Here is a 257,638-nt window from a genome sequence, read left to right as displayed (position 1 = left end):
CCTCCCTGTAAAGTTCTATTTCTATTTCTTTGTCTGATTTCACCCCATCTCTACTTCTTTCTTGTATGTGTTGCTCCCTTTACCCTTCTGTCTCTATTATGTTTTTCTGCCCTTTGTTTTTCTTTGTTGCTGTCTTTTTCTGGATTCTGATGGATCCTGCCACCACCTTTTTCCCTCTGAGTGGGTCTGTCTTGTCTTCTCTGTTCTCTTGGCCTTGATCTGCTCCCATCACCTTGGTACCAAGGTCTCTTAAATAGTTCAAGGAGGAGGTTTGGATGGAGAGGGACAGAGCAAGGAGTAGGTACCAGGCTGGCATGCTGTGGGCTCCTGTCTTAGGAATTATGGAGACGAAGGTGTTAGGATCACATGTAAATTGAGGGTAGTGGGAGGAAGGGAGAGAATTAGGCTTTTGCCTCTTCCTGTTGCTGCCACTGCTGGTAGACCTGGTGGTGAATGAACTGATCTTGTAACATACCTGCCTGGGATGGGTGCTGCATGGAACCAAGGCAAGGAGAGGTCTGGACTCCCAAGTCTGAGGGAGGAGGGGGCTGGGGGCCAGTACTTCTGGGTCTGAGGGAGGAGGGACCCAGGGACCTGGACTCCTGGGTGCAGGTGAGGAGGGAGCTGAAAGCCCGAATCCTCAGTCCTTGGGGAGAAGACAGGATTGTGGGGCAATTTTGAGGTGACTGGAGTCTGGCTGATGTCTCTGAGTGGCGCAAGCAGTTGCAACTGGCTGCTAACCTGAAGGTTGGCAGTTTGAACCTACCCAGTGGCACTCTGGAAGAAAGGCCTGGTGATCTGCTTCCATAAAGATTACAGCCTAGAAAACCCAATGGGGGCAGTTCTACCCTTACATGTGGTAGCTATGAGTGGAATCAACACAGCAGCAAAGGGTTTTGGAGTCTGGCTTGGAGGTTCCACAGGCATCTCCAGCTTGGTTCAACCAAAACAAGAACCATTGATTTCACCCCCACCCCCCCCAAAAAAATAAAATCCCTGTTGACCATTTCAGTGCATGGCAACACCACACACCAGTTGGTCAGCTCAGTGTCCTGAAGTTCTTGACCTGGCCCTCGGCAAGTCCTGTGGGCGCCTCCTTCAGGACGTCTCACGTGATTCCACTTCTCTCCACCTCTACGACCACACCATCTTGCACTTGGATGGCTGCAAGAACCTCCTGACTCACTTGCCTGCTCCACCCCTAAACCCACAGGTGTCAAGTTGATTCTGACTCATAGTGACTCTATAGGACAGAGCAGAACTGCCCCACAAGGTTTCCAAGGCTGTAAATCTTTACGGAGAGATGGCCCCATCTTTCGCAGATTGGCTGTTTGGCTCAAACCACTGACCTTCTAGTGAGCAGCCCAGAGCTTAACTATTGTGCCACGAGGGCTCCTCTGCTCTATCCCTGCTCTCACTGCAGCAGCTGGAGACACCTCCCTACGTCTACTCAAACACATCAAGCTCCTGCTTCACGCCCTCAGATGGCTTCCCATGCCACAAGGAATACACCTGAAGGCCCTGCTGTAGCTGACAGATGATTGGGCCCAGGCCACCCATTTACTTCATCTGCTAGTACACCCACCTCCATCACCACCATACAGGCATGCAGGCCACTGTCAGCTACTCCACCACACCATGACTTTTCCTGCTCCTAATGGCCTCTGAGCAAACTGTTCCCTCCACCTGGAATGGTCTCCACAGCATCTCCATAAAGCCAGCTACCTCTTCAGGTAGTAGGAACACAGTAGCAATTGGTTCACTTCAGGGAGGTTGGGGGCCCTCTGTTTCACCCGGTAACCCATTTCCCAGAAGTAGTGCAAATGGCTACGCGCTCAGCTACTAGCTGGAAGGTTCAAAGCTCAAATCCATCTAGAGGCTCCTCGGAAGAAAAGCCTGGTGATCTACTTCTGAAAAGTCAAAGCCATTGAATACCCTATGGAGCACTGTTGTACTCTGAATCACATGTTGCTATGAGTCAGCAACTCATCTTTGTTTTCATTTTCTCACAACTTTCTTGGGCTGGGTGACTCATTTCCCTGCATCTTTGGGAAGAGTTGGGAACTCCATTTCCCATCCATCAGCTCCTAGGGGTTGAAGCAGTCGGGATCTCTTTTCCCTACCTCAAGAAGGCTAAGGGACCAGGCCGAAGTAAATCTGGCAACGAAATCTTGAGAAACTACGACTCCCGGGAGATCACACAACCTCCCCGCCGTGAGCCGGCCAGCTGCGCAGAGCGTGCCGGGAATTGTAGTTCTCCACGGTCTCAAAGCTGGGAAGATAACCCCTTTGAGGGTGACAGCACTGTTATTGCGCAGCAGGGCCCTTTACACCAGCGGCTGCCCGCGAACAAGGGCGGGGCCAGGATTTGGGATGCTCCCCATGCATGGTGAGCTGTGCTTGAGGATGCAATTCAAGAGATACTAAAACTCCCGTCACGCCCCGGGGCAAAAAGCATCATTTCCAGCCGCTTTTTGGTCCCAGGCGCTGCTGGGAGTTGTAGCTTTTACTAGTGCTCCTCAGAGTCAACGTTCGGTGCGGAAAGTGACTTGGGAACTCCCAGGATCTGCGAGCCCTTGTTCTTTGGTGATACCATGTGTCCCCCAAGCCGGAGGCAAACGGGGCCAGCTAGGCTTGAAAGTGGGACTCAGCCGTGCCCACTCCCAAGGCTCCACCCTCAAGAAAACGGTCCTATTTTTGAGGCTGTCACATTCCCAGGCAATGAGTCGGGGTAAGTTGTTGACGATGCGGGTTCCCGGGTCTATCGTTGGCATAAAGTGTACTCCAAAGACTGACCCTGGGGTCACAGAAAAATGCAGCTCAATCCCAGCCCGTCCCACAGTCCAGCTCTCTCAGCTCCAGGCCCACCCAAATCATCCCTCACCACACCTTCAAGCCTACCCCCAACCCCCAGCCCACTCCTGAGAGACCAGATCCCTTTTAGCACACCCCAATCACACTGCCCGGACCAGGGCTATGCCATTAACAGGGGCTTCACATTCCAGTCACTGAGCCCCCTTCCTTTCTTCTCCAGATTCACCCTTCCTCAACCCTCCCAGGCAAGATCCCCTTTATAAGCCCTTAGAGCAGTCTAGCTTCCCCTCAAAACACCCAGCACAGCTCACACCGTCAGCTACTGTGTGTCACGAGCACTGAGAACAAAGGTGAAGGTGAGGATGGCATCAGCCCAGCTCAGGGCCTTCTCCACAGCAACTCAGCATGCACCAGACACGCAAGTGACACTAACGTCTGGAATGGACGCTGTGGCTGTCAGGTGCCCTTCATCAATTCCTACTCACAGAGACATCATGTGACAGAGTACAACTGCCCCATAGGGTTTCCTGTGCTGTAATCTCTATAGAGCAGATTGTCAGGTCTTTCTTCTGCAGATCCATCCACTGGCGGGTTTGAACCACCGTTTCTGTAAGCAGCTGAGTGCTTAACCGTTGCACCACCAGAGCTCCTCAGAAAGAATGCCAGACCTAAGTAACCTCTAGAACGAATGCTAGACCTTGTCTTCTGTATACCTGCATTCTAAACCGAATTTCCCCTCGGAACAGCCAATTTTAACTCAATGCTAATTGCATCCACATTTTCTCGCTTTACTCTACCCCAACAACTGACCCATTAGGACACCCTGTGGACCTCGCCCTCGGACAGAAGCCTCCCCTCTTGCACCAGGGAAGGGGCAGGTACAGGCATCTGCGACCCGCCAGCCGCCCAAGTACCTCAACTCTGAAAACTCCAGGAAATGAGCGGTTCGGGAGACCACAAGTGGTTAAATAATTAATAAGATTACCAACAGTGTGTTAATTACAAATAACAAGAGAGGAGCTAGAGGTGGTGAATTTTCCAAACAGGGAACCAGGATCCGCAGCCCCAGGGCCCAGGGGTCCGGCCACCCAGGCGGGGCAGCTCTGAAATAAATAATGGAGTTGGGGGCGGGGGTCAGGGCTGCTCCTGCTTCTTCTTGACAGAAATGCGCTTCTTCCGTGCCGCCAGCATCTCATAGAAGGGGTCCACGCTCACAGCCGCTCTGCAGAAGGGGAGGTATCCCAGGGTGTGAGCCCAGGAGGCTGGACCCCAGCCCTTCCTCTCCCAGGACCCCAGAGCCGAAGTCCCTTACCCCTCCTACCTCAGACACAGAAGTCCAAGCCCCCAGCCCCCTCCTCCCTCAGATCCAGGAGCCCAGGTCCCAGCCGCCTCCTCCCTCTGACCCAGGAGTATGGGCCCCCCAGGGCCCAGGCTCACTGGATGGACTTGATCCACTCATCCTTCTCCTCCTGCGTGGGGGCCGAGATCCGGTACACCATGTGGTTACCCTCAACCACCCGCCCATCGGCCTCTGTTTTGCAGGCTTTGATGAGCTGCCCCTTGTTGTTGGGGATATAAAGCTCGAAGCAGTTCTGGAGAGAAAAGAGAGAGGAGGGAGAGCAGGTTAACAGCTGGACGTGGGCCCGAGCAGCCCCCAACCATGGCACAAAGGGTAACAGAGGAAGTCTTACCGGTTTCCGGGGGTCATCCACCTCACGGATGCTCAGATTCTCCAGAGGGATGATTCCACGGGGCTCCTTGTCCTGAACAATCAAGTGGGACAGAACTCAGACGCCAAGTCTCCAACGCGAACTCCTCCTCCTCCCCAGGACTCAGGAGTCCTGAGTCCCCCAGCCCCTTCTCCCTCAGACCGAGTCCAGGCAAGCCCCCTCTTCCCTCAGGCCCAGGAGTCCAGACCTCCAGCCCCTCCTCCAGGGGACCCCAGGGCCCCACCCGCCACCCTCACCGTAGTGTACTCAAAGTAGTAGAGGCAGTTGTCTGTGAGGATGAACCAGCGCCGCTTCCACGTCTTCACCCGGCCCCCTGAAAGGGAAGGGGTGGGAGGGGGCCTGGGCTCAACGGGGTGGACAGGGCCTCTAGGAGGGCTAGAAAGGGCATGAGAGACAGGGAGAGCAGGAAAGGCAGGGTGGGAGGCTAGGACCAAGCCAGCGCTCAGGGAGAGAGGCAAGCCGGGGCAGGCCTGTGGGGGCCCCAGAATCATCCTCCCCCCCCCATCTGGGACGCTTCACTTATTTCTAAGCCTGTCTTTCAGCCCAGCCCTCCTCCCTAAGGGCCCTGGGCCTGGGCTGTCCCTTCCCCTTGTCAAACGAGGAGCGGCGGGTACCTACCTCCTGGGGCAGACAGCGAGAAAGCAGGCAGGACCAGGCGCAGGAGGAGGGGAGGCAGAAGGAGGGACACCCCCAAAAGCAGCAAGGGGATAGAAAGACGGTAGCAAGGAGTGTGCGGGGTGGTGGGACAGAGAGAGACAGAAACAGCAGAGAAATACGCAGAGGGAGAGGGTGGGAGGGAGAGAGAGGGAAGAAAACCAGTTACATCCACGAGGGGAATGCCAGACCCTCTCCCTCCCGTGGGGGCCAATGACCCAGAGCCCCCCAGCGGCGGTGGCCAAGGACACCCCCTGCATCATGCCCAAGATACTGGGGGCTCTCTGTGGAAAGTCTCTCCCCAGGAAGGCACCCCCACAACGGGAGAAGACAAAACCCCCCAGTCCTTGGCTGGAAGTGGGAGTGTGGGTGTCAGCTCAGCTCCAGCCCAAGCTGCTGTGTGACCTTAGGACATCCACTTGCCCTCTCTGGACTCCAGTCTGAAAAGCTGGCAGTTTGGAGAGCCATTTGGGCCCCCACTTTCTGCTGCCAGAGGATCTGCTCCTGGGCTACCTGTGGTCCCTGAATAATTTAGTAACACTAACAATAGCTTTCATTATCATTCTTGTGAATCACAACCATCACCAATTCCCCTTTCCTGTATTTCACATTTCAAGAAAGTAGTGCCTCGCTAACTGCCATGGACGGGACGGGTGTGGTTAAGAGTAGCCCTGGCCAACAATCTGGGCCCGTGGCTGCCTCTGACTGTCAACAGGTGACTAGCATTCTGCACTCTGGGCCCCAGTTTAGGAGCTCTGGTGGCACAGTGATTAAGCACTCAGTTGCTAACTGAAAGGCTGGCAGTTCCAACCCACCAGCAGCTCCATAAGAAAGAAGACCTGATGACCTACTCCCGTAAAGATTACAGCCTTGTAAACCCTATGAGGCAGTTCTGTCACATGTGGCTGCTGTAAGTCAGAATAGACTCTGTGACAATGGGTTTGGTTTTCTTTTGGGGACCTCAGTTTCCTCATCTGGAAAATGGAGAGAACTCCTGCTATGAGGGCAGCTGTGAGGGGGAAAGCTCCTGGTGGAGCTGACCCTTGTACTTTTCTCTTTCCTGTCCATTCATGGCCAGGGGCACCATTTCACCTCCAGAGGAATCTAAAACCCTCCTGCCTCCCATCTGTTCCTGTCCCACCCAGTTCCCTTTGCCTCATCTGAGCCTCCCTTCAACATGGTCAAAAAAGAGTCCAGCCTTGGAAGTGCTATGGGACAGTTCTACTCTGTCCTACAGAGTTGCTATGCGTCAGAATCCACTCAGTGGCCACGGGTTTGGTTTTTTTTAAATCCTAGCCCCCAGGAGAGGCTTTTCCCTTCTTGAAATAACAAAATTTGAGAGATAAAGAACAGATGGAGGGTTGCCGGGAGTTAGGGCAGGAAGGGAGGCTGTGATTATAAGGGGGCAGCACAAAAGAATTCCTTCATGGTACAGATCAGTTCTGCGTCCTGGCTGAGGTGCTACACTTATGCAAATGGTGGAGTCCCTGGGTGGTGCAAACGGTTAACTTGAGCTTGGCTGCTAAGTGAAAGGCTGAAGATTTTAGTCTACCCAGAGGTGCCTCAGAAGAATGGCCTGGCGATCTACTTCCAAAAACTCAGCCACTGAAAACCCCATGGAGCACAGTTCTACTCTGACACACACGGGGTCACCATGAGTCAGTCAACTTGACAGCAACTGTTTTATCCATGTGCTAAAACGTCACAGAATTTTCCACAAAGACATAACAAAACAAACGAGCGCACACACAAACTGGCAAAAGCTGAGTCAACTGTATATTTTAGTTCATTGTACTATGCCAGTAACAATTCCCTGGTTTTGATAACGCACTATAGTTGGGTAAGATGTTACATCTGGAGAAGCTGGGTGACAGGCACATAACCCTAAAAACACAAGCTGCCATCAAGTCAATTCTTACTCACAGCAGCCCCATGTGACACAGCACAACTGCCCCATGGGATTTCCAAGGCTGTAGTCTTTACCGGAGCAGACTGCCACATCTTTCTCCTGCAGAGCGGCTGGTGGGTTCAAACTGCCAACCTTTCAGTTATCAGCCAAGCATTTAACCGCTGCACCACCAGGGCTCCTGATAGGTACACAAGACCTCTTTATACTATTTTTGCAACTTCTTCTCTATCCCCAATTATTTCAAAACAAAAAGTTGAAAACAAACAACTAAAGCAAACTAGCAACAAACACACAAAGAAGAACAGCCCTTCCTTGAGTCTCTGTGCTGGGCTGGAAGCTTCCTCTGAACCCTCTTCCCTACCCCTCACACTCCTGTCCCCTACAGCTCCCCTGTCTCACTGGACTCTAACCCCTCCTCAGATAACTGTCTCTTGGAAGGAACCATTCCCATTCTAAAGCCACAGCTGACAATCATGTGGCACCCACCATTACCAGGCGTTGCTCCAAGCACATAGTTCTCCGCCTTGGCCGTACACCGAAGTCCCTGGGGGGCTCTGAGCATGACCTGCCCCAGAGGCTCTGAATTAATGCGTCTGTGGCCTGGGCCACAGGGCTGTAATAGCTCTCTGGTGGCTCTCACATACAGGCAAGATCAAGAACCGCTGGCCCTCACAGCCAGCCCATGAAGGTGGAGCGGCGAGGATCCAAGCTAACTAAGCCTGGAAGGGCTGGAACCATGCGTTCCATGGTGGTCTGCCCTCCTCCTCCCAGCATGTCCTGGTAGGGTACCCTTGCTTCATCCCAGCCAGGCCAGGTTACTCCCTCCCCAGCCAGGGGCCCTGGTGAGAAGTCACCCGGGGGGTTCTGGGACACGCGTCCTCTTCAATTGGGTTTTCTGCTCATGGGGATGGTTTTGGGAGGAGGTGACACCTGGCACAGCCACCATGCCACTGGCCTGAAGATGAGGCCAACAGGCCCCAGGGCTGACCAGGATCTCGTAGAACAGAGTCGGCCCTGCCCTGGGGGTCTTGCCAGGTGAGGTAACAGGCGCCTGGGTGTCTGGGCCTCTCAAGCTGGGTTTTCCGTAACTGCAGCTGAAAGCATCCAAGTAAGCCCTCTCCAATCAGACGAGGACTGGGCCACCCGCTCCTCGCTGTGCCCTTGGTGCCTAGGTGAGTGGCTGACACCAAGGAGGAATGCCACAAAGTTTGCTGGGTGAAAAGAAAGCATTAGGGAGCACTTACTATACTGGACCCCTCCCAGGTCTGATCTTTTCAGCCCCATTTTTCAGATGGGGAAACTGAGGGTCAGAGAGGGTGAATCACCGGCCTAAGGTCACACAGCAAGTATGTGGGAAAACTGAGTTGGCAATCCAGGCCCACAAACTCCCCCTGCAGAGGCAGCCAGCAAAGTGTGGAGGGGACGTACCCAGCTTGAGGAGCCAGCCCTCGCGGTCCGGGTTGAAGAAGGTGTGGGTCAGGTCATTGCCATCATCCTCAGGAATCTTAAAAGGCTCATTTCGGATGCTGTCATACAGGTTCTGAGGGCATGAGGGGCAGGTTAGCCACTCCAGGCCCTGGGACCCTCCTGGGGCTACTGGAGGGGGTGCAGTGCTAAGGCCACAGGAGGACAACCCACCGAGGGAGGAAGAGGCAGCTGGGGAAGGGGGCCCAGAGAGAAGAGAGGAAGAAAGAAAGACAATAAGCAGAGACCATAGTCAAAAGAGCCTGACAAGTTCTTAAGAAAAACAGACAAGTGGAAACTCAAACAGAGGGAAACCCCCAAAAAGTTGGAGGGCCAGAGAGAGGAGAGAGAGACACAGAAACAGGCCAAGCAACTGGTGCCAGACATTGGGAGAGAAACAGACAGCCATAAACGGGGAGAAGTGAAAAAAGACGCGTGCAAGTTGACAAGATCAGACAGTGGATGGAAGGCTCGTAACCCCAGATATAGAGCCAGACGGGATAGGTTGGCACTGGGGGACCATGGAGAGGGGTCTGAAGGGAGGAGAAGGTGGGCCTGACCCTGAGCAGCTCCTCGGGCAGGTCTCCGCCCTCGTTGATGCCCCGGTTCATGGCCACAAAGCGCTCCAGACCCGGCTTGTCACGAACGTTGGGATTGTGGAGGCTGGTGTTCAGCATGATCACAGCAAAGGACAGCACGTAGCACGTGTCTGCACCAGACAGGTCAGGGGGTGACGAGTCAGATGTCTGGGCCCCCAGGTCTCTGCTCCCTAAGACCCAGAAATCTGGGTCCCCAACCCACTGCTTCTGAGGACCCAGAAATCAAAGCCTCTAGTTCCTTCTTCCTCAGCCCCCAGGAGTACTGGTCCACAGCCCCCCAAGACCCAGGAATTGGTCCCGTTTCCTCCTCCCCTAGACCCAGGAGCCCAGGACCCCACCTGTGGACTGGAAAACCCCAGGGTTGCACAGACAATATCGCTGGGCAAAGGCCTCCATCATCCGGTCAATTTTCTGGGCCTCTCCGGGGAGGCGGAAGCTCCACAGAAACTGCCTGGGTTAGGAAGGAATGAGATGTGGATCTAGGGCTGGGAGAACTCCCTCCCCAACTCGGTCTCTGTGTGTGGAACTGGCCAGTAAGAGTTCCAAATCTCTCGGCCTCAACGGTTTCTTCAGGGATGCACATGGGATCTGATTTAACAAATGAGCACTGGCCCTGGGACTCTGAAATAAACCTATGAGGAAACAAGTTACACAGTGCTTAAGTGCTCAGCTGCTAACCAAAAGGTCAGCAGTTTGAACCCACCAGCCATTCCACTGGAGAAAGATGTGGCAGTCTGCTTCCGTAAAGATTACACTTTTGAAAACCCTATGGGGCAGTTCTACTCTGTCCCGTAGGGTTACTTTGAGCAGAACCAACTCGATGGTAACTGGTTCGATTTTTTTTCTTAATAAAGAAATAACTCTTTTTGGTAAGGCTGTTACGTGGCAGGAAAATCTACAGAGACCAATGTTAACAGAACAGTGAGCACAACTAAGAGATACAAAAAGAGTTAAACTTCTAATACCATTTGAGCACCTAGATACAGCTATGCTTGAAGAAAACTCTACCTGTGAACTTTCATGCTACATGTAGCAATCAAAACCCTCATCTACATTCCTGTTTTACTTATTTCTATTTTTATTTTCACTAGCCTTTGTCACCTGCAACTAACAAAGCCCTAACAGGTATACTCCTGCCCTCCCAGCCCCTTCCCCCTCACCTGAGCGCCTGTACCAGGTTGAGATCAGTGAACTCATGCAGATCCACAAAGGCGTGGAGCACTGCCAAGTTGAGCTCTTCCCTGGGAGGAGGATGACAAAGTCATGGACAGGAATGAGTGTGGGGAGGACAGAGAAGGAGTGCACAGCAAACAGAGCATCAGGGAGGCCATGTGACCTCCATGGTACCACCAGCACTGCATGTGAAACTTTCAGGGTGGCCCTCACCCTAGACCTGGTGCCAGGGTGGGATGCTTAGAACCCTCTCTTGGGAGGACTGGCTACTACGACTTTTGTACAGTCGGGAGAAATGCAGGAAACATTCTTTCCACCTACCGTAACCTCTCTCAGAGATCTCCCAGGCTCCCCAGATGTCCACAGACAGTCCCCATGCACCCCAGATATCCACAATCACCATGCACCTCAGATGCCAAGACGGTCCCCACGCACCCCAGATGTCCAGTCCCATGTACCTCAGATGTGCACATCCCAAACTTTCACGGGTAATTCCATGCAACTTAGATGTCCAGACAGGCTATGTCCCCCAGAGTCCACAGATGGTCTCCGGTACCTCTGATGTCCAAGCCCGTGTACCCTCAACTTTCAGATGGTCCCCACACTCCCCAGATGTCCTCACAGTCCCACGCACACCTGTCTATACATGGTTCTCATGCTCCTAAATGCTCACAATCTCCACCGTCCCCAGACGTTTACAGACATTCCCATACTCCCCTGGTGGTCCCAGGCTCCCCCAGACAAAGCCTGAGGCCTGTCCCAGGCCCTCCTATCAAAGCTGGGCAGGAAAGACAAGTCAGTCATTTGTTGTCTATCAGGGCCTCTTGAGGAGGCTGTAGGGCAGTCCATCCAAGAGCTGGCAGAGAGGGGGCAGGAGATAGGTATGAGGTGAAGCAGGGAGGGGCCTGGCAGGAGCGGCATGCTCTCACCTCTCCCCCAGGTAGTCCCCGATGGCCGTCTTGTTCAACCCCTCGCCCTTGTACAGGAAGCGGGCAATCTCCTCGGGTGTGTTCTGTAGCAGTTCGTTCTCCACCAAGAACTGGATCCCCTGGTGGGTGGGCACTGGGGCTCAGTGCCAAGGGCCAGAGAGACACACCCCCCTGCAGCTCCAGAACCTCAGCAACCCAGCCCACCCCCACTCTCAACAGAGCAGGGCCAGGTTTCACTCTCAGTCTGCTCACAGGTGCTCAAAGACCATCCCACCGCCTCATGGCCTTTGCACTTGCCGTCCCCTCTGCCTCTGCCTGGCGAATTCCAGCACCGAGAACAGGGCCCGGCCACCAAGAGGCACTGGATAAATGTTTGTTGAACGACTGAACAAACTCCAAATGCTTCAGGCAAGACGAAGTGAAAAACTCTAAGCAGGCACCAACTAGTAAAGGCTGAACTGGGGCTCTTCTGGCTGCTCCCACGTCATGAGGACCTCCATTCTCATTTTATATCGCTCTGAATTATGACGACTGTGTCTGGGGGCTCCCTGAGAGCAGGGCAAGGTCTACTCCTCGCTAGGTCCTCAGCATTGCCTACTTAGCATAGGGCCATAGCTCCGGGCGGCCTCAGGAAACAGATGTCAAAGGAATGACTGCATGAACGTCCTTTCTCTACCTGGTGACCATATACTCATCCTTCACAAGTGATCTGAATGTCCCCTCCCCTGGGAAGCCCTCCCTGATCCATGGCCCCACTACCTTCCTCTATCAGAGTACTGTCAACTCTCCTCTGTGCATGTCACTGTCCACGTCCCCTACCAGACCCAAGTTCCTCTTACGACCCTAGGTGACACCAGAAATGGGTACAGAAATGTGAGAAGAAAGAGGAAGAGGACCTCCCAGGCAGGGGACACAGCATAAGCAAAGGCTGGGAGGCTGGAATGCTTGATGAGCATTCAGAGAACAAATGGACAACCAATTTCCAAATCCAGGGATGAAGACCCAGTCTGTCCACCTAGAGCAGACCTACAGCTATCACACTTCTGAAACCTGGAGATACCAGAAGCCCCTGCCAGGACTCGAGCCCCTGTGGCCCCAGACACCTTCTTAGGGTCCATGTTGAACTTCTTCCTGCCCATCGCCATCTTCCGGTTCCGCTGTAAGGTCTTACTGCAGGGGCAGAGAATGGGGTCAGAGATCAATGCTTGGGCAGCCCTCGCCTGAAGCCCTGCACTCCATGTCCCTCACCCTGGCCCTCACCTGCCCTCATTGGCCTCCAGACCCTCAACCTCGCTCATAGCCTCGCTGAGCTCCTCCCGCAGGCGCTGGATCTCCACCAGCAGCTCCTGCTTCCGCCGTCGGATGTTCTCCAGCTCCATGCGCTCCTCTGGAGTCAGGTCTGGGGGTTCTGGGGGCCGGAGTCAGGGATTGGAGGTCAGGCCTGGGGGGACTGGAGGGAGGGTGGCACCGGGGACAGGGCTCTGAAGTCCAGGGGGAGGATGAGGATCAGGACGTCTTTGTCTATGGGGAAAAAAGGGGCTGGGATCTTGGGTTCTTCAGTCCAGGGGAGGAAGTCCTGGGGGAGGAGAGGACTTGGCACCCAGACCCCTGAGTCTGAAGGAGGAGTGGGAGCCTGAAAATTATTAAGTTTAGGGGAGCAAAGGGCTGGGAGCCTGAACTTCTGAGTCCATTACTTGGGAGGAGGCCGAGGCCTTGGTTTCCTGACTTCATTACTGGCGAGGTAGCTAGGTGTCTGGGCTCCTGGGCGCTGAGTGAAGCTAGGAGTCCGGACTCCTGGGTCCATGAAAAGTAACTATGCCAAGGAACGCTGATGACTGCTTACAAAAGTTGCACCAGGGGGGCGGGGCATCAAAGGCCCCCGCCTTTGCGGGACCTCGGGAAGCCCCAAGATTTCTCTCCAGTTGGCCACCCCCAGCAGCCCCCTCCCCGCTCCCGGCAGGCACTGGGCTCGCCGGGCCCCGCCGGCGGGGATGGTTCCGCCCGGGCTCGCCTCCGCCACTCCATTCTGCCCCTCCCGCCGCCACCGGAAACAGGCTCGGCCCAAACAATGGCCTGGAACGCCCCGCTCTCGGGCACCGCCGGAAACCCGGCCCGCATTCTACAAAGGCCAGGCGTCGACAGTGCCGAACGTCTCTGCGCGGCGCGCGCCGGGAGGGAACGTTCGCGGCAGAACGTTCGCGAAGAAACGCTTCATCCGCTTCCCTGCCAGCCCCGCCCCTCCTCGACCTACCATAGACACCGTCCTCCATGGCGGCTAGGAAGGCCCGCGGGGAGTCCGGGGCGGTCCCGCCAGTCGGGCCGGGATCCGCGTTGGCCCGCGGGCTCGGGTGAGCCCGCTCAAACGCCCCGGGAGCCACCGCCGCCTCCTCAGCGCCAGTCCTCAGCGCTGAAAAGACTCTCCCTTCGCCTCCCAACCGCCCCGCCAGTAGGGACCGCCCCCCGTTTTGACACCGTCCAATCCACGGCGGGCCCTCTCGTCTGCTCCGCCCCCGAAACAAAAACCGTCCTCCAGGGCCAATGGGAGTGCAAGAAGTAGATGTAGGCCTATTGGGCCGGAGGTAGATGGTACGTGGGGCCAATCGGAGTGCGAGCAGGGCGCAAGGCCCCGCCTCCGGAACAAAAGAAAGAGCTTGGCAGAATGGCCCGCCAATGAGAAGCCTCGGAACGGGTTGCCTGGAGGTGCAACAGTACTAGGGCAGGGAGAAGTGCGCCTGCGCAAGGCCTCTTGGTGCTAGGAGACTAGTTCAACCGAGCCCCGCCTCTAGTTGCTGAGGGACGGTACTTTGTGGCTCTTGTTGCTAGGGGGCGGGGCCAAAACTGTCAGTTGTTTCAATGAGACACACCTCCTAGCTGGCCACGCTGGCTTTTGAAGGCTGCGGTTGCCAGGCAACCGGTAGCCATTTTTGGCTCACTTTCCTTTTGGTTTAGTTCCTTCCTCCCGTAAAAAAAAAAACAAACCCTTTTCCTGGTTTTTGCCCGCTCCTTCTTCCAGACCTTTTATTTTTAACCACTTTCAAGACCGCCCTATCCACTTCAGGCTTTTTAGAGTCAGGGAGTGGTGAAACAAAAGACTTTTTCTTTCTTTCGGACGACCCTGCGCTACTAGCCATCTGTTACGGAGATGAAGGCAACAAGTGAAAGCCAAATATAGTGAAAACGCAAGCTCCGCCTTCCTGGCGCCTTTCCCTCTCAGGCCCCACCCCTCCCCTCCTCTTAAGTTCCTCCCACCCTCAAACTTCTCCCCTCAGCTCAGCATCCTCCCCTACACTAGCAACCTCTTCCCAAGAGTCCTCTCTTCCGCAAGCATCCTGCCCTTAAAACAACTCCCCTTTCCTCACATCCTCACACCTCTCTGATGGCTTATCCCTCTCGGAGTCCTTTCCCTCTGGTTCGTCTGTTCTCCCATACGCTTCCCTTTCTCAGACTCTTCCCTCCTCTCAAAAATCCTCCCATATAGGAGGCCTCTCCCATTCCCCAGCCCCTCCTTCCCATTCCATGCCGGGGGGGGGGGGGGCGGGGAGCGGATGCAGGAACCCAGACGGGAAACCTGTTGAGTGGCAGGTCCCTCACTCCGGCTGAGGGGATGTCTGGACCTCATCCTCGTCCTCTTTCACTGTTCTTGTGCTGGGCAGGTGGGGACACATTCAGGGCCAGGACCTGGTTAAGCTGACGGATTAGACACCGAGCCTCTTAATCTCCTCAGTGACCTTTAGGAGAAGCCCAAACCCTGCCCTCCTCAGGGGAGACCCAGATGGTGCCAGCCCTGCCCCCTCTCCCAAACAGCGCCCTCTCCGTCCCTTCACCCCATCTTAACATTCTTCCCCATAACCCTGAGAGCTATGTTTCCATTGCCCCCAGTCCCTACCCCAGACACCCTAAACTGGGAGAGAAGCCAGCTAATTAATCCCATCCGGTCATTAAGTGGGGATTCTGAAGCATAAACGGGAGGTAGGGACACGGGGGGGGGGGACCTGGGTTGATGCAGCACTTGGGCAGGCTCATGGCAATGACTGCCTGTCCTCAGTCCTGGGACACTGGGGCGGGAACTGTCCTCCCCCTGGTACTGGCACTCTCTGCGGCTGCTTCTCGGCCTGCGGAGTACTTAGGTAGATGGGAACATGGGCCAAGGGCCAGCTCCGAGGACCAGTGTCCCAGAAACATACTCACAAACACACCCATGAGGGCTCCCAGTTCTTTAATCTCAGGGGAAGCTCTCGCCCCCCCCCCAAAACACACTGTCCTCACAGCGGGACGATCCCTGGCATTCCGAGCTCACCCCTCCATCCCCAGCCGCCAAGGAGGAGGTGAACTGGCCCTTGGCCACAGCCCACACACTACCCATTGCATGTGCCATGATTTAGACACCTAGCTTCCATGAGCATCTCCCTTCCCAGCCACCCCGGAAGACCAGGTGTGCCAACACCAGGGAGAGCTGTGAAACACCCAGGACCCTCACCTCCACCCCACCTTCGGTGAGGTGAAGAACCATCCTGCTGGAAGGGCTCTTAGGAATCTTCAAGTTCCAATGCCCCATTTTACAGATGGGGAAACTGCGGTGAAGAGAGGGGAGTGATTTTCCCAAGGTCACACAGTAAGTAAGTTATGGCAGAGTTGGGATATAGAGAAAAGCTTCTTGGAGTCTTGTAAAGACTTGTTCCAGTGACCTCAAGTTCAATTTCTACCCTCCTGTAGGAACCAGGGGAGAAAAATAGATATCTGTATTTATATTATATATATATGATACATACGTGTATAACATCTTTAAGAAATATATACACATAACTAGGTGTAGGATTCCAGAGCATTTTAGACTCACCACTAACTAGCCCTGTTGCCTACAGGGTCTTATCTGGGCCCTCGCCTTCCTGGACAGCCCAGAAATGCTGCTTCTCAATTCCTGAGTGCATCTCCTAGAATGGCCAAGCATCCCATCTGGAGGTGATTTGAACTTCCAGGCTTTGGTAATGGACAACTCTGGATCCCTAGAGCCTTGATTCCTTTTGGCATTACAGAACCACAAAGAAGTTTGTTCTATCAGTTCATAATCCACAATCATTGAGATTCTCAACTCCACTGGGCAAAGTGGAACCAGCAAACCTTAGACTTCTAGAACCATCATTTTCTTGACTCTGATCAGTCGAGACCCACAGAATCTGAATTCCTTTCAGTATTCTAGAATGGCACTTTTTTTTTTTTTTCCAACGTCTTATGGGTCATTTAGAAGCATTGATTATTCTCTCAAGTGGATGTTCAACAGTGTCTGAGTTATCTAATATCAAGAACTCCCAATCTGTCACTCCCAATCTGTCACTTTAGTCCTCCTAGACCCACGGACTCCCCCATTGCTTTGTGCATTCTAGAAACATAACTCTTTAATTTCTGGGGTGGTTCAACTCCTGAGATCAAACCTGGTCTAGATTCACAAAATCTCAACTCTTGGGCTCTCAGGAACCACAAGGTCTTCTTTTGGCTTGCAGTAACCAGTCCTTGTCTTTGGTCAGTTGAGAGGGGTTTGAATACTTGGGGCATTCCATAACCTTCCCTCTTTGAGTGATCTAGAACCAATGATTTGCTACTCAGGTGGGTGAGTCTGGAAGCTGTTGGGTGAGTCCCTCGAATCTTAGGCCAGTTCAGACCTACAAACTCTTTATCTTTGTTGCTGTTCAATAACTGCCAACTTCCTCTCCTAGAGATGGCGTAGACAACTGATTCCTGACCCACTGATTCCAATTACCCAGGACCAGCCGTACAGAGGAATCCAGAACCACTAGTCCTGGCCTCTTGGGTGGTCCAGGATTCTGGATCCCTCAGCTCTGGCGAGACACAGGAATGAGGCTTATAATGGGGGAGGGGGGTCTCAGGAGGGACCATGGAATGCAGAGGAATTAAGGTCCAGTATGTCCATGGTGGGTCCTCCAGGCATGGCAGGGCCTGACCAGATAATAATTTACCCAGCAGGCATGTCAGCCTTGGGAAAACACCAACCCCATCCCAGAGAGGGCCCCATCTCTCCATCTTGCGACCTCTGGGAAGGAGGCACAGATGGGTGCTACCAGCTCATGTCATGGAAGCAGGATCACCGCCAGGATCAGTGTGAGAACTCAGTGACTGGCAGTCCCATCTTCTGCCTCTGCCCCATCCCCTTCCTTGGCCTCCTCTTCTTCCTCTTCTTCCTGGCACCAGCTCAGAGCCAGTTCGTTCTCATAACAAAATGCAGCCAGGGAGCCAGGGAAGCTAGACTTAGGGCTGTGGGATGCCTGCTCTGCCCGTTCATCCAGCTCCTTCGCGCTACAGACAGGCGTCCCTGGGACCTCATAAGTGCGATGGAAGTGACGATAGTCGACCTCATACTGGGAGCCACGCTGGAAGAGGACTGGCTCAAAACGATGGCCCCAGAGCAGCTCACCAGGGAGGTAGGAGGAGCGGCACTGTGTGGTCATGGCTGTAGCCTCTACCATGCCCTCAAGAATGACCACCAGCTCAAAGTCAGCCCGGGCCAGCTCCGCACGGCCAAGCTCGTACAGGGGACTGGCAGAGTCGATCTCATGCACGATGGTGATGGGAGACACGAGAAAGATGCGATCGGTGCCACCATCGAAGCCCACGTCCACGTCCTGGTGGTCCAGTGGGATGTATTCACCCTCCGGGGTCACACGGGGCTGCAACAAAAGAGAGGGACCAAAGACAGTGAGCAGGGAGCACAGAGAGGAACAGAGACAGGGAGAGGAAGGAATTGAAATGCAGAGAAAGGGGAGAGCGGAGACCACCAGTGAAGGGGAGTGGTGGTGTTTTGGTTTTTGATCAGTCTACCCCATTTGGACACGTTCCCTGCCCCGAGGCTTCTGGGAGGTATAGTCGAAGGGTCTTCCAGGCGCGACGCGCACCGCATATGCACGCCTACATCTCCCACAATGCCCCAGGGCTCGCCCTCCAACCCTGCGAAGGGCCCAACCCTTCCCCAGGCAGTGCCCCCCAACAGGGGCGGGCGGGCACCTGCAGCAGCTGGGCCCGCACGTGGGCCTCGACGAGGTGGCTGCGACGGAGGTTGCCGACGCGCCACATGAGGCAGAGCCGGTGGTCGCGGAGTGCCACGACGGCGTTCTCGCTGAAGACAAGCGTCTCGTTGCGCTTCTTGGGCTTGGCCATCTTGGCCATGACGGCGCCCACGACGAAGGCGTCGAGCACGCAGCCGGCGATGCACTGCAACACAACGGCAGCCACGGCGGCCGGGCACTCCTCGGTGACGCTGCGCACGCCGTAGCCGATGGACGTCTGCGTCTCCAGCGCGAAGAGGAAGGCGGCTAGGAAGCTGGCCACTTGCGAGAAGCAGGGCGCGGGCGGCGGCGGCGCAGCCAGGTCGCCGTGCAACGAGGCGATGAGCCAGAAGGCCAGGCCGAAGAGCAGCCAGGAGGCAAGGAAGGAGCAGGAGAAGAGCAGGCACATCCAGCGCCAGCGCACGTCCACGCACGTGGTGAACAGGTCGCTCAGGTAGCGCGCGCCCTGGCCGCCCAGGTTCACGAAGCGCACGTTGCAGTGGCCGTCCTTCTTGACGAAGCGCCCACGGCGCCGGCCCACTGGAGACGCCGCCGGTGCCCACCCGTTGCGGCACAGCCCCGGCCGGGCCTCCTCCTCATCGCCAGCCCGGCTGTTCCCTGACTCCAGGGCGCCGCTCAGGCGGCGCAGGGCCCTGGCCAGGCCCATTGGGCGGGGGGACCCCCTCCACTTGGCCTAGTGGGGGGTGGCCGCCCGGCGGGGGAACCTGCAGGGCAACAATCAGGCAGGGACGTCAGGGGTGCAGGAAATGGGTGTGCTTATCGGCGAGGCATGCTCTCTGAGCCCTAATGGCTTCATCTGGTAAGTGGGTGGGAACAGTAGACGCCATGTTAGAAGAGTACAGCATCAATAAGAGCAAGGAAACTATAGCAGATACTTGTATAGTGGCAGCAGCAGTAACACTATAGCCGCAACAACAATAATACTATGTTGTCGTTAGTTGCTTTGGGGTCGACTCCAACTCGTGGTGACCCTGTGTGCAGAGTAGAACTTCTCCATAGGGTTTTCAAGGCTGTGACCTTTTGGAAGCGGATCACCAGGCCTGTTTCCAAGATGCTTCTGGATGAGTTCGTACTGCCAACCTTTCAGCTTAACTCTTTGCCCCACCCAGGGCCCTCAGTAACACTATAGCAAGCACCAACGCCAACAATTACAGCAGACGTTTATAGTGTATCACGCAGTGTTCTCGAGTCCCTGGGTGGTGCAAACGGTTAACACACTCAGCTGCTAGCCAAAAGGTTGGAGGTTCGGATTTACCCAGAGACACCTTGGAAGAAAGGCTTATGAGAAATCAGCCATTGAAAAACCATAGGGAGCACAGTTCTACTCTGGCACACATGAGGTCTCCAAGAGTCAGAACGGACTCCAGGACAACTGGTTTAGGCGCTGTTCTAAGTCGCTTACGTGGATTTGCTTCTTTGAACCTCACAGGAACCCTAGGAGGTACGCATTAATATCCACATTTAGAGGAGGAAACTGAGGCACAGAAAGTTAAGGTAAATAGCCCAAGCTGGGATTTGAGTAACAGAAGTCTAGCTCGAGAGTTCGTGCTACAGCTGCTTCTCAGCATGGAGGAATAAGCCTGGGCTTTGGGGACAGCTGTGGCTCAAAAACAAGCTCACGAAGGACAAGCCACAAAAAAAAAATAGATGAACAACAAATTTAAAAATACGTGCTCCAAAGACACTATCAAGAAAGTGGGTTCACTGAATGAGAGAAAATAGTTGCAAATCATATATAAGAGTCTTAATATCTAGAATATATTACAAGTCAAGATTTAAAAAAACTGGTAATGCTATTAAATAACAGGCAAAGGACTTGAATAGATATTTCTACAATGAAGACAGATTGCCAATAAGCACTTGAAGGAAGCTCTACTGTATCATTAGTCTTCAGGGAAATGCAAGTCAAAATCATGATGAGATACCACCTCACCCCCACTAAGAAAAACCAAACTCTTTGCCATCGAGTCAATTCCAACTCAGTGACCCTCTAGGATGGAGTAGAACTGTCCCACATGGTTTCCAAGGAGCGGCTGGTGGATTCAAACTGCCCACTGTGCCACCAGGGCTCCCTCACCCCCATAATGGCCATAATAAAAAACACAGGTAAGTGTTGGTGAGGATGTAGAGAAATCGACGCCGTCATACAGTGCTGGTGGGAATGTAAAGTGCTGCAGCTGCTTTGGAAAACAGTCTGGCAGTCCCTCAATAAGTTAATCCTAGAGTTACTATGTTGTTACTAGGTGACCCCATTGTTATTATACTGACCCCCATGTGACAGAGTAGAACTGCAGCATGGGGTTTCCGAGGCTGTAATCTTTACAGGAGCAGATCAACAGACCTTTCTGCCAGGGAGCCCCTGGATGGATTTGAATCTCCAGCCTTTTGGTTAGCAGCCAAGTGCTTAACTGTCACGCCACCAGGACTTCTTCAAGATACCATATGACCCAGCAATTCCACTCTTTTTATACCCAAAAGAAAGGAAGGAATATGTCCACACAAACACGTGTATGTGAATGTTCACAGCAGCAGCATTCACAATAGCAAAAAGGTGGAAACAACCCAAATGTCCATCAGCTGATGAACAGATCAAATGTGGTATATCCATACGATGGAATATTATTAGTAGAAATAAAAGAATGAAGTGTTGACACATGCTAGAACATGGGTGAACCTTGAAAACATTATGCCAGGAGAAAAAAACCAGACGAGAAAAAGACCACATATTATTACATGACTCCATTTATAGGAAATGTCCAAAACGGGCAAATCTATGAATTCAGAATGTAGATTTGTGGTTGCTCAGGGCTGGTGGAGGGGTCCTGGTGGCACGGTAGTTAAGTGCTAACCAAAACATCAGCAGTTCAAATCCACCAGCCACTCCTTGGAAACACTACGGGCAGTTCTGCTGTCCTACAGGGTTGCTATGAGTTGGAATTGATGGCAACAGATTTGATGTGGTTTGGTTTTTAGGGCTGGGGGAGGAGCCACAGTTGCACAGTGGTTAAAGCGCTCAGCTGCTAGCCAATAGGTTAACAGAACTCACCAGCTATTCTGCAGGAGAAAGGTGTGGCAGCCTGCTTCCGTAAAGATTACAGCCTTGGAAACCTATGGGGCAGTTCTACTCTGTCCAATAGGGTCACTATGTGTCAGAATCGACTCAATGGCAGTGGGTAGGGCTGGGGGGATGGTGCGGTGAGGGAGGGTGGTAGCTAATGGATGCAGGGTTACATTTTCGGGTGATAGAAATGTTCTAAAATTGTAGTGATGGTTGCACAGTTATGTGAATATACAAAAAAACCACTTAATTGTACTTCTATATTTTAATGAGTGAATTATATGGTATATGAGTTATATTTCAAACAAAGCTGTCACAAAAGGAAAAAAAAAAGGTTCAACCCTGATCATCTTGGGCAAATCTTTCCAAATGTCAGTTTCCTCAACAATAAAACGGGAAATTGAACTTCTTAAGGGGTAAAATAAAAAAAGGGCAGGGAGGGCCTTCCAGTGATTTGGACCCAGGGCCCAGTCCTGGCTCAGTGGCTGACCCACTGTGTGCTCTGGGACCACTGGCTTCCCTCTCTGGAATCTCAGTTTGCTTATCTGTGGAAGGGGCATATAATTCCTCAATTTGAAAAGGAATTTAGAAGAAAGATCTTGGGGCTTTGGAATCAGGCAGTTCTAGGTTGGATCCTGGCTCTGCCACTCACTAGCATCATGACTGTTGAAAGTCACAGCTCTTTCTGCGCCTCAGTTCCCTCATCTGGGAAATGGGAGAAATCCCAGAAGCCAATGGTGTGTTGAAGAGGAGAGAAGGGCTGGGCATGGACCTGCAGACATCATCAGGATCGCTCCAGCAACTGCAGGGTTAACATCTGGCACTGTGAGGGGGTGGGTTTCCAGGCCCTCTCCGCTCCATAGGGTTTTCAAGGCAGTAACATTTTGGAAGCAGATCAAGCAGAGTGCCAGGCTTGTCTTCCGAGGTGCCTGAGTGGGTTAGAACCCCCCAACCTCTCAGCACTTAACCTTTGCACCACCCAGGGGCTCCTACCAGGGCTGGAGGCGGGGGGGGGGTGTTAAATATTTTGCGTGTCAATGCTGCATTTCACCAGCAGTATTTACCAAACACCTGTGTCAGGCTTAGGGGATCCTCACGGGGGTTCCTGGTTGGGACTGGGCACTCAATCCAATGCCGCTATTCCATGTCAAGTTCAGCACCAAGGGGCACTCACCCGGGAGCTCTGCACCTGCTGTCTCTGACCACCTGGCCAGCCCTACCATGTGGGGGCTTATTTGGCCCATTTTACAGAGGCAAAGATGAGCCTCAGGTTGGAGTGGACCAGGCCTGGGTGTGCCCCATGCCCACAATGCAAGGCAACCCTCTTTTCCCACCCTCAGCCACCTTGGGCGTTAGAAATCATTATCCCAAAAGAGGGACACGGAGGCTAGTCACTGAAAGGGCAGGCTTGAGATCAGAACCCAGGCTCTGATTTCTACACCAGCAGCCCCTCTTCAGCTCAGAGACCCCATCCACTGCACTCTCTCTCTCAGGAGCCACCCTGGGACTAGACAAGGCGAGAGATGGGGGAGGAGGGTCTCACTGACTAGCACACCCTCTGCCCCCAGTAAGCCCTCTCACACCCTCCAGCCCTTCCTAAGGACGCCCCTTTGATGTGGGGATTTTGCCTGGAACAGAAGAGGAAACTGAGGCCCTGAGTCAGTCGTTTGTCTCAGCTCCCTCAGCCAGAAGTGGCACAGGCCTCCTACCTAGGCCTCTCAGACGGAACCAGACGGTCTCACCAAGCGTTCTCCTGCTTTCTGAGCACCTACTGTGTGCTGGGCTCAGCCGGTCCCCTGGACCCCACTAGTCACCCCTTCTCCGCTCACCTGGTCTGTTCAAGACGCTGGGGGGTCAAGACCCCATTTCACAGGCTGGGAAACAGGCCTGAGTCCTGGTCACAGTGCCAGGTGGCAGAGTAGAGCAGGTGCCTTCCCGACCTGGGGCTCGGCCTCCTCACTCTCGGGCTAGCCACCCTCCAGCCCTGTGTGGTGGGGAGCCCAGCGTGGAGGGACCTTCACCTGCAGGGGGCCCCGCTGGTGCACCCAGTGTGGATGGCCCACCTCACAGGCTGGGGGATGTGACTGGGGCTCAGGGCACCCCAACCCCCCACAGAGAGGACAGTCTGGACAAGGATCCAGTGCCCGAGCCCCACCCCTCACCCCATCCTCCACCTGACCTGCGAGAGCAGCTTAATGTTTCCATATAAAGGAGACGTGGGGCTTAAGGTTTGTCAACTTCTTCATGTCAAAGTCACTGTCTAATCTGGGGCCAATAACCCTGCCCCGAGGCAACCTGACCCTCAGTTGCACAAAGAAACCCCACATGCCTTCACACTCTTCCCCAGAGACCCCAGATGCTGCCCCCCACGTCCACCACTGGGGGCCTGACAGCAGGTTGGTGAGCAGGGACTGCCAAGAGAGAGGCATGGGGGCAGACTGACCAGAGAGGTCCACAGAGACAGAGACTCAGAGAGATGGGTAGGTGAGAGTTGTTGAGAGGGGCCTCTGAGAGAGGGGGACAAAGGTGGGGGGACAGAGACCTAGAGAGGGGGGTGGGGACAGAGATCCAGAGAGAGGGAGACAGACCTAGGGAGAAAGAGGGGCTAGAGACTCAGAGAGAGGGGGATGGGGAGAGGACAGAGACCCAAAGAGAGAGTGGCAGAGAAAAGAGGCAGACTAAGAGAAACTGGGGAGAGAGAATGGAGATCATGTCTTAGGAAGTAGAGACGGACAGCAGGGGAGCAAAGTCATGTAGACAGACAAAGATGTGAGGAGAAAGGGGCTCTCAGCAAGACATGGAGGATGAGCAGGTGGGTGGAAAAGGCAGAAGGGTGAAGACAGGGCTGGCACTGCAGACCTGGGGCCAGCATCTACAACCTGTCACTGATGGTCATAGGGTCTCCTGGTGGACCCTATGGAAGTTGGGGTGGAGGCTCCAACCAGGAGGGTGTTGTGAAGGGAGGAAGAGGGTGGCAGAAGATGGGATGGCTCAGGCCTAGGACCCCTACCGAGGTTTAGCACGTACCTGGTGGGGCGGCCCACCCCCATGCCCTCCGCTGGGGGCTCCTCTGCTGGGGTGCAGGGAGGCCTGTCTGTGGGTGCCAAGGGGCTGTGTGCTGAGCGCCCGACCTCTGAGTCCACAGGAGGATCACAGGCCCGGACGCAGGGGGACAGGGGGTGGGGCCAGCTCAGAGCCGCAGAGGGGGAGCCAGGGAGGACAGCCAGGCCCGGCGCTGGGCTGCAGCCCAGGCAGGCCAGTGAGGAGATGGCAGCAGAGACACAGAAATGGGGGGCAGGGACAGTGGTGGACAGAGACACAGAGAGATGGGGGACAGAGGAGACATGAAGAGATGGGAACACACATTGGGCAGAGAAAAATGGGGATACAAGGAGATAGGGACACAGAGCAGGGGAAGGTTGGGGAATAAAAAAAAAGTGAGACAATGATAAAGGGGACAAAAATAGGGGGTTTCGAGAGACCAGCAGCTCTGCAGGAGAAAGACTTGTCGATCTGCTCCCGCAAAGATTCCAGTTCCTGTTGCCAGCAAGTCGATTCTGCTTCATAGCAACCCTACAGGACAGAATAGAACTGCCCCATAAGGTTTCCAAGGAGCAGCTGGTGGATATGAACTACTGACCTTTTGGTTACCAGCAAAGCTCTTAACCACTGTTCCTCCATAAAGATTACAGTCTTAGAAACCCTTTGAGGCAGTTCTACTCTGTCCTATAGGGTCACTATGACTCAGAATCAATTCAATGGCACACAATAAGAGAGATGAGGCACTGAAGAATGGGGGGGGGGGGCAACAGGGTGAGTCACTCCTCCAGAAACTCAGAGTGAGTTCCTGATGTAATATTTATGGAAGGCAGAACTGGCAGCAACCAATGGGTTGAGGGTGGGACAGAGTGGAAGAGGGACCCCATGGCCTCTCCTCAGACGGAAGTGGGGAAGAACCATAGTCACACACCTCAGGCCTCATCAGGTCCTTTATTGGCCCTCAGAAACCCCTGGTCTCTCCCCCATAGCACCTGCCTTCCTTCCTCAGGGAGGAGAGCAGCCCCTTGTTGGGAAACCAAGCTGTGGCCAGCCCAGGGGCAAAGCCAAATTCTGCCAAGGACCCACACCTCAAACTTGGTGGGGCCAATGTAAAGCTATCAAGTTCCCTGGGGAGGCCAGCGTTCAGAATGGGGTCCCAGGCAGAAAGATCAAAGGGCCTGGCTGGGAATACAGCTGATCAACACAAAACACCCACCCAGGAAACAAAGCCAACCAAGTCCTGACAGGTGAGTCTGAGCTGAGCCAAGTCTCTGGGTGCGAGGGTGTTACTGGGCTTAACCAAGTGGTTTAAGAGTGCCATGGGTCAAACCAAATCCTTTGGTGAGATGGGTCATTGGACCAAACCAAGTAGTTTTAGAAAGCAACCAGTCAAACCAAGTCCTTTTAGGGAACAGTAGGTCAATAGAATCCACTGTCATGGCCAATGGGCCAAATGCAGTCCTTTTTGGGGTGCGATGGGGATCCACAGACCTGAATGGATCCCCCAAAGCTGGTCTGACCAGCTGAAGTACCCAAGTGGAAGGCCGAAGGGCGGCGGCACCACCACCTTAGACACTGATGGTACGGAAGATGGTGAAGCCTGACAGTGCAGTGCTGACCAGGACGCCAGGGCACTGCGGGTGCCAGTGCAGCTCCTTGAGGTCTGTCTCGCCCTGGTGCACGAACAGCAGTTGCTGGGGGAGGTCTGCCAGCCCGGGGTCCATCTCTGCCTCGCCGGCCTCTGGGTCCCGCTCCACAGCCAGGTCCCACTGTGTGATCTGGTTGTCTGCCCCTGAGGCTGCAAAGACCCCGCCGTCCTGGGGATGCCACTCGACAGAGGTGATGGGGGCCACATGCTGCTTGAAGGTGGCCACTGGGGAACCAGACTACAGGGAGAGGACAGGTGGTAGAGGCTTGGAACACCTTGGCCCAGCAGAGCCCTCCAACCCTTTTCAGGCTCAGTCCAACAGAACTCCACCCTATAAGTTCCCACATGCTCAGATTCTACAAAGTGACAGAGACCACAATGCAGCTGGAAATGAGGCTAGTGCCCCAGGGGCTGCTGGGAAAGGTGGTTTCCTGTGCAAAGAAGCTCCTCCCAGCTCCAGGTCACACACATCCCAGACCTGCTCAAACCTGGGTGTCTCTCGGTTCTTTTAAAAGCCTGTCGTTGTTGTTGTTGGTGTCGTCAAGTTAATTCTGACTCACAATAACCCTATGTGACAGAGCAGAACTGCCCCAGGGGATTTTCTAGGCTGTAATCTTTACAAGAAGGAGCCGTAGTGGCTCAATGCTTAAGCACTGGGCTGCTAACCAAAAGGTCAGTGGTTCAAACCTACCAGCGGCTCCACAGGAAAAAGCCCTGGTGACACACTCCCAAGTGGATTCCCACTCAGAGCGACCCTGGGACGGAGCAGAACTGCCCCACAGCGTTTCCAAGGAGCGCCTGGTGGATTCGAACTGCCGACCTTTTGGTTAGCAGCCATAGCTCTTAACCACCGCTCCACCAACCACCACTCCACCAGGGTTTCCCCACTAAGATTACAGTCTTAGAAACCCTGTGGGGCAGTTCTACTGTCCTATGGGGTCGCTATGAGTCGGAATTGATCAACTCAACAGCACACAACAACAAACAACAATCTTTGCAGGAGAAGATCACCAGGTCTTTGCTCCCACAGAGCCACTAAGTGGGTTCAAACCGCCAACCTTTCAGTTAGCAGCTGAGTCCTTAACCGTTATGCCACCAGGGCTCCTTGTTCCTATAACAGGAAGAGGTTGGTTCTCCAAGTGCTCTCCTGGCTGATTCGATGAAGGCCTATAGAAAGGGGGCAGAACGGCGGCTCCCAGAAGCTCCAGAAGCAGCCAACCCAGAGAGCTGCGACACTTTAACTTAAAGCAGAGGTGCTGCTGGGAAGGGAGGTGGCAAGTAGCTTTAAAGTTCCAAGGGTCGATCAACTCGGTCTATAACCCAATCAGACAACTGCCCTCTCCGGGCCTAGGTTTCAATGTACACACAAAAAAGGAGGGTGGGGGTGGGGGTTGTCCAGAATCCATCTCCAGACGTCTAGGGCCGATTCTATAAAACTCATTAAATTGGAGGAAAATGCAATTACAACATGGTGGGCCCAGGAGCTCTGTGAGTTATGGCTTTGTCCAGAGTGACACTGGAAGCTATAATTCCTCCTGCCCCAGGGTCCCTGTCAGCTCTATAAAGACAAGTCTTAGCTCAGGTGAACATTACATCTGCTTCTGTCCATTTTGTGTCTCAGTTTCCTCACCTGCAATGCATGAGTCAGAATGCCACTTCTTGGCTGACTCTAAAATACACTAAAAGACCAAACAAACAAAAACTTCAACTTCCAGAAGCCCTTGAGGCCATGGGCCTTACAGCCAGCTTAGCTTCTGCCCCAGGGGCAGATGGGAGTTATAGTCTCCACTGCTGCCCCTCCCTTTCATCTCCTGTCAACTACTCATCTGACGGAGTGTGTGATGTGCGACCCCACAGCAGCCACAACCCTCCCCTTAGCTGCGCAGTTTCCTCATCCACACCATAAAGATACTAGATAGACTAATTTTCAGGATCTTCCCAGCTCTGGTGGGATGAAGTCATTTAAGGTGGGAAAAACCCACAAGCCCCAGACAACCCCAGGGACATTGTTATCCCAGGTACTGCTGAGAGCATACCTTGAACTGCCGCAGGTCCCAGACCTTGAGGGCCCCATCATCCCCACCACTGAGTAGAAAGGGCTCCCGGCGGCTCCAGCTGATGACATTGACATCCCCGTCATGGGCGGTGGCTGTGGTGAGCATGCACGCCTTGCTAGGGGCTGCCCGGATGTCCCAGATGCGAATGGAGGCATCGGCTGAGCAGGAGGCGAATACCTGGGAGAGGTGGGGGCCGAGTGACCCAGGTGTTCCCCCACCCCGCCTCAAAGAACAGGAACTCACAGAGGCTACCTTCTGTTTAGTGTGCACCACACTGGGACCTGGGCTACAAATGTGAACTTTGTCTGGGCTCCCAGTCCCCTCCTCCCTCAGACCCAGAGTCTTGGACCCCAGCCCCTTCCTCCTCAGACTCAAGAGTCTGGCCCCCTCCTCCCAAAGGACCCAGGGATCCACGCTGCGCACCGTGTCCTCAGTTGGTGACCACTGCAGGTCTTCCACGGAGCGTGTGTGGCCCACAAAAGGCCGCTGGTCCACATGCCAGGAGCCGCCGTCCGTGGGTGTCCAGAGATGGATGTTTTTCTGGCAGTCGCCTGTCAGCAGGCGGCCTGGAAAGGGGAGTTAGGTGCTCACCTTGTCCTCCCTGCCCACGGCTCACGCCAATCCCTACAGTCTAATCATCCACCTGGCTGCCCCCTCCCACTTTCCAGGACCCTGTGCACACCCCAGGGTCTCACCGGGCACCCGGGGGGACCAGTCGAGTGCAAAGCCCTCGCCCATGTGGCCAGCGAAGGCAAAGATGGGCTTCACGCGGGCCTGCTCGTCCTGGAGGAAGGTTGCCAGTGCCTGTGGGTCATCTACTGCCTGCAGCAGCCGCCGCAGCGCAAACACCTCCACCTGGCCCTTCTCTGACCACACTCCAGCCACGGGCTCTTCGCCCAGCCACGACACCTGTGGGCAGAGGGAGGACAGGAGGCTCAGCACCCCTGACAGCCAGAACTGCAGCTCCTCAGAGCCCCGGGGCTGCGGCTCCCAGGAAGAATCACAACCTGCAAGACCAGCTTCGGAACTGAGGCAAATCCCCACCCTGGGGTGTGAGTGTGGGGGCACAAGGTTCCAAACTCCTAGGAACTCAGCTACAGCTTCCTTAGCCTGAGGGTGTGTATTCAGATACCTGATCTCTGTAATGCCCTGGATGGTGGAGGGTCCCAAGGCCCCATCCTTGCATCTCTTCGCTTCTGTATGTTTGCTCCTTAGGAGAGCCCCTCAGGACTAGGGGTTTCCAGAACACCCTAGCCTGGACCTCTCTCTTCGTTCAGCTCCAGGCTCAAATCACACTGACCATTCAAACTTTGTTGTTGTTTATTTCCATCGAGTCAATTCTGACTCATGGCGACCCCGCGTGTGAGAGCAGAACTGCTTCACAGGGCTTTCAAGACTGAGTTTTTGTAAGCAGATCACCAGATCTGTCTTCCAAGGCACCACTGGGTGGGTTTGAGCCTCCAACCTTCTGAGTAACAGCTGAGCGTTTAATCGTTTGTGCCACCCAGGGACTCCTCATCAAAATTTAACACAACCAAAACCAACCTTTCGATCACTGCCTGCCACCTACGCTTCCTGTCTTCCCCACCCTAAATCCCAAACTTAAGACTCATTCTCCACTTGTCTCTTCTTCCTCACACCCAGCATCCATGCTGACAACACCCAAAATGCATCGCTTCCAATCACTTCTCACTTCCTCTATTACTGTCACCCACACTGTTGCCATTGAGTGGATTCCAACTCTTGGAGATCCCATGTGTTACAGGGTGGAACTGTGCTCCATAGGGTCTTCACGGCTATACTCTCTATAGAAGGTAGCTGGGTGGCGCAAACGGTTAAGCACTGGATTACTACCCGAGAGGCTGGCAGTTTGAACTCACCCAGAGGTGCCTCGGAAGACAGGCCTGGTCCTCTGCTTTCAAAAGCCTTGAAAACCCTATGAAGCAGTTCTACTCTGCACACACAGGGTTGCCGTGATTTGGAAAAGACTTGAAGGCGGCTAACAACAATAATCTTTACAGAAGCAGACTGCCAGGCCTTTCTTTTGTGGCACTACTGGGTGGGTTCAAACTGCTGACCTTTAGGTTAGTGTTGTTGCTGTTGTTAGGTGCCGTTGAGTCAATTCTGACTCATAGCGACCCTATGTACAACAGAATGAAATGGTGTCCGGTCCTGCGCCATCCTCACAGCCACTGCTATGTTTGTGCCCATTGTTGCAGTCACTGTGTCAGTCCATCTCATTGAAGGTCTCCCTCTTTTTGCTGATCCTCTACTTCACCGTGCATGATGTCCTTCTCCAGAGACTGGTCCCTCCAGATAACATGTCCAAACTACATGAGATGAAGTCTGGCCATCCTCACTTCTAAGGAGCGTTCTGGCTGTACTTCTTCCAAGACAGATTTGTTTATTCTTCTGGCAGTCCACAGTATATTCAATATTCTTCACCAACACCATAATTCGAAGGCATCAACTCTTCTTCAGGTCTTCCTTATTCATTGTCAGCTTTGGCATGCACACGAGGCAACTAAAAATACCATGACTTGGGTCAGGCACCCCTTAGTCCTCAAAACGACTGTTTTTGCTTTTGATCACTTCAAAGAGGTCTTTTGTAGCAGATTTAAGCAATGCAGTACATTGTTTTCTTGACTGCTGCTTCCGTGGGCATTGATGGCAGATCTAAGTAAAACGAAATCCTTGACAACTTCGATATTTTCTCTATTTACCATGATGTTGCTTATTGGCCCAGTTGTAAGGATTTTTGTTTTCTTTAAGTTAGTAGTCCAGCGCAAACTGTTTACACTACCCAGGGACCTATGTCACTCACACTACTACTGATGTAACCCCTGAATTCCTCCACCAGCCCCCTCACCGGATTCTTTACTTCTACCCTTGCCTCCCTGCAATTCATTCTCAATACAGCAGCCAGAGGGATCTCTTTTAAAACCACAAGTCAGGCCCCACCCCTCCCCTGCTCTAAACCTTCCAATGGTTCCCAATTTCTCTGAGGAAATGTCCACATCCCTACAATGGCCTACCAAGAATAAACAATCTGCCTCCTCTGTGCCCCCTAAATCTTATCACTCTCTCCCTTGTCCATTCTGCCTCAGACACACTGGCCAACTCCCCAACTTTCCTTGAAGCTTTGCAAACACACCGAGCTCACCCCAGGGCCTTTGCACTTGTTTCCTCTTGCCTGCAAACATCTTCCCACAGATATCCTTGGCTCACTCCCCTCACTTCCTATGGGCCTGTGTTCAAATGGTACCTTATCAGTGGGTATTTCCCTAACCATATTATTTAAAATAGCTAGCCCACCCCAGGGACACCTTAATCCCCTTAACAACAAACAACTCATTGCCGTCAAGTCAATTCAAACTCATAACGACCCTATAGGACAGAGCAGAACTGCCCCCAAAAGGTTTTCAATGCTGTAAGTCTACAGAAGCAGGCTGCCACATCTTTATCCTGCGAGAGTGGCTGATGGGTTTGAACCGTCGACCTTTTGGTTAGCTGCCAAGCTCTTAATCTCTGCACCAAGCTCCTTTTAACCCCCTTACCCTGCTTTATTTTTATTTTTCTCCACAGCACTTCTCACCTGTTCCCGTAATTCCCATTTATTTAGTCTTTTGTTGTTGTTCCCTCCTCCCAATAGAACGTAAGTTTCCGTGGGACAGAGACTTCTTGCTCACTGCTGAATCCCTAGGGTCTAGAACAGTACTGTACCTGAAATACAGTAGTAATAATCTAGTGGAAACACACAGCATGAGCTATAGGCTAGGTGCTACTCTAAGTGCTATTCACATACCATTTCATTGTCACAACCCAATCAGAAGACATTGTGATTCTTAAGTACAGACGCACTCCCACAGCCTACAACAGTTCCTGAGTAATAGCCTAAGGGGGAACACATATCTTATACTCCAACCAGGACTGTCCCAAGCACTGTACGTTACTTCATTTAATCCTCATGACTGTCTCAACAGGTAAGTTTTATAATTCTTACTGTTTTACAGAAAAACAAAGTAAAGAACATATAAAACATCTCCACATTTAAAATAGTACCTGTTGTTGTTTAGTTGCTCTTAAGTTGATTCCAACTCATGGCAGCCCCCATAGATTACAGAACAGAACTGCTTCATCAGATTTTCTTGGCAGTAATCTTAACAGAAGCAGACTGCCAGGCCTATCTTCTGTGGTACCACTGAGTGGATCTGAATCACCAACCTGTAGGTTAGCAATAGAGTGCCAACTACTTGCGTTGCTAATTATAACCAGTTGTCAAGTCCATTTTGACTCATAGTGACCCCATGTGTATCACAGTAGAACTGTGCTACACAGGGTTTTCAGACTTCTCAGAAGTAGATCACCAGGCCTTTCTTTTGAAGTGCCTTTGGGTGGACTCAAACCTCCAACCTTTCGTTAGCAGCTAAGCATGTTAATCATTTGCATCGTGCAAGGACTACAATAATAATTACGGTCACTAGGACATACAAAAGGAGCCCTGGGGGTGCAGTGGTTAAGAGCTCAGCTGCTAACCAAAAGGTCAGAGATTTCAACCCACAAGCCGCTCTGCAGGAGAAAAATGTGACAGTCTGCTTCCATAAAGATTACAGCCTTGGAAACCCTGTGAGGGCAGTTTTACTCTGTCCTATAGAGTTGTTATGAGTTAGAATCAACTCTATGCCATTGGGTAGGACATACAGACTTAAGAGGAGGAGCCAGGGCAGGTATGGTCACAGGGCTGGGGGTTCAGAGAATGCAGAGCAGGCTCATGGGACTATCTGTACCCGAACTCGGTTGATGCCTCCATAGTGGGGCACCATGGCCAGCTCCAGCTGAGGCTTCCTCTCTTCTTCATCCTCTTCATCTTCCTCTTCCTCCTCTTCATCGCTGCCTTCTGAGGGTGGGGGCTTTGTCCCATGCAGATTGTGCATCCGCAGGACCATCAGTCTGGGAGAAAGTGTGGAGTAAAGTACTGGACGTCAGAGCCCTGAGGAAGTAGGTGAACTGGAAACCCCTACTCCTGGGTTTGTGGGAGGCAGAAACTGGGAGCCCTAACCTCCTGGCTCCTGAGAAAGGAGTGGACTGAAGGTTCAGATTCCTGGGTGTTGAGGAAAGAAGAGGCTAGGGGCTCAGACTCCCGCTCCTGGGAAAGCCACAGGTCTTACTCACCTGTTGCTCTGGGCGCTCTCCGCCTGGGTTCCAGCACACAGGTAAAGTGAAAGAGGAAGATCTGTTCGATTGTCTCCCAGGTGATCCCGAACTATGTCGAAGCTTAGACACGGGGCGCCTGGGGATGGGAAAAAATAGAGACTTAAGATAGGATTGAGAAATCTCAACACCTACCTTCCTCTCTCAGACCCAGCCTTTAAGTCCAGAGAGCAACTTAAGTCAAAGGCCCAGGTCCAGCCCCCTCAGGACCCAGAATTCCAGTTCCCGCCTTCATCAGGACCCAGGAGTCCGGGATCCCAGCCCTACCGGTCTGCGCTCGGTGGTACAACACGTAGGCCTCTTCGTCCATGACCAGCTCTTCCCCCTCGCGCAGCGGCGGTCCCCGGCCGGGCAGATAGACCTGGGCCGGGCCCTTGGACCTGTCGTCGCCGGAGTCGGCCTCCATGGGTTCCCCGGTTTCACATGTGCGCCGCCGGCCCTTGCGCGCCGCCATCTTCGAACCCTCTCGCTGTCGTCGCGAGGTTAGAGAGTCACTTCCGGGTTGCTCTTTCTACGTTCTGCGGTCCGCCTAGCTGAGTGGTTACCTTGGAAACCTCCCCACTACGCCAATGAGAGAAGGCGGTGGGGGAGGGTAAAGAGAGAGAGGGTGACGGCGTCCCGGCCAAGGTAGAGGGGCTTGCGGACATGGAGACACTACAAATCCCACGCGGTCTTGCCGCCCTGTGAAACGTAACACTGGCACGGCTTCCTGGGAATTGTAGTTTTATAGGAGGTTAGCTTCTTTATCGCCTGGAGAAGCTCTGAGCCCCGACTCATCTTCCACCTTTGATCTCCAGTGCTTTCTTTCCATCTCACTAATTATTCATTATATGCAAATATGAGTTCTTACTGGCAAGGAGACTAGATTTCTCCTCCCTGAGGACCTATAAAGCCGGTTTCTTCTCCCCCTCCCTGTTATGATGGCTTTAATTTATTTCAAAATCCTTTACCGTAGACAAGATATTGTAAATTAGTCCATTGAATCTATCCCCTAAGGACAGTCACTTGGCTAATCAGGCGTTCTCACTGTAGCTATGGTCTGAACCAATCCCGCCGACGTGGAGTCCATTCCGACTAATAGGGACCCTAGAGGACAGAGTCGAACTGGCCTAAAGCAAACCCTGGTGGCGTAGTGGTTAAGTGCTACGGCTGATAACCAAAGGGTCGGCAGTTGGAATTCGCCAGGCGCTCCTTGGAAACTCCGTGGGGCAGTTCTACTCTGTCCTATAGGGTCGCTATGAGGCAGAATCGACTCAACTGCACTGGGCTTGGGAAATCTTTTTTTTTTTTTTTAATAATTTTTTTTGTGCTTTAAGTGAAAGTTTACAAATCAAGTCAGTCTGTCACATATGAGCTTATGTACACCTTACTACATACTCCCATTTACTCTCCCCCTAATGAGTCAGCCCGCTCCCTACTTCCAGTCTCTCGTGACCGTTTTGCCAGTTTCTAACCCTCTCTACCCTCCCATCTCCCCTCCAGACAGGAAAAGCCAGTCTCAAGTGTCCACCTAATACAAGTAGCTCACTCTTCATCACTATCTCTCTCCAACCCATTGTCCAGTCCCTTCCATGTCTGATGAGTTGTCTTTGGGAATGGTTCTTGTCCTGGGCCAACAGAAGGTTTGGGGACCATGACTGCCGGGATTCTTCTAGTCTGAGTCAGACCATTAAGTCTGGTCTTTTTATGAGAATTTGGGGTCTGCATCCCACTGTTCTCCTGCTCCCTCAGGGGTTCTCTGTTGTGCTCCCTGTCAGGGCAGTCATCGGTTGTGGCCGGGCACCACCTGGTTCTTCTGGTCTCAGGATGATGTAAGTCTCTAGTTCATGTGGCCCTTTCTGGCTCTTGGGCTCTTAGTTATCGTGTGACCTTGATGTTCTTCATTCTCCTTTGATCCAGGTGGGTTGAGACCAATTGATGCATCTTAGATGGCCACTTGTTAGTATTTAAGACCCCAGATGCCACACTTTAAAGTGGGATGCAGAATGTTTTCATAACAGAATTTGTTTTGTTGGGCAATCTTTTTGGAAGCCGACTGTCACATCCTTCTCTTGCGTAGTGGCTGGTGGGTTCCAACCAATGACCTTTCAGTTAGCAGCCTGACCCACCGCTTTACCACTGCACTGTCATGGCGTGCACTTAATCAGACAGTCCATCCCCTCTGGGAGGCAGCTATTACTGGTGCTTTGGCTCTATCGCTCATCAGCATGAGAGGTTTGGCTAATTGGTATAAAGAAGTGTTAGCAATAGGTTCTCATTGGTGAGAGTAATGGCATTCAAGATGTGTGGATTGGCTGTGATAAATCAGACACTCTCCTGGTTTGCATGAACAGGGTATTACGAATCCAGCAATTCTTGTTGCCTGTAGCTCTAAGAATGGGACCCTCGATTTGATCCTAAAATGTCTTGTATCAGGGATCTCTCACATCCCTCTCAAGGTCTCGTTCTTCTCTCTCTGGGTCTGTTCCCTTCCCTCTGTGTCTCTGTTCTGCTGTTTCTGTCCACCTCTTGGGTCTTGTTGTTGTCTCTCTGGGTCTCTGTCCCCCTCTCTCTCTCTGGATCTCTGCCTCTATCTAGGTTTCTACCCCCCTCTTCTTTGGGTCTCTGTCCCCCCACTGTGGGTCTCTGTCCCCTCTCTCTGGGTCTCTGTCCACCTCTCTCTGGGTCTCTGTCCACCTCTCTCTGGGTCTCTTCCCACGACCTTTATCTGAGTCTTTGTCCCTCTCTCCTGGCTTCCTTCTACAGTTTGTGTTCTCTCTTTAAGTCTCTTTCTGTGCCCTCCTCCTCTGTGGGACTTCCCAGTTTGTGTTTCCTCCAGAAAATTTGAGGAGGCCTAAAAGACAGACGCAGAGCTCACGGTAGGACTGAGTAAGCATTAAAAACATCGTTTATTCCAAACACTGCAATGTGGAACAGGAGAGTGGAAAGAGAGGTTGGTGGTGAAGTGTGGACTCCCAGACCCTCCCCTCCACCACCCGGCCCCAGACCCGGCTGGGGACCCAGAAAGAGGAGGCTTTGGGGGGTCTGGTGGGTCACCACTGCAGGGTCGCGAATAAGGGGTGGATTTGGAGAGACTACGGCTGGGGACACCTGGGGCTGGTAGGGAGGTACGACTGGGTGGGAAGTTTGGGCCTGAGGGAGGGTGGGGGTCACAGCAGAGGAGGCGGGGCTTCTGTTGGGGGCATGTCCTAGTCAAAGTAGGGGAAAGAGACTGAGGGTCAAAAAAGGAGGGGAGGGGGTGTCATGGTTTGGCGTCGGGGGGAGTCACAGTCTGGTTGGGGCACAGTCTGGGGATCGGGTCACTGTTCGGGGTCAGGGGTCACAGTCTGAAGTCAGGGGCTTTCGTGTGTTGGGGCCAAGATCTGGGGTCACAGTTTGGTGAACGCGTCTCACAGTTTTATGTCCAGATGGATGAAAGGTTAAAAACGGGCTTCCCCGGAGGCGTGGCTGGGGCCAGGGAGCTGCACAGTGATGTGGGGGGTCACGGCCCCGGGCGTGGGGGTTTGGCGCGGGTGTGGGGTGTCCCTCCCCCACCTCCCGCCCCATCTGGTGACATTAAAAAGCCCTTGTCGGGTTTAAAAAAAAGTCCGGTGGGCTCCAACACCCTCGCCCCCTCGCTCTCAGCTGGGTGAATTGGGGGGACCAAGTCTCCTCCGGCTCGCAGTTCAGGACGCTGCTCCAGGCGGGGTCCGGCCAGTTCCACGTCTTCCTTTGCCAACCCTCGCAGGTCCGGTCCACTAAGCGCCCCCTCGGGCCGTGGCCTGCGCTGACCGAGGGGACGCTGTGGGCCCCTGGCCGCGTCATACTTCGGACTCCAGGCTGGAGAAGTGTGCCGAGCCCCTGCGGGTGCCCAGCTCCCCGCCCCGGTGTCTCCGGTGGGGCGCGGCAGATAGCGGCGGGCCCCAGTGAGCGGCGTGCGGGCAGCGGCGCGCGTGGCGCGAGAGCCCGGTAAGCCGGCGCGGGGGAGCGGCGCGGGGGCAGGAGCTGAGGTCCTCAAGCGAGCGCGAGGTGGGCGCCGGCGGCGGGAGGTCCCAGCCCGCGGCTGCTCGCCGGTGCCGGTGGTGGTGCGGCGCAGCGGCAGCGGGGGCGCGGTGCGAGGCCCGCGGGCGGTGAGGGTGAGGCCGCGGACACCCACAGCGGGCCCGACGCCGAGGCGGCGGCCCGGCGGCCCAGGGCGGCGGCGGCGGCGCCCACCAGCCGCCATCCAGGCCGTCGTGCGAGCAGCTGAGGTGGCGCGGCGGCGGCAGCAGCTCCAGGCTGGCGCAGTGGCGACAGTGCCAGGCAGCCGGGCCGCTGCGTGGGGGCAGGTAGTCCCAACTGCCAGCGCGCCAGCCCCCGAGCTTGTCTACCGACCAGTAGCGGCCAGGCGGTGGCCCGAGGCGCTCGGCATACGGGTAGGGGAAATCGGCGAACCACCAGGGCTCTAGGCCGCCCAGCGACGCGCCTCCCAGGCTCTCCGAGTCCTCAGAGTCCGAAGGCGATGGCTCGAGGTCGAGGTACGGGCAGGGCGGCGGCGCGGCGCGGCACGGCGGCGGCGCCGCCGGGGGTCCCCCACCTGCGACCCCAGCGCCGCCCGCGCCGGGCCCCAGCAGCGGCTGGCTCTCCGGATCTGAGCGCGGCCAGCGCGCGGGCGCCGGCGGGCTCTCGTCCTCGAAGGCCAGTCGGCACAGCGGCGGTCCGACGGCAGCGGCCGCGACGGTAGGTGGCGCGGGCGGGGACGGAAAGCCGGGGAAGGCGCCGGCAGCGGGCTCGGGAGGCTCCTTGTCGCGCACAATGGCGAAGTAAGAGGGCGGCGGCTTCTGTGGGGGCTGCGCGGCCGGCGGGGATAGCGGGCGGCCGGCAGCACCCCGGGGAGCCGCGCGCGCCTCGCCCACGCCCAGGCCCTGCGGCTCGATTGGGCCGTAGTAGCGGTGGAAGCCGTCGGCCAGGCCCGCGCCGCCCGGTGGCCCCGGGCCCTTGGCACGGCGCCAGCGGTCCACGGCAGCGCGCTCCCGGGGCACAAAGGGCGCAGGACCGGGCGCCCGCGCCGCCGGGTACGCGGGGCTTGGCAGCGGCTGCGGCGGTGGTGGGGGTTTGGCTGGCGGCGGAGCGGCCTCGGCGCTGCAGCAGCTGTACATGCCCTGTGGGTACCGGGAAGGGGAGGTAGGCGCGGGGTGCCCTGGGGCCCTCCATTTCCACCCTCACCTGCTAGCGTTCCTGCTGTTGCCCAGCCTCCACCCACATCTCCCCTTCTCGCATCTCTTCCCAAGTGCTCCCTCTCTCCCAGTCTTCATCTGCGTACCCCCTCTCTCCCGGTTTCTTTCCGCATCTCCCCCCCTTCCCAGACTGCACCAGCAGGCGCCCTCCCCGTTGCTACCCACGGCCTCCCCCAACTCTCACCGTGTCTTCCTGTGTCTTCCCCTCTCTACCTGCCTTTCCCCCTCACCCTCTCTGGCTCTTTATCCATGTTTCCCGTTTCTGTCCATGCCTCCTGGTCTCTACATGCGTCTCCCCATCTCTTCCCACCGCGGTCCTCCTGCCCCCATACCCTGGAGAAAGCCAGCAGGAAGTCCATGCGGTGGGTGGGCCCCAGGCAGTGCCGCAGGCGCCAGTAGACCAGGTGCTCCCAGGCGAAGACCAGCAGGGAGAGACCCATGGCCACCAGGAGCATGTAGAAGACTCCTGCCATGTTGTCGATGTCCAGCTTGCTGCTCATCACCTCGATCTTGTCATTGTGGCAGATCCCAGAGAGCCACAGCCGCTCTAGCATCTCGATTTCATCTGGGGAGGGGGGTCAGAGGTCACCTGCCATGGTAGCCTCCAAGGACCCTCTCCTCTGATACAGCAGTCTCAGCCCCCAGACTCTGAAGTCAGGGCCCCCATCTCCTCCTTCCCCAGGATCTAGGGGTCTCACCACCCCCCACCCCATCTAGGAGCCCCTGTGCTTGGCCGCACCATCCCCCAGGAACTGCAGCAGCGCCAGGTCGATGGGCCGCTTCCAGCGGGAGCCCTTGTGCAGTGCGATGCCATAGCCTGTCGTGGCAAAGACCTTGCCAGAGCCGATGGTGACCAGCTTGCAGCCCTCATCCTTGCGGGCCATGTAGTTGAGCACAGCTGCGTCATAGATGAAGGCGTCCAGCTTTCTGGGGGCAAGGGGTGTAAAGGGTGGGTCATTCCCATCCAGGTGCCCTCCTGGCCCAGCCTAGAACCTCTCACCCCTAACCTCCACTGGCTCCATCTCCTAAATGGCCATGAACTCTTGAGCAAGCTACTGCTCCTCTTTGTGCCTCCTTTTCAACATCTGTAAAATAGGGATGGCAGGAATACTGCCCTTCCACAGTTGTTGCAAGGGCAGAGTGCCTGGTGCACTAGGCAGTGCTGGTGAAATGTTAACTGGGCTGATTATCAAAATAATTACTCGCTTTACTCCTCACCGTAGCCATCCATGGAAAATCCTATTTACTCCTCCCAACCTCCAGAACTGTGAGATGTAAATATAGTTTTTTATAAGTCACCTGAAGGAACCCTGCTCATGCAGTGGTTAAGTGCTCGATGGCTAACTGAAAGGTCAGTGGTTCAAACCCACCGGCCGGTCTGCCGGACAGAGATGTGGCAGTTTCTTTCTGGAAAGATTACAGCCTTGGAAACCCTATGGGGCAGTTCAACTCCGTCCTACAGGGTTGCTATGAGTCAGACTCAACTTGTCTTGACAGCAACAGGTTTTGGTCTATAAGCCACTCAGTTTGTGGTAATCTGTTACGGCAGCCCTAGGACTCTGATGTTGTCGTTAGTTGCCATGGAGTTGGCTCTGACTCATGGTGGCCTCGTACACAACAGAACAAAACGTTGCTGGGTCCTGCACCATCTTCACAATTGTTGACATGCTCTGTCCATTGTTGCGGCCCCTGTGTATTTTGACTAACTTCCGACCTAGGGGGTTCATCTTCCAGCGCAATATCAACAACATTCTGTCGTGATCTGTAGGGTTTTCATTGGCTAGTTTTTGGAAGATCTCCAGGCCTTTCTTCCTAGTCTGTCTTAGTCTGGAAGCTCCACTGAAACCTGTCCACCATGGATGACCCTGCTGGTATTTGAACTACTGGCGGCAAAACATCCAGCATCATAAAAAAATAGCAACATGCAAAATACCACAGTATGACACACTGACACACGGGGAGGGGGGCGGTGGAGGAGGGGGTGGCGGAAACTCATACACACCTCAAATAGGATGACGGGGAAATGAGAGGCTTCCCCAAACTGAACTGGTTCAGCTGAGGCAAAAATCTGGGGGTGGAGCAGAGAACTGAAAACTCTGGGAAGTCAGCAGAAAACTGGGAGCACACTCACCATCCCATGGCTGGAGAATGGGGCTGAATTAATTTTCTATGGGTTCTAACAGGCAGGGAGATCCCAGGTGACATCTGGACATGTATATGTATAAAAAAAATATGTATAGGCAAGAATATGTATAGAATATGTATAGGCAAGAAAAATGCTGCAACTGCCTGTGGGCAGTTTTTGCCTGGTAGGCAGACTGCAATTTCTCTCTCGATTTTTCTTTTTTTAGGAAAATGCCCTTGGGGGCGAAAGGTGAATTGCTCTGCATGGTTAAGTGAAAAGGCTTTGGAATTTCTAGACTCAGACTGAAGGGGAGAGATTGAGGGGCTGGGAACTAGCATCAGGTGGAGGAGGGTTTTGGGGGTCCCTGAAGAGTTCGGCTACTAACCAAAAGGTCAGCAGTTTCAATCCATCAGCTACTCCTTGGAAACCCTATGGGGCAGTTCTACTCTGTCTTACAGGGTCACTATGAGTCAGAATCGACTTGACAGCAACAGGTTTGGTTTGGTCTTGGGGATATCAAAGGAGCCCTGGTGGCAGAGTGGTTAAGCGCTTCGTTGCTAACGGAAAGGTCAATGGTTCAAACCCACCAGCTGTTTCACAGGAGAAAGACGTGGTAGACTGCTTCCATAAAGATTACAGCTTTGGAAACCCTATGGGGCAATTCTACCCTGTCCTATAGAGTTGCTGTGAGTCGGAATCGACTGTATGACAAGGGTATGGTGTGTGTATGTGTGCGGGTATGACTGCCCCAAGAAAACCAAAAACCCAAACCAAACTCATTGCCATCGAGTCGATTCCGACTCATAGTGACCCTACAGGACAGAGTAGAACTATCCCATAGGGTTTCCAAGGAGCAGCTGGTGGATTTGAACTACCGAACTTTTGGTTAGCAGCTAAGCTCTTAACCACTGTGCCAGCAAGAGCTCCACCTCAAGGAAACAGACCTAAAAATACTGACATTGGGAACTGCCCAACAAAAAACTGCACAGACGGATCATAGCCAACAGCCCTGCTCATGAGCTCATAGCCTCAGAACTGTCGCTGTGAGTCAGAATCAACTCAACAGCACACAACAACACCCCCCCCACACACCTAAATATGAACAGATTACCAAGGATTACTAGACATCAGATAAAGCCTCTGTCTTAGTTTCCTAGTGCTGCCATAATAACAACAACAAAATACCAAAAGTAGGTGGCTTTAAATTGATTTTCTCACAGTTCTGGAGGCTAGAAGTCCAAATCGAGGGCTTGGCTCTAGGGAAAGATCCTTCCTTGTTAGTAGCCCTAGGTGTTCCTCAGCTTATAGATGTATCTGCCTGCATTGTCACCTGATGTCTCCCCCATGTATCTGTCCCTGTGTCTGTTCCGCTCTTCTTATAAGCCATCACTCAGAAGTGATTTGGTTTTAAGAACACAAGACAATAACGAGCCCAAGAGATGGAAAGGGCTACATGAACCAGAGACTACATCATTCTGAGACAAGAAGAACTAGATGGTGCCCGGCCACAACCAATGACTGCCCTGACAGGGAACACAACAGAGAACCCCTGAGGGGGCAGGAGAACAGTGGGATGCAGACCCCAAATTCTCATAAAAAGACCAGACTTAGTGGTCTGACTGAGACTAGAAGGACCCCGGTGATCATGGCCCCCGGACCTTCTGTTGGCCCATGACAGGAACCATCCCCGAAGCCAACTCGTCAGACATGGATTGGACTGGACAATGGGTTGGAGAGGGATGCTGGTGAGGCATGAGCTACTTGGTTCAGGTGGACACTTGAGACTATGTTGGCATCTCCTGCCTTGAGGGGAGATGGGAGGATAGAGGGGCATAGAAGCTGGCAAAATGGTCACGAAAAGAGAGATTGGAAGGAGGGAGCGGGCTGTTTCATGGGCGGGGGAGAGTAACTGGGAATATGTAGCAAGGTGTATATAAGTTTTTACGTGAGAGACTGACTTGATTTGTAAACTTTCACTTAAAGCACAATAAAAATTACTAAAAAAAAAAAAAGAAGTGATTTGGTTTAGAATCCACCGTACATTGGTATGACCTTATTAACATAACCAAAGAAATGCCTAACAGGGTCATATTTACAGGTACATGGGATAGGACTTCAACATAACTTTTTTTAGGGTGTGGGGGGACACAATTCAATCCATAACAATCTCTAACAAGAAAGATAGAAATGTCCCCCAAAACTATTGCCCTAAGATAATCTTTAAAATTTAAACCAAAAATATCCACTGAAGTCTTCTTAAAACCAAACAATAGTTTAGCTTAACTAGTAAAAAATGTCTGCCTTGAGCATTGTGCTCTTTTAAGATCTATCTATATGGGATCAAACTGACAACAGCAACTCGAAAGATTAGATAGGAACCTTAGGGGGCACTGAGTTTATGTCAAGGGAGGAGGAACAACTCAGAAAAGGAGGGTGAGAATGGTTGCACAATTTGGAGTATGTAATCAATGTTACTGAATTGTACATGCAGAAATTTGAATTGGTATACGTTTTGCTGTGTATATTCACAACAACAAAATAAGTTATAAAAAAAAAAGAAAGAAAGAATACAAACAGGGACTAACCCAATGCCGTTGAGTTGATTCTGATTCATAGTGACCCTATAGGCCAAATAGAGACTAGGAGGAAAAATTATACAGGAAGGAGAAAGTGTAAAAAAAAACTATCATTGATATCATCGGAGAAATAAAACACTGCCATTCTGAAACATAAATAGGAATACTATAAATAGGAACATTCAGACACCAAAAAAAGAGTTCTAGAAATTAAAAATATACTAGCTGAAATGAAAAGCTTAATAAAGGATGGAAGATAAAATTGAGGCAATCTCTTGGAAAGTAGAGCAAAAAAGATAAAGAGATGGAAATCAAAGAATTAAAGAAATGGACAATCTGGGAAGCCCAATATCAAATTAATACAATTTCCAGAAAGAAAGAACAGCAAAACTGAGCGGAGGGGGAAATCATAAATGAAAGAATTCAAGAAAATTTCCCAGAATGAATGACATAAGGATACCATTAAAAGGTGCATGGAGTGCTCAGAACAACAATGAAAATAAATCAACACACATTACTAATGAAAAAGTGTCAGCAAATTGAAGACAGGGAATAGAAAAACAGGTTGCTTATAAAGGCTTAGGAATCATATGGCCTTAGATTTCTCAACAGTTATACCGGAAACTGGAAAACTATGGAGTGATGCCTTCAAAAATTCTGAAGGAAAATGATCTCTAACCTAGAATTCTATACCCAGCTAGACTGCCCATCAAGTATAAGGGCAAGAAGAAAGACTTTTCAGATTTCAATGTCTCCAAAACTTTGCCCCTCATGCACTTTTTGTCAGGAAGCTCACAAGAACAAGGGAGCAGAATCCAGACAGAGCAAAAATTGGGACCCAGGAAACAGGATCCAAACCAGGAGTGAGGTGAGAGGATGAAGATCAAGGGTGATTCCAAGATGGCAGCTATGCACTAGATTGGAATGGGCCAAACGCCATGGGAAAAATATAGTCAAGGAACAGAGTACCTGATGCTTCTGAACACATTAAGAGGCGATTCAGACATTTAGCAGAGAATCTGGGTTTGAATTAGTTAGGCACAAAGAAAATTAAACAAGTGGGGGAGAGAGAGTTAGGAAAAAAAAAGACAATTATTAACTCCAGGAAAAACAAAGAATTGTGTAGGAGAGAGAAGTAATCACAGATTACTACTTGTGGCAGCTGCGAGGGCATTTATAGTCATAACATGTAAACACTGAATATTCATTTAACTAGAATTACAATATGGGAGGCTGGAGTGATTTGAAGAGCATGGCTATGTGTCTCCCACAGTAAGGAGGGGATGGAAAATGCCTAAAATTGAAAAATCAAGAGGTAGCTATACAAACATGGTCTTTAAAGACAGATAAATAGCAAAATAAAAAAATTCACGAGATGGAATTGGATTTCTCTTGGGCGGAAAAAATGGAGGGGAGGCAGATGCGAGACTTGTTTTTTCATTAAAAAAAAATCTTGTGTTTGACTCCTCAGGCGGTATGAATGTATAACTGTTAAAAATAGAACTGTAAAGTAAGGGAAAATGTAAAAGGGGATATTAAAAAACAAACAAACAAAACCTGTTGCCCTTGAGTTGATTCTGACTCATAGCAACCCTTCAGGATTGAGTAGAACTGCCCTGTAGGGTTTCCAAGGCTGTTGTCTTTTTTTTTTTTTTAATTGTGCTTTAGGTGAAAGTTTACAGCTTAATTTCTCATTCAAAAATTTATAACACATACTATTTTGTGACATTAGTCCAAGGCTGTAATCTTTATAGGAGCAGACTACCATATTTTTCTCTCAAGGAGCAGCTGGTGGGATTTGAACCACTGACCTTTCAGTTAGCAGCTGAGCACTTAACCACTGAGCCACCAGGGCTCCTTTTAAAACAACAAACATAGGGACATCTTTTGTGAAGCTATGAAGCTGCTGGGGAGGGTAGGGGGTGATGCTGGGTTTCCTACTACACATATGAGACAATGTAGCATAGTGGTTGAGTGCCTGGACTCTGGTCTCTGACTGCCCAGGTTCAAATCCCAGTTCTGGAACCTTGTTGTGCCTTAGTTTCCCCATCTATAAAATGGAAATAATAATAATGTCCATCTAAGGTTGTTATGGAACCCTGGTGGCACAGTGGTCAAGAGCTTGGCTGCCAACCAAAAGGTCGGCAGTTTGAATCCACCAACTGCTCCTTGGATACCCTATGGGCAGTTCTACTCTCTCCTGTAGGGTCACTATGAGTTGGAATTGACTCAACAGCAATGGGTTTGGTTTTTTAGTTTAAGGTTGTAATGGGAGAAGGAGTCCTGGTGGCACAGTGGTTAAGTGCTCGGCTGCTAACCAAAAGGTCAGTGGTTTTTTGAACCCACCAGCCACTCCATGGGAGAAGGATGTGACAGTTTGCGTGCACAAAGATTACAGCCTTAGAAACCCTATGGGTCACTATGAGTCAGAATCGACTTGACAGCAGTGGATTTTAAGGTTGTTATGGGGACATTGGTTCAGTGCTAGAATTTTTGCCTTCTATGCAGGAGACCCCGGTTCGATTTCTGGCCAGTGTACCTCATGCGCAGCTACCACTCATCTGTCACTGGAGGCTTGCGTGTTGCTGAACAGGTTTCAGTGGAGGTTCCAGACTAAGACAGACTAGGAAGAAAGGCCTGGTGGTCTACTTCTGAAAATCGGCCAACGAAAACCGTATGGATACAATGGCAACCAATCATGGGGTGGCACAGGACTGGGCAGTGTTTTGTTACGTTGTGCATGGGGCTTCCATGAGTCAGGGTGCAACTCAACAGCAGCTAGCAACAACAAGACTGTTGTGAACTTAAATGATTTAATATCTCCAAAGCAGTTAGAACAGAACTTGATACATAATAAACACTATAATAAATTAAAAAGACATAGTCATGATACCAAGACTTGGCAACGTTACAGAGCAAGTGGAACACTGCTACAGTGCTGGTGAGAGTGTACATCGATACAACCACTTTGGAAAAGATCTGGCAATACCTCCTGAAGCTAAGTGTACGCCTATCCTACGATTCAGCAGTTCCACCCCTGGGGATATGTTGTTAGGTTGTTAGCTGCCATCAAGTTGATTTAGAGTCATAGTGACTCCATATGACAGAGCAGAACTGCCCCATAGGGTTTTCCAGGCTGTGATCTTTATGGAAGCAGATTGCCAGGTCTTTCTTCTGCAGAGTCCCTGGGGGGTTCGAACTGCCAACTTTTTGATTAGCAGCCAAGTGCTTAACTATTGCGCCACCAGGGCTTCTTGCCTGGAAATACATTCAAGAAAAATAAATTTGTGTGTCCACTCAAAACTTGAACAAGAGTGTTCGTAGTTCTTTTATTCATCATGGCCCAACACTGGAAACCACCCAAATGTCCACCCACAATGGGATGGAAGAATTATCGTATATTTGTACAATGGTATACTCCACAGCAATGAAAAAGAATAAACAACCTGGACAACATAAAGCTGAGCAAAAGAAGCCAGACACAAAAAAATACACTTTTCAGTTCTGCTTATAAGGAGCCCTGGTGGCGTAATGGATAAGTGCTCAGATGCTAACTGAAAGGTTGGTGGTTCAAACCCACCCAGCAGCTCTTTGGAAGAAATGCTGGTGATCTGCTCCCATAAAGGTTACAGCCTAGAAAACCCTATAGGGCAGTTCTACTCTGTCACATGGGGTCACTATGAGTCAGAACTGACTTGACAGCTCCCCACAACAGCTCTGTTTATACAATATCCAAAACCAGGCAAAGTGACGGTGATCACCTCTGGTGAGTGGAAGGCCACAAGGGAGCCTTCTGGGCAGCGGAAATGTCCTAGGCCTTAATCTGATGTGGTCACGTGGGTGTACGTACATGTCTAAGCAGTTATTGAGCGGCACACCTCACTGTGATGGACTGAGTTAAAAGAAAAAAGAGCAAACCAGTTGCTGTCAAGTCAATTCCAACTCAGGGTAACCCCATGTGTTTCAGAGCAGACCTGTTCCACAGGGTTTTCAATAGTTGAGATCTTCTGGAAGTAGGTCTCCAAGTCTTTCTTCCGAGGCACCTCTGGGTGGATTCGAACCACCAATCTTTTGGTTAAGTTGAGCACTTAACTGGTTGCACTACCCAGGGACTTTATGGATTCAATCGTGTCCCCCACCCAAAATATGTTCAAGTCCTAACACTCAGTACCTGAGAACATAACCTTTTCTGGAAATAGGGCCTTTGAAGATGTTATCAGTTAACATGACATCATATTGGAAAAGGGTGGGTCCTAATCCTCTATGAGTGGTGTCCTTTTAAAACAGAAGAGACACACAGAGGGAAGATGGCCATGTGAAGATGGAGACAGGGATTGGAGTGAAGCATCTACAAGCCAAGGATTGCGAGCCAACCCCAGATGCTAGGAGAGAGGCATGGAACAGATTCTCCCTTAGAGCCCTCAGAAGGAATCAACATGGCCGAATTTGGACTGCCAGCCTCCAGAACTGTGAGATAATAAATTTCTGTTTTTAGAAAGCCATCCAATTGTAGTACTTTGCTACAGCAGCCTTAGGAAACAAATCCATGTATTCTATGAATGCTTCATCTTTATTAAAAAAAAAATTAAAATCTATAAAAAGACATGGGATGAGGCCTCAAAGCTATTCCGGTTGAGGGCTGGGGATGTGGCTGACAACTGAATGAAAAAAATATATGTATCCCTCACTCTCTGAGCTCAGGGATGGGACAGACTTGAATTCCTGTTTCAAGATTGCATTGGGGTCCCTTACTAGTAACAGTCTCACTACTCAGGAACCAAGTTGGTTTGGAAAATGGAGTCCCTCGGTATCTGGAAACTCACACAGGACTGAATAGTCTGGGAATGCAAGGGAGACCTATAGATGTAAGGGAGGAAGGCAGTTCTACCTGCAGCCACCGCTGACTCTTGAGGAAGAGCACTTTGTGCTAGGGAAGCATGAGTGGTGGCAGAGCCTGGGAGAGCCACACTGCTCTGCATAAGAGAGAGGGGAGCTGGAATTTCCAGGGGTCTACTTGGTGGGAAGGAGTCCCTGTGTGGTGCAAATGGTTAACACACTCAGCTGTTAACCAAATGGTTGGCAGTTTGAGTTCACCCAAAGGGACCTTGGAAGAAAGACCTGGTAATCTACTTCCAAAAAATCGGCCATTGAAAACCTTACGGAGCAAAGATTCTATAGAAGAATCCTGATCAAAAGGGGGGGAAATGTGGTACAAATTGTCAAATCTCATGGAATCCAGGCTTTCTGGAGCCATGGAGGCTGGTTGAACCCCTGAAACTATTGCCTTGAGATACTCTTCAAACCTTAAAACAAAAATATCCCCTGAAGTCTTCTTTAAGCCAAATAATAATTTAGCTTAATTAGTAAAGAATGTCTGCCCTAAGCATTGTACTCTTTTAAAGGACTATGTATTTATATGGGATCCAACTGACAACAGCAATGGGAAAGGTTAGATAGGAAGCTTAGGGGGCAGTGAGTTTACGTCAATGGAGAGAGCAATTCAGAAAAGGAGGGTGAGAGAATGATTATACAACTCTAAGAATGTAATCAATGTCACTGACTTGTACATGTAGGAATTTTTGAATTGGTGTATGTTCTACTGTATATATTCTCAACAACAAAAATAAAATAAATTATTTAAAAAAAAAAAACCTTGACATATGTGGGGGAATTCTACTCTGAATATATAGGGTCACCACGAGTCAAGGTGGAAGGCAACTCGTTTTTTGTTTTTTTGACAGGAGGGGCTGAAGAGGGATAAATGAATAAATAAATAAACCAGGAGAAGGAGGAAGGGGAGAGAAGAGTCAGCCGGCTGGCTGGGGAGAAAGCTCAGGTGGTAAGTAAGGAAGTGGAAAGGCCCAGGGCCTTGGGTGGGGATGACCAGAGCCCTTTTATGTTTTACATTCATCATGCTTAATGTGAAATTCTTTGCTTTCGGGTAATGTAGACCTGTGCTGTCCAATATGTTAGCTACGCTGTTGTGGCTACTGTGCACTTAAAATGTGGTTAGTTCCAGTTGAGATGTCTGTGAGCGGAACCCGATTCTGATGACTTAGTGAAAAAAAAAAAAAAACGAAAACAAACATACAAAAAAAAAAACAAAACCCATTGCTGTCCAGTCAATTCCGACCCATAGCGACCGTATAGGACAGAGTAGAACTGCCCATAGGGTTTCCAAGGAACAGCTCGTGGATTTGAGCTGCTAACCTTTTGGTTAGCAGCTGAGCTCTTAACCACTGTGCCACCAGGGCTCCAAAAAGAAAAACATCTCATTAATAACTTTTATACTGATTAAAAAAAAAAAAAAACGAGTTGCCATCAAGTCCATTCCGACTCATGGCAACCCCCTGTGTGCAGAGTAGAACTGCTCTCATAGGGTTTTCAAGGCTGTGACCTTTCGGAAACAGATCACCAGGACTGTCTTCCAAGGTGCCTCTGGGTGGGTTCAAACCATCAACCTGTAGGTTAGTCCAGGGCTTAACCGTTTGCGCCAGCCAGGGACTCCCATGAAAGAGGTACCTTCCCCAATAAAAACAGAAAGCCTCACCAAGAGAAAATCCTCCACTCTTTCACCCTTCCTTCTTCTTACCTGGAACCAAGACATGCACCATGGAGGGGCAGCAGCCATTTTGTGACCATGAGGCAACCAAAATGAGTATGAAGACCTGTATGTCAAGGCTGGTGGGACAAAAATATGGAAACTGTTGGATGTGTGATGGTATCCGTGAGCTATCGTGGTAGACCTGGACTTCTTATTGAGAGAGATGAAGAAACTTTTGTCTGTTTAAGCACCCATCACTGATCAGCATACTTAACCTATATTGTAGACTATTCTTCTCCAATGTCAGTAATATACCTAGTACACAGTTAGCACTCTTCAAAAATTTTAAATGAAGGAATGACTTTTGTGTTTCCACAAAGCCTAGTTTTACTTTCTGCAATGAGTTTCAAGCAACTCCCCTGTCTCCTGACACAGTTGTTTTTGTATCCTGTTGAGTTGATTCTAACTCATAGCAACCCTATATCACAGGGTAAAACTGCCCTCATAGGGTCTCCTAGGCTGTAAATCTTTACAGGAGCAGATTGCCAGGTCTTTCTCCCGTGGAGCCACAGGAGGGTTCAAACTGCTGACCCTTTAGTTAGAAGCCAAGCACTTAATCACTGTGCCACTGGGACTCCTTATCTTTAATGCTAACCCATCCATTTTACTTAAGCCAGATTGAATTGAAATTGATTGGGTGGGTTTCTTTTCTTGTAGCTTAGCAATTCTAATCAAGACAGAGGAATAAGAAAGAGCCAGTTAGGGTTGGGTACTTGAGGGGTGAGCAGAGGAACGGGGAAGGTGAACTGGATGCTGTGGTGACCTGGTTCTATACACACCCTCCTCCATCCATCCACACAGCAGCCAGAGCGGACATTTAGGAACAGAAATCAGATTACTCCCCTCCCCTGCTTAAAATTCACCCTTCCCCCTATTGGCTTCTCATAGCCCTTGCAATAAAATCCAGCCCTGACCTTGGCCTCAGGGGTCACACCACTTGTCCTTTCCTCATTACCCTCTTTTCTGAGCCATTCGTCCTTCAGCCACACTGGCCTTGTTGCTGGTCTTCCAAGATCATTCCTGCCTCAGGCTCTTTGCATGTGCTGTTCCTTCTGCCTGCAAGGTTCTGCCTCCAGAGGTCCCCCTAGCTCGCTCCCTAACCTGCTCAAATGTCATGTCCTCTGAGAAGCATGCTCTGCCCACTGGATGAACACCCCCCTGCCTGGTCACACTCGAGCCCATTGTTCCCCCTCTGAAACGATCTTGTTGATTCTCCTGTTTACATGTTTACTGTTTGTTGCACTGATACATTTGAATTACGGTATTGAAGAATGCTGAATATACCATGGACTGCCAGGAGAATGAACAAATCTATCTTGGAAGAAATACAGCCAGAATGCTCCTTAGAAATGAGGATGGCAAGACGTCATCTCACATACTTTGGACTTGTTATCAGGAAGGATTAGTCCCTGGAGAAGGACATCATAATTGGTAAAGTTGAGCATCAGCAAAAAAGAAGCAGACCCTCAACGAGATGGGTTGACACGGTGGCTGCAACAATGGGCTCAAACACAGCAACAATCGTGAGGATGGTACAGGACCAGGCAACATTTCATTCAGTTGTACATGGGGTCACTATGAGTCAGAACCAACTCCATGGCACTTAACAACAAGCTCTACCTGAGGGCAGGAATTCTTGTCTGTCTGTTCATGGCCTGGCATAGAGTACCCATACCCGTTGCCGTCAAGTCAATTCTGGCTCATAGTGACCCTAAAGGACAGAGTAGAACTGCCCCATAGGGTTTCCAAGGAGCGGCTTGTGGATTTAAACTGCCGACCTTTTGGTTAGCAGCCGAGCTCTTAACCACTGTGCCACCAGGGCTCCTGGCATAGCATAGAACCAAAAAAAAAAAAAAAACCAACCCATTACAGTCAATTCTGACTCATATCGACTCCACAGGACAGAGTAGAACTGTCCCATAGGATTTCCAAGTGGAACCCTGGTGGCGTAGTGGTTAAGAGCTATGAAAGTGGAATCAACTCAACAGCAATGAGTTGGTTTGGTTTCCTGTTTACGGAAGCAGACTGTCACATCTTCTGAAGAAGACTGTCACATCTTCTCTTGAGGAGCGACTAACTGGTGGGTTCAAACCAACCTTTTGGTTAGTAGCTGAGTACTTAACCACTGCACCACCAGGGCTCCTCCAGTACAGTAGGGGCTAAGAAAATCAATGTAGATTAAATGGCTAAATGAAGAGCAGGGAGTTATGGTGCTCAGTTTTTTTCGTAATCTTTATTTTTTTAGTTTTGTGGTAATCTTGGGCTGCATTTTAGGGACTGATCTTAACTTTATCCCTATGATTTGGGAAACTGATGTAGAAAAGCCATAATCTAGATATTGATTCTAGTGAGTTCAGATATAATAATAAACCTCATAATAATAGCGGCAAACGCCTACCGTGTGCCAGGCATTGTTCTCAGTGTGTTATGTGGATTAACTCATTTTAATCTTCACAACAACCCTATGGGGTTGGTCCTATTGTTATGCCCATTTTACAGAGGAGGAAACTGAGGCTCAGAGAGGTTGAGTTACTTGCTCAACATCATACAACCAGGAAGGGGATTTGAGCCCTGTCAGTCTGGACCCAGAACTAGTTCTGAGTGTAACTAGTGAATCCCCTGGAAATATCACAAGGGCCCTACTTCTGGGAAGGGGGAGTCCACCCCCACTCCTTCTGACCTCCAAGCTGATCCACCATGGGCTGCCCCGAGGCTTATGACTGGACCCTGACCCCTCCACATTTCCAAGCCCCATTGTCCCCTAGCGCTCCCTGCACAGCTTCCCAGTTCCGAGTTTGCACTGACCCGGCCTTGAGCTGAGTAAGCGCTTCCTCTACGCGGGGCTGGTTGTAGCGCACCATGTAGCTGTGCATGTCGGGGTAGTTGCTGCGGATGTTCTTCTCTGTGGACCCATTGGGCACCGTCCCAAACTTCAGGGGTGGGTACTGCTCCTGGGGCCGCTGGAACTGGGGCAGAATGGGGAGTTATTAGGGAGCCCCCAGGGGACATCTCAACCCAGGTGTCTTGTCCTAGGGGGCAACCGCCAAGTCGCGGGCACCCCAGTTCAGAAGCGTTTTTTCACACTTAATTGATTGTGACACACAGTAGGAAACACTTTTCTACTCCCCACCCAGCACACACATCCACAGATTTTATACATGTGTGTATATATAAATCAGTTGCCGGCGAGTCAATTCCAACTCAGGGCGACCCTATGTCTTTCAGAGTAGAACTGTGCTCCATAGCGTTTTCAATGGCTATGATCTTTTGGAAGGAGCCTGATGGCACAAGAGGTTTGCAGTTGGTTGCTAACTGAAAGGTTGGCAGTTAAACTCACTCAACAGCTCAGTGGAAGAAAGGCCTAGCAATCTGTTTCCATAAAGATTACAATTAAGAAAACTCTACAGAGCAGTTCTACTCTGTAACATATAGGGTCTCCGTGAGTTGGAGGCCGACTTGACAGCAGCTGACAACAACATGATCTTTTGGAAGTAGATTGCCAGGCCTTTCTACTGAGGCTCCTCTGTGTGGATTCTTACTGCCAATCTTTCTGTTAGCAGCGAGGCACAAGTGGACTACACATACATACTTACATTTATATATAGTTACAATATTTAACAACTAGCATGGCCTGATCACCTTCTCATCAGAAAGGACACTGGCTCCAGAGCAGACCTGCAGAAGAGTCCTGGAGGCCGCAGTATACCAGGCATTAACCCTTAATTTGCTTGATTGTGGGAGGTCCCGGGGGTGAGGGGCAGGGGCTGGCATGGCTGGGGTGGCAACAGTTGCTATTTACAAATCAGTTCAGAATTAATTCACTCTTGTACCAATAGACATAGCCATATTGATGTGTGCTGGCTCAATGCCATGTATGTAAATGACTAAAACAAAAGTTTCATAAGACCATACTCACCCCTGTTACATAAGGATGCAGTCAACATATTTTATATTCTATTCCATTCCATTTAAAAAAAAAAAAAAAAGCCCGCTTTTTGCAATTTATTGAATCAATTTCTCAATCTACTAATAGGTCACAACACCCAGTTAACTGCTTTAGTCTCAAAGTGTGGTCTGCAGACCACTATTTCCTGAACAAACTGTGACCCAAAACGAGATAAATACAGAAATCAAGACATTGCTCACTGAGAGCAATTTAATGGAATGATTTTTATGTCCCTTGAGTCTAAAAAATAAAAATTTGGGTTTGAGTTTTGTAAATCTTGGTTCTGATTTTTTTTTTTTTTTTTAGTAATTCATCCCTATTGGATTTTACGAATGCATTGGTCTCCAATGGATTGATCAGAAATTTCAAAAACTTGCCCTTCAACACAGTTTGAGAGATGCTCTGGTTTAGAATATCCCATTTGGCACAGCTGCCCCGGAATGTTCTGAGACATCCCCTTTCCCTACTAGAAATATTTAAATAGTTCATTTTGAAACATACCCTGTCTTCTTCTAGAACATTCCGTTTTACCATTCTGGAAAGAGAGACCCCCAGGATTTCCCCTCTGACGTCTGACTCCATCCCCACCCCGCCCCCCAAGCACACACACCTTGCGGTCACTGAGCCCAGACACGGTGTCCACATACTCCTCCTGGATCATGAAGGCGGCGAGGTTGGCTGTGTAGCTGGCGAGGAAGATGACAGCGAAGAAAGCCCACACCAGCACCATGATTTTGCTGGTGGTCCCCCGGGGGTTCTCCACGGGCACCGAGTTATTGAACACCAGGGCCCAGAGCAGCCAGATGGATTTCCCAATGGTGAAGGTTGAGCCGCCAGGGCCTGCAGGGGGCCAGGAGTGGGGACATAAACCCCAAATCCTTTCTGCTCAATGGGGGAAACAGAAAGAACTACAATTCCCAGTAGACCCTGGGTCCTCTGACCCCTCAAGAGACCAGGGCTCTGCCCTGGGGCCTGCTGGGAAATGTAGTTCCAGCTGTGGTCCGGGAACCGAGGTGGAGTGGTGGAGTGGAGTGGTGGAGGAAGGGGACTCACGCTTGCCGGTGGCCAGGCTGCGGTTGTAGCCGACCGGACTGAGGTACTCAAAGATGAAGACGGTGACGGCGACCACGGTGAGGCACATGACGAACATCATCACCCACACGGCGGGGCTGTAGGGCTCTGAGGGCAAGGGGGGTGTGGTTATGGCTCAGCCTAGCCAGGGATGGCTGGCCACAGACCAACTCCCACCCCCCACACGTATGGATGCAGTCCGCGTCTGTCCCGTCCTAGTCTATCCTCCTCCCAGGTTCTCCATCGAGGGGACAGACCCCTGGGGGATCAGTCTTTTCTCAAGGAGAGACAACCACTTCTGGGGTTTCAGCCACCAAACGTGTGCCCATCGAGTTGATTCTGACTTACAGCGACCCTATAGGACAGAGTAGAACTGTTCCATAGGGTTTCCAAGGCTGTAATCCTTACGGAAGCAGATCACCAGTTTTTTTTTTTCTCTCTGTGAGTTCGAACTCCCAAACTTTTGGTTACCAGCTGAGCTGCTTACTCATTGCACCACCAGGGCTCCTTCACAAATATGAACTGTTTTCTACATATGTTTCCTGAGCCCCCGAGCCTAGTCTCCACCTTCACCTGGACACTTCCAGGTCATTCATTACATCCCCCATCTTGGAAACCCCACCAGCCACCCGACTAGTCATAGGCCAAAGCCCCGGGTGCCGTCCTCACCCGTGACAGCCCATCAGTCCCCAGCCCTTTCCTCCTACCCTCTGATTCTACCTTGATCTCTACTCTCACAGCCAGCCCAGCTCCAGCCTCCTCCCCAGCCTTCAGCCTCTCCCTCCAGTTCATGCCCCACATGCCCTTGAGGGTCTTTCTACCTAGAACTGACCATGCCCCTCCCTCCTTCACAGCACTCCTATGGCTCCCCAGTGCTCTCAGGACCAGGTTCCAGCACCTCAGCCTTGCCCCCACCCTCCTCTGCAGCCTGATCTCTCTCAAGAACTCACAGTCACTAAACCAGCAACACCTGCTCTGCCTTTGTCTCTACAGTCCCCTTCCAGAGGTGCCAGGCTGATCTGTCCACCACATAAACCCCCATTCACTGGCCCCTCCTTACACCCCATAACTGTGTGTTGCCTCTCGGAGTTTACTCACAAGTAAACCCAAATCACCCTTTCCTTGCTGTAAGGACCAAGTGATGTGAACTCCGGGCCAAGTGCAAGTTGACAGGGCTGCCCTTGTCACAGCACGGCTGCCACCCAGGACCATCACTAGGACATCTGGCCACATGCCTGTCACTTCCACTGGGCAACTTGATGGGGAGTAAATATGACCCTGTCACCCCCCCTGCCAGGCAGTGCCTGAGGGCAGGGACCCCATGTGGTGCATCTCAGTGTGCCCTGCAGAGACCTCAGTGCAGAGGAGGCCATGGGAGACGTTGTTGGGGGAAAAATAAAACAAAAAGGAAAGGAAGTCCCTTTTCCCAGCCCCTCTCCTCTCCCAGGAGCTTGGTAATACTGCAGAGAGCAAACAGGAACTGACCCACGTACGCTTCATCCTTTGTTTTCTCTGGCTCAGTAAATGGGACTGCTAGCCAAAAGCTTGTCCTTGGTTAATGGTTAACCTCTAGGTTACCAACCAAAAGGTTGGTGGTTTGAATGTACCTAGAGGTGCCTGGGAAGAAAGGCCTGGAAATCTACTTCTGAAAAGTCACAGCCATGAAAATCCTATGGAGCACAGTTTTACTCTGACACATATGGGTTCACCAGAGTCAGAGTCCACTCAATGGCAACTGGTAAGCTAGCATCCAAAGGCTCAGGCCTGGGGGGAGTCAGTCTTGCCTCTTCAGTTTCCCCTAGATCCACATCAAAGCCACTAGCTCACCTGGTATGTCAGCTTCCGAACCAGACCTCGAGTTGTCTACTGTTCCCACTCCCATCCTCACCTTCCAGTCCCACAGTCCTATCCCCTCTGGCACAGACTCCCTCACTAGCCTGTTCAAAGGCCTTCTGCTTCCACAGAGCCGCTGGCGGGAAATTTTAAAAGCCTGAAAATGATCATATAAGCCCACACGACTATCTGTAGTTCAAACTGTTGCCAATGAGAGTTTTTGCTTAGAGGGCATTGAGTTTCGGTTAATGGTGGTGGAGTGATTTGGGAAAGGATAATGAGAATGGTTGTATCACTTGAAGAATGTAATCAGAAATCAATGCCACTGAATTGTACATGTAGAAATTATTGTGATGGTATCTGTTTTGTTATGTTTATATTTTCACCACAATAAAATAAAATAAAATAAAATAAAATAAAATAAAATAAAAAGCTTATATAAACTTTGCATTAACAACAACAACAAAAAAAAACAAATTTTGCCATTTTGTTAAGAATAAAACCCAAACTTCCTACTCTTGGGTACAAGGCTCTGCACCATCTGTCCCCCACCTTCCCTGTCAGCACTCACCTCCCACCCTCTCCCCCTCTGTCACTCCTCTCCAGTCATCTGCTCTTTCACAAACATTCTCACCTTGGGGCCTTTGCACTTGCTGTTCCCTCTGCTTTAACTGCTGTTCCATGCAGCATTGGAGTCACCTCCTGTAAGAGGCCTTTCCTGCCTACCCAGCCTATTTGCCTTGATCTTTCTTTGTCCTGGCTTATTTTTCTCATGGTATCTATCACTTTGAAGTGATCTTCTCCATGGACAACCCTTTAACTTGATTGTCTCCCCCACAAGGTGAAGAGCTCCCAGTGGGCAGGGATTTGGGTCTGCCCTGTTCACCAGTGGGTTTCCAATGGGCAGCCCAGAGCTTGGCACATAGTATAAAAACCGATTCTGACTCATTGCAACCCTATAGGACAGGGTAGAACTGCCCCATAGGGTTTCCAAGGCTGTAAATCTTTTTCTTTTTTTTTTTTTAAATTGTGCTTTAGATGAAGGTTTACAGAACTAAAAAAACTCCACTGCTGTCGAGTCAATTCTGACTCATAGCGACCCTATAGGACGGAGAGAACTAGCTTCCCATTAATGTATACAATTACCATACATATTGTTTTGTGGCATTGGTTATGAACCCCACGACATGTCAACACTCTCCTTTCTGAACCTTGGGTTCCCAATCACCAGCTTTCCTGTCCCCTCCTGCCTTCTAGTCCTTGCCCCTGGGCTAGCGTGCCCCTTTAGTCTCATTTTGTTTTATGGGCCTGTCTAATCTTTGGCTGAAGGGTGAACCTCAGGAGTGACTTCAGTACTGAGTTCGAAGAGCATCTGGGGGCCATACTCTCAAGGCTTCTCCAGTCTCTGTCAGACCAGTAACTCTAGTCTTTTTTTGTGAATTAGAATTTTGTTCTACATTTTTCTCCAGCTCTGTCCAGGACTCTCTGTTGTGATCCCTGTCAGAGCAGCCAGTGGTGGTAGCTAGGCACCATCTAGTTGTGCTGGACTGTCTGGTGGAGGCTTTGGTAAGTCGTGGTCCATTAGTCCTCTGGACTAATCTTTCGCTTGTGTCTTTGGTTTTCTTCATTCTCCCTTGCTCCCGATGGCGTGAGACCAATGGACTATCTTAGATGGCCACTCACAAGCTTTTAAGACCCCAGATGCTACTCGCCAAAGTAGAATATAGAACATTTTCTCTATAAACTATGTTATGCCAATTGAGCTAGATGTTCACCGAGATCATGGTCCCCACACAAAGGCTGTAAATCTTTACAGAAGCAGACTGCCACATTTTTCATATACCAGGTCTTTCTCCTGTGGAGCCACTGGTGGGTTTGAACCATTGACCTTTCTGTTGGCAGCCCAGTGCTTAAGCACTGAGCCACCAGGGATCCTTCTCAAACCACTGACATTTCGGTTAGGAGCCAAGCACTTAACCAATAAACACTGGTTGATGTGTGATTCAGTGCTTACAATGTGCTGATACCATGCTAATCTCTTTTCCTCATTTCATACCTATATACAGGGTTTATAGACTTGGGCTTTATAGTTCTTGGAGTTTATACAATTTGGAGGGCCCTCTTGAAAAAAGAATACAAAATTATGAATATAAAACCAGGTACAAGGCCTTGGGAGAGGCCTTGCAAATGAAGATTCCTGAAGCTCAAGCTTTCTTCATGGTAAATTGCTTCTGGTAGGGGAAACTGTTACTCCTTTTTACTGATTAGGAAACTGAGGCTCAGAAGTGAATGCCACTTTGCAGGGATCATACCAGGGTACAGGCAATACTGGAATGTGTACACATTTTTTCTGACTCCCAGTCCCAGGGCACCGGCTCACCAAGGAAGGCCGAGGGGGACACGGTGCCATTGCTACGAGCCACCATGACGCTGATGCCTGTCTCCACGAACGGAACGGAGAAGTCCACGATCTCAGACCGCTCCTCATTGATGGTGAGGGAGCCGATGGCCATGTCCGCGCGCTGATAGAACACCTAGAGTGGGAACGTGGAGGAAGGTGAGAGAAGCCGGTCTGGACCCAGAGCAGACCACTGGACAGGGTGAGAGAGAAGGCTGGGAGAAACGATGAGGTGGATGACCATTGGAGAGGATGCAGAATATGGCAGGGGAGGGTGGAGGTGTGAGACAAGCAATAGGAGTGGCAAGAAGCAGCCCCCTGCTCCACACTCCTGTCCCTATCAAGCCCCTTTAAGGCTTTGGGCTCCATCCTCCAGTCCCCGCCCCTTCTTCCAGGAGTTCCATCCCTAGCCCCACCCTTCCGTCCCCAAAACTTAGGACCCAGCTCTCCCTCTTCCAGACTGCTGTCTCAGACCCAGTTCCACCCCCGCAGCAACACCGCTCTCATCCAGGACCTCCCTCCTCCTGGGCCTGCCTCCTCTGACCTAGGAATTCCTTCAAGACCCCCGCCCCATCAATCCATGGCCCAGCCCCCTCGTCAAAGGTGTAGCCTTCTCAAGGCTCCGCCCTAATCCCCGCCCCTTCCACCCAGGAGCCCCGCCCCCAAACCAACCCACGACACCGCCCCTTCCACCAAGGCGTGGCTTTTCAATACCCCGCCCCTTCCGGCCCAGCATTTATTTTTCTGACCACGCCCCTCCGGTATTTTCTTAGGTCCCGCCCCTCCTATTATTGGCTCCGCCCCCACCGGCCCAGAAGAGTCCCCGCCCCCACCCGCTGCACCACCTCGCCGATCATGCCGTTCCAGACACCGTCTATCTTCTTCCCGTGCTTGCCGTTGGTGACCAGGTAGAGGTCGTAGCTGAAGCCGATCGTGTGCGCCAGCCGCTTCAGAATGTCGATGCAGAAGCCTTTGCAGCACCGCTTTTCCGGGCGGGGGGCGTCTGGTGGAGGGCTGCGGAGGGGGGCGACTGGGCGTGGGGACGCTGGGGATCCCCCCTCTTAGATTCTCTAATGGGGTGAAGGTATAGGGGGGCAGGCAGCAGCTAAAAACTATGGTTAGTGCTTTCTGGGGAAACTGAGGCCTGAAGAAGTCAGGTTTTATTTTCCCAAAGTCACTAAGCTGGACAGCCAGACTCTTGGGACCCAGTGGAGAAGGAGTCTGGACTCAGGGACTCCAAGGTCCTGAGAGAGGACGCAGCTGGGGGCCAGGAGACTGGGATTCAGGGAGGAGGGTTTTGAGGCTGGAAATCCTGGGTCCTGGCTGTCACCCACCTGTGGGTGCGGTTGAGTTGGCTCCGGCAGGGGACTGAGTCTCGGATGCACGTGCCGCTGATGGGGTCGGCTGGCTCCACAATGACAAAGGGTCTCTCCTCTAGTGTGGCCACCGTGAGGTGCTGTGTGTCATCCACCGGCTGCAGGAAGCGGCCATAGCGGGACCACAGCGGGTACTTGAGGCGGAGAGTTTGCTGCTCCCAGCTGCCCACCTTGGCCAAAGAGAAGGGCGTCAGCCTACCTGGAGGGACTTCCCCAGACGTCCTGGCTTCCATGTACCTACTCCCTCAGATCTAGGAGTGTGAGCCATCTCCCCCACCCCCAGGACCTCCTTCCTCCTTCACACTCAGGACTCCAGTCCTCTAGGCCCCTCTCCCCTCTCAGGACCCAGGAGTCCCTTTCTCCTTCAGGTCCTGGACCCCCAGCCCCTTCCTTCCTCAGGTCCAAGAAGTCTGGACTCTGTGTCCCCTCCTCCCTCAGAGGCTGCAGTGTATGACCTCAGCCCCTTCCTTACCCAGGACTCAGGAGTCCCTTCCTCCTTCAGACCCAGGACTACAGAGCCCTCAGCTCTCTCCTCCCTCCAGGACCCAGGAGTCCCTGCTCCCAGCTCCTCCTCCCCCCAGTTACTGAAGTCTAGGCCCTCAGCCCCTCCTCCCCAGGACCCAGGTGTCCAGCCCATCTCCTCTGCCTGAGATCAGGGCTGAGACTCACCACCTCCCAAGTCCTGTCCCTGCTGAGGGAGATGACCACAAGGGAGGGGTTCACCAGAAAACCATCCTCGTTGAAGGAGTAATCCCGGTTATCCCAGGTGATGTTCATGAAGTACCTGTGCAGGAAGAAGGAGGGGACACATGGGGACCTGGGTTGGATCCCTCAGCAGCTGAGGGCAGAGAAAGTCCCGTTTCCACAGACATCCCCAGCCCCCAGCTGGAACCTCTGGTCCTTTACTTCCAAGGTTTTGAAAGACAAATAGGCGTTTTGGCTCAGCACCGTCCCCTTGACTGCCCAGTGCCTCCAAGACAAGATTCCAGCCCCTCAGCCTTGCATTCAAGGTCCTTGTGGCTGGACCGAATCCACCTCCCAGCCTGTCACCCCAACTCCTAACTCTACTGCCTTCATCTACCCTGAACTATTGCAGCCCCAACAACTGCCCAAGTTTTTCCTCCCCTCTGGGCCTTTGCATGTGCTGTTCCCCCTGCCTGGAATACTCTATTCTTGGTGAACTTCCATCACTTTTAGAATCAAATCCAAACCCCTTAAAAAAAAAAAATCAAACTCTGCTGTCAAGTCGATGCTGACTCATAGTGATGCTATAGGACAGTGTAGAACTGCCCTATAGTGTTTCCAAGGCTGTAATCTTTATGGAAGCAGACCACCACATCTTTCTGCCATGGAGCAGCTGGTGGGTTTGAACAGCTGACCTTTTGGTTAGCAGCCAAGCATGTAACCTACTTTGCAACCAGAACTCCTCCCAAATCCCTTACCCTGGCCTAAAGCCCTGTGTGTCTCTCCATCTATTACTCACATCCCTCTCCCCCTTGCCCACGATGCTCCAGCCACACTGGCCTTGTTGCAGGCTCCCAGACAGGCAGTTCCCATCCCAGGGCCTTTTCACTTGTTGTTCCCTCTCCCTTCCCTTGAAAGGAGTGGTCTGGCCTCACTCATCTCTGCAGCCCCATCTCATTGCTTCCCATTTTCAAACCCTTTCTTCTACCCCACCCCCACCCCAAAAACCTTGTTTTTGCTCCACCATCAGTGAATGACCAGGTGTCTCCCAAACATATCGAGCGATTTCCTACCTCCAAGGCTTTGCCTGGAAGGTTGAATCATGTGTCCTCAAAAGATATTGAGTCCTAACCCCTGTACCTGTGAATGTGACCTTCCTTGGAAATAGAGTGTTTGAAGATGTTATGAGTTAAGTTCACATGAAGTCATACTGGAGGAGGATGGGTCCTAAGTCTGTATGAGTGGAGACCTTATAAAAAGAGGAGAAGAGACACAGAGGGAAGACGGCCATGTGAAGACGGAGGCAGAGACTGGAGTGATGCATCTACCTGCCCGGGAACGCCAAGGATTGCCAGGAACCACCAGAAGCTGGAAGAGACCATTAAAGATCCTCCCCTAGAGCCTTCAGAGAGAGTATGGCCTTGCCCACACCTTGATTTGGGGCTTCTAGCCTCCAGAACTATAAGACAATAAATTACTGTTATTTTAAGCTACCTGGCTGGTAATACAGGTAGTCCCCCACTTACTATGTATTCAAGTTACAATGAACTGCGCTTACGACTGTCTTTTTTTTTTTTTGTACATCTTATCGTTAGTAATATGTACTATATACAGTATTGCAGCGTGTAATTTGCTGATATTATTATTCTCAGATGCTCACTCACAGAAGTCCAATGTTATGTTCATAAAGATACTGATAATAAAAGGCAATAGTAATGAAAACTAAAAAAAAAAAAAAAATGAGGTATTCTTCTTATGTCAGAACCAACTTAGGACAGAATCACCAGAACATAAGCTCATCGTAAGTCGGGGACTACAGCAGCCCCAGGAAGCTGATACACAGGTGCTGTTCTTTCTGCCTTTAAACACCCTTATTCTGTCCCTTGTCATCCTGAACAACTCCTCAGTGTCTTCAAGACTCAGCTCAAATGTCACTTGCTCTGAGAGGAAGCCCCCAAGAGAGTTTCTGGATCTGCAGATATCCCACTATGCAGCATCACTCCCTGTACTATGACTGCCTCATACACCATCCACCTGGTCATCAGGCTAGACCCGCCCCCTGCCCCCAGGTCATCAGTCCCCAGCCCCATCCTTCCTGCTCCCAGGTTCTCTCTGCCTCATCCCTTCCTCTCCGTGCCCAGGCTTCATCCTCTCCCTCCTGTACCCTTGCCCCAGCCTCCAATCTCTCTGCCCCACCAGGCCCCAGAGGGCTCTTTCTAAACCCAAAGTTGCCCCTGTCCCTCCCCTGTTCACAGTCCTCCCATGGCTCCCTAGTACCCTGGGACAGAGTCCTAGCCTTTCAATCTGGCATTCAAGGCCCTACCTCCCTCCCCAGCCTGTCACCCCAACTCCTAACTCTACTGCCTTCATCCACCCTGAACTGTTGCAGTCCCACCAACTGCCCAAGTTCTTCCTACTCTCTGAGCCTTTGCACATGCTGTTCCCCTGCCTGGAATACTCTATTCTTAGTGAACTCCGCATCACTTTTAGAAACAAATCCAAACTCCTTACCCCAGCCTTAAGCCCTGTGTGTCTCTCCATCTCCTACTCACACCCCTCTTCCCCTTGCCCACTATGGTCCAGCCATACTAGTCTTGTTGCAGGCTCTCAAAGAGGCAATTCCAACCCCAAGGCCTTTGCACCTGCCATTCCCTCTCCCTCTCCCTTCTCTTCACTCAGATCTTCCTTCTCTTTAATCATTTTTACCTCCAAATTTCACCTACTCAGAAAGACCCGTCCTAGCCACCCCCCCAGCCTAGCCCCCTACGCATCTCTGATCATATTCCCCCGTTCTATTTGCATCGCAGCTGTTATCCCCCGCTGATATTTTCTTCTTTTCTTGTTTGCTCACTGTCTTCCCATTGTTATGGACTGAATAGTTTTCCCGAAAAATATATGTTGTAAATCTTAATCCCTATACCTGTGGATATGGAGCACCGGTGGTGCGGTGGTTAATTACCTGGCTGCTAACTGAAAGGTTGGTGGTTCGAACCCACTAGCTGTTCTGCAGGAGAAAGATGTGGCAGCCTGCTTCTGTAATGATGACAGCCTTGGAAACCCTTTGGGGCAGTTCTACTCTGTCCTATAGGGTCCCTGTGATTTGGAATTGACTCCATGGCAACAGGTTTTTTTTCTGGTTTGGTTTTTTATACCTGTGGATGTAGTCCCATTTGGGAATTTGGTTTTCATTGTTATGTCAGTGAGGCCACATCAGTGCAGGGTATGCCTTAAGCCAATCACTTATGAGATACAAAAGGAGTAGACTAGGCACAGAAGCAAGAAAGCACAGATGGGGGAAGATAGATGTGGTCTCACATGAAGGTCCATGAAGATCGCCAAGGAACAGAGGAACAAAAGCTGAAAAGTAACGAGGATCTTCCCCCAGGGCGAGCAGAGAGAGAGCTTTTCCCTAGAGCCAGTGGCCTGAATTCAACTTCTAGCCTTCTAACTGTGAGAAAATAAATTTCTGTTCCTGGTTTTTTTTTTTTTCAGGTGTTTCTGTTAGAGCAGAAATTTTTTTGGTTAGCAGCTGAGTGCTTAATCACTGCATCACCAGGGCCCTATATCCACAGATATAGGGGTTAGGATTTACAACACAGATTTTTGGGGAACACCATTCAGTCCATAACAATGAGGAAGACAGACAGCAAATTACCAAATCAGATAGTGAGCAAACTAGCAAGTTACCAAAAACCAAAACCAAACCCGTTGCTGTCGAGTGGATTCTGACTTAGAGCAACTCTACTTTTTTTTTTTTTTTTATAGGACAGAGTAGAACTGCCCCATAGGGTTTCCAAAGCTGTTATCTTTATGGAAGCAGACTGCCACATCTTTCTCCCCAAGAGTGGCTGGTAGCCAACTAAGACACCCATTAAACAGTATGCCCTCTGAGAGTGGGGACCTTACTCAACACTGTTACTCCCTGTGCCTAAGTCCCTGGAGAAGGACATCATGCTTGGTAAAGTAGAGGGTCAGTGAAAAAGACGAAGCCCCTCAACAAGATGGACTGACACAGTGGCTGTAACAATTGGCTTAAACAGCAATGATTGTGAGGATGCAGGACTGGGCAGTGTTTTGTTCTGTTGTGCACAGGGTCACTATGAGTCAGAACCAACTTGATGACCCCTAACAACAAACAAAGATTCTCAATAAAGGGCTTTTTTGAATGAATGAGCAAGTCATCCTGCAGGTCTATCCATTCCCCCCAGAAGCCTCTCTGACTCCATGGCTGTCCCATGAATTGTATAGCCTGGTTTGGAAGGCAGAATGGGGCCAACACAATCCCTCTCTTGGGAGGATGTTAGCTATGAGATCTGGAAGGACGGGGAGTAGCCATGGCCGGCTGAAGTGATGAGGGAGCAGAAAATCTGGGTAAGTGGTGGAAAGAGAAGAACTGAGGAGCCTCAGGGAGAGGCATGCTTGAGAGAGAGACAGACACAGACAGAAAGAAACACAGAGAAAAAGAGAAAGAGGCAGACAGAGAAGAAAGGAGAGAGATGGGTAGACAGAGAGACAGACTGTATGTGTGTAAGAGAGAGAGAGACAGAAGAGAAACAGAGATGCATCGATAGACTGTGTTTGTGTGTGAGAAAGACGGATAGGCAGATTGTGTGTGTGAAAGAGAAGGGATAAACAGACAAGACTCAGAAGAGAAAGAGAGATGGGTAGACAGAGACTGTGTGTGTGTGTATGACAGAGAGGCAGACAGAGAAGAAAAAGAGAGTTGATAGAGACTGTGTGTGTGAGAGAGACAAACACACACAGAAGAAAGGAGGAAGAGAAATGGATAGACAGAGATAGAGACTGTGTGCGTGTGTGTATGAGAGAGACAGAGACACGGGAAGAGAAAAAAAGAAAGAAAGAGATGTTAAGAGAGGCTAGTCCCAGGCTCAGCCTCTTCTGGGTTTCTGCGTGTGTTTATCTTTCCAATAAGCACCCTTTTCCCTAAGGAAATTTGAATAAGACTCTGCTTCTTGCAACTAAAAATGTCCTGGCATAGCCAGTGCTCCTCAGCGGTACCTTCCAACGTCCATGCTCTCGCCATTACTGCAAGCACCACGCGGCGCTGTCATTATCCTGTCCCTGTCTGCCACTCCTCCAGGACCCTTAGCTCTTTGAAGAACGCTCTGTGGTCTTATTCATATCTGTGTCCAGTGCCCAGCAGGAGCCCTCATTCTTAGCGGTTGCTCAGTAAGTATTTATGAGTGAGGGAAGCTTTTCCCACCCCCCTATTCCTGATTCTGATTCCCAACTCACCAGTTGGGAACTCAAATCTCCTCCCTTAGTTCTCACACGTGTCCTCTCCCCAGGCTCACCTCCTCCTCATTTCAGGATTGGGGTCTTTCCTTCCATTGTTGTGTCACCAAATGTTACGTATTGACTTCTGTCTCTGAAAAATATGTGTTGGAATCCTAACCCCGAAACCTGTGGATGTAATCTCACTTGGGAATAGGGTTTTCTTTGTTATGTTAATGAGGCCATACAGGTGTAAGCTGTGTCTTAAGCCAATCACTTTTGAGATATAAAAGGAGCAGATTTGGCACAGAAGCAAGCAAGCACAGATGGGGGAAGACAGATATCACATCACATGAAGATCACCAAAGAACCTGACAACAGAAGCTGAAAAGAGACAAGGACCTTCCCCCAGAGCCAACAGAAAGAAAACCTTCCCTCAAAGCCAGTGTTCTGAATTCAGACTTCTAGCCTCCTAAACCCCCACATGTCTGTCCGTTTGTCGTACTGTGGGGGCTTGTGTGTTGCTGTGATGCTGGAAGCTCTGCCACCGGTATTCAGATACCAGCAGGGTCACCCATGGAGGACAGGTTTCAGCTGAGCTTCCAGACTAAGACAGACTAGGAAGAAGGACCTGGCAGTCTACTTCTGAAAAGCTGTAGCCAGTGAAAACCTTATGAATAGCAGCAGAACATTGTCTGATATACTGCTGGAAGATGAGCACCCCAGGTTGGACGGCACTCAAAAGATGGCTGGGGAAGAGCTACCTCCTCAAAGTAGAGTCGACCCTAATGACGTGGATGGAGTAAAGCTTTCGGGACCTTCATTTGCTGATGTGGCACGACTCAAAATGAGAAGAAACAGCTGCAAACATCCATTAATAATTAGAACCAAAATTCTGCTGAAGATCATTCAAAAATGGCTGCAGCAGTATATTGACAGGGAACTGCCAGAAATTCAGGCCGGTTTCAGAAGAGGATGTGGAACCAGGGATATCATTGCTGATGTCAGATGGATCCTGGCTGAAAGCAGAGAATACCAGAAGGATGTTTACCTGTGTTTTATTGATTATGCAAAGGTATTTGACTGTGTGGATCATAACAAACTATGGATAACACTGCAAAGAATGGGAATTCCAGAACACTTAATTGTGGTCATGAGGAACCTTTACATAGATCAAGAGGCAGTTGTTCGGACAGAACAAGGGGATACTGATTGGTTTAAAGTCAGGAAAGGTGTGCGGCAGGGTTGTATTCTTTCACCATACCTATATAATCTGTATGCTGAACAAATAATACGAGAAGCTGGACTATATGAAGAAGAACAGAGCATCACAATTGGAGAAAGACTCATTAACAACCTGCGTTATGCAGATGATTACAACCTTGCTTGCTGAAAAGTGAAGAGGACTTGAAGCACTTACTAATGAAGATCAAAGACCACAGCCTTCAGTATAGATTCCACCTCAACATAAAGAAAACAAAAATCCTCACAACTGGACCAATGAGCAACATCATGATAAACAGAGAAAAGACTGAAGTTGTCAAGGATTTCATTTTACTTGGATCCACAATCAACAGCCATGGGAACAGCAGTCAAGAAGTCAAAAGACGCATTGCATTGGGGAAATCTGCTGCAAAGGACCTCTTCAAAATGTTGAAGAGCAAAGATGTCACCCTGAAGACTAAGGTGCGCCTGACCCAAGCCATGGTATTTTCAATGGCATCATATGCATGGGAAAGCTGGACAATGAATAAGGAAGACCGAAGAAGAGTTGACGCCTTTAAATTGTGGTGTTGGCGAAGAATATTGAATACACCATGGACTGCGAAAAGAACGAACAAATCTGTCTTAGAAGAAGTACAACCAGAATGTTCCTTAGAAGCAAGGATGGTGAGACTGCGTCTTACATACTTTGGACATGTTGTCAGGAGGGATCAGTCCCTGGAGAAGGACATCATGCTTGGCAGAGTACAGGGTCAGCGGAAAAGAGGAAGACCCTCAACGAGGTGGATTGAGACAGTGGCTGCAAAAATGAGCTTAAGCATAACAACGATTGTAAGGATGGCGCAGGAGCGGGCAATGTTTCGTTCTGTTGTGCATAGGGTCGCTATGAGTCGGAAGCAACTCGACGGCGCCTAACGACAACAACAACAGCCTCCTAAACTGTGAGAAAGTAAATTTCTGTTTGTTAAAGCCACTTACTTCTGGTATTTCTGTTACAGCAGCAATAGGTAACTAAGACACCAAATTCACCCATTTCCTCACTTTCTAGGGTGGAGATGCTATTTTCCACCAAACTGTTTTTTTCTAAAATAGTATAGTGTAAGCTGGGCCTACCAGCGTTCTTTGCAGCCAGCTGTGGCCATGTGTCTGGGTGATATTCAAAATATCCAACAACCAGGGTAACACAGGCACTAACCAATCAGAACAGACATCTGGCCAGTCATAGTAGACTCCGACTGTAAACCAGTATGCCAGCCCTGGCCATGTGACCAGTTCTCACCAAATAAGATGGGAGTTGTGCCTCTCCCCTTCACTTGCTGAAGAGACAATCACTTTCTTTCCCCCTAAGATCAGGGACAAGACAAGAATGCCCGCTTTCACCACAGCCACTCAACATAGTAGCGGAAGTTCTAGCCAGAGCACTTAGGCAAGATAAAGAAATAAAAGCCATCCAAATCAGAAAAGTAAAACTATATTTGCAGATGACATGATTCTCTCAGTCGCTGTGGAAAACAGTTGGTGGCTCCTCAAAAAGTTAAAAACAAAGAGTTACCCATACCAAAAACCAAACTCATTGCGTTCGAGTCGATTCCAACTCAAAACGATCCTATAGGCCAGAGTAGAACTGCCCCATAGGGTTTCCAAGGCTGTGATCTTTAGGAATCAGACTGCCACATCTTTCTTCCATGCAGCGGCTGGTGGGTTTGAACAGCCTACCTTTCGGTTAGCAGCCCAGCGCTTAACCATGTTGTTGTTGTTGTTAGGTGCCGTTGAGTCGGTTCTGACGCATAGCAACCCTATGCACAACAGAACGAAACACTGCCAGGTCCTGCGCCATCCTTACAATCGTTGTTATGCTTGAGCTCATTGTTGCAGCCACTGTGTCAATCCAGCGCTTAACCATATGAGCCAGCAATTCCACTCCTAGGTATGTACCCCAAAGAACTGAAAGCAGAGACTCGAACAGATACTAATACACCAATATTCACTGATGCATTATTCACAATAGCCAAAAAGAGAAAACAACTCACGTGTCCATCAACAGACGAACAGATAGATAAACCGTGGTCTATTCATACAATGGAATGTTATTCTGCCATAAAACATGCTAAGGCATGGATGAACTTTGACAACATGCTAAGTGAAAGAACCCAGACACAAAAGGACAGATATTACCCTGCTGGTATTTGAAATACCAGTGCCATAGTTTCCAGCATTATAGCAACATGCAAGCCACCACAGTACAACATACTGTCTTTCCGTCTCTAGGCATGTATTTTGCCTTTAAATTTAAACAAGTGAGAAAACTAAAGCTCTAAAACACACAAGAAACTTACCCAAAGTAAACCAACCATCACACATCACACAATGCTTGTGAACTTTCCATTACACTTCATTATCTTAAATGAGGTGGATGCTTAATAAATACACGGATGAATAAAGTTATGCACCCAATTAAAGAAAAGGGCAAATATTGCATGATCCCATTTATATGAAATATCTAGAACAGACAAACATATAGAGACAGAAAGTAGATTAGTGGCTGCCAAGGGCTGGGGGGAGGGAAGAATGGGGAGGTACTGCTTAGTGGGTACTGAGTTTCTGCTTAGGGTAATGAAAAAGTTTGGAAAACAAATTGAGGTGATGTTTGCACAACACGGTCACTGTGATTAATGCCACTGGACTGTACATTTGAAAATGGTTAAAATGGCAAATTTTAGGTTGTATATATTTTACCACAATTTTTAAAGACAATTGCTTGCTCCCCACTTCCACTTTGACCCCCTTCTCACAAGCTAGCAATCAGATATGCTCACCATCCAGCTTGACTGTGCAGAAAGGAGATGGTAGAGCCACGGATGGAAGGATCCTGGGTCCATGAATGATCACATGAGCAGCTGACCCCTGATAACCTGGTCTGCTCGGCACTGGATTCTTATGTGAGAGAGGACCAGACTTCTATTTGTTTTGGCCACTGGGTTGTAATCCAATCAGGGTATTCCATCGAATCAAATCAAAGCCATCACCAATTGTAAGATGTACCATTATTTTGTTGTTAGTTTGCTGTTGAGTTGATTCCAACTCATGGCGACACCATGTGTGCAGAATAGAACTGCTCCACAGGGTTTTCAAGGCTGGGACCTTTTGGAAGCAGATCGCCAGGACTGCCTTACCAAGGTGGGTTTGAACCGCCAACCTTTCAGCTAGAAGTCAAGCAGTTAACTGCACCACCCAGGAACTCTGCAATGTACCATTATTTTATGTACCGCAAAGAAAGAAAAGAGCGTTGCCAATTAAATCATGATAAGCCCTCAATTTTTTTTCCTTTTTAAAAAAATTTTTATTGTGCTTTAAGTGAAAGTTTACAAACCAAGTGAGTCTCTTATACACACCTTGCAAAACACTCCTAGTTGCTCTCCCTCTAATGAGACAGCACACTCTTTCCCTCCATTCTCTATTTTCGTGTCCATTCAGCCAGCTTCTGACCCCCTCTGCCCTCTGATCTCTTCTCCAGACAGGAGCGCCCACAGTCTCATGTGTCTACTTGATCCAAGAAGCTCACTCTTCACCAGTATCATTTTCTATCCCATAGTCCAGTCCAGATAAGCCCTCAATTTTAAGACCTATCTTAATTTCAAAGACATCAAAATGTGAAAAATGCTCATTTTAGAATCATGAAATATGGTAATACACTCCCTGTGTCTCAGTTGCTTTCCCCTAATTGCCTGATTTAACCGCAGAAAACCCAAACCAAACCCACTGCCATCAAGTTGATTCCAACTCACAGAGACCCCATATGTGTTGGAATACAATTGCCACATAGAGTTTTCTACGCTGTAATCTTTATGGAAGCAGATCACCAGGACTTTTGTCCGCGGTGCCACTAGGTGGATTCAAACCACCGATTTTTCAGCTAGTAATTGAGTGCAGTTTGCACCCCCCAGGACCTCCTTTTAACCCCAGAAGGGAGGCCTAATTACACCCATTTTTACAGAAAGGGCAACAGTGCTCTGGGCTGAATTGTGTCCCCCCCAAAGTATGAGTTGGAATTCTACCTTCTATGCCTGTGGATGTAATCCTGTTTCCAAATAGAGGTTTCTTTGTTATGTTATTTAGAGCATTCCTGTATAGGGTGCAGTTCTCAGTCTAAGCACTGCTGAGTTATAAAGCCAGCAGATTAGGCACAGAGATACACAGAGATGCCTATTTGAGGATCGTCTACAATCCAAGGAACCAAGAAGTGCCCAGGGCTACCTACAAAGGAGGCGTTGACAAAGGGAGACCCTGATTTGGACTTTAGGCCTCCAAAACTGTGAGAAAATAGATTTTTGTTCTTTAAAGCCACCTTTTTAGGTGTGGTGTTTCTGTTGCAACAGCCCCAGGTGATTAAGGCACCGACGCTCTGAAAGCGGACAGGACCCATTTGCGGTCAGTCAGCCATCCAGTGCCCCAGGCTGGCGCAAGCCTTCCCACACCCCTCCCACCCGGCCTACTCACCTGTGCAGACTCTCCCCGCGGTGGGAGCGGTTCTGGGCTCGACAGTCGTGGCCGAGCTCGGGCAGGAAGCCATAATCACGCAACAGGGCCTGGGCACCTCTGGCCACGACGGCCACGCCGGCGGCCACGCGCCGGGCCAGGTCGTCTCTCCAGCCGGCCGAGCGCACCGCGAACAGGCCGGCAGGCAGCGGGGCGCCTCCAGGCAGGAGTGGGGGCTCTCCGGGCGCCCCAGAGCCCCCTCCCCCGGCCAGCTGGGGCCCCACCATGAACCACACGTAGCCAGGTCCCGTGAGGCCAGCCTCCTCCGCGGCCCGGAACACCGGCTCGGCCTCCTCGCGTGCACAGAAAAGCAGGCGGATCTGCGCACTGACGCTGCGGAGCTGGGCCCCCAGCACTGCCTCACCGGCCCCTGGGTCCAGCGTCAGCGCCCCGCGGTGCTCCCAGCCCACCAGGCTGCCGTCCGTCAGCACCTCGATGTAGGACAGGAAGGCCCGGTGGCCGGGAGCCCGTGTGGTCACTGCCACGAAGGACGTCCAGTCGTACTCCTCCAGCACCTCGAAGATGACCTGAAGCTGCTGCTCAGTGGAGGAGCCCAGCTGTAGGAAGGTGGAGCCCTTCTCCTGCGGAGGAGAAGGTGGATGTCAGGAAGGGAGGGGGTGTCAGGGCTTGGGGTGAGAGGCCACAGCTCCCAGAGACCAAGAGGGGACCTCACCTCCCAGCATCTCACAAGGGAACCTCACCTCCCAGTAGCCCACAGGGACCTCCCTCCCGGCCACTGATAAGTGGATTATAGCACCTATCAGCCAACAAGGGACTCCCAGAGGTAAATAAGGAACACATCTCCCACTAGCCAACCAAGGGACTACAGCTCTCTACAGCCAACAAGGGAACCTCACCTCCCAGCTGCCAATGAGGGGGACTCATCTCCCAGTGGCTGACATGGAACCATATCTACCACAGCCAACCAGGGGATCATTGCTACCAGGGGGGCAACAAGAAGCCCATAGCTCCCAGTGGCCAAGAGGGGACCTCACCTCCTAGCCACCGATGAGGGGATCACAGTTGTGTAAGCCAGTGAGGAATTCCCAGAGGTTAACAAGGAACACATCTCCCAGTAACCAACCAGGGGACTACAACTCTCAACAGCCAACAAGTGTGTTGAGCCACTGAGGTTTGGGGGTTTATCTGGTACAGCACCTAAAATGACCATAATTAATACACCCAGCATCCAGCCGGGGAACTACAGCTTCCAGCATTCAGTGAGAGGAACTTCTGGGCCTGTATGCAATGAGAGGGACTACATTTCCCAGCATGCAATGAGGACGACTACACTTCCCAGCATGCAATGGAAGCGATGATTAGAAGATTTGCTGAAGGGACTTGCCCCTTCTCTGGTTTTCCTCTTACCTCCCTGACCCCTCCCTCTCTGTCTCCTTTGCTGTCCTCTCTTCCTCAATCAGAATTTTAAATATAGTAGGTCTCTCTTCCCCAGCATTCCCTCCTCAGCTCCTTTTCTTCTCTGTCATCTCTCCTTGGAGATCTCATCCGGATCCAAGGATTTAATTACTGTCTCTTGCGCCGTCCAATACGGTAGCCATTAGTCACACGTGGCTATTCGAATGTAAATTAATTAAAATAAAATGAAATTTACAGTTTAGTTCCTTAGATGCACTAACACTGTCAAGTGCTCAACAGCCATAGTTAGTGGCTATCGTATTGGACGTTGCAGATATTGAATATCATCATTGCAGAATGTTCTATTGGACAGCACTTCAGTCACAACTTCTTTCATGAGCTCTGGACAAACCTCTACCCCTTCCTACTTAACGTACACCCTTGGATTTCCAAGAGGCGTCTCAAAATTAATGAGCCCTGGTGGCACAATTGTTAAGCACTCGGCGGCTAATCAAAAGTTTGGCTGTACGAACCCACCAGCCGTTCCTTGAGAGAAAGATGAAGCAGTCAGTTTCCGTCAAGATTACAGTCATGGAAACCCTGTGGGGCAGGTCTACCTTGTCCTATAAGGTCGCTATGAGTCGAAATCGACTCCAAGGCAACAGGTTTGGTTTTGTGCGTTTGATGGAACAGTGGTTAGGTGCTCGGCTGCTAACTGAAAGGTCAGCAGTTCCAGCCCACTAGCTGGTCCTTGGGAAAAAAGACCTAGTGATCTGCTCCCAAGTAAAGATTACAGCCAAAAAACCCTATGGGGCAGTTCTACTCTGTCACATGAGGTCACCATGAGTCAGAATCACTGCATGGCATACAACAAACATCTCAAAATTAGCATGTCAAAAACAATTCTTGCTCTTTCCCCCACCTCAAATGGCTCCATGTTTCCACTTATTCACTGGAATGCTCAGGCCCCAAACCTCGGTCATGCTTTCCCTCTTTCCCTCACAACCACATCCAGGCCATCTCCCAGGCCTCTTGGCTCTATCTTCAAAATATAACCTTATGGAATAATTTGGAAAAGGAGAACGAGAATGGTTGTGCAACTTGAAGAATGTGATCAGTGTCACTGAATTTTATATGTAGAAATTGTTGAACTGATGTATTCTTTGTTGTGTACATTTTCACAATTAAAAGACAAAAACATAATTCCAATTGTCAGCTCCTCATTACTGCCACTGTCCCAACTCTCACTGTTCCCACCTTCCTCTCTTGCCTGGATAACTACAACAGCTTCCCGACTCATCTCTACTTCCATTTCTGCATCTTCCAATCCGTTCCTCAGCCACAGCCAGAGTGATTGTTTAAAAATATTAATTGGATCTCATCCCTTCTCAGTTGAAAACCTTCCAACGGTGATCTATCTTCCTTGGAATCAAAGCCAAAGTCCTCGCTGTGGCCCACAAGGCCCTGTATGAACTGGACCCTGTAGCCTGTCTGACCTCATCACCTGCCACCCCTCAGTACAAATGGGCTCCCGCCACACTGGCCTCCTCACTCTTAAACATATCAAGCTCCTTCCTGCTCCACAGACCTTGCCCATTATGGTTGCCTTTCCTGGGGACACTCTCCCCCAGCTCCTCCACTCCTTGTTCCTCAGGTCCAACTCAGTTGTCACCTCCTCAGGGAGGCCTTCCCTGACTGCCCCATCTATTGAAGTCCCATTTTATGTCATTGCCCCACCATCCTATTTATTCCCTCTATGGCAGACTTCACTCTCTGTTGCTTGTTCTGCGTGTGTCTCTCCATTAAAATGGAAGCTGCACAAGAACAGAAATCTTGTCCTTTTTTTTTTTTTTTTCCACAACTGTATTCCTCAGGACTTAGCACAGCCCTGGCACAGAATCAGCCCTCAATACATCCTCCAGGAATGATTTGAGAACTGTGAGTGGACTTTCTCCCCTGGAGTGTGCCTACGGGTATATGTGCAGAGGTCAGGGGAATTGTTCTGAGGGGATTAGAACCCTGACGGGACCTCACCCTTCAGGAGGTGGAGGTGTGCTGAGGGGACCACTTTCCCTGCATTCAATGGGGGCACAGATGGAGCTGTGTGGACCACTTTTTCTTCCACCCAAGACAGAGTGGGGACTACATTTCCCAGAAGTCAATGGGTCCTCACTGACCCGAAGACAGTGCTTAGCCGACAGTGAAACACTGCAGACCACATCTCTTGAGTATGCCAAGGAAATGACAGGAAGTAATAAGTTCACATCAAAGGTGGTCTGTCTACAAATCTCTGGACAACTCCGTGCCAAAGAGAACAAGAAAGTTGGATAGATGCCCTTCCCAGAATGCTCTGGGCGGGAGTGAACTACGAATCACATCCTGCGGTGGTGATCCAGTCACAAAGCCACCTGCCCTCGCAGCCTGAAATTGGTGGACTTAGGCTCCACCCACCCAGGTGGCTCCACCCCTTCTCCTTCTCAGTCCGCAAAGCCTTCCCTTCCAGAAGTCCCGCTTTCCTCTTCCACTCCAGAAATTCGTGCCTCACACACAGCTGCAGCCTCTACCCCACCATTCCCCTACTGGCTCCTGGCTTTGACCTTTTTCTGGTTAGTCCCGCCTCTATGGTGGGCCTCCATCCTCCCGACCAAACTATTCCATTGCGTCTTCCACACCTCCCAGCCCGGTATGCCCCTCCTCAAACCCTGCTCCCAGGTTCTTCTTCCTTTCTCGACCCCGCCCCATTACTACTGTACAGCATCTAGGCCCCACCTTCTCCCAGCCTCACCTCTCTTTGGCTAGCCCTGCCCCTTCCCTGATTCATCCCTGCCCTGACTGGCCTCTTCCTAAACCCCACTTCTTTGCTACTTGCTTCTCTCCCTCCCCAGTCTCCTCCCTCCTCACTAACGGCTCCTCCTCTTCTCACACTCCCTCTTTCACTAGATGGTTCTACCCTCCCCTGTAGACCCAGGCCCCTAGTGGCTGGCCTTGTCTTTCTTCTAGATCCCATGCTCAGATGGCTGAGCCCCTTCCTAGACCCTATGCCCCAGTACCTAGTACCCTTTTTCCTGGTCCCTATCCCTGCCTTCCAGGTTCTCGCCTCCTCATTAGACTCCACCCCTTACTGGACTCAAAATTTTTTTCCAATTGACCTCTCATGTTGCTGACACCAGATCCTACCCTTCCCTCAGAGCTCATCTAACTTGGCTGGTCCCATTTTGTCCCTACACCCTATCCCTCGTTAGCTGGCCTTGCCTTTTCTCTAGATCCCACTCCTTCTCCTGACTCGCCTCTCCTGCAGACCTTCACCTACAATGACTGCGCCAACGTCCTTGTCCTCCCCATACCCTAAAGATTGAAGACCGACTGTCTCTCTCAGACCCTCTCCAAGATCAAGATCCTGCTTCTAGGTGACTCCTCCCGCAGGGCCTGCCACCACTCATTCTGCAGACCACGCCCCTCCACATAAGCTCCGCCTCTCACCTCCCATCTGGCTCCACCCCATCCCAAAACGCACACCCTCGAGACTGGCCACGCCTTCTTCAAGTAAGCCCGCCTCTTACATCCCTCTGGCCCCGCCCCATCCTAGAGGTGAATCCTCGGACTGGCCCCGCCCCTCCCCGATCTCCCAGCCCCGCCCCCGCCTGTGGCCCCACCCCCAACGCCGGCCGCGCGCACCTTGGGCGTGAGCACGAGCGCGGCGCCGCCGTGCACGGCCACGATGGGCAGCGAGGTCTGAGCCGACAGGAAATCGAGGATGGGCGCGACGGCGGGCGCGCGCGAGTCGTCCTCGAAGACGACGCCGTGCACGCGCAGCCCCGACAGCAGGTCGCAGAGCTGCAGCACGAGGCTGCGGGGGTCCGAGCCGTTGAGCACCAGGGCCACGGGCCGCACGTCCAGGCCCGGGCTGCGCACTGCAGCCGCCACGGCCGGGCCCAGGCGCGCCGCCTCGGCCGCGTACGCTGGCCCCGAGAACACGAGCGCCACGTTGAGCGGCCGCGCCCCGCCGGGGCCCCCACCTGGCCCGCCGGCCCCGCCCGGCCCCGGCGCCTCCTCCGGGAACGGGCTGGCGCAGGCCAGCGCCAGCAGCAGCAGCATCTTAGCGGGGCCCCGAGGGCCGCGGGGGCCACCTGCGCCGCGCATCGCCTGCGGGCCCCGCCAGGCGGCCTCTGCGCCCGGGCCCGGGAGACACGCGGGAGGGAGAGCGGAGACACAGGGAGGAGAGGGCGAGACCCCAGGGCAGAGAGATACAGACGGGGAGACAGGATATAGAAAGAAATATACAGAGGTGAGGAAATACAAGAAGAGAGAGATATGGGAAGAGAAGTGGAGACAGGACAGGGAAAGACACAGAGATACAGGGAGAGACAGAGAGATACAGGGAGGGAGATTGAAGGGACAGATGGGAAAGAGACCAGACACAGAGGGAGAGATACAGAGATGGGAAGACACAGATGGGGAGACGTGGATTACGGAGGAGAGACACAAAGATGGGGAGTGTGAGGGTGGGTGATGGGTATGAGCAGATACAGAGGTAACCCACCCAACCCAGTGGTAGATACAGAGGTAGGGGGAGAGAAATAGAAAGACAAAGCAGGAATGGGGGCGACAACAGGACGGAAGGGAGAGAGACCCAGGGAAATAGGGGAGAGAGAGACAGGAATAAGAAGAGAAGTGGGAAGAGTGACACAGACAGGTAGTGAGAGGCTCAGAGAGTGACAGATGCAAAAATGAGAAAGATGGAGAGACAGATCAGGGAGAGAATGATGGAGAGAGAGAGGCAGGAGAGTGGGAAAGATGAGAAAGGCCAGCAAGTTGGAGAAAGAAGGGAACATGGGAAGAAACCCAGGAAGACAGAGACCCCACAGCCACCACGAGACACAAGATACAAGGAAGCAAGCCGAGTTAGAGATTGAGAGAGGCCAGCAGAGAGAGCCCAGAGGAAACACAGGAAGAGGAAGACAGAAATAGCCAGGCGAGGCATAGATCGAGACCCCCACCAGTGATGTGCCCAGCACAGACATGAAAGGAGGACAGGAAGGCAAGTGGCAGGAGGGCACAGAAATAAAAGGAAGAGAAAGTGGGGGAAAAAAAACGAGAAAGGAAAAAAAAGAGTCAGGTGTAGGGGGAGAGAAAAAGAGAAGAAATTAGTGGGGTGTCCCAATGAGATAAAGTGCCCCCATGACCTTATCCCTCAACCCCTCACCTTGATCACATCCCGTGTCCCACTTTTGTCCCCTTACTCCTGTCCCTGCCGTGCCACCCCCTCTATTGTCAATGAAAGCCAGGGAGGGAGTTGAGTAAGGCTTTGGCTGGGCTTCGGGGTTGGGGGACACAGCTGTGGAGAACTTGGGCGGGGGGTGTCCTGGCTCACAGCCTGGAGCAATTTAGTAAATTAGAGGAAATACAGCCCTTCATCCTGTCCCCCCCCCCCCATCCCCTGTTGAATACTGGCTGCCTGGGGTAGGAGGGCTGGGAGCCCAGGCTCCTGGGTATGAAGGAAGAGGGACTGCGGACATGGACTCCCAGGTCTCAGGGAGGAGGGTGCTGGGGGTCTGCACTCTTGATTCCCACAGAGGGACTGGAGTCGGCACTAGGGGCTTCCTGAGAGGGATGAGGGTCCAGACAGGGCAGGGTTCTCTCCGCCTGTCAGTCTCCTATCTGGTTGCCATGGAAGCACAGGCCTGGTCCACGGACAGACAGCAAGAGTGGGGGAAAGGCCCACACCCCCTCCCTCACCTATAGGCCTTGTCTCTCCTCCCTTGGGCCATTGTCTCCCTAGGGATGGGGTGGGGGCCCCTAGCACCCCATCACTCTCAAATTCTGGCTCCCATTCACCCCTCCTCTCTGCTGCCCTTCCCCAAGCAGCTGGCTCAATCAGCGCTCAGAATAGCCCCCCTTCCTCCCCAAAATAACCCACAGCTGTGGCCTGGCCCCTGTGGGGTTAACACGCACTCTGCCTGCCTTCCTCCATGTCTGCTCACCCTTCAGCCCCTCCTCAGCCCCTGGCAGACCCACCCCTGCCTGGTCTCTTCCCTTGGGGACCCCAGAGCCCTGCTCTCTGTTTTGGCCCAGGAGGTCAGCCGCCAGCCCACATTTCTCAGAAGGCTAAATGGCCAGAAGAAATTCTCGGTCCTCACTTCTATCCATATAGGGGTTCAAGAGTCTAGACCCCATCCTCTGATCTGTCAGGGACTCAGGAAGCTGGGCCCCCAACCTCTCCTTCTTTAGACACAAGCTCTATTCTCTAACTTCCCCCAGAAAGACCCAGGAGTCCCAGCTCTCATCTTGGGCACCCTCCTCCTCCAAGACCCAGGAGGCTCAGCTCCTGGGTCCCTCCTCCCCCAGCATTTAAGAATCTAGGCCCCCAGCCTCCTCCTCCCTCAGACCCAGGAACCTGGACCCCCTCTTCCGCCAGAGCTCGGGAATCTGAGTACTAGACCCCTCTTCCTTCAGACCCGGGGTCCTGGACCCTCAGTGCCCTCCGCCCTCATACCCAGGAGTCCTGGCTCCCTGCTCCCTCCTCCCTCAGATCCAGGAGTCCCAGCCCTCAGGGCCCCCTCCTCCCTTAAGGACCTCTCTTGGTCTCAACTCCCATCAGTCCCAACATCCCGGGTGCACCCCCAGCTCCAGCCTCTCTGGGCGGTCTCCCCACTGAGGTCCTGTACACAGCACAGCCTGTCCCCTAGCTGAGGAGGAGGAGGAGGGTGCCAGAGATTCCTGGGGTGTCCCTGTCCCCACCGCTCCCCCATCCACCACAGAATACATAAGAGGCTACTTTGATCACCAGCCCGCCCCCCCTCGCGTCGTGCTGCAGACGGCATCTTGCCTCCCCCCACATACCGTCCTCTCCCCACCCTAATCCAGGTGCTTGGAAGACTGGAAGGGTATTCCAGAACCTCGGGGAAGGGGAGGTGGTTTGGGGCCAGGAGTGCAGCGGGGGGAGGGGGGCCTGGATGCCCTCAGGGTCCTTGGCAGGGTATTAATAGCAGACTCATAGCTCTGAGGAGGGAGGGGAGAGATGGAGAGGGACTGGCCGGTGAGGGGGGGACGGGTGAGGGGGAGAGAGAGAGAAGGTGAGACGGAGAGATGGGGAGACAGATATGGGGTGTCAGGTATGTGGGGCTGGGGAGAAGGAGCCAAGTGCTGGGGAAATAGGGGAGTTTGGGGGTCTGAGGTGTAAAGACCCAGGAGAAAGGGGCTCAGGGAGGGGGAAAGAGGGGGGCAAAGGAGTGTCCTCAAGGGACAAGGCAGCTGGGGGGCAAAAACCCCTGCCCCTCCATCCTCTCCTCCCTACCCCCCCAGGCTCCTGGCCAACTTTTCCTGCCCTAGATTTTGGGGTCCATATCCCTGCCCCCACCCCTGCATCCCCCCCTCCCCAGGAGCCTTACCTTTTCATGACCCTGTTCTGTGGGGGGGCATGCAGGGGGCCAGGACCGAACCGAGTCCAGCGACCCGAAGATTCCGCAGGAGGGCTCAGGGCGCCGCCGGAGGGGGGGCAGGCCCTGGGGCGGCGGCGACGGTGGCAGTGGTGGCGGCAGTGGCGGTGGTGGCAGCGGCAGGGACCTCCTGCCAGTCCGTGGCTCCGTCTCTCCTTCCTCTTCCTTGCTCCTGTCCTGCCCTGTCTGTCCCCCAAGGTTGCGGCCACCCCAAGCTAGGCGAGGACGCCGCTACACATGTTGCGCTGGAAGTTGGGCCCCGGACATTGCGGAGGCTGTCGGGGTGTCCTCTCACCGCCCCGACCCCGAGGGGATCCCCCCTCCGCCCACCTGGGGTCCCCCCCTGCACCGCCTTCAGCCCCGGCTCCTCCCCTTGTCCATGTGTCCGGTCCCGCCTCTCCCCCAGCTCACTCGTACCCCCCCCTTTGTGCCCTGAACCCCCTCCAGCGTCTGTGTCTGTCTGTCTGTCTGGGTCACCTCTGAAGCCGGTGGCTGGTGTGTGTGTTTGTGTAAGGAGCCTGTCTAGGGCACTGCCGGCCCCTTCCTCGCTTGGCCACCTCCGGACCCCCCCTCTGCGCCCCCACTCTCAAACCCAGGCAGCAACACACACAGACACACGCACACACACGCACAGCTCACTTCCCTGGGATTCCCCCTCGACAACCCTGGAGCCCGGAGGAGGGAGCCACACACACGCGCGCACACACACACACACAGGGGGTCCAATGGGGGCCGGGTTGCCACTGCCGTCCGTGGCTGCTCGGACAGACTGGAGGACACAGGCAGCCAGGACGCCCAGACTCCCGGCCGGACGCAGGCAGGAGGCACAGAGCCCAGGTACACACCACCCATCCGGGCAAGGGTGCCGGCGGGAGGACTAGGGGGCCCGCGACACCCAGGCAGGCGGCTCGGGGTCGGTGCAGACAAACAGACCCCTCCCTGCCTGGCCACCGCAGCCCTGACACAGACACACCCCTCCTCCGCCAACCCAGACCCAGACACCCGGACACAGCCTCACCGGGCAGATGGTAAACGCACGAGGGACCCCTGGGGGCCGGGCGGACCCACCCAGCCCGGCACCCCGAGCTGTTGCGGTGGCCGCTGGAGGCTGCGGGCAGGCAGCCGGGCGGCGGGCGGCGGCAGCCGGCAGCCGCGGCTCCTCTGGCTCCTCCGAGCCGGAGCGGGAAGGACTCGCACACCCGCTCTGCTCTCGCACACACACTCACTTGGGATGCGATTAACATTCAGTCCCCGTCCGCCCTGCCGGGAGACCCACAGCCCCCACCTCCCGGCCTCCCCGGAGACCCCTCCTCCTGAGGGGCTGGGGGAGGGGCTGCCCCCACCCTCTCCCAGACCCTGCCTCCCTCCTGGGACCAGGGAGTGAGGGGCTTCGATAAAAAGGGAGGAGGAAAGGGGAGGCAGTCAGGGACTCAGAACTCGCTTTGAAATATCAGCTTGGGTAGGGACTCCAGGGCCCAGGGGCAGCTATCTTCTGCTGTTTCCCGGCTTTAAGGCCCGGGAACCCCGAGGCTAGTTGCCACTTAGTCTCAGCCATTCTAGGACCCAACCTTTGGTTTCTGTTGCCCTAGAAGGCCAGGCCTGCAAATTAGGTCCCCATCATGAAGCCAGAGTCCAGGCTCCCTCTCCCCTCCTCTCCCTCTGGACCCAGGAGTGTGGGCACCCTCCTCTCCCAGACCCAAAGTCCAGGTTCCCTGCCCTTTCTCTCTCAGACCCAACAGTCCTGGTCCTGGGGCCCCCTCCTCCCTCAGACCCAGGAATTCAAGTCCCTAGTGTCCTCCTCCCCCAGGACCCAGGAATCCAGACCCCCCAGTACCCTCCTCACCTGATACCCAGAAATCTAGACCCCCCCTCAGCCCCAGCACAAACCACTCTCAGGGACTCATAGTCCAAGACTCATAGATGTCACCCTCAGGTACCCAGTCCACCCAGCCTTCTAAGGAAGCCAGTACCTAGGTACCCCTTCTTTTCCTTAGGGGTACTGGCCTCCATCACCCATGGGTGCTGAAACACCCAGAAGGGCTACAGTGTCCACACAGCAGTTCAGACCACAGCCTGGGCCCCCTAAGGGTCCCACCATCCAGCTGGCCAGCTCCAGCTCTTCCTGCTCCAGATGTGGGGCCCAGCAGTTGTAGAAACCCTTCCAGTATTGGGGTGAAGTGGGGCCCTGACACATGGCCCCCTGTGGGTGGAGGCTGGGGGAGAGAGAGTATGTGTGTGGGAGGGGGTGGGGGAGGAAGAATTTTGGAGCAGACACCGGACCCTGGGCAATGAAGGGTCCTGGGGTAGCTTGGGTCTGAGTTTGCCCTTGAGCATGCTAGGTGGGGCTTCCATTTCCTTTATCCCCAAGGTTTAGGTGAGCAGGGGTGAAGGCTGACATGTATGAGAAAGAAGAGAGTTGGGGACTGAACTTGTGGGTATGAGAGGAAGGAGGGCACTGTGGATCTAGACTCCTGGGGCGAGGTTGCTTGAGCCACAGGATGGTTAGGACTGGGGCCCTAAGGAGATCCTGAGGGTAGAGGGGGCTGGGAGCCCAGACTTTGGGGTCTGAGGGAGGAGGGGGCTGGGGGCTCCAGACTCGGACTCCTCAGTTCTAGGGGAGAAAAGGCCTGGGGCCCCAGTTTCTTGGCTTGTGGGTAGATTAGAGCTGGAGGCCCCTGAGCAGGGCTGAAGCTGGCAGTCCAGCCCCGGGTCCCTGTCAAGGGCAAAGGCTGGGCAGCCGGACCGCCCGCCTTACAGAGGCACAGACCGCCTGCCAGAGCTGGTGCTGGAGTGCGGAGCTTCAGATCCCAGCGATCCCACGGGTTTCAAGGAGGCAGCCTTGGGGGTGCACTCAGAGCCGACTTTGCAAGCAAAGGGAAGTGCTGGTGGCGCAATGGTTAAGCGCTTGGCTGCTAACGGAAGGGTCGGCAGTTCGAACCCACCAGCCGCTCCGCGGGAGAACGATGAAGGAGTCAGCTTCCGTAAAGATTACAGCGTTGGAAACCCTATAGGGCAGTTCTACTCTGTCCTGTAGAGTCACTCTGAGTCGGAATCAACTCGACGGCACACCAAAAACAACAACAGGGGGCGCTTGAGAGCCGACCCGCCCTCGGGGGCGGAGCCTCCCAGCCCCGGCTCCTCCCCACCGCCCGCCTCCCTCTTCCTAGCTCGGGCTTGGCTGCCAGCTCCGGACTCGGCTCCCCCTCCCAGGCCCCCCTCCCCGGAGCCGAGCCCCCAAGGGCCCCTCTCCCACCCCCAGCCCAGCCGCTGGCCAGCACCGCAGCCCCGGTGGGCCGCCACCCGCCAGCCTGTCTCCCTCCAGCGCAGCCCTGCCAGAGCCCCCCCGACCATGAATCTCTTCCGATTCCTGGGGGACCTCTCCCACCTCTTGGCCATCATCTTGCTACTGCTCAAAATCTGGAAGTCCCGCTCCTGTGCCGGTGAGACCCCGCCACCGCGGCGAGAGAGGCGGAAGAGTTGGAGGGGGGCGTCCCAGGACTCAGAGAAGGGTTTGGGGGGCAATAGGGGGACAGGCCTATTTCCCCACCGTTGGCTAGGAGATCCCTCTTCCAGATCCGGGGTCACCAGGGGGTCAGCTCCCTTCTCTAGAATGGAGGGTGCAGACAATTTAGTCGGAGGGATCTCAGGCCACCAGCTCCGCCCTGCTCGCCCCGATCTGGGCAGCCCGGGGGTTCCGGGGTTGGGAACAGGGAGCCGTGGCAGGCAGGGAGGTGACTGGGAGTTGGTGACGTGGACGGTGGTGGCCGGGGAGGGGGCGGGAGGGAGGTGGCCGGTTCCAGGGGGTTGAGGGCAGGCGGGGGCCTCTGTGGGCCCCACCTGGGGTCTGGACGTGGGGAGCCCCCGAGGGGGCCCCGGGCGGCCGTGAGGCCTAGCCCCGGCCGGAGCCTCGGGCTGGAGTAGCTGCGGGCCCCGGCCGCCCCCTGGCTGTGGGAGGTGGGAAAGGTCCCTTTTCAGGCAGGCGGGCTGGGGTGGCCTCCGGGGACAGCTGCACTCCAGGGCTGCTCCAGCCTGGCCCAGGCGCTGGCGTCTTCATTGATTCCTAGCAGCCCACCCCAAGCCTCCTCCCCTGGAGCTCTTTCTCTCTCTGGACCACAGGAATTTCTGGGAAGAGCCAGGTCCTGTTTGCTGTGGTGTTCACTGCCCGCTACCTGGACCTCTTCACCAACTATATCTCCCTCTACAACACTTGCATGAAGGTAAGGGCTCTGCCCCACCTCGGGAGGAGCTGGGGGCTCTGGACTCCTGGGCCCAAGGGAGGAGGGTGCTGCAGACCCAGGCTCCTGGGTATGAGGGAGAAGAAGGCCAGGGTAGCCGCCAAGCTAGAGGGGGTTAGAGAGGGGCATTTGCTCCTGGTCACAACTTGGTGAGGCTCTGGGCTGGGTCTGAGGGAGGAGGGGGTGGGGGCCCAGACTCCTGGGTCCAAGGGAGGAGGGCCTGGGACTCCTGGGTCTGGGGGAGAAGGGGGCTGGGGGCCTGAACTTGTCTGGATTCCTGGGCTTGGGACTTTCGGGGTCGGGGATTCTGTGCTGTGAACTGAGGCATCCTCATCCCCCTGGACAGGTGGTCTACATTGCCTGCTCCTTCACCACAGTCTGGATGATTTACAGCAAGTTCAAAGCCACTTATGATGGGAACCACGACACGTTCCGGGTGGAGTTTCTTGTCATCCCCACAGCCATTCTGGCATTCCTGGTCAACCATGACTTCACCCCTCTAGAGGTAGGCCACCCACCAGGGCCACCATAGTGGTGGGATGGCATGGCTGTTGAGGGCGGGCCTCTTCAAAGGCTTCTTTCTGCAGCGTTTGTTCAAATGTCCTAATTCCTGGGCATCTAAGTTCAGGGCACAGGCTGTGGGGTCAGATGATATGAACACAGCCACAGCACTCACTGGGCCAGACACGCCTCAGAGCATTTTGTCTACATTAACTAATTACTTTTCACAGCAGCCCCATTTAATAGGTGAGGAAGTGGGGGCTTTGAGAGTCTAAATGACTTGTTCACGGTCACTGGCCTAGTGAGTACCAGACTGGATACTCAGGAATTGGGAACAAGGACCCGGCGACCAGGCTGCTTGGATCTTAACCCTAGATCTGCTCTTTTCTATTAGTGTGACCTTGGGCATGTTACCTGACCTCTCCATGCCTCAGTTTCCCTGTTTGTAAAGTAGGGATCAGGCCATTGTGAGGATTATGCAGCATGGACACGAACCAGAGAGTGAGGATTTGAAACCTGCCTCTACCACTTAGCAGCTATTGGACCTTGGGCCAGTCATGTAACCTCTTTGCACCTCAGTTTCCTCTTCTGTAAAGTGGGTTTAATCAGCTTCTGCATCTTGGGTTGTAATGTAATATGTAAAGCACAGTGCCTGGTGCGTGATTGGACATGCTGTGTCAAAGTTTGTTAAATAGCTGAAATAGCTATCGGGCTTCCTATTCCTTGATATTTTGGTGGGAACTGTACAAACTGCTAGTTAAGTGTTTCGCTGCTAACTGAAAGGTTTGCAGTTCAAGTTCACCCAGAGGTGCCTTGGAAGAAAGGCCTGGCAATCTGCTTCTGAAAAATCAGCCATTAAGAAGTCTGTGCAGCACAGTTCTACTCTGACCCACATGGAGTTGCCAGGAGTTGGAATCAACTTGATAGCAACTGTTTTTTTTTTTCTTTTTTTGTTCTAAATCTGTGAGCTCATGCTTCCTTTGTTGTTGTTTTCACCAGTTGCCGTCGAGTTGATTCCGACTCATGGTGACCTCTTGTGTTCAGAGTAGAACTGCTCCATAAGGTTTTCAAGGCTGTGACCTTTTAGAAGCAGATCGCCACGCCTGTCTTCTGAGGTGCCTCTGGGTGGGTTCAAACCAGCAACCTTTTGGCTAGTAATTGAGCGTTTAACTGTTCATGCCATCCAGGGACTCCATTAGGCCTCCTGTTGTTGTTAAAAAAAAAGTCAATTCTGAGTCCTAGTGACCCTAAAGGACAGAGTAGAACTGCCCCATGGGGTTTCCTAGGTGGCAATCTTTATGGGAGCAGATCACCAGGTCTTTTCTCCTATGGAGTGGCTGGTGGGTTGGAACCCCTGACCTTTTGGTTAGCAGCCATATGCTTAACCATTGAGCCACTAGGCTCCTGTCATACCTCCTAGAGCTGGCAAAAACCAAAACCAAACCCAAACCTGTTGCTGTTGAGTCAGTTCTGACTTGTAGTGACCCTGCGTGTTATCAAGTAGAACTGCTCCATAGGGTTTTCTTGTCCGTAACCTTTACAAAAGCAGATTGCCAGGCCTTTCTTCCGTGGTACCATTGGGTGGATTTGAACTGCCAACCTTTAGGTTAGTAGCTGAGAGCAAACCGTTTGTGCCGCACAGCAAGAATCATAAATGTGAGGCAGCCTTTCCTCTCCCAAGGAGCCCTTGTCACACAGTGATTAAGTGCTCAGCTGCTAAATGAAAGGTCGGTGGTTCTTCTCACTGGAAAATGTTGGCCATTGATTCAAAATATATTTCTGAAAGCACTATGCAGGCTAGACAAATCCTGAGGGAGGGTGGCTTTGGCCCATGGGTCCCCACTGTTAAATGTCTGAGGGTGGTGCACCAGGCCTGGGCAGGAACCTCGGGCCTGGCTCTGTCACTCTGGAATTTGGAAACATGATCGTTGTCAGCCACCTGCACTGAGCACCTACCAGGTCTGATGTCAAGCCCTTTATTTACTCACAACTGCCCTGCAGAGCAGGACAGCTGCTGGGGGTTACTGGGTCCATTCTGCAGATGAGGAGACTGAGGCCTGGGGAGGCAATGGGGCTTGTTCAAGGTGAAGGAAGGCCAAACAGAACTCAGGCCTCTTGACTTCCAGCTTTTTCCAGTTCTGTGCTTCAGAGAGGGGAAGTCACTTGTGCAATGTATGGGCACCAACTGTGTCCCCGGCCCCACGCTGACCATTCTGAATGCATCTTTATTTTGTCTGATACTCTGGCTGCCCTGGCAAGCAGGCCTCCTCTGCATTTCTGCAGTGAGGCTCAGAGAGGACTGCTCCTGGGATTTGAACCCAGGGCCACCTACTTCCAAAACTCCTTGTCACCCTGTAGGACAGAGTTGAACTGCCCCATAGGATTTCCAAAGCTGTAATCTTTACAGAAGCAGACTGCCACATCTTTCTCCCATGGAGCAGCTGGTGAGTTCAAACCGCTGACCTTTCAGTTAGCAGCCAAGCACTTAACCACTGCACCACCAGGGCTCCATTTACCTGCTTCTAAAACTCTGGTGGTGTAATGGTTAAGTGCTATGGCTGCTAACCAAAGAGTCAGCAGTTCGAATCCACCAGGCACTCCTTGGAAACTCTATGGGGCAGTTCTCCCCGTCCTATAGGGTCGCTATGAGTCGGAATCGACTCGACGGCGCTGGGTTTGGTTTTTTGGTTTGAGAGCCCATACTATTCACTGGTGCATCCTAAAGCGTTTGATCTTTTTTTTTGTTTTTTACCATACAAGGGAAATGAGCATCTTTAAAAATTTAGACGTCACAGAAATATGTAAAGTAAAATGTGCCAGACCTCCCTCTCCTCTCTCATGCTCTGATTCTGTTCCTTAGGGGTTACCCCAGGATAACATTTGGGTGTGCATCTACTTAATGGGTATGTTTCTAGAGGTCCTCAACTAACCTGGCTTCTAATAATAGCCTCACTGGAGGATTCTGGGTGTTTATAGGAACAAGCCCCGGACTCCAGCTGCCTGGGCAAGAACTCCGGTTCTACCCACAACTTAGCTGTGTGACCTTGGATGACTTCTTCCTGGGCCTCAGTCTCTTCCTCTGTACAATGGGGGTAACAATAGAACTTATCTCACAGGGTTGTGGCCAGTTAATACTTGTAAGGTGCATGGAATAGTGCCTGGGCTATAGTGAAATCAATGTCACGTAAGCATGAGGTGTTATGAACACATAGCAACTGATGTACCCTGCTTCCCTCCCACAAACCAAAACAGCCGAGCAGGAGCCACACCTGTCACCTGGCCTTGTTTTGCACAGGGAAGTTTCAGTGGGTCCTACAGGTCACAGTTCAGGCCAGATGGGACTTTCAGGGATCCTGAGACTGAAAAAAGGGCCCATGGACATCTGAAGTCTCTTCTCCCCCATCCTAGGGTGCCCTGCCCTGCTCACGGATGCTGATTGTCACTGCTCCTTAAGTAGTGATCTGGGCTGAGTGCGTCGGGGGTGTTTTAGTTACCTAGTGCTGCGGTAACAGAAATACCACAAGCGATGGCATTAACAAACAAATTTATTTTCTCACAGCTTAGGAGGCTAGAAGTCCAAATTCAGGGTGCTGACTCCAGGGGAAGGCTTTCTTTCCCTGTCAGCTCTGGGGGAAGGTCCTCGTCTCTTCTGAGCTTCTGCTTCTGGGCAGTCTTCCTGTGGCTTGGCATCTCTCTTTCCCCATCTCTGCCTTCTTCTCTCTGCCTCTCTGCTTGTTCTAGATCTCAGAGGTGGTTGGTATAAGACATACGCTACACCAGAGTCTCATTAACGTAAAAAAGAAAACCCTGTTCCCAAATGGGATTACAGCCACAAAACCTGTTGCCCTCATAGCAACCCTAGAGGACAGAGCAGAACTGTTCCATAGGGTTTCCAAGGAGCAGCTGGTAGATTTGAACTGTTGACCTTTTGGTTACCAGCCGAGCTCTCAACCACTGAACCACCAGGGCTCCAACCACAGGTATAAAAAAACAAACCAAACCAAACCCATGCCGTCGAGTTGATTCTGACTCGTAGTGATCTTATAGAACAGAGTAGAACTGCCTGATATGGTTTCCAAGGAGTGGCTGCTGAATTCGAACTGTCGACCTTTCGGTTAGCAGCCAAGCTCTTACCCACTGTGCCACCAGGGCTCCAATCACAGGTATAGGGGTTAGGATTTATAATACATATTTTGGGGGGACACAATTCAATCCATAACAGCAACTCACCCTAAGACCACACAGCTGGTGTGTGGCAAAGCTGGGATTTGAACTAAGGGTTCAAAAAGCCCTATTTCCAAACAGGGTCATGTTCAGAGGTATAGGGGTTAGGAAGACCATCTAGAAGCTCTGGTGGTTGCAGTTCGGGGTCAAGGGCCTGAGGGAGTAGGAGATGAAGTTAGATTGGGGGGAGGCTTTGAAGGCCTAGGGAAGGAGTTAGAATTTTTTTTTTATAGACTTTATTTTTTAGAGCAGCTTTAGGTTTACAGAAAAAATTGCGGAGGAGGTAATGAGAATTCACGTATACTTCCTCCCCCCTGCACATTGTTTTGGAGTTAGGATTTTATCGTGGTTGCAATGGGAAGAAGCTACCAGAAGATTTGCAGCTGGAGAGTGACATAGTCTGTTTTATGTTTTTAAAGATGCCACATTGAACAATGCTTGTATGAGAGTGGGGGAATCGTCCCATTTTAGAGATGAGGAAACTGAGGCTCAGAGAATCTGAGTCTCTTGCTCCTGTAATTGCCCAGGGTCTCATAGAAGGGAAATCCTGGAGCCAAGATTTCAACTCTGGTCTACCTTTTGGAGAGGTGTAATTGCCAAGTTTTATAAGCACTGACTTTGCACCTTTGGTTCGAATCCCAGGTCTGCTGCTCACTGGCTGTGTGGTCTTGGGTGAACTGTTTACCTTGTCGGTGCCTCAGTGTCATCTGTAAAATGGGGCTGGTGATAATAGTACCTCCCTGGGGGGGCTGTTGTGAGGATTAAATGAGTGAATACACATTGCCTTATTTACCTTTTGTGTTGAGTTGATTCTGATTCGCGGCAACCCCATTTGTGTCAGACTAGAACTGTACTCCACGGGGTTTTCAGTGGCTGATTATTTGGAAGTCGATTACCAGGCCTTTCTTCTAAGGAGCCTCTGGGTGGACTTGAACCACCAACCTTTCAGTTAGCAGCCAGGCGATTAACCTTTATACCACCCAGCGGCTTCCCTTAGTTACCTAGTGCTGCCATAACAAAAATACCACAAGTTGGTGGCTTTAAAGAACAGGAATTTATTGTTCCACAGTTTTGGAGGCTAGAAGTCTGAATCCAGGTCATTGGCAGGGCCATGCTCTCTCTGTCCACTCTAGGGGAAGGTTCTTCCTGGTCTCCCTCAGCTTCTAGTAGCTGCTGGCAGTCCTTGGCGTTCCTGGGCTTGTAGATACATCTGCCTCTGTCTGCGTGTGGCGTCTCTCTCACCCTTGTGTGTGTTTGTGTCTCTTCTGCTCTCTTTATAAGACAGCACTCAGAAGGGGTTAGGTTTAGGACCCACCCTAAATGGTTAAGCACTTGCCTGCTTACTGAAAGGTAGATGGCTTGAACTTACTTGGTCGTGGCTCTGCAGGAGAAGGTCCTGGTAATCTGCTCCCATAAAAAGTACAGCCAAGAAAACCCTATGGGGTAGTTCTACTCTGTCATATGGGGTGGCTACGAGTCGGAATCCACTCCACAACAACTGCTCCGCTACGTCCTCATTAACATAACTAAAGAAAAACCCTATTTCCACACAGGGTCATGTTCACAGATACAGGGGTTCGGACTCGACATATCTCTCAGGGGGACAAGGAGCCCTGGTGGTGTAGAGGTTAAGCGCTCAGCTGCTATGGCTGTTGGAATCCACCAGCCGCCCCACGGGATAAAGATGTGGCAGTCTGCTTTTGTAAAGATTACAGCCTTGGGAACCCTATGCAGCAGTTCTACTCTGTCCTATAGGATTGCTATGAGTTGGAATCGAGTCCATGGCAATGGGTTTTGGGGGGACTCAATTCAATCCATGGCACACATGTGGCACGAGCAGAACAGTGTCTGCACACAGTAAGTGCTCAGCCCTGTCAGCTGTACTGGTTGCTCTTTTTTTTAATTGCCTTTATTTTTATTTTTTTAATTATATTTTATGTTTTTTGTTGTTGAGAATATACTAGGGCTTCCACCCAGTTCCAAGATCCCCAGGTGATACTCATGTATCCCCAAGTGATTCTTATACATACATAAGAATCACCTGGAGATCTTGTTAAACTGTAGATTCCGATTCAGTATATCTGGGGTGGAAATGCAAATTCTCAGCAGTCGTTCAAACCAGAAGGAACCTATTGGAAGCCCTGGAATATACACAGCAGAGCATACACCAATTCCACAATTTCTACATGTACCATTCCGGGCATACTTTCTGACTCCAGTGTCTGTGCCTGGAACTGCCGCGCCGGCCCTGCCTCCTCTCCCACCCTGCCCTCCGCCACCCCGCGGTCTCTGAGCCTGCTCCTGGCCTCCCTGCAGATCCTCTGGACCTTCTCCATCTACCTGGAGTCGGTGGCCATCCTGCCGCAGCTGTTCATGGTGAGCAAGACGGGCGAGGCAGAGACCATCACCAGCCACTATCTGTTCGCCCTGGGTGTCTACCGCACATTCTATCTCTTCAATTGGATCTGGCGCTACCACTTCGAGGGCTTCTTCGACCTCATCGCGATCGTGGCGGGCCTGGTCCAGACGGTCCTTTACTGCGATTTCTTCTACCTCTACATCACCAAAGGTAGCTGGGGTGGAGGACGGGCCAGAAGGGTCTCTGCCCCGCGCTCCATAGCCCTCAGGGAAGGGGGTCTTCTGCTCTTGTCCCACCGCCCCCCAGGAGGTTAGACCTCAGGTGCTGCCTCCCTAGGGGCCCAGGAGTATCTCTCCTTGGCCCCTGAGCAGCTCAAGAGACGATCAGATGGGGAGGGTCACAGGGGCTGCCTTCTGAAGAGTCCGTGCTTCCTCCTGCCTAGAAATTCAGGCTGCTGCCTCCATCTTTAAGGAGTCCTGGTGGCACAGTGGTTAGAGCACTCATCTGATAACTGAAAGGTCGGTGGTTCGAACCTGCTCAATGGGAGAAAGGTGTGGCTGCCTGCTCCCATAAAGATAAACCAAACCCACTGCCATTGAGTTGATTCCACGTAATAGCAACCCTATAGGACAGAGTAGAACTGCCCCACAGGGTTTCCAAGGCTGTAAATCTTTACGGAAGCGACTGCCACATCTTTCTCCTGGAGCCGCTGATGTTTTCCAGCCACCAACCTTTCAGCTGGCAGTCAATTGCTTTACTCACTGCACGACTAAACCTCCTTCCATCAAGATTACAGCCTTGGAAACCTATGGGGCAATAGAACTCTGTCTTATAGGATCCCTATGAGTTAGAATCGACTTAGTGACAGTGGGTTTGATTTTTTTTTTTTTACTTCTGTCTTTGGAGTCCCTGGGTGGTGCAAACAGTTAAGCACTCAATTGCTAACAGAAAGGAGGCACCTTTCAGAGACAGAAGTGCCTCTTGGGAGACAGGCCTGGCAATCTGTTTCCAAAAGGTCATAATCAAGAAAACCCTATGGAGCAGTTCTACTCTGTACACATGGGGTTGCCATGAGTCAGAATTAACTTGAATGTAACTGACAACAGCAACAGCTCTGTCTTTACCACGTGGAGGTAGCAGGGATCCTTCCCCTCAGCCCCTGGGTGTTTGCAGAGGAGAAGGCAGGACCAGAGGTGAGGCAGGAGTGGCCTCTGACCTTTCCTCTCTCGGAGTCTCTCCTAGGCCATGCTCCTGCCCTGGGGATCCAGGCCCACAGCTTTTCTGTCTCATATCCATGAAAAGTCCCATCCTCCCTACTCTAGCGGTGCTCAGAGAAGGGAAAGGCTCCTTCCTCTCTGTCATTGAGGCCCATTCACTCATTTGTTCATTCATTCATTTTGTTAAGCAAATGTCACACGTTCTGGGTCCCTGGCCTGGTGCTAGGCTCCAGGGACGCAACAGTAGAAAAAAAGATGGACAAGGCTCTTTCCTCTCGTTCTTTTCTAGCAGGGGAGACAGTGAATGGACAAGTAAGGAAGCATTATGTTGTGTAGGATTTTTAAAAATATTAGAAAGTTAATAATTTTTTTTTTTTTTAATAGATACCCAGTTTTGACATGCGTAAACTCATTTAGTTTATTACAAGGTAGTCATGGCAAGGCGTGCAAGAAAGACCTCATAAAATTCATTTAGAACCAGAGAATCAGAATTAACAATTACAGTGTTAGTTCAATGGTTGGAGTCCAGATCCTTAGACTTCAGGCTTTTACGTTTAATGAGAGGGCTCAGGAGGAAGGCTTACCCATGGCTCGAACTTGGCAGAGGTCCCTCGTAGCTAGGGTTCAAAGTCGGCAGTGGCAGGCAGAGTCTCAGTTCCATCTCTGCCTTCCCTCAGTGAGTGAGCAGAAATTCAGGGTTTATATGTGAATTTGTCACCTTGGCTCCAGACAACAAGGGCCAGTGTGACGTCAAAGACTAGTACATTATGTCTTTTCTCCAGGGTGAGAGAGTAGCCAAATGATGCATCTTCTCCTCAAGGTTAGAGATTAGGGAGGTTGTTTAGATTTATGTCATGTTTTCTTGTGTTACAGATACTGGGTCAAGTGAACTTAAAGGTTGTTTACGTTCTCGACATACTTCACATGCTTCTATGTCTAAGTTCATTAATTTTCTAAATAACTTTCTTGTGACTTTACAGGTTTCTAATGAATTATAGTTAATGTTAGAGAGCCTCACAGAGGTCAACGTATTTCTACTTTGAAATTCATATTATGAATTATGTATTTTGGAAGAATAATAGTGACATATATCTTATGGGATTTGAGAGCATTATATAAACATACAGAACATACTGCTATAAAATGAGAAGGAAATAAAGCGGAGACGTGAGGAGGAATAACTGTGGGATGGGGGCAGGGAGCCCTCTTTGAGGATGTGTCAGCAGAGCCCTGAAAACGAAGGCCTCAGTCTTGGGGAAGTAAGAGCAGATGTGAGGGCAAAGGCTGGGAGGCAGCCCCCAGCCCCTCAGGACTCCAGCCTGGAGCACGGGAGGGGGTGGTCTCTCCCAGCCGCCCTGCCAGACTCAGACTGCACCTTCCTCAGAGACTCAAGTACTCCTGCTGGGGGGTCCTTTGAAGGTGGAAGAAGAGTAGCCAGCACTAGAAGAAATGGGGCCATCTCTTGGCCTCTGGTCTTCAGCCCCTAGGACGAGACCAGGGTCCCCAGCCCCCGCCCCACAGAACTTCAGGCAGATCCCCCTGGGTAAATGGTTTGCGCTTCACTACTAACTGAAATGTTGGTGGTTCAAACTCACCCATGGGTGCTGTGGAAGAAAGGCCTGGGGATCTGCTTCTGTAAAGATTGTTGTTGTTGGGTGCCGTCGAGTCAATTCCAGCTCATAACGACCCCATGCGACAGAGTAGAACTGGCCCATAGGGTTTTGTAGGCTGTAATCTTTTTTTTTTTTAATATATATACCACCAAAAAACCAAACCCATTGCTGTCGAGTCGATTCTGACTCACAGAGACCCTGTAGGACAGAGCAGAACTGCCCCATAGAGTTTCCAAGGAGAGCCTGGTAGATTCGAACGGCTGAACTTTTGGTGAGTAGACGTAGCTCTTAATCACCACTCCGCCAGTGTTTCTTATATGTATATATATGTATACACACATATATAATTTTATTTATTTTGTTGTTGTTGTTAAGAATATGCACAGCAAAACATACACCAATTCAGTAGTTTCCACATGTACCATTTAGTGACACTGATTATCTCCTTTGAGCTGTGTAACCATTTTCACCCTCCTTTTCTGAGTTGTTCTTCTCGCATTAACTTAAATTCACTGCCCACTAAGGTTCCTTCCTAAACTTTCAAGTTGCTGTTCTCAGTTTGATCCCATATAGATAGATCTTAAAAGAGCACAGTGCTCAAGGCAGACGTTCATTACTAGTTAAGCTAAACTATCGTTTGGTTTTCAGAAGACTTCAGAGGATATTATTGGTTTAAGGTTTAAAGATTATCTCAGGGCAACGGTTTTGAGGGTTCATCCAGCCACCATGGCTCCAGAAAGTCTGGATTCCATGAGAATTAAAAATTCTGTTCTGTATTTTGCCCCCTTTGATCAGGGTTCTTCTATAGAATCTTTGATGAAAATGTTCAGTAATGGTGGTCAGGCACCATCCAGTTCTTCTGGTCTCATGGCAAAGGAGGCAGTTGTTCATGGAGGTAATTAGCCACACATTCCATTTCCTCCTCCTATTCCTGACTCTCCTTCTTCCTTTGTTGTTCCGGGAGAGTAGAGACCAATTGTGTCTTGGATGGCCACTTGTAAGCTTTTAAGAACCCCAGGCACTACGCAGTGAACTTGGAGGTAGAACAGACGGGGCTGTAATCTTTATAGGAGCAGATCATTAGGTCTTTCTCCTGCAGAGCAACTGGGTGGGTTTGAACTGCCAACCTTTTGGTTAGCAGCCAAATGCTTAACCGTTATGCCACCAGGGATCCTTATAGTTGCATATCCCTGTTGCTGTTGAGTAGATTCCAACTGATAGCAACCATATAGAACAGAGCAGAACTGCCCCATAGGGTTTCCTAGGCTGTAATCTTTATGGAATCAGATCGCCAGGGCTTTTCTCCCCTGGAGCTGCTGGTGGGTTTGAACCTCCAACCTTTCATTTAGCAGCCCAGCACTTAACCATCGTGCCACTGGGGCTCCTTTCTATAAGATTACAGCCTATGGAATTCAGTTGTACTCTGTGACACATGGGGTTGCCATGAGGGCAGTGGGTTTTGTTTTTTTTTTTTTTTTTCCTGTAGTTTATAATGCGGAGAATCCTGGGGCCACCGCTTCTCCCATTTCCCTGCCTAGCCCAGCGTGCAGGCCCTGGTCTGGGTGTGGGAGGCTGCCTTTCCACCTCTTCCTACTTCAGGGCCCCATGGTAATGCTGACTTCCTTTTCTCTTCTCAGTCCTAAAGGGGAAGAAGCTGAGTTTGCCAGCATAGCCCTGGGCCCCTCGACCCCTCTCCTCGGCAGCGGCGGCGGCAAGAGGCACAGGAAGGTGATGGGAGACTCGGAGCCTCCTGCCCACCCAGGGGTGACTTTTTAAAGAACGAATCTCTCCCCGCTTCCCATCCCCCTCCTGCCAGGTTTTGGGGGTCAGTGAAGGACCCAAGTCTTGGAGAAGCTCAGGACCTGGGCTGTTTGTAATTCTTTGTCTTTTAGAGAAAAAAACAAAATCTTTTCACTATTTAGTTTTTGATTCTGATGACTTCTCTCTTCTACTCTCTGGCCCCCTGATTTTTATAAACAGTATCTGATGGGATGGGGCAGGGTCAGGGGTCTTTTTTCCCTCACTCGGGACCCTCAGCTCCCTTCCAGACTCCTTCCTCAAGCCCAATGGGTGCCAAACACTAAATCTGCTGACACCCTGCCCAGTCTCCCTCCACAGGAACACAGCCCCCCAACACCCTTCTGGGTTGGGGACAGGGAGGAGGGAAGGCCTGGGAAGGGATCCCCTGCTTTTTCATAGAAATTTTTTCCAGAGTTTGGGTTTTTTGGTCTTGTCCTGATTTTTTGGCATATTGGGGGGAGGGGGCTGGCCCAAGATCACCACTGCCCTGATGCCATGTTTTTGTACAGAATTGACGGTTGATTCTTTGTTCTCTTGAAATAAACAGAGGAAAATAATACCTCTCTCTTTCGGTACTCCTTGTTCTATCTTTTGGTGTTTGGAGGGTGTTATGGATTGAATTGTGTCCCCCCAAAATATGTGTTGTAAATCCTAACCTCTATGCTTGTGGTTATAATCCCACTTGGGAATGGGTTGTCTTTATGTTAACGAGGCAGGATTAATGTAGGGTATGTCTTGAATTAATTTTTTACAAGATATAAAAGGAGCAGATTAAGCAAGCAGAGATGGGGGAAGATAGATGCCAGGCCACATGGAGATCTCCAGGGAACCGGGAAACAGAAGCTGAAGAGACGAGGACCTTCCCTCAGAGCTGACAAGAAAAAGTTTTTCCCTAGAGCTGGCACCCTGAATCTGGACTTGTAGCCTCCTAAACTGTGAGAATATAAATTTCAGTTTGTTAAAGCCACCCCTCGTGATATTTCTGTTATAGCAGTGCTAGATAACTAAGACAGGCGGGTTCGTCCTGGACCCCTCTCTGCCTCAGCTTTTGCCCCATCGACCATCCGCAGGCAACCGGAGGTTGGGGAGGAGCAGGAAGGTGAAAGACTGGGTTTCCCAAGACTCTCAGTGCACTCTGGCTCCTCACAGCTCCACCAGGGAAGAGCCTTTGGAGAAACCCTAAGAGTCTGCTTATCTTGGTTAAGAACTTCCCAGACTCTCAAGGTTGTGAAGGACCTTCAAGAGCACTCCTGTCTGGCCTTGCACACTGGCAGCCCTGCCCCACCCTCCTTTTTTTTTGGCTTGCTGTTGCATTTTATTGAGCCCCACACTGTGTTTTTGTTACAGAAATTGGAATTGATTGCCAGCCTTTAAAAACCAGATTTTCACATTAGAATCTGGGTTTCTGGCTGCTCTTGAAAATCAGGCAGTCTGACGATGCTGGGTCCTCATTTTGGGGTGGCAACAGATGGCTGGAGCTGAATAGATGGGATGTGAGCTTTTCACCAGAGTCCCCAGGACTTGGCTAAGTGGTTGTTCCCATTTGTTATGGGGCTGGCACTGTTGTTTTCTCTCTCTCTCGCTTTTTTTTTTTCTTCTTCTTTGGTAGAGTTGCAAGTGAAATATTTCCATGTCTCTTTCTATTTCCCTCACTTGTGTTAACTACCTGGCTCTGGTAAAATCTTGGATTTTTGACCTCTGATATAGTCAAACTTCTTAGGTGTCCCCTAAGGTGTTCCTGGCCTCTGCTTAGGGGCCTCTAGTTCTCCTGGAAGGCAACTCTGGTCACGAGGCAGGTCCAGCTGCCATCAAGTCAATCCTGACTCATGGTGCTCCCATGTGTGTCACAGCAGAACTGTGCTCCATAGGGTTCTCAGTGGCTGACTTTTCAGAAGTAGATGGCCAGGCCTTTCTTCTGAGCATCGTCTGGATTAACTCGAACCTCCAACCTTTTGGTTACAGCAGAGTGTGTTAACCATTTGCACCACCTGGGGGCTTATTCAGGAGGTGGGTAGCTGGGGTTTACTGAGCGCTTAATATGTGCCAAAGGGGCACTAGTGGCTCAGTGGTAGAATTCTCTCCTTCCATACAGGAGACCCGAATTTAATGCACCTCGTGCACAGCCACGACCCAACTGTCATTGAAGGCTTGCGCGTTGCTGTGATGCTGAACAGGTTTCAGTGGAGCGTCCAGACTAAGAGGGACTGGGGAGAAAGTCCTGGTGATCTATTTCTGAAAATCAGCCAGTGAAAACCCTATGAACACAGTGTTCCAATCTGCAGCCGGTCATGGAGATGGTGCAGGACCAGGCAGTATGGTTGCTGTGAGTTGGGGGCTGGCTGTGTGTCAGCCAGCAATACCTGTGTGCCAGGCGCTGAGCTTACACAGCTGGGCTCCTTCAGCCCTTGCAGCACCTTTCCCAGCGCCCTTGAAGAGGAGTTTTTCTGGATGAGGAGACAGGATTAGAGGCGTGAGTGGCCGAGGTGGGATTTGCACCCGGGGCTTCTGGACGCCAGAGCCTCTGTGTTTAACCACTGCTGTGTGGTTTCTTGAATGTTTTTCTTGCTTTCTTTCAAGCCAAGGGACCTTCTGTTCAGAGGAATTTTGCCTGGAAGCCTGATGTGGGAAACACTGAAGCAGGGCTGCTTGGATTGGCTGTGGGGGTGGGGGCGGGCGCCTTGCCTGCTTCAGCCCTGGGCACCTCTTTGAACACAATCTGAAAACCATCAGTCGAAACCCGGTCTGATTCTTTCCTTTTACAGCCCACACAGCTCGGGCCCAGAGAAAGTAAGTGACATGTTGTTATGGATTGAATTGTGTCCTTGCAAAATATATGTGGGAATCCTAACCCCTATACCTGTGGATGGGATCCTGTCTGGAAATAAGGTTTTCTTTGTTTGGTTAATGAGGCCAAATCAGTGCAGGGTATGTCTTAAAACTCACTGCTTTTGCGATAGAAAAAACGCAGATTAGACAGAGAGGAGCAAGCACAAATGGGGAGAGACAGATGCCATGTGGACATCTCCAAGGAACGCTAGAGAAGCTGAGACAGGGATTTCCTTCAGAGTGGACACACAGAGCCTTCCCCTAGAGCAAGCGCCCTGAATTCGGACTTCTAGCCTCCTGAACTGTGAGAAAATAAATCTCTGTTCGTTAAACCCACCCACCTGGGGCAGTTCTGTTAGAGCAGCTCTAGCAAACCAATAGGCCCCGGGATGGCGCGAAGGGTTTGCTGTTGGCTGCTCGGCAGCGCCCGGGAAGAAAGGCCTGGTGATCTGTTCCTGTAAAGATTACAGTCAAAAAAAATCCTATGGAGCAGTTCTACTCTGTAACACATGGCGTTGCCATGAGTTGAAATTATCTAGATGGCAGTGGGTTTTTTGGTAGCAAACTAAGACCTATGTCCAAGGTTACCCAGCTAGTGACAGAGTGGGGATTGTCGCTCAGAATCCTCCTGCTCCCACAGGGACCACATCTTAGTTATTTCTGCACCTCCAGAACTGAGCACAGGGCCCGCCACACAGGAAACTGACACAAGGGGTCATAGAGCCCAAGTCTGATTCCCCATAACTTGGATCCCTTTGTCCCGCTTGTGAACTAACGGTTTGTAGGCCCCAGTGGCCTTAATGTGGTGTGGTCTCTTTGGCTAGCACAACGTTTCTTTTTTTTTTTGTATTAGTTGCAATTGATCAATTGCTTTCATATAGAAAAATGCATGGATGTCCAATTGCTCTAGAAAAAACCCAGAAGGTTCTAGAGCGGCACTGTCCAACACGCTAGCCATCTGTTACACAGGACTACTGAGCCCTTGAAGTGCGGTGAGTCCTAATCAAGACTCCATGTAGGCGTAAAATGCGGAACGGAATTTGAAAACTTAGTATGAAAGAAAGAATGTAATGCAAATAATGTCATGAAACAATCTGCATATAAATTTCTGAAGCAGAAACTAATTTGCTCTGTAAACTTCCACCTAAAGCACAATTTAAAAAAAAAGAACGTAAGGTATTGCGTTAGTATTTTTTATATTGGTCATGTATGGAAATGGTATTATTTTGGACATACTGGGTTAAATGAAAAAACATTATTAAAATTAATTTCACTTGTTTTACCTTTTCTTAAGGTGGCTACTAGTTGTCTTTTTAATTGTGATTTAGGTGAAAGTTTACAGAGTAAATTAGTTTCTCGTTAAACAGTTAATACACAGATTGTTTTGGGACATTGGTTGCCAATCCTGCGATGTGTCAACACTCTCCCCTCCTGCACCTGGGTTCCCTGTTTCCATTAGTCCAGTTTTCCTGTCCCTTCCTGCCTTCTCATCTTTGCTTTTGGGCTAGTGTGCCCATTAGTCTTCTACACAACGAGTGATCTATGAAGCATATCCCTAATGTGTATTGTTGTTGGCCCTATAGACCTGTCTAATCTTTGGCTGAAGGGTGAACCTCAAGAGTGACTTCAGTACTGAGTTAAAAGGGTGTCCAGGGGCCATACTCTCGGGGTTTCTCCAGTCTCTGTCAGGCCAGGAAGCCTGGTCTTTTTTTGTGTGTGAATTTGAATTTTGTTCTACATTTTTCTCCCCTCTGTCTGGGACCCTCTATTGTGATTCTTGCCAGAGCGCTATTAGACAATTTTACACTCCCTCTTGAGTCCCTGGGTGGTTCAGATAACAAACCCCGCTGCTAACCAAAAGGTTGGTGGTTTGAGTCCACTGAGAGGATCCTTGGAAGAAAAACCATTGAAAATCTATGGAGCAGCTCCACTCTGTGCACATAGGGGTGCCATGAGTCGGAATTGACTTGATGGCAACTGGTTTTGTTTTGTTTCTGTGGTTAGTGTTATACTGGAGCCCTGGTGATGCAGTGGTTAAGAGTTTAGCTGGTTAAGAGTTTAGCTGCTAACCAATCCACCAGCCGCTCCTTGGAAACCCTTCAGGGCAGTTCTAGGTCACTATTAGTTGGAATCTGCTTGATGGCAATGGGTTGGGTTTTTTGGGAGGTTAGGGTTATGTTGTAATTGATCAGTGCTGCTCTGGACACCCACCGCTGCTCTAGACATCCAGTGCTGCATTGCCAAGTGGGAGATGCTGAGTGAGGGCTGCTTCTCTTAGGGACGGCCTTGTACTCAGTGTGCCCTGCTCCCTGTTATTGGGTGCCATAAAGTCGATTCTGACTCATAGCGACCCCATGTGACAGAGTAGAACTGCCCCATAGGGTTTTCTTGGCTGTAATCTTTATGGGAGCAGATTGCCAGGTCTTTTCTCCCTCAGAGCTGCTGGTGGGTTTGAACTACCAACCTTTTGGTTAGCAGCTGAGTACTTAACCACCAAGGGTATTTGCACCACCCAGAGACTCCTTCTTTCTCCTGGTTGTTGTTGTTGGGTGCCATTGAGTAGATTTGGACTCATAGCGAGTCCATGTGACAGAGCAGAACTACCCCATAGGATTTCCTAGGCTGTAATCTTTACGGGAACAGATTGCCAGGTCTTTTCTCCCTCAGAGCTGCTGGTGGATTTGAACCACCAACCTTTTGGTTAGCAGCCAAGCACTTAACCATTGTACCACCAGGGCTCCCTGCCTTCCCTACCACTGCCTTAGTAGGTGCTCACTTGTTGGGGTGACCTGCCTGGAGTCACCTGCGTGAGTCTCCATGACCGTCAGAGTTCTTTTAGAAGACAATCATCATTCCCTTTTCCCCAAGAGAGTCTTTCCAGTATTCCAGGGCGAGGCTCTCCATGAACCTCTCCCATGGACTCATAGCCCTGTTCCCTCCATAGATCCTCACCCAACATGGCCTTGAGTTGAGTCCCTTGTCACTGGGGCAAGTGGAAGAGCTTGGGCTTTAGTGACAGGCTGGGTCCCGGTGGTGGCTCTGAATCTTCTTTACTCTCCATCCCCAGGTGGAAGCACTTTTTCACCTTTAGCTTCCTCTACTGTACAGTGAAGGAGCCCTAGTGACACAGTGGTTAAGCACTTAGCTGCTAACCCAAAGGTCAGCAGTTGGAACCCACCAGCTGCTCTGTAGGAGAAAGATGCAGCAGTCTGCTTCCATAAAGATTACAGCCTTGGAAACCCCATAGGGCAGTTCTACTCTGTCCTACAGGTCACTATGAGTCGGAATCAACTCAACAGCAGTGGGGTTGTTTTTTGGTCTTACTATACAGTGGGAGTCCCTGGGTGGTGCAAATGGTTAAGAGCTTAGCTACTAACCAAAAGATTGATGGTTCTAACCCACCCAAAGACACTTCAGAAGACAGGCCTGGCAATCTGCTTCTGAAAGATCATAGCCTTGAAAGCTCTACGGAGCAGTTCTACCCTGCACACATTGTGTGATTGTTAAGGTTGTGTGTCAACTTGACTGGGCCATGATTCTCAGTGGTTTGGCAGTTAATGATGTAGTTTGGCAGTCGTATGATGATGTGATCTGCTGTGAGTAGCCAATCAGTTGAAAGGGAGTTTCCTTGGGGGTGTGGCCTACATCAGATATAAGTGGATTTTCTGCAAGGCTCGTGGGTTTTTGCTTGCTCTGAATCCTGCAGCTGGCTCTGTTTGTCTGACCTCTGGCTCTTGGGACTTGAGCCAGTAGCTTACCTGTGGTCTTTTCTGCCAATCTTGGGATTCATCAGTCTTCAAAGTCTGTGAGCACGGGCCCTGCTGTCTGACCTGCTGATCTTGGGTTCACCAGCCCCTGTGGCTACCTGAATCAGGAGAAGCCTCCAGTCTGACCCATGGATTTGGGTCATTCCAGCCTCTACAACCACATGAGCCATTTCCTTTATATAAATCTGTCCATATAGATATTTACATGCTTTACTAGAGAACCCAGCCTGAGACACATGGGGTCGCTATGAGTTGGAGTCAAATTGATAGCAACTGGTTTACTGTGCAGTGGGGCTCCTTGTGCCTCCACCTCTGGCTAGTGTGAAGGCAAATATTTCCTTCCAGTAACCACCTCTAATCTGGCGCCATCAAGGTGGCCCTGGACAAAGGGTCTGGAAGATGGTATGAAAATGGGACCCACTGTGGAGAGCCCTGAGGTGACCATGTAGGATTTTTCCCCACCCCAGCCACCAAGAGACCAGAGAGGAATAGACATGAGCAGGACAGAGGGCTGTGCCAGAACCCTCTGGAGTGAGGGTGTCTCTTTACTGAGGTACTCAGTTGTCGGGCATCATGGCGAGGCGGGGGACCTTCGGTGTGCTCAGGTAGGGGGACAGGGCGGAGCTGGCATAGTTCAGGTTGTTGGGGCCAGTGGTGGAGGAGCTGGTGGGGCTGGCAGCCAAGGGTGGGGAGAGGGTGGTCAGCACCACAGCCCCCTCATCCAGGGAGCGCTTGTAGGGGACAGGGGCATCCTCCCGGAGTTCCTGGAAGGCCAGGTAGGCCTGGAATATCTGTGGGCAGAAAAAGGCAGCCTGGAGGAGGCTGGTGTGGGCTGGGCAGTAGCCTGGGAGGGGCATGCTTCCTCTACTATACAATGAAAGGAGCCCAGGTGGTACAGTGGTTAAGCTCGTGGCTGTTAACCAAAAGGTCAGTGGTTCAAACCCACCAGCTACTCCAAGAGAGAAAGATGTGGCACTCAGCTTCTGTAAAAATTACAGCTGTGCCCACCGCTCATTGCACAGAGGGGCTGGCGAATGGGAGCTGATACCAAGCCTTGACACCGAATGCTGGAGGAAGGGGTGCCTTCTATCTAATATGCCCAACATCCCTGAAAAGGCTAGCGGAGGCCTGCGGTACCCCACCCAGGGAAGCTAAGTGACGGTGGGAGCGTTCTAGGCCTTCCACCCCCGTCCTGCAGAGGGTGCCCCCAGGGATGGGCCTGGGGGGAGGGTCCTCACCCAGACAAGGACGGAGAAGAACGTGAAGGTGACGGCAGCCTTGGCACTGCTGCTCCCCAGCAGGAATTCCCGGGGTTGTGCATGCTGCCACTGGTTGGCCAGGAAGCAGAAGCCCACGAACCAGACACAGACCCAGATGACTGCAGGGCAGTTGCAAGGGGAGAGAAAAGGTCAAAGGGAAGGCAGGTTCTGGAAGAGCTGCTGAGGGGTGGGAGGTGGGGCTGAGAGTTTTGCTGCGGGATCTCAGCCAGCTAGTCCCTGCACTGAGCCCTCCTAACGTGAATGGTGGGAGTGGACCTGTGCTGTCCCATAAAGCAGCTCCTCGCCACCTGGGCCACCCCCTGTCTGTTGGACTGTGGTGGCTTGAATGTTGTATGATATTGGAAGCTAGCCCACTGGTATTTTGGATACCAGCAGGGTCACTCATGGTGGACAGGTTCCAATGGCGCTTCCAGACTAAGACAGACTAGGAAGAAAGGCCTGGAGACCTTCCAAAAATCAGTCAGGGAAAACCCTATGGATCACAAAAGAACATTGAGATAGTGCTGGAGATGAGCCCCCTAGGTTGGAAAAAGGCACTCAAAATACATAGTGGCTGCAACAGTGGACACCAATGACAGTGAAGATGGTGCAGGACAGGGCAATGTACATGGGGTCACCATGAGTCAGAGCCCACTCAACAGCAACTAACAATTGTGGCTGTTTAAATTTAAATCGGGTAAAATAAAATGCTTAAAAATTTCAGTTCCTTGGTCGCACTGACTACATGTCAAGTGCTCACAGCCTCGTGTGGCCAGTGGCTGCCATATTGGACAGCGCAGAGAGAGGACAGTCCATCACCCCTGAAGGTTCTTTTGAACAGTGCTGTGCTCCATGACCTTTGAGGACCCTTGCAGCCTTGAGATGCTAGGACTAGCCCAGTGGGGAGGAGGAAAAGGAGGAGGGCCAGAGTTGGGATCAGCCAGCCTGAGAGGAAGGAGCCTGAGGTAAAGGAAGGTACACTTATCTAGCGCTTACTCTGAGCCAAAGGAGCCCTGGTGGTACAATAACTAAGCACTGAGCTTCTAACTGAAAAGTTGGCAGTTCGAAACCACCCAGGGGCTCTGTCTACTCTGTCACATGGGGTCGCTATAAGTCAAAAATCGACACAGCACCCAATAACAACAACGAGCAGGAAGTGGATTTGGAGTCTCTGGAGCCAGACAGACCTGGGTTGAAAATCTGTCTCGGCACTGCACACTCTATGGCCTTAAGTGAGCCTCATCCCTTCTTTGCATTTTTGTCAGAGCTGGGAGGAAACTCCCACCCTGCAGGGCTTTTCTGAGAGGGAATGAGATGAAGGAAGCCTGCGGTGAGGTCGCCATTTCCTATGTGTCAGGCATAGAGTCATGGGGCTCCCCCCGCCTCATCTCATTCACCTCTCAGAAACCCTGTTCTGATTCCCATTTAATAGAGGAGGAGACTGAGGCCTGAGGAGGTTATGTAATTGACCACACAGCTGCTGTGTGGCAGGTCCAGGCTTCAGACCAATGTCTTGCCTTGCACCCACTCTGCCCGTAGCCTAGACAGAGCCTGGCTCGTAGTACTGTTGTTGTTGTGTGCTGTTGATTCCGACTCATGGTGACCCCATGTGACAGAGTAGAACTGTGCTGCATAGGGTTTCCTAGGCTGTAATTTTTATGGGAAGGAGCTCTAGTGGTGCAGTGGTTAAGCACTCAGCTGCTAACTGAAAGGTCAGTGGTTCAAGCCCACCAGCCGCTCTGCGGGAGAAAGATGTGGCAGTCTTCCTTCTTAGAGATTACAGTCGTGGAAACCCTATGGGGTAGTTCAAAATGGACTTGATGGCAAGGGGTTTGGTTTTGGGTTTAATCTTTACAGGAGCAGATCACCAGGTCTTTCTCCCTTGTAGCGGCTGGTGGGTTTGAACCGCTGACCTTTTGGTTTGCAGCCGAGTGCTTAACCTTTTTGCCACCAAGCGTCCTTCACTTCCTGGTACCGGTAGCTTTTCAAGAAATGTTCTGTGGAGAAAGGAGGCAAATGCGAGGGAAAAGCTGGGAGAGGAGAAAAAAAACCAAACAAACCAGTTGCTGTTGAGTCAACTGCAACTCATGGTGACTCCGTACGTGTCAGAGTAGAACAGTGTCCACTCCATAGGGCTTTCAAGGCTGTGACCTTTCAGAAGGAGATTGCCAGGCCTGTCTTCCAAGGTGCCTCTGCATTGGTTTGAACTGCCAACCTTTTGGTTAGTAGTTGAGCGCTTAACCATTTGTGCCACCCAGGGACTGGGGCGTGGGGTGGAGGAGAATTAGCCCAGGGGTCAGAAGAGGTAACACTTATGTTGAGTCTAAAGGGCAAGTAAGAATCCTCAGGAGGAAGAGCGGGTGCAGAGGTGCAGGAGAAGAACAGGACGAAGTTTGGGGCCTGCGTAGCCGCCTCACATCTGGGGACCATCAGACAGAGGCTGGCTGGAAGTTGATGGAAGGGTGGCACGGGCTCTGAGTGGAGGCCCTGGGGCTCACCCGCCAGGATGAAGTCCAGGAGCTGGAAGGCTGTCTTGAAGTGGGAGCCAGCGAGACGGCTCTCGTGAGCATCTATCACAAGGAAGGCCAGGCAGCTGAGGAAGGCCAGAAGGCCGGCGCCCACGGCAAAGCTGCAGGCCGTGGCATTGCTGTTGAGGACGCAGTGCAGCTGCGGGGAGTCTGTCTTGTTCTGGTAGCCGTCAGTCAGCAGGGACGAGAAGACCACCAGGGAGAAGACCTGTGGAGACAGGAGAGTTTCCTGGCCTGGAGTTGAGTGGTCACCTCCTCCACACCGCTTTTCTCCTGGTCCCCTGCCCCGTGCCCAGTCACCTGGCAGTCTCACCCCTCCCCTGTCATCCCTCAGAGCCAGCAGCCTCCATGCCCCGGCACTTTGTCCCTTTCCCTCTTCTCCATCCTGCCTCAGGCCTCTCTCCCCTGGGCCTCACCCCAGGCTCCTCCCCTGGCCTCTCTCCCCTGGACCCTCACCCGAGCCTCCCCTAGCCTCTCTCCTCTGGACCCTCGCCCTAGCCTCCTCCCCTGGCCTCTCTCCCCTGGACCCTCACCCCAGCCTCCTCCAGCCTCTCTCCCCTGGACCCTCGCCCCAGCCTCCACCTTGGCCCCCTGGCCTCCAGTCTGCCCCTCGGTCCATACCCACATGGCCCCAGAAGGGTCCTTCTCAGCTAGAGCAATAAGGGAATAAAAAGTATCTAAATCAGGAAAGAAGAAGTAAAATTATCTCTATTCGCAGATGACATGATCCTATATATAGAAAATCCCCAAGAGTCCACAAGAAAGCTTCTAGAGCTGATAAAGGAATTTAGCAAAGTTGCAGGGTACAAGGTCAACACACAGAAATCAGCTGCGTTTCTATACACTAGCAAGGAGAAATCTGAAAAGGAAATTAAGAAAACAATTCCATCTACAATAACATCAAAGAGAATAAAACACCTAGGAATAAATCTAACCCGGGAGGTGAGGGACTTATGCAATGAAAATTATAAGGCACTGCTGAAAGAGAGTAAAGACCGAAACAGATGGAAAGACACTCAGTGTTTACAGATTGAAAGACAGTATTGTTAAAATGTCAGTACTACCCAGAGTGATCTACAGATTCAACACAATCCCGATAAAAATTCCAACAGCCCTCTTTACTAAATGGAAAAACCAATCCTCAGTTTTATATGGGCTGGCAAGAGGCCCCGAACAGTCAAAGCAGGTTAGAAGAACAAAGTAGGACTCACACTTCCTGATTTCGATTCATACTATACAGCTCCAGTAATCAAAACAGCCTGGTGCTGGTACAATAATAGACACACAGATGAATGGAATGGAATCGAGAGACCAGAGGGGTCTTTCTCCACCCAGCGCTGCCCCCATCCCTCCCCTGCTCAGAGGCCTCCCATGGCTCCCCAGTGCCCCAGGACAGAGTCGCAGCCCTGGAGCCTGGCCATTGAGGCCCCGTGTGGTCTGTGCTCGTCTGCTTTCCTAACGACGTCTCTCACCTTTCACCTCTTACCCCTATTGCCACACCAAACTACAAGTGCCTAGATGAGACATGCCGCACAGTGCCTGGGACACAGAAAACTTCAAGAAGCGTTTGCGAGCATGATGCTTCTCTCAGCCTCCAAGCTTTGCCCTCTGCCCTCTGCCTCTACTCTCTCTCCTCCCTCCCAGCCTGGCCAGTTCCTGCTTTTTTTTTTTTTTTTTAAATATTATGAAATATTTAAAATAAACAGAAAAGCACGAAGGGAAATATAAAACACCCAGGACCTACTACCCTAGGAGCCCTGGTGGTGCAACCGTTAAGAGCTCAGCTGCCAACCTAAAGGTTAGTGATTCAAACTCATTCAGTGGGGCCATGGAAGAAAGTCTTGGCAATCTGCTTCCGTAAAGATTATAGCCAAGAAAACCCTGTGGGGCAGTTCTGCTCTGTAACACATTGTGTCCTCACGACTCAGAACGGACTCAATGGCAACTGGTTGATTGGTTGGTACCTACTATCCAGAATTGACAAATGTTAACATTTTGCTTCCCCTCAGCCCTTTGGATCTTTTTTTTTTAAGCAAATACAACATCACTGATATGGTAACCCCATCCCTCTCATCTGTGCACACTGTAGTATAGCTGTTTGTGTCTGTGTTTCTGGAATGTTCATTTATTAAATGCTTACAGTATGACGGCCACTGTTTGGAGCACTCTATGAATATTAGCTCGCCCCACCCTTTCAGGGAGTGGGTACCGTTACCCCTTGTTTTAGATAATGAAACTGAGGCACAGAGAAGATAAAGAATTGCCCAAAGTTGGTCAGCTGGTACGTGGTAGGGCCTGGATTTAAACCAAGGCAGTCTGGCTTCTGAGTCTGTTTACAACCCCTCACTCTACTGCCTGATGGTGGTGAAGTGGTTAAGCGCTCAGCTGCTAACCGAAAGGTCAGCAGTTCGAACCCAGCAGCTGCTCTGTGGGAGAAAGATGTGGCAGTCTGCTTCAGTAAAGATTAACCCATATGGTCAAGTCCATTCCGACTCATAGTCACCCTACAGGATAGAGTAGAACTGGGTCATAGGGTCTCCAAGGCTTTGGCCTTTACAGAAGCTGACTGCCATATCTTTCTCCCATGGAGCAGCTAGTGGGTTCAAATTGCTGACCTTTCTGTTAGCAGGCAAGCACTTAACCACTGCACCGCCAGGCAGGGCTCCTTCTGTGAAGACTTGCAGCCTAGAAAATCCTATGGGGCAGTTCTGCTCTGTCCTATAGGATTGCTATGAGTTGGAATTAACTGCAATGGGTTTGGTTATTTTTCCCTACTGCCTGGTGCTAAGCTGAACTCCTCATGGGAAGGGGCTCAAATATTCAGGTCCAATTACTTGTCCCAGATGGTCACAATGCAGCTTGGGCAGACATGGAAGGGACTGGTGTGTGGGTGGGCCAGGGGGAGTGGGAGTTGGTCCAGGAAGGCTTTCTGGAGGAGATAGTGCGAACAAGGAGTCATAAAGGGTGAGGAATTATCCAGCAGAAAGTAGGGAAGAGGCCCTCTGGGGAAGGCTCATGCAAAGTCATAGGTGGATGTGAGAGGTTGGGTTTGGGAAAATGAAAATCATTTATACTGGAGCAGGGCCCAGATTGGGGGAGGGGTAGTGGGCAGTGAGGAAGGCGTCTGGAGAGGTCAGCCAAATCCAGAAAAGCTAAGGAATGTGGACATCGTCTGGAGGGCACGGGGAAGCCACGGGAGGGCTGTGAGCAGGGGAGGCAGAGGGTTAGCTGTGGGTGAAGAAAGACCCCTCCAGGGCTGTGCAGAGGTGGGTTGGAGGGGGTGAAACTGGAGGCTGGGACCTGGGGTGGGTGAGGTTAAGCTTTGAGCGGGAACTGGGGTCATGGGGCTGCATTTAGAAGGTAATAAGGGGATATGGGGCCCTGGTGGGCAGTGGTTAAGCATTCGTCTGCTAACCAGAAAGTGCGCAGTTCAAATCCACCAGCCGCTCTTTGGAAATCCTGTGGGGAGTTCTACTCTGTCCTGTAGGGTCGCTATGAGTCGGAATCGACTTCACAGCAACGGGTTTGGTTTTGGTTTTCTGGTAAGGGGATATTAAGGTCCTTAGGTGACAGAAATGGCTTGCACTCGACTGCTAACCTAAAAAGGAGCACTGATTGCCACCACTATCACAAAACAGTATGTGTATAAATTTTTGAATTAGAAATTAACTTGAGCTAAAAACTTTCACCTAAAGCACAATAAAATTAAAAAAAATAAAAAGGAGGCCTGGTGGCACAAACGGTTAAGTGCTCAGCTGCTAACTGAAAAGCCGACACTACAGACCCATCCAGCAGCTCCCTGGGAGAAACACCTGGCAATCTGCTCCCATAAAGCTTACAGCCTAGGAAAGCCTTTGGGGCAGCTCTACTCTGTCACATGGGGTCGCTATGATTCAGATTCAACTAGACGGCACCCAAAACAAAAGCTAAGCTAAAGGTTGGTGGTTTGAACCCACCGCAGTGCTGCAGAAGAAAAGGCCTGTTGATCTGCTTCAGTTAAGGTTACAGCCGTGAAAACCCTACGGAGCTGTTCTACTCTGTAACACATGGGGTTGCTGTGAGTTGGAACTAGCAACAACAAAGGGGACTTTTATTCCCTGGATGGTGCAAATGGTTAATGTATTTGGCTGCTAACAGAAAGGTTGGTGGTTCGAGTCCACCCAGAGGCACTTCCCAAGGGAGTCCTGGAGATATACCTCTGAAAAATCAGCCACTGAAAACACTATGGAGCACAGTTCTCTAACACACATGAGATCACCATGAATAGCAATCAACTTGACTGCAACTGGTTAAGAGGACATTTGAACTGGCCCTTAAAGAATGAAGTGTTTTTCCTGCTGACAGGAAAGGGAAGGCAGGGCAAACAGCATGTGCAAAGCCCAGCTGCAGCCGAGTGGGGCTTCTTTGGGTATTGGGGAGAAATTCCATCTGAGGGGTCCGGTGTGAAATGAGGCTGCAAGTGTGGGCAGGAGCAAGACCACAGAGACCTTGAGCGCCGGAACGGTCTGCACTCAGAAGCCATGGAAAGTGACATTTCTTAATTCAGTGTGATTTTATGCATGGAAGAGATCTGAACAGGGGAGGGCCAGGGTCAAACCTGCGAGTGAGAAATCCTCTGGGGCTGCACGACTGAGGGATCAGAGCGGGACAAGACAAGAGGCCACCAGGCCAGGAGTCAGTGGAAGGATCCAGGCGAGCAAGGCTGAAGCTGGAGCCCCGAAGAGCCCAGTGATATTTAGGACATAAAATCGGACTTGGTAATTGATTGAACCTGGTGATGTTGGGCTGTGGGAAAAAGGGCGCTGAAAACTGCCCCTTCGTTAGAATTTGAACTTCTTGGGACAAGGTCCCCATGGGATCCTTCTCTTTGCCCCCAGCACCCAGCACCTGACTGGACCTCGTACGTGTGTGTCGAGGGAATGAATGACTTTGGCCCCTTCTTCCTTGTTCTTGTCCTGCCCTTCAGAGTGGGGACAGGGCAATGGCCTTGGCAAATGGCCAACCTCTAAACTCTACTGTCTCCATCCATTCTCCTCTAACCTTTGCCTTAATTTCCTGCTCTCAACAATATCAAGCACTTCAACATTAATCAAAGGAAGGAGTCCCTGGGTGGCACAAATGGTTAAGTGCTTGACTGCTAGCTGAAAGGTTGGTGGTTCGAACCCACCCAGAGGCCCCCTGGAAAAAAGCCTTGGTGATCTGCTTCTGTGAAGAATACAGCCTTAGGAACTCTATGGGGCAGTTCTACTCTGTCCTACAGGGTCGCTTTAGGGTCACTATGAGTTGAAATTGACTTCACGGCAATGGGCGTGGTTTTTGGTTTTTTCATCTTTACGGGAGCAGATTGTCAGGTCTTTCTCCTGCCACGCCACTGGGTGGGTTCGAACCACCGACCTTTCTTTCAGTTAGCCAAGTGCTTAACTGTTGCACTACCAAGGCTCCTTAATGAAAACTTCACAATAATTAAAACTAAATAATGAAAATAGAACATTTAAAAATATGTGGGAGCGTTAGCCAGAGTAATACACATCCATGATCTTATTGGATCCTGGGAGGCTGCGAGGACTCTTCTAGCTGTTCCGAGGCTGAAAACCAGGTCCTTGGAAGGGCAGAGCCTTGCCTGCTGGTCAGATGCAGAGCCAAGTCCAGGGCGGGTGAGCACATCGATCAACTGCGAGCCCATATCCATTTTACCTGTGCTACTTCCCTGGCACCTGGCTCCAGCCCCATGTGGTGGCTTATATTAATTCCTTTCTGTTTCTCAGGTGATAAATGGAAGCCGTTATGGTGCAGTGGGAAGAGCCAGGCGCACCTGATTTCTGCCACGTACCAGCTGTGTGGCCTCAGGCCAAGCTTGCACCTCTTAGAGCCTCAGTTTCCCTGTCCTTGTGCGCCTGGCAGAGGTGGCATGTGGGGGCAGGGTCTTAGCACTAGTAGGTGCTGAGGAAAAGAGCAGTTCTGGTGACCTGCCTAGGGGCTCTTGTGGAGCAGTGGTTAAGCACTTGGCTGCTAACCAAAAGGTCGGTGGTTTGAACCCACCATCCACTCTGTGGCAGAAAGATGTGGCAGTCAGCTCCTATAAAGGTTACGGCCTTGCAAACTCTATGGGGCAGTTCTACTCTGTCCTTTAGGATCACTGTGAGTCAGAATCGACTGATGCCTACTGGGTGACCCGCTCAAAGAGGGGACATATTCTCTCAAGGTCGGCAGCAGTGCAGCGGGGAGTTGGAGTCTACCCTCCTGACTTGCAGGTTTGGGCTGTCTGTCCACTGAAACCTTGGGCTGCAGCTCGAGCCCAGGGCACGTGGGCGGGAGGCTCAGCTGGGCCAGAGGGACCTGACCCCCTGCAGTCAGAGTCCTCCCTCCCGCCCCCTCCAGTCCAGCCTCTTTCCATGCCCTCTCTGGCCTGTCCCCAGGGAGTGAGCAAAGATTCATCAGTTAAGACACCAGCTGGCAAGCAGCAGTGAGAAGAACAAAAGCACCAGCTGCCCACAGACTCCCTGCTGAGGGGCCAGGCCAGGGGGGAAGGCAGCGAGGGCGGAGGGAGGGTAAGACAGAGGCGGTGGGCAAAGTCCGTGACCAAAACGTCTGGCAAAATCTCTTGGCCCTTCTCTCCCTCAACCCCACCCCCTGCCCCCAGCCTGTCCGCACCAGCTGGGCCTCTTTCTCCCTTGCCACCCGCCCTGCCTTTCCAGGGTTTGGAGACGGGTGGAAGGATCCGAGTTGGACTTGCTCACCAGCTTGGTGATCGTCCCTGGGCAAGTCATTCCACTTCTGTGGGCCTCAGTTTTCCCTTGGGTCAAAACCAAAACCAAACCCGTTGCCGTCATGTCAATCCTGATACATAGTGACCCTATAGGAACAGAGTAGAACTGCCCCATAGGGTTTTCCTAGGCTGTCATCTTTACGGAAGCAGACTGTAACATCAGTGGAGCCGCCAGTGGATTCAAACTGCTGACCTTTTGGTCAAACTGGGGTAATAATGCCCATGTCATAGGGTCGTGGTGAGGAGTAGGGGAGATAACACCATAAGGAGCCCAGAGCTGGGAGGTGGTGTTGCTAATTCCCCTCTTCTCTGGGTGAGGATGACAATGGATCCAAGTCCCCATCTCCCTTTCTTGTTATTGCTGGGTGCCGTGGAGTTGATTTTCGACTTATAGCAACCTCATGTGACAGGGTAGAACTGCCCCATAGGGTTTTGTAAGCTGTAATCTTAATGGGAGCAGATCACCACGTCTTTCTCCCGAAGAGCCCCTGAGTGGGTTTGAACTGTTAACCTTTCAGTTAGCAGCCCAACACTTAATTGTTTCACCACCAGGGCTCCTTCACACAGACATAGGGTGACCATGTGAGCTATTGGACAAACCAGGGCACTTTTGAGAATGAAAGGTGGAGCTACTGATAACTATGCCAGAACTGGCCCTGGGGAAACCAGGGAGTGTGTCACCCCATATGGACGGCGTGTGACCCTGCCAGGATTCAGGTTTCAGAAGGAGTAGGGAGGAGAGATGCTGGGTTTGATTCAGGGTACCCCACTTACCCACATGGCCCTGACTGAGTTCCCTCATCTTCCTGAGCCTCAGTTTCCAATTCTGTCAAAGGAAGCGGCAGCTTAAAGCCCTGAGTCACAGCTCTACCCCCTCAGGCACTGAGGTCCAGAGAGGAGCAGCAGTCAGCCCAAGATCACACAGCAAAACTTGGACTGAGTGAGGATTTGATCTCAGGTGTTTTGTAGTTCCTGGGCGGTGCAAAAGGAGCCCTGGTAGTGCAGTCGCTAAGTGCCGGTTGTTAACTGAAAGGTTGGCAGTTCAAACCTATCAGCTGATCTGCAGGAGAAAGACCTGGCAATCTGCTTCCATAAAGGTTACCTTGGAAATCCTATGGGGCAGTTCAACTTTGCCCTATAAAGTTGCTACGAGTTGGAATTGACTCGATGGCAACGGGTTTTGGTTTGGTTTGGGTGGTGCAAAGGGTTAATGTGCTTGGCTGCTAACTGAGAGGCTGGTGGTTCTTATCCACCCAGAGGCACCTCAGAAGAAAAACTCGATCTATTTCCAAAAAGTCAGCCATTGAATACCCCATGGAGCACAGTTCTACTTTGACACTCATGAGGTTGCCATGAGTCGGGGTCTACTTGACGGCAAATGGAACTCGTGGTCCTGACTCTTCAGGATTGTGTTGTTGGGTGCCATAAAGTCAATTCTGACTCACACCAATCCCATGTGACAGAGAACTGCCCCATCGGGTTTCCTAGGCTGTAAACTTTATGTGAGCAGATTGCCAGGTCTTTTCTCCTGCAGAGCTGCTGAATGGATTTGAACCACCAACCTTCTGGTTAGCAGCCAAGTGCTTAACTGTTATGCCACCAGGGCTCCTCAGGAATGTGGTAATGATTAATAAATGAACATATGAAGAGCCCTTGAACCCAGGGCTGGGACACAGGGAGCATTCACCATGTGGTATTTCAGGTGTTCATTCCATATTCTCTTCTGCCTGGGCTTCTTCCTAGCTGCCCCAGCTCTTGCTCCTCTCCTCCTACACCCTTGTCTGAGAGGTGGAACATGAGAGGGCTTTGGCATCTCACAGACCTGATGGTGAATTCCAGCTCTGCCTCTTACTCTGTGACCTTACTCACCGATGTCCAACAGAACTTTCTGTGATGACAGGAATGTTCTAGATCTGCGCTGTCCAATACAAGAGCCACCAGTCACAGGTGGCTCCTGAGCACCTGACATGTGGCCAGTGTGACTGAGAAACTCAGTTCTTTAGTTTTAATTAGTTGAAACTTAAATATAAACAGCCACATGCAGCTTGTGGCTACCCCATTGAAAAGCGCTGCCTTAAAAAATCGTTTAACTTCTCTGAGTCTCATTTTTCCATCTCAAAAATGGGGCTCATAGCACCTAATCTAGAAGGTTGTTATGATCAGAGTTATTAACAAGTAGTTAGTATAGTCGGAAATCCCTGGGCGACTGAAACAGTTAAGCACTTGGCTACTAGCTGAAAGGTTGACACTTCAAACCCACATGGTGGCGCCTTGGAAGCCAGGCCTGGTGACCTACTTCTGAAATGTCACAGCCTTGAGGACAATCTAGGGCAGTTCTACTCTGCACACATGGGGTCGCCATGAGTCAGAGTCAACTCAAGGGCAACTAACAACAACCACAGAATAGTTCAGGGCCCAGGACAGGTGCACAGTAAAAGGTGGCTTTGTCTCCCCAGCTGACCCCTCCCTTTCCCCCTCCCTTTCCCCCTACTCCTTCTCACACTGTGTTTGACACTTGAGAATTCCTGTTTCCTGTTACCCTGTGGGGCAGTTAGGCCCCAGGAGGGCCTCACCCCTGAAAAGATCCGCCCCATGGTCTTTGGCCTCTTCAGAAACCGAACAGCCTCACTGTCAGCCAGGTCCTGAAGGCTTTCGGGGACGTGCATGGCAGCTGCTCTCCTTCTGGGGCCCAGGGAGGCAGGGTCAAGTGTGCTGTGCGCTGCCTGCTGGACTGTCCAGATGCTCCAGGCCCCCCTGAGGCACGGAAGCTGCAAGACAAGAGAGAATGGTGGGATGTTAAAGTCAGGAGTATGGGTAAGGGGGCTCTCAGGGACCCCAGGAGTGGGGAGGTTTGGTGCAAAGGGGCTGCCAGAGGGTTTAGGAGTCAGGGTGAGGGATGAGGAAGCTGTTGGGAATTCCATGAGTGGGGTAAGAGGGCTACTGGGGTAAGAGAGCTACTGAGGATTTCAGAGATGTGCAGGGTGAGGGTACTGCTGGGAGTCCCAGGAGTGGGGGGCATGGGGTGAGGACACTGCCAGTGGTCTTAGGAGTCTGGGTGTGCAGTGAAGGGACTGCTGGGGGTCCCAGAGGTGGAGGTGCAGGGTGAGGGGAACCAGGGAGAGGAAGTGGGGAAAAGGGCTGGAATATTTGGGGCCCCTTAACACATGAGCCAGAGGTCCCCTCTGTGAGAGGATCCAGGTGAGATTTTCTGGGGAGTGAAGGGGGCTAGAACAGAGGTCAGAAACCCTGAGAGGTCTGAACCAGAGGAATCTTTTTCAGGTTTTGCGGTGACAGCACCTATAATGGAAAACCCAGGCATCTGAGGGTATATTTTAGAGTGTCCCTGTGATTTGGGGTTATTTCCCTAGAATAATGGCCTCCCCCGAGGATTCAGCTCCGTCTTCATATAAGTGCACTTCCTCAGGTTAGGGGTCAAGACCTTAGATTTGTGGGGAACATGGCTACAGAAGAACTGGGCTGTCCCCTCAGAACTAGGAGGACATACCTCCGGCACAAGGCTACCTTCTTAGAATCGGTAACTCCCCTTTAAGGACGTGGAATGGGGGTGATGGGGTTTGGGGTGACGCTCCCCTACAAGGAGCCACCCCTATTCTGGAGGACCGGTGTGCGTCACCCGGAAGTACGCCCTCCCGGTCCCTAGCGCCACCTCAACCTTCTTTTGGTTCCACTTTTTCCCGCGTTTTCGCTCCTCCAGAGCTGATTGGCTGCACCTAAGCACCGCCCCTTTCTTTTCCCGCCTACTGAGGCGCTCACAGTGAGGGGGCGTGGCTTCAGTGGACGTTGGGCGCTCGCCGTTGGCGGGCGGCGCGCGGGAACTGTCCCCAGCCCCACTCTCCCGGGCGGCCCCCCCGCCTCTTTCCCTTTGAAGCACGCGGACAAGGAGACACTGCTGCAGGGCATGCGCCGAGTCCAAAAGCAAGCAGAAGTGGAGCAAGGCAGGCCAATAACGCATGCGCAGTTGAGATAAGGCGTTAGAAATGCCGAGCTCACAAGGACCCAGGGTTGGCGCATGCGTTGTACTGGTGTCTGAAGCCGAACTTTGGGGGCCCAGAAGGCCTTTGTGCACATGCGCAGGAGGCTCAATGACAGTCGCGCGTTGGCTAAGGTGAGGGGGAGGGTGGGGGATTGCATGGCCAGGGAGAGCGGCCTTGCACCCCCGATGTAGTCTTTCCGAGCATCTCCTATGCTTCCAAGATTCGCCTCGCCGCCTAGACCCCACAGAAACCAGTTGTACCCCTACTGGGTCTCTGAGTCCGCAAAACGCCCCTGAACCTAATGACCTATGACCCCTGCCTGGGATGCAGGCCAACTGAGCAATATGACAGAGGACATGCTACAGGGGCTTCGAGGCTGGCAGATGGGCTCTGAGCTCTGTGAGGGGAAGACATAGAGGTGAGGGAGCGCCTTTCCCCCAGATGACCTTTCATCCGTGCCCATTCCTCTCGTTTAGGTTCCAGAGAAAGGGTCTGGCCATGCTGCATGTGGCCCGGGGGGTCTGGGGGTCCAGGGTCCGGGTCTTGCCCGCGCTCCTCGGGCCCCCCCGGGCCCTGTCATCGCTGGCTGCCAAGATGGGGGAGTACCGCAAGATGTGGAACCCCAAGGAGCCCCGCAACTGGGCCCAGCAGTACCGCGAGCGCTTCATCCCGTTCTCCAAGGAGCAGCTGCTCCGCCTTCTGATACAGGTACCGACAATCCCGGGGCCCAGACCCTGGGGACTACGACTCCCACCAAGCTTCGCGGCACGAGGGCCCTCCGTGCTATGGAAGGCTGCCCCGGTGCCTCCTGGGAGCTGTAGTACTCAGATCCCCTCCTCGTCCCAGGTGTAAGTGAGATGAGTTGGAACCAAGGGAGAAAACTTCCCAGGTGCAGATGTGGGATTGAAGTTTGGACCTAGATAGTTCTGGAAGGCTGGATAAGTCACTTTTTGGGCCATGGTTTTACCCTTGCAAAATGGATATAATAGTCATTATTATTGCTACTATTTAATAATATAATTTATAATATAGTATTTAAAAAAACAAAAAACAAAACTGCAAACCCATTGCCATCCAGGCGATTCCGCCTCATAGTGATCCTACAGGACAGAGTAGAACTGCCTCGTAGGATTTTCAAGTAGCTGCTGGTGTATTCGAACTGTTGACCTTTTGGTAAGCAGCTGAGCTCTTAACTACTGTGCCACCAGTGTTCCTAATATAGAATAAACCCTGAAACCAAACCAGTTGCCAGCAAGTCAATTCTGACTCATAGTGACCCAACAGGACAGAGTAGAACTGCCCCATAGGGTTTCCAAGGAGTGGCTGGTGGATTCCAACTGCCGACCTTCTGGTTAGCAGCTATGATTCGCCATGGCTTATAATATAATGTAATTTATAATATATAATATAGTATATATTTTTTATATATAATATATATGTAATATATATAAAAAAATATATAATTTATAATTTAGTATAAACCAAAACCAAACCCAGTGCTGTCAAACCAATTCTGAGTCATAGCGACCTTATAGGACAGAGTAGAAGTGCCCCATAGAGTTTTCAGGGAGCACCTGGCGGATTCGAACTCCGACCCTTTGGTTAGCAGCCATAACACTTAACCATTACGCCACCAGGGTTTCCATAATAATATAGTATAGCACTGCATAATATAATATGTTGCTGTTGTTAGGTGCCGTTGAGTCATTTCTGACTCATAGTGACCATGTGTACAACAGAAGAAACACCATGTTGTCCTGCACCATCCTCACAATGGTGGTTATGCTCGAGCCAATTGTTGCAGCCACTGTGTCACTCTATCTCGTTGAGGGTCTTACTCTTTTTTGCTGACTGTCTACTTTGCCAAGCATGATGTCCTTCTTCAGGGACTGGTCCCTCCTGATAACATGTCCAAAGTATGTGAGAAAAAAAAACAAAGTATGTGAGATGAAGTCTCACCATCCTTGCTTCTAAGGAGCATTCTAGCTGTACTTCTTCCAGGAAATATGATATCATATAATATAACGTGACATGACATGATATGACATAATAACCACAAAGTCACAAAGCTATAATGACAATTATTTTCATGCTGTTTGAGCATATGGCAGGCATTGTACTAAGTATTTTGCATGTATTATTGAATCATCAGGATGACCTAGTGAGAGAGATACTGACATCATCCTTATTTTATAGATGAGGTAACTGAAACACACAGAAGGAAAGTGACTTGCCCAAGGCCACGTAATGGCGGGATGCGAACTGAAGTGGTCTAATTCCAGAACAGGGCCAGGACTAGTATGGGGTGGGTGAGGCACTTGCATGATCCTAAGAATGGCTGCATGAGAGCCCTGGTGGTGCAAAGGTTAAGTACTCAGCTGCTAACCAAAAGGTTGGCAGTTTGAACCCCACCTAGCAGCTCTGTGGAGAAAAGACCCAGCAATTTACTTCCATAACTATTATATAGCCTAGGAAACCCTATGGGGCAGTTCTGCTCTGGCATATGGGATCGCTGTGAGTGGGAATCGACTCGATGACACCCAACAACAACAAGAGTGATTGTACCTTAGGTGCCTCATTTATCTCCCTTCAATACTGGTCCCGTTCCAGAGCTTGAGCACTTAACTCCGCCATTGTCTTCATACCTGTCAATACTGAGCATTATTGTTCATTCATTTAACAATTATTTATTGAACACTTGCTGTTTGTATTAAGTCCTATGCTAGACTTTACACACGCATTTGTTACTAGTTGCCATCATTCACTTCCAACTATGGCGACCCCATGTGTGTAGAATAGAACCACCCCATAGGGTTTTCAAGGCTATGACCTTTTGGAAGCAGATTGCCAGTTCTTTCTTCTGAGGCACCTCTGTGTGGGTTCGACCCACCAACCTTTTGGCTAGTAGTTGAGTGCTTAACTGTTTGCTTCACCCGGGAACTCCCCTATACACACACGTATGTTGTTGTTCTGTGCCTTCAAGTAGATTCCGACTTATAGCAACCCCATGTGATAGAACAGAACTGCCCCATACAGTTTTCTAGGGTGTAATCTTTATAGGAGCAGATTGCCAGGTTTTTTTCTCCCATGGAGCAGCCAGTGGATTTGAACTGCTGGCCTTTCAGTGAGCAGTCGAACACTTGAGGATTGTGCCACCAGGGCTCATTATACACACCCATATTAAAAAAACCCATTGCCATCAAGTTATTTTGACTCATAGCAAACCTACAGGACAGAGTAGAAACTGCCCCATAGGGTTTCTAAGGCTGTGATCTTTATGGAAGCTGACTGCCACATCTTTCGCCCATGGAGTGGCTGATGGGTTTGAATCAGGGTTCCTTCACGCACATGTACATTCACATAAATATATACATACACACACGTATAATATGGACACGTAATCTCATCAAATACTCACTGCAGCCCTCTGAGAAAGAAGGTATGATCCTCTTTTGCAGATGAGAAAACTGAGGCTCAGAGAGGTGAAGCCATTCATGCAGGGCACTGAGAAAGGAAGCATAAAGAACTTGTTAAATGTGTGTGCTCTGGAGTCCTCCCTGACCTTGGGAAGTGAATCCCCTGATTCTTGGTTTTCCCATATGAAAAGTGGGGGTTATGATTCCATCAACCTCCTCGAATCCTCTGGAGGAAGATATGCCGGCAAACAGTGCCAGGCCCACAGTAAGCTTTGTGTGAATGTTAGTCAGCGTGTTAGTTTCCGTGGGCTGCTATAACAAAAATATCACAAATTAGGTGGCTTAAAACAACACAGATATATTGTCTCACAGCTCTGAAGGCCAGAAGTCTGAAATCAGGGTGTCGGCCACTTTGATTCCTTCTGAGGGCTCTGAGAGAGACTCTGCTCCAGGCATCTCCTAGCTTCTGGTGGTGGTTGGGAATCCTGATGTTCCTTGGCTTGTAGATACATCAGTGTGATCTCTGCCTCTGCCTTCCCTCTGTGCCCCTTCTCCTCTTTCCTTAGGACACCACTCATGATCAATTAGGACCCACCCTACTCCAGTATGACCTCATGGTAACATCTTCAAAGACCCTGTTTCCACACAGGGTCATATTCATAAATACACAGGTTAGGAGTTCAACATGTCTTTTTTTTTGAGGGGGAGGGGATGCAATTCAGTCCATATAAGTGTCAAAGCAGACACTTGAACCTCTAGCTCTTTAAGTCATCTGTTTTTCACTATAGCAGTCTGCCTCAGTTTCTTGGTCAATAAAATGGGTGTACCGTCTCCCTTCAAAACAAAACAAAATGAAAAATCAGGGCTCTGATAGTGTATACAGGTTGTAAGAGAAAGAATTCCTCTTTGTCCCCTTCCCCCTGACCCCTGGCTCTGGGACAAAGAAGGGGGAAGGAGAAAGAGACCTAAACAGAAGCCTTGCCTCCTGAGGTAACAGGAATTCCACTCCAGTCCGGCAGAGAAGGCAGCTTTGGAGGAGTTCTTGGCCCATGTGGAGTTCTGCACTTTGTTCCACTACCACGAAATCCTGGACCGGCTGCAGGTGAGGACGGGGGGCCCCTCCAGGCCTGTCATGCTTGTTCTCTCTTTCGTTTATTCAGCAACTATTCACTGGGTACCAGCTTGGAACCTGGCCCTGTCCTAAGCATCCTCAGAAGTGAACAGGGAAGATGAAGCCATGCCTTCATGGAGCCAACATCCCAGTTGGGGGTCCTAAACCCAAAACCAAACCTGTTGCTGTCGAGTTGATTCTGACTCATAGTGACCCTATAGGGCAGAGTAGAACTGCCCCAGTGGGATTCCAAGGCTGTAATCTTTATAGAAGCAGACTGTCATATCTTTCTTCCATGGAGCAGTTGGTGAGTTGCAACTGCCATCCTTTCACTTAGCAGCCTAGCACTTAACCAGGGCTCCTGTTGCAGAGAAAAGGAAAAAATAAATATAAAATATGATGCCCAGTAGTGGTAAGTGCTATAGAGAATGATAAAGCAGAGCCGAGGATAGAGAGGGATAAGACGGGAGCCTGCTGTTGACAGGGTGGTCAGGGAAGGCCTCCCTGAGGAGGTGGTATGTGAGGTAGGATGCAATGTCCCTATATTCATAAGTCCTTTGTGAAAGACTGTGGAGGAGGGCACAGACCAGACACTTGTAATGTCATGATCAGCAGGCGTTTATTACTTACAGAATTAATGTGACAGGAATGAGTAGAACAGCATACGTCATCATCGAAGTTACGCTCCCATCCACAGGGTTAGATTACATCCAAGCGTGCCCCAGTTCATGTCTTGGGAGGAGAACACCTAAATTCCTCTCCTAGGATTAAATACTAATCAGAAAGCCATGTCTATGTGGCAAACAGCATGTCCAGAGAATAGATAGGGTAAGGGACAATAAAAGGGGGTAGTTAAAAGGTAGTAATAAAAGTGGGAGGCCCCCTGCAGGCAATGGATATCATTTACTGCCCCTGTTCAGGCTATTCTAAATTTAGTGGCACATTTTTTAGAGAACAGCCCTTCCTCCTTTACCCTATTTAGATGGTTTAGTAGAGTTCTGGGTTTCTTCAGAGGGCAAACCTCCCCCTAAAGCACATATTTTACTTTGTGTCCATTAGCAGCTAGGGAGTCAGCAAGGGAGAAATAATATTGCACACCTGTGCATCCAGCATAAGCCCTGAAAGAGGTGAGGGAATGAACCTAATGGATATGTGGGGGAGAAAGGTCCAGGCAGCGGGAACAGAATGTGCAAAGGCAGGACTGCGCATAGAGTGTTGGAGGAGCAGGGAGGGGAACAGTGTACTGGAGGAGAGTAAGTGAGGGGGAGAGGGCAGGACATGAGGGCAGAGGGGCCAGATTGTACGGGGCCAGATTGTACAGGGCCTTGTGGGCCACAGTGAGGACTCTGCTTTGACTCTGAGGAGGTGGGAGCCATGGGAGGGTTCTGAGCAGAGAAGGGACATGAGCTGACTGAGGTGTTAACAGAATCCTTCTAGCTGCCGTGTGGGGAACAGCCTGTCAGAGGCAGGGGAAGCAGAGAGGTCTGTTCAGGAGGCTGTTATATTTTTTCAGGTGAGAAATAATGAAAACTCTGACAAGAGTTATAGTAGTCATTGTTAGTTGCTGTCAAGTTGATTCTGACTCAAGGCAACCCCATGTGCGCAGAGTAGAACTGCTCCATGGGGTTTTCAAGGCTGTAACCTTTCGGAGGTAGATCTCCAGGCCAGTCTTCCGCGGCACCTCTGAATGGGTTCAAACCGCCAACCTTTTGGCTGATAATTGAGGAATGACTAGTAGTACCAGGACTCCAGTATAGCAGTGAAAATGGTGAAAGGTGGTCGGACGCTGGTTATGGTTGGAAGTCTCGGAGGCCTTTGCTGATGTACAGGATGTGGGATGGGGGCAGTGGGAGAAGGAGAGGAGTCAGGCCTCTAGGGGTCTGGGCCTGAGCTGGAAGGTTGGAGCAGCTGCTTAGAGATGTGGAAGACGGCATTGGGAGGGAGGGGGCAGATCTATGGGGAAGACTGAGAGCTCCGTTTTGGATGCAGGAATTTGAGCTGCCTGGTGGTATTTTTTTTTTTTGGTGGTAGGGTGGTTAAGTGCTCGGCTGCTAAATGAAAGGTCAGCAGTTCAAACCTACCAGCCGCTTTGTGGGAGAAAGATGTGGCAGTCTGCTTCTGTGAAGATTACAGCCTTTGAAACCCAGTGGGGCAGTTCTACTATAGGATCCTATAGGGTGGCTCTGAGTTGGAATTGACTCAAAAGCAACAGGTAAAAGCCTGGGTGATGCAAGTAGTTTGCAATTGACTGCTGAGCTAAAGGTTGAAGGTTCAAACCCACCCAGCAGCTTCATGGAAGGAAGGCCTGGCAATCTGCTTCCATAAAGATTACAGCCAAGAAAACCCTATGGAGCAGTTCTACTCTGCACACATGGGAGTGCCATGAGTCAGGTGCTGACCTCAAGGCAGCTAACAACAGCAACAACAACAAAAAGAGACAGCTAGAGAGACCAAGTTAAATTTGTGGGTCTAGAGGTCAAAGGAAGGGGTCTGGACTGAGGAATCACATGGGAGCAGCTAACCCATTGCCATTGAGTCGATTCCAACTCACAGCAACCCTGTAGGACAGAGTAGAACTGCCCCATAGGGTTTCCAAGGCTGTAATTTTTTTTGTTTAATTTCTACTTTTTTTTTTTTAATTGTTCTTTAGATGCAGGTTTACAGAACAAACTAGCTTCTCATTAAACAATTAGTGCACATATTGTTTTGTGATATTGGTTACCAACCTCATGACATGTCAACGCTCTTCCTTCTCCACCTTGGGTTCCCTATTACCCGCTTTCCTGTCCCCTCCTGCCTTTTAGTCCTTGTCCCTGTGCTGGTGTGCCCCTTTAGTCTAATTTCGTTTTATGGGCCTGACTAATCTTTGGCTGAAGGGTGAACCTCAGGAGTGACTTCAGTACTGAGCTAAAAGGGTGTCTGGGGGCCATACTCTTGGGGTTTCTCCAGTCTCTGTCAGGTAAGTAAGTCTAGTCATTTTTGTGAGTTAGAATTTTATTCTACATTTTTCTCCAGCTCTGTCTGGGACCCTCTATTGTGATCCCTGTCAGAGCAGTTGGCGGTGGTAGCTGGGCACCATCTAGTTGTGCTGGACTCAGTCTGGTGGAGGCTGTGGTAGTTGTAGTCTATTAGTCCTTTGGACTAACTTTCCCCTTGTGTCTTTGGTTTTCCTCATTCTCCCTTGCTCCCGATGGGGTGAGACCAGTGGAGTATCGTAGCCAAGGCTGTAATCTTTATAGAAGCAGACTGCCACATCTTTCTCCCATGGAGTGGCTAGTGGGTTGAAACCATAGACCTTTCAGTTAGCAGCCTGGTACTTAACCACTGCACCACCAGGGCTCCTTGTAGGAGCAACTAGGTGGTACTAGTGAAATCATCAAGGGAATTAGTGTAGACAGAGGAGAGATGAGGCCCTGGGACTGAGCCCTGGGGTGCAGCAGCATTGTGAGTCAGGAAGAGGAACTGGAACCAGTAAAGGGGATGGACCAGCAGCAGCCAGAGAAGCAGGCAGAACTCCAGAGAGAAGGGTATCTGCATGCTGAATTCTCACCATCCTCTTCCTGCTCCTCCCAGCATCCTACCTGTACCAGGGGCTCCCGAGACCACCCTCAGATTCAGTGTTTCACTAGAAGGACTCAGAGAACTCAGAAAAACCATTACACTCATGGTTACAGTTTATTACAGTGAAAGGATACATATTAAAATCAGCAAAAGGAAAGGCAGCAAAGGGAAAAGGTGCATAGGAACAGGGCCCAGGAGAGAGCAGGAGTGAGCTTCCACTTGTCCTCTTACCGTGAAGTCATGCGGTCAGTGCTTTAATTCTCCCAGCAGGGGTGTGTGATGACATGGTTGGAGTATTGTCAACTAGGGAAGCTTACCCGAGCCTGTTGTCCAGGGTTTTTATTGGGGGTCAGTTTTGTAGGCATGGAGTGCTGTCTTTGTTATCTAGGGTTGCTATAACAGAAGTACCACAAGTGGGTGGCTTTAATGAACAGAAATGCATTTTCTCACAGTTTTAAGAGGCTAGAAGTCTGAATTCAGGACATTGGCTCTAGGGGAAGGGTCTCTCTCTCTGTTGGCTCTGGGGGAAAATTCTTGTCTCTTTTCGGTGTCTATTCCTAGGTTCCTTGGCAATCATGTGACGTCTGTCTTCCCCTCTATTTGTGCTTGCTTGCTTGCTTTCTTAATCTGCTCTTTTATATCTCAAAAGAGATTGATTTAAGACATACCCTATAGAACTGCCCGGTAGGATTTCCTAGGTTGTAATCTTTATGGAGGCAGGCTGCCATATCTTTCTCCTGTGAAGTGGCTGATGAATTCGAACTGCTGACCTTTCTGTTAGCAGCTGAGTGCTTAACCATTGCACCACCGGGGCTCCTTTTTGGTTACCAGCTAAGTGCAAAGCATTTGTGCCATCCAGGGCCCTCCCTCCTTTCTTTCTCTCCCTCAATCTAGTAACTTCAACTAAAGAGAAAAATAAAGCAAGAGAGTAGGAAATACTGGAGACGGTGTTTTTTGCACCTTTATGTAGGGTGGTCAGGGAAGGCCACACTGAAGAAGAGACATTTGAGTAGAAGCCTGAAGGAGGTGAGGAGTGAACCACGTGGAGATCTGGGGCAACACTCAGTGCAAAGGCCCTCAGGCAGGCAGGACTGTGCATGGTGCCCTGAGCAACAGGAAGGAGGCCAGTGTGGCTGGAGCCGAGAGAGCGAGGGGAGTAGGTAGGAGGTGAGAACAGAGATGGAACAGGGCAGATTGTGTGGGGCCTCCTGTACCACCGAGGGAACTTGGGCTTTGGCTGTGAATGAGAAGGGCGTCAACCAAGGTCTCTGAGCAGATGATGGGCTTGAGGGACTCTGCGTCTAACGAGCGCCCCCTGGTGGCAATGAGGGGAACAGACTGGAGGGGCAGTGGCAAGGACTGGGAGAGGCTGCAGTAGTCTAGGTAGGAAACAGATCGCCTGGCCTTTCTTCTGAGGTGCCTTTGGGTAGACTTGAGTGAAAGTGGCAGTCGCGGAGGGGGTAAAATGGTCAAATTTGAATGTGGTGTCATTTGGAATTGTTGATGGGTTGGATGTGTGAGAAAAAGAGAAGTCTGGGATGACCCCAGGCTTGGGGGCTCCTGGAAGGATGGAGAAGACTGGAGGGGACGACGACGTGCACATTTGGTGCAGCATGTCAAGACCTCGGCATGGAACCTAGGTGGCTTGAGAGACCGGTCAGACGCCTGTGTGAAACTGCTGAGTGTAGAACTCAGACGAGATGCTGGGACTGGAGACAGGAATCCTGGAGTTCTCAACAGGCAGATGGCAAACAGTTTGCTTTCGGCTATAAACTGAAAGGTTGGCAGTTGGAACCCAGCCAGTGGTGGTGCGGAAGAAAGGCCTGGTGATCTGTTTCTGTAAGAATTATAGGCAAGAAATCCCTATGGAGCAGTTCCACTGTAACGCGTGGGCCACCGTGAGCTGGAATTGACTGGATGGCAGTGGGTTTGAGGTTTTGTTTTTTTGTTCTGCAGATGTTTGTGTGAGGCGCTGTGCCCAGTGCTGAGGCTTCACTGATGAGCAAAACCAGAGTGCACCCTGCCCTCGGGGGGCTGAATTCACATGGTGGGGACTGCAGGGCCTCCAGTGAGTGGTTAAGTTCAGAGCTGCTGGTGGCGAGGGGTGAGGCTCTGTTCAGCCTTATGACAGAGCTGACCTTGGTTTCTGTACCAGCTCTCTGTGAAAACTGGAAAAAGGCACCCCTTTCTCTAGCCCCGCATTGTCTAACAGAGCAGCTGCTAGCCACATGTGGCTATTTAAATTTAAAACAATTAGAATTCGGTAAAATTAAAAGTGCTGTTCCTCAGCCATGCTCACTGCACTTCACGTGCTCAGGAGACGTCGGTGGCCGGTGGCTCTATACTGCACAGCGCAGATGCAGAACATTTCCATCACTGCAGGAAATTCTACTGGGTGACATTGCCCTAGACCCTTCATTTCTGTCTGAAAAGTGACTGTACAGACCTACAGTGTCTACAGCGTGGATGCTGCCCCTTAGATGCGGCACCCTTGTGCAGTGTACAACCTGCCCAACCACATGGGGTGGCCCTGCTCAACCTAGGCAATGTTGTTGTGCATGATGTAAGGAAACGGTGCTGGAACAACAAGACTTGCCATGAAGCAGGAGCCCCTGCTTTGGTTTGCGGAGGTTCTGCTGCTGAGCAAATGCGAGGATATGACCAGCAAAACAATTCCTCTTCCTTCCTTATGATGTACCTGAACTCTGTCCAAAGGGCTCAGACTACCGTTTTCTGTGCCCCATGTTAACCCACTTGTTGTCGTTAGCTGCCGTCGAGTCAGCCCCCGACTAATGGCGACCCCACGTGCAACAGAAAAAAAATGCTGCCTGGTCCTGCGCCATTCCCATGACGGGTTGCAGGTTGGACTGTTGTGATCTGTAGGGTTTTCATTGGCTGATTTTTGCAAGTTGATTGCCAGGCCTTTATTCTTAGTCTGTCTTAGTCTGGAAGCTCCACTGAAACCTGTTCAGCATCATAATAACACGCAAGCCTCCACTGACAGAAGGGTGATGGAATTGAAGCCGGTCTCCCGCATGGGAGGCAAGAATTCCACCACTGAACCTCCACTGCCTTCCAGCCTACCAGGTAAAGGATGGTTTTTTTGAGAGTGGTAACAGAGCTGGAATATGATGAGGAGTAGGGATTCAGTAGTGGAAAGGAAGTGAGATAAGAAGGGGGCAGTAAGAGTCTCCCAGACAGAGGAAACAGATGTGTAAAGTCCTTGTGGGTGGAGGAACTAAATCCTGTGTGACTGGCGTGGAGTGATCGAGTGGGATTTGTAGTGTCAGGCCCTGTGAGACTTCGAAGGAGTGTGGTCCTGGCTTCTGAAGGCAGAAGGAGCCTGGGAAAGGTTTTACCAGAAGACTGACATGGTCGAATGTGTAATTCCAGCTCAGCCAGTTCCTGGCTGTGTGACCTTGGGCAGTTACTTAACCTCTCTGTGCTTCAGTTTCCACATCAGTAAATGTAGGCTAACAATAATACCATTTTTACATAGCACATAGTAAGCACCACCTGTGTGCTGTTATCATTTATTGTTGTTATTGTTTGACGAGATTGCCCTGGCTGCTATATAGAGAACAAGTTGATGGGGGCCAAAGGGACTTGGGGAGGCCATGGAGAAGGTGATGGTGGCGTGGACCCAGGCAGGCCTGGTGGGGCGGAAAGAGGCGAAGTGGTGATCTGGAAAGAGGCAGGCGAAGTAGTGGTCTGTCTTGGAGGTGGACTTGATGGGATGTATTGTGCAAGGGAGGTCCCTGTGTGGCACAGTTTTCTCTCAACTAATAACCTAAAGGTTGTCAGTTTGAATCCATACAGCAGTGCCATGGAAGAAAGACCTGGCAATCTGCTTCTGTAAAGATTGCAGCCTCGGAAACCCTATGGGGCAGTTCTACTTTTTCCTATAGGGTCACCATGAGTCAGAAGAGACTTGATGGCAACATTTTTGTTTTGTTTTGTTTTATTTTAACTAAGCTAAAGGTTGGCAGTTTGAACCCACCCAGCAGCACCACGGAAGAAAGACCTGGTGATCTGCTTCCGTAAATATTACAGCCAAGAAAAACCTATGGAGCAGTTCTACTCTAACACATGGGGTCGCCATGAGTCGCAACTGACTTGAAGGCAACGGATTTGGTTTTTGTTTTTATACTGTGTGAGGGAGGGAGCAGCTGGACCACAAACAACACCCCAGTTTCTGGGCTGAAGCCCCCAGTGGGTGCAAGGTTCCCAGAAGCAAACCTGGCTGGAAGAGGACGTTTGATGGATGCACATGTCTCCCTCCTTCCGCTCTGAGATTCCCTCACTCCTGAACTGCAGCTCAGCTGGGGGAAATGGAATTTCTCAAGGTCAGTGTGAGTCCGAGAACATGGCCCAAGGGATGCACTCCATCCGTCGGCCTGTGCTGAAGGACTTGGGGGGGGGGGGCGGTGCACAGGCCTTTACTCTGCCTTGCGTCCTGTCCTCAGCTGCACATACCAGCCCTTGGAGCCAGTTCAGGTGAGGCGTGGCTCGGCCTGGCTCTCTCCTGCGCCTCCCGTCTGCTTGCTCTTTGCTTCTGTTCCCTCTTCTCCCAGAGGCCCCCATGCTTTCCTACCTCTGCACTTTTGCCCAGGCCATTCCTCCCACTAGGAATATCTTCCTGCAATGACTTAGCCAAATACTCTGTTAAGAGCACAGTCCTGCACAAGGCTGCCCTCATTTTGGACACCAGCCACAAGCTCAGGGTCCCCACATCAGCCTCACTTCAGATCAGCTGGTTAGCAACTGAGAATTCCCACTGCCCCTTCAAAGGAGCCCTGGTGGTGCAACTGTTAAGCACTCAACTGCTAAAGGTTGGTGGTTCAAAACCCTTCGAAACCCACCAGCTGTTCCGTAGGAGAAAAGACCTGGCGATCTACTCCCTTAAAGATTAACTAGTTGCTGATCAAGTTGATTCCGACTCATAGCGACCCTCTAAGACAGAGTAGAGCTGCCCCATAGGGTTTCCAAGGCTGTAATCTTTTTTTTTAAATAGTGGTTTAGGTGAAATTTTACAGAGCAAATTAGTTCCTTATTAAATAATTAATACATGTATTGTTTTGTGATATTAGTTGCCATCGCTGTGATGTGTTAACAGTCTCCCGTTCTCAACCTTGGTTTCCCCATTTCCATTTGTCCAGCCTTCCTGTCCCCTCCTGCCTTCTCGTTCTCGCCCCTCGGCTGGTGTGCCCATTAAGCCTCATATATGTGGTTGAACTGCATGTGTTATTTTTTGTTTTATGGATCTTTGGCTGAAGGGTGAACCTCAGGAGTGACTTCAGTACTGAGTTAAAAGGATATCTAGGGGCCATACTCTTGGGGTTTCTTCAGTCTCTGTCAGACCAGTAAGTCTGGTTTTTTTTTAGATAGAATTTTGTTCTACATTTTTCTCCAGCTCTGTCCGGGATCCCCTATTGTGATCCCTGTCAGAGCAGTCAGTGCTGGTAGTCAGGCACCGTCTAGTTGTGCTGGACTCAGTCTGGTGGAGGCTGTGGTAATTGTGGTCCTTTAGTCCTTTGGGCTAATCTTTCCTTTGTGTCTTTGGTTTCTTTATTCTCCCTTGCTCCAGATGGGGTGTGACCAGTAGATGTATCTTAGATGGCCGCTCACAAGCTTTTAAGACCCCAGATGCTACTCACCAAAGTAGAATGTGGAACATTTTCTTTATAAACTATGTTATGCCAACTAAGCTAGTTGTCCACCGAGACCATGGTCCCCAGTTCTCAGCCCAGTAATTCGGTCTCTCAGGGAGCTTGGATATGTCTATGAAGCTTCTGTGCCAAGGGTGTAATCTTTACAGAAGCAAATTGCCACCTCTTTCTACCTTGGAGTGGCTAGTCGTTAAGCAGAGCACTTAACCACTGCACCACCAGGTTCCTTTCCATAAAGATTACAGCCTTGGAAACCCTGTGTAGCAGTTCTACGCTGTCACATGGGGTCGCTATGAGTCAGAATTGACTCTATGGCACACAACAAGAACTACCCCCTCAGGTTCAGTAATTTGCAAGAATGACTCACGGAACTCAGGAAAGTGCTATACTTAAAATTATAGCTTCATTACAGCAAAAGGGTACAAATTAGAAACAGCCAAAGGAAAAGATGCACAGGGGAGGTCTGGGAGGGTCCCAGAGGTGAAGCTTCCATTGCCCTCTCCCTGTGGAGTCAGGACGCGTCACCCTCCAGCACATCAGTGCGTCACAAGATGCAGAACATTGCCAGCCAGGGAAGCTCACTTGAGCTTTGGTGGCCAGAGTTTTTTTTACTGGGATTTTATTACATAGGCATGATTGATGGAATCATTGGCCATGGGATTGAATTTAACCTTCAGCCCTTCAGCCCCCTTCCTTCCCTGGAGGTAGGGCTGATACCACTTGTATCACAGCCCCAACCCTCTAATCACATGGTTGGTCTTTCCAGTGTGGCCAGCCCCCATCCTAAGTCATCTCATTAGCATAAACTATGAAGGGCCCTGCCAGGAGTCACCTCATTAGCATAAACTATCAGGTGTGGCCCAGGGGCCTACTATGTATAACAAAGACATCCCAGTCGTTCCTGAAATTCTAAAGATTTAGGGATTATCTCCCAGGAACCAGGAATTGAGGACAAAAGTCAGCCACATTCTTTATTACACATTTCCCCTCTTCTCTTCCACTAACTCAAAATGGCACCTAGCCTCAAAATTTGCTTTTTTTACCCCTACCCCTTCTGAGAGACACACAGAAGGTGGGGTTTATGGGCTTGTTTCTTAGATGGTTGATTACCCTCTAAGCTTGCTGTATAGTCTAGGGCAAGTCATATGTTACCCTGAGCCTCAATCTTTCCGTGAGTGAAATGGGCTAGGTAACTGGAAGCTCAAGTTTTCTTCATTCATTTGACAATCACAGCCAAGAAAACCATATGGAGGAGTTCTACTCTGTAACACATGGTATAGCCTTGAGTTGGAATCAACTCCACAGCAATGGGTTGGATTGGGTTTGGTTTTGGGGAGGAGGCATAAGATGAGGTGGGCAAGGCAGAGGCTAGTTCTTGGGGGACCTTGAATGTCATGGAAAGATTTTATTCCAAATGCAGTGGGAAACTTTCAGAGGAGTGGGAGCGGGGTTGGGGATCTGTTTATAATCTACCTAAGATCTTTCTGATGGCCGTGTAGAGAATGGTTTGGAAGTGGTGGGAGTGGAAGCAGAGAGAACAGAGCCCCATGCAAGTTTTACGTGAGTGATGAAGGTGGCTTGCTGTCTTAGTTATCTTGCCGCTATAACAGAAATACCACAAGTGGGTGGCTTTAACAAACAGATTTATTTTCTCACAGCTTAGGAGGCTAGAAGTCTGAAATCAGGGAGCCGGCTCTGGGGGAAGGCTTTCTTGCTCTGCCAGTTCTGGGGAAATGTCCTTCCTTGTCTCTTCAGCTTCTATTCCTTGGCTCTTTGATGATCTTCACGTGGCATGGCATCTATCTTCCCCCGACTGTGTTTGCTTAATCTGTTCCTTTTATAGGATTGACTCAAGACATACCCTACACTAATACCGCCTCATTAATATCACGAAGAAAACCCACTCCCAAATGGGATTATAGCCACAAGCATAACCAATCTAAACCCTTTGCCATGGAGTCAATTCTGACTCATAGGGACCCTATAGAACAGAGTAGAACTGTTCCAAAAATTTTCCAAGGCTGTAATCTTTACAGAAGCAGACTGCCACATTTTTCTCCTGTAGAGTGACTGAGAGATTCGAACCGCAGACCTTTTGGTTAGCAGTTGAACACTTAACCACTTTGCCACTAGGGCTCCTTAACCACAGGTATAGGGGTTAGGATTTACAACACATATTTTGGGGGAACACGATTCACTTCATAACATTTGAACTAGAAGGTAGCAGTAGAGATGGAGGGGAAGGTAGATTCAGGGGAGATTCAGAGACAGATGTGGGCTTGCTGAAGGACTGGATGTAGTAGTGGTGATAACAAATGAATCAAGTATTGTAGAGAAAAACTTGAACACTGTTTCAAGTTAAAACAGAGAGGTTTATTAAGGTTTAAAACGATTGTAATTGGGGAACTACGTAGCCCATTAAAAATGGAACCAGGTAGTCCGGGGCAGTTTGGTTACACAAGTATTTTTATAGGGTAAAAAAGAGGAACCAAACCATAGGCAGGGCAGTTACAGGAAAATCAATGACTATTGTAATAATCACAGTCTAATTGGTTTCTGATTGTTAATAGTATAGTTAGCGATTACAGATAGTTTCACAGGATGCGTAGATCATGGTCATAAGATGCTTACATATATTTTCTTTGATTATCTTGCAAAAGGAAACCCTGGTGGTGTAGTTGGTAAGAGCTATAGCTGCTAACCAACGGTCAACAGTTCGAATCCACCAGGCACTCCCTGGAAACCCTATGGAGCTGTTCTACTCTGTCCTGTAGGGTCACTTTGAGTTGGAATTGACTCGACAGCAATGGGTATTTTTTTTGGCTTTATCCTGCAAAAATACCTTGTTGACAACAGTGCTCAGACAGTGCTCTTCCTAGAAGGTGTATTTTGAGGGGTGTAGATGGTCACTTGGTGTCCTGGATTGAATTATGTCCCCCAAAAATGTGTGTATTAACTTGGTTAGGCCATGTGTGGTTGTCATCCATTTGGTGATTTTCTTATGTGTTATAAATCATAATCTCTGCCTGTGGTTAAAAGGATTAGGGTGGGATGTAACACTCTCGCTTAGGCTACCTCCCTTATCCAGTGTAAAGGGAGTTTCCCTGGGGTGTGGCCTGCACCACCTTTTATCTTCCAAGAGATAAAAGATAAGGGAAGCAAGCAGTGAGTTGGGGACCTCATGCCACCAAGAAAGCAGCACCAGGAACAGAGCACGTCCTTTGGACCCAGGGCCCCTGCGCCTGAGAAGCTCATTCACCAGGGGAAGATCGAGGACAAGGACCTTCCTCCAGAGCTGACAGAGACAGAAAGCCTTGCCCTGGAGCTGATGCCCTGAATTTGAACGTGTAACCAACTAGACTGCGAGAGAATAAATTTCTCTTTGTTATAGCCATCCACTTGTGGTGTTTCTGTTATAGCAGCACTAGATAACTAAGACACTTGGTTAAGACCCCTCGGGGCATATGGTTTTATATCCTGGTTTTGACCACCAAGGAAAAACATGCTTTTCTCAAAAACATAGCTGTTAGTCTAGAAGTCCAGATTATGATTAGATAGCATGGTCAGCATATTATTCCTCTGTCTCACTGACCGCACTGAAAGTTATCTTTTCTTGAGGTACAAGGATGCCCCCAGGGTTTCTGATCAGAGCATCTGTATTGATGGTGGGGCCGTTTCCTGGGAGGAGTAGACTGAGAAAGGAAGGTGGGCAGGGAGAAATGAAGCGTTCTCTTTGGTCCATCTTTGATGAAAGATGCCATCAGCCATCCAAGTGGAGATGTCAAGTGGATAATAGAGTAGAAGAGTCTGGAGCTCATACAATGCATGGGGCACACTGAGCTTCAAGTGTGCAAAATCTGAAACAACCTTGTTGTGTACCATGGAGTTGATTCCTACTCGTAATGACCCTATAGGACAGAGTAGAACTGCTCCATAAGGTTTCCTAGGCTGTAATCTTTATGGAAGCACATCGTCAGGTCTTTCTCTCCAGGAGTGCTGGGTGGGTTCAAACTGCCAACCTTTTGGTTAGCAGCTGAGTGCGTAACCACTGTGCCACCAGGACTGTGTGTCCTATAGTAGGGGATTGCATTATTTAGCCGATCCCTTATGGCTGACTTACAGTTAGCCTACTTCTAAAAGACTCAGGAACCAATAATGGTGATGGATGAACAACACGATGAACATATTTAATGTCATTGGACTGTACGTGTGAAGACTGTTGGAATGGCAAATGTTTTGTTACCTATATATTTACCACAATTAAAAAAAAAAAGTCTGGAGCTCAGAAGAGAAGCTGGGGATGGTTGGTGGAGGGAGGAATAGGTTTGGGTGGGGAAATGTTGAATTGTTCTGTCGGAAGGTTAGGGATGGGGTCTGGGGTATGATCTGTGGACTTGACATGTGTTAGGTTTGAATGACAGTACATCCGAAAAGAAGTGTCAAGTAGGGAGTTTGTATCAGTTGGTACAAAGGCTTAGCTGCTGTAATAAACAAATCCCACAACACCATGGTTTAAAGAAGGTGTAGGTTTATTTCTCTCCTACTGCGGTAAGAGGGCGCAGGGTGGCTAGGCGGTCTGTTCCACATGAGATCATCCTGGGACCCAGGTTCCTTTCATCTTGTTGCTCTGCTATCCCTTAGGGTATTGTCTTCATCTCTGTGTGACCAAAACTAGGTCGTGGGCAAGACAGTGTGTTAGGCTGGCCGGACAAGAAAAGGGCAGAAATCCAGGGAGCAAGACCTATGGAAGTGACTGGAAGGTGCATTTGTCATTTCGCTCAGGGTTTATAGCTGAAACCATAGTCTCCAAGCCACACCCAGCCCCAAGGCAAGCTGAGAAATGTAGTCCCTGGACAGCCTGCGTCCACTCTCACCTCTGTTTCTGTGGGAGAAATTATGTCACCCAGAGCTCAGTTTTTCCATGAGCAAAATGGGCTAGGCAACTGGAAGCTCAATTTTCTTTATTCATTCAACAATTTTTTGGGGGGGGTGGTATATGAGGTCAGCAAGGCAGAGACCAGTTCATGGGGGCTGGGGGGTCGGGGGGAAGGGTACCGTGAAGGTTGTGGAGAGATTCTGGATTTTATTCCCAACGCAGCACGAAGCCGCTGGTTGGTGTTGGTGGACCAGTAGCAGCCTGCTCCAGAGTTGGATGTTAGGTCTGGAACTTGAAGGAGAAGGCTGAGCTGGAGGTGTGAGTTGAGTAGTTATCTACACAGAGATGCTGTTTAAAGCAAAGGAATGGTGAGGCACCTTAGGGTGAGCTAGAAGAAAGCTTAGGATCAAGCCCTGGGAACCCAGTCATTTAAAGGACAGGGACAGGAACATCCTCAAGTTTCCCAACAATCCCCTTGCTATGACCACACCCATTTTCCTTCTCTCTCATCCTCCCTTCAGGCCTTGTATGACCCCATCAACCCTGACAGGGAGACCCTGGACCAGCCTTCCCTAACGGACACCCAGCGTCTGTCCAAAGAGCAGGAAGTACTTAGGGCTCTGGAGCCCCTGCTGACCCAGGCCAACTTCTCCCCGCTCTCCGAGGACACCCTGGCCTACGCTCTGGTGGTTCACCACCCTCAGGATGAGGTCCAGGTAAACCCAAAACCCATTGCTGTGGAGTTGATTCCTACTCATAGTGACACTATAGGACAGAGTGGAACTGACTGTATGGTTTCCAAGGATTCAAACTGTGGACTTTTTGGTTAGCAGCGGTAGCTCTTAACCACTCTGCCGCCATAGTTTCCAACTCAAATTCCCAGTGGGCCTTGGGGTAGGGGTGGGGCCTCTGAGAAGTAAAGGCTGTTGGGAGTTGTAGTCCAGACCTCAGGGGACCAGTCCATGTGGCACCTCTGGCGAACTAGAAAAACGAGCCCCATTTTCAGGTTACTCCACCCCCATCTGTTGGAAAAGTATCGTAAGATACAGAGTTTCTTAGGACTAGAAACATTAGTGTCATCTGCCAGATAATTATAATAAGAAATAATGCAAAATGCCCATCCTTGAAGTCAACACAGTTCTAATAAAAATACTTTAAAATATTTCAAAGTTCCACATTTTTTCTTTTTTTTTTTATTGTACTTTAGATGAAGGTTTACCGAACAAACTAGTTTCTCATCAAACAGTTAGTACACACATTGTTCTATGACATTGGTTAACAACCCCGCAACATGTCAACACTCTCCCTTCTCAATCCTGGGGTTCCCTATTACCAGCTTTCCTGTTCCCTCCTGCCTTCCAGTCTCTGTGCCAGGGCTGGTGCATCCCTTTAGTCTTGTATTGTTCCATGGGTCTGTTCAATCTTTGGCTGAAGAGTGAACATCAGGAGTGACTTCACTACTGAGCTGAAAGTGTATCTGGGGGCCATACTCTCAGGGTTTCTCCAGTCTCTGTCAGGCCAGCAAGTCTGGTCTTACTTTTTGAGTTAGAACTTTGTTCTACATTTTTCTCTGCTCTGTCCAGGGCCCTCTGTTGTGATCCCCATTAGAGCAGTCAGTGGTGATAGCTGGGCACCATCTCGTTGTACTGGACTGAGTCAGGTGGAGGCCATGGTAGATGTGGTCCATTAGTCCTTTGGACTAATCTTTCCCTTGTATCTTTAGTTTTCTTCATTCTTCCTTGCTCCAGAAGGGGCGAGACCAGTGGAGTACCCTAGCTGGCTGCTCACAGGCTTTCAAGACCCCAGACGCTACTCACCAAAGTAGAATGTAGAACATTTTCTTTATAGGCTCTGTTACGCCAATTGAGCTAGATGTTCCCCAAGACCATGGTCCCCAGAGCCCTCAGCCCAGCGGTTTGGTTCCTCAGGGAGTTTGGGTGTGTCTATGGAGCTACCACGACCAAAGTTCCACATTTTACTGATCTGGAGATGCACTTTCTCTAAAGTCGTATTTGCTCATCTCTGAAATGTGGACCTGACTTACAAGCAATGGTGTGACATAGTTTAATTGGCGACATATTTTGTTTTTTGGAGGGTTCACAAAATAATATCTGTCCTAGTTATCTAGTGCTGCTATAACAGAAATGCCACAAATGGGTGGCTTTAACAAACAGAAACTTATGTTCTCAGTTTAGGAGGCTAGAAGTCCAAATTCAGGGTGCTGGCTCTAGAGGAAGGTCCTTGTCTCTTCGGCTTGTTTCCTGGTTCCTTGGAGATGTCCATGTGGCTTGGCATCAGTCTTCCCCCATCTCTACGTGCTAGCTTGCTTGTTTAATCGTTTTTATATCTCAAAAGAGATTGACTCAAGACCAAACCAAAACAACTAAACCTGTTGCCATAGTGTCAATTCTGACTCATAGCAACCTTGTAGGACAGGGTAGAACTGCCACATAGGGTTTCCAAGGATCATCTGGTGGATTCAGACTGCCAACTTTTTGGTTAGCAGCCAAGCTCTTAACCACTGTGTCACCAGGGCTCCTGACTCAAGACACCCTGCCCTAACTCTGCCTTATTAACATAACAAAGACAACTCACTCCCAGATGGAATTATAACCACAGGCATAAAACCAAACCCATCACTATTGAGTCAGTTCTGACTCCTAGTGATCCTACAGGACAGAGTAGAACTGCTCCATAGGGTTTCCAAAGAGGGGCTGGTGGATTCAAACTGCCAACCTTTTGGTTAGTAGCCAAACACTTAACCACTGCACCACCAGGGCTCCACCACAGGCAGAAAGACTAAGATTTTATAATGCATGTTTTTGGGGGACACAATACCCATTGCCTTGGAGTCGATTCTGACTCATAGAGACCCTATAGGACAGAGTAGAGCTGCCCCATAGGGTTTCTAAAGCTGTAGTTTTAATGGAAGCAGACTGCCACAGCTTTCTGCCTCAGAGTGGATGATGGGTTCCAATGCAGACCTTTTGGTTAGCAGCTAACTGCTTAACTGCTGTGCCATCAGGACTCCTTTCATAAAATGATAGGGTATCTTAAAATCAGTGGCATCTTTATGTTGAGTAAAGTAATAAGTCAGACACAAAAGGACAAATACTGTACAACCCCACTCGTATGAAATTTCTAGAATAGGCAAATTCTTAGAGACAAGAAGTGGATTAGTTTACCAGGGGCTGGGGTGGGTAGGGGGAGGGGTGGCAGAAAGGGAAATGAGGAGCTATTGCTTGATGGGTACAGAGTTTCTGTTTGGGGTAATAAAATTTTTGGAAATGGATAGTGGTGATGGTTACACAACGTGATGAATTGATGTCACTGAATTGGCCATGTAAAAATGACTGAAATGGCAGATGTTTTGTTATATATATCTTACCTCAATAAAATTTAAAAAAGAGGTTACAAAAAAAATTCAGTGGTATCTTAGAAATATGGTAATTAAGATGACTTGGTGCTGTGAGTGGCATTGTCTTAGATGGTGTGTTCTTGTGCAGTACACAACATGAACAACCATATATGGCTGCCCTGCCTAAACTCTGGATGCTGATAAGCCTGGGGAAAGGAGGAAGTCATTGGAGGGAGGGTCAGCTAATTCCAGCATCCTGTCCTCACATCCCAGCCCATGTTCATCCGCTCTGCCTCCTTCATCCCCCTTGGCAGGTGACAATAAATTTGGATCAGTACATCTACATGCATTTCTGGGCTCTGGGCCAGCGAGTCGGGCAGATGCCCCAGAAGTCCAGTGTGGGCTCCAAACGTGGCTTCTTCACCAAGTCACCCCCCACAGAGAGGTGAGGTGGCTCTTGTTCCTCAGCTGCATCGAGAGGGAGTCAAGAGGGGACAGACTGGTCAATGTTTAGGTGTGGGTGTCTGGGGTCCTGGTGGGAAGTCGAGAAAGGGGGGAGGGGTGAATCATCAAAATGCTGCCTTTTCTTTCCAAGGGAAAGTGAGAACTACCATTTCTCAGAGAAGACAAAGGGTAAGCTCTGTTCTCCCATTTTCCGGATGAGGAAAACTGAGGCTCAGAGAGGGAAGGCCACATTCTGCAGAAAGGGTGCAGCCAGGCCTCTGATGAACAGCTGATTTTTAACTGAGGACACTCAAGTACAGGCTATGGTTATCGGGTCTTTTCTCCTGTGGTTCTGCTGGGTGGGTTTGGAGTAGAACTTCAAACTGTTTAGAATTAGCATTTCTAACAAGTTCCCAGGTGATGCTAATGCTGCTGGTTAGGGACCAGTTCTGACAACCACTAGTAGAGCAGTGGTTCTCAAAATTTATCATATATAAGAATCACCTGGAGATCTTCTTAAACTATAGTTGATTCAATATATCTGGGGTAGAAATGCAAATTCTCAGCAGGGATTCTAACTGGAAGCAAACTGGTTTGAAGCCCCGGTTTGAACCCCCAACACTTCCATTAGCAATGGAGTGCTTAACCATTGTACCACCAGGGCTTCTTTACTTAATAATGGTGGGAAAAAATATCAGAACTAAGCTAAGAACTAATGTAAGCCAGATCCTTTTATGGTCAGCCAGTGAGCCTATAAATTACCCAACCCTTCTGGAAATGAGTTTATCAAAACGTTGTTGTTCTTAGTTGCCATTGAGTTGACTCCAATTCATGGCTACCCCATGTATACAGAGTAGAACTGTGCTCCATAGGGTTTTCAAGGCTGTGACCTTTTGGAAGCAGATCACCAGGCCTGTCTTCCAAGGTGCCTCTGAGTCAGTTTGAACCGCCAACCTTTTGGCTAGTAGTCAACCACTTAACCATTTGTGTCACCCAAAACTCATTACTGTCAAGTCGATTCTGACTCATAGCAACCCTATAGGACACAGTAGAACTGTCCCATAGGATTTCCAAGGCTGTAATTTTTACTTAAGCAAACTTCAACATCTTTCTCCCATGGAGCAGCTGGTGGGTTCAAACCACAGAACTTTTGGTTAGCTGTCGAGTGCTTAACTACTGAGCCACCAGCTCCTTGTTGTTGTTAGGTGCCATCGAGTCGGTTATGACTCATAGGGACCTACATACAACAGAACAAAACACTGCCCAGTCCTGTGCCATCCTCGAAATCATTGCAATGTTTGAGCCCATTGTTCCAGCCACTGTGTCAATCCATCTTGTCAAGGGTCTTCCTCTTTTTCTCTGACCCTCTACTTTACCATGGATGATATCCTTCTCCAGGGACTGGTCCGTCCTGATAACATGTCCAAAGTACATGAGATGAAGTCTTGCCATCCTTGCTTCCAAGGAGCGTTCTGGCTGTATTTCTTCCGAGACAGGCTTGTTCATTCTTCTGGCAGTCCACGGTATATTCAGAATTCTTTCCCAACACCGTAACTCAGAGGCATCAATTCTTCCTCAGTCATCCTTAGTCACTGTCCAGCTTTTGTGTGTATATGAGGCGACTGAAAATATCATGCCTTTGGTCAGGCACACCTTAGTCCTCAAAGTGACAGCTTTGCTTTTTAACACTTGAAAGATGTCAGATTTGCTCAATGCAATACATCGTTTGATTTCTTGACTGCTACTTCCATAGTGTTCATTGTGGATCCAAGTGAAATGAAATCCTTGACAATGTCAATCTTTTCTCCATTTATCATGATACTGTTTATTGGTCCAGTTGTGAGGATTTTTGTTTTATGTTGAGGTATAATCCATACTGAAGGCTGTAGTCTTCGATGTTCCTCAGTAAGTGCTTCAAGTCCTCTTCTCTTTCAGCAAGTGAGATTGTGCTATCTGCATGTTTCAGGTTGTTAATGAGTCTTACACCAATCCTGATGCCCCGTTCTTCCTCACATAGTCCAGATTCTCGTATTATTTGCTCAGCATACAGATTGAATAGGTATGGTGAAAGGATGCAACCCTGATGCACACCTTTCCTGACTTTAAACCAATCAGTATCCCCTTGTTCTGTCTGAACAACTGCCGCTTGATCTATGTAAAGGTTCCTCATAAGCACAATTAAGTGTTCTGGAGTTCTCATTCTTGGCAGTGTTATCCATAGTTTGTTATGATCCACACAGTCATATGCCTTTGCATAATCAATAAAACACAGGTTTAAACATCCTTCTGGTATTCTCTGCTTTCAGCCAGGATCCATCTGACATCAGCAATGATATCCCTGGTTCCACGTCCTCCTCTGAAACCAGCCTGAATTTCTGGCGGTTCCCTGGCGATACACTACTGCAGCCGTTTTTGAATGATCCTCAGCAAAACTTTGCTTGCATGTGATATTAATGATATCATTCTATAATTTCCACATTTGGTTGGATCACCTTTCTTGGGAATAGGCATAAATATGGATCTCTTCCAGTCAGTTGGCCAGATAGCTGTCTTCCATATTTCTTGGCATAGACGAGTAAACACCTCCAGTGCTGCATCTGTTTGTTGAAACATCTCAATTGATATTCCATCAATTCCTGGAGCCTTGTTTTTCTCCAATGCCTTCAGAGCAGCTTGAACTTCTTCCTTCAGTACCATCGGTTCCTAATCATATGCCACCTCTTGAAATGGTTGAACATCGACTAATTCTTTTTGGTAAAATGACTCTGTGTATTCCTTCCATCTTCTTTTGATGCTTCCTGCGTCATTTAATATTTTCCTCACAGTATCCTTCAACTCGAAGCTTGAATTTTTTCTTCAGTTCTTTCAACTTGAGAAATGCCGAACGTGTTCTTCCCTTTTGGTTTTCCATCTCCAGCTCTTTGCACCTGTCATTATAATACTTTCTTTTTGAGCCGCCCTTTGAAATCTTCTATTCAATTCTTTTACTTCATCATTTCTTCCTTTTGCTTTAGCTGCTTGACTTTCGAGAGCAAGTTTCAGAGTCTCCTTTGACATCCATCTTGGTCTTTTCTTTCTTTCCTGTCTTTTCAATGACCTCTTGCTTTCTTCATGTATGATGTCCTTGATGTCATTCCACAACTTGTCTGGTCTTTGGTCACTAGTGTTCAATGCGTCAAATCTATTCTTGAGATGGTCTCTAAATTCAGGTGGGATATACTCAAGGTCATATTTTGGCTCTTGTGGACTTGATCTGATTTTCTTCAGTTTCATCTTGAACTTGCATATGAGCAATTGATGGTCTGTTCCACAGTCGGCCCCTGGCCTTGTTCTGACTGATGATATTGAGCTTTTCCATCATCTCTTTCCACAGATGTAGTCAATTTGATTCCTGTGTGTTCCACCTGGCAAGGTCCGTGTGTATAGTCACCATTTTTGTTGGTGAAAAAAGGTATTTGCAATGAAGAAGTTGTTAGTCTTGCAAAATTCTATCATTTGATCTCCAGCATTGTTTCTGTCACCAAGTCCGTATTTTCCAACTACCGATCCTTCTTCGTTTCCAGCTTTCGCATTCCAATCACCAGTAATTATCAATGTATCCTGATTGCATGTTTGATCAATTTCAGACTGCAACAGCTGATAAAAATCTTCTGTTTCTTCATCTTTGGCCCTGGTGGTTGGTGCGTAAATTTGAATAATAGCCATATTAAGTGGTCTTCCTTGTAGGCGTATGGATATTATCCTATCACTGACAGCATTGTACTTCAGGATAGATCTTGAAATGTTCTTTTTGACGATGAAGGCAACGCCACTCCTCTTCAAGTTGGCATTCCCAGCACAGTAGACTATATGATTGCTTGATTCAAAATGGCCAATACCAGTCCATTTCAGCTCACTAATGCCTAGGATATCGATGTTTGTGTGTTCCATTTCATTTTTGATGATTTCCTATTTTCCTAGATCCATACTTCATACACTTCACTTTCTGGTTATTAATGGATGTTTGCAGCTGTTTCTTCTCATTTTGAGTCATACCACATCAGCAAACGAGGGTCCCGAAAGGTTTACTCTATCCACATCATTAAGGTCGACTCTACTTTGAGGAGGCAGCTCTTCCCCAGTCGTCTTTTGAGTGCCTTCCAACCCGGGGGCTCATCTTCCAGCACTATATCAGACAGTGTTCTGCTGCTATTCATAAGGTTTTCACTGGCTAATTTTTTCAGAAGTAGACTGCTGGGTCCTTCTTCCTAGTCTGTCTTAGCCTGGAAGCTCAGCTGAAACCTGTCCTCCATGGGTGACCCTGCTGGTATCTGAATACTGGTGGCATAGCTTCCAGCATCATAGCAACACACAAGTCCCTACAGTACAACAAACTGACGGACATGTGGGGGATATGTATATATAGAGAGATTTATATCAAGAAAGTGGCTTTTAAAGTCATAGAGGCGGGAACATCCTAAGTCCGTGAGTCAGGATAGAGGCTTCTCTTGATTCATAACATAGACACAGGGGCTGGTGAACCCAAGATCTGGAAGTCAGAGAGCAGGGCTCTTGGTCACGGGCTACAAAGATTGATGAATCCCAAGATCGGCAGGCAAGATCACAGGTAAGCTGCTAGCTCAAGTCCTAAGAACCGGAGGTCAGCTGCAGGATCCAGCACAAGCTTAAAACCCCACAGCCTTGCCAGAATGTCCACTTATATTCGTTGCAGGCTATGCACCCAAGGAAATTTCCTACTCACAGCAAATCCCATCATGGGGGGATCACATATCAAATCTCAACAGGGAAGTGATCACATTATATGAATGCCAAAACACAGAATCATTGCCCAGCCAAGTTGACACACAATCTTAACCATCACAGTTTCCTTCTCCAGAGGCTGGTACCTCCTGATAACATGTCCAAAATATGTGAGACAAAGTCTCATCATCCTTGCTTCTAAGGAGCATTCTGGCTCTACTCCTTTCAAGACATGTTTTTTCATTCTTTTGGTGGCATGGTATATTCAATATTCTTCACCAGGCCCATCATACAAAGGCATCGATTCTTCTTCAGTCGTCCTTATTCATTGTCCAGCTTTTGCATGGATATGAAGGAATTGAAAACAACATGGCTTGGGTCAGGTGCACCTTGGTCCTTAAAGTGACATCTTTGCTATTTAACACTAAAGAGATCTTTTGCAGCAGATTTGCCCAATGCAATGCATCATTTGATTTCCTGACTACTGTTTCCATGGGTGTTGATTGTGGATTCAAGTAAAATGAAACACTTGACAAATTCAGTCTTTTCTTCATTTATCACGATGTTGCTTATTGGTTGGTCCAGTTGTGAGGATTTTTGTTTTCTTTATGTTGAGGTTTAATCCATACTGAAGGCTGTAGTCTTTGATCTTCAACAGTAAGTGCTTCACGTCCTCTTCACTTTTACCAAGCAAGGTTGTGTCACCTGCATAATACATTTGTTAATGTGTCTTCCTCCAATCCTAATGCCCCGTTTTTCTTCATAACCAATCTATGTGTCCAACAATCAGGGATTGCATTATTTAATCAATCCCCTATGGTTGGACACTTAGCTTGTTTCATGGTTGGACACTTAGCTTAGTTCTGTTTTTTGTCCCACCATTTTTGAACAAAGGGGACTTGGTGGCACAATGGTTAAGTGCTTTGCTGTTAACCAGAAGGTTGGTGGTTCAAACCCACCCAGCCACTCCATGGGAGAAAAGACCTGGCAATCTGCTTCCGTAAAGATTGTTGTTGTTAGGTGCCATCGAGTCAGTTCTGACTCATAGTGACTCTATGTACAACAGGACAAAACACTGCCTGGTCCTGTCCCATCCTGACAAATCATTTGAGCCCATTGTTGGAGCCACTGTGTCAATCCATCTTGTTGAGGGTCTTCTTCTTTTTTGTTGACCCACTAGCAAGCATGATATTCCTCTCCAGGGACTGGTGCCTCCTGATAACACGTCCAAAGTACATGAGACAAAGTCTCACCGTCCTTGCTTTTCAGGAACACTCTGGCTGTACTTCCTGCAAGACAGATTTGTTCATTCTTCTGGCAGTCCATGGTACAAGGCAGTTCTATTCTGTAACACACGGGCTTGCTATGAATCAGAATGGACTTGAAGGCACCTGACAATAACAACAGTCCCTGGGTGATGCAAATAGTTACCAAACTTGACTGGAAACTTAAAGGCTGACTGTTCGAGTCTACCCAGAGGTGCCTGGAACAAAGGCCTGTCCCAAACTTGACTGCTAACTTAAAGGCTAGCTGTTTGAGTCCACCCAGAGGTACCTGGCACAAAGGCCTGTTGATCTACTTCTGGAAAACCAGCCATTGAAAACCCTATGGGTCACAGTTCTACTCTCTGGTAAACATGGGGTCACCATGAGTTGGAACTGACTCAACAGCAACCAACAACAATTATTAAGTAGCCGTTTAAAATGGTTGTGTAACTGCAGATTCAGAGAGAATGTCCTGGGATTAGAGGGGGCAGCCCAGGGTGGTTCTGACCCTGCTCTGTGTCTCCGCCCATCAGGAGATACTTTAAACGGGTGGTGCTGGCAGCCCGGACGAAGGGAGGGCACCTGGTGCTGAAGAGCTTCAAGGACACGCCGCTAGAGGGACTGGAGCAACTGCTGCCTGAGCTAAAAGTGCGCACGTCGACCCTACAGCGTGCCCTGCTCAACCTCACGCTGATTGTTTCTGGTGTGGCGTTGTTTGTCAATGTGGGCATGGTGGTCCTGTCCGACCTCAAGGTGGGCACCTCATTGTTGCTGCTCTTCTTTGCTGTCTTCATGGGCCTGCGGGCCTCCAAGGTAAGTAGGCCATTTCATCATGGCCCTGTGACCCCCTTTCTCAGCATTCAGCCAGATGCTCAGGCCCCCCAATATTTTTGTTTCATGCATTAGTCCTGCATCATGGTGTGCTTCGTGTCCTTCCTCTTTCCTCCCTCCCTCCCTTGTAGCTTTCCTTCCTCTCTCCTTCCATCCTTCTGCCCGCCACTTCCTTCCCAACCTCATTTACTCAACACAACCTTCAGCAGATTTCTTAATCCCTTTGTGGCTCAGTTTCCTCATCTGGAAAATGGGGACAACAGTGAGACTCATCTCATAGGGTTGTTGTGAGGATATGATGAAAAGTAGGGGACACAATGCCTGGCCCATGGCTGTCCGTGAGAGTTAACAGCCATCACTGAGTGCCTGCTTTGAGAGGAAGCTTAGGGACACGGAGAAGGATGTGGGTTTTGGAGTCAGACTGCCTGGGTTTGAATCTGATTCTACTCTCTTCTAGCTGTGTGACCTTGAATGAATCGCTTAACCTCTCTGTGCCTCAGCTCTCACATCTAGAAAGTGGGAATGATTATACCACCTAACTCATAGGGTTGTTGTGGGGATTAAATGAGTTAATATGTATATAGTCCTGAGAACAGAGCCTGGCACACAGGGAGGTATCACTATTATTATTATTAATTGTGTGTTTGTTCCCTGGGGCTGGGCTTCCCAATCCTGGTAAGGTATTATTATCACCAGAGGAGTTAATCTATAAATGCACCTTTCTGAGCCCCAGCCCAAATGGACTGACTTGGAAACTCTGAGGCTGAGGCTCAGGAAACTGTATCTCTGACAAACCTCTTCCTGATTCTGCTACATGTGGGTGCAGGGACGCCTCGTACAGTTGTACAGGTTGTTTACCATACAAGGCTTCCTGGCATAGGGGGCAGGTAGGGGCTGATGCTCAACTTGTGCTCTGCCTGCCAAAGAAGGTGCCCTGTCTTGAGGCTGAGGGGCTGCCATTTCCTGCCTTTCCCAAGGGTTGGCACTGGCTCCGGGAGTATGCGAGGCGTCCGTTGTACCCGATCATTTACTTGCTGGTTCATTGGTTTTCAAGCTGTTTCTAGCCATCCCGGCAACCTCCTAGGCAGCCTGGTGATAAATCCTGCAGATAACAGCCAGGCTGTGTTGGCTGAGAAGCTGCTAGGATTCCCCAGCCAAGGAGAGTGTCTCGTGGAACCCAGGTGCATTAGCAGGGCTCTTGTTGTGTGCCATTAAGTCGATTTGGACTCTTGGTGACCCCATGTCACAGAGTAGAACTGTCCCATAGGGTTTCCAAGGCTGTAATCTTTACGGAAACAGACTGCCAGATCTTTCTCTCGTGGAGTGGCAGGTGGGCTCAAACTGCCGACCTTTTGGTTAGCAGCTGAGCACTTAACCACTGTGTCACCAGAGCCCCTTCTTAGCAGGGCTAGGAGAGTAATTTCTGCTTGCCCCACGTCTGAGGTGGTTCCCCGAAGAGGCAGGATTTGAGTGAAGATTTGAGAGAGGCAGATTGAACCTAGCAGATAAGGTAGCAGGTGAGCACAGCTTGGCGTATATAGGGGCCAGAATCTGGGGTGCTGGGTAGAGAGGTGAGGCCCCAGAGGGTGGCAAAAGCCTTGAGTGCTGAGGTGAGGGCATGGACTCTATCCTCGGGCAACAGGGAGCCATGACGTGTTGGAAGCGCAGAGACTGTGATGTCCTGGAGGACACACAGAAGGGGCTGAGAGGAAAGGCAGGGAGGCTGCTGGGGAGGAGACAGGAGACGGAGTCCCAGCCCAGGATGGACTGTTTCACCCCTTAGTGGCTCTAGAGACTATGGGACCTCTCAGGCTCTGAGAGGCCCAGGCTAAAGCCCATCTCACTAGTTAGTTTGGTGCCATTGTTAAATATTTTTCCACCCCCAGGGGCTGAACCTCATCCCTGCAACATGCACCCTGTCCAGGCTGTGTCCCAGCCACCCCTCCCCGCCTCCCACTAGCTCATTTGCTCCCTGTGGCTCCCAGATCTGCGTGCCCCACAGGTACCTCTCTCAGTCCCCACATCGCTGTCCTCACCAGCTGTCTGGATATGGGTGCCCAAGTCCTTCCCACACTCACCTCCCCCACAGCCTCCTTCTCCCAAAGTCTGAGGCAGTCTCAGTATGGCTTCACTCACTGCCCCCAGACACTCTGAACAGAGGCTGGGAGGCTGATTTCTCTGCGAGGTGCAGGTCCCTCTTCTTCCTCTTGAAGGTCTCATCCACTTCTGGGCTTCCCACAACCATCTCTACACCCTCTTCTAAATCAGCTACCCACGTACAGCCTGGTGCAGCCACCCTGGAACAGCCCTCCCTGCCATCGAGACTCCTACCCACTGTGGCCAGGCTGAGCACAGCGTCTGCCCCAGGTTCCCTCTCTGTGCATGGCCCGGTTGCCCCCTTTCTCACTACCTGGACCTGGGAGCCTCCCAACCTGTCGTGCCACAGCGTGTCCTTCCAGCCCTTCCTTGTCTCTGTGGCCACGCCCCTGCATCTCTGTGGCCACGCCCCTGCATCTCCGTGGCCATGCCCTGGTTCAGCTCCTAGTCCTGGCTTCCTCCCAGGCCTCCTAGCTTCTTCCCTGGCCTCCCAGCTTCTTCCCTGGCCTCTTGGCCTCCTGCCGGACTCCTGCAGACTGTACTTCACACAACCCCAAAAGTGGGGACAGAGGCTGCCCAGTCGCCTGGCTAGTGATTGGGTAGACAGTGGGGCTGCCCTAGATGGGAAGCTCCTGCCTCAGGAAGAGCTGTGTGAGGGTGAGGGGGTGGGGGGAACCGCTTTTCTCAGTGTGGCCATGATGAGTGTTTCAGGGACCGTCCAGTTGGCAGGTGGTGGTCCCTCTTTTGGGGGAGATCTGGCTTCATCTGTGTGCCACGGAATGGCAGGACCCACCCATCAAAGGAATGCAAATTCGACTCCACAGGCTTGGCAGAAGCAAACACAAAACCCAGTGTGTTTTCACACCAGTAACTCCCTAACACACGCAGGCGCGATTTCTGCATCTTGCCCTCAACTGAAGAAATGGCGATTGGTTCCAGCTCAGGGTTATAAGCAAACTGTGCTGGGCTTGTACAGAGGTAATGTCCCCACCACCTGTGTCAGCTGTATGCTTTCTGCGATTTTCAGGGGTTCGTTGACTTCACAGGAGCCCTGGTGGCACAGTGGTTAAGAGCTCGGCTGCTAACCGAAAGGGGATGGTTTGAACCAGCCTCTTGGCTGCAGAAAGTTGTGGCAGTCCGCTCCCGTAAAGATTACTCATTGCCATCAAGTCGATTGCAACTCATAGTGACCCTATAGGACAGAGTAGAACTGCTCTGTAGGGTTTCCAAGGCTGTAATCTTTACGGAAGCAGACTGCCACAACTTTCTCCCATGGAGCAGCTGGTGGGTTCAAACAGCTGACCTTTCGGTTAGCAGCCAAGTGCTTAACCACTGTGATACCAACGATCCGTTATGTAAAGAATTCAGCCTTGGAATCCCTGTGGGGCAGTTCTACTCTGTCCTATATGGTTGCTATGAATTGCAATCCACTCAAAGCAACTGGTTTGGCCTTTTGGGTTGACTTCACAGAGATTTGGCCTTAGGCCTCAGATGAGATTGTCAGTGGGCAGACAATGGATACTTTAAAAGGAGGTACCCACCACAGGGTATGAACGAATATTCAGTAAAAGCTAGTGTCTGTTATGGACTTGGTCCAAAGTGCTTTATTAACTGTATATTAACTTTCTGAAAGGAGCCCTTGTGGCATGACAGGTAAGTGCTGGGTTGCTAACCGAAAGGCTGACAGTTGGGAACCACCCAGCAGTGCTGTGGCAGAAAGACCAGTCGATCTGCTTTGTAAGAATTACAGCCTAGGAAAACCTATGGGGCAGTTGCTCTGTCCCATGGGGTCATATGAGTTGGAATTGACTGGGCAGCACCCAACAACAAAAACTTCCTAATCCCCCACCCCATCAACCCTATGTTACAGGCAGTGTTATGTAAGGAGTTACGTCTTCGCCATGGGCCCACAGCTGGAAGGGGGCAGAGTGGGAACTGGCACCCAAGCTTGCCGGCTATGTAGTGAGCCCATTTTATGGATGAATGGAGGAATCCAGGCAGAGGTTTACAGTGTGATCCCCAGAGGGCAACCATATGCTCTCACTTTCCCTCCTTGGAGACACCAACAATGGGGAAGGGAGTCCAGGAAACCATGAGGACATGGGAGGAAGGAGGCAGTCAACAGGCAGCTGAGCTCCAGATCTGCCCCCCTAGTATTTCTTCTGTCAAAGAAGTTTTATGTCTGTTTTCAGTTGCCCTTTCTCTTTACAATTTAATATTTTAAAACTTTTTTAATTATGGGAAAGTTCAAACAAATACAGAAGCAGAGAGAACAAACAATATGATGAACTCCCTTGTACCCAGTATCCAGCTTCAACAATTAGCAATGATCACAGGTTTCATCCAAAGCTCCAAAGATACCCCTTGCCCCAACGATTCAATTATTTTGAAGCAAATCCTAGGTATAACATCTGGAAATATACTTTGTTTAATGTACCTCTGGAAACCTGATGGCATAGTGGTTAAGAGCTATGGCTGCTAACCAAAATGTCAGCAGTTCGAATCCACCAGGTGCTCCTTGGAAATTCTATGGGACAGTTCTACCCTGTCCTCTAGGGTCCCTATGAGTCGGAACGTACTGGATGGCAATGGGTTTGGCTTGTTTTTTTTTTTTTTTTTTTTTTAATGTGCCCCTAAAAGATTAAAAAAAAAAAAAAAAGGCTGTCTTCTAGTCAACACCGGCTCATGGCGACCCCATGTGTTAAAGAGTAGAACTGCCCAAAGGATTTTCTTGGCTGTAAACTGTAATCTTTACAGGAGCAGAATCGCGATGGCCTTTCTTTCGCGGTGCTGCTGGGTGGGCTTTGACCACCAATCTTTAGGTTAGTAGCCTGGCAGCCACGAGCAAATCATTTGCACCATCCAGGGGATTTTAAAAACTATGGTAACCAAAAAGCCCAAAACAAAAGATCGTTATCTTTGGAAACCCTTGAACAAATCCATTCACATGATGAGCGAACCAGGGCAGCGATTTCTAAAAACTGTAGTCTTCCCACCAAGGTGCGACCAGCGACGGAGTCACTGGGGCGAGAATCTGTGTATTACAATATAGATCTCCAGGCCCCAGCCCTGGAGCCCCTTCCTGTCGCCCCTCCCCATAATCCCGCAGGAAGGATCGCGCCAGCTTGAGTGGCTGAGGGGTGTGTGTGCGTACAGGCAGGAGCCGGGGCCGAGCACCCCCCGGCCCTGCCCTCTCCGGTCTCCGAGCTGAGCCCGCGCGGCCGCTGTCCCGTCTGCAGATGTTCGGGCAGCGGCGCAGCGCGCAGGCGCTGGACCTGGCGCACATGCTCTACTACCGCAGCACGTCCAACAACTCGGAGCTGCTCACTGCCCTGACCCTGCGCGCGCAGAGCGAGCACGCCAAGGAGGCGCTGCTGGCGCGCAGCTTCCTGGCACGGCTGCCGGGTGGCGCGAACCGCCGACCCCAAGGTAGGAAGCGGCCCTCGCACCCAGCCCGGGTGGCCCCACCCTCGGAGGCACGGCTCTATATCATCGCAGCCCCGCCCCCAAGAGGCCATTTCCAGGTCCTATCGCAGACCTGTATCCCTAGAGGCCCCGCCCCGCCCATCGAGGCCCGCCTCTGAAGGGCCCCACCCCAAGAGGCCTCTCCCAGTAAATCAAGGCTCCGCTCTCTAGGGGGCACGACCCATCGCAGCCCTACCCCCAAAGGTTCCTCCAAGCCACTTTGCGGCCAGCTTCCTAGGGGGCCCCGCCCCGCCTTGCAAGCCTAGATGGACCGCTGCACAGTCCCTAGAGGGCCGAGGCTCCATTACTCAGTCCCAAGTATCACTACCTTGGTGAGACACCGCTCCCACGCTGCCCGCTCCCTCTCATAGCTCAGCTCCCCGTGGGGAATCTGACCGAGATTTCCGAGGTTACTCCGTCGCTCAGCAGATGGAACCCCTGAACCCAACTTCCGACGCGATGAACTCCGGTCGTGTCATGCATGCCCTTCTCCTTCCCATACGTGAGCCTGCACCCCTTCCTATGTGGATCTCAGACCCCCGTCCCTACTGGAGCCTCCGCTCTTCCCTGAATAGGAATCCCTAACCGCTTCCCAGAGGAGAACCCCAGAGCCCAGCCTCTTGGCCTCCGGGACTCTCCTAGGCCTTGTCACACTCCCCTCCAACTCTCAAGTGTATCCCCGGTCTTCTTCCAGACCCGGGCCCCTCGGATTACCTATCCTGCACGCCTCCCGCTGCCCCCTTCCTGTCCTTCCCCTCCCAGGCCGACCTACTCACAACACCTGCTTCTCCTCCCCCCCCCCCCCCGCCCCAGAGACATCCCAGTGGCTCCAGTCGGAGGTGGAGAGCTGGCTCCTGACCCAGTCGGGCTGCGAGGTGACCTTCAACGGTGCTCGGGCTGTGGCCCACCTGCAAGCTCTGACCCCCAGCATCGGGCTCTACCCTCCCCGGGGTTTCCCCAAACTAGACCAGCAGACTTCAGTTACTTCTGAGATCCCCCAGGCCACACCTCGCAGTGACAACCCCTAACAGCAACCTCCTTGCTTAGACCGGTTTACGCACTTGGCTTGGCACTAAGCCCCGCTGCTTCGACGAGCTGTCAATCACAGCCACGGAACTTCGCCACGCTTCAACTCCAATTACTGAGGCGTGGCAATCACTTTAGCCAGAGGGTCAAACAGAGCAGCCAATCAAGGGAAACCACAGTTGCTAGGCTTCTGATGAACAGCCAATCAAAGCTAGTTCTGCTTCTGTTCTATTGTTTAGTCCCACCCCCACCTTAAACTGAGTGGTTTGACTAGGGGATAGGGGCGGTACCAGCCTATCACGGCAGGTCGGCTCTGTCTTTTCTAAACCACCAGGCACAGTAAAACTGTGCTCTGCGAAGTCTACATATCACTGTCTGTTTAGCCTGCTCTTGGCAAACTGCCCGTCCTGTGTACTAAGCCAGGTGCCAGCCAGCAGCCAATGAGAGCCGTTTAGCTCTGTCCCCTGGCAAACGGCCAATGACAGCTGCTGGGCACTATCAACCTTGGACAGCCAGTTGTCGCTGCTCAGAAGCAACCAATCAGAATTTCTAAAGGAAACTCGATCTTTGTAACTATTGCCGCTGCGTATGTGGCGGGCCATCTGGTCAGCTGCTGATCAGCTCATCCCGGCTGAAGGGGCTGGGAGCCCTGTGCCAGGCAGAAAGCTGTGGGCCTGGAGGAACCAGACACCATCTTCACCCCAAGACTCTCCTACTCAGGCTCCCGACAACCTCAGGTGCCTTTCTGACCCTTCTACAGCAACTACCTCGTTCTGGACCCCCACTGTCAGCGGCCTGTGCAACATTTATGAGTCTATCAATTTCTCCTCTATCTCCTCCCAAAGGAATAAATCATGTTTAGTAAGTCTTGATGAGTAGGGTGAGGTGGATGGGGGAGGGGCTGCAGGACGTGGAGGGACGGAAGGCATCCGAATCCTGGAAGGGACTCGATCTCGGGGGATAAAGGGGGTGCTAATGCATGTGGGTACTACCAGCCTTGGGCAGGCAGGCAGAGAAAGCTGTAGTCCTAGAGGGAGGCTGGGTTCTTGGTTGGTGAGATAAAGACGGGTTGTGGGTCAGATAAGAGAATCTTAGGAGGACCTGGTTCCTGAGAAGAGGCCCTGGGTCCAATGAGCTGAGATAGGGAGGCTGTGTACCGTTGTGCAGGTTGGTCACTGCACAAAGGTACACAGCCAGGGGATGTTGTTGTTAGGTGCCATAGCGACCTCATGTGCAGAGTAGAACTGCCCCATAGGGTTTCCTAGGATGTAAGTAATCTTTACAGGAGCAGATAGATTGACAGGTCTTCTCTTCTGAGGAGCCACTGGGTGGGTTCAAACCTCCAACCTTTCAGCCATCAGCCAAGCACTCAACCGTTGCGCCACCAGGGCTCCTATGGGTAGGTGTAAAATCCAGTCTGTGCCCCTTGTTCCTGTGTGTTCTGGTATGGGCCGGGTCATATGGGCCAGAAATGGCCTTTGGGGTCAGAGGCAGCCTTTGGGGAAAGGGGAGAAGAGTGATTGGGTCCTAGTGAGGGAGGGAAACTGGGTTCCAAGAGGGAAAAGGAAAACTCTGTTCCTAGAAGAAAGGTCAGAAAGACAGGAAAGGACAAAAAAAAAAAAAAAGAGGATCAGTAATCTAGAACACACACACCATGCCTAGGTCCCAAAGAGAAAAAGAGTGACAGACCCTTGTGGAAGAAGAGAGAACTGGGAACCGGGACTCCTGAGTCCTAATAGGGTTTGCTTAGACTCGGGCTAGTTCTTTCTCAGAAGTGCCTGGAGGTCTAGCATCAGGTGCGGGCGGGCTCCTGGGTCCTAAGACAGGAGAGGCTTGGGCCTGTGGGAGGAGAAAGGCGGCAGGGGACTAGGACTCCTGTGTCCAGCATTCCGAGGGCGAGTGGCTGGGGTGGACTCTCCTTGGCTCAGGAGGGGTCAGGCGCGAGCAGCCTGGGTCCCTAGAGGAGGCAGGCAGGAAGGAAAGAGGGAAGGGCAGGGCCCGCGGTTATACGCTTTTATTTGTTGGAAGACACTCGGAGGAGGGAGCTTCCGTGTGCAGCGAAAAGGCCGGTAGCGGCAGGGCAACGCAGACTGCTCACTCTCGCTTCCGCAGGTGGATGTAGATGATGCCGCTGGCCAGGGCGAGGGGGAAGGCCACCCAGGCCAGGGCGAAGCAGTACCCGAAGCTGCCCTCGGACGTATGGTGCTTCAGGATCTCCTTGGCGTGGATGGCGTAGATCAGGGCTCCAGTGAATACTGTCACGCCTGCGGGGAGACGGAAACCACGCGTCACTCAGGACCCGCAAGACGACTACATTTCCCACCAGCCCCTGGGGCAAAGAAGCCAACGGAGGGCGCGTGGGCAGCACCGCTGCTTGCTGGGAGTTGTAGTACGCTCCCCCTACCGCCATGTACCGAGGGTACTACAGAGTAGCCTCGGGCAATTTATTTAATCTCCGTGGGTCCCGTTTATTCATTCACAAAACAAGACGACTGTATTCATTCACTCATGCCAATCACGCAAGGATTGAATTAGTAAAATAAACAATTTAGGAGGATAATGTTCCATAAACTGAGGAATACGATTAACGGAAGGAGCCTTGATGGTGCAGTGGTTAAGCGCTCGGCTGCTATCTGAAAGGTCGGTGGTTTAAAGCCACCAGCCCCTCTGTGGGAGAAAGATATGGCAGCCTGCGTCTGTAAAAATTTACAGCCTTGGAAGCTCTGGGGCAGCCCTGCCCTGTCCTATAGGGTCGCTATGAGTCGGAATTGACTCAATGGCAGTGAGTTTGGGGTGTTTGGTTTTTGAGTAACCGAGCCTTTTGCACCTGAAGTCAAGAAAATTAAAATGTATGCAAAACTCCCTGAAGTGTCTGGTACCCAGTAGGTTCACAAGAAACAGCAGCTGGTTGCCATTATAATACCACTACTATGATGATTCTGGAAACTTTGGTGGCATAGTGGTTAAAAGCTAATCAAAGGATCGGCAGTTTGAATCCACCAGGGGCTCCTTGGAAACCGCATGGGGCAGTTGATTCAGAAATCTCTAGGTGGTGCAAATGGTTAAGGGCTCGGCTATTAACCAAGAGATCAAGAGGTTGGTAATTCATAACCTACTCAGAGGAGCCTTAGAAGAAAGCCCTGGTGATCTGCTTCCAAATGGTCCCAACTTTGAAAACCCTATGAAGTGCAGTTCTGCTCTGCACAAACGGGGTCACTATGAGTTGGAATTGACTTGATGGCAACGTTTTTTTTTTTGTTGTTATTGTGATTCAGAGCTCTCTCGGTGTATTAATCAGCCCCCCACCCCATCTCTGGGGCCCGAATTATTTGCCCACACCCCCTTCCCCAGCCCAGGCTCCTTGAAGTCTTACATGCCAGCCTCCCCATGGCTCAGGAACCCACACTTCAACCAGCAAATAGTCACTGAAAACTACAACTCCCATCAGTCCCTCGGGCAGACAGGTGGCCCCTTGGGACACCTCTGCTGGTCCTTGGGCTGTTGGAAGTTGTTTCCTTTCACTAGATGTGCATTCCAGGACCCCAGCATCCTGACACGTCCCCTCCCTTCCCCTCAGTTCCTGGGGTTAGTGCTCACTGGTGCAAAGCTGGCAGAAGCCGGTGGCGTAGAAGAGCCCTCCTCGCCTCATGGTGTAGAGCTGGAACATGAATAGGATGAAGGAGAGGCAGCAGAGGATGAGGGAGAGGACCATGAGGATCTGAACCGCCTTCAGCCAGCCTGCAGTAGGAGACAGAGATGGAAGTCACAGTAGGGTCCAAAGTTCCAGTTCCGTCTATTTGCATTTCATTTGCCTCTTGTCTCCCCTTACGCTCCGCTCCCATTTGGAGCCATACCCCTTGGGTACTTAGGCATACCACTTATATTGACCTTGTATCCTATAACTTTTCTAAATTCCCTTTTCAGTTCTAGCAGTTGCTTTGCAAATCCTTTATGATTTTCTGCATAAACGAACACATCCTCTGGGAATAGAGACAATTTTACTTCTTCCTTTCCAATCTTGACACTTTTTATTTCTTTTAGTTGCCTTGTAGCACTGGCTACCTCCAGTACAATGTTCAATAGAAGTAGTGAGAGCAGACATTCTTGGCTTGATCTTGGGGGAAAAGCACTTATTTTTTCACCTTTTTTCATTTAGGATCTTGGATGCAGCCCCATTCCTAACTCAGATGCATCTGGCTCCACCCCTTTAGACCTTTGGAAGGACATAGTCCTACCCCTTTAAAAACCTTAATGTAGCACCAGCCCACCTCCTTGGAACTTGGAACTGATCCAGCCATCCATTGGGAGTACCAGCCCCATCTCCTTAGAACATTGGAAACATAACTCTTTCTTCTCAGAATCTTGGGGGCTTCCTTTCCACTCCTTAAATCTATACAGCCTGTGGCCCCCACCCTTTTTGAATCGTAAGGCGAGGGTGGGGGCGCTTCAGTCCATCTCCTTTGAAGTCTGAGTATATTGCCCACCACTGTGCAGGTGGGCGGAAAACCCACCGGCCTCACCCATGCAGCCTTGAGGCCTGAATCCCTCCACGCAAAATTTGGGGATTCCCAGTCCTTGGTCCCCAGAAACTAGCAGATCTGTCCCCATCCATCCCTCTCACCCCTCACCATTCTCGCTGACATTACTGCAGGTCCACGCTTCGGTACTGCTGTTCCAAGTACAATCGTACCAAAGATTCAGGGACTCCTTCCCAGGGAGAGTCCACCAGGACTGGGGTGGATAAAGAAAAGAGGATAGGGTTAGGAAAGGACAGTGGACAGGGTTAGGGGCCCTGTGGGAGGGGTTAGGAAAAGGATGAAGTGATAGGGAAAGGGTGGAACCAGGGAAAGTACGGATTTAGAAGGAAAGGGGGTGGGGTCAGAGGAAAAGAAAGATGCTAGGTAAAAGGGGGCGGGGTCAGAATGGATTTAGAGGAGGGGCGTGGCGGGCAGTCTGCAGGAGAGCCTGAGGACCTGGTGCTCCAAGTAGCTTACCTTGTCCAAAGTGGCCACGAAAAGCAGGATGAGGATGAGGATGTGAAGGGCCGAGACCACCAGCAGGAGGAGAGACATAGCTGCGGGCAAGCCCTGGCTGGGGGGAGTCAGGAGGTGGAGTCCCCACTGGTGGAACAGGGGCAGGTGAAACACCCAAATGCTACTGGTGGAGGGGGCTGGGTACCTGGAATCCTGGGTCTAAGGGAGGATGGGTCCTAGGTGCCTGGACTTCCAGGTCTGAGGGAGGAGGGGTCTGGGGGTCTGGACTCCTGAATCTGGGGTAGAAGGGGCCGGGGAGCCAGGGCTCCTCGGTCTGAGTGAGGAGGGGAGTGGAACTGGGGACTCCTGGGTCTGAGGGAAGAGGGGGCTGGGGCTGGGGACTCCTGGGTTTGAGGGAGCAGGCAGCTGGATCTGGACTTCTGTGTCTGAGGGAGGAGGACGGCTGAAGGGTTGGACTCATGCGTTCCCTAGGGGCTGGAGAGGGGATCGACTTCTGGGGTCCAAAATCGAGTAGGACTAGGCATGTAACTCTTATCTCTTCAGAGACCTGTCCTTGGCCACATAAGGGCCAGGATATGAAAATTCAAGTTGACACCCTCCAGATTCATCAGGAACTAGGGGCTGTCCCCAGGGTCTGGCACCCTTGACTCACCCCGCTCCTCTCCTGGGGAGGGGGCGGATGGGGTGGAGGGGAACCCAGTGACTCATCTGGTGACTCATCCCCCCCCTCCCAGCACCAGGGAAACCCCAGCCCCGGGCTGTGCCCACTAGGTCTCCACCCCACCCTGCTGCCAGACTGGAGCCTGCTGGAAGCCAGGGTCTTTACGGGGAAAACGGACTGAAATCAGTATTTGGGGAGAAGGAGGCCCAAGAAGAAGAAACCAGCCTTCCACAACACCTCAGTGTCCAGAAACGGGGGAGCCTGGAGGTTGCCAGGACTTGGGGTGTTCTCATGCAGAGTCCTCAGGGGAGAGTGGAGACCCCCGGGGGAAAAACCTGCAGGAAGTTTTTTGGGGGGGCTCTTCTGGGACTCTGAAAGCCTGCCGGGCCCCTCCCCTTCGCTTTCCCTCATCCACGCCCCAAGTGCTAAGAGATCACTTCTGAAATTCCAAGGATTTCCATGGGACCCGGCCTGGGGATGTCTATCCCCAACTGCCGCACTCCCCAAGTCATGAAAGAAACTTCAGCCAGAATAACGGACTGGAAACTTACCGAGAGCCGCGGAAAAAGTCAGAGTCGGAGTCTGCTCCCTCGCTAGGGCCTCGGTGCCCCGCCCTTCACCTCCCTCCTTCCACCCTCTGGAGGCCCCCGCCTCCCTCGCAGCCTGCCTCCCTCCCTCCCTACTCACTCTCCCCTCTGGCTCACCCTCTCTTTCTCCCCTTCAGTCTTGGAACTTTTGCTCGCTCTCTTTCTCCTTTTGCCTCTTGTCTCTCTTTCTCCTGTCCCTCCTCACTGCCCAGGCCTCCTTCTTTCTCTTCTCTCACTGTCCTGATTTCTCTTTCTCTGCTCCTCTCAATATATACTGACCCTTTTATACCCACCCTAGCCGCACCCAGCTGAGGTCTGCAGCCAGGGGGAGGGCCCAGATTCTTAGGTTCCTCCTTCTCCTGGCCCCCACCCGCTGCCCCCCAGATGGGTATCTCTGGGGCTGCCTCCCAGTGTGGAGATGAGAAATTCTCCCAGGGAAGCTTTGGGGTGGGGCTGGCTTCAGGGGCTGATTCTCAGGCCTCCATGTCTTGGCCTGGGACTGGATGTCTGTTGCTTGGTGGGGCTTGGGGCTGGACACTCAGAATGGAGGGGGTTCAGGGAAGGAGGCTGCATTCCGGAGGACTGGAATGAACTGGGGGCTGGTGGAGCTGGTACCATGATAGGGGAGAGGGGTCAAAAAAAACCAAACCCATTTCGGTTGGGTCGATTACAACTCATGGTGACCCCCTGTGTTACAGAGTAGAACTGCTGCATAGGGTTTTCTTGTGTAAGGAAGGAGCCCTGGTGGCACAGAGGTTAAGCATTCAACTACTAACTGAAAAGTTGTCGGTTTGAATCCACCAGCAGCTCCATGGAAGAAAGATGTGGCAGTTGGCTTCTGTAAGGATTTACAGCCTTGGAAACCCTATGGGACAGTACTCTGTCATAGGGTCACTACGAGCCAGAATTGACTCAATGGTAATGATTTTTTAATCTTTGTGGAAGTAGATCACCATGCCTTTCTTCCTCTGTGCTGCTGCTGGGTGGGTTCAAACCACCAACCTCCAGGTTAGTACACTTTGCCACCCAGGGACCATTGGCAGGGGCTACAGGGATGGAAAATGGAATATGTGAGACTCTGGAAGGTGACAAGAGTTGGAAGTTATGAATCTCAGCTCCATTATTTCCTGGCTGGTTGACCTCGGACCAATTATTGGTTCCTAATCTGTGAAGTGGTTATAATAAAGGCAACACTGCTAATGATAATAATACTGTAACGATCATTCTGACACTGTAATGAGTATTGAGTAAGGTAATAACCGTATGTTATCACACCTACCCATTCCTTCCTTCCTCATTTATTGTACATCTACTGTGAACCAAGAGTTTGTAATGAACAAAGCAGATTATAATGTTACTATGGAGTTTACCTTCTAGGAGCGGGAGACATATTATAAAGTGAAAACATACCAATGGACAGGATAGATTTCTGATCATGATAAGTTTGTTGCAGGAAATATAATACGTGTGATGGAGATTATGATGGGAGGCTGCTTATATAGGGTGATCAGGGAGGCCTCTTTGAGGAGGTGACGTTTGATCTGAGACCTGAAAACAAGAGTTATTTGAATGCTGGAGGGAAGAGGAAACAGCTAGCGCAAAGGCTCTTGAGAGAACAAGCTGGAGTTGTTGGGAGGACAGAAGACCTGTGTGGCTGGAGCATCGGGAGCTAGAGGGAGTGGTGGGAAGGAAAATCAAAGGGGGCCCTTGAAGGCAGTGGGTGGAGTTTGGATTTTTCCCTCAGTGCAGTGGGGCACCGTTGGAGGGTTTTAAACAGAAGGGTTACATGATCCGTGTAGTACCAGGGACTTAATGTTAATCGAATTTATTCTTTGGTTATTGATTTAGGATGGGGTGATGACTAGGTATCTAAGTCTTTTGCAAGGATTGGGTGGCGGGGACATGTCTAATGTGAAAAGTGAGGGACAAGGGACCAGGGATCTGGGATCCTGATGTGGAATTGTGTGTGGGAACTTGAATCCTGGATCCCTCCAAGGGAACTGCACGATTGGATGTCTGAGTGTCTGATGGGGCCTGGAGCTGGGACTGAAGAGAGAGTTGTTGGTCATTTGGGCTTCCTGGGGACTGGGGGTGGAGGATGGATAGTTCAGTGACTGGGTGAGTTTCTGCAAGACTAAGAATCTGGGATACCAGTATATCCAGACTGGCAGAATTCAAATCCAAGCTGTTTTAGTTATCAACTGTGTGATTTGGGGCAAGTTGCTGATAACCGCTCTATGTCTCAGTTTCTTCCTCTGTGAAATAGGGATAAAGATCATGGGGTGGCTCTTAGAATAGTACCTGGCACACAGTATACATTCTGTTAGTTATGACCAGGCATCTAGAGTACTGAGTGGATTCGGTACTGGGAGACCCTAGGTAAAGGGCCCCAGGATTTGGGGAAAAAGCAATTCTTGGTCCGTGAGGGAAGGCTAAAACTGGGAGTCCAAAATGAGGAGAGCTTGGAGGTGGGGGATGAGTGGTCCCAAACTTAAGTTCCTTATAAGAACAGAGACTGGAGGTTTGAACTTTGATCCTCAAGGAGGTAAGAAGGTCTGTGTTACTGAGGGAAAAATTAGAGGCTAGAGGGTCATGTGCCCCTCATGGAGTGCAGGGGAGGGGGGCTGGACCTGGATTCTGGGAACAGTGGGGGGACCAGGGACTAGGGTGATAACTTGAGCGGGAAGGTGGAGAATAGTAGGCTGGAGCCCCGAATCAAGTTCCCTGAGTGGAATCAGCACGAGACTTCGGTTCCCGGGAGGTAATGAGGGGTCCCCCATGTCAGGCGTCGGTGGAACAGGAAGAATCGTGAGGCCCGAGGGCTGTGGCGGAATCTCCCCCTCCTGGGCCTCCGAGCGGAGCTGAGCGCCTATGGGCCGCTTCCTCCCACAGGAAACCGCAGGCGTCGGGCACACCCAGCCTGCAGGGAGCGGCGCCCACAGCCTGCCCGCCCCGGGAGGCCCACGTGGGCAGCGGCCGGCGGCGTAGCTGTGTGTCACCAGACAGGGGGCGTGGCCGGAAAGCGGAGGCAGGGCGGAGCGCCCGAGGCCACGCCCACTCCAGCGACTACGTGCGAGGTCCCCTTAAGCGGCCCAGGGTGTTTTGCGGGTTCGCTTGAAGCCGTTAGCCGCGCATGCGTAGTGAGCGGCTGCGAGGATCTGAGGCGGTGGTGAGCGCCCTACCCTTCACAACTCCGGGCATCGGCACCACCTCTCTGCTAATGAATCCTCAAAATAACGTGGCCTTAATCAGCCTAAGACAGGCACCTCTCGGACCCTGTTCTGAAGGAACTCGGCCTAGCTCCAAAGCCCTTCCAGCGCCTTCCGGACGTTTTCCTCCCAACCCTGCCTCTCCCTCCCGGAAACACTCGGCCCACCCCTCACAGTCCCGTGCTTCCCAGACAGACCATCCCGACCTCCTCCAGGCCCTTCTAGCCTGAGCCCTTCCAGATAAGCCCCGCCCCTCAAGGCCCTCCTGGCCCCGCCCCTCAAGGACCCTTCCAGCCCCGCCCCTCAAGGCCCTCCCAGCTTATCCTCAGTGCCCTTCCGGCCCCTCCCCTCATAGGCCCTCCAAGCTCCGCCCGCCACCGGCCCTCCCAGCCTCACCCCTCAAGGCCCTCCCAGCCCCGCCCCTAATCGTCCGCCCAGCCCCGCCCCTTAAAGGCCCCCCAAGCCGCTCCCCTCATCGCCCACCTAGCCCTCTCCTCACCTTCTTCCCAGCCCTGCCCCTCCCAGAGCTTCCCCACCTACCTGTTCCAAGCCCCTTAGAGCCCCCGCAGGCCTTCCCCTTGGAGCTTCTTCCGCCCCCCCCGCCCTCAGCCTCTCCCCCTCTGCCTCGGTCCCTCCCTGGCCGCTGTTCCCAGGTCTCATTGGCCCCTCATCTCCCCAGTAACCAGACCACAACAGTGCGCTCGGAGGCACTGCGGCAGGTAGGTCAGGTACCCCACGGCTCGGAGACACTAAGAGCCTCCTGTCCCCAGCGCCAGGCTCCGAGCTGGGACTAAAGACATGTGCATGGCGGGGCGTCCGGGAGGGGTGGAGCGGCCGGAGCTGGTTCTGGAGTCACCCCCTCCCCACTCAGTCCCTCGCTCACCCTCTTTCGGCCCAGCCTACCCGCTGTCTGAATGGGTGCTGTGTCGGCCCCTGCAGGAGCCCCACCCTCTGTGGCCAAGATGCCCTTGGGACACTCAGCTGTGAGCACTCGCTCCGAGGAAAGCGAGGCCTTCCTGGAGGGCATGGGTAATTCATGCGTTTTTTCTTCATTCGCTCATTCTCTTCCCGCCCTGAGAGTTCCCGAGTTCCATGCCCTGGGGACAGGTGCGCCCTCTAGTGGGAAGTCGATCTGCTTCTAATGGAGAGGGGCCAACCTGCGAAGTGAGGTCGGCCTCAAAGTCTTCTGGCAGGAGGAATTTGAGTGGAGCCCAGAACTCCTCGTAGGAATTACCAGGGGGAGAAGGAAGGGGAGCGTGTTTCAGCAGAGAGAACAGCATGTGCCTAGAGCGGGGGTTCTCAGCCTTGGGATTCGACGCTTCTTCATTGTGGGGGGCTGTCCTGTGCTTAGGAGCCCTGGTGGTACAGTGGTTATGAGCTCAGCTGCTAACTGAAAGGTCGGCGGTTCCAACCCATCAGCCTTCCAAGGGAGAAAGATGGGGCAGTCTGCTTCCCTAAAGATTACAGCCTTGGAAACCCTGTGGGGCAGTTTTCTCTGTCTTGTAGGGTCGCTATGAGTCAGAATTGACTGGACCGCAACGGGTTTAATTTTTTTGTTTTAGTCCTGTTCTTTGAAGGATGTTTAGTAGCATCCCTGGTCTCTACACACTAGATCTCGGTAACACCTACTCCTCCGCCCTCAGTCGTGACAATAAAAAATGTTAGTGGGGGTAGGGGGCAGAATTGGCCCTGGTTGAGAACTACTGGGCTAGCGCAAAGTGCCTTGGGGTTGCAGACGTGGGTAGTCAAGTCAGGTGGGGCCTTGAACACGCGGGAGCTGGGACTTTGCTGGGGCGCTGGGGAGCCAAGAGAGAACTGTGAGTAGAGGGGAACAGGCCCTGCTCTGGGGCTGTTAGGGCAGGCCGGGGAGGGTGGGGAGGAGGCTGTGTGATGGTCCAGGCAGAAGATGCAGGCACTGGGCAGAAAGAGTGAGGAGACAGGAGGAGGGGGCCTAGGCTGTGGAGGCTGCAGGGGAGGGAGGGAGCGAGGACGGTGCCCGGGGGTCTGGTGGTAGCCGTGGGGGCCTTGGGGCCAGAGAGGCCTTCCAGGAGCGCCCTCTAGTGGGCAGCAGTCGAGTTCCCAAACCTGGGGTTGAAGCGGGTTTAACGGAAATAACTTGGAAACCCTATGGGGCAGTTGTACTGTGTCCTATAGGGTCGCTATGAGTCGGAATTGACTCGACGGCAGTGTGTTTTTTTTTTAACCCGAGGTCAGCTCGGAGAACAGAGAGTCTGAAGAGGTGGGGGGAGCTGGAGGGACACAGGAACTGAGATGCAGTCCAAAACTGGGGGGCTGGGTCTGCAGCGGCAATTTGTGGGACCCTTTTTTTTTTTAGTGGGCAGTGGGTGGAATGGGTTTAGACCAGAATGGGGGCCCAGATTCGGATCGAGTCCCTTTCCCGGCCCCGCCCCCAGTGGACTGGGAGCTGAGCCGCCTGCAGAGACAATGCAAGGTGATGGAAGGCGAAAGGCGGGCCTACAGCAAGGAAGTCCACCAGCGCATCGACAAGCAACTGTGAGCCCGGCGCCTGGGGCGCCTGGGTCCCCGGACTGGGGGGAGTTAAGGGAGTCAAGAGCTGGACTCGCGGTCTGAGCGATGCTGAGCTCCGCCTCCTTGCCGCCCCGGGCAGGGGGGAGATCCGGCGCCTAGAGGAGCTGCGGGCCAACCTCCAGGTGCAGATCAGCGTCGCCCAGAGCCAAGTCAAGCGGCTACGGGACAGCCAGCGGCTGGAGCGCATGGGCCACCTACTCAAATGCCGGGCCCAGGTGCAGGCCGAGGTGGAGGAGTTGCAGAAGCAGACCAGAGCCCTGGACAGGAAAGTGAGTTCTGAGCCCAGGCTCCTGGGAATCCCAGTTAGGAGCGAGCGGCCTCACCCCTGTGAGCCTTAGCTTCCTCATCTGAAAAATGGAGCAATGGAAAGAACCACCTGGTGGGCTGGTAAGGAGTCCTGGTAGTGTAGTGGTTAAGAGCTCGGCTGCTAATCAAAAGGTTGGTAGTTTGAACCCACCAGGGAGAAAGATGTGGCAGTCTGCTTCTGTAAAGATTACAGCCTTGGAAATGTGGCAGTTCTGTTCTGTCCTATAGGGTCACTATGAGTTGGGGTTGACTTGATGGCAGTGGGTTTTGGTTTTTTGGTAGGTTGGTAACCCACCTGGTGTTCGGTCTCCAATGGGAACATGGATGTTTAATGTAAAACACAGTCCCCGACATTCAAAACGAGGACTAGCATGGGGTTGTCATGAGCTGGAATTAACTCCACAGCAATTTTATTTTATTTTTTTAAATTAATTGTTAAGTAGGGTAGTCCTTATGGGCTTAAGCATAACGATTGTGTAGATGGCAAAGGACCAGGCAGTGTTTCGTTCTGTTGTACATAGGGTCGCTATGAGTCAGCACCAACTTGGCACCACCTAACAGCAACAACAGGGTGGTCCTTGGGTGGCACAAGCAATTTGCACTTGGTTACTAACCTAAAGGTTGGAAGTTCAAATTCACCCAGCAGAGCCTCAGAAAAAAGGCTTGGTGACCTGCTGCCATAAAGATTATAGCCAAGAAAACTCCAGGAAGCAGTTTGAACCCACCCATCTTTCTCCTGCAGAGTAGCTGGTGGATTCCAACTGCTGCTCTTTCAGTTAGCAGCTGAGCTCTTAACCACTGTGCCACCAGGGCTCCTTATCAACCTACCAAGTGGGTGCTTTCCATTGCCCATTATTCCAAAGAGAAAGCTAGGGTTCAGAGGGGTGAGGCCACTCTGTAAGACATGGGATTACTGTGAGTCAAAATTGACACAATGGCAATGAGTTTGGTTTGGTTTATGGTTAGATGTCTTCATCTGCAAAAAAGGGAAGATGGATGGTAGTGCTGCCTTTGAGAAGGAACAGAGCCTAGACAGGCTTCTAAGCACATTTACCTCAGGATCTTGCTGTTTGACCTTGGAAACCATTTGATTTTTCTAGGCCAGTGTTCTTTCAAGCTTTTTTTTTTTTTGACAATGACTCACTGTGACCCAGTTCATACACACACAGACAGACACATACAGGTGTAAACACATGTATATATTTCTGAAAAATGTTTCACTGAATAATACGTACCTTTTCTATGTGGGATTCATTCTGCTATTTTCTATTCTACTCTTCATTAAAAAAAAATGCTTTTTTAGACCAAATAAGATGATTTCTTGCACACTAAGGCACCCGAATGGTACGGTGATTAAGTGTTTGGCTGCTAACCAAAAAGTCAGTGGCTCATATCCCCCAGATTGCCAGGTATTTATCCTGCAGAGCCACTGGGTAGGCGTGAACCACCAACCTTTCAGTTAGCAGCTGAGTGCTTAATGGTTGTACCACTAATACTAAGTGTAGAGAGAGAAGGAGAAGGAGCAGTGGGAACTCCTAGGAAATGTTGGTGGGGGTACAAATTGTCATACGTATTCTGAAAACAAGGAGCCCTGGTGGTGTACTGGTTAAGGGCTTAGCTGCCAACTAGAAGGCTGATGGTTTGAACCTACCCAGAAGGTCAGTGGAAGAAAAACCTGGGTATCTGCTCCTGGAAAGATTTCAGCCTAGGAAGACCCTATGGGACACTTCCACTCTGTCCTAAAAGGTTGCTATGTGTAGAAATCGACTCACCAGCACACAATAACAACATTCTGAAAAGCTTCCCCCCCCCCACCCCACCATCTATTAAATTTGAAGCTAAGCATACTCTATCCACTTGGGTTGCATCCACTTGGTATTACGACCAGCAGTGGTTTTGGGTTCAGCTTGACATTCACATTCATGGGACCCAATAGGCTGTAACTTGGGACCAAGTTCACTTAACTTTGCAGAAGGGTCCAGGACAGGAAACACAACATGCAGTCACCACAGCACCAAGCACATCCGACACGTCTTTGAGAGTCTGGGGGCATCTCCATTTGGAAGGGATAAGATGATTCCACATGGGTGGGTGCTGCCCATCCTGATACAGGGAAGTTTCATATATAACAGAAGCCACATCTTGTTTGTTTATTTGTTTTGGTGAAAATATTCACAACACAGTGTACACCACTTCAACAATTTCTACAGGTACAATTCAGTGGCATTGGTTCCATTCTTCAAGTTGCATCACATCTTTCTTGACAGCCTTTCCCAAACTATTTTTCCGTCATTAACGCAAACTCACTGCCCTCCTAAGCTTCTCATTTATCCTTTCGAGTTGCTGTTGTCAATTTGATCCCATATAGATAATTCTTTATACTCTTTTAGAGTATAATGATTAATGTAGACATTGTTTTCTAATTAGGCTAAACCCACTACAGGTAGTCCCTGACTTATGATGGAGTTCTGGTCCACTGACTCCGTTGTTATCGGTTCTGACATAAGTTGAATACCTCATTTTTTTAGTTTTCATTACTCGTGCCTTTTATTATCAGTATCTTTATAAATCCAACCTTTGTTTTTGTGGGTTGGCATGAGAATGACAACGTCACTAAATTACATGCTGCAGCATTGTTGTTGTTAGGTGCTGTCGAGTCGGTTCCGACTCATAGTGACCCTATGTACCACAGAGTGAAACACTGCCCAGTCCTGCACCATGCTCACAACCGTTGCTATGCTCGAGCCCATTATTGTAGCCACTGTGTCAGTCCATCTTGTTGAGGGTCTTCCTCTTTTCCACTGACCCTCTACTTTACCAAGCATGACGTCCTTCTCCAGGGACTGATCCTCCTGACAACTTGTCCAAAGTATATAAGATGCAGTCTCGCCATCCTTGTTTCTAAGCATTCTGGTTGTATTTCTTCCAAGATAGATTTGTTCATTCTTTTGGCAGTCCATGGTATATTCAATATTCTTTGCCAATACCACAATTTAAAGGTGTCAGTTCTTCTTCGGTCTTGCTTATTCATTGTCCAGCTCTTGCATGCATATGATGCAATTGAGAATACTATGGCTTGCGTTCGGGCGCACCTTAGTCTTCAAGGTGACATTTTTGCTTTTAAACACTTTAAAGAGGTCCTTTGCAGCAGATTTGCCCAATTAATCAGCCTTTCGATTTCTTGACTGCTGTTTCCAGGGTGTTAATTGTGGATCCAAGTAAAGTGAAATCCTTGACAACCTCAATCTTTTCTCTGTTTATCATGATGTTGCAACATTGTATGTAGTACATTTTACTAACGATAAGATGTACAAAAAAAAAATGGACAGTCAAAATGTGGTTAGTCATAACTTGAATACATTGTAAGTAGGGGACTACCTGTACTTGGTTCAAAGATGACTTCAGGGGATAGTTTTGGTTAAAGGTTTGGAGATTTCCTCAGGGTACCAGTTTCAGGGGGTCATCTGACTCAATGGCTTCAGAGAGTCTGGATTTCATAAGAATTTGAAATTCTATTTTACATTTTCCCCCTTTTGATCAGAATTCTTCTATAGGATTCTTGATCTAAATGTTCAGTTCTTCTGCTTTCATGGTAAAGCAGGCAGTTAGAAGCCACATGTTGTAACAGCTCATGAGTGTAGTATCTACCCCCCCCCATAGAAAACATATTCACCTTATGAGAAACACCGTATAGCCTGATCACATAGGCTCTTGGGGGTCTATGAGTTACCTCACAACCTTCCAATCCAGTGTATTTTACCAGTCAAGGATCACTTTTATAGTAAACATTGTTGCCTGGGAACACAGCTGACCATCCATAATTACCTTAACCCAGTATGTTTCCAAGGAAACGGTGGTAGAAGTAAGTAAATCAAAGTCACCTTCCCACAGAAAACAGATTCAGATCTATTGTTAACCCTCCCCCCTGCCCAGCAATTCCACTTCTGGGGATATACCCTGGAACCAGGATACATGTAAAATAATGTTTATAGATGCATTATTCATGTTAGCTAGCCCCAACCTGGAAACAGCAAATGTCCATCAATATTTGATTAAATCAACTGTAGTAGATTTGTATAATGAAACAGTATACAATAAGGAGTCCCTGGCTGTCACAAATGGTTAAGTGCTTGACTACTAGCTGAAAGGTTGATGGTTCGAACTCACCCAGAGGAGCCTGGGAAGACAGGTCTGGTGATCCACTTCTGAAAGTCACAGTCTTGAAAACGCTATGGAACAGTTCTACTCTGCACACATGGGGTCACCATGAGTCGGAATTACCTCACCAACTAGCAACACATGCAATTATAAAATTGAATTAATTATGACTACACACAGCAACATTTGAGTGAAAAAAACAAGATATAAAAATATACATATTATTTCATATACATAAAGTTAAAAAACAGCCCAAACTAAACTTCTGTTTTGGGGTTATATACATGGGATTTACTTTTTTTTTTTTAAATAATTTATTTTTGTTGTTGTCGAAAATATACACAACAAAACATATACTAATTCAACAATTTCTACATGTACAATTCAGTGACATTGATTACATTCTTCAAGTTGTGCAACCATTCTCACCCACCTTTTCCAAATTGTTCCTCCCCACTTGACATAAACTCACTACCCTCTAAGCTTCCTATCTTTTGAGTTGCTGTTGTCAATTTGATGCCATATAGTAGGTAGTTCTTAAAAGAGCACAGTGCTCAAGGCAGACATTTTTACTAGTTAAGCTAAATTATTCTTTGGTTTTAAGAAGACTTCAGGGATATTTTTGGTTTAAGATTTAAAGATTATCTCAGAGAAGTAGTTTCGGGAATTCATCTAGCCTCAGTGGCTCCAGAAAGTCTGGTTTCCTAAGCTGAAGTCTTATATAACCTAATGAAGAGATGACACCCTATCCCTGTGCTTGTTGGTTAGAAGAGACATCCCAGGGTTCCTCCAAGCATCCTACCTCATCGCAACCATCTTCCTCCCTGAAGAAGTACCACTATCATTCCGTTAGTGAAATTAATTTCCTTCTTTTTCTTTATAGTTTTATAAAGAAAGCCCCATGTTCCAAGGCACAACAATTGGTCTCTGTTTGCCTGGAGCAACAGAGGAAGAAGGAGAGTCAGAAATAGGAGGAGGAAATGGAATGTATGGCTGACTGCCTCCAGGAACAACAGCCTCCTTTGCTATGAGACCAGAGGAACTGGATGGTGCCCGATTACCATGACTGAACATTTTGATCAAAGATTCTATAGCAGAATCCTGATTAAAAGGGAGAAAATACAGAACATAACTCCAAATTCTCTTGGACTCCATACTTTCTGGAGCCATGGAGGCTGGATGAACCCCTGAAACTACTACCTTGAGATAGTCTTTAAACCTTAAGCCAAAAACAGAGTCTTTTTAAAACCAAACAATAGTTTAACTTAACTAGTAAAGAAAGTCTGCCTTGAGCACTGTGCTCATTTAAGAACTATCTATGTGGGATCAAATTGAACAACAGCAACTAGAAAGGTCAGATAATAAACTTAGGGGGCAGTGAGTTTATGTCAAGGGGGGAGGAACAATTCGGAAAAGGAGAGTAGGAATGGTCGCACAGCTCGAAGAATGTAATCAGTGTTGCTGAATTGTACAAGTAGAAGTTATTGAATTGGTGTATGTTTTGCTGTGTACATCTTTAACAACAAAAGTAATAATAAAAAAGATTGCATCTTAGCAGCCTGAATAAAGATGCTCTCTGCTGGCTTTGAAGAAGCAAACCAGCATGTTGTGGAGAGTACCACATGGCAGGGAGCTGTGGGCAGCCTCTAGGAGCTGAGCACCTCAGTCCTTAGGGCTGCAAGTAACTGAATTCTGCCAACAATCATGTGAGCTGGGAAGAGGACCCTGAGCCTCAGATAAGATTGCAGCCCCGGCCAATACCTTGATCACAGCTTTGTGACACCCTAAGCAAGGCACCCAGCTAAACTGTGCCTAGACCCATGAAAACTGTGAGATAATAAATGGGTGTTGTTTTAAGCCACATGGGGCAGTTCTACTCTGTCACATGGGGTCACTGTGAGACAAAACTGACTCAATGGCACCGAACAATAACAACAGCAAGTTTATGGTAGTTTGTTATGCAGCATAGAAAACTAATGTTAGTTGCTGTCAAGTCGATTCTGACTCATGGTAACCCCACGTGTCACAGTAGAACTGTGCTCCGTATGGTTTTCAAGGCGGTGACCTTTTGGAAGCAGACTGCCAGGCTTGTCTTCCTAGGCTCCTCTGGGTGGATTTGAATAGCCAACCTTTTAGATAATAGTCAAGCACTTAACTGCTTGTACTAGCCAGGACTCCTGGAGAATGAATTATTGTTGTTGCTAGGTGCTGTCGAGTCCATTTTGACTTCTACCGACCCCATGTGACAGAGTAGAACTGCCCTATAGGGTTTTCTAGGCTATAATCTCTACAGGAGCAGATTGCCAGGTCTTTCTCCCATGGAGCCGCTGGGTAGGTTCGAATCACCAACCTTTTGGTTAGCAGCCAAGCTTAACCATTTGCATCACCAATGCTCCTTAGAAACTGACACAATGGCTAGTTTCAAAAAAAAAAAAAAATTTTTTTTTTTCTTTTTTGTAGTTTCAGGCTACCAACAATTCATTAACTGGCTCATAACTTTCCTGAGAATGTAACAGTTAGCTCTCAGGAGCATCTCATGTGGCTTCGATACAGCACCGACAGCAGTTCTGTTTGTTACCTAGATTGGTCCAAACAACCCAACAACTGTTTATGTCCTAACAACTTAGAAACCATTAAAAAAAAATCTATATCTATATATATACATATCGAAAAAATGTATTTTATTTGTAAAACCCACAATTACTTACCCAGCAGATGTGTGTGCCCATTGGGCACTGCACAACTTGTCAAACCTTGGAATTACCGTGAACTGCGTCTCTCTCATTTCCTGTTCCACGTTGACTTGTGCAGCCCATGTTTGTTTATTATTATTATTTTTTTTAAAATTGAAAATTGTATAGGGATAATTGTAGATTCTCACGCAGTTGTAAGAAATAATACAGAGAGGTTACTTGTACACTCTGCCCAGTTTCCCCAATGGTTGACATTTTGGGGTATTTGCTTTTTTATCACAGCAGCTGCTGACAGCTCAGCTTCACAAAGACAGAACATCATCGAAAGGAGTGTAGCGCCATCTAGTGTCGAACTGTGAACTACCTCAAGCTTGCAGTTGGCGCGGTATCTGATCCACCTCGTTTTCCTCAAACATGTGAAATGGCCCTGTCTTGCCCCATAATAGTTTCTTAGTGCTGCTGTAACAGAAATACCACTAATGCGTGGTTTTAAAGAACCGGCGTTTGTTTTCTTACAGTCCAGGAGGGTAGAAGTCTGAATTCAGGGCACTGGCCCTAGGTGATAGGGACACTGGTGGCTCAGTGGTTAAGAGCTCAGCTGCTAACCAAAAGGTCAGCGGTTCAAACCTACCAGCCGCTCTGTGGGAGGAAGATGTGGTAGTCTGCTTCCGTAAAGATTACAGCCTTGGAAGCCCTATGGGGCAGCTCTTACTGTCCTACAGGGTTGCTATAGAGTTGGAATCCACTTGATAGCAATGGATTTGGGGGCCCTAAGTAAGGTTCTTTTTCTCTTGGCTCCAGGGAAGTTCCTTGTCTCAGCTTCTCTAGCCCTGGTGCTCCTAGGTTCCTTGGAGATCCCCAGTGGCATCTATTGTTCTCCTCATTTGTGCTTGCTTCTCTCTGTGTCTAATCTCAAAAGTCATTAGGTTTAAGGCATACCCTACACTGATATGGCCTCATTAACACAACAAAATCCTCTTCTCAGATGGGATTATATTCATAGGTATGTTGCAGTTCTTTGCAGTTGAGTTGATGTTGGTTCATAGCAACCCTATAGGACAGAGTAGAACTGCCTCCTAGGGTTTCCTAGGCTGTAGTCTTTATGGGAGCAGATTGCCAGGTCTTTTCTCCTGAGGAGCTACTGGTGGTTTCAAATGGCTGACATTTTGGACAGCAGTTGAGTGCTTAACCATCGTGCCGCCAGGGCTCCTTACCCACAGGTAAAGGGGGCTAGGATTCCAACACATATTTTTTGGGGGGACACAGTTCAATCCATAACATCCCCTTTGAGTTTTATGCAGTGCTCTAGGGTGCCTTGGGGCACACTTTGGGAAACACGCTCTTAAGCAATTCATTTATTCATTTAGTCCCCACATATTTTGTGTCAGCTACTTTTTCAGATGTTCACAGAGGTGAACAAAAGACAAAAATCTCTGCCCTCACGGAGCTTCCAATTCAGTTGGGTGACAAAGCACATGCCAGATAAGTAAAGATGAATACAGAGATAAGAAGGACAGGTTGGCAGCTGGTTTGTTTCAGGAATAAAGAGATCCAGGGATCCCGATGGCATCAAGGCTCATTCAATCCATTTCTCGATCCCTGGTCTCCACTTCTGGCTACTGGCCTCATTCTCCCAGGATCCTCCAGGTAGTGGGGACTATGACAGTGACAGTCCTGGAGTCCCTTCCTTCTAGCCCATGTGGTTTCCCACAAAATACCAGGGAAGGATTCTTGGGTCACATGCCCATCTCTAGGCCAATCACTGTGATTGTCTGGACCTGGGTCATGTGGCTGGCAGGGCAGTATATTATGGTGGAAGCCCCAACAGAACCACATGGAGGGCTGAGTACTATTAGCAGAAGGAGAATAGAAGAGATGCTGGGGATGGGATGTGGGGACAAGGACAGCAGATGTCAGCCATCCTTGTCCACTCCCCCTCCCCCTAACTCCATCCCCCAGTCACTCAATCTCTCCTAAATTCAGCCAACAAGCAGGTCTCATCCTCTGCCTTCCAGATCCAGGAGTGGGAGACCCGGCTCCTTACCCATCATAAGGGTGTCACGGCCCCAGGATACATCCTGGATCAGAAGGTCAAGATCCGGCGGCGGATCAAGATCCTGGAAGACCAGCTGGACAGGGTAAAGGCCAGCCCCTTGAACTCCAGGGGCTGGGGTCAAACTCAGCAGGGGGGCCGGGTTCTGGAAAAGGTGGATCAGATTCCTGGGTGTGCGATGGCCTGGAACTCAGAGAGATCAAGGGACAGGACTCTGGACGAGTGGAGGGTCCCCAGGGCAAAGGAGACTGATGCTTAGACCCTTGAAGGGGACAGTGTGTTGCTCAGGGTCCCCTCCTCAGGTGGGCTGTCTTTGCCTTCCCAGGTCACCTGCCACTTTGACATCCAGCTGGTGCGGAATGCGACGCTGCGGGAGGAGCTGGACCTGCTGCGGGTCCAGAGGAACCGCTATCTGAATGTGGACCGCAAGCTGCACAAGGTCAGCCACCTGCAACCTGGGGCCCTGGCCTGGCCCAGTGGAGCAGAGAGTGGTCCTCACTTGGGATCTCCCCCCAGCTGCCAACCCATCCTGCTTCAACACTTGGTCTTCAAGTCCGGGACGGACTGGAGTCATAGGTTTCCAGAGTGGAGACTTGGAAAACATCCCAGGACTCCTTTAACAAAGAAAGCAGTCTGATCCATATTTGCAGGGAGCATTTTGGATAGTGTCACCCAGGGCAACCTGTTAGCAAGCAAGACCATTCATATGCCACGGGTATCTCCATAACCTTTGATGTCCTTTGAAGAACCCTGTTTCCTTCCTTCCTTCCCTGTTTCTCCCTCCTTCCCTTCCTCCTTCCTTCCTTCTTTCTTTCCTCCCTCTCTCCCTTCTTTCTTTTTTTCCTTCCCTCCTTCCCTCTCTTCCTCTCTTCCTCCTTCTCTTCTTTCATTTTAAACCTTTATTTTGAATAACTTCAGACTTAGAGAAAAGGTGCAAAAATAGCACAAAGAACTCCTATACCACCCTCCCCAAGATCCCTCTTTCCCCTTACCTGGCACCTCTTTAAAACCCCTCTCTCGGACAGCTGCTCATCAGGCGGGTGCACATTTTGAAGGCACAGGAATGTCACTTCTTACTGGGGAGGTGCCTGAAGGCGAGACCGATGGGAGCAGGCTGTAAGAGGCGGTGTTTGTTTATTTCTCCCCCAGGAGATCCAGCATCTGCGGCAGTCTGTCAACACCCTCATGGTCTCCTCCACCTCTGCCTACTCGGTTAGGTAGGGCCCCATGGGGGCATCCCGGGGGGCTGGGCCCACGTAACTCTAACTCGGGATGCATCTTTTCATAAGGCAGCACCTGAAAGGTTTGGAGCTCCAGGAATAGATCGTCAGAATGGAATTTTATTTTTTCATAAAGCACGCCCTTTGTCGCCCTCCCCCACCGATTCCCCAGCTCCTTGGGGACCAGATTCCATTCCTTGCGCTACGTGATTCTTCCCATCCCGACCACCCTGGACCCAAAGGGCATTTTGAATGTCATCACCCAGGGCAATATTCCTCTCCCCACCTGGTGTCCTAGCTTCCTCCTTCACCAGTCCCTCCCCCTTCCCTGTCTCTGTCCTCTCTCCCTGTTGCTGCACTCCACACCCAGCGGTTGCAGCAATGGAGGAATTATGGTGGGAGGTGCCGCCTCCCTCCCACCCGCTTCTTACTGTCTTTCCTCCTCTCTGCCCCGTCTCTCTGAGCCTGTGCGTGTGGTTTCCTCCATCGCCAAGCTCTCCCCCATCTCTGACTCTGGGGTCTCCTTTTATCTGCCCTCATCCCTTCCACAGCCCAGGTCTGTGGCCAGCTCCTAGTCTCTGCTTCTTCCCCAACCCGACTTCCTATGTCCTTAACCTCGGGTCGACTCCTTCTCGCCCCCCCTCCTCCCAGGGAGGAAGCAAAGACCAAGATGAGCTTGCTGCGGGAGAGGGCTGAGAAGGAGGTGAGCCAGAACGAGACAGAGGTGCAGGCTTTGCTGCGGCAGATTTCGCACCTGGAGCATCTGCACGCCTTCCTGAAGCTCAAGAACAACGAGCGGCAGCCTGACCCCGCCATCGTGGAGAAGCGGGCGCAGAGGGGTGAGGCCCGGGCGGCCACCTCTGCGTTCCACAGGCCGGATCTCCCCTCACCCAGGGGCACAGCGTGGGGCCTAGGGTCTCCCAGGCCCCTGGCAGGACAAGGGGGCACGGGGCGTCGGAGGGCAGGCCCTGGCGGGGGCGGGGCTCGGGGCTTAAGTGCTGCTCGCCTGCGCTGCCTTGGGCAGGGTCCTTACTGCTCCATGTCCCTCAGCCCGGGAGGTGGAAGAAGGCCTCCGAAAGACCTCCCAGGAGAAGCTGGTGCTGCGGTATGAGGATGCCCTGAGGAAACTGTCTCAGCTGACCGGGGAGAGCGACCCCGACACTTTGGTGGAGAAGTACCTGGAGAGTGAGTGGGGCATGGGTCAGGCCTCGAAGACTATCCGAGGGAGGGGGCCAAGGGCTGCGCCCCCGCACCTCCCAAATCAAGTCACGATTGTCCACCTCCACTCCGGCCCCGCCACTGCGGCCTCCACCTGTGACTGCGGCAACGAAAGAATTAGGGGGGAGGTGCCGCCTTCTGCCACCCGCTTCTTACTGTCTTCCCTCCTGTCTACCCGCCCTCCCCGTCCTGTGTCGTGCTTTCCTCCCTCACTATCTCTCCCCATGTCTGTCTCGGGTCTCCGTCCTCTCTGTCCCTCTCTCTCCCTTCTCGCCATCCTGTGTCGTGGTTTCTTCCCTGACCCTCCCTCTCCTCATCTCTATTTCTGCGGTCTTCCCGTCTGCCCTCCTCGTGTTTCTCTCCCACCACGTCTGTCTCCTCTCAGAGAGTTTGAATTTTTCCCTCTCACTCTCCGTCTCTTCCCCCCATTCCTGCGGCCGCCGGTCCCCCTTCACATCTTTCCCTCAACCCTGTGTCCCTGTGTTTCTCCCTCCGAGTCCCTGTCACTGTCTGTCTCTGGGGGGTCTTCGTTTCTCTCTTTACCCACCTCTACCATTTTCTCTCGCTCTCTCCGTTTCCCGGGATTTTTGTCTGTATCACCCTGTCTTTCTTGGGTATTCTGCGTCTCCGCGAGTCTTCTCCCTGTCGCTGTCTTTTTCTGGCACTCGGACTTGTCCCCTCCATCTTTATCTGTGTCTGTGTCTCTGTGACCCTGTCTCTCCATTTCTGCCTGTCTTAATACCTCCTTCCTGTCCCTCTGCGTGTCTCTGTCTCTGTCTCTCTGGACTGTGTCCTTCCCGGCTCTGGGCTAGTTGAGGAACGAAACTTCGCCGAGTTCAACTTCATCAATGAGCAGAACTCTGAGCTGGAGCACCTGCGGGATGAGATTAAAGAGGTGAGCGAGGCCCTCCCCCAGCTCCCTTCCCTTCACCCTGCCCTGCCTCCTGTCATCCTGTCTCCTTCTTCGCTCTGGCTCCCCCCCCACTTTCCCTACCCCTCCTTTCCCCACTAGCCCCCCTCCTCCCGGCCCTGCCCCTCTCATCCTCCAGGACCCGCCCCTCTCCCCTGCCCCGCCCATCACCTCCAGGCCCCGCCCCCAGCCCGGCCTAGGGCCCCTCCATGCTCCTCCCCCACAGATGCAGGAGGCCATAGCTAGCGCCCGTGCTGGAGAGGAGGCCCAGAGCTCCCTGCGGGAGGAGCAGCGGACGGCGTTGCAGCGGCGTGTGGACGAGGTGCACACGGAGGCCTCGAACCTCGACACCCACTTCCAGGAATTGCGGCAGCTGCTGGAGAAGCTTAAGGCCGGTGAGCACCCACTGTAGCCCCCCTCCCAGCCCCAGCTTCCTCGTTTGGGAGAGTGAGATGAGCACGTGCAGGGCTCTGCCATTGGTTGGCACTTGGGTTCCCCTGATGGCTTTGTGCTCTAGCTTATCTGTCCATCCCATATCCATCCATCCAGTGTCCATCCACCTATCCAGTGTCCATCCATCCATCCAATTCATCCATCCATCCATCCATCCATCCTGCCTTCATCCTTCCCTCCTATATCCATCCATCCAGTGTCTTCCCATCCATCGTATATCCATCTATCCATCCTATACCCATTCATCCTAAATTCTTCCATTCATTCAGTGTCCATCCATCCATTCATCTTATATCCAACCATCCAGTGTCCATCCATCCATCTTATATCCACCTATCCATGCAGTGTTCATCCATCCATCCATCCATCCATCCATCCATCCATCCATCCATCCATCCATCCATCCATCCATCGATCCATCCCTCCCTCCAGTGTTCATCCTCTATTCATCCATCTATTCTTCATCCTCTAGGCATCCATCTATTCTTCATCCATCTCAAATCTATGCTCCCATCCATCCATCCCAATCTATCCATCCATCGTATATCCATCCATCCATCCAGCCAGCCAGCCAGCCAGTATCCATCTAGCATTCCATTCTTCTATGCATTTCTTGTTTGGGGGGAAGTAGCAGTGCCAGTGTACTCAAGAACCAGGCTTGGGTTTGAATCCCAGCTCCAGATCTGTGAACCTTGGTGTGCGGTTTCCTTTTTCTCAGCTCATTTCTTCTTCTAAAAGTGGAGATGGCAGTGCTCCTGCGTAGGATTGTCATGAGAATTAGGTGGGTGGATGATAGAAAGCTAACGATAGAGACAGGAATGTGCCTGTGGGGAAGCAAGCAGGAGCGCCACCTGGTGGCACACAGTGGGAGCTGGTTTATTGGTGCCTATGCCCAGTCCTGTGCTAGCTAGGTGATGAGAACTGATGTGGGCATTAGGTGCTTATCACTCAGCTGCTCTAATGGAGGACACCCTGGGCACTCTAGGAGCAAGAGGAGGCCCTACCGCAGTCTGGGCTTCAGGGCCCCATGTTAAAAAATTGTCAAGAATTTCAAGATAGTAGTAAACTAAGAGTGGGGCTCTTCTAAGCCTGAGTGTGGGGCCACATGCCCATGAAGCCAGCTCTGCTGTGGTAACAGGGGGTGCTTTCTGGAAGTGGTGATGCTTGAGGGAGATTTTGAAGGTTAAGTATTTGAGAGAAGGATACTCCCAGCAAAGTAAAGGCATGGAGACTGGGCATGCAAGGTGCATTCTGGGAATGTAGGTTGTTCATCAGGAGCCCTGGTGGTGCAACAGTTAAGTACTCAGTTGCTAACTGAAAGGTTGGCAGTTTGAACCTACCTAGCGACTCCACGGGAGAAAGACCTGATGATCTGCTCCCATAAAAATTACAGCCTAGCAAACCCTATCGGGGAGTTCTGCTCAGTCACATGGGGTCGCTATGAGTTGGAACTGACTTGACAACACCTAAACAACAACAGGTTGTTCACTAAGCGAAGGGTGGGGATGGGGAGTTAGTTGAAGGGGTTCAGCTCCTGAAGGGATACCAGGCATCTGGGCTTTTTCCTGGGGCGCTGAGGAGCCACAGGAAGGCTGTGGGCAGGGGAGGGTAGGCTAGGCTTATCTCTGGGGCTGTGTGGGGGAACAGACTGGAAGGGAGAAGCTGGAGGCCAGGAGATGGGGGAGGAACCTGGGGCAGTGATCCAGGTGGGTAAGGTTTATTTAACTTAAAAAGAAAAAGGTCAGTGTCGTTGAGGTATAAAATGTTATTAGGTACTATTTTGTCTATTTCGACTCATAGTGACCTCATATGATAAAGTAGAACCATCCCATAGAGTTTTCAAGGTTATAATCTTTTTTTTTTTTTGTCAGAATATTAGATTTATTCCTTCTGTTTGTTGTCACGTGCCTTCCAGTTGATTTTTGACTCACAGTGGCCCCCATGTGACAGAGTAGAGCTGCCCCAGAGGGTTTGCTTGGCCGTAATCTTTAAGAAAGCAGATTCCATGAGCCGCTGGGTGAGTTACAACTGCCAGCCTTTTAGTTAGCAGCTGAACGCTTAATCATCACACCACCAGGGCCCCTTTCTTCTGTGTCTACAACCTTCTTATAGTCCAAGACTCCCAGCCTCAGGGTCTAAGTAATGGATCTTGAGTGGGCCCTACCTCCCGTAGGGAACTGAACTTAACTACCCCTGACATCTCTGAGGCCATAGTTGTTGTCCACCCGCCAGACTACTCATATCTGTGGTGCCCACCAAACTTTTTGCTAGTCTCTGGCAGGGGGGTGTCAAGGTCGTAATCTTTACAGGAGCAGATGGCCAGATCTTTCTCCCAAGGTGCTGCTGGGTGGGTTAGAACCTCCAATCTTTTGGTTAGCAGCTGGGTGCTTAACTGCTGTACCACCAGGGCTACTTGAGGTGTAAAACAGACCCATTTAAAGTGAAGTTCACTGAGTTTTGTAATTTCCACAATCAAGACGTAGAACATTTCCATCACCCCTAAAAGTTTCTTTCTGCCTTTTCCTAGTCATTCGGTCCCCAAGTCCTGGCCCCAGGAAACCAATGATCTACTTTCTGTCACTATAGCTTAGATTTGATTTTTCTAGAGTTTCAAATAAATGGAATCACACAGTGTATTTGCTTGTTGCCATTGGGTCCATTCATTGGTTTCCTAGGCCTGTGATAAATCACCACAAACTGGGTGGCTTAAAGCAACAGAAATTTATTCTCTTACAGTTGTGGAGGCTAGAAGCTCTGGATTCAGGGTGTTAGCAGGGCCAGGCTCTCTCTGAAAGCTGTAGGGGAAGATCTTCGCTTGCCTCTTCCAGCTTCTGGTAGTCCCAGGCGTTCCTTACTTGTGGCAGCTTTAACCTCTGCCTCCATCTTCACATGGCTACCATGTTTTTCTGTATGTCTCTTTTCCTCCTCTTATGAGGACAACTGAATTAGGGCCCACCCTACTCCAGCATGACCTCATGTTAACTAATTACACCTGCAAAGACACTATTTTCATGTAAGGTCACATTCACAGGTATTGGGGGTTACGACTTCAACTTATTTTTTTAGGGGGGCAACACAATTCAACCCATAATGTTCAGTATGTACTCTTTTGTATCTGACTCTTTTTCCCCAGTATAATGATTTTGAGGTTCACCCAGTATAATGATTTTGAGGTTCATCCATGTTGTGTGTTATCAGGAGTTCATTCTTTTTTACAGCTGAATAATATTCCATTGTGTGGATGTACCACAATTTGTTTATCCATTCACCTCTTAATGGACATTTGGGTCGATTCCACTTTCTGGCTATTGTGAATAAAGCCACTATGAACATTTGTGTACAAGCTTTTGTGTGAGCATATGTTTTAAGTTCTCTTGGGTAAATATCTAGGAGTGGGATTGCTAGATTGTGTGGTAAGATGTTTAATTTTTGTGTTTGGTGTGAGGTAAGGGTCAAGCTTCATCTTTTTCCATATACGTATACAATTGTTCCAGCAGCATTTGTTGAAAATATTATCTTTTGCCCATTGGCACCTTTGTCAGGAATCCTCTGACAATATATGAAAGGATCTATTTATGGAATTTCTGTTATTCCTATCCTGTGTCATTTATTTTTGTCTATCTTTCCACTAATAATAAACTGTCTTATGTTCCTCCTCCCCAAAGCCAATCACTTTATCAGTGTGCTGGGTTAGTCTTTACAGAGCTTCTCTGAATTTACAAACACATACATACTCATACAAAATTTATAATTTTTTTTATTGTGGTGAAAATATACACAAGAAAGCATATACCAATTCAGTAATTTTTACATGTACAATTCAGTGACCTTGGTTTCATTTCTTCCAATTGTGCAACCATTCTCACTATCCTTTTCCAAATTATTCAACCACCATTAACATAAACTCACTGCCCCCTAAGCAAAAACTGCCCCCTCCTCCCTCCCACCCCTGTAACCACTAGAAATCTTTGGTTTCTACATATTTGCTTATTTCATATAAGTGAGATCATACAGTATTTGTCCTTTTGCGACTGGCTAATTTTGCTTAGAGGAGCCCTGGTGGCTCAGTAGTTAAGTGCTTGGCTGTTAACAGAAAGGTTGGCAGTTCAAACCCACCAGTGGTTGTGTGGGAGAAAGATGTGGCAGTCTGCTCCTGTAAAAATGACAGCCTTGGAAACCCTATGGAGCAAGTTCTGTTCTGCCACTGGGGTCACTATGAGTTGGAATCAACTTGATGGCAATGGGTTTTAATTTCGTTTAGTGTGATGTTTTCAGGGTTCATCCATGTCATAGCATGTATCAGGACTTCATTTCTTCTGGCTGAGAAACATTCCATTGTGTGTCGGTACCACATTTTGTTGATCTGTTCATCTGTTGATGGGCATTTAGGTTGTTTCTACCTTTTGGCTGCTGTGAAAAGTGCTGCAATGAACATTGGTGTCCATGTGTCTGTTCATGTTGCTGCTTTCAGGTCTCTTGGGTATATACCTAGGAGTGGAATTCCTGCATCATATGGTAGCTCTGGAAACCCTGGTGGCATAGTGGTTAAGAGCTACGGCTGATAACTAAAAGGTCGGCAGTTCGAGTCCACTAGGCGCTCCTTGGAAACCGTATGGGGCATTTCTACTCTGTCCTATAGGGTCGCTATGAGTCGGAATTGACTTGAGGGCAGTGGGTTTTGGTTTTGGATGGTAACTCTGTGTGTACCTTTTTGAAGAACTGCCAAACTGTTTTCCCCAGTGCCGCACCATTTTTCATTCCCAGCACCAACAGAAGAGGGTTCTGATTTTTCCGCATCTTCGCCAACATTCTGTCTTTGAGCTTTGATTCCTGTCCTCATGGAACGGGGCACTGGGGGCTTGAGCAGGGGAGGACTGGCACCCAGTGGGTACCGGGTCTGTGACGCTGGTTCCCCCCCATGCCCAGATCTCCAGCAACTCTTCACCCAGGCCCACTGTGACAGCACTGTCATCAATGACCTCCTCGGGATCAAGACCCAGATGCAGGACCGGGACATAGGCCTGTTCCTGGGCCTTATCGAGAAGCGAGTGGTGGAGCTCCTGACGGTGCAGGCCTTCCTTGACTCCAAGGTGAGCGGGGGGCCGGGGCCTTGGAGGCCGCAGCCTGGGGGATGGACCAGAGGTGACCACTGGGCTTCTCCATTCTCCAGAGCTACACCTCCTCCAGCTTGTTCAACGCTGCTCTCATGGTGCTGGGCCAGAGTCCAGATGATCTTCGGAAGAAGCTGGCCCCGCCTCAGCTCCCCGACAACCTGTGAGGGACGGGACGAGGCCCAGGAGGGAGGAGGAGGGGGCAGGAGAGTCCTGGGGGGCAGATGGCACACATGGCAATGGAGGGGTCTTGGGGGATCTGGGGCACCAGACGGTGGGCATGGCCCTGGGGGCACTGGGTGGGGGAGTGGGTGCTTTGGGGGAACCAGAGGGAGTTCCCCCATCTAGGGGACTGTTTTAGTTTGGGTTCTCTAGAGGAGCAAAAGGCACGAGACATATATATATACGTATATATACATATACATATGTATATATGTATATATATATATGAACCCTGGTAGTGCAATGGTTAAGTGCTCAGCTGAAAGGTCAGCTGTTTGAACCCATCAGCTGCCCCAAGGGAGAAAGATGTGGCATTCGGCTTCTGTAAAGATTACAGTCTTGGAAACCCTGTGGGGAGGTTTTACTCTGTCCTGTAGGGTCACTATGAGTCAGAATTGACACGATGGCAATGGGCTTTATACATGTACATATATACATACAGACACATACATGTATGTGTACACACACGTGTGTATGCATATATGTGTGTGTAAATATATAGACACACATGTATACACATATGCACACATATACACACACACAGAGAAAGAAGGAGCCTTGGTGGCGCAACAGTTAAACGCTTCGCTGCTAACTAAAAGTTTGGAGGTTCAAACCCACCCAGCAGCTCTGCAGAAGAAAGCCCTGAAGATCTGTTGCCATAAAGATTACAGCCTAGAAAGTCCTATGGGGCAGTTCTACTCTGTCACGTGGGGTCGCCATGAGTCAAAACTGAAACAACAACCATATTCATACACACACACACATATATATGTATATATATATTTTTATAGTGTAAATACATACACACATCTATCTATCTATAGAGAGAGAGACTGAAGTATGAAGGGCTTGGCTCATGCAACTGTGGAGGTGACAGGTCCAAAATCTGTAGGTCAGGCGGCAGGCTGGAGACCTCCACAGGGTTTTGTCCCAAGGATCAGAAGTCAGGTGATGACAAGGGTGCAGGAGAGAGAGTGAGCTTTGCCAGAACATGTGCTTGTATTCTGACAGCAGGTCACACCTCCAAGGAAAGTCCCCTTTTAACTGATTAGCTGATCACATCAGAGCACATCCTGGCAGGTGATTATATTTCGGTACAGTACATTACATTACACTACATTACATTGTTTGATAATTCCCGCATTCTGTTGGATCACCGTTCTTTGGAATGGGCACAAATACGGATCTCATCCAGTTGGTTGGCTAGGTAGCTGTCTTCCGAATTTCTTGGCATCAACAAGTGAGCACCTCCAGCGCTGCATCCATTTTGTTGAAACAACTCAATTGGTATTTCGTCAATTCTTGGAGCCATGTTTTTCACCACTGTCTTCAGTGCAGCTTGGACTTCTTCCTTCAGTATCATCGGTTCTTGATCATATGCTATCTCTACACTATGCTACATACCTTATATTACACTATACACATTACATTACATATCTTACAAAAAAAAAAACCTGTTGCCATTGAGTCAATTCCAACTCAAAGCAACCCTATAGGACAGAGTAGAACTTCCCCATAGGGTTTCCAGGGAGTGGCTGGTGGATGTGAACTGCTGACCTTTTGATTAGCAGCTGAGCTCTTAACCACTGTGCCACCATCACTCCTTACATACTTTACATTGCCTATATTACATACTACATCACATACATTACCTAACAGCACCCAGTTCAGTGTCTGCTAAAGCACTGAGAATTCCAGCCTCACCAAGGTGACACACAACATTAGCCATCATTTGGTGGCCTGATAAGATGGGGTTCTGGTAGACCAGAGAGGGGGAGGGTATGTCTCAGGGCCTCTGTGTATAGTGGTGAGGAGCCATCTGCCTTTCATAGTTCAGGATATCCAGTCTCTTCCTGTCTCTCCCTACCCTAGAGAAGACCCCCCAGGTTTTGAGGGCAAAGACAACTATCCTTTGAGCAAGGAGGAGCTGCTGAGCCAGGTGGTGAAGTCGGTGAGCATGGGAGCCTGCTGGGTATGGAGGGGACCTCAGCCCCCCTGGAAGTCTGACTTATACCCTCCACCCCTGTCCCCCAGCTGGAGGCTCGGGAGCAGGCCCGGGAGCAGGCCAGGGAGCAGCACCAGAAGGAGCTGGCTGAGGTGGTGCACAAGGCCGACAGCAGCCCAAATGGGGGCTTCACAGGCGCCCAGGGGGCCAGCTCAACCACGGTCCTGGTGAGCACGCAGAGCGCCAGCGGCACCCCTGGCTCCATCCTGAGCCACAGGACAAACGGCATCCTGACGTCCAGCGGGGCCCGGGCCACCGGCTCCAACGTCGGCCACGTCACCTTTGGCATCCCAAGCTCCAGCGGGGGCTACGGATCCAGCCACGCCACCTATGGGGACCCCAGCTCCACAGGCTCCAGCGCCGGCCGCGCCACCTTCCAGCCGTTCAGCTCCGAGAGCTACCCGGCCTCCACCGGGTACCAGGAGTCCAGCGGAGGCCAGGAAGGCGCTGGGGGCACTGAGAGTCAAGGCACGGGGTCCGAGTCGAGCGGAGGCCCAGTCTCAAGCACGGGTCCTGCTTCCAGCACTGGTGCCAGCTCCACTACCAGCAAAGACTACCAGGGCTACTACTAGGGGCCCTGGCCCTGGCTCCTTGCGGGGGCGTCTCTGGGTCTCTGACTCCCTGTCTTTCCCTCCTAGTCCCTCTCTCCATCCCTCCCCCCTAACTGTGCCCCTGTATCTGTGTCCCTCTGCCCCTCACCATCCCCTTATCTCTGTCTCTGGGGCTCTTCCTCCTTCCCCAGTCCCCTGTTTTGGCTTCCCATTTAGCACATCTCTGCCACCTTGTCTCCACAATCCATCTCCCAATCTCTCAGTCTCCCTCTCTGTCCCCCTAACTCCTCTGTTTATTCTCCCACCTCATATCTCTGCATCCCCATTTTTCTCTCTCCCTCTCCTTGGCTCCAGCTCCCAGACTCTCCTTGCAGCTCATGCCCCTGTCTCTGTAGCTCCTCATTCCTCGTGCCCCCACATGAAGATTCTCCCAGTCTTGACCTGGGGAGGGTGGGGGGTAGGAATCAGGACCAAGATATCAGGTCCAGCAGGAGCTGTGACCACAGGAAATAAAGGGCAGAGCCTGACTTTTCTCCCAGCCTGGTTACAAGTGCTTGTTTGTGAACAGGCAAGCTTGAGACATGGGAATTTCTCTACCTCCAGCCCAGGGGGAAGTGTGTTTTCTGCTAGTCATGCATTCATAAAGTCCCTGCGTGGTACACATGGTAAAGCACTCAACTGCTAACTGAAAGGTTGGTGATTCGAGTCCACCCAGAGGTGCCTCAGAAGAAAGGCCTGGCAATCTACTTCCAGAAAAGAAAATCAGCCACTGAGAACCCTGTGGAGCGCAGTTCTACTCTGCACATATGAGGTCTCCATGAGTCAGAATAAACTCAATGCAACTAACAACAACTAACCTAAAGGTTGGCGGTTTGAACCCACCCGGGGCACCATGGAGGAAAGGCTTGCTTCCATAAAGATCTGCTTCCATAAAGATTACAGCCAAGAAAACCCTACAGAGCAGTTCTGCTCTAACATGGGGTCGCTGTGAATTGGAATTTACTCAACAGCAGTTAAAAAAAAAACATTCATTCATAACATCCCTGGGTGGCGCAAATGGTTAGGTCATCTGCTAACTAAAAGGTTGGAAGTTCAAGTCCAACCAGAGGCACCTTGGCAGAAAGGTCTGGTGATCTGCTTCTGAAAAAAATCAACCATTGAAAACTGTATGGATCACAGTTCTACTCTGAAACACATGGGGTCCCTGTGAGTCAAAATCGACCTGATGGCAACTGATACTCATTCGTTCATTCATTTCATTTTTTGAGACCTCCATATTTGGGCTCTACTGGGACTATTAGTCAGGACAGGCTGGGTCATGCCGTAGTAACAAACAGTCCCAGAATCCCAGTGGCCTAATGCAACATACGTTTACTTCTCTCCACCGCTACTGGTCCATTGTGGATTAGCTAAGAGCCCGGCTCCACACCATCTTTGTAACCCAGGCTGATGGGACAGCCACTGCCTGGAGTGTTGCCAGTTTCGTTGCCTCTAAGAAAGAGAAAATGGCATGCACGGACTCAAAGCTTCTACCTGCATGATACACGTTCCTTCCACTTGGTCCAAAGGAGTCACTTGGCCACAAAGGGGGGTGAGTAGGAAGTGCAATCTTGCTGTGTGTCTGGAAGGAGAGAGAGGAAGGGATGTTTGTGGACAGCCCTAATGCCTGCCACAGCGTCACAGAGATAAAGCAGACCCTGTTCCCAACCTGGAGTCCCTGAGTGGCCCAAACAATTAAGCGTTCCACTACTAACTGAGGAAGGTTGGCAGTTTGATCCCACCCTAGAGGTGCCTTGGAAGAAAGGCCTGGTGATCTTCTGAAAAGTCACAGCCTTAAAAACCCTATGGAGCACAGTTCTACTCTACACACATGGGGTCGCCATGAGTCAGAATCAACTCAACGGCATCTGGTTTGGTCCAGCATTTAGTAACAGGAATAGAATAGAATAAAAAGCATCATTTAGTACCAAACCAACCAAACCCACTGCCATCAAGTCAATTCAGACTGGTAGCAACCCTACTGGACAGAGTAGAACTGACCCGCAGGGTTTCCAAGGAGCGCCTGGTGGATTTGAACTGCCTACCTTTTGGTTAGCAGCCATAGCACTTAACCACTATGCCACCAGGGTTTCCTCATGTAGTACAGGGTGATACTATTTTATGAAACTAGGAACCCTGGTGGAGCAATGGTGAAGCACCTGACTGATAACTAAAAGGTTGGTGGTTCGAACCCAACCAGCGGCTCCTCTGGAGAAAGACCTGGTTATCTGCTCAAGTAAAGATTACAGCTAGAAAACCCTCTGGGGCAGTTCTAGTTTGCCACATGGGGTCGCTGTGAGTCAGATTCATTCGAGGGCACCGAACAACAACATGTAGATGCTAAAAGATTTCTTACTGTGCCTCGTGGTCAACGAAGTTTTAAAGCTGCTGGTAGACGGTCCTCAGCGTCCTTACATTGATTTTCAAACAACTGCGCGTTAGCGTACTCGATAGTGCTCCCTTGCAGACGCGGAATTCCTCGGCGCCCAGATCCAACATTTTTGGGCTCTCCCCACTGCGCTGTCATAGCAGAATTCCGCTCCAGGTGGCACCCGCGCGCCACCGTGAGAGCGTTTTGCTCCATTCTCGACCCAAACTCGTGGGAACTTGTGATTTTATTCACGTCAAATGTCGCCGCGAGGACCCTGTTTGCTGGGAATAGAAGCTCTGACCACGAATATAGTCCCCAAACCAGAGCGCTGCAGGAGGGCTCAGGCTGCCAAAAGGGGTGCTGTTACCGGAAGTCTCCCTCCTTCTCCTTCTTTCCCTGCCATCCTCCCTCCTTCCTTTCTTGCTTCCCTGCCTCCCTCCTTCCCTTCCTTCCTTCCTTCTTTCTTCGTTCCACAAATTGTTCATTAAACGTCTGCTGTGGGCCAGACAGGTCGCCTCTCCTGGAGCTCACCTCTTTGTTGGAGAGGACGGAGCATAAACCAGATTCCTGGCCCCTCATGTGGAGGCCTCCTGCCCGGTGCTGAAGGGCCACGGCTCTGGGGTGGGCAGATGGGGTTGAGGGGATATCCAATCCCTACTACCTCCTGGCTGTGTGACTTTGCACCATTTGCTTAGCCTCTCTGTGCCTCAGTTTCCCCTGCTATAAAATGGGAACAATATCAGCATCTATTTCATAGGGCTCTTATGAGCCTTAAAAGAGTTAATATTTATGAAGCACTTAGAAAGGGGGCCTGTTGTTGTTGTTGTTAGGGACCCAGGAGTTGGTTCCGACTCACATCGACCCTGCGTACAACAGGAGAACCACTGCCTGGTTCTGTGCCATCCTCACAATCATTGTCATGCTTGAGCCCATCGTTGCAGCCACTGTGTCAATCCAGCTCCTTGAGGGTCTTCCTCTATTTTGCTGACCCTCTACTTTAGCAAGCAAGAAAGGGAGCCTAGCATATATTTATTCAATCAATTGTTAAAAATTTCCACTTTGAGGACTGCAGGTCTAACTGCCTCCATGAACTACTTAATACCTTCTTTGGCATGAGAACAGAAGAAGGGGATAGTGCCCGGTTACCATTTCCGAACTTAAATTTTTTTTTTTAATAATTTATTTTATTTACTTCTTGATGTTGAGAATACACACAGCAGAACACATCAATTCAACAATTTCTACATGTACAATTCAGTGACATTGATTACATTCTTTGAGTTGTGCAACCATTCTCACCCTCCTTTTCTGAGTTGTTCCTCCCCCGTTAACATAAACTCGCTGCCCCTTAAGGTTTCTATCTAATCTTTCCGGTTGCTGCTGTCATTTTTTTGTGTGTGTGCTTTATTGTGCTTTAGGTGAAAGTTTACAGCTCAAGTTAATTTTTCATTCAAATATTTATACACATATTGTTTTGTGACATTGGTTGCAATCCCCACAATGTGACAGTATGCTCGCCCTTTCCACCTTGAGTTCCCTGTGTCCATTCTTCCAGTTCCTGTCCCTTCCTGCCTTCTTGTCTTGCTTTTGGGCAGGAGTTGCCCATTTGGTCTCGTATATTTGATTGAATTAAGAAGCATGTTCCTCACCGGTGTTGTCCTTTGTTTAATAGGCTTTTCTAATCTTTATCTGAAAAGTGGGCTTTGGTTTCAGTTCTGAGTTAGCAGAGTGTCCAGGGGCCATAATCTCAGGGGCTGCTCCAGTCTCTGTCAGATCAGTAAGCCTGGTCTTTTTTTGTGCATTGAATTCTGTTGTACATTTTTCTCCTGTTCTGTCCAGGACTTTCTGCTGTGGTCTCTGTCAGAGCGGTTGGTGGTGGTAGCTGGGCACCATCTAGTTCTTCTGGGCTCAGGCTGTTGGAGGCTCTGGTTCATGTGATCCTTTAGTCCTTTGGGCTAATATTTTCCTTGTGTCTTTGGTTTTCTTCATTCTCCTTTGCTCTGAATGGGATGGGACCTATAGATGTATCTTAGGTGGCTGCTTGAAGCTGTTAAGACCCCAGAACCTACTCACCAACGTAGGATGTAGAACATTTTCTTTATGAACTATGTTTTGTCACTTGACCTAGATGTCCCCTGAGACTATGGTCCCCACCCCACAACCCTGGCAATTCGGTCCCTCAAGGTGTTTGGATGTGTCTAGGAAACTTCTATGTCTTTGATTTAGTCAAGTTGTGATGACTTCCCCTATATTGTGAGTTGTCTTTCTTTCACCAAAGTTGATACATGTTACTATCTAGTTAGTGATTTCCCCTCACCCCCATCCTCATAACCATCAAGAATTTTTTTTTGTGTGTGTGTAAACTTTTCTTGAGTTCTTATAATAGTAATCTCATACAATATTTGTCCTTTTGTGGCTGACTTATTTCACTCAACACAATGCTATCCAGATTTATCCATGTTGTGAGATGTTTTGCAGATTCATCACTGTTTTTTTTTTTTTTATCATTGTGTAGTGTTCCATCGTGTGTATGTACCATAGTTTGTTTATCCATTCATCTGTTAATGGACATTTACGTTGTTTCCATCTTTTTGGTATTGTGAATAGTGCTGTAACGTATATGGGTGTGCATATGTCTATTTGTGTGATGGCTCTTATTTCTCTAGGATATATTCCTAGGAATGGGATTGCTGGATCTTACGATATTTCTATTTCATAGCTTTTTAAGGAAGTACCATATCGTTTTCCAAAGTGGTTGTACCATTTTACATACTCATCAGCAGTGCAAAAGTGTTCCAGACTCTCTGCAGCCTCTTGAACACTTGTTATTTTGGATTAGTGCCATTCTTGCAGGGGCGAGATACTATCTCACTGTAGTTTTGATTTGCATTTCTCTAATGGCTAATTCTTCCCACAGATGTAGTCGATTTGACTCCTGTGTATTCCATCTGGCAAGCAAAAACTGGACAATGAATAAAGAAGACCAAAGAAGAATCGACACCTTTGAATTGTGGTGTTGGCAAAGAATATTGGATATACCATAGACTGATAAAAGAATGAACAAATCTGTCTTGGAAGAAGTACAACCAGAATGCTCATTAGAAGCAAGGATGGTGAGACTACATCTCACATACTTTGGACATGTTATCAGGAGAGATCAGTCCCTGGAGAAGGACATCATGCTTGGTAAAGTAGAGGGTCAGTGAAGACGAGGAACACCCTCGGCAAGATGGGTTGACACAGTGGCTGCAAAAATGGGCTCAAACTAAATTCATACCTATCCATAATTACCCTGAATGTAAATGGACTAAATGTACCAATAAAGAGACAGAGAGTGGCAGAATGGATTAAAAAACTAGATCCATCTATATGCTGCCTACAAGAGACACACATTACACTTAGAGACACAAACAAACTAAAACTCAAAGGATGGAAAAAAATATATCAAGCAAACAAGAATCAAAAAAGAGCAGGAGTGGCAATATTAATTTCTGACAAAATAGACTTGAAAGTTAAATCCATCAGAAAGGCTAAGGAATGACATTATATAATGACTAAAAGGACAATACACCAAGAAGATATAACCATATTAAATATTTATGCACCCAATAACAGAGCTGCAAGATACATAAAACTCTATCAGCATTGAAAAGTGAGATAGGCAGCTCTACAATAATAGTAGGAGACTTCAACACACCACTTTCTGTGAAGGACAGGACATCCAGAAAGAAGCTCAATAAAGACACGGAAGATCTAAATGCCACAATCAACCAACTTGACCTCGTAGACATATACAGAACACTCCACTCAACAGCAACCAAGTATACTTTCTTTTCTAGCGCACATGGAACATTCTCTAGAATAGACCACATATTAGGTCATAAAGTAAGCCTTAGCAGAATCTAAAACATTGAAATATTACAAAGCATCTTCTCTGACCATAAGGCCATAAAAGTGGAAATCAATAACAGGAAAAGCAGGGAAAATAAATCAAACACTTGGAAACTGAACAATACCCTGCTCAAAAAAGACTGGATTGTAGAAGACATTAAGGATGGAATAAAGAAATTCAGAGAATCCAATGAGAATGAAAACACTTCCTATCAGAACCTTTGGGACACAGCAAAAGTGGTGCTCAGAGGCCAATTTATATCAATAAATGCATACATCCAGAAAGAAGAAGGGGCCAAAATCAAAGAATTACCCCTACAACTTGAAAAAATAGAAAGAGAGCAACAAAAGAAACCCACAGGCACCAGAAGAAAACAAATAATAAAAATTAGAGCTGAACTAAATGAAATAGAAAACAAAAAAACAATTGAAAGAATTAACAAGACCAAAAGCTGTTTTTTTGAAAAAAATCAACAAAATTGATAAAGCACTGGCCAAACTGACAAAAGAAGAACAGGAGAGGAAGCAAATAACCCAAATAAGAAATGAGAGGGGTGATATTACAACAGACCCAACTGAAATTAAAAGAATCATATCAGATTACTATGAAAAACTATACTCAAACAAATTTGAAAACCTAGAAGAAATGGATGAATTCCTAGAACGCACTACCTACCTAAACTAACACAGACAGAGGTAGAACAACTAAATAGATCCATAACAAAAGAAGAGATTGAAAAGATAATCAAAAAACTCCCAACAAAAAAAAGCCCTGGTCTGGACGTTTCACTGCAGAATTCTACCAAACTTTCAGAGAAGAGTTAATACCACTACTACTAAAGGTATTTCAGAGCAGAGAAAAGGACGGAATACTACCAAACTCATTCTATGAAGCCACCATATTCCTGGTACCAAAACCAGGTAAAGATACCACAAGAAAAGAAAATTATAGACCTATATTCCTCATAAGGGTAGATGCAAAAATCCTCAACAAAATTCTAGCCAATAGAATGCAACAACATACCAAAAAAATGATTCACCATGACCAAGTGGGTTTCATACCAGGTATGCAGAGATGGTTCAACATTAGAAAAACAATTGATGTAATCCACCACATAAATAAAACTAAAGATAAGAATCACATGATTTTATCAATTGATGCAGAAAAGGCATTTGACAAAGTCCAACACTCATTCATGATAAAAACTCTCAGCAAAATAGGAATAGAAGGAAAATTCCTCAACGTAATAAAGGGCATTTATACAAAGCCAACAGCCAACATCACCCTAAATGGAGAGAGCCTGAAAACATTCCCACTGAGATCGGAAACCAGACAAGGATGCCCCACTCTTATTCAACATTGTGCTGGAAGTCCTAGCCAGAGCAATTAGGCTACATAAAGAAATAAAGCGCATCCAGATTGGCAAGGAAGAAGTCAAAGTATCTCTATTTGCAGATGACATGATCTTATACACAGAAAACCCTAAGGAATCCTCCAGAAAACTACTGAAACTAATAGAAGAGTTCAGCAGAGTATCGGGATACAAGATAAACATACAAAAATCAGTTGGATTCCTCTACACCAACAAAAAGAACATCGAAGAGGAAATTACCAAATCAATGCCATTTACAGTAGCCCCCAAGAAGATAAAATACTTAGGAATAAATCTTGCCAGAGATGTAAAAGACTTATACAAAGAAAACTACAGTACACTTCTGCAAGAAACTGAAAGAAACTTACATTAAGTGGAAGAACATACCTTGCTCGTGGATAGGAAGACTTAACATTATAAAAATGTCTATTCTACCAAAAGCGATCTATACATTTAATGCAATTCCGATCCAAATCCCAACGACATTCTATAATGAGATGGAGAAACAAATCGCCAACTTCATATGGAAGGGAAAGAGGCCCTGGATAAATAAGACGTTACTGAAAAAGAAAAACAAAGCGGAAGGCCTTACTTTACCTGATTTTAGAACCTATTCTACCTCCACAGTAGTAAAACAGCCCGGTACTGGTACAACAACAGATACGTGGACCAATGGAACAGAATTGAGAATCCGGGCATAAATCCATCCACACATGAGCAGTTGATATTTGACAAAGGGCCCAAAACAGTTAAATGGGGAAAAGACAGTCTTTTTAACAAATGGTGCTGGCATAACTGGACATCCGTCTGCAAAAAATGAAACAAGATCCATACCTCACTCCATGCACAAAAACTAACTCAAAATGGATCAAAGACCTAAATATAAAATCCAAAACAATAAAGATCATGGAAGAAAAAATAGGGACAACGTTAGGAGCCCTAATACATGACATAAACAGTATACAAAACATTATAAAGAATGTAGAAGAAAAACTAGATAACTGAGAGCTCCTAAAAATCAAACACCTATGCTCATCCAAAGACTTCACCAAAAGAGTAAAAAGACTACGTACAGACTGGGAAAAAGTTTTTAGCTATGACATTTCTGATCAGCGCCTGATCTCTAAAATCTACATGATACTGCAAAAACTCAACTGCAAAAAGACAAATAACCCAATTAAAAAATGGGCAAAAGATATGAGTAGACACTTCACTAAAGAAGACATTCAGGTAGCTAACAGATATATGAGGAAATGTTCACGATCATTAGCCATTAGAGAAATGCAGATCAAAACTACAACGAGATTTCATCTCACTCCAACAAGGCTGGCATTAATCCAAAAAACACAAAATAATAAATGTTGGAGAGGCTGTGGAGAGATTGGAACACTTCTACACTGCGGGTGGGAATGTCAAATGGCAAAACCACTTTGGAAATCGATTTGGCGCTTCCTTAAAAAGCTAGAAATAGAACTACCATACAATCCAGCAACCCCACTCCTTGGAATATATCCTAGAGAAATTAGAGCCTTTACACAAACAGATATATGCACACCCATGTTTATTGCAGCACTGTTTACAATAGCAAAATGATGGAAGCAACCAAAGTGCCCATCAACAGATGAATGGATAAATAAATTATGGTATATTCGCACAATGGAATACTACGAATTAATAAAGAACAGTGAGGAATCTGTGAAACATTTCATAACATGGAGGAACCTGTAAGGCATTATGCTGAGTGAAATTAGTCAGTTGCAAAAGGACAAATATTGTATAAGACCACTATTATAAGAACTTGAGAAATAGTTTAAACTGAGAAGAAAACATTCTTTTGTGGTTACAAGAGGGGGGAGGGAAGGTGGGAGGGGGGCACTCACTCATTAGATAGTAGATAAGGACTACTTTAGGTGAAGGGAAAGACAACACACAATACAGGGGAGGTCAGCACAATTGGACTAAACCAAAAGCAAAGAAGTTTCCTGAATAAGCTGAATGCTTTGAAGGCCAGTGTAACAGAGGCAGAGGTCTGGGGACCATGGTTTCAGGGGACATCTAAGTCAATTGGCATAATAAAATCTATTAAGAAAACATTTTTCATCCCACTTTGAAGAGTGGCGTCTGGGGTCTTAAACGCTAGCAAGCAGCCATCTAAGATGTATCGATTGGTCTCAACCTACCTGGTTCAAAGGAGAATGAAGAACACCAGGAACACAAGGTGATTATGAGCCCAAGAGACAGAAAGGGCCACGTGAACCAGAGACTACATCATCCTGAGACCAGAAGAACTAGACGGTGCCTGGCTACAACCGATGACTGCCCTGACAGGGAACACAACAGAGAACCCCTGAGGGAGCAGAAGAGCAGTGGGATGCAGACCCCAAATTCTCATAAGACCAGACTTAATGATCTGACTGAGACTAGAAGGACCCCGGTGGTCATGGCCCCCAGACCTTCTGTTGGCTCAGGGCAGGAACCATTCCCAAAGCCAACTCTTCAGACATGGACTGGACTGGACAATGGGTTGGAGAGGGATGCTGGTGAGGAGTGAGCTTGTTGGATCAGGTGGACGCTTGAGACTATGTTGGCATCTCCTGCCTGGAGGGGAGATGAGAGGGTGGAGGGGGTTAGAAGCTGATGAAATGGACACAAAAAGAGAAAATGGAGGGAGAGAGCGGGCTGTCTTATTAGGGGGAGAGTAATTGGGAGTGTGTAGCAAGGTGTATATGGGTTTTTGTGTGAGAGACTGACTTGATTTGTAAACTTTCACTTAAAGCACAATTAAAATTATGAAAAAAAAAAAAAGGGCTCAAGCATAGCAACAATTTTGAGGATGACACAGGACCAGGCAGTGTTTCATTCTGTGTGTGTAGGGTCGCTATAAGTCAGAACCGGCTCGAAGGCACCTAACAACAACAACGATGGCTAATGATTGTGAGCATTTCCTGTTATGTCTATTAGCCACCTGAATGTCTTCTTTGGTGAAGTGTCTGTTTATACCCTTTCTCCATTTTCCACTTGGATTATTTCTTTTTGTTATTCAGGAGTTGAAGTAATTTGTAGATTTTAGAGATTAAGCCCTTTTTGGATATGTTGTAGCCCAAAATTTTATCCTTGTCCTCTTTTTACTCTTTTGGTCAAGTCTTTTGATAAGCGTCAATGTTTAATTTTTAGGAGCTCCCAGATATCTAGTTTTTCGTTTGGTATTTGTGTATTGTTAATTATAGTTTGTATACTATTTATGCCATGTATTAGGGCTCCTAGCATTATCCCTATTTTTTCTTCCAGGATCTTTATTGTTTTAGATTTTATATTTAGGTCTTTGATCCATTTTGAATTAGTTTTTGTGTATGGTGTGAAGTATGCATCTTGCTTCATTTTTTTTTTTCTTTTACAGATGAACATCCAGTTTTGTCAGCATCATTTGTTAAAGAGACTGTCTTTTCCCAATTTAATGGACTTTGGCCCTTTGTCAAATATCAACTGTACATAGATGACCATTGGTCTACGTGTCTGTTGTTGTACAAGTACCAGGGTGTTTTGACTACCATGGCTGTATAATAGGCTCTAAAATCAGGTAGTGTGAGGCCTCCCACTTTTTTTTTCCAGTAATGCTTTACATATCCGGAGCCTCTTCCCTTTCCATATAAAGTTGATGATTTGTTTCTCCATCTCATTATAGAATGCTGTTGGCATTTGGATTGGGATTGCCTTGTATCTGTAGGTTGATTTGAGTAGTATTGACAGTTTCACAATGTTGAGTCTTCCTGTCCATGAGCATGGTATGCTTTTCCATTTACGTAGGTCTCTTTCGGTTTTTTGCAGTAGTGGTTTGTAGTTTTCTTTGTATAAATCTTTTACATCCCTGGTTATATATATTCCTAAGTACTTTATCTTCTTGAGTGCTATTGCAAATGTGTACATGCAGAAAATGTTGAATGGGTGTGAGTTTTGTTATGTATATTTTTACTCAAAAAAATCCCCATTTTGCAGAAGATAAAACTGAGGACCAGAGTGGGGGAGTGATCTGTTGATTTCCTTTTCGAAGCTCTCTTTGTTGGTATACAGGAATCCGTCTGATTTTTGTATGTTAATCTTGTATCGTACTACTTTGCTGAAATCTTCTATTAGTTCCAGTAGCTTTCTTGTGGATTCTTTGGGGTTTTCTGTGTATAAGTTCGTATCATCTGTGAATAACTGCTGTCAATTTGATCCCATATAGATAGTTCTTAAGAAAGGACAATGCTCAAAGAAGACATTCTTTACTAGTTAAGCTAAACTGCTATTTGGCTTTAAGAAGACTTTTTGGTTTAAGGCTTAAAATTATCTCAGGGAAATATTTTCCCATTTCTGAATGTTTTGATCAAGTACCCAATATATGGATCCTGATCAAAGGGAGGAAAACTGAGGAAAAAGATTTAAATTCTTATAGAATCCAGGCTTACTGGTCCCTTTGTGACTGGAGAACTGCCAAATCTATTGGCCTGAGATAATCTTGAACTGAAACTATCCCATGAAGTCATCTTTGAACCACCACAGTTAGCTCAACTAGTAAAGAATGTTCACCTTGATCAGTGCGCTCTTTTAAAGAATTGTCTACATGGGATCAAAATGTCAACAGAAGCTCTAAAACACAGAGGAAAAGTTTAGGGGACAGAAAGTCTAATTCAATGGTGGTGAAACAATATGGATAGAGACAGCAAGAATGGTGACACAGTGTGAAGAATGTGACCAACGTCATTGAACTGTATGTGTAGAAAATGTTGAATGGGTGTAAGTTTTGTTATGTATATTTTTACCAAAAAATGAAAAAAATTCTCATTTTGCAGAAGAGAAAACTGAGGACCAGAGTGGGGGAGTGAATAGCCAAAACCAATGCTTTTTTTTCTTTCTTCTTTTTTTCCTGGGAGGGCGTCTCAGAGCTCAGTCAAGGGATTCTGATGCCCAGTCATGGTCCTTTTCCTCCACACTGTGCCTGGGGTAGGAGTGGATCCAAATGCCTTCATATTGTTAGGGACTGCTGGAGCCCAGCACAAAATCCTCTATCAGAGCTGGGGTCCCAGTCAGACGCAGGCCGGGGCCAAGGTGGACCCTGTCTCTGGGCTAGTGGAATAGAAAGTTGTTATTGTAATTAGCTGCCATGGGGTTGTCTCCTGGCTCATGGCCACCTCATGCACAACAGAATGAAATGATGCCTGGCCCTATGCCATCCCCATGATCATTTGAGGATTGGACGATTGTGATCCATAGGGTTTTCCACTAGCTGATTTTCAGAAGTAGGTTGCCAAGCCCTTCTTTTAGTCCAGCTTGGCCTGGAAGCTCCACTGAAGCCTGTTCAGCATCATAGCAACACCCAAGCCTCCTCTGACAGACAGGAGGTGGCTGCTCATGGGGTGGGAATCAAGCCCATGTCTCTCGCATGTTGTTGTTGTTAGGTGCCGTCGAGTAGGTTCCAACTCATGGCAACCCTATGTACAACAGAACAAAACACTGCCTTGTCTTGTGCCGTCTTCACAATCACTATGCTTGAGCTCATTGTTGCAGCCATTGTGTCAATCCATTCTTCCGCATGAAATGTGAGAATTCTATCACAGAACCGCCACTGCTTCATGGAGTAGACAGACAAGTAAGTACATCATCTGAATCTAATGGACTTCACCTAGATTGGAATAAGAACTTAGAGGAGAAGTAAAGTGAGCTGGCCCATAGTGTTTTATAGAGTTCACTGCCTCCCTAGTATAGCATTGTGAAGAATTATGATGTGAGGAGTAAAACAAAAATAAAAAGCACTTGGTAAACAAACAAACAAGCAAACTCTCTAACCAGTGTGGGGTTTCAGGCAGCATTTAAACCCCCTGAACCCCAGTTTGTTCCTCAGGGGGAAGAAGCACTGAACTAAGATCTAGTCTAAATTGAGGGCCTCTAGAGCAAAGGTTAATCCCTTAGGTGCTAACTGAAAGGTCTCTGGTTTGAACCCAGCAGTCACTCCATGGGAGAAAGACCTGGTAATCTGCTCCTGTAAAGATTACAGACGAGAAAACCCTGTGGGACATTTCTACTCTGTCCTATAGGGTCATTACGAGTCAGAATTGACTGGACAGCAAACAACCTCAAGACTCCTTCCATGTTCTCTGACTCTCTGCTCTTCCTCCTCACAGAGATTAGAATCAAAGTCAAAGTTAAATATTAAAATACCTAGTATTTTAAATATTAGAATATTAAAAACCCAGTCTATTGAATGGATAAACAAACTATGGTACATACATACAATAGAATACTATGCAACAATAAAGAACAATGATGAATCTGTGAATCATCTCACAGCATGAATGAATCTGGAGGTCCTTATGCTGAGTGAAATAAGTCAATCACAAAAGGACAAATACTGTATGAGACCACTATTATAAACACTCATGAAAAGGTTTGCACACAGAAAGAAACAATCTTTGATGGTTATGAAGGAGGGGAGGGATGAGGAGGGAAAAACACTAACTAGACAATAGATAAGTGATAACTTTGGTGAAGGGTAAGATAGTACAGTACACAATACTGGGAAAGTCAGCACAACTTGACCAAGGCAAGGTCATTGAAGCTTCATAGACACATCCAGACTCCCTGAGGGACTGAATTACTGGGATGAGGGCTGTGGGGACCATGGGCTTGGGAGATATATAGCTCAGTTGGCATAACATAGTTTATAAAGAAAATGCTCTACATTCTACTTTGATGAGTAGCATCTAGGGTCTTAAAAGCTTGTGACTGGCCACCTAAGATATTCCAGTGGTACCACCAAGTCTGGAACAAGGGAGAATGAAGAAAACCAAGACACAAAGGAGAGAGCAGTCCAAAGGCCTAATGGAACACAACTACCACAGTATCCACCGATTGAGTCCAGCACAACTAGATGGTGCCCAGCTACTACCATTGACTGCTCTGATAGGGATCACAATAGAGATCACTGGACAGAGCTGGAGAAAAACGTAGACAAAATTCTAACTCAGGGAGGTGGGGCCAAGATGGTGGAGTAGTCAGATGCTTCCAGTGATCCTTCTTACAACAAAGACCTGAAAAAACAAGTGAAACAATTATATTTATGAAAAGCTAGGAGCCCTGAACATCAAAGGCAAAGTTAGAAAATGGACTGAATGGCGGGGGAGGGAAAGATGGTTCAGAAGTGGAGAGGAGTTGCTGGACCTGAATTGCCAGGAACCCTCAGGCACCATTCCCTGGAGTGACTGCAGCAGGGCTGGCAGTAGCGTTCCAGATGTGGTTTCCTCAGGGAGAGACAGTGAGTCCCTCAGCCTACTTACACCTCTGGAACCAGAGAAGAAAGGCGCTCTCGGCAAAAGCTAAGTACTTGCGTTTATTTTACTGCACCCCCAGCTCCTAAGCTGGCTTCAGTGGCTGTCCATTTCCTTGGGCCTGAGATAGGGCCTGCTGAGTGTCCTGAGCCATTCTCCTGGCCTTGGAGAAGGAATAAATTCACAACTTGGGGAAAAGACAATCTGCCAGCTCCACTAAACTGGGGAGCTCAAGACAGAAGCAGCTCCTGTCCAGCCATAAACGGTCCAAGGACTTTGAATACCTTTCCCCACTGCATGGACCTGTGTGGGCCTATTTCAGGAGAATAGGGCCTTGTTGGAAGACTGCAGCTGTTTCAGCTGTGTGGTGAGAGGTAGGTGTTTGATATTTGACACTACTTTGCCTGTTAAACAGGGTCCTCACCTACCCACATCAGGGACCTAAGGATTGGTGGCTCTACCCATGTCACCTAGCCACCCATGACAGGGGTCCAAGAATAAGTGGTACCTCTCAGTCTTTATAACCAAAACCTTTCTGCAGAACCCATCCACCTGTGCAATCTAGGGAATGGGGATGCGCTTTCCCCACAGACACTCGGGGGATGGTGGTCAGCCCCCTGCCTTGTTCAGAGCGTGACCCCCTTCTGCAGTCAGATACCTGTGCCTACACTAACACCCCTGCCCCTCTAAGACTGTAGGACAGAGTCTGTACTACACACTTGATGACCAACTACCTGGACACCTGAGCTGAATCCATACAAGAAAAGTGAATGGACTCCTAGGCTCATATACCTGATAACAGCTCTAGCTATCTGGTGACATGATGTTAGAGCTTCAAAGATGAAAGTAATCAAGCTAGCTCGCTCAAGCAGCCTATTTGGGCATATCAAAAGAAAACAAAGCAAGAAGCTAGGATACAGCAAGCAAACATAAAATAAACTATTACAATAACTTATAGATGGCTCAGAGACAACAGTCAATATCAAATCACATAAAGAAGCAGACCATGATCACTTCAACAAGTGCTCAAAATGAAGAATCAAGGGATCTTCTGGATTAAGGTGCCTTTCTGGAATTACCAGATGCAGAATACAAAAGATAAATATACAGAACTCTTCAAGACATCAGGAAGGTGATCAGGCAAAACGCAGAACAAACCAAGGAACACACAGATAAAGCAGTTGAAGAAATTAAAAAGGTTATTCAAGAACATAATGAAAAATTTAATAGGCTTCAAGAATCCATACAGAGATAGTAATCAGAAATTCAGAAGATTAACAATAAAATTACAGAATTAGACAACTCAATAGAAAGTCAGAGGAGAAGAACTGAGCAAGCGGAAGGCAGAATTTGTGAACTTGAATACCCTTGGCACCAATATATTTGAAGAAAAATCAGATAAAAGAATTAAAAAAAGTGAAGAAACCCTAAGAATCATGTGGGACTCTATCAAAAGAAATAACTTATGAGTGACTGGAATACTGGAACAGGGAGGGATAACAGAAAATATGGAGAAAATTGTTGAAGGTTTGTTGGCAGAAAACTTACCTGATGTGAAAGATAAGAAGATATCTATCCAAGATGCTCGTTGAACTCCACATAAAGTACAACTCAAAAGAAACTCACCAAGATATATTATAATTGAACTCGCCATATACAAAGATAAAGAGAGACTTTTAAGAGTGGCTAGGGATAAAAAAAAAAGTCACCTACAAAGTAAGAATAAGCTCAGACTACTTGGCAGAAACCATGCAGGCAAGAAGGCAATGGGATGACTTATATAAAGCATTGAAGGAAAAAATTGCCAGCCAAGAATCATATACCCAGAAAAACTGTCTCTCAAATATGAAGGGGATATTAGGACATTTCCAGATAAACAGAAGTGTAGGGAATTCGTAAAAACCAAACCAAAAAGACAAGAAATACTAAAGGGAGTTCTCTGGTTAGAAAATCAGTGACATCAGATATCAGCCCAAGACTAGAACACAAAAAAGAGCAACCAGATGTCAACCCAGATTGGGAAATAAAAAAAATAAAGCAAGATAAAAAAACACTCCAAACAGGGAAATAGTGATGTCATTATGTAAAAGAAGACAACATTAAAACAATAAAGAGGGACTAAGAAATGTAGTCATAGATCTTTCGTATGGAGAGGAAGATAAGGTCATATAAAGAAATAAAAGTTAGGTTTAAACACAGAAAAATAGGGGCAAATGTTAAGGTAACCACAAAGGAGACTAACAATCCTACTCATGAAAATAAAATATAAGAAAAAAATAGACACTCGGCAGAAACAAAATCAACAACAATGAATAAAAGAAAAGACAATATATAAACTACTCAGCACAAAAACTTCAGTGGAGAAAGAAACTGTCAACAACACACACAAAAAGACACCAAAACGACAGCACTAAACTCACACATATCCAATAAAGAGACAGAGAGTGGCAGAATGGATTAAAAAACACGATCTGTCTATATGCTGCCTACAAAAGACACACCTTAGACTTAGAGACACAAACAAACTAAAACTCAAAGGATGGAAGAAAACATATCAGGCAAACAACAATCAAAAAGGAGTCCAAGTGGGAATATTAATTTCTGACAAAATAGACTTTAAAGTTAAATCTACCACAAAGGATGAGGAAGTATACTATACACTATATGATGATTAAAGGGATAATATACCAGGAGGATATAACCATATTAAATATTTATGCACCCAATGACAGGGCTTCAAGATATGTAAAATAAACTCTAACAGCATTGAAAAGTGAGAGACAGCTCCACAATAATAGTAGGAGACTTCGACACACCACTTTCAGTGAAGGACAGAACATTCAGAAAGAAGCTCAATAAAGACACGGAAGATCTAAATGCCACAATCAACCAACTTGACTTCATAGACATATACAAAACACTCCACACAACAGCAGCCAAGTATACTTTCTTTTCCAATGCACATGGAACATTCTCTAGAATAGACCATATATTAGGTTATAAAACAAGCCTTAGCAGAATCCAAAACATCAAAATATTACAAAACATCTTCTCTGAGCGTTAGGCAATAAAAGTAAAAATCAGTAACAGAAAAAGCGGGGAAAAGAAATCAAACATTTAGAAACTGAACAACACCCTGCTCAAAAACGACTGGGTTATAGAAGACATTAAGGATGGAATAAAGAAATTCATAGAATCCAATGAGAATGAAAACACTTCCTATCAGAATCTTTGGGACATAGCAAAAGCACTGCTCAGAGGTCAATTTATATCAATAAATGCACAGATCCAAAAAGAAGAAAGGGCCAAAATCAAAGAACTATCCCTACGACTTGAACGAACAGAAAGAGAGCCACAAAAGAAACCCTCAGGCACCAGAGGAAAGCAAATAACAAAAATTAGAGGAAAATTAAATGAAATAGAGAACAGAAAAAAAATCAAAAGAGTTAAGAAGACCAAAAGCTGATTCTTTGAAAAAATTAACAAAATTGATAAACCATTGGCCAAACTGACAAAAGAAAAACAGGAGAGGAACCAAACAACCCAAATAAGAAATGAGATGGGTGATATCACAACAGACCCAGCTGAAATTAAAAGAATCATATCAGACTACTACGAAAAACTGTATTTTAACAAATTTGAAAACCTAGAAGAAATGGATGAATTTTTAGAAGCACACTACCTACCTAAAAAACGAACAAAAATAGAGGTAGAACAACTAGATAAACCCATAACAAAAGAAGAGATTGAAAAAATAATTAACCCCTCCCACCAAAAAAAAAAAAAAAGCCCTGGCTTGGACAGCTTCACTAGAGAATTCTACCAAACTTTCAGAGAAGAGTTAACACCATTACTACTAAAGGTATTTCAGAGCATAGAAAAGGATGGAATACTCCCAAACTCACCCCATGAAGCCAGCATATCCCTAATACCAAAACCAGATAAAGACACCACAAAAAAGAAAATTACAGACCTATATCCCTCATGAACTTAGATGCAAAAATCCTCAACAAAATTCTAGCCAATAGAATTCAACATATCAAAAAGTAATTCACCATGACCAAGTGGGATTCATACCAGGTATGCAGGGATGGTTCAATATTAGAAAAACAATTAGTGTAATCTATCATATAAATAGGAAACCCTGGTAGCATACTGGTTAAGAGCTACGGTTGCTAACCAAAAGGTCGGCAGTTCAAATCCACCAGGCGCTCCTTGGAAACCGTATAGGGCAGTTCTACTCTGTCCTATAGGGTCGCTATGAGTTGGAATCGACTCTATGGCAATGGGTATCATATAAATAAAACAAAAGACAAGAACCACATGATCTTATCAACTGATGCAGAAAAGACATTTGACAAAATTCAACACCCATTCATGATAAAAACTCTCGGCAAAACAGGAGTAGAAGGAAAATTCCTTAACATAATGAAGGACATTTATACAAAGCCAACAGCCAACATCATTCTAAATGGAGAGAGTCTGAAAGCATTCCCCTTGAGATCGGGAACCAGACAAGAATGCATTTTATCACCACTCTTAATTCAACATTGTGCTGGAGGTTCTAGTCAGAGCAATAAGGCTAGATAAAGAAATAAAGGGCATCCAGATTGGTAAGGAAGAAGTAATAGTATCTCTGTTTGCAGATGACATGATCTTATGCACAGAAAACCCTAAGGAATCCTCAAGAAAACTACTGAAACTAATAGAAGAGTTCAGCAGAGTATCAGGATACAAGATAAACATACAAATATCAGTTGGATTCCTCTACACTAACAAAAAGAGCATTGAAGAGGAAATCACCAAATGAATACCATTTACAGTAGCCCCCAAGGAGATAAAATACTTAGGAATAAATTTTACCAGAGACCTAAAAGACCTATACAAAGAAAACTGCAAGACGCTACTGCAAGAAACAAAAAGAGACCTATTTAAGTGCAAAAACATACCTTGTTTATGAATAGGAAGACTTAAACATTGTAAAAATGTCTATTCTACCAAAAGCAATCTATAGATACAATGCGGTTCCGATCCAAATTCCAATGACATTTTTTAATGAGATGGAGAAACAAACCACCAACTTCATGTGGAAACGAAAGAGGCACTGAATAAGTAAAGCATTACTGAAAAAGAAGAACAAAGAGGGAGGCCTCACTCTCCCTGATTTTAGAACCTATTATACTGCCACAGTAGTCAAAACAGCCTGGTACTGGTACAACAACAGATACATAGACCAGTGGAACAGAATTGAGAATCCAGACATAAATCCATCCACACATGAGCAGATGATATTTGACAAAGGCCCAAAGTCAGTTAAATGGGGAAAAGACAGTCTCTTTAACAGATGGTGCTGGCATAACTGGATATCCATCTGCAAAAAATGAAACAAGACCCATAGCTCACACCATGCACAAAAACTAACTCAAAATGGATCAAAGACCTAAATATAAAATCCAAAATGATAAAGATCATGGAAGAAAAAATAGGAACAATACTAGGAGCCCCAATACAGGGCATAAAGAGTATACAAAACATACTAACAATGTACAAACACCAGAAGAGACGCTAGATAGCTGGGAGCTCCTATAAATCAAACATCTATGTTCATCCAAAGACTTCACGAAAAGAGTAAAAAGATTACCTCCAGACTGGGAAAAAGTTTTTAGCTATGACATTTCTGATCAGCGCCTGATCTCTAAAATCTACATGATACTGCAAAAACTCAACAACCAAAAGACAAATAACCCAATTAAAAAATGGGTAAAGGATATGAACAGGATCTTCACTAAAGATGACATTCAGGTAGCTAACAGATACATGAGGAAATGCTCACAATCATTAGCCATTAGAGAAATGCAAATCAGAAGTGCAATGAGATTCCACCTCACTCCAACAAGGCTGGAATTAATCCAAAAAACACAAAATAATAAATGTTGGAGAGGTTGTGGAGAGACTGGAACACTTATACACTACTGGTGGGAATGTAAAATGGTACAACCACTTTGGAATCGATTTGGCACTTCTTTAAAAATCTAGAAATAGAACTACCATATGATCCAGCAATCCCACTCTTAGGAATATATCCTAGAGAAATAAGAGCCTTTACATGAACAGATACATGCATACCCATGTTCATTGTGGCACTATTCACAATAGCAAAAAGATGGAAGCAACCAAGATGCCCATCAAAGGATGAATGGATAAATAAATTATGGTATATTCACACAATGGAATACTACGGATCGGTAAGGAACAATGATGAATCCATGAAACATTCCATAACATGGAGGAATCTGGAAGGCATTATGCTGAGTGAAATTAGTCAGTTGCAAAAGGACAAATATTGTATGAGACCACTATTATAAGAACTCAAGAAATAGTTTAAACAGAGAAGAAAATATTCTTTGATGGTTATGAGAGTGGGGAGGGAAGGAGGGAGAGGGGTATTCACTAATTAGATAGTAGACAAGAACTATTTTAGGTGAAGGAAAGACAACACACAATACAGGAGAGGTCAGCACAACTGGACTAAACCAAAAGCAAAGAAGTTTCCTGAATAAACTGAAAGCCTCGAAGGCCAGCGTAGCAGGGGTGAGGTTTTGGGGACGATGGTTTCAGGGGACATCTAGGTCAATTGGTGTGATAAAATCTATTAAGAAAACATTCTTCATCCCACTTTGGACAGAAGCATCTGGGGTTTTAAAAGCTAGCAAGCGGCCATCTAAGATGCATCAATTGGCCTTGACCCACCTGGATCAAAGGAGAATGAAGAATACAAAAGACATGAGGTAATTATGAGCCCAAGAGACAGAAGGGGCCGCATAAACCAGAGACTATATCTGCCTGAGACCAGAAGAACTAGGTGGTGCCTGGCCACAATTGATGACTGCCCTGACAGGGAACGCAACAGAGAACTCCTGAGGGAGCAGAAGAGCAGTGGGATGCAGACCCCAAATTCTTGTAAAAAGATCAGACTTAGAGACTAGAAGGATTCTGGAGGTCATAGTCCCCAGACCTTCTGTTAGCCCCAGGACAGGAACCATTCCCAAAGCTGACTCTTTAGACAGGGACGGACTGGACTATAGGATAGAAAGTGGTGTTGGTAAGAAGTAAGCTTCTTGGATCAAGTAGACACATGAGACTATCTGGGCAGCTCCTATCTGGAAGGGAGAGAGGAGAAGGCAGAGGCAGACAGAAGCTGGCTGAATGGACATGAAAACAGAGGGTGGAGAGAAGGCGTGTGCTGTCTCATTAGGGGGAGAGCAACTAGGGGTATATAGCAAGGTGTATATAAATTTTCGTATGAGAGACTGACTTGATTTGTAAACTTTCACTTAAAGCCCAATTAAAAAAAAAAATTCTAACTCACAAAGAAAGACCAGACTTACTGGTCTGACAGAGACTGAAGAAATCCCAAGAGTATGGCCCCTGAACACCCTTTTAACTCAGTACTGAGGTCACTCCTGGGGTTCACCCTTCAGCCAAATATTAGACAGGCCTATAAAACAAAATGAAACTAAATGGGCACACAAACTCAGGGGTAAGGTCGAGAAGGCAGGAGGGGACAAGAAAGCTGGTAATAGGGAACCCAAATTCAAAAAGGAGAGAGTGTTGATACGTCGTGGGGTTGGCAACCAATGACACAAAGCAAAATGTGTACTGTTTAATGAGAAAGCAATTTGCTCCATAAACCTTCATCTAAAGAACAATAAAAAAAAGAAAAAAATGAATAAAACTTTTGTTTTTAACAGAAAAAATAAAAATAAATTAGGCATTAACTTAAGAGGTTGACAAAGGAAAAAACTATGGAAATCAGAAAAAAGTCATTAAAAAGATAAAGGTTAAAAATTAATTTGAAACAGAAAACTAAAAGTAAATCTAAGAATTAGTTATTTTAAAAGCTGTTTTAAGCAATAACAACAAAACTCCTAGCTAACCAAAGTACGGAAAAAAGAGGAAGCCAAATATACAAAATTAGAATAACAAGAGAAAATAAACTACAGATAAAGAAACTGAAAGAGTTACAAGAGAATAGGATGTTACAACTTGATGCCACTACTTCGAATCTTCTTCAAAATGAATGGTTTTCTACGAAACATTGCGCCACCAGGGCTCCTGTGAAAACATAAAAAAAAAAAAAGGTCAAAATTGGCTTAAGAAGAATTAAATGAAAACAGAGTAAGTACAACGGCAGAAGTACAGGAAGTTGTCAAAGAGATACCCACAAAGACACTCCACCCCGTCAGGTTCACAGGTGAATTCATTTCTTTCCCAAACTAATTAGCCTGTTGCAGCAAAATCCCTACTATGAAACCTGCCAGAGAGCTCAGAAAAAAGAAATCTGCAACTCAGCCACCCCTAGAAATATTGAAACACGTTTCCAAGTTAAATATTGGCAAATGTAATCCAGCACTCATGAAAATAATAGCACAATGCTTTTCAATTGGTTTAATATTTAGAACTATATTATAATTCATATGTTAATAAATAAAGGAATAAAATGAAAAAAAGTACAATTAAAAAAAACAACAGTCTGGATGTTGCTACAAAGATATTTTTATGTGATTAACATTTATTATCAGAAGTCCCTTGGTGGTGCCAATGGTTAAGCATGTGGCTACCCAGTGCCATCAAGTCAATTCCGACTCATAGTGACTAGCTGAGAAATTGGCAGTTCAAACACACCCAGAAGTGCCTGGGAAGAAAGGCCTGCAATCTGCATCTGGAAGGTCACAGCCATTTGAAAACCCTATGGAGTACAGTTCTATTTGCACACATGAGGGAGCGATGAGTTGGAATCATGCAACAGCAATGGGAACATTTACAATCCATTGACTTTGAGTAAAGGAAATGACTCTCGATGTTGTTGGTGGGCCTCATCCAATTGGTGGAAGGCTTACAAGCCAAAAACTGAAGTTTCCTGAAGACGAAGGAATTCTGCCTCGAGATAGTAACATGGAAATCCTGCCAGAGTTTCTAGCCCACCACCTGCCCTATGGATTTCTGCCTCAAGAATGCTGGAGTCTCCAGCCAGCCACCTGAAATATGGGTCTTGGACTTGCCAGTCCCCACAATTGGGTGTGCAGATTCCTTAGAATACATCCCTTTCTATCTCTATATTTATATCTTCTGTTGGTTCTGTTTCTCTGGAGAACCATGACAAATACAGAAGGTCATTTTTGTTGTTGTTAGTTGCTGTCAAGATGGTGCCAACTCACAGTGACCTTGTACATAAGAGAGTGAAATGTCCCATCCTGTGTCATCTTCATGGTTTTTGGTATGTTTAAGTCCATTGTTGCAACTATGGCGTCAATCCATATCATTGAGGGTTTCCCTCGCTTTCACCGACCTTTTTGAATTGCCAGAAGAACAGACAAGTCTGTATTGGAAGAAGTAAAGCCAGAATGCTTCTTAGAAGCAAGGATGGGAAAACTTTGTCTTGCTTACTTTGGACAGGTTATCAGGAGGGACCAATCCCTGGAGAAGGACTTCATGGTTGGTGAAGTGAGGGTCAACAGAAAAGAGGAAGACCATTAACAAAATGATTAGACACAGTGGCTACAACTATGGGCTCAAACACAGCAAAGATTGTGAGAATGGCACAGGAGAAGGCGCGGTTTCCTTCTGTCACACATAAGCTTGCCATGAGTCAGAAGTGGCTCGATGGCACCTAATAACGACTACTTCACCAAACATGATGTCCTTTTCTAGTGATTAGTCTTTCCTGATGACATGTCCAAAGTAAGCAAGTTGAAGTCTGCCCATCCTTGCTTCTAAGGGACATTCTGGTTATATTCCTTCTAAGACTGATTCATGTGCCACTTCTAAGACCGATTTGTTCGTTCTTTTGGGAGTCCATGGTACAGTCAATATTTTTAGGGGCCTGTTTTCAGTTATGCAGAAATTGAAAAGCTGACTCAAATCAAGTCAAGGAAGAGCCACTGAGTTAGGGAGACAGGTCCCAGGGAGCAGGTCCAGACCCCCTTCCTGGGCTGCTGTCCTGGGAGTCCAGGCCTGGAGGTAGATGACAGGTCAGCTATGGGATGGAGAGGGGCCGGGGGAGGCCAGGAGCTTGGGCTGACAGATCACAGGTGGGCCATGCTCTGTTAATGGTGTGGTGTCCTGAGGTAGTTTGCATCATTTAGCTCTTTTTTAAAACATTTTCTTGAACTTTAGATGAAGGTTTACAGAATAAACTAGTTTCTCATCAAAGACTTAGTATACACATTGTTGTAAGACATTGGTTAATAACCCCACGACAAGTCAACACTCTCCCTTCTCAACCCTGGGTTTCCTATTAGCAGCTTTCCTGTTCCCTCCTACCTTCCAGTCCCTGTCCCAGGGCTGGTGTGCCCCTTTAGTTTTGTTTTGTTCAATGGGCCTATTCAATCTTTGGCTGAAGGGTGAACCTCTGGAGTGGCTTCATTACTGAGCTGAAAGGGTATCTGGGGGCCACGCTCTCAGAGTTTCTCCAGTCTCTGTCAGGCCAGCAAGTCTGGTATTTTTTTGAATTTAGAATTTTCTTCTAATTTTTTTCTCCAGCTCTGTCCAGGACCCTCTATTGTGATTGCTGTCAGAGCAGTCAGTAGTGGTAGCCAGGCACCATCTTGTTGTACTGGACTCAGTCTGGTGGAGGTTGTGGTAGATGTGGTTCATTAGTCCTTTGGACTAACCTTTCCCTTGTGTCTTTAGTTTTCTTCACCGCTCCCGATGGGGTGAGACCAGTGGAGTATCCTAGATGGCTGCTCACAGGCTTTTAAGACCACTGCACCATTTAGTTCTAAGTGATAAAAATTACTTCATCTTTGAGGGACATGTGTGTGGGAAGTGAAATTTGGCTAAAGATAAAAAGGAACTGACACTTCCCATGTGAGTTTCCAGTTATTTGCATCCCATTTTATTTCATGATTTTGTAATAAACTCAGCAATTTTTCTCCTCGGCAACTCCCTGACGTAGACAAAAGCTGGGTCTGTTGAGTGAAAATTCCACAGGTTCACCTGCGGGCACACCGAGACTGCTGAGCAGGGGTCTGTGGTGTCAGCAGGTCCAGGGAGGGGAGCAATGTCTCCCCCAAGTTAAGGAGACAGTGACGCGGTGCACCGCAGACTGAGGGAAATAGACTGCGTCAGGGTCCCTGGGTGGTCCAAACATTTGAGTGCTAGGTCCCTCACCAACAGATTAGTGGTTCACATCCACCCCAAGACACCTTGGAATAAAGGCCTAGCAATCTGCTTCCAAAAGATCACAGCCATTGAAAACTCTATGGATGTAAAAAACTCCTAATCAAAGGGGGGAAAATGTACAAGAGAATTTCAAATTTTCATGGACTCCAGACTTTCTGGAGCCATGGAAGCTGGATGAATCCCTGAAGCTGTTGCCCTAAGATAACCTTTAAACCTTAATCCTTAAACCAAAAATATCCCTGAAGTTTTTAAAATTAAAAAAAAAAAAAAAAAAAAGTTTAAGTTAACTAGTAAAGAAAACCTGCCCTGACCCTTATGCTCTTTTAAGATCAAAGTGACAACAGCAACTCGAAACATTAGATAGAAATCTTAGTGGGCAGTGAGCTTATGTTAATGGGAAGGATCAACTCAGAAAAGGAGGGTAAGAATGGTTGTATAACTGGAAGAATGTAATCAATGTCACTGCTGAAATGTACATGTGGAAATGTTGAACTGCTGTGTTTTGCTTTGTATATTCTCAACAACAACAGCAAAATTAAAAAAACAAAATGAAAATCTTTTGGAGCACATTTCTACTCTGGCACATATTGGCTCACCATGATTTGAAGACCACAGGATGGCAACTGGTTTTCTTGGGCAGGATATGCCAAGGGTTTACAGGTTAGCTGCCAGGAGCCAGACAAGGGCTAGTCCTTTCTTTGGAATGTGCAGGATTTGAATACCCAAGCCTGTTGAGTTCACCTTTTTACTGCACATGGACCAGCCTGAGGGGGTGGCGGAAAGTGAGGCAGTGATGCGAGAGCCTGGGGTTACCTGGACCTGGGTTTGAGGCTCCTGGGCCTGTCCCCAGGAAGGGTTGGGAGACACATGGGGCCACATGTGCAGAGCTCCCGGGAATTGCCAGGCACAAGAGCCCCTCAGTGCTGCCTAGGGGGCTGTGCCCAGTGTGGGCCTCATGGGGGAGAGTCCTTGTTTCTTGTTCATTCATTCATTCGATATTTATCAAGCTCCTCCTCCATATCAGGTCTTGTTTTGGACTGAATCTTGGGTCTCCCCAAAATATATGTTGTAAATCCTAGCCCTATACCTGTGGATAAAGAACCCTGATGGCGCAGTGGTTAAAGTGCTCACCTGTTAACTGAAAGTTCGGCGGTTCAAACCTATCAGCCATGGGAGAAAGATGTGGCTGTCAGCTTCTGTAAAGATTACAGCCTTGGAAACCCCAGGGGGCAGTTCTACTCTGTTTCTGTCCTTTATGGTCACTAGGAGTTGGAATCAACTTGTTGGCAATGGATTTGTTTTTGGTTATACCTGTGGATGTAATCCCATTTGGGAACAGGGCTTTCTTTGTTATGTTAATGAGACCCTTATCACTGCAAGGGGTTTCTTAAACCTAATCACTTTTGGAAACTCTGGTGGCATAGTGGTTAAGTGCTACCACTGCTAACCAAAAGGTGGGCAGTTTGAATCCACCAGGCACTCCTTGAAAATTCTATGGTGCAGTTCTGCTCTGTCCTATAGGGTCACTATGAGTCAGAAACGACTTGATGGCAACAGGTTTAATTACTTTTGAGATATAAAGAGAGTGGATTAAGCGCAGAAGCAAGAAGCACAGATGGGAAGATAGATGCCACATGGGGATCACCAAAGAACCTAGGAACAGAAGCTGAAAAGAGACAAGGACCTTCCTCCAGAGCCAACAGAGACAGAGAGCCTACCCCTAGAGCCAGCACCCTGAATTACAGACTTCTAGCCTCCTAAACTATGAGAAAATAAATTTATATTCATTAAAGCCATTCACTTTTGGTATTTCTGTTATTGTGAGGATTTTTGTTTTCTTTATGTTGAGGTGAAATCCATACTGAAAGCTGTGGTCTTTGATCTTCATTAGTAAGTGCTTCAAGTCCTCTTCACTTTCAGCAAGCAAGGTTGTGTCATCTGCATAGTGCAGGTTGCTAATGAGTCTTCCTCCAATCCTGATGCCCTGTTCTTCTTCATATAGTCCAGCTTCTCGTATTATTTGTTCAGGATACAGATTAAATAGGTATGATGAAAGAATACAACCCTGACGCACACCTTTCCTGACTTTAAACCAATCAGTATCCCCTTGTTCTGTCCGAACAACTGCCTCTTGATCTATGTAAAGGTTCCTCATGAGCACAGTTAGGTGTTCTGGAATTCCCATTCTTCGAAGTCTTATCCATAGTTTGTTATGATCCACACAGCCAAATGCCTTTGCACAATCAATAAAACACAGGTAAACATCCTTCTGGTATTCTCTGCTTTCAGCCAGGACCCATCTGACATCAGCAACGATATCCCTGGTTCCACGTCCTCTTCTGAAACCACCCTAATTTCTGGCAGTTCTGTCGATACACTGCTGTAGCCGGTTTTGAATGATCTTCAGCAAAATTTTGCTTCTTTGTGATATTAACGATATTTTTCCATAATTTCCACATTTGGTTGGATCACCTTTCTTGGGAATAAGCATAAATATGGACCTCTTCCAGTCAGTTGGCCAGGAAGCTGTCCTCCATATTTCTTGGCATAGACGAGTGAGTACCTCCAGCGCTGCATCTGTCTGTTGAAACATCTCAATTGATACTCCATCAATTCCTGGAGCCTTGTCTTTCACCAATGCCTTCAGAGCAGCTTGGACTTCTTCCTTCAGTACCATCGGTTCCTGATCATCTGGACCAATGAGGAACAGCATGATAAACGGAGAAAAGATTGAAGTTGTCAAGGATTTCATTTTACTTGGATCCACAATCAACAGCCATGGAAGCAGCAGTCATGAAATCAAAAGACGCATTGCATTGGGCAAATCTGCTGCAAAGGACCTCTTCAAAGTGTTGAAGAGCAAAGATGTCGCCCTGAAGACTAAGGTGCGCCTGACCCAAGCCATGGTATTTTCAATCACATCATATGCATGTGAAAGCTGGACAATAAGAAAGACCGAAGGAGAGTTGACGCCTTTGAGTTGTGGTGTTGGTGAAGAATATTGAATATACCATGGACTGCCAAAAGAACAAACAAATCTGTTTTGGAAGAAGTGCAGCCAGAATGCTCCTTAGAGGCAAGGATGGCAAGGCTGCGTCTTACATACTTTGGACATGTTGTCAGGAGGGATCAGTCCCTGGAAAAGGACATCGTGCTTGGCAGAGTACAGGGTCAGCGGAAAAGAGGAAGACCCTCAACAAGGTGGATTGTCACAGTGGCTGCAACAATGAGCTCAAGCATAACAACGATTATAAGGATGGGGCAGGACCGGGCAGTCTTTCCTTCTGTTGTGCATAAGGTCGCTATGAGTTGGAACTGACTCGACAGCACCTAACAACAACAACAAAAACAGGTAACTAAGAAGGAGCCCTGGTGGCACAATGGGTAATTGGCTGCTAACTGAAAGGCTGGTGGTTTGAACCCACCCAGTGGCTCTGCGGGAGAAAAGACCTGGTGATCTGCTCCTGTAAAGATTGCAGCCTAGAAAGCCCCATGGGGCAGTTCAACTCTGCCCTATAGCATCACTATGAGTCCGAATTGACTCCAGGGCACCCAACAACAACATGTCTGCTTAAGTTCCTCCTTCTTGACTGTGATAATTTCTCAAAAGGTCGTTGTGGTTTTCCCCCTTTTTCTTTTCTTTTTATTGTGATAAAATTATATATAGCAAAACATTTGCCATTTCAAGTTTTTTCAAATTGTGGTAAAAATATATATAAGAAAAGATTTGACAATTCAACAATTTTTACATGTCTTATCAGGAGGGATCAGTCCCTGGAGGACATAAAGCTTGGTAAAGTAGAGGGTCAGCAAAAAAGAGGAAGACCCTCGATGAGATGGATAGACACAGTGGCTGCAACAATGGACTCAAACACAGCAACAATTGTGAAGATGGTGCAGGACAGCGCAATGTTTCCTTCTTTTGTATATAGGGTCACTGTATGCTGGGACCGACTAGCTGGCACCTAACACAACGTCAGCGACACATTCTTCAGTCAACATTTTTTTACGTGTACAATTCAGTGACATTAACAATGTTCATCATGTTTGTTCCTTTTTTTTTTTTAAATTGTGCTTTAGATGAAGGTTTACAGAGCAAATTAGTTTCTCGTTAAACAATTAATGCACATATTGTTTTATGATATTGGTTGCCAACCCCACGACATATCAGCACTCCCCCCTTCTCGACCTTGGGTTCCCCCATTTCCATTCGTCCAGATTTCCTGTCCCCTCCTGCCTTCTCCACCTTGCCCCTGGGTTAGTGTGCCCATTTAATCTCATATACATGGTTGAGCTACATGTATTATTATTTGTTTTATGGGTCTGTCTAATTTTTAGTTGAAGGGTGAACCTCAGGAATGACTTCAGTACTGAGTTAAAAGGGTGTCCAGGGGCCATACTCTCGGGGTTTCTCTAGTCTCCAATGTGATCCCTTCCAGAGCAGTTGGTGGTGGTAACCAGGTACAATCTAGTTGTGCTGTACTCAGTTTCTTGAGGCCTTGGTAGTTGTGGTCTGTTCCTTGTTTCTGATGGCCTCAACAGTGTAGAGAAGCACTGGTCAGGGTTATTGTAGGATGCCCTCTACTGGGATTTGTCTAATGTTTTCCATCACGGTTATACTGAGGTTATGGGTTTTGGCAGAGGAAAACCATAGAGGTGAAGTTCCTTTACGGATTGAATTGTGTCCCCCAAAAAGACATGCCAATAGTTTTAACCTCACATCTGTGAGTGACCTTATTTGAAATAGGGTCTTTGCAGATATAGTTAGTTAGGCTAGGTCATACTGGGCGGGTGGGTGGGCCCTAACCCAATATGACTGGTGTCCTTACAGGAAGAGGAAAAGACACACTGACAGGCACAGATGGGAGACGGACACGTGAAGACGGAGGGAGAGACTGGAGTGATGCAATCCAAGCCAAGAAACGCCAAGGATATCCAGGAACCACCAAACGCTACAAGAGGCCAGGAAGGATCCTCTTCTAGAGCCTTCGGAGAGAACATGGCCCTGTCAGTACCTTGATTTCAAACTTCTAGTCAGCAGACCTGTGAGACAATACATTTCAGTTGTTTAAAGCCACCCACTTTGTAGTAATTCGTTACGGCAAAAACAAAAAAACAAACCCATTTCCATCAAGTTGCTCCCAACTCATGACCTCTGCATGTTTGTCAGGGTAGAACTGTGCTCAGTGAAATTTTCTTGGCTATAATCTCATGGAAGCAGATCACCAGGCCTTTCTTCTGTGGTGCCACTGGTTTGAACCACCAACCTTTAGGTTAGTAGTCAAGTGGAAACCATTTGTGCCACCCAGGAACTTTTGGAAACTAAGACATCACCTATTTCCTGTGACCACCCCACTCCTGTGGCTCTCCTCCTGAGGTCCTGGCCTAGGGGGGCCCTTGCTGGTCTCTGGCAAGTTCTGCACCTCTCTGCCCTATTGCTTTCATCTGGGGAACGAGAAGTAGAAAGAGGCAGGGGATCTCCCAGGAACCTTGGGCTGCTGAGCTTCCTCTTCTGTGGACAGTCCCTGTCCCTCCCTGCCTGGGGCTTCCTGTTGGAGCTTCCTTCCCAGACAGATAGACCACCCCAGAAGCCAGAGGGTGCCAGGTCCAGTTCCTCCAACTGCAGAGATGCTGCTGCTACTGCTGCCCCTGTTGTGGGGGATCAAGTGTGTTGGGGGCTGCAGGTCTCAGGCAGGGGCTGGGGCTTCCACTAATCTTTGGTCTCCCAAAGGGTCCTGGGGTCTGGATGACAGATACCAGCTACAGGTGCAAAAGTCGGTGGCGGTGAAGGAGGGTGTATGTGTCTTCATACCCTGCACCTTCTCCTACCCCACGTCCCACTGGAGGGTCTCTACCCCAGTTCTGGGCTACTGGTTCCGGAAAGGGGCCAATAACATCATTCGCAACAGGGATGCCCCTGTGGCCACAAACAACCCACATGGGGAAGTAAAAGAGGAGACCAAAGGCCGATTCCACCTCCTTGGGGACCCCCAGAATGGGAGCTGCTCGCTGGTGATCAGAGATGCACAAAAGAGGGACACGGCTGTGTACTTCTTTCAGGCGGAGAAAGGAAATCATGTGAGATTTAGTTTCATGAAATACAAGCTGTCCCTGCAAGTGACAGGTACGGAACTGGCTCGAGGCGGGCTGGGCAGAGGAGTCACTGTGGAGGAACGCCATGGTCGGGCTAGGATCCCCCTCTCTCTGACCCAGGCCTGACACAGAAGCCTGATGACTATGGCCCTGACACCCTGGAGCTGGGACACCTGGTGACACTGCTCTGTGTGTTTACCAGGAACTCTGAAGGCTCTCAAGCCCCCACCTTCTCCTGGCTGGGGGCGGCTGTCTCTCCCCAAGGAACTGGGCCACGAGCCTCCCTCTTTTCGGCACTCACCCTCACACTGAGACCCAAGGACCACAACACCAAGCTTACCTGTCAAGTGGACTTCTCCAGAAATGGTGTGAGCACCACGAGGAATGTCCGACTGAATGTGACTCGTGAATTTGGGGGCAGGACTTTGGACTGTGCGGACAGGTCAAGTGTACCAGTAGGTGAGAAATCGCCATGGCATCTAGCAGACAGGAGCACGGGAGGGCCCCTGGGAGGAAAAGCGGGTCTGGGAAGTTGCCTTCGCCTTGGGAGGTGACTGGGTGGCACCCACAGCATCACTGTCCTGCTGCCAGGTGAGGGGGGTGTCACTGGGGCTGAGGCTTGGGGGAAAGGAGTGTTGATTCTAGAACTTGGGGCAGCGGCACTGGGGTTGGAGGGAAGGGATATGTTTGGGGTTGGAGGGCTGGGGGCTGATGAAGAGGAGAGCTCACGTTCTGTCGGAGGATGGGGCTCGAGAGTCCTGGGGCTCAGAGGGAAGTCACCCTAAATTTTGCTCGTCAGCAGGGGAACCTGAGCGTGGGAGAGAATTTGTTCAGGTGGCCTTCGTGGGAGCTAGTTTTGCCTCCCTGCTCTTTTTCTGTCCCTGCCTCATCTTCCTCATGTGAGTGTCCTCCCTTAGGGTGAGAGGGGGCGTGGGCTCTCGAGTCCCCGAGAGTCCCAGGTGGAGGGATCTGAATGGGGCAGTGGTTGCTGTGAGAATTGAGTCTTGGGCCAGAGATTCAGAAAACCAGTTGTTGTTGAGTTGATTCTGATTCCTGGTGACCCCCTGTGTGTCAGAGGATACCTGTGCTCCACAGGGTTTTCAATGGGTGATTTTTTGAAAGTAGATGGCCAGGTCTTTCTTCCACAGTATGTCGGGGTGAATTTCAATTGCCAACCTTTCTGTTAGTAGCCTAGTGCAAAGTATTTGTGCCACCCAGGGACCTAGGAACTTGAAAACCAAAGATCAAAAACCAAACTGGTTGCCATTGAGTCAGTTCCAACTCTTGGTGACCCCTTGTGTGTCAGAGTAGACCTGTGCTCCACAGGGCTTTCAGTGGCTGAGTTTCTGGAAGTAGGTTGCCAGGCCTTTCTTTTGAGGCACCTCTGGGTGAGTTTGAACAGCTAATTTTTGGTTAGTAGTTGAGTTCATAACTGTTTGCAGCACCCATAGACTCCAAAAAAATTAAGCCCCTGGCAGAGATTCATAGAGTCCCTGGGTGGTACAAACGGTTAAGGGCTTAGCTACTAAGTGAAAACTTGGTGGTTCAAATCCACCCAGAGGCGCCTGGGAAGAAATGCTGGCTATCTCTTTCTGAAAAAAAAAAAAAAAAATCAGCCACTGAAAACCTTATGGAGTGTAGATCTACTCTGACACACATGGGGTCACCATGAGTTGCAGCCGACTCGATGGCAACTGGGAAGAGATTCAGAACAGGGTTAAGTTCACACCCTTGAGCCCAGCCTTCTAGGAAGGGGCTCATGTTCTCCTAATAAAAGTCATCAGGCTAGACATGGTGCCCAAGCCCCTTCCAGCCTGGGTCTGCCCTTCTAGCCACTTAGGCAGTAGTCCTACCCCAAGCCCTGAGCCAGTTTCCTGAAGGTCCTGGGTTCCTCTCTTAGGGTGAAGCCCCGGAGGAGGAAGGCAACCAAGACAGCAGCTGAAGAATGGGTTGCCCCCTCTGTCTTGGGCACCATTGCGTCGGTGAGTGATGAGTCCTCTGTCCACAGAGGTCCCATCTGGTCACCAGTCTCCTCTGATGCCTTAGGTTATCATTTTGCCCCAATAGGCTTTTTCTCCTGGGTGCCATCAATCCAGTTGCCCAGTCCAGTGATCCAGGTGTCACCTCCCTCTGCCTTCTGCCTTGTCTCCCAGAGCTGGAGGATCACCAGGGCCTGTTGAGCTCCACCTGGGCCCTTCCTGTCCCCACCTCCTCATTTCTGTCTGGACCCCTGGCCCACTTTTTCCCTGCTTCCCCAAGACAAAATGACAGAGGGATCTCCCCAGAATAATTACTGTCAACTACAATGTTCAAGAGTCCCCAAGACCATTTTCACTTCTCAAACCAATTGCAAATTTGGAGGAACAAAGACACTCCTACTTCTGATACAAATTGAAAATTTGGGGGACCCAAGACCACCCTCACATCTGAAACCAATAGTAAATTTGGGGTATCCAAGACCACTCTCACTTCTGATACCAATTGCAAATTTCGGGGACCCCAAGAGTACCCTCACTTCTGACATTAGCTGCAAATTTGGGATAACCATAACACCGCCCTCACTTTTGATACCAATAACAAATTTAGAGGAACCAAGACAACTCCACTTTTGACACCAAGTGTGAATTTGGGGACCCTAAGACCACCCTGACTTCTGACACCAATTCTTTACTGCACACCTACTTGCCCCTGAGCTTACACACCTCAGGCTCCTCCTTATTGCCTAATGAATCAAGTGCAAACTCCTTAATTCCCCTCAAGGCCTGACAAGTTCTAACTGTAGAGGTGTCTCACCTTCCTCTTGCCCGGTCTCCCACCCACCGTGCCCCCACGTTGCGTCCAAGCACAGACACGCCTCCACGCTCTAGACAGCTAGCTATGAGTTGGAATCGACTAGACGGCACCTAACAAAAACAACAGGGGCCCTGGTGGTGGAATGGTTAAGCGTTCGGCTATTAACCCAAAGGCTGGCAGTTCAAACTCACACAGCAACTCCACAGAAGAAAAGATCTCCCTATCTGTTCCCATGTCACCGGTATTCAGATACCAGCAGGGTCCCCATGGAGGATAGGTTTTAGCTGAGCTTCCAGACTAAGACAGACTAGGAAGAAGGACCCAGCCGTCTACTTCTGAAAAGCATTAGCCAGTTAAAACCTTATCAATAACAGCAAAACATTGCCTGATACAGTGGTGGAAGATGAGCCCCCCAGATTAGAAAGCACTCAAAAAATGCCTGGGGGAGAGCTGCCTCCTCAAAGTAGAGTTGACCTTAATGACGTGGATGGTGCAAGCTTTCGGGACCTTCATTTGCTGGTGTGGCACGACTCAAAATGAGAAGAAACAGCTGCAAACATCCATTAATAATCAGAATCTAGAATGTGTGAAGTATGAATCGTCAAAAATGAAATGGAACATATAAACACCAATATCCCAGGCATTAGTGGGCTAAAATGGACTGGTATGGGCCATTTTGAATTAGACAATCATATAGTCTACTGGTTATAGTCTACTATGCTGGAAATGACAACTCGAAGAGGAATGGTGTTACGTTCATCGTCAAAAAGAATGTTTCAAGATCTATCCTGAAGTACAACACTGTCAGTGATAAGATAATATCCATACGGCTACAAGGAAGACCAGTTAATACGACTATTATTCAAATTTACGCACCAACCACTAGGGCCAAAGATGAAGAAACAGAAGATTTTTATCAGCTGCTGCAGTCCGAAATTGATCAAACACGCAGTCAAGATGCATTGGTAATTACTGGTGATTGTAATGCGAAAGTTGGAAATGAAGAAGGATCAGTAGTTGGAAAATATGGCCTTGGTGATAGAAACAATGCCAGAGATCGAATGATAGAATGTTGCAAGACCAACGACTTCTTCATTGCAAATACCTTCTTTCACCAACATAAACGGTGACTATACACATGGACCTTGCCAGATGGAACACACAGAAATCAGATTGACTACATCTGTGGAAAGAGACGATGGAAAAGCTCAATATCATCAGTCAGAACAAAGCCAGGGGCCGACTGTGGAACAGACCATCAATTGCTCATATGCAAGTTCAAGATGAAACTGCAGAAAATCAGAGCAAGTCCACGAGAGCCAAAATATGACCTTGAGTATATCCCACCTGAATTTAGAGACCATCTGAAGAATAGATTTGACGCATTGAACACTAGCGACCGAAGACTAGATGAGTTGTGGAATGACATCAAGGACATCAAACGTGAAGAAAGCAAGAGGTCACTGAAAAGACAGGAAAGAAAGAAAAGACCAAGATGGATGTCAGAGGAGACTCTGAAAACTTCCTCTTGAGTGTCGAGCAGCTAAAGCAAAAGGAAGAATTGATGAAGTAAAAGAACTGAACAGAAGATTTCAAAGGGCCTCTTGAGAAGACAAAGTAAAGTATTATAATGACATGTGCAAAGAGCTGGAGATGGAAAACCAAAAGGGAAGAACACGCTCAGTGTTTCTCAAGCCGAAAGAACTGAAGAAAAAATTCAAGCCTCAAGTTGCAATAGTGAAGGATTCCATGGGGAAAATATTAAATGATGCAGGAAGCATCAAGAGAAGATGGAAGGAATACACAGAGTCACTATAAAAAAAGAATTGGTCGACGTTCAACCATTTCAAGAGGTGGTATATGATCAGAAACCAATGGTACTGAAGGAAGAAGTCCAAGCTGCTCTGAAAGCATTGGCGAAAAACAAGGCTCCAGGAATTGATGGAATATCAATTGAGATTTTTCAACAAATGGATGCAGCGCTGGAGGTGCTCACTCGTCTATGCCAAGAAATATGGAAGATAGCTTCCTGGCCAACTGACTGGAAGAGATCCATATTTATGCCTATTCCCAAGAAAGGTGATCCAACCAAATGTGGAAATTATAGAACAATATCATTAATATCACACGCAAGCAAAATTTTGCTGAAGATCATTAGAAACCAGCTGCAGCAGTGTATCGACAGGGAACTGCCAGAAATTAGGGTGGTTTCAGAAGAGGACGTGGAACCAGGGATATCATTGCTGATGTCAGATGGGTCCTGGCTGAAAGCAGAGAATACCAGAAGGATGTTTACCTGTGTTTTATTGACTCTGCAAAGACATTCAACTGTGTGGATCATAACAAACTATGGAAAACATTGCGAAGAAAGGGAATTCCAGAACACTTAATTGTGCTCATGAGGAACATTTACATAGATCAAGAGGCAGTTGTTCGGACAGAACAAGAGCATACTGATTGGTTTAAAGTCAGGAAAGGTGTGCGTCAGGGTTGTATTCTTTCACCATTCCTATTTCTGTGCGCTGAGCAAATAATACGAGAAGCTGGACTATATGAAGAAGAACAGGGCATCAGGATTGGAGGAAGATTCATTAACAACCTGCGTTATGCAGATGATTACAACCTTGCTTGCTGAAAGTGAAGAGGACTTGAAGCACTTACTAATGAAGATCAAAGACCACAGCCTTCGTATGGATTTCACCTCAGCATAAAGAAAACAAAAATACTCAGAGCTGGACCAATGAGGAACATCATGATGAACGGAGAAAAGATTGAAGTTGTCAAGGATTTCATTTTACTTGGATCCACAATCAACAGCCATAGAAACAGCAGTCAAGAAATCAAAAGACGCATTGCATTGGGGAAATCTGCTGCAAAGGACCTCTTCAAAGTGTTGAAGAGCAAAGATGTCGCCCTGAAGACTAAGGTGCGCCTGACCCAAGCCATGGTATTTTCAATCACATCATATGCATGTGAAAGCTGGGCAGTGAATACGGAGGACCGAAGAAGAGTTGATGGCTTTGAATTGTGGTGTTGGCAAAGAATATTGAATACACCATGGACTGCGAAGAGAACGAACAAATCTGTCTTGGAAGAAATGCAGCCAGAATGCTCCGTAGAGACCAGGATGGCGAGATTGCGTCTTACATACTTTGGACATGTTGTCAGGAGGGATCAGTCCCTGGAGAAGGACATCATGCTTGGCAGAGTACAGGATCCGTGGAAAAGAGGATAGACCCTCAACAAGGTGGATTGACACAGTGGCTGCAACAATGAGCTCAAGCATAACAGCAGTTGTAAGGACGGCACAGGCCCAGGCGGTGTTTCATTCTGTTGTGCCTAGGGCTGCTACGAGTTGGGACTGACTCGACGGCACCTAACAACAACAACAATCTGCTCCCATAAAGATTACAGCTTAGGAAACCCTATGAGGCAGTTCTCCTCTGTCACATGGGCTTGTTATGAGTCAGAATTGCGTTGACAACAAAAGGTTTGGTTTTTTGGTAACACAATTTCATAATTGCACCCAGATGCCTGAACCTGTGAGATACTGAGAGCTACCGAAGGCAGAGTCCCAAAAACCCAAAACCCATTGCAGTTGAGTTGATTTCTACCCAAAGCAACCCCATGTGACAGATAGAAGGGCCCATTGGGTTTCCAAGGCTGTAATCTTTACGGGAGCAGATTGGCACGTCTTTTTTTCTGTGGAGCGCCTGGTGGATTCAAACAGCCGAACTTTTGGCTGGTATCCGAGCACTTAACCACTGCGTCACCAGGGCTCCTTATGGCACTGTCCAGTCCTGAGCAAATCCCTGTCCTCATCACATCACTCCATTCTTGTGCATCCTACCACAATTTGCAATTAGTCATTTCTTTGACTACTGGTTTCCTGTCTGCCTCCCTTACCACACTGGAAGCTGTGTGAGGTCAGGTATGTTGTCTGCTTAGTTCCACTCTGAACATCCAGGGTCTGGCACAGGGGAGGTGTTCAATAAGACAGGGGACGCTGGAGTTAGAGAGTCCTGGGCATGAATCTAGCCCTCACCACTAATTCAGTGTGTGATTTTGGGATATTTACTTAGCGTCTCAGCCTTAGCTTCTCCATCTGACAAACGTGGATAATAATACCTTCCCAGAAGCCCCTGACTGGCACAAGAGGTTAAATGTTTGACTGCTAGCTGAAAGGTTTGCACTTTGAACCTACCCAGTGGTGCCTTGGAAGACAGGCCTGGTGATTTGCTTCTGAAAGGTCCCAGCCTTGAAAGCTCTATGGAGCAATTCTACTCTGCACATGTGTGGGGTTGCGACACTCGACGGCAACTAACAACAATAACAGTACCTCCCCAGTGGGTTTTGGGAGGATTTTATGGACTGGTAGTTGGTGAGCAAGGACCAGGCATTGTTGTTGTTGAGTGCAGTCCAGTAGATTCTGACTCTTAGTGACCCCATGTGAGAATAGAACTGCACCATGGGCTTTCTAGGATGTAATCTTAATGGAAACAGATTGCCACATCTTTCTCCCTTGGAGCCACTGGGTGGGTTCCAACCACAAACATTTGGGTTAGCAGCTGAGCGCTTAACCCTTGTTCCACCAAGCCTCCTTAACCAGGCATTATTCCTCTTAAATAGTTGTTGCATGAATAAGGATCTGGCGTATGTTTATGGAATGAATGGATCAAAGACCAAATGCTTGGTTTTCAGGTTTGCTTGTGGAGCCTACTTCCTTCTCTTGGCACCTGTTATCCAACGTTGATTCCCTTCTCCTCCCTCCACTCAAGATCACTGGCAGGAGTCCCAGCCAGGGGACCCCCCCAGAGTGCCCACCCCCCAACGTGGTCATATTCACCTCAGGAGAAGAGTGGGAACTACATTACACCTCCCTCCTCTTCCGTGGGCTGAGTCCCCGGAAGCCTCAGGGCCAGGAGGCCACCAGCACCACCAAGCACTCAGAGATCAAGATCCACCTGTGAGGACTTGCCCAGAGCCCAGGTCTGGCTGGAGGGCCCAGGGCTTCCCTGGGAAGGGACACTTGAGGGGTATTCCAGAGTCAACAACTCTTCACGTGAACAGGATAGAACTACTGTATGGATGTGGCACAAGGGTTAAGTGCTGGGCTGCTAACTGAAGGTTGGAGTTTCAAACCCACCAGCCTTGGAAATCCTATGGGACAGTTCCACTCTGCCTTATAGGGTTGCTATAAATTGGAGTGGACTCGATGGCACCTAATAAGAACAATATGGGAGTGTCACAGTGTGGGAACAGGCAGAACTGGGCTCAGCTCTCAGCCTCATCACCAACTAAGAGCAGGTATGTGAACAGGTCACCTTACCACTCAGTTTCCTCCTCTTTCAGACGGGCAAAACAAACCTAAGTCACAGGGTTGTTGTGAGGAGTCAGGAAGTAATTAACGTGGTGCATCTGTTATGGACTGAATTGTGGCCCCCTTAGTATGTGCTGGAATCCTAATACCTACACCTGTGGAAGTGAGCCCTGGTGATGCAACGGTTAAGGGCTAGGACTTCAGCTGAACTTTAGGGGGCACGATTCAGTCCATAACACTGGGGACCCCAACCTGTGATATAGTATCTATTTAAAAATAATAAAGATAACTCAAATAATAACACATTTGAAAGTCAGCCATTTAAGAATGTGTATCAATGAAATCACTATAGAATAAAGATTCACTGTGGAAAAAAGTGTACTAGAAGTGTACACCAGTCAGACAAAAACTTGTACATCAATACTCATTGTTCCTCAGACAACGTGTCCCCAACTAGTTGGTGGTGATCATTCCCTCCTAACCAAACTTGCCACTGCATAAGTGCCCTTTGGATGCTGACCATATTTGAAACTCTGATGATCCCGGAAGGGGCCATTACAGTTCGACATTTTAAATTTTCACTGTGCTGAGTGGACAGGAAGGCAAGGCAAGGCAGGTGGTATGGATTGCATTAAAAAAACAAAACAAAACCCGTTGCCCTCAAGTTGAGTCTGACTCACAGCAACCCTATATATGGGTTGAATTGTACCCCTAAAAACATTCGTGGAAGTCCTAACGCCAGGGCCTGTGAACATGATCCCGTTTGGAAATGAGGGTTTTCTTTTGTTATGTTTATGAGGTCAGATAGGAGTAGGATGGGTCTTAAACCCACTTCCTTCTCAGTGGTATCTTATAAAGGGGAGTGTAGGCACAGAGAGACACACACGGGGGAAGACAGCCCGTGAAGATCTGTCTACAAGCCAAGGGATGCCAAGAAACCCCTGGGGCTATAGAAGCTGGATGTGACCAGGAAAGACCTTTCCTAGAGCCCACAGAGAGAGAGCACAGCCCTGATGATGCCCTGAATTCAGACTGCTAGCCTCCAGAACAGTGAGAAAATAAATCATATTCTTTAAAGCCACCCTCTTTTTGTGGTGTTTCTGTTACAGCAGTTCTGGGAAACTGAGACAGTGGTCAGCACCGAGTGGCTCTTTCGCTTGGTGGTGATGTTTGTTGAACATCTGGCTTGAACAACTAAATGGACAGAGGTGTCTACAGACAATATCTTTTTTTTAAGATTAACTTTATTGTGTTTAGGTGAACATTTACAGGGCAAGTTAGTTTCTCATTCAAAAATTTATATACAAATTGTTTTGTGACATTGGTTGCAATCCCTGCAATGTGTCAGCATTTTCCTTTCCCTTTTTTTCCACCCTGGGTTCTCTGTGTCCATTTGTCCAGTTTTCCTGTCCCTTCCTGCCTTCACTTCTTTGCTTTTGGCCAAGTGTTGCCCATTTGGTCTCCTATACTTGACTGAAGTAAGAAGCACGTTTCTCATGGGTGTTATTGTTTCTTGTATAGGCCTGTTTAATCTTTCTCTGAAAGGTGGACTTTGGGAGTGCCTTCAGTTCTGAATTAGCAGGGTGTGCGGGGGCCATAGTCTCTGGGGTTCCTCCAGTCTCTGTCAGAACAGTAAGTTTGGTCTTGTTTTGTGAATTTGAATTTCATTCTCCATTTTTCTCCTGCTCTGCCTGGAACCCTCTACTGTGATCCCTGTCAGAGTCATTGGTGGTTGTAGCTGGGCCCCATCTAGTTCTTCTGGGTTCAGTCTGATGGAGGCTGTGGTTCATGTGTTCTATTAGTCCACTGGACTAATATTTTCCATGTGTCATTAGTTTTCTTCATTTTCCTTGGTCCAAATGTGATGGAATCAATAGATGTCTTAGTTATCTAGGGCTGCTATAACAGAAATATTACAAGTGGATGGCTTTAACAGAGAGAAATGTATTCTCTCACAGTCTAGGAGGCTAGAAATCCAAATTAAGGATGTCAGTTCCAGGGGAAGGGTTTTTTTTCCTCTGTCGGTTCCAGGAGAAGGTCCTTGTCATCAATGCTCTCTGGTCGAGGAGCACCTCAGTGCAGAGACCCTGGGTCCAATGGATGTGCTATTCTGGCTCTTGCTTCTTGGTGGTATGAGGTCCCCCTGTCTCTCTGTTTGCTTCTCTCTCTTATATCTCAAAAGAGATTCACTTAAGACACAACCTTGTAGATTGAGTCTTGTCTCATTAACATAACTGCCTCTGATCTGCCTCATCAACATCAGAGAGGTAGAATTTACAACACAAAGGAAAATCACGTCAGATGACAGAACGGCAGACAATCACACAATACTGGAAATCATGGCCTAGCCAAGTTTACACATATTTTTTGAGAACACAATTCAAACCATGACATGTATTTTAGATTGCCACTAGCAAGCTTTTAAAACCCAAGAAGGTACTCACTCGAGTAGGATGTAGAACATTTTCTTGATGAACTATGTTATGCCATTTGACCTAGGTGTCCCTGAGGCCATGGTCCCCAGCCATCGGCCCCAGCAACTTTCTCTCTCAAGGTGTTTGGATGTGTCTAGGAGAAGTAGGAAGAGGCAGAGGATATCCCAGGAAACTTGGACTACGGAGGTTCCTCTTTTGTGGACAGTCCCTCCCCCTCCCTGCCTGGGGCTTCCTGTCAGAACTTCCTTCCCAGACAGACAGATGGACCCAGAAGCCAGAGGGTGCCAGGTCCAGCTCCTCCAACTGCAGAGATGCTGCCACTGCTGCTGCTACTGCTGCGGCTGTTGTGGGGGATCGAGTGTGTTGTGGGCTGGGGGTCCCAGGCAGGGGCTGGGACTCCCACTCATCCTCGGTCTCCGAAAGGGTCCCAGCTTCTGGATGACAGATACCAGCTGCAGGTGCAAAATTCCGTGATGGTGCAGGAGGGCCTGTGTGTCTTCATACCCTGTACCTTCTCCTACCCCCCAGATGGCTGGATCGACTCTGACCCAGTTATTGTCTACTGGTTCCGGCAAGGGCCCAATAAAATCAATCAGAAACGAGATGTTCCAGTGGCCACAAACAACCCACAGAGGGAAGTAAAAGAGGAGACCAAAAGCCGATTCCAGCTCCTCGGGGACCCCCAGGCCAACAACTGCTCCCTGCAGATCACAGGGGCCCAGAAGAAGGACGGTGGGAAATACATCTTCCGGTTGGAGAGAGGAGAGCAGAAGTTCAGTTACAAGGATACGCTGCTCACGGTGAAGGTGACAGGTACGGAAGGTTCACAAGGAATCGATGTGAGGGACAGGGGATCTTCGCTCCTCAGCTTTACAGGGGGGATGGTGGAGCATGGTTGGTTCAGGGGTGGGTAGAAGCCTCCCTCAGGGGCACATACTGGGGTCCTGTGTTTCCTTTGCAAAGCTTTTTTTGTTTTTCCTTTATTTTTAATTTTTTATTGTTGTTGAGAATATACACCAATTCAACAATTTCCACATGTACAATTCTGTGACCTTGATGACATTCTTCGAGTTGTGCAGCCATTCTCACCCTCCTTTTCTGAAAGTTGTTTAATTTTTTTAACCTTTTTTTATTGTGGTAAAACACACTAAACCTAAAATGTACTATTTTAACTATTTAAAAATGTATAATTCTGTGGTATTTAGTCCCTGAGTGGTGCTAATTGTTAAGCGCTGGTCTACTAGCTGAAAGGTTGGTGGTTCAAGTCCAAACAGAGGTGCCTTGGAGGAAAGGCCTGGTGATCTGTTTCTGAAAGGTCACAGCCTTGAAACCCTTATGGAGTGAAGTTCTGCTCTGCACACATGGGGTCACCATGAGTCACTACCAACTTGACAGCAACTACCAATAATAACAAGGACCTTCAGAGGGGACGGTGGTGGTTCAGTGGTAGAATTCTCGCCTTTCATGCAGGAGACCTGGGTTCAATTCCTGGCGTATGTACCTCACGCACAGCCACCACCTGTCTGTCAGTGGAGGCTTGCGTGTCACTGTGATGCTGAACAGGCTTCAGAGGCGCCTCCAGACTAAGACGGACTAGGAAGAAAGGCCTGGAGATCTATTTCTGAAAATCAGCCAGTGCCAACCCTACGGATCACAATGGTCTGATCCCATTGTGCCTGGGGTCCAGGAGTTGGGGCAGATGGCAGATAACATCAAATATGTTCACAACATTGTACAGCCATCACCATTCTCTAGTTCCAGAACTTTCTCTCTCCCCTTCTCTCCTCCCAGCACTGACAAATGTCCCCGATATCATCACGGGATCCCTGGAGTCTGGCTGCCGCAGCCATGTGACGTGTTCTGTGCCCTGGGCCTGTGACAAGGGGACACCCCCCACCTTCTCCTGGATGGGCACTGCCCTCAGGTCCCAGGGATCTCACTCTGAGGCCTATGGCTCCTCGGTGATCATGCTGACCCCTGGCCCGGAGGATCACGGCACCAACCTCACCTGCCAGGTGACCTTCCCCAGAGCTGGGGTGACCACACAGAGGACCGTCATGCTCAATGTTTCCTGTGAGAGCCTGTGGAGGAACGGGGGCAGGGGGAACTGGTGCCTGCATCCTAGGGTCATGGGTTGTCATGCAGGGCTGCAGGAAGGACACACGCCTCCTTCACTTCCTGTTTCTGTAGCTCCCCGGGGGACAGGGCTGTTCTAATTCTGTTCCACACCCCATCTCTCTGTGCCAGATGCGCCCCAGAACCTGACCATCAGCTTGCTCCGGGGAAAATGCACAGGTAGGGTCGGAGCCCCCTCCCCGTGACTGTGATGGGAGCAGGACCCATTAGGGGGTAGGAGCCCCTGGGGGCACAAACGGTTAAGCACTCGAGTACCAGCCAAAAAGTTGACAGTTCAAACCCACCCAGAGGTGCCCAGACAGGCCTGGAGATCTGCTTCTGAAGGTCTCAGCCTTGAAAACCCTATGGAGCAGTTCTACTCTGCAAACATGGGGTCACCATAAGTCAGAATCGACCCCAGGGCGACTAACAGCAACATTAGGGGCATTGAGTTTGTGTTCATGGTGGTGGAATGATTTGGAAAAGGGCAGTGACAATGGCTGCACAACTTGGAGAATGTCAACAGTGACACTGAATTGTGCATGTAGGAAGGGCTGACACGGTGTATATTTTGCTCGTCCAGACTTTGATAAGGAGAGAGAACTACTGTAATAGGGAGAACACTCAGAAATCCACCAACGGCTTGAGTTAGAAAGTATTTTTCTTTTCTAGAGATGAGAGTAAACGGGGCTAGAGAAAAAGTGTGGGGAAGCGGGATGATAGGGCGGTGAGTTCGGATAGTAGCTCAGAGAATGTTTTACGGTGAGGCTGCCTGTTCTCAGGAGGGACCATTAACAAGGGCAGTCCCTGGGTGGGGTAAACGGTTAACACGCTCACCTGCTGACCCAGAAGTTAGTGATTCAAGTCCACCCAGAGGTGCCCTGGAAGAAAGACATGATGCTCTACTTCTGAAAATCAGCCACTGAGAGCCTTATGGAGCACAGTTCTACCTGACACACACGGGGTCGCAATGAGTGCTGGTTTTCAGCGCTGATGAGGTTGGGGTGGAAGTGGGGAGTGACTGCTTAATGGGCGGGGTTTTCCTTTTAGGGTGTTGAAGACAAAAGTTGATTGTGGCAACAGTTGTGCAACTCTGTGAATATACTAAAAACTTGAATTGTACACTTTCTGTGGGTGGTAAGGCTCCTGGGTGGTGCAAACGGATTGCGCTTGACTACTAACCTAAAGGTTGGCAGTTGGAACCCACCCAGTGGCACTGTGGAAGAAAGACCTGGCGATCTTCTTCTGTAAAGACAACCTTACGGGGCACAGTTCTCTGTAACACACGGGGGCATCCTAGGTTGGAATGGACTCCACGGCAATGGGTTATTGCATGTCCGAATTTACAAAAAAAAAAAAAATTGTATGATATGTGAATTATATCTCGATAATGCTGCTTAAAAAATGGCCTGTGCGGATCCCTCTCCCCCATCCATAAATAAACAAATGAATGAAAATACAATAAATTGTGAGGAAGAGATAGAGCTCCAGAGCCCCAGGCCTGGGGTCAGCTCTTTCTGTGTCTGTGTGTCTGTCTCTCTCTGTCTCATTGTATCTCTGTCTCTGTGTCTCTATGTGTGTCTCTCTGTTTCTCTCTCAGTCTCTTTGTCTCTCTTCCCCCAGAACTGAAATATCTAGAATACCTGGGGAATGGCTCATCTCTTCCAGCCCTGGAAGGGGAATACCTGCGCCTCCTTTGTGTCGCTGACAGCAACCCCCCCGCCACTCAGAGCTGGGTCAGGGGGAGACGCCCGGTTAGCCCCTCGGAGCCCTGGGACCCCAGGGTCCTGGAACTGCCTCGGGTTCAGAAGGAGGACGAAGGGGAGGTCACTTGTGCAGTTCAGAACCGGCTGGGCTCCCAGCACATCTCTCTGCGCCTCTCTGTGCTCTGTGAGTGTGGGGACCCCTGGAGGTAGGGCTTCCAGGTCCTGGTTGGGAGGGGCCGTCGCTGAGCCCTCCCCTCCCTCCACACAGACGCCCCCCAGCTGCTCCGCCTCTCCTGCTCCCGGGAGGAGGAAGGTTTGCACTGCAGCTGCTCTGCCCGAGCCAGGCCGGCCCCCTCCCTGCGCTGGCGGGTTGGGGACTGGCTGGTAGAGGAGAACAGCAGCAACACCTCCGTCAGGGTCACCTCCAGCTCCACCGGGCCCTGGGCCAACAGCTCCCTGAGGCTCGGCGGGAGGCTCAGCCCTGGCCTCAGACTCTACTGTGAGGCCCAGAACGACCAAGGCGCCCACAGTGTCTCTGTCCTGCTGCTGCCAGGTCTGGGGGTCGGCTTGGGTGAGGCTTGGGGGCAAGGAGTGTCAATTCTAGAACTTGGGGCAGGGGGGCTGTGGCTGGAGGGAATTGGCGTGTTTGGGGTTGTGGGCTGAGGGCTGATGAAAAGGAGAGCTCACATTCTGTGGGAGGAGGGGGCTTGAGGGTCCTGGGCTCAGAGGGAAAGCGCCCTAAAACTGGTTCGTCAGCAGGGGAACGTGAGCGTGGGGGAGAATTTGTTCAGGCGGCCTTCATGGGAGCTGGCCTCACCACCCTGCTCTTTCTCTGTCCCTGCCTCATCTTCCTCATGTGAGTGTCCTCCCTTGGGGTGGGAGGGGGTGTGGGCCCTGGGGGCCCTGAGAGTCCCAGGTGGAGGAATCTGAATGGGGCAGTGGTTGCTGTGAGAATTGGGTCTTGGGCCAGAGATTCAGAAAGCCAGTTTCCACAGAGTTGATGCCAACTCCTGGAGACTCCATGTGTATCAGAGCAGAACTGTGCTCCACAGGGTTTTCAGTGGCTGATTTTTCGGAAGCAGATTTCCACCCTTTCTTACACAGTGCTGCTGGGGTAGATTTGAACCATCAACCTTTCTGTTAGTAGCTGAGCACAAACCATTTGTGCCATCCAGGAACTTGAGAACCAAAAACCAAAAACCAAACTAGTTGCTGTTGAGTAAATTCCAACTAGTGGCGGCCCCATGTGTGTCAGAGTAGAGCTGTGCTCCATAGGGTTTTCAGTGGCTGATTTTTTGGCAACAGATGGCCAGGTCTTTCTTTCCAGGCACCTCTCGGTTGGTTCAAACCACAAGCTTTTGGTTAGCAGTTGAGTGCTTAACTGTTTGTGCTACCCAGGGACTCCTGAAAAATTAAGCCCATGGCAGGATTCAAAGAATCCCTGAGTATTGCAAACCGTTAAGTGCTTAGCTGCTAACTGAAAGGTTAGTGGTTCAAATTCATCCAGAGGCGCCTCAGAAGACAGGCCTGACAATCTGCTTCTGAGAGGTCACAGCTGTTGAAAATCCTTTGGAGCACAGCTCTGCTCTGACTCACATAGGTTCACCATGAGTCGGAATCAACTCCATGTCAAGTGGGAAGAGATTCAGCAGGGTAAATTCCCACCCCTGAGCCCAGCCTTCGAGGAGGGAGCTCGTGTTTTCCTAATAAAAGTCATCAGGCTAGACATGGTGCCCACTCCCCTCAAGGCCTGGATCAACCCTTCTAGCCTCTTAAGCAGGGAGCAGTAGTCCTACCCGAAGCCCTGAGCCAGTCGCCTGAAGGTCCTGGGCTCCTTCCTCAGAGTGAAGACCCGAAGGAAGAAGGCAACCAAGACAGCAGCTGGAGGATTGGATGCCCCCTCTGTCTTGGGCACAATCACATGGGTGAGTGTGAAGTCCTCTGTCCATGGAGGTCCCATCTTGCCTCCCCAGGATAACTGTCAGCAGGTTCCTCTGATGACTTAGGTTATCATCTTGCCCCAATAACTTTTTCTCCTGGGTTCCCATCAACCTGGTTGCCCAGTCCAGTGACCCAGAAGTCACCTCCCTCTCCCTTCTGTCTTATCTCCCAGAGCTGGAATATCACCAAGGCCTGTTGAGCTCCACCTGGGCCCTTCCTGTTCCTACCTCATCTGTGTCTGTACCCCTGGCCCACTGTCTCTCTACTTCCCCAAGACAAAATGCCGGAGGGATCTCCCCAGAATAATTATTGTCAACTACAAAGCTCAAGAGTCCTCAAGACCATGTTCTCTTCTAACACCCATTCCAAATCTGGAGGACCCCAAGACCACTCGCACTTTTGATACCAACTGCAAATTTGGGATAACCATAAATCACCCTCACTTTTGATACCACCGACAAGTCTGGGGGAACCATGACACCCCAATTCTGACACCAGCTGCAAATTTGAGACTCAAGACCACCATCACTTCTGACACCAATTCTTAATTGCACAGCCCCTTACCCCTGAGCTTACACGCCTCAGGCTCCTCCCTATTGCCTAGAGAATCAAGTGCAAACTCCTTAATTCCCATCAAGGCCTGACAGGGTATAACTTTAGCGGTATCTCACCTTCCCCTCTCCATGTCTGCTACCCACCGTGCCCCCACTTTGTGTCCCAGCTACAGACACGCCTTGATACTCCAGCCATCTAGCTATAAGTTGGAACCGACTCAAGGGTACCTAACAAAAACAACAGGGCCCTGGTGGTGGAATGGGTAAGTGCTTGGCTATTAACTGAAAAGTTGGCAGCTGAAACCCACCTAGTGGCTTTGCAGAAGAAAAGACCTGCCCATCTGCTCCCATGAAGATTACAGCTTAGGAAACCCTATGGGGCAGTTGTACTCTGTCACATGGGCTTGTTATGAGTCAGAATCGCCTTGACAACAATGGGTTTGGTTTTTTGGTAACACAATTGCAACTAGATGCTGAACCTTTGAGGTATTGAGAGTTCCCTTAGGGCAGGGTCCCAAAAACCCAAAACTCATTGCTGTTGAGTCAATTTGATCCGTAGTGACCCCATGTGACAGATAGAAATGCCCCATAGGGTTTCCAAGGCTGTAATCTTTACGAGAGCAGGTTGGCAGGTCTTTTCTCCTGTGGAGCTCCTGGTTAGTTGGAATGGCTGACTTTTTGGTTAGCAGCTGCACACTTAACCACTGTGTCACCAGGGCTCCTTAGAGCAGTGTCCAGGTCTGAGCAAATCCCTGTCATCATCATGTCACTCCATTCTTGTACATCCTACCACAATGTGCAATTAGATAGTAATTTCATTGACTACTGGCTTCATGTCTGCCTCCCCTACCACAGTGGAAGCTGTGCGAGGTCAGGTATGGTGTCTGCTTAGTACCCCACTGGACGTTCAGCGCCTGGCATGGTGTGGTGTTCAACAAGACAGTGGGCACTGGAGTTAGAGAGCCCTGGGCATGAATCTAGGCCTCACCACTAATTCAGTGTGTGATTTTGGGATATTTACTTAGCGTCTCTCAGCCTCAGCTTCTCCATCTGACAATGTGGATAGTAGCACCTTCCCAGGAGCCCCTGAGTGGCATAAACGGTCAAGTGTTTGACTGCTGGCCGAAAGGTTGGCACTTTGAACCTGCCCAGAGGTGCCTTGGAAGACAGGCCTGGTGGTTTGGTTCTGAAAGGTCCCAGCATCTAAAATCCTAAGAAGCAGTTCTACTCTGCACACATGGGGTCGACACTCAACCACGACTGACCACAATGACAGTACCTCCCCAGCGGGTTTTGGGAGGACTCTATGGACTGGTAATCTGTGAGCAAGGGCCAGGCATTTTTGTTGTTGGGTGCTGTCTAGTCGACTCTGACTCATAGTGACCCCATGTGAGAACAGAATTGTCCCGTAGGCGTTCTAGGCTGTAATCGTAACGGAAACAGATTGCCACATCTTTCTCCCTTGGAGCCACTGAGTGGGTTCCCACCACCACTATTTGGGTTAGCAGCCAAGCAGTTAACCATTGTGCTGCCAGGGCTCCTTAACCAGGCATTACTACTCTTAGATGTTTGTTACATGTTTAAAGGTCTGGTAAATGTTTTTGGAATGAATGGATCAAAGACCAAATGCTCGGTTTCTGGGTTTGTTTGCGGAACCCGCTTCCTTCTTCTGGCTCCGATTATCCTACTTTGAGTCCTTTCTCCCCTCTCCACTCAGAGTCACCGCCAGGAGTCCCAACCAAGAGGCTCCCCAGTCTGCCCACCCCCGGATGTGGCCACCCCCACATTGGGAGAAGAACAGGAACTCCATTACGCCTCCCTCGTCTTCCATGGGCTGCGGCCCCGGGAGCCTCAGGGCCAGGAGGCCACCAGCACCACAGAGTACTCGGAGATCAAGATCCGCCAGTGAGGACTTGCTCAGAGCCCAGGTCTGGCTGGAGGGCCCAGGGCTTCCCTGGAAATGGACACTTGAGGGGGATTCTTGAGTCAACAGCTCTCCTCCAGAACAGGATTTAACTACTGCATGGGTATGGCCCAATGGTTAAGTGCTGGGCTGCTAACTGAAAGGTCAGAGGTTCAAACCCACCAGCTGCTTCATGGGAGAAAATTGTGGCATTTTGCTTTTGTAAAGATTACAGCCTTGGAAATCCTATGGGACAGCTCTATTCTGTCCTATAGGGTCTCTAAGAGTTGGAATTGACTCAATGGACCTGACAAGAACAACTTGGGAGTTTCACAGTGTGGGGACAGGCAGAACTGGGCTCAGCTCTCAGCCCCATCACCAACTAATAGCAGGAGTTTGAACAAGTCACCTGATTGCTGAGTTTCCTCCTCTGTCAACCAGGCACAACAAACCTAAGTCACAGGGTTGTTGTGAGGAGTCAGGAAGTAATTAACGTGGTGCATCTGTTATGGACTGAATTGTGCCCCCCAAAGTATGTGCTGGAATCCTAACCCCTACACCTGTGGAAGCAAGCCCTGGAGATGCAACGGTTAAGGGTTAGGACATCAACAGAACTTTAGGGGACACGATTCAATCCATAACACCGGAGATCCCAACCTGTGACATACTATCTATTTAAAAATAATAAAGGTAACTCTAATGATAATACATTTGGAACTCAACTACTTAGGAATGAAATCTCTATAGAATAAAGTTTCACTGTGGAAAAAAATGTACTAAAAGTATACACCACTCAAAAACTTGTACACGAATATTCATAGCAGTACTATTCATAATAGCCCATAAGTGGAAGCAGCCCAAATGTCCATCGACTGATGAATGGATAAACAAAATGTGGCCTATCCATACAGTGGAATATTATTCAGCCATAAAAAGGACTGAAGTAGTGATACATGCTACAACGTGGGTGAAGCTTAAAAACTCTAGGGCATGTGAAAGAAGCCAGTTGCAAAAGCCTATACATCGTGTGATTCCATTTATATAAAATGTCCTGAATAGGTAAATCTACAGAGACAGAAAGCAAATTACTGGTTAGGCCTGGGAGGAATGTGAGGATTGGAGGGTGCTACCTAACGGGTACAAGTTTTCTTTTTGGGGTGACAAAAAAATTGGTTGTGGTGATGGTTGCAGAACTCTGTGAACATACTAAAAACCATTGAATTGTGCACATTTAAATGAGTGAGTTGTATAGTCTGTGACTGATGTCTCAATAAAGTTGTTATTTGCAAATTCTAATGTTTAACCTGTTCCTTATGTTTAAGGAGTGCCTTTTTTTTTTTTTTTTTCAGATAATATCTTACTGTGTTTTTGGTGAAGGTTTACACAGCAGTTTAGGTTCCCATTCAACAATTTCTACACAAGTTGTTCAGTGACATTGGTTACATTGTTCGCAATGCATGAACTTTCACCTTATTTCTGTTCTGGTTATTCCGTTTCCATTCATCTAGTTTCTCTGCCCCCTTACATTCTCATCTTTGTTTTAAAGTAATTGTTGACTGTGGTCTCATATAGGTGATTGTTTAAAGTTCCCAAGTACTTACAGGTGATATTCATTATTTTTTGAGCCGATTTATTGTTTAGCTACCAGGTGACCTCAGGGGTTAGTTTTGGTTTAAGATTTGAAGTGTATCTCAGGGCAATAACCCCTGGGAGTCCTTCAGTGTCAACCAGTCCAGTTGGTCTGGTGTTGTTACTAGGAATTTGAGGTTCTATTCCACATTTTTATTCCATTCTGTTAGGGTCTATCTATCATGGCCCTGATTAGAATAGCTGGTAATGGTAGCTGGGCACCATCTAGTTCTTCTGGTCTCAGGATAGATGAGGCTGTAGTTTGTGTAGACTGTCCTGTAGACTGGTTTCTTCTGCGAGTGAATGGTTTTCTTCTTTCTCTTTTGCTCTAGGGGAGTACAGATCAACAGTTGTATCTTAGATGGCCACTCACAAGCTTTTAAGAAGGAGTGCCTTTTTATCTTGAAATAACTCTAGAGTCACAGGCAGTTGCAAAGAAATATACAGAGAGGTCCTGTCACCCTTCACCCAGCCTCCCCAATTATTATTTTGTATAACAATAGTGCAATATCAAGACCAGGGATCTGATGTTGGTGCAATCCATAGAGCTTATTCAGATTTCACCTGTTAGGCATGCGCTCACTTGTGTGTATGTGATGTGTGTGCTGGTCTGTGTAGCCTGTCACCCACCAGAGGTGAATGTCAACTGCTTCTAATCCTCCTTCTTGATAAGTATGTAAAGAATACATTCACCAGATCAATAGCCACGTTCTGTGTTACCAAAGGCTGAATTAATCTGTTCTAGTTTTTTAGTAACGGTGGGGTGAAGTGGTTAAGAGCTCAGGCTGTTAACCAAAAAGTCAGCATTTCGGATACACCAGCCACTCCTTGGAAACCGTATGGGGCAGTTTTACTCCGTCCTATAGAGTCGCTATGAGTTGAAATTGACCCGATGGCACAGCAACAACAGCAGTGAAGATACCACTTCTGCCGCAGTAGCTGTACTTGTTCATAGTAGTCACCTCTCTTCTGCCACAACAAACTGGGCTTATCCAGGGAGGCATCTTTATCTCCTGCCTCTTGTTGCTGTGAGTTGCTGTCATGTTGGCTCTGACTTATGACGACCCCATGCACAATGGAATGAAACAATGGTTCTGCACCATCCTCACGATCACCAGTGTGCTTGAGTCCACTGTGCTGGCCATTGTGTACTTTGAGCACCTTCTAATCTTAGGAGGCTCATCTTCCAGCACTATATTGGACAATATTCTGCTGTGATGCATAAGGTTTCATTGGCTCATTTTTGAAAGTAGATTGTGAGCATTTCTTCCTAGTCTGTCTTAGTCGGGAAGCTCTGTTGAAACCTGTCCACCATGGGTGACCCTGCTGGTATTTGAAATACCAGTGGCATACCTTCCAGCCTCACGGCAACATGCAAGCCACCTGTCATGGATTGAATTGTGTTGCCCCAAAAGGGGTGTCTGCATGAAAGTTTGCATAGATAGATGAAAGAGTGAGTAGTTGTCTGAAAAGTTGACAGGAATGAATGGGTGGATGGATGAATGAAGAAAGGCTAAGTGGATGGATGGAAACAACTAGAAGCTAAAATTTTTCCAGAGGAACTTGTTTGGCAGACGCTAGACTCCCCAGCTCAAATCAAACGATTTATTATCAAAGCACAGTGATGGAGACGGTAGGTAGGGTCCCTGCTGGGAGGGCCAGCCCCACCCCCGCCCATGTGTCTGATGTCTCCTCCATCCACACCCCCAGCAGCTGGCTGGAGATGAGGGCTGAAAGGACAGGACAGTCAAAAGGAGGAGATTCACATTTTCTGGGCACATCTGTGGGTTCCCTGAGGCTAAATGGGATGCAGAGCACCACCTAAGGGAGCACCAGGACTGCATATTGAAGGTTCTCTCTAGAAGGTCATCTGTGATTAAACAGCAGACAGTGAGTCACATTTCTTCTTTTGCTTATGTCAAACTGTGGGTTCTGGGAAGTTCTGGACAGTTCTAGAAGACAATAAAAATGGCTGTTGGTATATTGGTCATTCAAGAACACCCTTAAAGCCCCTACTCCATGCCAGACCCTTCGTAGGCACTGAGGACACCATCATGAACAAGAGGGACAAGAAGCCCTCTTGGAGTTTCCAATTTGGTGGAGATGCTGAAAATTCAACAAATACTTCTCAGCTGGGATAAGGAGATGTGGTGAGAGAGCGGGTGGGCAGGAGGTGGAGAGGCACTTCACTGGGGTGGTCAGGGACAACCTCAGGGTCCAAGAGCTGAGTGTGAGAAGGGACCGCCAAGCAAAAACAAAAGGGGAAAAGCATTTCAGACATCAGGGATGGCATATGCAAAACTTCCAAGGTGGGATTGAGCTCAGCCTAGTCTAGAATCTGAGAAGAAGGTGGTGTGGTCAGTGCAGAGTGGACAGGGGAGGGGTGGTGGGGGAAGGGGGAGGTCTGGTGGGCTGGCTGCAGAGCAGGGCAAGGGGGAGGCCAGGTCACCCATAAGGCCAAGGCACAGAGCTGCATCAATCAAAGGCACAATTCTTCAGGTTACTCAGAGACCACTGGGCATGTCCTCAACTACTTGGTAGTTATCATTCTGTCCTAATCAAACTTTCCACTGCATAAATGGCCCCTGGACACTGAGCATATTTGAAGGTCTAATGATCCTGGAAGGGGCCATTACATTTCGACATTTTAGATTTTCATTGTACTGAGTGGATAGGAAGGCAAGGTAAGGCAGGCGGTATGGATTGCATTAAAAATAAAAAAACTAAAAACCCGTTGCCCTCAAGTTGATCCCGACTCACAGCAACCCTATATATGGATTGAATTGCACCCCGAAAAAGATTTATGGAAGTCCTAACGCCAGGACCTGTGAACATGACCCTGTTTGGAAATGAGTGTTTTCTTTTGTTATGTTTGTGAGGTCAGACGGGCGTAGGATGGGTCTTAAACCTATCTCCTTCTCAGTGGTGTCTTATAAAGGGGAGTGTAGACCCTGAGAGACACATACAGGGGGAAGACAGACCATGAAGATCTGTCTACAAGCCAAGGAACACCAAGAAACCCCTGGGGCTACAGAGGCTGGATGAAACCAGGAAGGACCTTTCCTAGAGCCTGCGGAGAAAGAGAGCACAGCCCTGATGACGCCCTGAATTCAGAGTGCTAGCCTGCAGAACCGTGAGAAAATAAATTCTGTTCTTTAAATTCACCCTCTTGTGGTGTTTCTTTTACAGCAGTCCTAGGAAACTGAGACAGTGGTCAGTACCGAGTGGCTCTTTCACTCGGTGGTGATGTGTGTTGAACATGTGGCTTGAACAGCTAGATTGACAGAGATGTCTACAGACAATATCTTTTTTATTATTAATTTTATTGTATTTTAGGTGAAAGTTTACAAGGCAAATTAGTTTCTCGTTCAAAAATTTATGCACAAATTGTTTTGTGACATTGGTTGCAATCCCTGCAATGTGTCACCACTCTCCTTTCCTTTTCCATCCTGGGTTCTCTGTGTCCATTTTTCCAGTTTTCCTGTCCCTTCCTGCCTTCTCTTCTTTGCTTTCAGCCAAGTATTGCCCATTTGGTCTCCTATGCTTGACTGAACTAAAAAGCACATTTCTCATGTGTGTTATTGTTTCTTTTATAGGCCTGTTTAATTTTTCTCTGAAAGGTGGACTTTGGGAGTGCCTTCAGTTCTGAATTAGCAGGGTGTGCGGGGGCCATAGTCTCTGGGGTTCGTCCAGTCTCTGTCAGAACAGTAAGTTTGGTCTTTTTTTGTGAATTTGAATTTCATTCTCCATTTTTCTCCTGCTCTGTCTGGAACCCTCTATTGTGATCCCTGTCAGAGCCATCCTTGGTTGTAGCTGGGCACCATCTGGTTCTTCTGAGCTCAGGCTGGTGACGGCTGTGGTTCATGTGGTCTATTAGTCCTTTGGACTAATACTTTTCTTGTGTCATTAGTTTTCTTCATTCTTCTTGTTACAAATGTGATGGAACCAGTAGATGTCTTAGTTATGTAGTGCTGCTATAACAGAAATATTACAAGTGGATGGCTTTAACGGAGAGAAATGTATTCTCTCACAGTCTAGGAGGCTAGAATTCCAAATTCAGGGTGCCAGCTCCAAGGGAAGATTTTCTCTCTCTGATGGCTCCAGGGGAAGGTCCTTGTCATCGGTTTTCCCTGGGTGAGGAGTTTCTCAGTGCAGAGACCCTGGGTCCAAAGGATGCACGATTCTGGCTCTTGTTTCTTGGTGGTATGAGGTCGCCCTGCCTCTCTGTTTGCTTCTCTCTTTTATATCTCAAAAGAGATTCGCTTAAGACACAACCTTGTAGATTGAGTCTGCCTCATTAACATAATTGCCTTTAATCCTGCCTCGTTAACATCAAAGATGCAGAATTTACAACACATAGGAAAATCACATCAGGTGACAGAATGGCAGACAATCACACAATACTGGAAACTGTGGCCTAGCCAAGTCGATGTATACTTTTGGGGGACACAATTCAATCCATGACATGGATTTTAGATTGCTACTAGGAAGTTTTTAAGACTCCAGAAGCTACTCAAGAAGGATGTAGAACATTTTCTTGATGAACTATGTTATGTCATTTGACCTCTGTGTCCCTGAGACCATGGTCCCCAGCCATCAGGCAGAGAACTTGGTCCCTCAAGGTATCTGGATGTGTCTAGAAAGCTTCTGTGGCTTTGCCTTGATCAAGTCATGCTGAGTTCCCCTATACTGTTGTTGTAACAGACGATATCTTGATGCTACTCTGAAGACCCTGAAGCCAGACATGCCGAAGGCTTCCCTCTTGGAATTTTCCAGCCACAAGAACCAATCAATACTGCTTTCTGTTCAAGCCAACTTGAGTTGAGTTTCTGCCACTTGCAGTTACTGATTTTGGAACGTTCAAGAGCTCTGTGAATAATCTAGAGTCTAACGGTGAAGTTGGCCCCAGCTGTAAAAATCCAATAGTTTCTGTATGTACATCGATATTCATTACAGCAGTATTCACAAGAGCCAAAAGGTGGAAACACCCAAGTGTCCATCTACAGATGAATGGATGATCCAAATGTAGTCTATACACACCATGGAATGCTACTCAGCCATAAAGAGAAATGGAGTTCTGCTACAACATGGATGAACTTTGAAAATATGATGCTGATTGAAACAAGCCAATCACAAAAGGACACATATTATATGATCTCACTGATATTAAATACCTAGAGTAGGCAAATGTATAGAGATCAGGTGAATAGTGGGTGCAGGGGTAGGAAGGATGCAGAAAAGGGTGAGTCATTGTTTAGGTAACGCTGAGTTTTTGTTTATGGGGATGGAAAATTTGGCAATGGATATTGGTAATGGATGCATAACATGATTGCTGTAATTGGTCTCACTAAATTGTATACGTGAGAAACGTTGAAATGGCAAATGCTGTGCTATCTATACTTTCACAATAAAAAAAAACAACAACAAAAGATTTGTGAAGCCAGCCTTTGGGGACAAATCAGCATGGAGTGTTGGTCAGGGTTGGGGAAGTGGGGAGGGAGTGATTGGGGATCAGACTCACAGTCTCTTCCAACCTGGACACCGCTCATGGCACCATGTACAGGTCCACAGGTTGGTAGGCTGACACCCACAGGTCCTGCCGGAGGGCTTCCAGAGTGTTTCTCAGCACGGTGTAGGGTGGTTTCTCATCATATTTGAGGGCCATCACCACCTTCAGGTGCGCCAGCAGGGTCTCTGTGGTCAAGACACCCCAACCATGAGAGAGATCTGAGTGGTGCAGCCTGTCCATAGCCTGGGAAGGGAGCTCAGATGGGGCAAAATATTAACAAAATTCTTCAAGCACCAACACAGACAATCTCCAAGATCTATTCTTCTTAAGTGAAGGAAAGGTTAGTTGGAGGCCAATACAGATAACATGGCTCCATAAATATATATATGTCAGAGGAAGAAGGAGAGTCATGAATAGGAGGAGGAAATGGAATGTGTGGCTAATTCCCTCCATGAACAACTGCCTCCTTTACCATGAGACCAGAAGAACTCGATGGTCCCTGACCACCATTACTGAACATTTTGATCAAAGACTATAGAAGAATCCTGATCAAAAGGTGGAAAATATAGAATGGAATTTCAAATCCATATGGAATTCAGACCTTCTGGAGCCATGGAGGCTGGATGAATCCCCAAAACTACTGCCCTGACGTCATTTTTAAAGATTAAACCAAAAATATTCCCTAAAGTGTTCTTTAAACCAAACAGTAGTTTAGCTTAACTAGTAAAGAATGTGTGCCTCGAGCATTGTGCTCTTTTAAGAACTATCTATATCGGATCAAGTTGACAAGAGCAACTGGAAAGATTAGATGGGAAACTTACGGGAAAGTGAGTTTACGTTCATGGGGAGGAAAAACTCAGAAAAGGAGAGAAAGAATGGTTGCACAGTTTGAAAAAATATAATCAATGTCATTGAATTGTACATGTAGAAACTGTTGATTTGGTGTATGCTCTGCTGTGTATATTCTCAACAAGACTGGTAAACAATAAAACAAATTATATAAGAATATGTAAGAATTGTGGTCTTTCAAAGAACTGTCTGTATGGTAGCAAACTGACAAGAGCAACTTAAAAGGTTAGACAGGGAGCTTAGAGAGCTGTGAATTTATGTTAATGGGGGAGGAACCATTTGAAAAAGAAGGGTGAGCGAGGTTATACAACTCAAAAAACGTAACCGATGTCACTTAACTGTACATGTAGAAATTGTTGAATTGGTGTTGTTCTCAACAATAACAATAAAAAGTAAAATTAAAAAATATATATATGTATGTGGTTTTTGATGTTCTTCTTGGTGCTGTTCTAGCTCTGGATTTATTTTGTACGGAGGCTTCGGCTTTTCTCCAATGGGCACATGTCACATATGCAGTTTGAAAAAATTCGAATAAAGAGAGAAAACAAAGAAGTGTAATGCAAGGCAACCCCAAGATTGGCCTGAGCCAGCCTGGTCCCTCCATGGCCCCGCCTGTCCCCTCAGCACGTACCTAGGGCCTGTTCCATCTGCGGCACTTCTCAACTCCAGGTTGTCCAGGAATGTGGTGGCACAGAGGCAGATGTGAAAGGTCTTTTAGGAAAGGGAGGGCAGCTTTCTTAAAGAGAATGTCTAAACACACACATATGCGCACACACGCACACACACACACACACACAGAGTTGTTGTTGGCTACCATCAGTCATACCGACTCAAGGCCACCCCATGCCCAACAGAACAAAACAACACCCAGACCTGTGCCATCCCCATGGTCAGTTGTGGAGCAGACTATTGTGATCCATAGGATTTTCATTGGCTATTTTTGGAAGTAGATTGCCAGGCCTTTCTTCCTCATCAGGCTTAGTCTGGGAGCTCTGCTGAAACCTGTTCAGTATCATAGCAAAACGTAGACCTCCACTGACAGACGGGTTGTGGCTGCGCATGAGGTGGATTGGCCAGGAATCGAACCCGGGTCTCCTGCATGGGTGCAAAGAATTCTAACACTGACCCACTGGTGTCATACATATACAGTAAAACCTGTGAAAGCTGGAACCTGATAAAGCAGAAACCTGTCAGAGAAGGAAAACGCAAATATTTTCCACTAATAGAGAGGATAGAAAAATGGTAATTTTGTTCCCCGTCAAAGGTGAAAAACTTGTGAGACCCAGAAAAACAAGGCAATACCGTCAAGTTCCAGCTGTTACAGGTTTGTTTCACAGTATGTGCACAATAGACATATACACACACACACACATACACAGACATATATATATACACACGTATATATATTGCAGTGTGATGAATTGCTTTTGTACATGTGTATATATATATATATACACACACACATTTTTTAATATACAGAATGATTGGGTGGGGCTATGCAAATAAGGTGTTTGTGGCCCACCAAGGGGATTTGACAGCTTGCTAATAATGCAAATAAGGTGTATGGAACCCTTGGGGTGGTGGGACCACACAAATAACGTGTATGGAACCCTAAAGAGGGGATTTGTTGATTTTGCCATCCCACTAGGCTTAAAACAGAGAAGAGATCTCATTCTCACCAAGAAGAGGAGACAGGAGCAGAATGTGTCTTTTGGACATGGGGTCCATGCACTGAGAACCTCCAGGACCCAGAAGATAGAGAGCCGTAACACAGGAGATGGTGAGAGGCAGCGAGAAGCAGCAGCAGAAAAACAATGGCAGCAGAACCAGGAGACCTGTGTGAGACGGCACCTCTGCAGAGCAGGAGTTGAGAGTCTTTGGGTGGGAGGCCTCCTGGCGGAGTGGATGCCCCCTGGGCACTTACTGTCAGAGCTAAAGAGCTTTGCAATACTTTCCCTAATAGGGCAGAGGTCTTACGGAGGGCCAAGGGGCCAAGGTTAGAGAGAGGCCTGCTGGCAGGCACGGCTGAGAAGAAGGTGTTCTAAGAACTGGATCCTGAGTCATTCCTGATCCGGAATTGTAAGCTGTTATTTCCCTTATAAACCCCATAAAGGTGAGTATTGTCTGTGAGTTCTATGTGGCCATTGGAATGAATTATGGAGCCCAGTAGAGGAGTAGAGAGTGACATGGGAGGGACAGTTGGTATCAGAATTGATGAAGATGGCAGAGAGAGGAGGCATGCCTGACCTCCACCTCATAGCAATCAGCCTTGGGCTGATGTTGATGGTGATTCTTCTCCTCCCTTGTGAAGTTAGAGATCAGACCCCCCTGCATTGTGCCATTTTAACGCAACATATACACATACATACACGTATACACACATACATATATGTATACACACATGTACACACTACGAACACACACAGACATACACACCTATATACACACACGTACGTGCATATATGGAAACCCTGGTGGTGTAGTGGTTAACAGCTAGGGCTGCTAGCCAAAAGATTGGCAGTTCGAATCCACCAGGCACTCTTTGGAAATCCTGTGGGACAGTTCTACTTTGTCCTGTAGGGTCACTATGAGTCAGAATTGATTTGATGGCAACAGGTAGATACATACACACACACACACACACACATATATATACACACACGGACATACACTCTACACACATATACAGATACATATAACACATATCTACGCACACATTCATACATACACATGCCTTGCACACCGAAGGCCTTGGGGACTCTGTCTCTTCCCTCTTTTATTCATTCATTCTGACATGAATCAGAATGGACAGAAAATAAACAAATACTAGTTGAGTGAGTGGGAAAAGGCCATGCATACCAGTGGAAAGTCCCAGAGGAGGAAGGCAGGTTGGAGGGGCAGTGGGTGAATGGGGGGCAGAAAATGTTTGTGTAGCAACACTGCCACCTGGTGGCCCTACTGACTCGAGTCACTCAACAGACTGAGCGAGTGGACCTGGATGGAAAATAACACCATCCTCAACGCTCTCCAAGAAGCCCTGGTGGCACAGTATTTAAGCACTCAGCTACTAACCAAAAGGTCAGCGGTTTGAACCTACCAGCCACTCTGAGGGAGAAAGATGTGGCAGCCTGCTCCAGTAAAGATTAAATAACAATAACAAAAAAACTAAAGATTGCAGCCTAGAAAACCCTTTGAGGCAGTTCTACTCTGTCACATGGGGTCGCTATGAGTCAGAATTGACTTGATGGCACACAACAGTATTCCATTGTATGGAAACACCACAACTTGTTTATCCATTCATCTATACAATTTTTTTTATACAATTTTAAGAACACAAACTCTTCTAAGCAAACCTACCAGTAGAAGTAATATTAAGCACGTCTGAGTGGGTGCCTGTGCTTGTGAGAAGGCTGGAGATGAGGAGGGCAAAGTAAAACAAGACAGACTGACACAGTAGAGCGCCAGGATGAAACGACCCAGTGACAGGGCATGCCGACAACTGAGAAGTACGGTAGGCTCAATGTCATTCACTGGAGAGTTTGCCTCTTTCCACCCCATGCTGTCTCCCTGGGTGATCTCATCCCCTCCCCAGGGCGATCTCATCCCCTCCCCAGGGCATTGACTGACAACTCAAGGCACCCCAAGAGCTGAGCCTCCAGCCCCAACTTCCTTCCTGTCCTCCAGATATGGAGAGTCATCTGCCTCCTCAACAGCCCCTCCTGGCTGAGCAGGGGTGACTCTCATCCTCCAGGTCTAGCCTGGATCCTGTATCCCCACCTCAGAGGTGCAGAGCTCCCTTTTGCTAGCTGCTCGCTGTCCTCGGTGCTCAATGTTTAAACCAGAACTGGGAGGAGCCCTGGAGGAGCAGTAGTTCAGCGCTTGGCTGCTAACTGAAAGGTCGGCGGTTCCAACCCACCAGCCGCTCCGTGGGAGAAAGATGTAGCAGTCTGCTTCCATGAAGATTACAGCCTTGGAAATCCTATGGGGTAGTTCCACTCCGTTTTACAGGGTTGGTATGAGTTGGAATAGACTCGATGGCAACAATGTGTGTATGTGTGTGTGTGTGTGTGTGTGTGTGTGCCTGTGAGTTACGCAGGAACCCTGGTGGTGCCTGATAGATTGCCGCCTTAGATTCCCGCTTCCTCAGGTTTTACTGTACAGGTAGTCCCTGACTTGAGACATATTTGAGTAATGACAAACCGCACTTAACGACCATCTGTTTTTTTGTACATCTTTTTTTTTATAGTTAGATGTACTACATACAACGCTGCAGCATGTAATTTACTGATGCCATTATTCTCAGATACTCATGTAAAGATGTTCAATTTTATGACACTGCCCTATAGATTTAGTTTTCTAAACTAATCAGGGGCTTCAGTTGCTTGAAAACATGGACCCAACACTGATTGCTTTGTTAAAGCTGATAGGCAGATTCAGGAATCAGTGAGAAATTACCTCAAAATATATGAAGAAAAAAAGAAAAGGATCATATAGACAACTTTCACTAATTTTCTGACCAGAAACACCATCCCCATTCCCAGGGACAATCCGGTTGGTACAGAACCTTCCACAACTGGATTATTACCACAACTGACAAAATGCCAACATCGTGAACCTCTTCTTTATCATCAGAGTAAATTTTTACGATTTGTGTATTTTTTCATGTGTGTATGTAAGTTTGTATTAACATTTATTTGCGAGTTTACATGTAATGTTTCCAATCCCTGAAGACAAATAAAGATCGGCTTTATAAAGTCAATAATAATGAAAATGACTGATAATAAAAGGCAATAATAATAATAATAATAAAAAACTGAAGTATTAGATTTACATCAGAATTGGTTTACCACGGAGTTGCTGGAATGGAACCCTGTTGTAAGTTGGTAACTACCTGTATGTACATTTCACTGGATTTGCTCCTCTAGAGAACTGTTATGGATTGAATGGTGTCCCCCCAAAATATGTATTGTAAATCCTAACCTCTATGCCTGTGATTAAGATCCCATTTGGGAATGGGTTGTCTTTGTTATGTTAATGAGACAGAATTAACATAAGGTTTGTATTGAGTCAATCTCTTTTGAGATACAAGAGATTAAACATGCAGGGGAGAAGCAGAGATGGGGGAAGAGAGATGTCAAGGCACATGAAGATTGCCCAGGAGCAGAAGCTCAGGAGAGACAAGGACTTTCCTCCAGAGCCAACAGAGAGAGAAAGCCTTCCCCTAGAGCTGGTGCCCTGAATTTGGACTTCCAGCCTCCTAAACTTTGAGAAAATAAAAATTTCTCTTTGTGAAAGCCACCCACTTGTGCTATTTCTGTTACAGCAGCACTAGATAACTAAGACAAGAACCCGGACTGAGACAGCATGGACCCTGTTTGAAGCGTGAACACTGGTTGGTGGTGCCGGCTGAAGCAGGGCCAGGCCTGACCTGCTGGTATTCTCGCTCTAGGGAACCATTGAGTCCTGGCATCCTGAGCATGCTGAGTACTTCCTCTGGGCAGACTCTGTGCTAATTGCCGGGTGTTCCTGCCTCCCCCATCCTCCCACAACCCCAGGAGGTGGGTGCTGACAGGACCCCCTCTCATGGAGGAGGGCACCACCCTGCTGGGATTAAGGACCCTATGGCCTGGAAGCTGAGCCCAGGTAGTATGGCTCCCAGGCCCACTCTGGACCCCTTGTCCACTGGACTGGACCGCAGAGCGCCTGACCGAGAGCCGCTGCCCCCTCCTTCCTGTCTGGTTCTGAGCTTCCGCCCCACCTGCCGATCTCCAGGCTCACCTCTTCTTCAGCCTCATGATGTCAGTTTGGGGAGGCAGTTTTACCACGGCAGGCACCACAGAGCCACTTGGGAGTGCAGGAGCCCAGGGTCTGGAGGTTGCTGGGGAGGGAGAGGAGGCAGCTCAGTCGGATGCTCCACTCACTGACATGCCCACACCATCCTGACCCTGTCTGTCTGTCTGTCTCTCAGCCATGGACTCACATCCTCAACCATCCAAATACATGGGCTGTCTCTTCCGTCCCTTCATTTTCCATTCACCCTGATGGCGAACTGGTCAAGTTCTTGGCTGCTAACAGAAAGGCTTGAACCCATCAGTGGCTCCTCTGGAGAAAGACGCGGCAATATGCTCCCATAAAGATTACAGCTTAGGAAACTCTATGGGACAGTTCTACTCTGTCACATGGGGTCACTATGAGTTGACTGGGTGGCTCCCAACAACACTCAACGCTCTCGTGTTTCAGTTACTGCTGTTCACTTTCCCCACCCTCCCTTTACCTGGTCTCTCATCCTCTCAGTCTTTCATTCATGCACTCAGTCTTTCAATGAGTCTTCAGTGCCCACTGTGCTAGGGCCCGTCTCTCATTCTGAAAATTTAGACAAAGGTTTGGTAAGGTGCCAGCCATTACCAGTTGTTACAGATTGAATTGTGTCCCCACAAAATAGGTGTTGGATTCCTGACCTCAAACCTGTAGATGCAATCTTGTCTATGAATAGGGTCTTCTCTGTTATGATAATGAGGCCATACCCACGTAGGATGTGTCTTAAACCTGGTGAATTTTGAGGTACAAAAAGAGCAGATTAGACACAGAGACAAGCAAGCCCACATGGGGAAAGAGAGATGCCATGTGGTGATAACCAAGGAACTGAGGAACTCCAGGTCTGCAGAAGCTGAGACAAAGAGCTTCCCTCAGAGCCGATAGACAGCCTTTCCTTAGAGCCTGTGCCCTGTTTCTGATTTCTAGTTTCCTAAACTGTGAGAAAATAAATTTCTGTTTGTTAAAGCCACCCAATTATGGGTATTTCTGTTACAGCAGCACTAGATAACTAAGACAGAGACAGAGAGGGTCTTCGTTTTCCTTGAGCTTTCTAGTCACAACATTCAGACAACTCCTCACATAAGCGTTTGCCAAACGCTGAGTGTTGACTAAGCCGGGCCTTCTGCCAAAGGATGCGGGAGACACAGACGCTGCCCCTGCCCTCTAGGAGCCCAGTCTGGTGGGGGTACTCAGACTGGCAAGTGGATGGCTTTTTGTTTTTAAATATAACACTGTTAGAGAAGGCACCAGGGTTTATTACATGTAGTACTGGAAAGAGAGCAAAACAGGAACAAAGATGGCACCAGGGACCCACGATAGGTGGATTGTGATTATGCTCTTTTAAGAACTATGTATATGGAATCAATGTCACAACAGTAACTTGAAAAATTAGGTAGGAACATTAGGGAGCAGTGAGTTTATGTTAAAGGAGGGAGGAACAACTCAGAAAAGGAGGGTGAGAATGGATGTACAACTTGAAGAATATAATCAATGTCGCTGAGTTGTACACGTAGAAAAGTTGAATTGGTGTATGTTTTGCTGTGTTTATTCTCAGCAACAACAAAATAAAAAAAAGAAAACCCTATGGAGCGTAGTTCTACTCTGATGCACATGGGGTTGCCATGAATCGAAGTTGGCTCCATGGCAACTGGTTTTCTTAGGCAGGATATTCCAAGAGTTTGAGGGTTAGCTCCCAGGAGCTGGATAAGGGCTAGTCTTTTCTTTGGAATGTGTAGGATTTGAACACCCCAAGTCTGTTGAGTTCACCCTTTATTGGACATGGACCAGCCAGAGGGAGTGGGAGAAAAGTCAGGCAGAGAATGAGAACTTGGGGTGACCTAAACCTGGGTTTGAGGCTCCTGGACTGGGGGGACCCAGGAGAACATGTGTGCAGAGCTCACAGGAAATGTCAAGGATGAGAATCCCTCAGTGTTGTCTAGAGGGCTCCGCTCAGTGTGGGCCTCGTTGGGGAGGTTCCTCTTCTTTTTTGTTCATTTATTCATTTGATATTTATCAAGCTTCTTCTCCATACCAGGCTGTCATAGTCATCCAGTGCTGCTACAACAGAAACACATAAGTGGATGGCTTTAATAAGGAGAAGTCTATTCTCTCACAGTCCAGCAGGCCAGGAGTCCGAACCTAGGGCGCTGGCTCCAGGGGAAGGCCCCCTCTCCCCGTTGGCTCTGGAGGAAGGTCCTTGTCATCAGTCTTCCCTTGGTCTGGGAGCATCCCAGCACAGGAACCTCAGGTCCAAAGGACAAGCTCCACTCCCAGCACTGCCCTGCCGGTGGTATGAGGTCCTCTTGTCTCTCCACTCAACTCTTTCCCCTGTATCCCAAAAAGGACTGGCCCAACGTATCTTCAAATCTTGCAGATCTCATCCATACAACTACTGCTAATCCGTCTCATCATGTCATACTGGTAGGATTTACAACATATAAGAAAATCACACAAAATAGTGAACAATCACACAATACTGAGAATCATGGCCCAGCCAAGTTGACAGACATTTTTGGGGGACATAATTCAATCCATGACTCAGGTCTTGATATGGATTGAATCTTGTGTTCCCACAAAATATGTGTTGTAAATCCTAAACTCCATACCTGTGGATAAAGAGCTCTGGTGGCTCAGTGGTTAAGGGTCGGCAGTTAGAACCCAGCAGCCAAGGAGAAAGATGTGGCAGTCGGCTTCTGTAAAAATTTACAGGCTTGGAAACCCTATGGGGCAGTTCTCCTCCCCATACGGGTTCAGTAGGAGCCAAAACTGACTGGACGGCAACAGGTGTAATTTGGTTATACCTGTGGATGTCATGTCATTTGGGAACAGGGCTTTCTTTGTTATGTTGCTGAGGCCATATTAGTGTAGGCTGTGTCTTAAACCTAATTACTTCTGAGACATAAAAAGAGCAGATTAGGCAGAGAAGCAAGGAGCTCAGATGGGGAAGATAGATGTCACATGGAGGTCACCAAAGAACCAAGGAACAGAAGTGGAAAATAATCAAGGACCTTCTTCCAGAGTCCACAGAGAGAGAAGCCTTCCACTAGAGCTGGTGCCCTAAATTCAGACTTGTAGCCCCCTAAAGTGTGAGAAAATAAGGTTATGTTCATTAAAGCCACCCTCCTATGGTATTTCTATTATAGCAGTCTTAGGTAACTGAGAAGGAGCCCTGGTGGCACAATGGTTAATCTTTGGGCTGCTAACCAAAATGTTGGTGATTTGAACCCACCCATGGTTCAGTGGTTAAGAGCTTGGCTGTTAACCAAAAGGTGGACAGTTCGAATCCTCTCTTTGGAAACCATATGGGACAGTTCTACTCTGTCCAACAGGGTTGCTATGAGTCGGAATAGACATGACGACAGTGGGTTTTTTTTTTTTTTTTTTGGTTAGTGGCTCTTCGGGAGAAAAGACCTGATGATCTGCTCCTGTAAAGATTATAGCCTAGAACCCCTGCGGGGCAGTTCTACTTTGCCCTATCGGGTGGTTATGATTTGGAATCTCCTGGATGGCACCCAACAAAAACATGTCTCCTTAAGCTTCTCTTGACTGTGATCATTTCCCAAATGGCCTTTGTAGTTTTTGGGTTTCCCATCCCCTTTCTTCTTTTCTTTTATTGGGATAAAATTATATATAAATAAACATTTACCATTTCAGCTTTTCTTTTTTTTATTGTGGCAAAAATGTTGTTGTCAGGTGCCGTCCAGTCAGTTCTGACTCATAGCGACCCCATGCACAACAGAAGGAAACACTGCCCAGTCCTGCACCATCGTTACAATCATTGTTATGCTTGAGCCCATTGTTGCAGCCACTGTGTCAAACTATCTCATTGAAGGTCTTCCCCTTTTCCACTGACCCTATACTTTACCAAGCATGATGTCCTTCTCCAGGGACTGATCTTTCCTGACAACATGTCCAAAGTATGTAAGATGCAGTCTCACCATCCTTGCTTCTAAGAGCATTATGGTTGTATTTTTTCCAAGACAGATTTGTTCGTTCTTTTGGCAGTCCATGGTATATTTAATATTCTTCACCAACGCAATTCAAAGGCATCAATTCTTCTTCAGACTTCCTTATTATCATCCAGCTTTCACATGCATATGATGTGATTCAAAGTACCATGGCTTGGGTCAATCACACCTTAGTTTTCAAGGTGACATCTTTGCTTTTCAACACTTTAAAGAGATTCTTTGCAGCAGATTTGCCCAATGCAATGCGTCTTTTGATTTCTTGACTGCTGCTTCCATGGCTGTTGATTGTGGATCCAAGTTAAATGAAATCCTTGACAACTTCAATCTTTTCTCCATTTCTCATGATGCTGCTTATTGGTCCAGTTGTGAGGATTTTTGTTTTCTTTATGTTGATGTGTAATCCATGCTGAAGGCTGTGGTCTTTGATCTTCATTAGTAAGTGCTTCAAGTCCTCTTCACTTTCAGCAAGGAAGGTTGTGTCATCTGCATAACCCGGGTTGTTAATGAGTCTTCCTCCAATCCTGATGCCCTGTTCTTCTTCATATAGTCCAGCTGCTCATATTATTTGCTCAGCATACAGATTGAATAGGTGTGGTGAAAGGATATAACCCTGATGCACACCTTTCCTGACTTTAAATCACTCAGTTTCCCCTCGTTCTGTCCAAACAACTGCGTCTTTATCTATGTCCAGGTTCCTCATGAGCACAATTAAGTGTTCAGTAATTCCTGTTGTTCACAATGTTATCCATAATTTGTTATGATCCACACAGTCGAATGAATGCCTATGCACAGTCAATAAAACACAGGTAAATATCCTTCTGGTATTCTCTGCTTTCAGCCAGGATCCATCTGACATCAGCGATGATATCCCTGGTTCCACGTCCTCTTCTGAAACCAACCTGAATTTCTGGCAGTTCCCTGTCGATATACTGCTGCAGCCAGTTTTGAATGATCTTCAGCAAAAGTTTACTTGCATGTGATATTAATGATATTGTTAGATGATTTCTGCATTTGGTTGGATTATCTTTCTTGGAAATAGGCATAAATATGGATCTCTTCCAGTTGGTTGGCCAGGTAGCTGTCTTCCAAATTTCTTGGCGTAGACAAGTGAACACTTCTAGCACTGCATCTGTTTGTTGAAACATCTCAATTGATATTCCATCACTTCCCGGGGCCTTGTTTTTCGCCAATGCCTTCAGAGCAGCTTGGACTTCTTCTTTCTGTACCATTGGTTCCTGATCATATGCTGCCTCTTGAAATGTTTGAATGTCGACTAATTCTTTTTGGTGTAATGACCCTGTGTATTCCTTCCTTCTTCTTTTGAAGCTTCCTGGGTTGTTTAATATTTTCCCCCATAGAATCCTTCAGTATTGCAACTCGAGGCTTGAATTTTTTCTTCCGTTCTCTCAGCTTGAGAAACGCCTAGCACATTCTTCCCTTTTGGTTTTCTATCTCCAGCTCTTTGCACATGTCATTATAATACTTTACTTTGTCTTCTCAAAGCCCTTTGAAATCTTCTGCTGAGTTCTTTTACTTCATGTTTTTTCCTTTTGCTTTAGCTGCTCGACATTCGAGAGCAAGTTTCAGAGGCTCCTCTGACATCCATCTTGGTCTTTTCTCTTTCCTGTCTTTTCAATGACCTCTTGCTTTCTTCATGTATGATGTCCTTGACATCATTCCACAACTTGTCTGATCTTCAGTTATTTGTGTTCGATGTGTCAAATCTATTTTTGAAATGGTCTCTAAATTCATGTGGAATATACTCAAGTTCATATTTTGGCTATTGTGAACTTGCTCTGATTTTCTTCAGTTTCAACTTGAGCTTGCATATGAACAATTGATGGTCTGTTCTGAAGTCGGCCCCTGGCCTTGTTCTAACTGATGATATTGAGTTTTCCATAGTCTCTTTCCACAGATGTACTCTATTTGATTCCTGTGTATTTTATCTGGTGAGGTCCATGTGTATAGTCGCTATTTATGTTGGTGAAAAAAGATATTTGCAATGAAGAAGTTGTTGGTCTTGCAAAATTCTATCATTTGACCT

General features: G+C 48.9%; 11 protein-coding genes across 21 annotated transcripts; 5 read left to right on the top strand and 6 right to left on the bottom strand.

Moving 5' to 3' along the window:
* Positions 1-2,928: 2,928 nt before the first annotated feature.
* Positions 2,929-13,726, bottom strand: CYTH2 (cytohesin 2). Its single transcript, XM_049901198.1, has 12 exons — positions 13,524-13,726; positions 12,533-12,680; positions 12,376-12,442; positions 11,273-11,391; positions 10,331-10,411; positions 9,509-9,621; positions 9,132-9,280; positions 8,536-8,647; positions 4,781-4,857; positions 4,506-4,577; positions 4,252-4,406; positions 2,929-4,036 (listed from the first exon to the last, which is right to left on the bottom strand). The coding sequence occupies exons 1-12, from the start codon at positions 13,540-13,542 to the stop codon at positions 3,949-3,951; spliced, it is 1,200 nt and encodes a 399-aa protein (XP_049757155.1). The 5' UTR covers positions 13,543-13,726; the 3' UTR covers positions 2,929-3,948.
* Positions 13,727-16,018: 2,292 nt separating this feature from the next.
* On the bottom strand, positions 16,019-19,073 carry KCNJ14 (potassium inwardly rectifying channel subfamily J member 14). The gene is made up of 2 exons (XM_049900716.1): positions 18,287-19,073; positions 16,019-17,952 (listed from the first exon to the last, which is right to left on the bottom strand). Exons 1-2 carry the CDS (start codon positions 18,992-18,994, stop codon positions 17,395-17,397), a joined length of 1,266 nt encoding a protein of 421 aa, XP_049756673.1. The 5' UTR covers positions 18,995-19,073; the 3' UTR covers positions 16,019-17,394.
* Positions 19,074-25,382: 6,309 nt separating this feature from the next.
* On the bottom strand, positions 25,383-34,017 carry GRWD1 (glutamate rich WD repeat containing 1). Its single transcript, XM_049901547.1, has 7 exons — positions 33,629-34,017; positions 33,323-33,440; positions 32,938-33,100; positions 28,846-29,059; positions 28,574-28,716; positions 28,130-28,327; positions 25,383-26,331 (listed from the first exon to the last, which is right to left on the bottom strand). Exons 1-7 carry the CDS (start codon positions 33,813-33,815, stop codon positions 26,014-26,016), a joined length of 1,341 nt encoding a protein of 446 aa, XP_049757504.1. The 5' UTR covers positions 33,816-34,017; the 3' UTR covers positions 25,383-26,013.
* Positions 34,018-36,548: 2,531 nt separating this feature from the next.
* GRIN2D (glutamate ionotropic receptor NMDA type subunit 2D) lies at positions 36,549-81,238 on the bottom strand. Its single transcript, XM_049901565.1, has 13 exons — positions 80,909-81,238; positions 77,196-77,686; positions 72,126-72,745; positions 61,155-61,269; positions 60,444-60,655; positions 59,955-60,123; positions 59,092-59,245; positions 54,861-54,986; positions 54,418-54,647; positions 52,667-52,827; positions 39,296-39,483; positions 38,889-39,121; positions 36,549-38,481 (listed from the first exon to the last, which is right to left on the bottom strand). Exons 2-13 carry the CDS (start codon positions 77,658-77,660, stop codon positions 37,162-37,164), a joined length of 3,993 nt encoding a protein of 1,330 aa, XP_049757522.1. The 5' UTR covers positions 77,661-77,686; positions 80,909-81,238; the 3' UTR covers positions 36,549-37,161.
* Positions 81,239-84,150: 2,912 nt separating this feature from the next.
* On the top strand, positions 84,151-97,462 carry KDELR1 (KDEL endoplasmic reticulum protein retention receptor 1). Its single transcript, XM_049901070.1, has 5 exons — positions 84,151-84,396; positions 85,073-85,173; positions 85,538-85,696; positions 92,233-92,485; positions 96,743-97,462. The coding sequence occupies exons 1-5, from the start codon at positions 84,306-84,308 to the stop codon at positions 96,775-96,777; spliced, it is 639 nt and encodes a 212-aa protein (XP_049757027.1). The 5' UTR covers positions 84,151-84,305; the 3' UTR covers positions 96,778-97,462.
* Positions 97,463-104,055: 6,593 nt separating this feature from the next.
* SYNGR4 (synaptogyrin 4) lies at positions 104,056-117,603 on the bottom strand. Its single transcript, XM_049901566.1, has 5 exons — positions 117,557-117,603; positions 116,625-116,819; positions 107,256-107,493; positions 104,737-104,876; positions 104,056-104,289 (listed from the first exon to the last, which is right to left on the bottom strand). Exons 2-5 carry the CDS (start codon positions 116,715-116,717, stop codon positions 104,056-104,058), a joined length of 705 nt encoding a protein of 234 aa, XP_049757523.1. The 5' UTR covers positions 116,718-116,819; positions 117,557-117,603.
* A 178-nt stretch (positions 117,604-117,781) lies between these two features.
* Positions 117,782-155,833, top strand: TMEM143 (transmembrane protein 143). Of its 2 annotated transcripts, XM_049900950.1 has the most exons (8): positions 117,907-118,177; positions 118,523-118,754; positions 122,460-122,564; positions 137,201-137,395; positions 140,352-140,482; positions 147,020-147,299; positions 152,654-152,843; positions 153,693-155,833. In XM_049900950.1, the coding sequence occupies exons 1-8, from the start codon at positions 118,050-118,052 to the stop codon at positions 153,905-153,907; spliced, it is 1,476 nt and encodes a 491-aa protein (XP_049756907.1). In that variant the 5' UTR covers positions 117,907-118,049; the 3' UTR covers positions 153,908-155,833. The 2 variants fall into 2 exon arrangements, with proteins under 2 accessions (XP_049756908.1, XP_049756907.1); XM_049900951.1 differs by lacking the exon at positions 122,460-122,564 and having other exon boundaries at positions 117,782-118,177.
* A 70-nt stretch (positions 155,834-155,903) lies between these two features.
* On the bottom strand, positions 155,904-160,408 carry EMP3 (epithelial membrane protein 3). Of its 4 annotated transcripts, none has more exons than XM_049900955.1 (5): positions 160,265-160,408; positions 158,900-158,996; positions 158,534-158,636; positions 157,503-157,643; positions 155,904-156,169 (listed from the first exon to the last, which is right to left on the bottom strand). In XM_049900955.1, the coding sequence occupies exons 2-5, from the start codon at positions 158,975-158,977 to the stop codon at positions 156,000-156,002; spliced, it is 492 nt and encodes a 163-aa protein (XP_049756912.1). In that variant the 5' UTR covers positions 158,978-158,996; positions 160,265-160,408; the 3' UTR covers positions 155,904-155,999. The 4 variants fall into 4 exon arrangements, with proteins under 4 accessions (XP_049756912.1, XP_049756910.1, XP_049756909.1 ...); XM_049900953.1 differs by having other exon boundaries at positions 158,900-159,025; positions 160,265-160,407; XM_049900952.1 differs by lacking the exon at positions 160,265-160,408 and adding an exon at positions 160,112-160,219 and having other exon boundaries at positions 158,900-159,025.
* Positions 160,409-163,804: 3,396 nt separating this feature from the next.
* Positions 163,805-187,333, top strand: ODAD1 (outer dynein arm docking complex subunit 1). Of its 3 annotated transcripts, XM_049901485.1 has the most exons (15): positions 163,805-164,075; positions 164,296-164,385; positions 165,771-165,870; positions 165,986-166,175; positions 175,079-175,201; positions 175,442-175,555; positions 176,266-176,333; positions 176,988-177,175; positions 177,387-177,521; positions 178,367-178,449; positions 178,691-178,859; positions 183,844-184,007; positions 184,088-184,191; positions 186,123-186,201; positions 186,285-187,333. In XM_049901485.1, the coding sequence occupies exons 2-15, from the start codon at positions 164,319-164,321 to the stop codon at positions 186,825-186,827; spliced, it is 2,127 nt and encodes a 708-aa protein (XP_049757442.1). In that variant the 5' UTR covers positions 163,805-164,075; positions 164,296-164,318; the 3' UTR covers positions 186,828-187,333. The 3 variants fall into 3 exon arrangements, with proteins under 3 accessions (XP_049757442.1, XP_049757441.1, XP_049757443.1); XM_049901484.1 differs by having other exon boundaries at positions 163,805-164,385; XM_049901486.1 differs by lacking the exon at positions 165,771-165,870 and having other exon boundaries at positions 163,805-164,385.
* A 31,260-nt stretch (positions 187,334-218,593) lies between these two features.
* Positions 218,594-226,821, top strand: LOC126086237 (sialic acid-binding Ig-like lectin 11). Its single transcript, XM_049902401.1, has 4 exons — positions 218,594-219,089; positions 219,179-219,500; positions 220,959-221,040; positions 226,630-226,821. The coding sequence occupies exons 1-4, from the start codon at positions 218,594-218,596 to the stop codon at positions 226,819-226,821; spliced, it is 1,092 nt and encodes a 363-aa protein (XP_049758358.1).
* Positions 226,822-229,746: 2,925 nt separating this feature from the next.
* Positions 229,747-239,098, top strand: LOC126085224 (sialic acid-binding Ig-like lectin 13). Of its 5 annotated transcripts, none has more exons than XR_007519208.1 (8): positions 229,747-230,419; positions 231,398-231,679; positions 231,854-231,901; positions 233,345-233,611; positions 233,696-233,998; positions 234,184-234,283; positions 235,196-235,352; positions 237,640-237,657. XR_007519208.1 is itself a non-coding variant. In XM_049900368.1 (8 exons), the coding sequence occupies exons 1-8, from the start codon at positions 229,918-229,920 to the stop codon at positions 237,829-237,831; spliced, it is 1,776 nt and encodes a 591-aa protein (XP_049756325.1). In that variant the 5' UTR covers positions 229,751-229,917; the 3' UTR covers positions 237,832-239,098. The 5 variants fall into 5 exon arrangements, 4 of the variants coding, with proteins under 4 accessions (XP_049756325.1, XP_049756327.1, XP_049756326.1 ...); XM_049900368.1 differs by having other exon boundaries at positions 229,751-230,419; positions 235,271-235,352; positions 237,640-239,098; XM_049900370.1 differs by having other exon boundaries at positions 229,752-230,419; positions 233,696-233,980; positions 234,187-234,283; positions 235,271-235,352; positions 237,640-239,098.
* Positions 239,099-257,638: the final 18,540 nt, after the last annotated feature.

This window comes from Elephas maximus, chromosome 11 (assembly GCF_024166365.1).
Source record: "Elephas maximus indicus isolate mEleMax1 chromosome 11, mEleMax1 primary haplotype, whole genome shotgun sequence".
Lineage (NCBI taxonomy): Eukaryota > Metazoa > Chordata > Mammalia > Proboscidea > Elephantidae > Elephas > Elephas maximus.
The sequence above is the reverse complement of the archived record's forward strand: the minus strand, read 5'-3'. Positions and strand labels throughout refer to the sequence as shown.

What these genes read in the sequence shown, in the direction of transcription:
- CYTH2 (XM_049901198.1), bottom strand. An exon ending in GGGCTGGCTCCTCAAGCTGG is followed by an intron (nt 4,858 to 8,535) that starts GTACGTCCCCTC and finishes CTTCCCTTTCAG; the next exon opens with GGGGCCGGGTGAAGACGTGG. An exon ending in TGGATGACCCCCGGAAACCG is followed by an intron (nt 4,407 to 4,505) that starts GTAAGACTTCCT and finishes TTTTCTCTCCAG; the next exon opens with AACTGCTTCGAGCTTTATAT.
- KCNJ14 (XM_049900716.1), bottom strand. Translation starts at nt 18,994, where the DNA reads ATGGGCCTGGCCAGGGCCCTGCGCCGCCTGAGCGGCGCCCTGGAGTCA. An exon ending in TGCGGGCCCAGCTGCTGCAG is followed by an intron (nt 17,953 to 18,286) that starts GTGCCCGCCCGC and finishes CTTTTGTTGCAG; the next exon opens with CCCCGTGTGACCCCGGAGGG.
- GRWD1 (XM_049901547.1), bottom strand. Translation starts at nt 33,815, where the DNA reads ATGGCGGCGCGCAAGGGCCGGCGGCGCACATGTGAAACCGGGGAACCC. An exon ending in GAGAGCGCCCAGAGCAACAG is followed by an intron (nt 33,101 to 33,322) that starts GTGAGTAAGACC and finishes ACTTTCTCCCAG; the next exon opens with ACTGATGGTCCTGCGGATGC. An exon ending in GAGGCATCAACCGAGTTCGG is followed by an intron (nt 29,060 to 32,937) that starts GTACAGATAGTC and finishes CTCTGCCCACAG; the next exon opens with GTGTCGTGGCTGGGCGAAGA.
- GRIN2D (XM_049901565.1), bottom strand. Translation starts at nt 77,660, where the DNA reads ATGCGCGGCGCAGGTGGCCCCCGCGGCCCTCGGGGCCCCGCTAAGATG. An exon ending in GGAACGGCATGATCGGCGAG is followed by an intron (nt 59,246 to 59,954) that starts GTGGTGCAGCGG and finishes TTCCCACTCTAG; the next exon opens with GTGTTCTATCAGCGCGCGGA. An exon ending in GTCCCCCTCGGCCTTCCTTG is followed by an intron (nt 54,987 to 59,091) that starts GTGAGCCGGTGC and finishes CCTTGCCCTCAG; the next exon opens with AGCCCTACAGCCCCGCCGTG.
- KDELR1 (XM_049901070.1), top strand. Translation starts at nt 84,306, where the DNA reads ATGAATCTCTTCCGATTCCTGGGGGACCTCTCCCACCTCTTGGCCATC. An exon ending in ATGACTTCACCCCTCTAGAG is followed by an intron (nt 85,697 to 92,232) that starts GTAGGCCACCCA and finishes GCCTCCCTGCAG; the next exon opens with ATCCTCTGGACCTTCTCCAT. An exon ending in CTACCTCTACATCACCAAAG is followed by an intron (nt 92,486 to 96,742) that starts GTAGCTGGGGTG and finishes TTCTCTTCTCAG; the next exon opens with TCCTAAAGGGGAAGAAGCTG.
- SYNGR4 (XM_049901566.1), bottom strand. Translation starts at nt 116,717, where the DNA reads ATGCACGTCCCCGAAAGCCTTCAGGACCTGGCTGACAGTGAGGCTGTT. An exon ending in TGGGGCGGATCTTTTCAGGG is followed by an intron (nt 107,494 to 116,624) that starts GTGAGGCCCTCC and finishes CTGTCTCCACAG; the next exon opens with GTCTTCTCCCTGGTGGTCTT. An exon ending in CCTGGACTTCATCCTGGCGG is followed by an intron (nt 104,877 to 107,255) that starts GTGAGCCCCAGG and finishes ACTGCCCTGCAG; the next exon opens with TCATCTGGGTCTGTGTCTGG.
- TMEM143 (XM_049900950.1), top strand. Translation starts at nt 118,050, where the DNA reads ATGCCGAGCTCACAAGGACCCAGGGTTGGCGCATGCGTTGTACTGGTG. An exon ending in ACAGTCGCGCGTTGGCTAAG is followed by an intron (nt 118,178 to 118,522) that starts GTGAGGGGGAGG and finishes CCTCTCGTTTAG; the next exon opens with GTTCCAGAGAAAGGGTCTGG. An exon ending in TGCTCCGCCTTCTGATACAG is followed by an intron (nt 118,755 to 122,459) that starts GTACCGACAATC and finishes CTGAGGTAACAG; the next exon opens with GAATTCCACTCCAGTCCGGC.
- EMP3 (XM_049900955.1), bottom strand. Translation starts at nt 158,977, where the DNA reads ATGTCTCTCCTCCTGCTGGTGGTCTCGGCCCTTCACATCCTCATCCTC. An exon ending in TCGTGGCCACTTTGGACAAG is followed by an intron (nt 158,637 to 158,899) that starts GTAAGCTACTTG and finishes TATCCACCCCAG; the next exon opens with TCCTGGTGGACTCTCCCTGG. An exon ending in CTTCTGCCAGCTTTGCACCA is followed by an intron (nt 156,170 to 157,502) that starts GTGAGCACTAAC and finishes GTCTCCCCGCAG; the next exon opens with GCGTGACAGTATTCACTGGA.
- ODAD1 (XM_049901484.1), top strand. Translation starts at nt 164,271, where the DNA reads ATGGGTGCTGTGTCGGCCCCTGCAGGAGCCCCACCCTCTGTGGCCAAG. An exon ending in GGTGGAGAAGTACCTGGAGA is followed by an intron (nt 177,522 to 178,366) that starts GTGAGTGGGGCA and finishes GCTCTGGGCTAG; the next exon opens with TTGAGGAACGAAACTTCGCC. An exon ending in TGCGGGATGAGATTAAAGAG is followed by an intron (nt 178,450 to 178,690) that starts GTGAGCGAGGCC and finishes CCTCCCCCACAG; the next exon opens with ATGCAGGAGGCCATAGCTAG.
- LOC126086237 (XM_049902401.1), top strand. Translation starts at nt 218,594, where the DNA reads ATGCTGCTGCTACTGCTGCCCCTGTTGTGGGGGATCAAGTGTGTTGGG. An exon ending in GCTGTCCCTGCAAGTGACAG is followed by an intron (nt 219,090 to 219,178) that starts GTACGGAACTGG and finishes TCTCTGACCCAG; the next exon opens with GCCTGACACAGAAGCCTGAT. An exon ending in TCTTGGGCACCATTGCGTCG is followed by an intron (nt 221,041 to 226,629) that starts GTGAGTGATGAG and finishes CCTCCACTCAAG; the next exon opens with ATCACTGGCAGGAGTCCCAG.
- LOC126085224 (XM_049900368.1), top strand. Translation starts at nt 229,918, where the DNA reads ATGCTGCCACTGCTGCTGCTACTGCTGCGGCTGTTGTGGGGGATCGAG. An exon ending in CCCTGCCTCATCTTCCTCAT is followed by an intron (nt 234,284 to 235,270) that starts GTGAGTGTCCTC and finishes CTCCTTCCTCAG; the next exon opens with AGTGAAGACCCGAAGGAAGA. An exon ending in TCTTGGGCACAATCACATGG is followed by an intron (nt 235,353 to 237,639) that starts GTGAGTGTGAAG and finishes CTCTCCACTCAG; the next exon opens with AGTCACCGCCAGGAGTCCCA.